The sequence below is a fragment of the Hemicordylus capensis genome, chromosome 2, assembly GCF_027244095.1.
Source record: "Hemicordylus capensis ecotype Gifberg chromosome 2, rHemCap1.1.pri, whole genome shotgun sequence".
In the NCBI taxonomy this organism is placed as follows: Eukaryota; Metazoa; Chordata; class Lepidosauria; order Squamata; family Cordylidae; genus Hemicordylus; species Hemicordylus capensis.
Window position 1 is genome coordinate 382,878,484 of NC_069658.1, and position 247,185 is coordinate 383,125,668.

The 247,185-nt window shown below is 44.2% G+C and overlaps 1 protein-coding gene across 4 annotated transcripts; it reads left to right on the plus strand.

Annotated features, from left to right (window-relative positions):
- Positions 1 to 13,854: 13,854 nt before the first annotated feature.
- Positions 13,855 to 242,397, plus strand: NTN1 (netrin 1). Of its 4 annotated transcripts, none has more exons than XM_053293539.1 (7): positions 13,855 to 13,964; positions 34,423 to 35,497; positions 134,376 to 134,564; positions 162,138 to 162,287; positions 167,279 to 167,332; positions 202,685 to 202,759; positions 235,809 to 242,397. In XM_053293539.1, the coding sequence occupies exons 2-7, from the start codon at positions 34,477 to 34,479 to the stop codon at positions 236,135 to 236,137; spliced, it is 1,818 nt and encodes a 605-aa protein (XP_053149514.1). In that variant the 5' UTR covers positions 13,855 to 13,964; positions 34,423 to 34,476; the 3' UTR covers positions 236,138 to 242,397. The 4 variants fall into 4 exon arrangements, with proteins under 4 accessions (XP_053149514.1, XP_053149513.1, XP_053149511.1 ...); XM_053293538.1 differs by lacking the exon at positions 13,855 to 13,964 and adding an exon at positions 14,038 to 14,132; XM_053293536.1 differs by lacking the exon at positions 13,855 to 13,964 and adding an exon at positions 31,622 to 31,896.
- Positions 242,398 to 247,185: the final 4,788 nt, after the last annotated feature.

Here is a 247,185-nt window from a genome sequence, read left to right on the forward strand (position 1 = left end):
CTTCCTACACAACTTGTAGGGTTCTAGGGTCAGGAAAAGCACCACTGGAGACTCCTAGGAAGCAAAAGCTAGGCCCAAAAGGAACTTGCTTGCAGTTCAGAGAGGATTGGATCGGAGTTATCATGTCCAAGAAACACAAAGCACAAGCTCATTTATGCAAGTCTGAGGACAGTGGGACCCCCATAGGCTTGGACTACTAGAAGAGCACGTAAGGAGAGTCTTCAAGCTTTTGCCTTGCTTGCTTTCTGCTGCAAGGAGGAGACAGGGGGGCGCCCTGGCCACTGGGAGGAGGAGGCAGGCTGACCTGGCCTGGCCGCCGGGAGGAGGAGGAGGAGGAGGGCCGGCCAGCCGGCCAGCCAGAAACCATGGGGTGGGGAAAAGAAGTGAGTGGGGTGGGGGGAGGAAGTGGGCCAGCTGGCCAGTCAACCAGAAAGCATGGTGGGGAGTGGCCGGTCAGCTGGAAAGCCGGGCATGCTGACGGGGGGGGGGGGGGGAGAGCAGCAGCAGTGTGTGGGCTGGCTGGAGGCGCAGATGCTCTGCGCCCAGCCCAGCTAGTTTAAAGTATTTTTATACTGCCAAAACTTGCATCTCTTTTAGTAAGAAAGCAACACATATGGTTCTTAAATAACAAACAAATCACTGCAGGCAGTAAGGGAAGCCTGTCAGAACAAAGCTGAATTCAGCCAATTGGATTACTACTGGAGGATGTTTTGAGCTGTTATTGTTGCATGTAGTCATTTACATGAGCCACCGGCCAGAACAAGGCTCTCTCTCTAGGATTCAAGGATGATGATGCACCTGCTACTGAACAAAACTTTTTATCAATCAGGTAAACTAAGACATCTCATGGGTGAATTAAAAACTATCAGCAGACATTAGTATGGGTCCCCCACACAGCAAAGCACTTCTCCATAAATATAATGAGGATGACTGGTTTTAGCCTACTCTGCACTAGGCTTATGAAATCACCTGGCATTCTGTGTGTGTGTGTCTGTCCCTCCCATCAACTTCGTAATGCCTGGCCCAATATGAAACAAATTGGGTACTGTTGTAGAGACATATAGGGGCACCTCAAATGCGTAGTTTGGGGTGATGTCATCCACCCCAATTCAAGATGGTGGGCACGTAAATGTCTGAGGGCTAATTTGTGGACCAAGAGGGCTAACTTGTGGACCACCTAACTGATTTAAACCAAATTTGGTACAGGTGTAGGGACACATAGGGATGGCTCAAGGACATAGTTTGTAATGATGTCATCCACCCTGATTCAAGATGGTAGAGACATGAACATTTGAGGTGCAAGTGGGAACTGATTTGGATCAAATATGGTACTGTTGTAAGGACACATAGGGACACCTCAAATACATAGTTTGTCATGATGTTACGCACCCCAGTTCAAGATGGTGGACACATGAATGCCTGAGGCTCAATTTGTTAACTGTTGTAGTGGTAGTGAAGGGAAAGTAGGCAGATTAGTTCTCACTAGAACAACTTGTTTATATCTTAAACCCTGTTATGCTCTTGCTGAGACAGCTACCCAGCAAGTCTCAATTAGGGATGTGCATGGAACTGGTTCCGTGCACCCCCAGGAGGGTGTAGGAGGGGTTACTTTAAGGGACAGGGAGGGAGCCTCCTCCAGAAAAGGAGCGCCAAACCAGTTCCACGCACATCCCTAGTCTCAACAGCTAACATCCTCTGAAGTTAAAACAGCTATCATTCCTTCTGAGAAGAGCAGGTCTGCACCTCCTCTGGTAGAACATTCCAAAGCCCTGGGGCAAAAGCAGAAAGGCCCTGCTCCTTACAGAGACATTATTGGCTGCTTTACTCCTGCTGTCCTAGCCTGACTTCCAGCTCTTTTATTTGTCTGGTAGAATGAGGCAGGTTGTTCTATTTAGAATTCGTTCTGGACATAAGAGACAGGCTAACAGTCTCCTATGCAGAGAGAGGGAGTACCTCTCAGTTTTTAAATTCAAGAAATCAAGTGAGGAGCAGACAAACAATCTGTAACTCCACCCTCAGCCAGTACACAGACACATTCAAATGTAGACAAGCATTCCTAGGACAAGAAATGAGACAATAATCTATGGCAAAATCCCAACAGTCCCCTACTTGAATTCCAAGTCCCATGTTTTGTTTTATGGTGTGAAGCAATCTTTTCTTTTCCTGATTGCAGCAATTTATCTGTCTCTGAATCAGGAATGTCTTCAGTTTTGTGCCAATCTGTAGGTTCTGGCATTTCCTTTTCTTGATTGGATCGCTCTGGTTCCATCTCAGTCTCCTTTTCTCGAATGAGTCTCTCTGTTATATCATAGTCTATGATTATTTGTTCATTTTGTTGCTGTTATTGCTATTCAGCCTCTTCACCTTTTGGGAAATTCAGGTCACAGTCAAGACATCACATTGGCATTTGACTTTTGCCTCTCATCAAAATATGCAACACTGCACAGTTTAACAGTCTTTGTTGTAGGATCAAGTATTCTGTAGCTTTTGCTATTCAGTGCATAACCTATGAATATTCCTTCTTCACTTCTGCAATCTAATTTTCTTCTTAGTTCTTTAGGAATATGTGCTTGTGCTTTGAATCCAAGTATTCTAATATGCTTAAAGTTAGGTTTAGTCCCATTCCACAGTTCAAAATGTGCCACTCCCTTAGTTTTAGTTGGAAGTCTATTCTGCAAATAAGTTGCAGGCATTACAGTTTCTCACCAGTATTTGTTTTCCAAACCTGAGTCAAGACATACACTTCTGGACATTTCAGTCAAAGTTCTGTTCTTTCTCTCTGCCACTCCATTTTGCTCTGGAGGATAAAGTATTGTTCTCTCATGTTTATTTCCTTGTTCTTTTAAGTATTGCTCAATATCTTTCCCAATATATCCCACACCATTATCAGTACACAAGGTCTTTGTTTTAATTCCAGAGATGTTGCTTACTCTAGCCACATATTCTTTGAGTTTCGGCAACACTTCATTTTTCTCTTTGAGTAGGTAAGTGTAAGTATAGTGAGAAAAATCACCTATGAAAGTCAGGGAATAGATATTATTCCCTGGTGTCTTTACTGGGAAGGGCCCACAAATATCACTGTCAATCAAATCCAAAACCTTGGATGCCTTTCTGTAGTTGGTGAATATGTGCCCCTTGTTGATTTTGCTTTAACACATTCAATGCATTTTATTTCAGATTTGTATGGTTTAACCGTAGGTTTCTTACCGATTGTTCTTTTACTAATTTTGAAGTGCATTCTTTGCTCAGATGCCCAAATTGGCAATGCCAAAGACTAATGCAATGTTTTTGTGCACACTCACTTGCAACATTTGCTTGCTCTCTTTTGCAATCTGTTTCATATAGTTCACCATCTTTAAACATACTTTTCACCAGAAGCTTTCCTCCTTTTAAAATAAAGCAATTGTCCCTTCTGAACAGAACTCTCCTTGCCTTGTAGTAGCTTTTACACTCATTAAAACTGTTTTGCAAACTTGGAACATAGTATGCCCCTGGATTACACATTTCATTCACTCATTAAGATTACACTTCAGATAAACTGTCCCATTTCCTCCTGCAAAAATTTGCTGCCCATTAGCAAGATATATTGGGGTGTTTTTTTAAAAAATGTCCCATGCTTATCTCAGAGAAATCTTGCAAATGGGCTGACAATCAGGGTCCAACAGATCTTGCATGCTACCACACAGAACCTAACAGCACTGTATGTGAAAACTCGCTTTTCAACTGAGAGCAGCATCTTAGTGTAGTGTAGACTTGGCTCTCTATCAGCCTTTTCCCTCCGGAACACAAGATAGTCCAAGAGTATTCAGCAACATCTTCACTCTGAAGGACTATTTCTTGTAGTTTGTTTCATTTAGCAGGCCAACAGTGGGATGCCTCCACGCAGATGCAAAAGTAGTCACCTTGTCTCACTTGCTTGCCTACAAACTCTTTATCATCTCACAACTTATTGCTTCACAACTGGGACCATAATCCAATGTTGCGGAGAATATCTTGTATAAGTGATTTACACAAGATGCTTACTTTAACTGAGAAACAGGAGTTTGATATTTATTACTAAGTAAACACAGGCTAGGAAAACAAACATGCTAACAGTCTCTTATGCAGAGAAAGGGAGAACCTCTCAGGTTTAAAATTCAAGACAGCGAGTGAGGAGCAGACAAACAGTGACTCCACCCCAAGCCAATAGATAGACATTTTCAAACACAGACAAGCATGCCTTAGACAAGAACTGAGATAAGGTCAATAGCAAAATCCCAGCACTTTGTGTGCATTTTTGGGGTTTGTGGAGACAGCCAATCATGGGGTCAGCATATAGCCTGGAACAGGAGGCAATTTTCAAAGCTGCAAGAGCTGGGAGCCCATGACACCATCTTTGAAGTAAGCACTTCAGAACAAAAGGTCTTGGGGAGTGGTCTTACGAACTCTGTAGAAATCCCTGTGGATTACTGGGCTATGTGACATGATATAATTAGGAAAGAACTTTCAGTATTCTGTAAGTGGCATTTATGGGACCTCTTCTGGTCCTGCTACACCATATATAACTGAAGAAGAGGAAGTCATTTCTTTGGCAAGGACATTTGAAGAAAGGTATGCTAACATACTTTGTACACTTCCCAGAGCCTTTGGATGGGGTGGTTTATAAATGTTAATTAATACATAAATACCTTTCATACTAACTGCAACTGTGAGGTGGGTTCACAGAGAGAGAGCAGACATAAGGTACTTGGGGTCTACGCTGTAAATGTTTCATCCTAGAAGCCAATGAGCAGCCAGTGTTGTTGTTGCAAAGTCAGACAAATATGTTCCCTTCCACAAGCTAGTTGCCATTTCTGAGTTGCATTCAAGGGCAACCCCACATAGAATATATTACAGTAGCAAACCACAGAAGTTACTGTAGCCTACTAAAGGCAAGCTCCACCCAGGAAGCCCCTCCCTACCACTTCAATAAGCCTTTACCCAGCAAAGACAAGCAACCTGTCAGCAAAAGCCTAGAAAACAGCCAGCTACAGCCAGCCCTACTTACAGGCACTTTTCTAGAGCACCTTCCTTATGAGGCAAGGCTAAAACATCTAAAACTTTTTAGCTTAGAAAAAAGATGACTAAGGGGAAACATGATAGACATCTAGAAAAATGATGCATGGTGTGGAGAGGATGGATAGAGGGAAATTTTTCTCCTTCTCTCACAATCATAGAACTGGGGGTCACCCCATGAAACTGATTGCTAGGAGATTTAGGACTGACAAAAGGACATACTTTTTCACACAACACATAATTAATCTGTGGAATTCTCAGCCACAGGATGAAGTGATGGCCTACCTAGTCTCAAATCTCTGGATGATCTCCCATAAAGATACTAACATGCATGTATTAAGCACATTTATAAAATTAATGTATATATTAAAAAGCGGCAATATAAAAGTGACAATATCAAACCACACAACAATCCTAAAGAAACTGAGTTAGAATGATCAATGACCAAACTCTGAGTGTAGCCAGACCCCCCGCCTGGCCACCTCCTGGCCAAAAAGAAAAAAGAAAAAAGCTTGGGTAATGGAAATGCAGAATTCTCTGCAGGTGGCTTTCCTCTGTGTTTCAGATGGCTTAGGCTGAACCAGCTTTGCCACATATGGAATGGTACCTCAAGTCACTTCTTCATGCAGAAAGGAAGAGCTCGGCATGGGAAGTAGTTGAGAAGCCTCAAAATTACAGGGCCAGGCTCATTGAATTTGAGTTAACAAACAAGGCCTCTCTCAGATGACATTGTTGTCTCAAGGAAGATGGATCTGGAAGGGTGGTGTCCACCAAGAAGTGACAGGTGGGGTGGACCAGCAGCCACCTCTGGGCAAGGGGGAGGTGAGTAAGGGTTATCAAGTGGAGTCAGGAATGGGCCATTATTGGAGCACAGGCAGCCTGTGGCCAGGACAAACATGGAGCTTTTGTTCACTCTGCTTGCCCACAGCAGATCGGTCCATTTGCTAGTGCTCAACCCTCTTGACAGTAATGATTAGTAAAGACTGCAAAACAAAGAGAATGAATAAAACTGATAAAGAAAGGAAGTTAAAAGGTGATTCCTAGATAAGGTATTGTTCATGGGAAGAGGTTGGCAGGATCTCTCTCTCTCTCTCTCTCTCTCTCTCTCTGGGTTTATGGCAACTTAAATGTATGAACAGGCTAAACTGCTCTCATCAATTTAATTCTTCAAAACAGAAAAGGCAAGGATGCCTTCTCAAACTGAAGTCATAACTTTGATTGATTAAGTGCCATCAAGTCGGTGACCACATAGATAGATTATTTCCAGGATGATCTGTCTTCAGCTGTCTTCAGCTTTACCTAAGGCATAAATTAAGCATGCTTAATTGTGCACTGGATTGTATCCAATGGCTGATCCAGACTAAATTACTGAATACTACTTCTCAGGAACTACTCTAAAGAACTATTTAATTTCAATATAACTTCCATTGAGTAACTTAGTTGTGATGTCAGCCAATATAAATAATGTATTTGGTGGACTCTGGGCCATGATGGCCGCTGTAGCAGCAGCACTTCTGTGATCAACAGTGGCCCAAGACTGCCTTGTGCTTCAGGCAGCACATCAAATGCCTCCTCCCCTCCCTGTTTTCAAGTCCTGGCGGCAGCAGCAATAGCCACTGTCACTGCTTGATTTCTATGCATGCCTTTGCACAAGCACATGCTCGCGGATGCCTATGCTGCTTCCTCTTCCTTCTGTGTAGTGAGAATAGTCACAACTGCCAGGCAGCATGTCACACCCGTATCCTACTCTGCTCCCTCCCTTAGTTGTCACTGTCTGCACATGAGAAGAGGGAGGAAACAGAAGAGGAAACCAGAATACTCAGTGCCCTTTCCTCAGTTTATCTTCTGTTTTCTCCCCTTTCTTATTCTCAGGCCAGTGGCAAATGAGAGAGAAGGCAGCTATAGCAAAGAGGAGGAGGAGGAGGAGGAGGAGGAGGAGGAGTTGGAGGAGGAGGAGAGCCTCTTTGCCAGTTGGTTGTTGTGCCACCACTTGGTGAAGAGCTGCTCAGATGGTGAGGGGCTGCAAAGAGAGGCAAGGGGGGGGCATCTTGCCTCCCCACTAGGTAAAGGTAAAGTATGCCATCAAGTCGGTGTCAACTCCTGGAGACCACAGAGCCTTGTGGTTGTCCTAGGTAGAATACAGGCGGGGTTGACCATTGTGCAGTATGAGATGATGCCTTTCAGCATCTTCCTATATCTCTGCCGCCCAATATAGGTGTTTCCCATAGTCTGGGAAACATACCAGCGGGGATTCGCATGAGCAACCTCTGGCTTGCTAGTCAAGCCATTTCCCCGTGAGCCCACAGGCACCCCAGTAATAATTTGCTCCTTAAAGTGACCACCTCACCTCATGGAAGGACTGTCCCTGTCTGTGATCATGCTTTTGTAGTTCCTTGTATGTGAACAGGGCTGGATTAATCGTTATAGTAAGTATTGGTCGAGTTCCCAACAGATTGAGGTCTGATATAGTGTCATTTTTCAAAAGTGTCTTTGCATGGACAGCAATTGCATCCTGCTCCCAAACACTATTGGGCTCCCCAAAATATATTTGCTGTTTCCTCAGGGGATCAGTGGCCATTTTTCTAGTTGTGAGAAAGTTTAAAACACTAAATTATCTGCACAGCATGAGAAGCACACTGATTGTGCTCATTATTCCACAGTACTGTTCAGCTGTGGAGATTAACAGAAGACATGGGTGTCTACATGGATGAGAAGGGGGATCTACCTCACTGTGGAATTTTAAATATGTTTACAAACATGTTGCTATATGGAAATTAGGTAGTTCTTGTATCCCCACCTCATCAGTAGGAGGCACAGAGAAGTCTCTGAGACTATTCCTAGTGAGAAAATAGGAGGAGACTCCAGCTGCCAGGCCTGGACTTTCTCTACCTCTGGAGGAGAGCCCAGGCCAAAAACTCACCATCCAGGTGGATGTACTTGTTCCAACAGAGTCTCCTCCTAATTATTCTGATTGGCCCATGAATTCTGATTGGCTCCTGAAAATCTTAGAAGGCGTGGACACTTCATAAAGCCGCCTTGGGATTTTCTTAATGAGAGGCAGGGTATAAATTTAACAATAAACAATAAATAAATAAATACAAAGACTATATACATGGTAAAATATATATCTGCAAACATGTTCTTAAGCATGGTCTACTACAATTTAACTTCAGTTTTTCACTTTTCTTTAATGGGCTTGCTTGCCATAATGACACCCAGATCTGGATGACACCCAGATCTGTTTCTCCATGTCAACCTCATCAGGAAATGGCATATCTCCTCTAAATGCCTGCTTGGAGGTGGTAATGGTCTGGATGAGGGATAACAAACCATTAGTCCAAATAAGACAGAGATACTGACTTTGGGAGGTTGAGACCCAGGAGATGGTTTAGATCAGGGATTCTCAAACTTGGGTCCTCAGGTGTTATTGGACTTCAGCTCCCATAATCCCCAGCATTAGTGGCCTTTGGTTGGGGATTATGGGAGTTGAAGTCCAATAACACCTGAGGACCCAAGTTTGAGAATCACTGGTTTAGATCTTCCTGTTCTGGATGGGGTTACACTCCTCCTGAAAGATCAGGTACGTAGCTTGGGAATACTCCTGAACCCAAAGCTCTCCCTGGTTTTCCAGGTTGAGGCAGTGGCCAGGAGTGCTTTTTATCAGCTTTGGCTGATACGACAGTTACGTCAATTCCTAAAGGTAAATGACCTTAAAACAGTGGTACATATGCTGTACCACTGTTAACCACCTTAAGTGGCACAGTGGGGAAATGCTTGACTAACAAGCAGAAGGTTGCCGGTTCGAATACCCACTGCTACTATATCGGGCAGCAGCAATATAGGAGATGCTGAAAGGCATCATCTCATACTTCACGGGAGGAGGTAATAGTAAACCCCTCCTGTATACTACCAAAGAAAACCACAGGGCTCTGTGGGCACCAGGAGTCGAAATCGACTTGACAGCACACTTTACTTTACCTTACATATGCTGGTAACCTCCAGGCTTGACTACCGTAATGCCCTCTATGTGGGGCTGCCTTTGTACGTAGTCCATAAACTACAATTAGTACAGAATGCGGCAGCCATATTGGTCTCTGGGACAACTCAAAGGGAGCCAACAGGCAAGAGATGTGTGCATGCCCTCTCTCCTGCTATTGCTCTCCTATTGAGAGGCATTGTGCCTCTGAGGCTGGAGATGGCCCACAGCCACCAGACTAGTCGCCATTGATAGACCTGTCCTCCATGCATCTGTCTAAGCCCCTTTTAAAGCCATCCAAGCTGGTGGCCATCACCACATCCCATGTCAAGGAATTCCATAGATTTATTGTGCACTGTGTGAAAAATTACTTCTGCTTGTCAGTCCTATTTCCCAACCTTCTGTTTCATGGGGTGGCTCCTGGTTCTAGTGTTTTGAGAGAGGGAGAAAAATGTATCTCTGTCTACCCTCTCCACTCCATGCATAATTTTATACACTTCGATCATGTCTCCCATTAGTTGCCTCTTTTGCAAGGTAAAGAGCCCCAGATGCTGTAGCCTAGCCTCATAAGGAAGGTGCTCCAGGCCCCTGATCATTTGGGTTGCCCTCTTCTGCACCTTTTCCAGTTCTAAAATATCCTTCTTCACATATGGTGACCAAAGCGGTATGCAGTACTCCAGACGTGGCCACACCATAAATTTCTAGAAGGGCATTATAATATCAGCATTTTTATTTTCAACCCCCTTCCTAATGATTCCTAGCATGGAATTACCTTTTTTCACAGCTGCCATGCACTGAGATGACACTTTCCATGAGCTGTCCACCATCTCTCCTGGTCAGTCACCGACAGCTCAGATCCCATCAACGTATATGTGAAGTTGGTGGGTTTTGCCCCAATGTGCAAAGGTGATATGTAAATGAACTCCCACATATGAACAGCCCTGCTGGACCAGGTCCAAGGCCCATCTAGTCCAGCATTCTGTTTCACACAGTAACCCACCAGATGCCGCTGGAAGCCCACAGGCAGGAGTTGAAGGCATGCCCTCTCTAGGAGTTCATTTCACAGGGAATATAGAAAGCCAATATAAAACAAACAAATAAACCAACCTTTTACCATTTCAATGTGATGTGTTTTATTTTGTTTTAAAAATCATGTAAATACTAAGTTTAAAATTTTAAGAGGATGTGGTTAAAATTAAATCTGATTCAAGTGACAAGTTAAGTGACACAGCGCACAAATGAAAACTGCACATAGGTCCCTTCTGAATCGTTCCACGAACAAATTAAAGCTTGTGTGTTCCAGGTTCTGAGCTGTAGAAGGCTGTCCCGGACAAGAGCCAATGCTGGCACTGCATCAGCTCCCCTGGCCCTTTCTCTTGCTGGCCAGGCAGGCACCACCCACCACTCTTTCCCCTCATGCCAGCTTCAGCTGCTGGAGCACACCACTGCATTGCTCAGCTGGCAAAGATGAGAAGCTGGCACCAGCTCCCTCTCCCACTGTCTCTCCCCTCCAAGTACCAAGCTTGTCCACTGTCTCTGGACAAGTCTGGTGCTGGAGGGAAGAGACAGGAGGGTGAGGGAGAGAGAAGAGCAAAGGAGAAGCCAGCTGGTGTTGCTAGAGACACTCCAAGCTGCCTCATACCATGTGAACAGCCAGCAGCTGAGGATGGCATGAGGGGCGCAAGCGGGCACTGGGGCAAAACCTGGGCTGGTAAAGGAGGTGGGAGTGGGGCCGGTGAGGAGGCAACTGAGATATGGGGGAAAGGGTGGTGGCAGCAGAATTGAGGCAGCAGTGTCAGCAGCAGACAGTTGAGGTGATCCTGCCAGGGCAAGGCAGGATGCCCACACTCATGGCCCCATAGCATACTCACTGGCTGAGTGAGTCTGTCACCTCACCTGGCCTCAGGGGGAACTGCCCATGACCTAGACAGGCACAGTCCAGGCTCCGTGACCTGTGTGTACCTTTTCTTGCCAAGGCACCCAAGGCAGTTTGCAATTATTTAAACACAGAAACAACAATAAAATGCAGATGACAACGTGGGGCTAAGCAAAGGTTTGATTTTCAATAGCTGGGGCAGGAAGCAAGTTCAGCCCCACCCCAGCGGCTTTCTCTCATATAAGGGATTGTACCAGATGACACTGTTGTGATGACAGCAGAACTGGCTGCCCTCCACTAACATTGGAGCTTTCACAGAGTTACCAGGGGGATTCAAGGTGACACATTACACTCCTCAGGGGGTTTTGTAATGTTGTCATCTCCCTACACACACAGAGAGAGACACACACACAGACACACCCTGTCCATCATCATCATCATCATCATCATCATCATCATCATCATCGGTATTTTGCTAGAAGTTTGGGGTATTAATTAATAAAAATTGAATTTGGAAAAAAAAGTTTGGGGTACTCTGCCCCCCTCCAAGAACTATTCACTGGAACAATATAGGATACCCCTTATTCTCTGGAGCAGGCTTCTTAACCTTGGGCCCCCAGATGTTTTTGAACTACAACTCCCATTATCCTCAGCCACAAAGGCCATGTCTGGGAATGATGGGAGTTGTAGTCCAACAACATCTGGGGGCCCAAGGTTAAGAAACCCTGCTCCAGAGCTTACATTGAGAGGAGTGGTGAAAGGCTCTGAGATGTCAAGTTGTGTTACATGTCGGGAATTCTAAATTGTCCCTCCAACCTGCATCTGAAAATGTCAGGAGAAAGGAGAAGGAGAATGATGGTCTCCTTCTGCTCTGCTGCCTCCTCTCCTGTCCTGAATGCTTCCAGTGCAAAATTTCACACGGAGGATCTTCCAAATGTTTTGATTCCTGTTAAATCACAACTCAAAACTCAGTATGTGGATACCTGATATTGGGCAGTTATATCAACCCATTAAATTAAGTAATATTATTTGCATAAATGAATTGCCACTCTGTTGTATTTAGTTTTTTGAAATCTCAGGACATTTAAAATGAATTTAATCTCCATGTCAATTTTACAAACACAATCTGGAGATTTTTGCAAACCCACCACATTAAGCAAATATTTAAATATACCATCATGCCAGTGGTGAAGTCTTCCCTGGCTGCCACTAGAAGAGCTGCCCTTAGGTCAGGGCAAGGTTAAAAGGAACAGGGCCCTGGGGAAGCAGTGAGTTCAGGGAGGGAGGAAGAGCAGAGGCAGGAGCCTAAGGCCACTGGTGAAAGAGAGTAGGATTTGCTTGCTTGCTTGCTTGCTTGCTTGCTTGCTTGCTTGCTTGTTGCATTTATATACCACCCTATATAAAATCTCAGGGAGAAGGCCTGGTTTTGTGTTACCAACAAGTTTTGCGTCACCACCAAGTGAGCCAATGACAAACACAACCGGACCTGAGATAACATAGGATCTGAGATAACATAGGCAGAAGGCAAGGGGAATGTGGTAATGGGACAGGTAGTATCAGGGGGAGTTGTAGAACATTCAAGGGAATATATGGAGAAATCTGGAAGGTTGATAATGAAGAGATGCAAGGCATAGTCAGTGAGGGCAGATGGGAAAACGGAGGTCTTTGTCATAGGAAGGCTGAGAAATGGGGAGGAAACTAGGAAAGAAAACGGGCAAAAGAGAGAGAGATGATGTGGAGAGGTGAGGAGAGGTGAGGAGGGCAAAGATTCTCATGTTGGTTCAGTATCATCAACCAGATCTTTGATGGTATATTACTAATTAAAACTAGGTTCATCATTTTTAAGACTCTGAGAGGCTGGGGGCAGAATGTTTATTTGAGCCCCACGCCCAGGCCCCCCACCCCCCCCACACACACACCTCTCTGGCTAACATACTGTGCAAAATTACACATGCAAGGGAACGTAACATTTGCACAGTTGCAGAAGAGCAGGGTTGTGCGAGCGCAAGGATTGCACAAATTGTTGTGCAATGGTGCAGCCAAACAAACGCCGTTACTGATGTATCTGATTTTTGTGTCTGTGGGAAGTCTTTCCCTATGGATAACCACGCCACCATAAACCCGTTTAGTTTCAGAAGTTTATTCTGGAGCTCAAAACGCAAAGGTGCCGCAGCGCTTCGCCTTTGCTTTTGTGCTGCAGCAGACTTCGATGTATCCGTGGTATCCAACCAGGCTCATGTGCATATGACAGCTTTGGGTGCTTGTCTCTTGCTAATCCTCAGCTAGTCTAGCCCCGGGTGGCTTTTCTTGAAAGAGACACTGGACTTCATGCCTGTGTTTGTTTTTCATTCTTGCGGGGTGGGGTGGGAGTGGGGAGGGAGAGAATTACAAGACACCAAAAGCTGAAAGACTTTGTTGATCTCGACGAAACTCTACCTGTCCACCCAAACCGCTTGCTTTACAGTTTTAATCGGGTTTGTCCTCTCGGGAGAAAGGCCCACACTCACCCTTTGAAAGACGGGAAAACTGATCCCCCCAAAAGAGGCAAAGCGGAGACATTGGCTTGCCAGACCACCTAGTGCGTCGGAAGGCCAGACAACGATCCGAACCCAAGATTTCCAGATCCCAAACTGCCCGTTGAACCAGATTTCCCCCAAGTTCCCGCAAGCTGCAGAGGCGGTTGGGTCTCTGAGCAGCAGGAGCAGCAGGTTCCATTTCCTCCTCTTCCTTAAGACCCTTTGCGTCCCAGTGGTGGCTAGCGCAGGGCCCTCTGCGCGGCTGCTCCTCCTCGGAAAGGGTTCGGCCTTTCTCCTCCCTTCGCATCGGGGTAACCTTTGGAGGGATCTCTCCAACTTCTTCAGGAAGGCAAAGCGGAGGGAGGCTGGCTTGGGAGGGGGTCCCCCCCTTTAACCCTCCCTTTGCAAAGAGAACAGGGAGCGTCCGGATCGATGAACCCCCTAAGGGCCCCCTTGTCCTTCCTAAAGCGATCGCAGAGGCCAGAGAGAGCCGAGGAGGAAGACCCTCGACCGCGCCAGACTCGCACCTCCAACGCTTCTGACGGGCGCTCCCTCCACTCAGGTAGAGGTCGCTTTGCCGCGGTGTGGGTGGGGAGCTCAAGGAAGGATCCGCGGGGGTGGGAGGGAGGGGGCTCGGCTGGATCGTGGGGAGCTGTTTGGGAGATGAGTATTTCCAAAGGGACTGGCTTCCCGTTCCCCAGCTCTTAGATTCGAATTGCGCTTACCGAAGGTAAGTATTTGCTTCAGTGCTTCCGTGGCTCGCAGATGGGAAACGGACGCGGGAAGCTGGACAGGAGGAGGGGAGCCGAGTGTGAGTTGAGAGCGGCTTAGGAGGTTGACCTTATCCCGCTTGTCTTAACCCGGAGGTAGCGCAGCAGGCTGACCTGGGTGGTGTTGGGGGAGACGCAGTTTATGGCAAAAGGAGATCAAGATCAACCCGGGACAAGCAGGACGATCTGGGACTGGGAGTCGGTCCCACTCGCTGAACTCTGCCGGGCAAGCAGGCGATCCCGTCCGAGGGAGAATCCAATGCTCCTCTCTCTCGCCCACCACATCCTTTATTTATTTATCTCTTGTAGGTACCAAGAGATGGTTTACCCCAAAGCCGATTTCTTTGGCCTCCCATTCACTCACTCACCGTTGTATTATTGCTATATTGACATCGCTATAGATCTAGATACAGAATCCTTTTACGCCTGAAATTCTGAAGCGGGGTCTCTTAAAGAAGTTTAGTTCTAGGAGATCAAAACAAGGATCGAGCAGATGCTGTTGCCTCCCGCTCTTGCTCTGGACGACACTTCGGTCTGAAACTATCCTAAGAGATAATTTTACACCGAAAAGTGCTATATTTCTCTCTCTCCCCCCCTCCCTTTCCAGTTCTTCTTCTTCCTCCTTCTCCTTCCTGCAGTCCCCATTGCCTTGATTCAGGCCTTGGTAATTAATTTGGCATTTCAGAAAAGCTCCTGGTCTGGATAAAGCCGCCATTCATCCCCCCAGCCTAATCTGAACACAATCTGGAAGAAAAGCTTTCAGAGAGACAGAAAACGCCTTTCGCTTTCCGTTCAAAAGAGCTGTCACTCCGTCGGAATAAATCGCTCCTGATTATTTCGAACCGGGGCTCCTGCCTCGTCGTTGCGCCACGAACTTTTCACAATTACTTGGCAAGAATTGTTTCTTTTCTCTCCCGCACCCTCCATTTAAAGGAAATGTTCAAATAATATTTTCTGAGAGGATGACATTTTGTTGGTATGAGGTGTGTGCGTGTGTGCGTGTGTGTGTTGTGTGTGGTGTTATGTATGTATGTTTTAAAGGATGGAAAGATGTCTTGTTTTTCCACCGTTCCTGGATGAGGGAAGGAAAAAACAATAATTGGCAGACCGATTGGAAAATAAGTGTGTTGTTTCAGAAAGAAAGACATGAGAGATGAAAAGAGTAGTAGACCGGTAGAGGCAAATAAATCCCATCCCAAACCCAAAATTCAAACCAGAATGATAATTGAACTTTTAAAATAGTTTGGGGGTTTTAAAGGGTGTCGTTCCTTGGTAGGTATAGTTACTTGTGCGGGTTGTTCTTTTTAATGTAACAAAATCTGAGGAGGGGGTGTAATTAAATACCGGCCAACAGTGCCTCTCTTCATTTCTTTACCCGCAAATATATTCAGATATTGGAAGTCCAAATGCGACCTAGGAAAGGCGAGCCCGATTTCGGTTTAGACTGGAAATTCTGAACCCAGGAATTTCCTGGAGAAGAAGTTTCTGCTCAAGGGATTACTCTCTCTCTCTCTCGTTCACTCACACACACACCACCCAGTTCTATAGTTCTATATCCAGGGCACGATCCAGCCAAGCTGAGCACGGCTCAGTTCCATAGATGTCAATGGGGAAGTGAAGCACATCTTTACAGTCCTCGGCTTGAAACCAATGGCGCTTCAAAGTGCTTAAATTGGCTGGTTTACGCGCGGGTGATGTTTTGCTATTTCCCTTTTTAACATCCCGAGGCTTTGGAGTGCTGCTGTTGCCTCGTGTACAGAATTACCCCATGGGAATCCCGCAGGGAAAGGACAGGTCGCCACTCCTGCCTAGTCGGTGCGCGGTTTGGAGGTCCCCACTGAACCTCCAGCCGGGGACGATGGAGCCTAAGCGGGGAGCCCGTGGCAAGAATAGCCCTGTGTCAACCCTGCCCCCAGAACTAGTCAGAATCCCGGCAAGAGGAGGCGTGATTTCCACCCGCCTCCTTGATTAAAGCCGGAGAGGGTCGAAAATACGGCCAGCTCCTCGCAAGGTGACGTAGATGCGGAATGCCCTCCTACTTAATGGCAGAAGGTCGAAAACCGGATCAAAAGGCTGCGGAATAAAGCTCCAAATCCCTCTTTCCCGCCAAGATCCAAACCTCATCCCTCCACATACACACGGGAACAAGTTGTATGACGGAGAAAGAATGTCGCATCTATTCCCTCAAACAATGGGGGGGGGGGCGGAACCCATCGTCCGAACCAAAAATGTCAATCTCACCATCCCTCCAGGTAGTTTTTTCCCTGGCAGGGAACACGGTGGGCTGCGCGGCGCGAAATGCAAAGGTTGGTCACGTTAAGTGTTGGGACAGAACAAACTGTAGTTGGCTGCAAACAGGTGGCCAGCGCTTGGCGGGAATTTGCAAGCACTGCTGCAGAGGGGCAGACGCTGAGAAGAGCCGCGGGTGTGTGAAGGGCAGGAGGAGAAAAAGAAGGGGTGCCCACCAGGGCCGACGGGTAGATGGAGGAGAGCGGATCCCGCTGGCTCCAAGGATCCCATTCGATCACATTAGGCCGAAGAGGCGAAGGGAAATTCTGCAACGCACTGCAGGAAGTCCTGAGTAATTTCGGCACTTATATTATCTACACTGATAATATTGCGATCACCATCGTCGACAATGGGTAGGACATTGTAGGGATACGTGTGAACGCCACCCGCACAGCAAACACTTCACCTCATTTTGCCTCGACGTGATGACTTACTGTTGGTCGTTTCCGAATGGCAGCAACGTGTGAGGGTGCTTTCCCCCCTAAAGGTTTAGATACGTCTTTAAATCTGATAGCCATGATGATAACTAAGTAGAACCTCCATGTACTGCGGTAGTATACCCTTGAATACGACACCTCTTATTCAGTATATCTGGCTGGCTGGCCAATTTAGAAAACAGATTACTCGACAACATGGACCGTTGGCCCAATCCAGCAGGGATCATTATGTTCTTGAAGATATTCGACTTTCAATCGAATAAACTCTACTGTGGCATAAAACTCAATTTTGCATTATTTTGCTCCTGATTTCAAAGATACTTAACAAAACAAAACAAAACAGAAGCTTACTCAATATATCTGACTCTTAACTTGAGGTTCATTGCTGTACCAATAGCAGCTCGTTTCCCTATGGAGCAAGCGAGGAAGCGAGGATGGCAGTGAAAGTAAACTTCCAGTTCAATAAAACAGCTGTAATGAGAATTCCCACAAACTTTGAAGAAAACCCATGCCGAACTGTGCGGTCAAACCCGCGGGAGAGGACAGACATAGCATTCCTATGAAACTGTTTGACTGAGTTCACACGTGCATGTTTTGCACGGGATGATTACAGCGTCGATTCGGATGTGTGAATAGCCATCTCAGGTCAAGTACCAGAAGCACTGCTCCGCTGTCACGTAGAAGGCAATCCCGTAAAGACGAATTTTGGACTTCTTCTGAGGCACGGAGAGTCTTACCCGCACGCAGACGTTGATGACAAGGTGCAGAATGTGGGCAGGATATATTGGGTATATTTGGTCGCGCGGTGGTATTTCGAAGTTAGGGGGAAGAGTGCATTTTTGGAAGCCTTTGAAGCTGCTATTTTGTAAGAGGGGCTCGCCTTATTTTCTAGGTCTGGGATCAAGACCCAGAACCTCGGTGGCCCCTTCAGGTACTACTAGGGCCCTCACTGGGCTTTGGGAAGCACCTCCAAAACACCAGCCCCAGAGATCCCGGCGGCAGGTGTTGCCCCACGAGTGTTTCTTAATGCTAAAACAGTGAGTTGTCATGCTTTTTAGAACTTGAGCCCTGATCACCAAGTAGAATGGTTGTGATTACATGAATATTGTAAATTATCACGGAGGTAAAGGAGCTGGATGAACAGCTAAGTTGAGGCATCACAACTATCACTTTCTCCATTTCTTAGACATTGTGGTTTACTTATGCTTCTCCTCCCCACTCCTTTGGAAAATGAGTACAGCCCATTTTGTTGAAACAACAAAGCCCCAGAAGAAACATGAGACTGCACTGCTCTGATACCTCTGCCCCTACATATTTGCTGGCAGGTGGTTAGAAATGCCCAGTGGTTTTGAATGAGGATTAGAAATGAAAAGTTAAGGAGACCCTTCCAGGTGCATCTACAACATTCTTAATGTCTCAAACATTAATTGGTGCGCTCTAGTTCTGCCCGCTGGTTTGTGGTACACTATGATTTGCTTTCATCAGAGGTTGTGTAGTCTTCTGTTACCTGAGACAATTAGAAAGGTTTGGTTCTTGAGATGTCCCGTATTAGTGGAAGTGGTTACTTGCAGCTTAATAGTACTATGATGAGTTCCAATTAATGGTCTGGGAGTAACTTAGCATTGTTGAAACTAAGCAGGTGTGGGCCTGATTGGTGTCTGAACATGAGATCATTGGGAGAAAAGTTGCTTTGAGCTTTCCAGGGAAGAGTAAATACATAAGAAATCATTATGATCTTGTATATAGTATACTTGATAGTTACTATCTGTTATACAGCAATGGCAAACAATTGTGTTAGCTAGATTCATGCCTGAGAAGTAGAATTTGAGAGACAGGGTCTGTATGTTGTTACCAGGTGCAATTTATTTAATCATAAATATCAGCCAAAGAGTAATTTGCTTCCAGAGTGGGTTGACTTATCTTTTGCTAGAATCCCTCTGGTCCATTGATGTGTGTTAAATGTACAAAGCAGACTTTTTTTCATAGTTCTTTGTGTTAAAGTGATCCTGACTATGCACTCTTGCTATGTACTCTTGCTTAAATAAGAAGTGCCTTGCTGACTTGTCAGCACCAGTCCTGTGGACCTTGGTTTAGTTTCTGCTTAGTCCTGGTTTACACATTCCAGTGATTGGAATGTAATCTGACCCCTTGGTCAAGATTTCACACATTACATTTTTAAGGTCTTTTAAGTGTACACTTTAAAAAAGCAAAATATAAATTAACAGAATTATGCCATAAAGGTACACTCCTTAGGGAGCAACTTCCTGTTGAGTGCACACAGCTCAGATCAAACTGCTTTGGTTTAAATGTGTGCCAAGCTGAAAAACAAAAACTGACTGGCAACACCACTTTCATGTAATGTGCTAAAAAAAAAAAAAGGTGGTTTCACTTTGCTTTGGAATCTCAGCTAAAAAAGAGAGCACCTTTATTCCTGATTCTGAGCATGGTCCATCTGATAAGCAAGCAGACAGTTGTGTAATACTAAACTCACACACAATTGGAAAATGATTTTAGGATTTTCAGTCTACTTTTTCAACAATACCAATGTGCTACTGATTTCTGAAAACTGAGCAGTCAGTTCTGAATTTATGTATATGAAATTGCAAGTAAATCAAGGAATAGATAATGAACTGGAAAACATCTTTATCTCAAATATTATTTACACCACATACATTTCTTATTCTGAATATACAGTATCTGCAATTGCTGAGTCAAACTAGTTTTAAGCTTACACATTCTTCTTCCAGATCTCTTAGCTGGACTGAATCATATTATTAAACAATAGGGCTGTGCATTGATTAAATTATCAGATCTGATATCAATGCAAGTGATTATTGGCTCATGCAACCAATAATTTTACCAACCAGCACTGAATAAACAAGTTTATCAGTATCAGAAGTTGATGGATCAGCCCATAGGATGTAATAGGAAATTATCAAAATTTCTATGAAAATATTGTTGCAATGGGATGAAATATTCAGGTGTAGTAAAGCTCTTAGAGTTGATGGTGGACTCATCTTAGGGCTTGATACCACCCCTATTCCATGCAGAAGTGCAAGGGTATCTGAGAAGCAGGCAGTGCCTGAAGAGGCATTGATCTGAAACAGGGATGTCAGTCATATAACTGTTCTCTCCCACCTCTCCCTGCCCCAGGATTTTCCATTCATGGCACATCATCATCAGATTCAATGACAAGCAAGTTTTGTGACATTAGCAACAGAGACAAGCAGCATGAAAACAGCCCATTTGATCACTATTTCTTGTTCAATGCAGTCCAGTATAGTACATGACATATTGTATATTGGGTGATTCCAATATTAGCAATTCTGCATCAAAACCAATACATGCAAATGTCGCCAATAGCGACTGTAGAAAATGGGACCTGATTATTGTTCCGATTCAGTGCAAGCCCTATTAAACAATTGTTTTGCCACTTATAATGGAATCAGTCATCCTCGCTGTCTTTGACCAGTCTCAAAATCAGCTCTACTGCCCTTTGGAAATGGAACCCTGGGTTCAGTGGTGTAGTGATATTGGTGGCTTCCTGTGGCTAGATTTTTTGGTGGTCCCTCATTGCTACCACCACTGCTGCCACCACTTACGTGTTGCTCACCTCCACAGTCTACCCATCCACCTGCCTGCCTCTGCAGCCCCCTTCACTGCCACTGTCACCACCAGCTTGCCTCCCTTTGCCAACTACAACATGGTATAAGGATGGGCAAATCCCTGCTATTGCTAACTGGGCAAAATGGCACCTTTTTAATGTGGTGATTCTCTTTATTAAGCAGGGAGAGCGAGTAACTGGCCCTATCCACCCCCAGCACAGGACCTCCTGTGACTATTGCTGGTGTCTATTTTAAGTTTCTTTTTAGATTGTGAGCCCTTTGGGGACAGGGAGCCATCTTGTTTATTTGTTTGTTATTTCTCTATATAAACCACTTTGAAAACTTTTGTTGAAAAGTGGTATATAAATATTTTTGTTGTTGTTATTGTTGTCACCACCCTGGCACAAGACCATTCTAGTGTAACAGGTGCCAGGGCAGTGAAGTCATTAAACTGCATCATGGCTGGCAGAGGCAAGCAGGGGCAACAGCAGTGGTGGGTGAGTGGCCATGCCACGGAAGCAGGTGAGTGGCAGGTGGGTGGGGGTTGTGGAGGCAAGTGAGCATGGCGGCTCCCTCCCCCTGGCCCCAATCTGTGTCCCGTGTGCAGAGCACACATCTGTTCAGTTATGGGTCTGCCCCTGCATGGATCTTCTTCAACGAGGACATTTATCTAGTCATGAAGGTGCCTCAGATGCTAGCTTAAAAGCTTACTGTAAAAGTGAATCCAACCTGTATGGGGCAAAGGTATTCCATTCTGAGTGGATGACAGAGGAACTACATTTTAGTGAAGCCCTAACATGGAAATAGTGGTTCAGACTGAAGCACTGTGCTATTAGTCCAAAGCCTGCGGGAAGAGGATATGGCAAATGGTGACCTTCACTTTAATTTCCATAATTGGAATCCAACAGGAGTAAATAAACCATTTGCTATCAATTGCTACTTCTCAATATTTCAGTGAAAATGGAATATGGAGTGAACTTCATGCTAAGCCAGCTTCATGCCAAGCCAGCTTCACGTTCTTTCTTGGTGGAAGAACTGGGTTGGCAGACATGGGAAATTATTAATAATTACATTTGTTGCCTGATCTTCTCCAAAGGGGCTCAGAGCAGAAGTTTAGTTTCATAATAAGCTTGTGAGTTAGGTTAGGCTGAAAGATAGGACCACCTCTGAGAGACAAGCCACCCAATGTGTAGGCAACTGGAGCTGCCTACTTCTATCCAGTCGCATCCACTACAATGTAACCCTGGCTCTCTCAGGCATGGGAGATGCATCTTCCTCTATGGCAGTATTTTTCAAACACCAGGCCATGGACTGGTGCTGGTTTGTGGCAACATTAGCCTGGTGTCCATATCAATTTGGGAAAGTAGCCAGTCAGTTCCTGGAATCAAAAAGATTAAGAAACCTTTTATCTTGCATTGATTGATAGAAGGTATATGTGAGTTGGCATTTGCTCCTAACCTGGTTCAGAAGTCTAGGAAAACACTTTCTCCCAAATAACTGATCTGCATCACTTATCCTGATGGCAACTGTGTAAAGAACTCTGGAAAGCTAGCCATGTAGCCAATAACATACCCCACCGCATCTCTCTCTCTCTCTCTCTCTCTCTCTCTCTCTCTCTCTCTGCTTATGTGTGTGTGTGTGTCCACCAACTGAGAATCACACTTCATTCATCTGACAATGCCATAATAAATGCAAATGTTCTGCTTCTTAAGTTGCTACTGGACTGTAAGAAGAATAACGGTGCTTAACTATAACTGCTATTTTTTCAGAGTGGCAACATATATGCACTGAATACAATGTCTATTGGCATGTGCAAGACTTTGGCACAGTTCCACATTATATTTGCATAATTAGAAAAATGCTGATTAAGAAGATGGTAGCATAAAGTGAGGAGTGGACATAAGTGGCTGGCAATCAATATTGCATTCATATAACATTTGGATTTTATTTCCAATGTGAGTGTCATGCATTGGTCAATTTAATCATGTTGCACATGACCTACAGCATTTTGAGTTTCGCTTTTGTCCTGCCTTCTGCACTGGTGTAAGTGACTTTTCTAAATCATGGATATTACTTGAAGGTGGACCTCACTGATGTCCATGAGACCTATGTCCATCTAATATTTTTAAGATCAGGATCACTCACATCTATGTTAAAAGGATATCACAAAAGGTGGGTTATCATGTGGGTGGTCTGTCCCCCACATTTTCAGTACCCAAAGCTTGGGGCGGGAGGATGCTCGAAACTATAGTCTTTATTTTAGTTCCCATCCTTGGGATCCAACTGGAGTAATAAATCATTTGCTATCAATTGCCACTTTTCAATATTTCAATGAAAGTAGAAATATTTCAATGAAAATGGGGTGACAAATGGACCAGGCATTTATAGTCCCTCAATACACATTCACCGTGGTGCACCCTGTCACTACTAGATTTCTTAAAAGACATTTGGCTTAGTTTTCTCTCTCCCTTTGAAAAGGTAAAATATGGCAAACCATTTGTTATATTGTATCTGTTGACTATAAGGCCCTTGGAGAGGCATGGGGAAATTCATGGTGTTTGGACAAGACAAACATTGCTTCATCCTTAAACAAAGCTCCCTAGAGGTCAGCTTGGTTCATCCCATTACTGCAGCCAAGAAGCAAGAAATATCAGGATGATGTGCAAATCAGGCCCCTTTAATGGAGGAAAGGAAAGGAAAGGAAATCTCGCATACAAGTAGGCAGGCAGGCAAACAGGAAAGTATGAGGAGGCCTCCCATGTTCATTGTGCACCTTTCCCTATTATCTCACTAAGCACAGAGGAAGTAGGAGCCTAACTCAGGATGCATATGGAAAAATTAATAATCTCTCTCTTTCTTTAAGCCCAGTCAATGAGGTTCAAGCATTCAAATTGGACAGATATCAAGTAATTGGTTCATAGTCAGAGAAAAGTGGCTGCATTTAGTGGGGTGGGGTGGTTTTTATTTTATTTTTAAGATCAGGAGGGTGTAACTACGACTATTATTATTTACATTTTACATTTTATATCCCACTCTTCCTCCAAGGAGCCCAGAGCTCCTTGTACTACTTAAGTTTCTCCTCACAACAACCCTGTGAAGTAGGTTAGGCTGACAGAGAAGTGACTGGCCCAGAGTCACCCAGCTAGTATCATGGCTGAATGGGGATTTGAACTCAGGTCTCCCTGGTCCTAGTCCAGCACTCTAACCACTACACCACGATGCCTGTAATGTTCCCTGGAGCTCCCCACATATATGCAGCTAAATCTATTATTTCCCCAAATTAACTGTCCAGAATCCATCCAGCTTAGGCATGGCTGAATTAAATCAACTTTTCCTCCAATCTGATCATACTGAGTATGTAGAAGTGTATGTAGAAATGTTCAGTATGTATTAGCTTGTACAAATGTTCAGTATGTATTAGCATGTACAAATGTTCAGAATGTATTAGTGTTTAGAATTACCATAGGTGTGGTTTGCACCTATTCAAACAGCAGACATTTAATTTAGAAATAACTGAAGTACATTGTTAATTTCCGTACTGTCCACACAGCCGGCTGATTTTATTCCCCACTGTGTTTTCAACACAGTGCAGAAGTGAAGTAAACTATAGTTACTTGAGAAAATTGATGCCAAGTGACCTCTGTAGTTCTTATCACAACTCTGTAATGTAGATCAGTATCATCATAATCATCATCATCACCAGGGGCGTAGCAAGGTTGGAGTGGGCCCAGAGACAAGATTTTAAAATGAGAGGCCCCCCTCACTGAATATACAACTGAAGGAAGCCCGGGCGGGTGTGCGGCTGGGGGAGTCAGTCATGTGACTTGCCTCTTGGAGGCCCCCCAAGGCAGTGGGCCCCCAGACAACTGTCTCCCCTTGCCCTGTTATAGTTACGCCCCTGATCATCACCACCACCATCATCATCCTTTAAACCAGGGTGTCTCTTAGCCATTACAATATACTAGTTCTGACTTAATTATCTCATTTCTAAGTTTACCTGCCAGGTAGTATTCAGCATGTGGAAGAAAGGGAAAAACTAGCCTTACTTCACCAGTGTGGTGACGTATGGCCAGTGTGGGGGAGGAGGTGGGGTTCCAAATTAGAGACATTTAACATTTCGAGATACAAACAGAGATTTCAGAGAAACCCTGGGTCACTTATCTGGGATAGATGTTTTAATGGACACCATTGTTGTGAAATGGGGACCTGGCATCTTTACACTGGGAACTGAATATAGGTTGTGTTTTACACCAGGAAATGAATGTATTATTTTGTGAGCTGCCCTGAGCAGCATTGTACTGAATGGGCAGGAGATACAGTATATATGGTACAAATTTTGCATAGTGGCCAAGAGACTGAGACATGAATCAAGACTTCCTCCGTTTGAATCTTGCCTCTGCCATGAAATCACCAAAAGACTTTTAGGCAAGCCCCCTCACTCTCAGTTTCATCTTTCCAGCTGCAATGAGGGATAATAATACTTTGCTTCCAGGGTTGCAAGGATTTCAACAGTGCTTGTGAAGTGCTTTGAAAACTCAGAAGGGCTATACAAATGCTAAGCAATAATGATACCTGCAACATAGCTGTCCAGCTCTCTCCCGCAGTCCTGAACAAACTCCCTTGTATTGCACCCCAAGGGCTGTATGGAGAACAAGTGAGCAACTGAGACCAACTGGTCCGCTTTGAGGTGCTGGTTGGCTGCATGGCAAGGTCCTTGGTGAGAAGCAGCTCCTGTCACTTGGGGGAACTGCTGGACTTAGGGGTACAGCAGGCGTCCACAACTATTAATACTGGTTAGCTCCAGATGCAAGGCTAAATTGACCACTGGCTAAGCATGATGCAGAATAAAGTCCAAAAAGATTGGGGGATCTGTTGGGAGTGCAATGAAAGTACGGAAGAACTCCTGTTTACAGAGGTGTGAGCACCAAGTTAAGCTCACACCAGTCACATAACCCTTTGGCACCTAAGTGTAGGCGATGGTGCTGAGCAAACTTCTATCTCTTGCCCCTTGTGAGGCATTAGGAAGCAGACTCTGCCTGCTCTGGGATACAAGCCAGCCCCTTGCAGACCTTTAGGGAACTGCTGAGTGCCTGAGCCCGGCAGGGTGTGAATTCTGAGAGGAATTCGAGTGTAAAAGACACCCATGAAGGGGCGGTCGATAAAATGGAGTCGTCATCATCATCATCATCTTCAGATTCCAAACAATGTCCCAGTTTAAAAAAACCAAACAAACCCTAAATAATCTAGTTAAATTAAATCATGCTCCAAGATTAGGAGTGTTGGGGTCGGGGTGGGGAGATTAAAGAGGTACAGGCGCTAGACTGATGCTGTGTGGTGGATTTCCCCCCACACCGTTATGGATCCCGAGGAAGGGAGAATGGGCACAAATTAGGCCCTCTATACCAGAGGCTTAACTCCATATTTCCCCCACTTCCGGTGTGCAATAAAATACATTCCAGGTCCCCCCCTCCCGTCCACCGCGTTTCTCGGGCTGCTCAATTCTATACACGTTTATTCAGAAGTAAATCGCGCCGAATGGAATGAGACTTATGCCGAAATGAGTGGCTAGGACTCATTAATAAATTCGAAGAATTTCTGTACATTCATCCGCCCTCCCTCTCGGGATTGTCAAGTAAATCTAATCCCTCTCACCTAAATTCACCAGACAACACATGTCTGTTTGAAGCAAGAGAGGAGAAGAAAGCTGCTTGAAGCCTTTTCAAGCCAAATCAGACAGTTTACTTCGGAAGGGGAGCCAGTTGAGTGCCGGTTCAGAGATGGGGCAGAAGTCAGAAGTTCCTGCCAAAAAATATGCAGTACGGGGTTTTTGTCCCTTCGCTTGTTGCTTCCTGAATAGACGTACAGCGCCGAGCGCATCACGGGCGCTAAATTAAGCAGTAAATAACAGAAACAGAACACGGCCCCGAGGCAGACAGTCTCCCCCCAACCCCTCGCCAGGGGTCCCTTCATTTCTACTTTTGGGATAGCACTCTGAGACAGTTGGCAGTGTAAGACAACAAGTGTATGTGGAGGAATCTCTCTCTCTCTCTCTCTCTCTCTCTCTCTCACACACACACACACACACACACACACACACACCCTTTCACTTAGTTCTGGTTTTCAGTTCAAGATTTTATGCGTACAGATGGAGTACGAGAGGCATTCAACAGTAGGTCCTATTTGCGAGAGTCCGACCCCTAGACCAGCCGCATCTGGAGGTTTGCTCGGGGAAGAGATTGGCGGAGCGAGCGACAGTATGGGAAAAGCTAGCATGCTTGCTCTTTGCTTAAAGAACTTTGTGTACGTTGTGGAGTCTTGAGATCTGTCGGGTTTGTTTTTATATAAAGATGATTATGCGGATATCCAGGATAGCCAATATATTTATACTTCAGCCCCAAATAAATTGAGTTTGAATTTGAAATAATCCCCACTGATTTTGATCGAAGTTCAAAGTAATTAAGGCTGACATTCTTACCTGGATGTAAGCCCCACTGAACACTGTGGGACTTCCGATTAAACGTGGTTAGGCTTGTGCTGTTAAGATTCTGTCTCTAAGTCTAAACACAGTCACTTGGAAGTAAGTTTTATTAATTTCCCTGGAACACTTATTTCCAAGCGAGACACACCTTTACAATAGGAGTGTCACCAGTACTCAGCTATATAACTCAGGCTATTTATTATTATTATTAATAATAATAATAATAATAATAATAATAATAATAATATTTTGATTTCTATACCGCCCTTCCAAAAATGGATCAGGGCGGTTTACAAAGAGAAATAATAAAGAAATAAGATGGATCCCTGTCCCCAAAGGGCTCACAGTCTAAAAAGAAACATAGATGCACACCAGCAACAGTCACTGGAGGTACGGTACTGTGCTGGGGCTGGATAGGGCCAGTTACTCTCCCCCTGCTAAATAAAGAGAATCACCACGGTAAAAGGTGCCTCTTTGCCCAGTTAGCAGGAGATTTATTTGTTTTTGTTTTTGTTTTAAAAATCCAACCTTGAAAAACTGCAAGCAAAAATTATTTCCTATTTCTAGGCAGGCATCTTAGGTGGAGCTGGCAAGAAATGTACATATATTGTATGGGCGGGGGAGAGTGGGATTGTTGGAAATAAACGGAATAAATTGCAGATTGTATTTTAAGAGAGGGTGTTTTGGAGATCTGTTTACAAGATCACCGATTGTTTTCTAATTACAACGTTATTTATCGTTGAAAACATCCTGGGATTATCCAGATTGTTCACAGTAATGCAGTCACCATACCTTCTTAACATGAGGTGCAGATGGTGTAAAACCTCCAGCGCCATCCAACCAAAGCAAGCACTGAGTGTCGTGAAGCCTTCAAGGTGAACGAGTTGGCGCGCACTTAAGACTGAAGACCTCCTAGGAGATTCAGATCGGCAGGAAATCCCACAAAGTTCAGCGGAGCTTATCCAAATGTAAGCGTTCATAGGACCGCAACCTATGGACTCAGTGAGGTTTACTGCTTGGCAAACATTATTTCTTATTCTTATTCTTATTCTTATTCTTATTATTAATTATATTTATTTATTCGATTTCTATACCGCCCTTCCAAAAAATGGATCAAGGCGGTTTACACAGAGAAATAATAAAGAAATAAGATGGATCCCTGTCCCCAAAGGGCTCACAATCTAAAAAGAAACATAAGATAGACCCCAGCAACAGGAGGTCTGTGCTGGGGGTGGATAGGGCCAGTTACTCTCCCCCTGCTGAATAAAGAGAATCACCACGTTAAAAGGTGCCTCTTTGCCAAGTTAGCAGGGGTTGCTAAGGATCGTGGTAAGAACATGTTCCATTTCCCCCTCTGCAACAATAATACTTGACTTTAACTAGATCATATAGCTAGATTTTCTACTGCGATTAGTCGATTAATATCTTTACAATTAACTAATTAATAGTTCAACTAAGTCGGAATGAGAGATTGAGCGCGGCGAAGGGCGGGGCGGGACTCGGGCCTCTTAAACAGAGCATCTACGTTCTGCGATTTGGAATAAAGTAACTGGATGAGAAGCAGGTACACGTGTGTCAGCGTCGGCTGCGCGCTGGAACTGGGAGATTATCTAATAACGTTGACCTGATGTTCTCTTTGGAATGCTGTCCGTGCTGCAACTTAGCGACCCCCACACTGCGCCGCGAACCTCTGTATTGACTGCTCGGTTTATTCATTCGGATAGTTTGGTGACAAACGCCTTTCCATTTACAAGCCAGAGTATTCAGCATGCCCGGAGTCGGTGGCGGGTTGAGGCTCTACAGTGTAAACGGATTTTCAAGGGCGAGTTTCACCCCAACAACTAAGACCAACGTTTCTGTCTCTCGGCCACTCTGGGTGTTAAATCAGTGCAGGAAGACTTGGAAGATGGTGCTCTTGCCATCAGTTTCTATGCTGTCCGTGGCCCCTGCGGTGATCTTGTATGCATTTGAGCTTGGCATCGACGCGTCTCAGACTGCACCTTTTTCATTCATGGCCTTTGGGTCTCGCTGTTCACCCTCCTGCCAACTGCGGATAAAACGTTGTGTGAATGTGGTGAAGCGGACTCTAGTTACTAGAAGCTTATAGCAGCACTATAATTTGTTTAGTCTTTATTATGATGCCACAAAACTTCCCGCTATGTTTGCTGTAACACCGCTGCCCCTCTGGAATTGCAAGAAGTTTGCATTGTTTCTTTGATCACTTAACGAACTTCCCAAGGCAAGAGTTTAACCAGCGATAAAACGCAGTTCCTATCCTTGACTGGAAAGTCAAGTCCTAATGGCCTGACCTATCTTGGCCACCCTTTTTGTCCCTCTCCGAGTGTGGATAGGTGCGTTTCCCCTTGGTACGAGATTCTCCGAACTACGGGCGCGGCTCCTCCTTTGTCCCTCCCGTTCGATTCCCACGAGGAGCTGCGGCTAGATGCCGTCGTGTGCGCGTGTGGTGGTGCAGCGGTGCCCCAGCCCAGCCTTTCAAGGGTGGTCGGCCTTCACTGAAGTGGCTGCTCATGGGAGAAAATACCACCCACTCCCAGTCTAACTAAGGACATTTGGGTTGGTGGCGCTTAAGCCTGGCCAATGGGTTGGCTTGAAAAGAAAGATGAGAAAGAAGGAGCCTGACTTCACGAGTGGAGACGAACTGCGGTGTTCAAGGGGGGCAGGCGGGCTGTTTGGACTGTCTGAATAACGAATGTGAGTGTGAGGAACTTGTTCTAGTCAAGTTCCCAATTTCACCATAGGGAGGGGAAAGTCCTCCTCTTATACCAATCGCGTCTGCCTATACGTTGTTACGTTTGCATAGCGCCTAGACAACTTTGGGCACTTTTTAATTTAATGTTTAATGAAAGTGCCTCTGGACATGTAGAGTGCCTTCCCCACTTCACTGAACAACTTCAGCCTGTCCCCACCCAGTTACAAACAATCAAAACCCAGGGCTTCCTTTCATGCTGGAGGTGTGGGTTCCCACGCAAGTTTGGTCCCCTGCGCTGCAGCCTTAGAAAAAGATCCAAAGGTGGTGGGGGTGATGGGGAGTGCGTGTCTGATTTTAGCACTTTATAGCTTCCAGTCTCAGCAATGATAAGACCGGGCAGCCACTGGGAACACCCAATCTACAGGGATTCTTTTTCTCTCTTGCGGGCGCGCGCGCACATGCACACAATCAGCTACCGATCTTCATTGTTTTGTAATGGAATACAAACCTCCTCCTGTGTCTAACACTTCACTGTTCAGTCCTTGGGTGCCGATTGTGAAGTTGAGAAAGGTAGGGCCTACTTGGATGAGACTCTGAGATTTCACCATACAAGTCCTGGAGTTTACCAAGACAACATGAATCGTACTAGAATGCCAAATAATTGTAGTGAGCACACAGTTATTGATACATAATAAAAGGCAGCTGAATTTCTTATGTAAAAGTATTCGAAGACGACGACGCAGACGACGAGGACAAGAAGATATAAGTTTTTCAGATTTAGAGAGCACACCGGTTGTCAGAATTTGACAGCCAACAGTTTCAATCAGCAGGGTTACAAATCTGCTTTAAACATAGAAGGAAAGGAGAGGAGAGGCGAGGCGAAGCAAGGCAAGGAAGAGATAGGGATAGGTGAAAGAAAATCATCTAGAAAATCATCTTGGTTACTCAGATAAAACTCTAATTTGCCAGAAGCAACCAGTCAGCAGGATATTTAAAGAGTATTGGACAAATTTGCATGGCTAATGTTGAGATGTGCAAGCAACAAACATCTTTCCCTCCTTTCATGTTTAATTCGCCCGGCAGGGAGGAAGGATGAGGACTGAAGGTTTGCAGGACACGTGCTTCGTGGGGCTAAGCATTTACCGGTAGGTATTCCTGCTGGCCGGGGAGTTTGGCAGTGAAGTCGGAAGGGTGTGTGAGAGAGTATAAATGAGTGGGTGGGTGTACACAGGAGCCTAAGTGTGTGAGAGACTAAGTGAAAGAAACTGTGTGCGGCAGAGAGCATTTTCGGCGAATAATCTTACGGCTCTTTTGAACCTCTCTGGGGCTAAGCGTTTACCGAGAGGCCCGTGTGCTCTTGGGAAGATTTGACTTTACCTGGAGAGGGCAAGAAGATGGTCGCCATCTCTCTGGGATCAGCACCCTCCTCCTCCCCGCCCCCCACCTTAGAAGGGCTGCTTCCGAGAGAGTCCTCGCAAGTAAGCTAGCTTAGCCCAGCCAGATCGGTATTTCTGAGTTGTGCGAAATTCTTTCGGGGACCTGCTCTGTCTGCTCCAAACTCCTCTTACTCCGGACTCCGCCAGGGGCAGCTATTCTCTACCTATGCCCGAACTCCGGGCGTCAGTCACCCTTCCAGAGCAACAGCAGATAAGCTCCGTATTTGCACAGGAGAGAGACTTTAGCGGGTAACCTGAGATACAGTAGAGACACCCCCCCCCCCACACACACACACTTCTTGTCTGGGCTGGGGAACCTCGGCGGCAGCCCCAGCTCCTCCCGCTCACTCGGACTTCTCCCTGCCTGTCTGCACAAGTCCGGCCCCCTCTGGGGTGAGCTCTGGCAAGGGCCTGATCCTGCCATCTTTGGGGCACTCCCCCTTCCTGCTCCTCCCGCAGGCTCCTCCTCCTCCCGCCAGTGCTTCACGGCCGCCCCCGCCCCGTGTCCTCCCATCCCGCCAGTGGATGTCGTTGTTTCTTCCCCCGCGCGAGCCCACGGGGTGTCACTCCTCCGGGATGACCTCAACCTCGGCCCAAGCCTGGCACTTCACTCGCTCCAGGCAGCCACGGAGTCTGGCCGTTCACTGGGGCCGGACGATGGGCACCGGCTGGGACCCCTGAGCCATTCCAGCCCGCCGGGAGCTGCCTGCGGAGCGGCCGAGAAAACCAACCAACTTCCCTCCCTCCAGCTCCTGCCAAGCCAACTAAGGTAGCACGCGCAGCTCGAGAGGGACGAGGGGGAGAGAGCTTGCTGGCAGCAGTGCAGCCCATGGGAAATTCGGAGGCGGATGGGAGAGCATCGGCGCTAGGGGACCCCGGGAGATCCTCCGCGCTCCTCCTGCCCTTGGAGCAGAGCAGGGGCCGGGGGGAGCGCTGGCTGCTGCTAGGGACGAGGAGGAAACCTACCTCGCCGGCTGGAACTGAGCCGGGATCCCCGCGCGATCCTCGTGGTTCCTCCTGGAGGAGGAACGGGGACTTCTCTGGGTCGGGAGTGCCTTGATCTTGAACCCTCTCCTGCCACTCTCTTAAGGAGGGTGTCTCCCGTTCCCGAGATCTGATAAATACACTCAGATGGGGTCTCCAAAATGGTTCTACTGTCACCTTTTCCCAGTGAGGGGAGCGCGTTTTCCTGCTTGGAGAAGGGCCCCGTGTATTTGCAGAGCTCGCTGCCTTGGCTTCTACAACTGAGTCCAACCCACGTCAGGCTTTCATTTGAATAATCATGCCGAGACCCCATCTGCAGATCTTGACCTGTCTCTTGCTAAGCGCTGTCTAATGTATGCAAGCGTACTTGGAAGTAAATGCCACTATCTTCGATTGGACGTTGCGTTATTACGACTGCATGCATCCTTAGCTGAACCGGGTTCGTGATTGACTTGCAAGGGTGTTCCACTAGGCTCAGCCCCGGTAGCTTAGATAGAGCTGAGACTAGTGCCTCCCCCGCCCCTTTCTCTCATTCATCCGTTTGCAGCCAGAACCACAAGTCTCAGGTTAGCCGAATCACTGCAGGGCTGCGACCCGAAACCACTTACATGGAAGGAAGGGAGTTTCTCTGAAAGAACTTCCAAAAGAGTAGCTGCGGTAATGTGGTACCAAACACTCTGTTGCTCCTTGAAGACTAGCATGAATTTTTCCGGAGTAGAGTTCAGAGAAGTAAGAGTCTTAGACAGCGAAATGTTCCAGTTAGGGCTGGCCTGGCCCTGTGTGAGATAAGGTCGTGGGTTGGGCCCGTGCTCATCCATTTCCCATTTCCTTACTTAATGTGTTTCCTTTCCTCCCAGATGAACCTTTTGCCTCTAGCAAACACGGTTTGTTTTCAGAACCAAACAAATGATCACATAGACTCCTCTTCAGAGTCACACGAATTAAATGTAGGCCTTACTGAGACTGAAGTCAGGAGATCCACTGAAGAAGTGGATGTTCTGCGGCGATGGCTGGCCCTTGGCCTGAATAAATCCAAGTTCAGAAGGGCCGGCCAATGTGTGAGGAGTGTCGGGGTTCCAAGGTGCGTTTAGGGAGTGCAGAGAATTACTTTTGAACAGACTACTAGAAGCGTGTCTTTCTGGTCCCCATGGAACCCATGTCCAGCAGAGTAGGACTTGCAACAGGCTTGTCTTTGCTTCTTTAACCCGCCTCTCAGCAACCCTTCGCAGAAAATCCCAGAGCCAACTGGAGTTAGGCAGATTCAGTCCCACGGAAACAGACTTCCCATTGCGCGGAAACAAACCCCAGGGATTTCCGTGGAATGCACTTGCGCACAATAGATGGATCTCAGAGGTTTCCACAGAACTTCTTTTGCCTCCGGTGTTCAAGAGCGGAGTAGGGCGGACCTCACCTGAAACGACGTGGGTGAGGCAGGCTGCCACTCTCTGACTGCTCTTGCCCGGACACTGGATCCCTTCGCCGTCCCTCCCGGCCGGCAGCAATCCTAAGCAACCAACTAGGAAGGAATGGAGCTTATTCTGGAGGAAACACTTTACGCTGGGGGATGAGTGGGTGGGTGGTGGTGTCGCCCCCTTTCTCCCGAGGACTTCTAAAAAGAGAGGTGCGGGTGCTCTCAAGCCTGACTGGCAATGCTCACTCTTTGTCTTGAAAGACCCTGGTGTGTGTGTGTGTGAGAGAGAGAGAGAGAAATAGATAGCAACTCAGAATAACGCTTGATGAAGTGGGCTCCAGTTGTTAAATTCTTGGGCTTTTACCCATTCCGGAAGTGTGAGAGTTGCTGAGCGATGGACATGCGCTCTGCACACCCTCAGAAGCACTTTCCACTTGAGTATGACTTCGCATGTTTCAGGGCTGAACGCCCCGGTCTTGGGCTTCGTAGTCAGTCCCATTCTGAAGGGACACCCTGCGGCTTCATCCAATGAAGTGGCACTTTTCGAAAGCGAGGCGGGCAGGGGCTGCCGTACAGTGGCTCGCTCCCTGCCGCCGCCGCCGCCTCCTTCTCCTCCTCCTCCTCCTCACAGGTTCCTTCCCGGCCCGCGCGTGCAGTGCCACTCCCTCTTGCTCTCTGCCAGCCCCATCCGCCAGCCTCTTAAACCTCAGGCAAGCGCGTAGGTTCGCGCCGGGGAACGCCAGCGAGAGCTCACACCCCTGTGTGTGGCACTGACATTCGCTCACTGGCCAGTGGCAGCAGACGCCCCGTTGCTTTCTGTGGAGTTTGCGTCGAAGTCAGCGGTACTTGTGGCTTGCTAGGCACTCACGCTCTCGCTCTCTTTCTCTCTCCCCCTCACAGGCTCCTCTTGCCGCCCTTCTCGCGCGCCCGCCCGCAGCTCCTGAGGCAGGCAGGATGTCCCCGACAGGTTGGGAGGCGCTGGTGGCGCTGGCGGCGGTGGCGTGCCTGGCGGAAGGCGTGCGCGGCGGCTACGGCTTGAGCATGTTCGCAGTGCAGACGGCGCCGCAGCCGGATCCCTGCTACGACGAGAATGGGCAGCCGCGGCGCTGCATCCCGGACTTCGTCAACGCCGCCTTCGGCAAGGAGGTGAAGGTGTCGAGCACGTGCGGCCGCCCTCAGGCGCGCTACTGCGTGCTGGCCGAGAAAGGCGAGGAGCGGAGCCGCACGTGCCACCTGTGCGACGCGGCCGACCCGAAGCGCGCGCACCCGGCCTCCTACCTGACGGACCTCAACAACCCGCACAACCTGACGTGCTGGCAGTCGGAGAGCTTCGTGCAGCACCCGCTCAACGTGACGCTGACACTGGCGCTGGGCAAGAAGTTCGAGGTGACCTACGTGAGCCTGCAGTTCTGCTCGCCGCGCCCGGAGTCCATGGCCATCGCCAAGTCCATGGACGGCGGCAAGACGTGGGTGCCCTTCCAGTTCTACTCCACCCAGTGCCGCAAGATGTACAACAAGCCCAGCCGCGCCGCCATCACCAAGCAGAACGAGCAGGAGGCCATCTGCACCGACTCGCACACCGACATGCGGCCGCTGGCCGGAGGCCTCATCGCCTTCAGCACCCTCGACGGCCGGCCCTCGGCGCACGACTTCGACAACTCGCCCGTGCTGCAGGACTGGGTCACGGCCACCGACATCAAGGTGGTCTTCAGCCGCCTGCACACCTTCGGCGACGAGAACGAGGACGACTCCGAGCTGGCGCGCGACTCCTACTACTACGCCGTCTCCGACCTGCAGGTGGGCGGGCGCTGCAAGTGCAACGGGCACGCCTCGCGCTGCGTCCGGGACCGCGACGACAACCTGGTCTGCGACTGCAAACACAACACCGCCGGGCCCGAGTGCGACCGCTGCAAGCCCTTCCACTACGACCGGCCCTGGCAGAGGGCCACCGCCCGCGAGGCCAACGAGTGCGTCGGTGAGTGGAGCCAGCCCGCCCGGCCGGGCGCGCCTGCTTTCCTCTGGGCTGTTCCTCGCTTGCTTGCCTGACAAGAGGTGACTTGGCACGTGTGGACGGGTTGTGACAGATCTCACACCACCACAGGGAGCACGTGCAGATAACCTCCGGCGCCATGTTTTTGGGGGATCACACTTTTTTTTGCGGGGGGGGGCAAATATATGCAACACCCCTCTCCCTCACACGCACTCCGCCTGGGTGGGAGGTGCGTGTGTTCATTTAGTAGGAAAAGACGAAGGGCAGTCTGTACGTGATCAGAGGCTCTCTGCCATGTATTTATTTTCAAGCTTTTTATCTCGCCTTTCCTCAAGGCGCCTTATACACAATTTTAAACAGTGTCAGCAGTGTGGCTTAGTATTCTGGCTCTGACTTCGAGCATTAAAATTACGTCCGGGCGCTGAGTTTACTCAGATTGTTCCTGTTTTAGATACCTTCAACCTAATCCCAACTGTGGTCATCCTGCGACCTGGAAAAATTGCCCCCAAAGCCTCAGATAGGGGGCCGCTGATTCACTGGAATGTGTGAACACCACTTAGCACAAACTCCCATATCTCTTCACAAGTGCCAAATCTTGGGGCGGCTGAGTCCTGGTTCAAATCAAATTATCGCATAATTATCGCCTTCTCTCCCCCACCCCAGGATGATTACATAAGAAGCAGCTACACAAGAATCAGCAGACATTCTTCTTAAGATGTAGCTGTGCCTCCCATGGAGATGCAATGATGGGGAAAGCTGTACCTGTTGAATGTAGTGATAGAAATTTAAAAGAAAAGGCGGGGGGGGGGGAATCAACCAACAGGCTGAAACAGTACATGCCCCGAGTCCTCCCCGACCTCTCAATCCTTCGGGATTCTTGGGGTTGATTGGATATATTCAGTGGGACGAGCGGAAAGCACACCTCACACGCTCTGTTCACTATTACTTCGGTGTTCTCCAGGCCTGAGTTCTCCCTTTTCTGGTTAGTTGGAGGGTTTTACCCTTCGCAGAGTGGCTGAGGTTTAAAAGGGCTCTCTGGCAACTTTGCCAACCTTGCGTGAGAACCAGGAAAGTTCCTCCTCAGACAGCGCAGTTCACCCCATCCACTGCCTTTCAGCAACTTCGGCCTCAGATCGGCTCCAGTCCAAGAGCTTCGGCTCTTTACATTAAGCCTGGCAGGAAAGGGGTTTTCCTCCCAAGTTGATGGGGTCCTTCCTTTCCCCTCCTTGCCTCCGTTCAGTACGGCCTTGAAGCCATAGCCGGGGAGGCAAGGAAAACTGTCGGCCTGTTGCCGGCTCGCAGAGCCACGTAGGTAGAGTGCAGAGCGCTAAGCTATGCGGTAGGAAGGATCGTCTCTCTAGGTTCGTTTTCAACAAGGGCTTTCAAGGAGGGAGACTAAGCAGAAGAGGTCGCCTTGAGGTCGTCTTGGGAGGGAGCCGTGCGGGGTTTGTGATCGGGGCATCAACCTCCCCCCCCCCCTCCAACCGCCGCGGGATCCCGAAGGGGTTTGTACAGCTACTAGAACCCAGCTTCAAAACTGTTCCGCTTTGCAGCCAAACCGCCAATCCAGTCTCAGTTTTGCTCTTCAGGAGCTGCTCTTGGGCAGTTTGGGGCGCTGCTGTTGGGCCCACATGATCCAAAAGGGGAGATATCACCTGCCCTTTCCAGTGCGGTTATTTTTGCCATGGCGGGCATAGGCACGGTTGCACATCTTCTTGTCTTTTTTTGCTGGAGTCAGAGAAGCAATTTGGAAGGGCCTGGCGCAGAGAGACTTGGATGAATAACTATGTCGGCTCAGGATGCATAATATAGTTGAAAAGTTCTGATAGCATTCTAAACTAGTGCCCTTGAAAACAATCATAAATGCTTTGGGGAAATGAAACAGTCCAGCTGTTAGTTGTTTTTTAAAGCACAATATTATTTACTTCTTTAGCATTTAGGTCCTAAGCCTGTGATTTCAAAATAGTTTCCATTAACAAATGTATTCTGTTTAGGATCACACCCTGTATTTGAAGGTTCATTGATTCCAATAGTACTTTCTACCAAAACAATCCAATCAAATGTGTCTACTTTGAATACTTCTGCACTCTTCATTCATCTGTTCATGACATAACATATCCCGTGTTTAAGCTGCGGTTGCCTGCAAAACAACCAGCATTCCTACGAAATGCTACTTAATGTATTCTTAGAAATGCCTGCATCATTTTTTCCTGTCTTGTTTCATAAGAATTACTGTTCACTCACAGGAGAAGGGGAAAAATCATAACACATCAGTAAATAATTAAATCATTAAATTAATCATTAAATTATTTCAAAATTTCCATCAGACAAAAAAAGGGCTAGGCAAAACTTTTTCCTAAACATTCTGGGATTCATTCTCTTCCCCACCCCCCATATTTATGTGAGACAGCTGGAAAGAGGCCCTTTCTCTGCTGCTATCCTGTGCAGACTTGTGCAGTCCCATAGTGGGACTTACTTCTGAGTAAACATAGGACTGATTTGTAAATGTGATAGTATCCTTAAATATTTGGTTCGGTATAACTTATTCAGGAGCCATAGGCAATTATAAGAGTTTTACAAATGGAAGAGCACATCTACTTCCTCTGATTCACTCTTCATTTATCATGGTGCCAACTTTGCACAGCCAATCTCTGCCCCATAGGAGTTCACACAACCATGGTCTAGTCAAGTCTCCTCTCTTTGAGGTTTATCATTCCTGTATCCCTTGCCCATATTCGTTTCCAGCTCACTGTTCTGTGAGGAATGCTGTGCTAGGACTGGATAGAGCCACTTGCTCTCCCCCTGTTTAATGTAAAAGGAATCACCACTTGGAAAGATGCTTCTTTGCCCAGTTAGCAGGGGAACCATGGACAGTACCTCTGAGCAAAGGAGATATCACATCACAGCACTTCCAGATGAGAAGAGAGGGAAGTTTAACGAGTAGGCTGCACTGGCCTTGCAAGTTGCCCCCATTGAGGAACAACATGGTCTGCAGGTGCACTTAGTTGGACAGATCTGCCCTGATATCAAGTGACTAAAAGATATTGGTGAAATATCGAGGGGAAGAAAAGCAGTACATAGGATTACATTAAAAGCTGAGCTGCATAAACTCATCATGGCAGGCATTGCATGCTGAGTTTCCATCTGAATTTCTAGCAGGGTATTGTTTGGAACAGGAAGGATGTAGAATGGGGCAGGGCAAAATAGAATGGCTTAAATGTTGCTGATTCTACATGTATGTGTGTGAATGTAAATCTGTGTGTATATCTACACACAGATATAGAGGTTGGATCTCTAGTAGTCTTTCTACGAACAGAAGAAGTTCCCTCTACAGTTCCCTGAACATCTGCCCTCAAGGGCATACATGGGGGGGACGGGACAGGGGGTTGCAGTGGGAATGGAGCGGGATAAGTAAAATCCCCCTTGCATGAACAGAACAACCTCTCTCTATAGGGATCTAATCCTGTATATAATTCTTGACCAATGAGTACTCTTTTCATAGCCAGAGCTTCCTGATCATTACAAGAAGGTGTTTCTCACCTACTTGGAGAAGTTAATTGCTGTAGAGGGGGGAGGGGGGAATCCACAGGTCATCTTCACCTTGACCCAGCTGCTCAACTTTGGCCCTCCTGCAGATGTTGACCTACAGCTCCCATAATTCCTCACTATTGGCCACTGTAGCTGGGGATTGTGGGAGTTGTGGTCCAAAAACAACTGGAGAGCCAAAAGTGAGTAGCCCTGACCCTGACACTTGCATGATTTCAATGAATTGGTTGTACAGCAGTGTTCTTCATTGTAAGGGCTGGGGTACAGCGGCAGGCATCAGCCGTAAATGCGGGTCCCCTGACTAATTGTTTATTGGACTATGTGAAGCTTTGGCTGAAGCCAGATACTCTACACTATTTCCCTCGCACCATGCAGAACCACACTTTGCCCAGTGTTGCTGAGGTCTCATTTAACCTTCTTGGGTCCCTGCACCATCTTGGAAGGTGTGCACAATGTGCTGGGAAGTGTAGCCCTTCCCAGTGCTTCCCTCACAGAGCTCTTCAGAGAGGGCTCTGTCTCTCAAAGGGCCCTCCCAGCACAGAGAAAAGTGCAGTCCTGTTCAGAGAAATGCACACTGAGAAATGGCTCTCACATTTACAATGTCCCCCCCACCCAAGTGGTGCCTGCTTGAAAAATAGTGAAGATCAGAGTCCTATAAACATAGTTTTCTGTTTATTAAGTTGTCTTTATGTCTTTGAGGCAAAACTAACTTTGTGGTACATTAGTTAGTTTAACAGCAAATCTGTATTACTGTGCCATATAAGGACCACCATGGAGGGCTTTTGGACTTTCCATCTTCCATACCGAAATGCCTTGGGTGGACCCTACAATTCCTAAAGTTTGCAATGAACTAAGTATCAGTCTATTTGAGATGATGTTAGCTTTGTAACCTTTGTGACTGGATCTCCTGTTTTTGTTTTGTTTTTTGGAGGATGAATGTGGGGAGAACTCACATCAAAATACCACCTTGGAGGAGGAAAGTGTAACCCTTTCCTCTTTCGCCATTTTCTCAATCTGAGCCATTTTCTCAATCTGAATCCGGTCTGCAGTTTTGGGAGGTGGTGGTATGGGGCGGGGGGGGGGGACAGGCTTAACCCTTTCCTCCTGAATTATAGTATGATCTAAACCTGTTCCCTTGGAGCTGCTGCTTGTCAAACACACCCACAAACACCCACAAAGTGCTTGCGTGTTTGTAGTGCTTGCGTGTTTGACAAAAGCATGGGGTGGGGAGGACAGGTTCATATCCGACAGTGGTTCAGGAGGAAAGGGTTATCTCCCACCCCCTGCTCTCCCAGCACTGCAGACTTGATCTGAATGGGGGTGCTGACAGCTACATTTGTTGTTTTTTAAATAATTGCAGGAAATCTGATCACACAACTCCTACTTCCTCATCTTGCTGCATTTTTAGATTGTCTGGTCACCCATGAGCTCAAATAATTTCCTTCCAATTCATGCAGTGTAGAGTAAGTCAGAATATAGGAATATCTCCCCTCCCCTCTGCATAAGGCTCATTTGCAACTCTTGAATCATGTTGTTTGACAGTGGGTGCTATTTGTATTGGCTTTCAAGTCCTCTGTAGTTGAAGCGGCAACAGAAACAAAGCAGCACATGCGCAGTTCAATTTATTCCATTAAATCATAATCAGATGTGACTTTAAAGAGCTAATTTCTTTGTCTTGCTCTTGAACACCAAAAATAATAACAAAGCAAAATATTGGCAGCATATAGCAGCTTTGGCTTAGTGAGATTTCTTCCTTTAGAAAATAAGTACAGCTAATATGTCATAATAATTAATGCAAAATGCAAACATGGTTTGCAAAATGTTCATTAGATTCTTGTTCTGCTCAGCATTAGCTCACACATTTTGGTTGTATTTCTCTCTCTCTCTCATCACAGTATTGTCCAGCCTGCTGTCAGCGTGTGTTCTTTTTGTGCAGTAATATAGTCTACAGATTGATTTGTGTTAAGAGGCATTATGCAAATTTGTTCTTGCTGTTAAGATTTGCAGAAGTAATTTGTGTTTTTAACCTGTAGATAACACAATAATCCCAATATTTCTGAATGTTGCCATGCTTGTGGGAATGGTTAGGGAACACGTGATCGGACAGCAGCATGTTATTGCAAGTGTTGCTGAAATTGCTGCCATATGGGTTCTGGAGTGAGAAGTTCAATTCTTCCTTTATTATTTTTTTCTGAGTACATTTTGCTGCAGAAGCGGTCTAAAAGGGAATGATGCAACTTTACAGCTATGATGTCCACTGAGAAACAAGAAGTTTCTTTAATTCAGCTGCACCTTAGATGTTTCTCAACTTTCATATCTATATGAAGGTCCACTAAAATCTGCTCAGTTGGTGAGTGCATTCTCCACTTTAGACAATAGTATAATAGAACATATATAAAAATGCTGTAGAATCTAGAGAAACATTCTTTGTCTTGCATGCATGTGAGCAAATTCTTTAAAGGAGTTTAGCCTTGGGGAGGTCTGCTGAAAGTATTTCCAGGGGACAGACAGGGTAGCTTGTTCTTCAGAATAAAACACAAAGTTTGCTGATGTTCTAATCCACTTCCAGTGAAGAATGTCCTAGCTGAGTGTTTTGTTGCTGAAAACATCAAATATGTCTTGCAAGACAGTTGCTTGTAGTGCTTCCCAAATCTGCAGTTGGGCTCAAGTTTAGGAAAATTAATTCAGCAACCACAGCCAGACATATGCAAAGGCATTTGCAATTTAAAACCACAGCAAGTCAGGCTTGTGAAAACTATCCCCTTGGTACAACTTTGTTACCCCTACCTTTTATATCATCACCCAGTTGTAATGAAATAGAGCAAGTATATTGAGTATCTCTAGGAGCCATTAGAATTACAAGGCTTCCGAAATCCATAAAACACAAGGTTATTTGAGGGTTGGTTTTTTTTAGGCTCCTTAATCATAGTCACTTGTGGAAATATGAGGAACATGGAAAGAATGTGTTAATTAGGAATAATTTTTCTCAGAAACAACTCATTAAACAAACATGTTTCAGAATGTTAGGCCTGCCCGGAGATACAGTTGTAATATCCTATAGGATCTCTGTCAGTGAAAGTCAGTACTAAGGGTAAAGGATAGGTTTTGCCCTCACTGCAAAGTTGCTTCAAAGTGCATTGTGTTTTCCCCACATGAGAGAGTGCAATCATTCACTTATATGGGGGGGGGGCGGAGAGAGAGAGAGCGCACACATTCTGGGACATTGAGATGAGAGCTAAACCTTCTCCTTGTCCCCTGGTTAGCCCAGTGACATAAACCACTGAGAGTCAAGCTTGCTCCTGTGAGCAGAACTTGTCCCTATATCTGTCTAGCCTCATGAATGATGCTAGAATGTGACAAAACAATAACTTCATGGCCATTGCTAGGTACTTAAAAGATCCAGGCCCTGGGCTCACACACACACCCCTTTGATAACTAAACTCAGTCATCCCCCCCCCACCCAGAATTAAAATATAAGTCTCTAATATTATAATACAGCACCTCTGAAGATGGAAGCACCAGAGAGCTAGGTGAGGCTAGAAGCTCCCTCATGTTCTGTGCGGGTACCTCTGCTGCTTCACTTCCTTTTTGGAAGAGGTCATGGAGGAGGAGGAAGGTGGCTGATGGGATTTGGGGCTCTGAGAAGTTCATTGGGGGTCCATGCCCCATGGGTCACCCCCAATGACACCTGAATCACTGTATTGGCTGCCCCTTAATAACTGTTTTCTGGGTGACTCACACACACAAAAATTGGAATAAAACATACAATTAAATGCACATTAAAAACAAAAAGCCACACAAACATTTTAAAAAGATTTTTTAATCAGTCTAGATGTACAAGTACATCCCATGTATCTGGCACCTAAAATAACATAGTGATGGTGCCAGAAGAGTCTCACTGGGGAGGCTAATGCATGAATGAGATGCTGTGGCTGAAAAGGTCCTCTTCCTAGTAGACAGAAAGACAGACACACACGTCACCTCATTTTGCAAAGACACTCTAAGTAGGGCTTCCAAAGAAAAACTTAAGGTCCACGTAGGGACACATGGGGAAAGGTGCTTTCAGGTAACCTGGTCCCAAACCATTTAGGACTTTAAACTGGGCCCAGAAATGGACTGGGAGCCAGTGCAGCTAGGCAACCCTCCAGTCCCAGTTAATCTTGTGGCCCTTACAGAGCCTTAGGAACTCTTTAATAATGAAATCTAACAATATCTATAGCACTTTTAGCCTGCAAATTCTATACAGTATTATCACAATCACCCTTACTGAAGCTCAGGACTTCTTGATACATGATGCTGTGGTTTGTTCATAGACATAATATACACACAAGCATATGCTAGGAGGCTGTTCTCATGAGCAGCCAAGACAGGGCTAAAGCTGCCAAACCCAGGCTTCGCTGCCTGTGAGAACGGCCAGGAGCCTCACAGCTTCCAGCACTGCCTCGGCAGCAGACCCGGCTATGAAGCCTGGCTGTTAAACTATGTTAAGGCAGCAAGTGCTTCCTTAACCCCATTTAACTGAACATGTATCAGCACTGACTGCTTTCAGCCAGTGCTGAGACACTGAGGGGTGCCTGCCTGTCGCTGGGGGGATACCCACAATGCACTGGGTGCTCACGTGGTGCATTGTGAGATTTCTGGGGGCCAGGACACTGCGTCTCACCCCCCTGCAACTCTGTGCTGACTGGGGCAGCAGTAGATTGTCTGGGTGCGTGGTCTATGTGCCCAGCAACTGGGACCCGGTTGTCTGCAGGGGAGGTAAGCTTTTGCCACCGCCCTCCCAACTGGATCCCTGATCATGAGAAAGGGCCCTATGTGTGTGATATAGGACTGTACACGGAATTGGAACAATCCAGTCCTTAGCAGCAGCATTTGGCATCAACTAATTTTTGATGCAAAATTACTAATATGGTCTCCATGAAAAATACAAGTTTGTAATGTTTTGGGCTATATTGAAATCCATCCAATGATGCATGCCTCTCTGATGCGGCTGATGTCACAAAACTTGCTTGTTGAATCTGGGGGTGTGCCATATATGGAAAACACTGAAGAAAGGAAGACAGCAATGATGTGATTGACATCTCTGCTTCAATGCCTCAGATCTGCAGCTTGGTTCATCTCCCTTCCAATCACAGTACTTGGGGAGAGAGAGATAGAATTGTATAATACAAGGTGTCTGACCCAAAACTCCACCCTTAGGAACATAGGAAGCTGTCATATACCGAGTCAGACCATTGGTCCATCTAGCTCAGTATTGTCTACACAGACTGGCAGTGGCTTCTCCAAGGTTGCAGGCACGAGTCTCTCTCAGTCCTATCTTGATGGAGATGCCAGGCAGGGCACTTGAAACCTTCTGCAAGCAAGCATGCAGGTGCTCTTCCCAGAGTGGCCCCATCTCCTAAGGGAAACATCTTACAGTGCTCACACATCAAGTCTCCCATTCAAATGCAACCAGGGCAGACCCTTTTTAGCAGAGGGGACCATTCATGATTGCTACCACCCTTCAGTGAGCAACTCTTTAGGAGAGTGTTGGGAAAGTACTGCTTCCCAAAGGAAGTTGCAACTGGATATTGTTGACCTCATTTGAATGTATATATTCAAAGCAAAAATGTGAAGAGGGAGGGGAAGGTTTGCCTGCTTCTCTGAAACCCTGGCACTTCTGCATGAAATGGGGGTGATATAAAGCCCTAAGAAGGGTCTACCATCAGCTCAAAGAGAGGTCTACCATGCTTGGAAGTTTTATCTGATTCTGACTTAATACTATATTTTGATCATTTCCCATTATGGGATGATGCATTGACCAGATAATGACATATCTAATGATTCAGTCTGGGCTAGTACAATTATTGGATGCACAATTCGATGATCACTTGCTTTGGATCTGAATGGGATCAGATCTGATGGTTTCATCCATGCACAGCCCTAATGTGATATCTAATGACTTGTCTACACAATGTGGTATCTCCTGATTCATTGGAGTGTAACTACAACACTCCAGAGCTGTAGTGGCCTGAGCTGGTGACAGTGCAATCCAATGCATCCTTACTCAGACATAAGTCCCATTGTGTTCCATGGCCTTACTCTCAGATGTGTGCATAAGATTGCATTGTAACTCCATTAAAAAACAAAGAAACTAATGATGCAATACAATTTATCCGGATGCAAAGATACTGTATAAGTTTTCCAGAAAATTTGGAATTAAAATTAAATGTCTTCTCAGAAAGTTTACCATGCAGGTTTTCCAGATGCCCTCAGTAGATTGTAGATATGTATTAAGTGCTGCTTGCTGTTTGAATATATTTTGAGTTCAAAGAGGGTGATGTGATAGAATTATTCTTGCTCGATTCCACTTTCACTATACAGCAGATAGATTAAGGGCATTTTCTGTGGTTGAATTTTGACAAGGAATAGGGACAGGTTAGTCCAGTGGAGTGTTCCCCACATTTGGTGTCTGTTGGTCATTACTTGAAATATCAGAATGAATGAGTATATGTTATCAACACTGAACATGACTTTGTAGAGAATCTTAGCAAAGCAGCAGTGCGAGAGTGGGCCATATAAAATAAGAATGTTAATTAACTGTTTATAGTACACAAGAACAGCCCTGCTGGATCAGGCCCAAGGCCCATCTAGACCAGCATCCTGTTTCGCACAGTGGCCCACCAGATGCTGCTGGAGGCTTACAGCAGGAGTTGAGGGCATGCCCTCTCTCCTGCTGTTACTCCCCTGCAACTGGTACTCAGAGGCATCCTGCCTTTGAGGCTGGAGGTGGCCTATAGCCCTCCAACCAGTAGCCGATGACAGACCTCTCCTCCATTAAGTTATCCATACCCCTCTTTAAGCCATCCAGATTGTTGGCTGTCACCACATCTCATGGCAGAGAATCCTACAAGTTAATTATGCATTGTGTGAAAAAGTACTTCCATTTGTTGGTCCTAGATTTCCTGGAAATCAATTTCATGGGATGACCCCTGGTTCTAGTGTTGTGTGAGAGGGAGAAGAATTTCTCTGTCCACTTTCTCCACACTGTGCATGATTTTATAGACCTCTATCATGTCTCCCCACAGTCGTCTTTTTTCTAAAATACAAAGCCCCAGGTAGCCTTGCCTCATAAGAAAGGTGCTCTAGGCCCCTGATCATCTTGGTTGCCCTCTTCTGCACCTTTTCCAGTTGTACAGTGTCCTTTTTTAGATGTGGTGACCAGAATTGTACACAATACTCCAGGTGTGGCCACACCATAGCTTTGTATAAGGACATTATAATATTAGCAGTTTTATTTTCAGTCCCCTTCCTAATGATCTCTAGCATGGAATTAGCCTTTTTCACAGCTGCCGCACATTGAATCGACACTTTCAACGAGCTGTCCACCACAACCCCAAGATCCCTCTCCTGTTCAGTCACTGACAGCTCAGATCCCATCAGCGTATACTTGAAGTTGGGGTTTTTCATCCCAATGTGCATCACTTTAAACTTGCCAACACTGAACCGCATTTGCCATTTTGTCACCTACTCACCCAGGTTGGAGAGATCCTCTTGGAGCTCCTCACAATCCATTTTGGTTTTCACTACCCGAAAGAGTTTGGTATCATCTGCAGATTTGGCCACCTCACTGCTTACCCCTGCTTTTAGATCATTTATGAATAAATTAAAAAGCACCAGTCCCAGTACAAATCCCTGAGGGAACCCACTTCTTACTTCCCTCCATTGTGAAGACGCTCCATTTATCCCTACCCTCTGTTTCCTGTCTTTCAACCAGTTAGCAATCCACACATGTACTTGTCCCCTTATCCCATGACTGCTAAGATTTCTCAGGAGACTTTGATGAAGAACTTTGTCGAAAGCTTTTTGGAAGTCCAGGTAGACTATGTCAACTGATCACCTTAATCCACACACTTGTTGACACTCTCAAAGAACTCCAAAAGGTTGGTGAGGCAAGATTTACCTTTGCAAAAGCCATGCTGGTTCACTCCCAGCAGGGCCTGTTCTTCTATGTGCTTTACAATTTTATCCTTGAGGATGCTTTCCATCAATTTGCCAGGAACAGATGTTAAGATAACCGGCCTGTAATTTCCCGGGTTGCCCCTGGATCCCTTTTTGAAAATCGGTGTTACATTTGCTCCTTTCCAGTCCTCTGGTACAGATCCCAATTGCAGGTATAAGTTATATATTTTAGCAGTATGTGCAAGTACCTCCCCAGTTCTTTCAGTATCCAGTGAATCTTTATGTGGGGAGTGGCCATCATTCAGTGGTAGATTATCTGCTTTGCATGTAGAAGGTTCTATGTTGAATCCTAAGCTCTCTCTGAAGCCAAGGAGAGCTACTTCCAGTTAGTGTAGATAGAGGGGCGATTCTCACGATCAACAAAAATCAGGTTAGCATAGGCTAGCCCAATTTTTGTTGACCGTAAGAACCACCAGGCTCGCAGCCTAGCCCCGTGGTTCTTGAGCAGGTAACCCGCTCGAGAACCCCTGCTAAAAAGCAGGTTTGCGGAGCGAGCGCTCCAGCAAACCTGATTTTTAGGATTGTGAGTAGTTGCGGCGTGCCTTTGCGCTGTGTCTACTTATGAGTAGACCCCTGGCCCGGAGGCGAAAAGCCAGCTCCGGGAGTCTTCCCAGTATGCCCAGGGCATACTGGTGCTTGTGGGGGCCGCGTGGCCCCCGCTCCCCCCATCCCCCTGCGGCTCCATCACAGAGCTGGACATCATGTGGGCGGCTGATCTAGCCGCCCAGGGCTCCCTGCCCACTCGTGAGCGGGGAGAGCGGGCTTAGCCCGCTCTTCCCGCTCTCTGCCCCAAACTGGGTCTCACTGATCATGAGACCTGGTCCAGAGAATATTGAGCTAGACGGACTAATGGTCTGATTCAGTGTTGGACAACCATTTCATGTGCACATGTTAGTGGAGGCAGCCAATTTATCTTCACAGATGAGAATCTCCAGGGAATACAGCCCCTGTTGAAGTTTAATTCTTTGTAATGTGTATCCAGTGATCTCTCAAACTCCAAAGGGCTCGCTTTCCTCATTGATTATAAAGTGCCAGCATCTGAAGGGTTAACAGGGCCACATGATTAGTGATATGGTTTTGGTGGGAAATGGCATTCTTAGTCCCTTGTGGGGAGTTGGTTAAGTACCTTGTAAATGTGCAAACAATCTAGGACTGTAATTTATCTCCTTTAGCTCTTAGCAGCTGCAGAAGGGGCACTGCTGGGATTCCCATTAACACTTTGGGGGGTGGGGGTCAGCAGCACTGCTTGCTACTGCCTGCGTGACTAGCCAACTTTGGAAAACTTGCAGTCAAACAATGCAAGGTGAGCAAAGGAGCTCCTTTCCTCCTATGTCTGAAACAAAGAGTGTATTTGAGTTTGCAAAACTCTTCTCAAACCCCATCAGGTTTTTACTTAATAATAACAGTCACATTTTTAACCTTCTTTGGCAAACAGATTGAGAAGGCACTGTGGCACAGATCCAGGAACTGATCTAGCTGAGCCAACACACTTCTCACACTCAGACCTGGCCTCAGAGTCACATTCAACACTTTAAAAGCTAATAAATGTTTTATATTGGTGATTGGTCTATAGTAGTGCCACATATTTGTATCTCAGGCAGGTAAAGATGTCTGATAAACTCAGTTCCAGGAGCCCCAAGGGCTGGCATGAGATCTAGGATCCTTCTACTGTTTTAAATTTTATTTGACATTTGAATGTATCAGTTGTATTGGCCGAGGGCCACATCAGTGTAACTACTGAAACATTTACCATCATCATATTAAAAGCAATGGAACATGAAAAAAAATATCAACCAGTATAGTCTGGCCAGATTAGATTCTGCTCAGCCATATGAGGTTCAACAACTCAAACCATAAATCCAAAACCAAAATCTATATCTATAAATAAATCAAGGTATATATTAGTCTCTGCAGGATTTTTCTTATTTAACACTTTCCAAACTCATTGCCTACCTGCTTAGGATTATTATATTCAGGTTGTATAATGCTAAGGGGTAACATTTTTCAGTGACAGGCCAGAAGTTCTGAATAATCCAGGGCAAAGGAACAAAATCAAACCATTGAGCAAATATGTATTTAAGGAAAATAGAATAGGACATAGAACAAGGAAAACTTATCTTGGGTAATTTAGCTAATGCTTTGACTTAATATGGTCAACAAGCTATTTTACAGCCTTACAGGGGTTACCACCCAAAACTTGTTGCTTCTATGCAGTTAATACATACGGTAGGTAGGTTTGGTGGGCTGAAGTTTAACCTTTGCCTCCAGTAAGCTACTCTTTACTGAAGTACAACAATTTTTTGTAACATCAAGCTTACTGGAGCCAAAGTTTAAGGTTAATGTGCAGAGCCAAAATTAATGTACAGAACTGCACATGGCTGTGATTTGTCTCAGACATGCATGCAAAAAACTAAATTTCAGGCAGAAAACTTACTTTGAACTTGCACATTAAAGTCACTATCCTGAAATCCAAATTCTGAATTTGAAATTCCAAATATTTATCACAGACTTCACTCAGCTCCCTTTTTTGAAGCACAAGAAGTGCCCCTTCCCTTAGAGGAGTGCTGTTTGATATCCTCTTTTGGTATCTCTTCTTGTTCTATACTATACATTAATAAGCTTGCTTCCCTCACTTGGAGTGAAGATTTCCCTGATTTTTGAGGAGGAGTATCCCCATATTTTCATAATCCTCTCCCATGGTTCAGATATGGCACACATTTGTTTAACCATTGAGCCTATTAAAACTTTTATCATAAGAGTAGAGACACCAACAATTAATTCATTTGCCCATGTGTCTGGTTTGACTTTTCCCCACAGTGCGAGACCAGCAGTGATTTTTGCTCTTAGTGTATAATGAGCAAGTAAAAGAGATGGCTGTATAATCAAGAGAAAGTTTATATACCTGTCTTCTTATTTATTGTGATTGAGGAGCCAGTTCTTCACGACTCACAGGTTCTTCATGGTCGTGGAGTCTAGGAAGAGATCTTAGCTTGACAGATGATTTAGACATAAATCAGATCAAACTTATTGATCGGATTTATGTCCAGCATATTTGCATTGGCATTTTATTTGGGAGGGGGGCTTATTATCCCCTCATGTTGTGGATCTAGAGCCCAAACCACCATGTGCTTGGTGTCAGGAGATATCCCATAGAAACAAGGAAAGTGGGAATTGACAGTCAAGATCTTACTAGGTGGAACTATGCAGTGATTTTAGTTTGGATGGTGAAAGGAAAGAAGAGTATTTCTTTTCCCCCTTGTTGTCTGGATCACAAAACAAATTCTTTATCCAATCGGCAGTTCTAGTTTGGTATATCTTGATCCACCTCAGTTAGCTATAACACTTTAACCTGGATGATATTAGCTAGCCTATTAAATAACCTTAAATACTGAAAACCCTACTTCTCTAGAGGGACTGGATTAGATAACCTTCATTTTCTTCCAAACTCTACATATTTATGACTGTGACATTTCCCCCAGTATTCCAAATTAACCACAGAGTTCAAGCCAGAAAATAGACCCTTTTCCAATACATTCTCAGAGTTCATTCTGTCATTAGGAACTTTTTATAGATGCTTAACTTGCAGTTGTTACCTTTGATGTTTCTTCATAATGTTACATATGATTTCTGAATTGCTCTTTATTCTGCCTACTTTATACACACACCCCCAGAGGTGCTCTTACCACTGGACTTCTGGGTGGATGTCTAGGGCCTCCATGCCCCCTGGGGGCCCCCAGATCTTCTTTTGTCTGTCCCAGGTGGTGTGTGATCACCACTTGTGCTGCCAGCCTGCCCTGCGCTGGGCAGCCAAGCATGACTGATACCTGTACCAGGTGGCCAAGCGTGATCGCTGCTTTAGAGACAGAGCAAGGAAATAAATGTGGGATGGGAATGTTAAGTTGCATGTTGAAATGTTTCTGCTAATGCATAGTTGCATAAATATACATGTTTTATATTCTTACATTCTCTGCTAACTGAGCAAAGAGGCATCTTTTTAAAGTGGTGATTCTCTTTATTTAGCAGGGGGAGAGCAATTGGTCTTATCCAGCCCCAGCACAGCATCCCTCCAGTGGCTGTTGCTGGGGTCAACCTTATGTTTCTTTTTAGATTGTGAGCCCTTTGGGAACAGGGGACCATCTTATTTATGTATTTATTTTTCTGTGTAAACTGCTTTGAGAACTTTGGTGAAGAGCGGTATACAAATATTCATAATAGTAGCAGCTGCTGTTTGTGCCCTCAGGAACCCACATGTTAAAAATATTGCATGTGTCATAGTGTGTTGTCTGTGTAGGGGCATGATGCTTAACTTGCATCAGGTAGGCATGGGGAGGGGGCTTCTAAAGGTCTTTAGGTCCAGGCTCCAAAATTACCTAGGTGGTCTGCAACCCCCTAGGAAAAAATATGTTCTTTGAGGTAAAAGGTTATAGGATACAATTTTATTCTGTGTCTCTTTGCTTAAATATGACAAACATCAAGATAGTAATTGGGTGATGGATAGCTTTGAGCAGTCATTCTGAAAGAACGAGATTCCTGAAGAATCTTAAGATTCTTGAAGAACCTTAAGCCCATTCCTAATACCAGATGTCATCTAGACTATCTCTGCTAATTGGGCAAAGAGGCACCTTTCAAAGTGCTGGTTCTCGTATATTTAGCAGGGAGAGAGCAACTGTCATTATCTAGTCCTTCATAACATGAAGTAGCTGGATAAAATTGTGCCTTGGCATTCCAGTTTGGGAGTCTGTCTTCATTTTAGCTCATCTGTTACTAGTCTATGAAGCCATTCACACGACTTGGTTAAACTCACTTTCCCCCCAGATGAGTAATCACATATTTTCTGGGAGCACGGACTACACTCCCAGACTATCAGCGCTGCATGGTGCAGTGTGGAGCTCTGGAGACTGGGACATGTCGCAGCCTCTGGATATTCCACAATGCACTTCATGACAGGCACGATGCATTGGATTACCCCAGGAGAGGGGCACTCTAGGCACCAGTCTCTGTATCCACTGGGTCTGAATGTAGTCCTAGCGAACACACAATCCCAGAACCCCTCTTGTGTTTTCTTGTGCCATCTTTCTCATTCACTTTGCATCATTCATGCAACCTCCTCTTGTGCACAGGAATTTTTTCACAAAGGGCTTTTAAAGCCCTTTAGCTCACATCTCCCCTGGAATGGAGGATGTGGGCAGATTTACTCCAAAGTCCCTGAGAGTTTTCGGGGAGCACTTGTCACACTATTTGGGGTGTTCACTGTGTTAGTGAAGCCTAATTTATATCTGGGGTAAAAAAAATCCACTTTATGCTTTGGGTTTTTGGGATAACTTTAAGTTTGCAGTAAAGCCTCTCAGAAAACTCGTGATAAAGCCTGCTGTGTGGAGAACTCCCAGGAGAAGTTTACATCTAAAGAGGGTCAAGCACAGATCTAAACCTTATTTTAAAAGATGAGAAGAATTATTAATTTCTGACTGATTTCCTGTGTGTGTGTCAGGAGTGCAGGATTGTCAGTCCTCCTGTCTTATACTAGGGCATGCTTTTCATGCTTAGTTTAAGAAGATGAGATTCCACTACTTTTCAGCCAGATAAAAGCCATTGCTAAGATCTGGGGAAAGAGTAATAAATGCAGCCAAGGATTTTGGAGTACTTTAAGTTTCTCTCAGGTTCCTAAAGGCCAAATATTTTGTTACATACAGGCATGTTTAACAAGTGCTTTATTCCTTTTTAGCCTACTTTCCAGAAAGCAAACTTATGAGATCATCTGGCATTCTGTAAGGCTGTTCTGACAAACAGCCTAACCCAGGCTAGGGTGGCCCAGCCTGGGTTAGGCTGCTTGTGTGCAGTGCATGACCTGGCCTTTAGCTGAGGTTAAGGGCACAAGAGGGCAACCAAGATGATCAGGGGCCTAGAGCACCTTTCTTGTGAGGCAAGGCTACAACACCTGCGGCTTTTTCGTTTAGAAAAAAGACAGTCTATAAAATCATGCATGGTGTGGAGAAAGGAGAGAGAGAGAAATTCTTCTCCCTCTCCCATAACACTAGAACCAGGGGTCATCCCATGAAATTGATTGCCGGGAAATCTAGGACCAACAAACGGAAGCACTTTTTCACACAACGCATAATCCACTTGTGGAATTCTCTGCCACAAGATGTGGTGACAGCCAACAACCTGGATGGCTTTAAGAGGGGTTTGGATAACTTTATGGAGGAGAGGTCTGTCATCAGCTACTAGCTGGAGGGCTAAAGGCCACCTCCAGCCTCAAAGGCAGGATGCCTCTGAGTACCAGTTGCAGGGGAGTAACAGCAGGAGAGAGGGCATGCCCTCAACTCCTGCCTGTAGGCTCCCAGTGGCATCTGGTGGGCCACTGTGTGAAACAGGATGATGGACTAGATGGGCCTTGGGGCCTGATCCAGCAGGACTGTTCTTATGTAAACATGCTCTTAACCCTGGCGCCGGGGTCATGTGTGTGTCAAGCAGCCTGAGCAAACACAGAGTCAGGCACCTAGAGTGCCCAACTCATGGGGGTATCCCCTAATGCACCGTGCTCAGCATGTGGTGTATTTTGAGATATCTGGAGGCTGGGATGCATTGTCTCCAGAGATCCACGCTGCTTGGAGCAGTGCAGAGAATTTGTGAGCACAAGCCATGCTCTGAGCAGAATACTCCAAGCAGGAGAGCAGAGCTGGTCTTGTGGTAGGAAGTATGACTTTTCCCCTTAGCTAAGCAGGGTCTGTCCTGGTTACATATGAATGGGAGACTTGATGTGTGAGCACTATAAGATATTCCCCTTAGGGGGTGGAGCTGCTCTGGGGAAGGTGAGTTTGACCCTGCCTTCCCACCTGCACCCACAGTCATGTACATACCCTGTGTGTGCACATACCTCCTGTCAATTTCTCAGTGCCTGGACCAGTATAAACCAAAATGGGTACATAGGGATACTTCAACAACATAGTTTGTCATCCACCCCAATTCAAGATGGGAGACACATGAATATTTGAGGCTAACCTGTGAACCACACAACCAATTTGAACCAAATTTTCTACAGCCATAGGGACACCTTAATGGTATAGTTTGTAATGATAAGCTCCTCACCATACTATGCACAAAACATACAATAAAGAGCTTTAAACAATTTGGTATAATTTTATAATCAAAGACGTTATCAACCTAATAAAACAATTGGAAATCACAAATGAAGCTAAATATATTGCACTAGAGAAATGGTGAAATCCATTGTGGAGTATAATATAGTCTGTTCCAAACAAATCCACAACCGTGACCTACATTTCAATGTTAGTCTTTGTCAAGTGGAGAACAGTCTTACAAAAGTGACAACACTGGTCCAAATGCTCCAGAGTCCAGTAAAATGTACAGCCACCTCTGATAGTTCTAGAAAATTCACTAAGAGAACCAACTCCCATATGTTGACTACAATTCCTGGCATCCTCAGCTGCAATAGCCTTTGCTTGGGGATGCTGAGGGTTGTAGTCAACAACACCTGAGAATCCCTGTTAGAATCAACACTGTACCTAACCAATTTGAACCAAATTATCATACCTGGGCATAGACAAGGCAAAATCAAACAAGCAGGAGGTCAGGAGCCAAAGATCAATCTGTTAGGAGCAGGCAGGGTCAGGGTCAAAGTCCAAAAACAAGCAAAGGGTCAGCAGCCACAGAGAGCCAGAGCAGAACCAAGATAGCACATACCCACGATTAAGTTGCTTCAGCAAATAATGGAGGCCAAGTGAGGCCTTAAATGCAGAGCCAGCACTGCAGCCCCACCTGAGTCTGGAATGTTTTGAAGGGGTTGTGCCCTGTTTCTTAAGCACTGGCTGTGGCATAGCTGGGTGGTTGTTGGTGGGAATTGAGGTGTTTCTGGTTCATCCCCTGACTTGGAGGACATAGGCAAAGGTGTGTTGAGGGGGTCAGGGGAGGTGTTGGCATTTCCATTGGTGGAGGTGAGGGCCCCTCACAGCTTTCCTCCTCCCGTGAATCCTCTCAGTCAGAGTCTGGCTCAGGGGCCACAACCACTTCATTGTGAGAGCCTCAGGGGTCATGACCCCTTCATCTTGGGACTCCTCCATGTCAGTCTCAGGGTTCATTTTAAAATCTTGTCTCTGGGCCCAATCCAACCTTGCTACGCCCCTGCTCCACAGCAATACATTACAGCTCCAGTCTGTGTATTATTATCTGGCAATCTGCTCTTGTAATTTCTGCGGCTGAATTACAAGTGAATGCTGTGCTTACTCACACAGCAGCAAGTTATCCTGTGTGTGCGTGCGTGCGTGCGTGCATGCGTGCGCACATACACAAACATGTGCACCAGTGCAAAAGAAGCTGCCTTTTGAGTGTGTAGTATGATTTCTGACAATCGGTTCCTTGTGCAGTTGCTGATCATCCAGTTGTGTATTATCCCTGGAACGGTCAAGCCTAGCAGCAGACTCTTGGCAAGAGCAAAGTGGCTTCTGGCCCAACCCAAATAGCATCATTAGACCCAGTGGAGCAGCTGCTGTGGGTTTTGGCTTTCCTCTTATGTTTCCGGTTATCTCCATCAGGTTGTTTACTCTCCTTTTCCTGCTCTATGATTGTAGAGCAGTTCTGGGTAATGTTTGAGATTGCATCATGGAATTAAAATCATTTTGCTTCAAAGGAATAGTGGGGAGGAGTTTGAAAGCATTTCTGGCAGGCTGAGGATGGATGAGCGGATATTGAAAGCAGGCTGGCAGCAGGCTTTGCACGTTGCACAATTGAGTCCTGACCATGTGAAGACAAATACAAACAGTGGCTTGTGTTTGCACATAAGGTCTTTGTGGACCAGTATCCCAGGCCCTATACTTTACACCCTTGGATCTGAGCAGAGAGTTGTTGGTGTGAGTTTGGCTAGAGTGGGTGTGTGGAGGGGGGAGACTATGCTGAGCATTTTGAAATGAATTGAACTGTGCAAACATTCCACTGAAAAGCTCTCAGGGTGATGCTTTAGAACAGATATCCAGCCCCTTGTAACACAACTGCTGAAATTTAAAAAGCAACTTTCACGCTGGAGCAAGCCGAACAAAAGAGGACAAATAAAATAGACTTGAATGGGGTTTTGTTTGTTTGTTTTTGTAGCTCAGCTAATATTTCAGCAATTGTCCTGGCCAGGAATGTGGGGTTTTCCCTTCAGAATTAATTTGAGTGAAACATGAGAAGGCTCATAGTTGGGTGAAAGCCACCCCAGCTCCCACCCCCAAATCTGGATGCATAAAACTCTTAGGCTGTGAAATTGTACAAGGCACAGTTGTTTCTTGCTACAGTTCTGACATTTCTGTACTTAGATAATTGTAAACCAAGTGTAATCCACCACTTTTGGGTCCAGAAAACTGAAATCAAAATGTTTGATAAAAGTTAGGACTGTCAGTCAATTAAAACATGTTAGCAGTTTTAATAATCTAACTTTTATCTGGTCAGTTCATTTGTACATTACATTTAAACATATTTGCATATTTCTAAAACATTAGTGTAAGTTGCCTTCAGGATATATTTAAGAAAATATTAGACAAGTTCATAAACAAAACTCCCACTCATTATTATTATTTTTTAAAAGAAAGACCATCTTTTGTATTTTATATTTCATTCAGTAATGCAGTACATAGCCAAACCACAAAAGCCTCAAAAACAAACAAGGGTAATCTTAAATTTCAGCTCCACTAATTCAAATTGGAACCCACCAGTTAATCAAGTAAAGCTTTAGTCAGTTGGTCAACCATTTACACTGACTAAAACTGATAGCCCTAATTTTTTTTTAATGTATTTATTAAAAATGTCATAAGGCTTCTGGGCTGGTGCAGGCAGATTCAAAAGACCTACACTCACTACATTTTAGTTGAAAAGAGGGCTATTCTAATAGCTCTGAACCATACATTTGCAATCGTATGCACACGGAAATATAGCAAACAACCATTTATTCTGAATTGTCAGGGCAGAAATACAGAAGTTAAGAAGTTAAGCACTTTATTGCTCTAGTTACAGCTGAGGTAAACTATTGGTGTTTGAGAATGAGTGGACTGTACAGGACTGAAGTACTTTAAGGATGAAGTAAACTACTACTGCTATTTGAGAGCACAAATGTGAATGTGAACATACCCAGTTTTCATGAGGACGTATTTGTTTTATAAGGCGATAAAGAAAATCCTGCAGTACAAGAGTCCAGAAGCAATGTGTATGTATGTTTGTATATTGTATAATTAAAACTAAAGAAGGGCTTACACAAAGTAGAAAGAAGGAAATATAAATAAGGATAAGTAAGAGGGAAGATATGTTGGAGTAAACCAGAGGGATAAAAGAATGTTAGTAAGCTATTAAGGAATAATCACACTATATTAGCATATTATATTGTAAGAAGGGAACATATTTAATCTACCAAAGATATGGCTGAGTAGGGATGTTGATGACTGTTTTTTAATTTAAAAATGCAAAAGATTGTTATCTGTGGATATTAATCTGTAGCAGCAATTCTATCAAGCTGAAAGGAAATGGTTCATCAAATGATGAGAGATTGAGGTCGTTCACACAACCAAACATTCCTGGTTTGGGGGGAGGGCAGGAGCCTTCCTGCCTCCCCCCACATAACCAGTGGAATAAGGACTAGAATAAAGAATAAGGACTGGAATAAGGACTAGAATAAGGACTGGAATAAAAAATAAGGACTAAAGGGAGCTAAAAGGCGAAATGGTACAAGTGATATGATTGTATGTTTGTTTATACATTTATATTCTGCTCTTCCTCTTCCAGAGCAGGGTACATAGTTATGTTTCTCCTCACAACAACCCTGTGAGGTAGGTTAGTTGTGCTGTGCCTCTGATATTTCTCCTTTTACTAAAAATGTCAGGTTGTTCCACCTAACTGAATGGGGGAAGAAGTCCCAGAACAGAGCATGCCACTATCCCATAAAGTCCTGGGCTTCCCAGCACTGCACGCTCACATGACTGGCACGCGAGCACTCCGGGAGTGGCGGTGGTGGGGATCAGGCTGTGGCCTCCTGCACCCCACAATGCACCATGTAAAGAGCATGGTGCACTGGGGAATTTCCCCAGTGCTTGGCACTCTTGGTGCCTGGCTCTATGGATGCTCAGGCTGCAGACAGCCCAAGCATTCACATGACCAGGGAGTGGGGTAGAAGGGCATGTTCATGCCCTTCTACCTCACTATTAACCCTGGCTACCGTGGTGCAGAGCACCAGGATTGGGACTGATCCTGGCACTCCACATGACCAGCCCTCCCTGGATAGGGCTGGTCATGTGAACGACCTTATTGTGTAGGTTATATAACATGATGTGTGAAAATAAACCACGTTTGAACCTAGGGAGAAGGCTAGCAAGACAGGATTCATGCTATGTATTAGCAACCTGCTGCTAGGTCAGGGATATTACATTAAGAGGTTTTCTGACTCTGGAACAGAGCAGTATCTTGGTCTTTCTAGATGGGTGGCACCTATCTCCTCTTTCTGTCCAAGATACATAATCAGTTACCTTTTTTGTATCGTAGAAACACACATTTCTATTTTTGGGTTGATATTTACAGTAGGTAAATTTATGCTTGTAAGGTGGAGCATAATAATAACCATAACCACAATCATGACAATAGTATTCATCCCTTTGTCCAAGGAGCTCAGAGACGTTTACACAGAGCTCCTTGCTCCTTGGTGACCTCCACTAGGGGTGTGCATGAATCAAAAGTCACAGTTCGGCTTGAATTTGAGCCGAGCCGCATGCTGCCGAACCAGTTAGCTTGCCGAACCAACAAGCTTGTCCAGTCTGTTTGACTGAACTGGTTTGGCAGTTAGACAACTAATACTTGTAAAGGGGAATCCATTTAGGATTCTCCTTTACAAGTAAAGCGGGGGGAGGGGAGTCCTGGCTTCTGTGAAAGGGCAGCTGGGGGGTGGCGAGAGAGGAAGATAAAGGGTGTTCTTACTGCCCATCATAGCTGCCGGCATTGCTGCTCATCCCCCCCTGCAGCCCATATCACAAGTGCAAGCAATCCTCTCTTTCTTATTTATTTATTTAATTTGTACACCGCCCCAAACTTTCGTCTCTGGGTGGTTAACACTAGCATAAACAAGTTAAAAACACATACAAAAACTTAAAATAATTTAACAATTTAAAATAAAACAGAGATTAAAACCTAAATAATTTCAAAAGGCTGAGAAAGCTTGGGCAAAAAGTTGGGTTTTCAGGTGTTTTTTGAAAATTGCCAAAGATGGGTAGGATTGTATCTCAGCAGGGAGCACATGCCACAATCTCAGGGCAGTGACCGAGAAGGCCCATCTCTGTGTAGCCACCAAACGAGTTGGCGGTAACTGGAGACAGACCCCTTCAGATGCCCTCAATGGGTGGTGGGGCTCATAGTGAAGAAGACGCTCTCTTAGATACCCAGGGCCTAAGCCGTTAAGGGCTTTATAAGTTATAACTAGCACTTTGTATTTTGTCCGGAAACCTATTGGCAGCCAGTGTAGCTCCATCAATAAAGGAGTAATATGGTCTCTCCGAGATGACCCAGAGACCAACCTGGCTGCACTTTACCAAGCTACCTGCACAGTTACCAAGCTGCCCCTGGTTTGGTCTGCGATCAAGCTGCTGAACTGGCCTGGTTCGAGGTGATCCAGTTCAGCGCCACCCCTAACCTCGTGAACACCCCTAACCTCCATTCTAGATCCTTGCCTAGCATCAGAAATGGAACTATGTCAGGTACGATTCAGGCCATTTTTTGCTTTAATGTGTAGAAAGGGGTAAGAAAACATGTAGTTAGTTAGTTTGCCTAACATTATATAGTTCTGTATACAAGGCGTGACAAACAGTTGTTTTCATTAGCAGTGTGGACTGAAACAAGGGTCCCTTCTACTGAGACATTTACCTCCTGATACTTGTTTATAACCTCCCCCACCAACCTCTTTGTCCAAAGAGGTATTACTTTAAAACAGTGCTAATGGAGACCTTCAAAATATCTAATTGAGATACTGATAATGAAAAATCTATAACAAAAGTGTGTCCAGAAATGCACATCTGTTCTTTGTAAATAGCTTTTTTTGGAATACAGACCATTGGCTTTCCAGCGGTTCTTGACCTTGACAAGAGTAGCAGAGTGGTTGTAAGGTCAATGCTGATAAAGATTCCTGTTTTTACTACATCCTTAGAGCAGTGTCTCCTAATGTAAGAAAGGATGTGCAGATTGATTAACCTGCATGAGTTCACACTGATGTATTTTTAGAATTGAGACTGTTGTAGCAGCCAAGCAAAAGAACACAAAATGCAATAAATGTTATTTTATTTATTGCAAACAAAAAATAAAGATGGTATGAATTAATAAGATGCCAATAGTATTATTATATACTGTTTTCTTTTATCATCTTCATTTGTCTGTTCAGTATAATTTGAGTATACATTTAGTCATTAACTATGGTAGGAATCAAAGTATTCCATTAGTGGGTGTGTGGAATGAAGCAGTTTTGAGGAATATCAGCAGAAAACTGACAGCTAGGGAGTTAATGTGACTGGTATAAATTGTTAGCATAAACTTGTGAATTTGCATAATATGTTGCATACAGACAGAGATCTGGATTACTGGGAGAGATAAAGTGGAGGAAAAGGAAAGGTTGTGCCATTGAGTCAGTGTCAACTCCTGGCATCCACAGAGCCCTGTGGTTTTCTTGGTAGAATACAGGAGTGGTTTGCCATTGCTTTCTCCCGCACAGTATGAGATGATGCCTTTTTAGCACCTTCCTTTAGCTCTGCTGCCCAATATAGGAGTTTCCCACCCATATTCTGGGAAACACACCAGCGGGGATTCAAACCAACAGCCTCCTGCTCTCTAGGTAGATTGCTTCCCCGCTGCGCCATTAGGTGGCACACTGTCTGGCAGAGATAGACCGGTTTAATTCTGGAACATGCTCTGCTCTGCTTATAAAGGCAGAACAGAAAAAATGGCTACAAAGCTGGGGGTACCAGAAAAACAAATGATTGTCCTACAGTGCAAAAATACTTCTTAAAAAACTGAGAGATGACCAGACCCAAAACCAAGGAAGCCTCCACACAAACAAAAAAGGCCAAACAAAAAGATGTACCTCAGAGGTATTTAAAAGTGGCAAAGGTGGTGTCAGCCTTAGCATAAATTCCTGAGCAGCATATGGGAAAGGATTTTATTATTTTGCTAAAATTGTAAACGTAAGATAGAAAAATTCAAGGCAAAGATATGTTTTCACTGGCAGACACAGATAAACTCATATGCATCCTGGAAGCTCTATAAGGTATATGCTATGTAGAACTGATCACCAAAAAGTTAATTTTTACAGGGACACAAATTTTTTAACCAATGCTAAAGATTGTACGCTGAAGTATCTCAACATTCAAATACTGAACTAGAAACATACTTTGGGAAAAGACTGCAAGTGCTTAGCAAATGCAATCTGAATTGCAAAAATAAAAATAAGGAGCTCAATTGGAATTCCACATGATGCACAAGCTGTACGACTCGACGGCACATTTTACCTTTACTCTAAGGGCCAAAATGAGTATAAATTTGCTACAAAGAGTTAAAAATGATATAAATAGACCCAATAAGATCAATGAGTTTCTGATTCCAGATGTTTCAAGGCCTAGGTTGTTTACCAGAGCAATACTTCATAAAAATATATCCATAGGTATCATTTTAAATTAATGTATCTTGAATGGTTCTAGTGGTACTGAAGGACAACATACAAATAATATTAAATTGTATAGAAAAACTGAAAGTGATGGTCAGGGTAGAAGAACCTACAGCATGGATCAGCCCTCTAGTCAGGAATATAAAAGTCATTTCGACGCCTGGCAGGGCCTAGGTAAGATTATTTATTATTATTATTATTATTATTATTAACATTTTATATCCCACTCTTCCTCCAAGGAGCCCAGAGCGGTGTACTACATACTTAAGTTTCTCCTCACAACAACCCTGTGAAGTAGGTTAGGCTGAGAGAAAAGTGACTGGCCCAGAGTTACCCAGCAAGTATCATAACTGAATGGGGATTTGAACTCGGATCTCCCTGGTCCTAGTCCAGCACTCTAACCACTACACCACAGTGGCTCTCTTATATTTAGATTCAACTCCAAGAGAAATATTTCAGTTGTTTTTGTCATAGCACATTTCAGTTGTCATTTTTCATAAAAGAAATCACAAGTAAATTAGCAGGAATAGTCCATGGAGTTAAAAAGGAATATTTCTGGGGATATTTTTTTTAAAAGTTGAATTCATTCTGCCTTCCTTTAGTTTTCATTCAAGAATGTTGGTAATTAACAAACCTATTATTACATTTAATGACTTTAGATATCAACTAGACATTTAATTGATGTGTTACCATATAACTCTTTTATCTTTAATATTTGCTATTTTTTGTCCTATATTGTAAAACAATACATCAACAAGAACTGCAATTTTATGCACACATGGAAGCAAGATCCCAAATTCAATGGGACTTCATCTGTCTATCTATCTATCTATCTATCTATCATATTTGTACACCATCCCAAACTTGCATCTCTGGACGATTTACAGCAACATAAAACAAATTAAGAGAAAAATTAAAACAATTTAAAATCACAAGTCTAGTTAAAAAGCTTAGGTGGATAAATGTGACAACTTTTAAAAAGTTGTCAAAGATGGGAAGGCTCTTATTTCAGCAAGAAGCACATGCCAGAATCTTGGGGTGGCATCAGTGAAGGCCTGTCCCTGTGTAGCCACCAGATCAGCTGGTGGCAACTGCAGATGAACCTCTCCAGATGATCTCAATTGGCAATGGGGCTCATAGTGAAGAAGATGTTCTCTTAAATGCCCCGTGCCTAAACTATTTAGGGATTTATAGGTTATAACCAGCACCTTGTATTTTGCCCAGAAACTTATTGGTAGCCAGTTTATCTCTTTTAATAGAGGAGTAATATTGTCTCTTCAATAGTACTGCAGACCAACCTGGCTGCCGCATTCTGTACCAAATGCAGTTTTTGGACTACGTACAAAGGCAGCCCCACAAAGAGCACATTGCAGTAGTCAGTATGGACATTACAAGCATTATAAGGTCTCAAGAAAGAGACACAGGTGTATCAGTGAAGCTGATAAAAAGCACTCCTGGCCGCTGTCTCAACCTGGGACATCAGGGAGAGATATGAATCAAGAAGCACTCCCAGATTGTGTACCTGTTCATTCTGGGGAAGTGTGATCCTACCCAGAACTGGCAGATCAAAGTTGTCTCCTGAGTTCCAATCCCACACAATAAGTAAGGTAAAGGTAAAGTGTGCTGTCAAGTTGATGTCGACTCCTTGCAACCACAGAGCCCTGTGGTTGTCTTTGGTAGAAAACAGGAGGGGTTTACAATTGCCATCTCCCATGCAGTAGGAGATGATGCTCTTCAGCATCTTCCTATATTGCTGCTGTCTGATATAGGTGTTTCCCATAGTCTGGGAAACATACCAGTGGGGATTTGAACCGGCAACCTCTGGCTTGCTAGTCAAGTCATTTCCCTGCTGTGCCATTAGGTGTCTACCTCCATCTTATTTGGATTCAGTCTATTCCTCCTCCAGCCCATCACTGCCTCCAGGCAGGTATTTAGGGAGGTTGTGCCTTCTCCCGATGATGATGACATGGAGAAACAGATCTGGGTATACTTACCATACTGATAACATCCTGCAGCAAATCTCCTGATGGTCTCTCCCAGTGGTTTCATTTAGATGTTAGAGTATTAGAGACAGTATGGCGCCCTGGGAGACTCCATATATAAGAGTTCACATTTTGAAGAACAATCTCCAGTCAACACCATCTGGAATCTGCCTGAGAGGTAGGAGTGGAACCACTGCAAAGCAGTGCCTCCCGCTTTCAACCCCCTCAGACTCTCCAGAAAGATACTATGCTCAATAGTATTGAAAGCTGCCATGAGATCCAAAAGGACCAACAGTCACACTCCCTCTGCCAATTCCCTGTTGGTGATAATCCATCAGGCCAAGCTGGGCAGTCTACTTCCAAAGGACTTACTTCTGAGTAAACTTGCATAAGCACTAAATGGCTCTGAACTCAAATGCTTAATCTGAAGGGGGAAATTACCCAAAGAACTGTCAAAAAAGCCCTATTCAGAAATTGAGGCTGTTCTCATGAGCAGCCTAGCCAAGGTTAGGGCAGCCTCGTCTGAGCTAGGCTGCTCATGCGGAGTGCTGGGAACCATCTGGATCCCGGCACTTTCACCCAGCCTAACTCGACTTCCTAGCCCAGCTCTTAGCTGAATTTAAGGGAGCGTTGGCTGCTGGGATCGTGTGTCTCCTCGGGCTGCACACAGCCCAATCATCTATCTCCTCGGGCATTCTGACCAGGGAATACCCCCTCATCGTGCAGTGCCTTGTGGGATATCTGAAGCCTGGGAAAATGAGTCCTGGTCTCTGTGGGCGTGTGGCTCACACACAAAAGACACAAACATCTATCATCTGGGGGAAGGTAGGTTGAACTTTGCCTTCCACCCCTGCCCACCTTCCCCACCCTGGTATTGATAGTGTGAAAAACCTCATTATGTTGTATGTGCATACAGGTGTCTATACCCATGTACATGTTTTGGGGTGAATGACTGTACATGCATTCATTTAAAAAGTGAACCTGGGTACAGGCCCCCTTACATGTGGGGTACAGATAGGAAGTATACTACTGTATGTGTGTTGAACATCATGTGTGAATAACTATTTGTGCACACGTCTGTATGTGTTCACACTCTACACAGATTGTATATGTGCTGAACATAATGTGTAAATAGGGTTTAATTGCATGTGCTCAAGAGGAATTTAGACTTCTATTTCTGAAACTGCAGATCCCCCTCTTGCCATCTGATTTGCAGCTTTTGAAACTGAGGGAGCTTTCAAAAGCTGGTTGTGGCATGGCGTGTGTGTGTGTGTATATGTGTGTGTGTGTGTGCGCGCGTGCGCGTTGTGGGAGGGTTGCTATTCAAAGGAAAAAGTCAAAAATTTCAGGCCCTTTGGGGGTGTTCCCACAGTAGCTCTTTGGATTCTGGCCCAAGGGGCGGAGTTCAGGCAGAAGAGAACACTATGTCAACAAATTAAGTTATTAGAATGAGACACTTCAGAAAAGCATTAACAATGGGGATGGAAACATGTAAACAAAACTTGTCTGACTGAGACAGTAGGCTGATCCATCATAGCTCCCAGGCCAAGCAACCATTCTTATGCAAGAAAATATATTTAGCATAAAGTTTGTTGTAGTTTAGTTTACGCTTGTTCCTAGATAACCAAGAAAGAAGACTAGGTCAAATTGGATTTACAGAGATATCTCAGTTGAGTCTATCGGTGTAACATCACTTTTTATTTTAATTTTAGGATTAATCTAGGTTGCTACTCCACTCTTCTCATGACTCCTGTGCCTGCATGAGAGGCAGCAATTCAAAGAAAAATTCCATTCACTGTATTTCCATGTAGGAAAAAGTGGTACCTGTTGAATATTTGCATATCATGCAGCTCTTTAAGTCAAAGGAACTCTTTCAGAGGAAAGGGGGGGGGGGAAAGGTGGCAACTCTAATTGAAAAGTATACATTTTTGCTTTCTGTTGACAAATTTGTTGTTGAGGCTGTGATAAATTGATTATCTTTTCATATACTAACAGATGCTTTGTTTAAATAGAATTTCTTTTTAAATTAATGCCTTTTTCCACAGACAATCTACATTTCCTTGTATCAGATGCATTTTAAATAGAGTTGCCACCTTTTCTCCTAAATAGCATTCTACAGAAGGCAGAAGCTTTTCACCTTACTGCATTTCCATGATGGGAAAGTTGCACATGTTGAAATTCTACTACCTGTCATACTACAATTGAATACAAAACTTCTGTCACAAAAAATGATGGCAACACTATTTACTTTTAACATTCATTTTTACTTTTAAAAAGATATTTCTCTCTCTCTCTCTCTCTCTCTCTCTCTTATTTATATACCACCCAAAACTCTCGTCTCTAGATGGTTTACAATACATTTACAATACTTACCCTGTTTTTTTCTAAAACTTTCCAAAATGGCCTCCAAACAGTTAAAACACATTAAAGACAAAACATATTAATTAAAATATTAGCATCACTAAGGCATCAGCAACCAATTAGTTTTTATTTACTTTTAAAGATTTATATGTTTATGAGGCTGGTGGTATTAATTTTGGGCTTTTATAAAAAATGAATTAGGTTCTAATATTGCTCCTGTAGTTTACTTTAGATGTAAGCAGGCAGGAAAACTGAGTCCCCACTCCCCACTCTGGAACTGGTTTATTTGTATGCCTGTTCCAATCATAGGCAATTTGATTAATAATCTCAGATTGTAAATGTGATGGAGGAATTATGATGCATTCTTGATGTAGCTGCAGTCTCATTGTACCTTTGATTTAAAGAGATCAACAACTAAGTGTAAAATCATCTTGTCTTTTAGATTACCCTTGTTAGGCAGCAGAATGAGCATTCTGTTCTAATTACTCTGCCTTCTCCTATGATTCTCCCTTCATTTACCATAATCCTACATGGGTGTAATTCCATTAAATTCATTAATTCTACTCCTGATTTATATCAGTGCAAGTGAAAGTAGTCCCAGATGGCCTGCTGTTGCCCTTTGCCCTTGCAGAGTCCTTCTGTGAGGGGAAAGTGGGAATAAAATCCCTAATCCCTGTCAGAATGTTGGAAACTCATTTTGCACTGTTGTAAATAAGCAGATGCTATACAGATTACAGGCCACTTAAATCCATCTCTTTATGTAAGTGGATGACACTGTTTTTCCCATCTCAGATGTATCTTTGGATAGATTTATCTTTCAGAATTTCAGTCTTCTAAAAACTGTTTCCATCAGTGAGGAGGGAATTGTTTGTTTTATAACCCCAGCACTCTGCGTCTGTCACTAGGAGTTTTGCTCATTATATACAAAGGCATAGGGGGTGGTAGGTGGAACTGTATGTTTTCCAGGAGAAGTGGACAATGCAACTTGTATGAATGAACGGCTGTTAGTGCTCCTGAAGTGGACAATGGGGGAAAAACTGCCGACACAAAACGAACAGGCTTCCAAGCTTCTCAGAGGCTGAGCCATTCTCCTGAGAGTTTAATTTTTGGGAAGCTTTAACATCACAAGCGTACCCAGCACTGAAAGAAAGAAAGGTCAGCTAATCCCTCACAACATCTGAATGAATTCAGGCCTAGAAGTGAGATTACGCAGAAGGGACGGGGAGGACGGGAAAAGCTGCATGGATACAAGGACCCTTCCCATAGCCAGACATACTTTCTAAAGAACTTGAGAATTTATTCCATTTGCCTTTCCCTGGAAAGAGGAGGAGGAGGGGTGGGTGGCTGGCTGGATGCATGGATGGAGAGAAGAGCCTAAACCATCATCTCTCATCTACCACCACCACTACTGAGCCCAGACTCTCACAAAACTGTCTAGCATCTCAGCTGAACATGGGATTAGCCAGGAGGAGGAAGCAGGCAGAAGGGCAACTAAGATCCCTAAACCTGAGCGATATAGTTGCATGGTAGCATATGTGAACTTTATTTTCAAAACCCATGATGAAATGTGTCTCATGCCTTTTTTGAGTTGAGCCTTTGATTCATTATTAAAACCTGCTGCCATGCTGCAGGTTCACACCAGTGAATAAAGAGATAAGACAGAAGCTTTCCAAAAAAGGACTGCAGCTTTAGTCACTGTTTAACTGTTAAATAGTTAAATACAGTTAAATTGTTAATAAGAAGTAATAATCCATATCTGACATATTTATAGTGTGGATATATTCTGTGGAAGGGATCATGGGGAAGGGATCTGTTTCCCCCTTCAAAATCTTTGGACAAGGTTAGAAATGTAAGAGCTTAAGGAACTGTCCTGCCACCTCCTCAATGCCTCACCCCTCATAGTGCAATGAGGGATGCCATACCCTCAGTCACCCCTGCCCCGAGTTACTTGCTCTGGGAGAGTGATGCAGGCATGACCCAGAAATGTCCTGCCTTCTAGCTAACTAGGAATGATGTAGAGTGTCTTATAATTATCATGTGTTTATACAGCACTTTAAATATGCAATCTATATGTTCTTCCTCACAGGAGCCTGAACAATAAATCATTTCTTCCATTTTACAGACTAAGACCAAGGCTGATCTGGCATGTCCAAACCACAAAGGGGGTTGTGTTGTGATTTGAATGTGACTGAGCCTCCCAACAAAATAGGCTGCAGCCAGACTAAATTACTCTGAATAACTCACCATTAGATCACACTGAGGAGATTCTCATGATTGGGCAAAAGTGGGCTAAGGGTGCACTCACATGGGGCATCCTGGAACTTCCGGGCGGTGCGCGGCCCCTGATCCCCGCAGCCCCTGCCGGCTCTGTGACAGAGCCAGCAGTCGTGTGGTTGGCCAATCCGGACACCCAGGGCTGTCTGGAGATCATCTGCAGGGAGAGCGGGCTAAGCCCGCTCTCCCCGCAAACCCTTTTAAGGCGGATCTCACTGATCGTGAGACTCACCTCACTGGCTTTCAGCCATCAGCAGATAATGGCAGGTATTTTGGAAAATTGTGTTAAGCCTAGTTTGGATATAGTAGTGAGAGGGAGGCAGCTGTGGACCACAGCAGCAAGACTGAAACTTCTGCATAAGGAGCTATTATGATGCACTTAATAGGAAAGATGTATCTCCTGGGGGCAATTAACCCCATGCTGTAAGGAAGGGAAACCCACTCCCCATGTAACATTCTCTGAGCAACATTTGGATCAGCACCCTTTGCTTAGGTCCAAGAAGGGGCCTCTTTTGTGGCTTCTGAGGGGGACCTCAGAGCCATGAGAATGGTCCAGGGCTGTGCAGACAGAAGCAGCCAGCTCTATTATGCTTTGCACCCACAATCCATTGTGAATCCTGGGGTGATGACATGACAGCCCCACTAAGGGCTCTCTTTTCTTCTGCAAATCAACTGTCCTTCTCAATGCTGGAAGAACCGAGTCCCATTGAATGGCGGAGAGAGGCACCCCCCGGGTTGTGGATGCACAGTGGATGAGCCATGGTAACCTGGCTGCCAGTGTGACAACAACACAGACACCCAGACCTTGGCTGTTCCTGCCAGGCTCTGTGTCCTCCCCAGATTGGGTATTCAGGCCAGAGGGTTTTTCTCCATTGACCCCGGAACACTGTTCTGCATGGGAGAATTCTTTTTCTTATTCTTTCTTTCTCGCCGCCCACCCCACATTTCTTCTTCTTTTTGAACTGCAGTATCAAATGTTTGGAGCTCAGAGCACTTGTTACCCACCAACAAATCATTAATTTAATTCAGCCAGGCTGTAATTCCCCCAAATGGAGACCATAATCAGGAATTCTCACTGCAAGGAAGAAAAAAAAGAAAGAGGAATTTCTGATACCTTTGGACCAGCTTAAGTACATTTATAAATGTGCTGTTTCTGATACCACTGAATTCATAATCAGTGTCTAATTAAGAATGATGGTGGAGATCTGGCTGCAGAGTTCCATCAGTGTGTTTGAGGAATACCTAAGTGTGTGCCTAGAGGCAGCAGTGCCAAAATACTGCATGGGATGTGAGTGGGTGTGGGTTATGATGTTTTTAACTCTTATTAAAAAGAGTGCGGTAACTCAATCCAGCTGCCCCTTGCTGCTCTCTAACATACAGCCAATGCCATGGCTCTCTAACAGATAAGCATTGTTATGCAGACCTGGCCCAAGCCAAGTCTGAGGAAGAGGGAAATGTTACTTTAGAAGGGACCCCTTCCGTGGAAGATGAGCCCATATCCTCCTGTACAGGGGACACTCCTCGGGGGGTGGGGAGCTCCTTGTAGTGGGAGATTCAGTCATTAGAGGTATAGGGAGATGGGTTTGTGACCCGCATGTTGACCGCACGGCGACTTGCCTGCCTGGTGTGAAGGTTGCGGACATCATGCAGCGTCTAGATAGGCTTTTAGGCAGTGCTGGGGAGGAGACAGCTGTCATAGTGCACGTCAGCACCAACAATGTGGGGAAATGTACAGTCGGGAGGTCTTGGAAGCCAAATTTAGGCTGATCGGTAGCGTATTGAAGTCCAGGACCCCCAAGGTAGCATTCTCAGAAATGCTACCTGTTCCACGTGCAGGTACAGTGACATAGGCAGAGCTGAGGGGTTTCAATGCATGGATGAGACGTTGGTGCCAGGAGGAGGGGTTTAGATTTGTTAGGCAATGGGATACATTTTGGGGCAAGCAAGGCCTGTACAAAAGGGATGGGCTGCACTTGAACCAGTGGATGGAACCAGACTGCTGGCGCTTAAAATCAAAGAGGTTGCAGAGCAACTTTTAAAATGACGCCTGGGGAATAGCTGACAGGAGCTGGGCAGTGTCCGGTTCAGCAAATGTCATCCGTTAAAGTGCAAGGGTGCAAAGGATTCAGATAAAACAGAAGGGGACAGAGCAGAACCACATAAAGAGCAGACAGATGGCTGTGCCAGCTGGTCAAAGAGTCAAAAGAAAGATAGCATATACCAAGTAAGAGATTCAGCATATAGGTGCTTATATGCCAATGCCAGAAGCCTCCAAGCCAAGATGGGTGAGCTGGAGTACTTGGTTGCTAACACAAAAATAGATATAGTAGGCATAACAGAAACATGGTAGAACAGTGAGAACCAGTGGGACACTCTCTGGATATAAACTCTATAGAAAGGACAGGGAGGGCACCTTGGAGGTGGAGTAGCACTGTATGTTAAAGAAGGGATAGAATCTAACAAAGTAGAAGACTTAGGTGGACCAGAGTCCTCCACAGAAACCCTGTGGGTGACAATATAAGGCCTGAAAGGAAACGTGCTACTGGGGATGTGCTATCACCCTCCAGATCAAAATGCTGACAGTGACAGGGAGTTGCAGGAGGAAATCAGGGAGGCGTCAAGGAGAGGCAGGGCAGTAATAATGAGTGACTTCAATTAACCACACATAGATTGGGTAAATTCACAGTCAGGTCATGACAATGACTGTGCCCTAGAACAGTTGGTCTTGGAACCAACCAGAGAGAAATCGACCTTGGACTTAATCCTGAGTGGCACCCAGGACCTGATGCGTGATGTCAGTGTTATCGACCCTTTAGGGAACAGTGACCATAGTGCAATCAAATTCAGCATACATGTGGGGAGAGAATCACCAAAGAAGTCTAACAGAGACATTTTGAATTTCAGAAGAGGAAACTTTTCCAAAATGAGGAGTATAGTGAAAAGAAAGCTGAAAGGGAAAATCAGGAGAGTCACTTCTCTCCAGAATGCATGGAATTTACTCAAAACCACAATACTAGATGCCCAGTTAGATTGTATACCCAAAAGGAGGAAAGTTACCACTAAGTTCAGGAGGATGCCAGCATGGCTAACAGGTAACGTCAAGGAAGCCATAAAAGGGAAGAAGACTTTCTTCTGAAATTGGAAGGCCTGTCCAAATGAAGAGAACAGAAAGGAACACACACTCTGGCAAAAGAAATGCAAGGTGACAGTAAGGGAGGCAAAAAGAGAGTTTGAGGACCATTTAGCTAAAAGCATCAAGGGGAATAACAAAAACTTCTTTAAATACATCAGAAGCAGGAAACCTGCCAGAGAGGGGGTTAGACCATTAGACAATGAAGGAGTGAAAGGGATTATTAAGGAGGATATGGAGCTTGCAGAAAAGCTAAATGAGTTCTTTGCATCCACAGCAGAGGATATTGAGCATATACCTGTTCCTGAAACAGGCGTTTCAAGGATGGAGGCTAAAGAACTGAGTCAGATAGAAGTGACAAGAGATTATCTAAACTGTCTGGAAAAACTGAAAACAAGCAAATTACCAGGGCTGGACGGCATCTATCCAAGAGACCTCAAAGAACTCAAATGTGAAATTGCCGACCTCCTTGCAAAAATATATAACTTATTCCTGCAATCGGGTAGTGGTGTGCCCGAACCGGTCCGGCGGCCATTCCAAAGAATGGCCGAACTGCCGGACCGGTTCGGACTGGGCTGGTTTGGGTCCGGGTGGGGGGTATATCTTTAAGGGCGGGGAGGGCTTGCTTAGCCCTCCCGCCTCCTTGCCCCCGCCAGCGCCCGTATTTAACATTATAGGGGCGCTGGAAACCAGCCGCCCCCCCCCCCCGCCACCGCCACCGCCGCCGCCGCGAAATCACTCTTAAAAACATCCAGCCCTCCCTCCCTCCCAGCTAGCTGCCCGCCCGCCCCCCCACCCACCCACCCAGTCGCTCACCCGGTCGGTAGATACTAAGCGAGAGGAGCTCCGGCACAGAGCTCCTCTCGCTAGGAAGGCCTCCGGGAGAATGGTGGCTTGCGCGCGCGTGCATGCGCACGCCGCAAACCACGCCGTTCTCCGGAGGCCCGGTCTACCCGCCGGGAAAGCTGGGAGGGAGGGAGGGCTGGATGTTTTTAAGAGTGATTTCGCGGCGGCGGCGGGTGGCGGCGGCGGGGGGGGGGCGGCTGGTTTCCAGCGCCCCTATAATGTTAAATACGGGCGCTGGCGGGGGCAAGGAGGCGGGAGGGCTAAGCAAGCCCTCCCCGCCCTAAAAACAAGGCCCCCCTTCGGTGCCGGTCCGGACTTCTCCGGACCGTGCACATCCCTACAATCGGGCTCTGTACTGGAGGACTGGAAAGTAGCAAATGTAACATCAATTTTCAAAAAGGGATCCAGGGACGATTTGGGAAATTACAGGCCGGTTAGCTTAATGTCTGTTCCAGGCAAATTGATGGAAAACATCCTCAAGGATAAAATTGTAAAACTCAGAGAACAACAGGTCCTGCTGGGATAGAACCAGCATGGCTTCTGCAAAAGTAAATCTTGCCTTACCAACCTTTTGGAGTTCTTTGAGAGTGTCAACAAGTGTGTGGATCAGGGTGATCCAGTTGACATAGTCTACCTGGACTTCCAAAAAGCTTTCGACAAAGTTCTTCATCAAAGACTCCTGAGAAAACTTAGCAGTCATGGGATAAGGGGACAAGTACATGTGTGGATTGCTAACTGGTTGAAAGACAGGAAACAGAGGGTAGGGATAAATGGAGCGTCTTCACAATGGAGGGAAGTAAGAAGTGGGTTCCCTCAGGGATCTGCACTGGGGCTGGTGCGTTTTAATTTATTCATAAATGATCTAAAAGCAGGGGTAAGCAGTGAGGTGGCCAAATCTGCAGATGATACCAAACTCTTTTTGGTAGTGAAATCCAAAACGGATTGTGAGGAGCTCCAAAAGGATCTCTCCAAACTGTGTGACAAAATGGCAAATGCACTTCAGTTTTGGCAAGTGTAAAAGTGATGCAGATTGGGATGAAAAACCCCAAGTTCAAGTATACACTGATGGGATCTAAGCTGTCAGTGACTGACCAGGAGAGGGATCTTGGGGTCGTGGTGGACAGCTCGTTGAAAGTGCTGACTCTTTCGAGCTGTGAAAAAGGCCAATTCCATGCTAGGGATCATTAGGAAGGGGATTGAAAATAAAACTGCTAATATTATAGTGCCCTTATACAAAATGATGTATACAAAATGATGCCACACCTGGACTACTGCATAAAATTCTGGTCACCACATCTAAAAAGGACATTGTAGAACTGGAAAAAGTGCAGAAGAGGGCAACCAGCCACCCTCCTAAATGAGGTTAAGAGAGCAAGCGCTCTCTTAACCCCATTTTTGTAATTGTCTGCCATCCCCAGCTGCTTCCCACGGTCAGTAGAAAGCGGGCTAGGCTCCCTTAGCCCGCTTTCTACTGATTGTGGGAATAACTTCAATATCCTTCCACAATAATCTAAACCATGGTTAGATGGTCTGATTTCAACCACTAGGTTGAAGTTGTAGAGCAATGAAGCTCCAGAAGATTCTACTGGGATTCACTCCCAGACCATATTATAACAATGTCATAAGTGAAGTTCATGAGGTCAAATAGGAGAGAAGAGTGAAGGTTTGGTGTTGTGTGCTTGCACCTCTTCAATTTTTTCAAACCTTGGAATCAATGTTCTCTCTAATTTTTTTCATCTGTGTGTGGAATGAGTTTTGTTCTGAGCATCAAGGCAGTGTGTGTGCACGTGCATTTTCAGAATGTGCCTTCCTCATTCAACCTGAATGGGATCTAAAACTAACTGAGTGGACATCAAAAAATGTGTGAGTGCATGCACACGTTAGAGGCAATACTGCTTGGAATGTCATATGTGCTTGTGGTAGATTTATGTCTTTCCTGACTACTTTCCTTGTTTTGTTGTTGTTGTTGTTAATTCAATTTCTATACCGCCCTTCCAAAAATGGCTCAGGGCAGTTTACACAGAGAAATAACAAATAAATAAATAAGTTGGATCCCTGTCCCCAAAGGGCTCACAATGTAAAAAGAAACATAAGATAGACACCAGCAACAGTCACTGGAGGTACTGTGCTAGGCAGGGGCGTAGCTATAATTGAATGAAAGGGTTCAAAGAACATGGGCCCCCAGCTCCTGAGGGCCCTCCAGACCCATCCTTTCCTATTTTCTCCATTGTCTCCCTCAATCTGAGGGGCCGCCAGAGAGAGGGATGAACACGGGCCCCTTCTTCCCTAGCTACGCCCCTGGTGCTGGGGGTGGATAGGGCCAGTTACTCTCCCCCTGCCAAATAAAGAGAATCACCACGTTAAGAGGTGCCTCTTTGCCAAGTTAGCAGGGGTTTGTTTGAGCTTCATGACTCATCTTTAATTAAACATTGTAATTATCATCATCAACTATGCCAAAATCTTCATATAGTAATTACTTTCTCATTTATTAAATATAAGTATATCCCTCTGTGATTCATTAGTAATTGTTAATCAATGTATATTTGTTATTCTTTTTCATAATAGAATAAAAGTGTTGTAATCTTAGCAACAGAAATAAGTATTTTATTACTTTTTCCTCAATATCGGGTGGTTTTATGTATAACCGAAATACATAAATTATTAAAATTAAACAAACAAACAAACAAACAAATAAAATGGAAGCAGCACTAGAAGATGCAGAATTAATGTTTGTATGTATCTCTGTTTCCTTGCTTCTGGGGTTTTGTACAGCTGAAACCTGCTGTACAGCTAGAAACCTATCCTTGGGAAGATGTATGAGCTATAACCATTTTGGAAGCACACCCATCTCCCCAAGAGAAAAATACCCAAGGTTCCCTTTTAAATAAGGTCCCAAAAGGATATAAGGAAGATGTATGAATAATTCTTGGATCCTCTGTCACAATTTCTGTGATGCGTGAAACAGATGTTTGTGGTCATCCTTGTCAACATTTTCTTACCTTTGCTTTTAATCCTATAAGTGTTTTTCATGTTCCCATTTAGCCCTTTGGGTATGTGACCAAAATTCTTTAGAAATACTATTCCTAAAGCCTTCCTGTCAGGCAAAGGCCTGTTCCCTAAATTGCATGGTAGAGCTACAAAATAACTATAACAGTTTAGAAATCAGGAAGGTGACTGGTTGTTTCTCTGGCCTGGACAAGAAAATTGCAGAACCTCAGTGTAGAGCAAAGAGATTTCTGCACAATCTATTCTAGCTTCCTAACACAAGTTGTTGGTGAAAGAAAATTCATTAGTCCAAGAAGCTCTAGTGTTCTCTTATACATCAACAAGCAGAATTATCTGGAGATTTTATTAGTCCATAAAAATGTCATCAGCTCATGAAGCAATGTCATAAAAAAGCCTAGTAAACTTTATCACCATTTAATTCAAAATGGGAGTCTTTTGGCAAGAGATAAATAAATATCACCACTTCCCCTGACACATTCTTACAATAGTTTTGGAGATGGGGAGTGGAGCATCAAGAACACCCAAGCAGGCAGTAGGCTACAATAAGCAGTCTGCTTGCCTTGTAGGACTCTGGGCCTGGGATTGAAGAAGGCATGATGGATGAGAACCTTCTCCAATCAGCTAAGAAGCAACATTTAGTGATGCAGAGGTGAAGGGATTATAGCATTTGACTGCAGGTGGACCTCATTATCCATGGGGGGGTTCCATTCCTGCACGTTACTGCAAATAACAAAACCGTGGATAATGAGTCACTGAGGTGCTTCACATGATTCGTAAACTGCCTGGAGCCTTTTGGAAGGGCAGTATAAATTTTTAAATAATAAATAAATAAATAAAATGGGCCAAATAAAGTGCGCTGCACGCCACTAGTCTCCTGGCATCCAGCAATACCCACCCCAAATGGTTCCCCAAATCATGGAATTTTCTTTTAAACCCGTTTTGACTGAAATGAGCCACAAAATGGCTCCCACAGACGAAATGGTGGCCTGAAATGACCTCTATGGTCACTTCCGGCCCTCTAGGAACAGTGGATACATGGATTTTAACCCTTTTGTATCCGCTGATAATGAAACCGGGTGTTAATTAGACACCCATGAATACGCCATGGAGGGCTTGTGTCCCCTTAAAGGCCAGCTCTGAGGGTGTATATAAATGTCTTTGTTGTTATTAACATTATTCTTGGAATCTCGTGGAGTAGAATGAATTTATGCTCCTATAATTAGGCTACCAGCATTTACCAAATAGTAACTTAACTGTGGTGTGCATATAGCCACATAAATTTCATGGCATCTTTGGAATCCTTAGGGAGATTCCAAGGCAAAGCTGTGGAGTTTGTGTAATAATGAAATATCTGTCTCTTGAATGGCTGGATCTTCTGGCCTCACTTTGAAATAATATTCCACTACAACCACCATCTTCTCTACCTCTGTCTGTACCTGTTTGTAAGGTGAATACATATCTGTCAGCTGAGGATAACACTGATCATAGTCAATGAAAGCTTATGCTATAATTCGTATTAGTCTCTGAAGTATCCTCAGACTCTGTTGTTCTTGCTGTAACAGACTAACATAGTTTGCCCTTCTGAAATTAATAACGTCTTAGCAGCCAAAAAGGGGGACTGAGTTCATACCTACTTGTTCCAAATAAATACTTCCTGATAAGTAAATATTTGCTATTTTCTTGATTGTTCTTATTCAAGTTACAGAATTTGTCTTGTCCTGGTGCAGAGTTTGGGTAAATCTGGACTGCAGGTTTACTCTCAGATTGGTAACATTTGCAATACATTACAAAAAGTTGAGTACAGTACAGTACTCCCGATGTTCTTCTGGGGCATGCTCACTTAGTTCTGCTCACTGGTCACATGGTCTCAAGCATCTTTCATTATGAGGAATATCCTATACTGCTTCCTATTCCCTCCTGTTCTTAAGAGGTTTAACTACACCAGAATATCTTGTTTTCCCACCTTTTGTGCAACAGACATTACTTTGAGAACCCTCCAGACTTCAGTTTCCCCTGAGAGGCCTCTGGTCTGTTGAGCTCCCTCTGGTGACAGCCATCCTTCTGTGCCTCTAGAAGCTGCTGTTTCTGGACTCATTTTTCTCTGTAGCTCAATAGGTGAATCCATCTCACTCCAAAGTACATCTGTGGGCTGTATCGCTATTGCTTAAAAAGGCACGTCAATTTCCTTCTGTGCTCTTAAATCTGCCCTTGCATTCCCTGCTCTTTGCTGGCCCTGATGAAGTGCTTAAAAGTAGTGCGGGGAGTGGGGTGGGGAGAATAACTCCCAAAAACAAACACATCTGCACCTGGGAAATATCATGATTTGTTTTGAAATTTAAATCAAGCAAAGTGACAGCCGCAAAGGCATATATGCTGGGGGAGAGGTACAGATTTATAGCTACAGGTCACTGCTGGACTGAGCTAAGTATTTGAGCTGACGAGTATCATATATGAGTTTAAATGAAAGAAAAAACCCAGAATTATTATAGTTTTTATTGCAATATGAGGATCCTATGGAATGGAACTGCCTTGCTTGGGACTTCTATCCTTTTGATACACAAGGATGTGGCATTGACACACCTGGGGCTCAAAATATGCCTTTCACCTGAAGGGGCTTAAATGGGGATTGCACTGTTTGATTGACATGTAGGCTGTGTTCTTACGATCAAGAAAGTTAGTCCAAGCAGTGACCAGCTAAGATTCAGAACCATGTGTGCTCCTGAAAAGTGTGTGTGTGTGTGTGTGTGTGTGTGTGTGTGTGTGTGTGTGTGTGTGTAAACCCCAGTCAGAGGACTGGGAAGTGATTGTTTGCAAGGCGCAATCGTAGTTGGGCACTATGCTGCACCACCATACATCAGATCTAAGATCGCTGATGTCAGCTTAGTATGGAGCCCAGCTACAAGCACACCTCACACTTCCAGCCAGGATTTTTGCCATTACACACACAGTTTTGAAGCACACACAGCTCTGAATATTATCTAGTCACTTCTTGACTAATTTATTTTTAATTGTAAGAACATGGCTGTAGAATTTTAAGGATTTTTAAAAACCAGAAGTGAGAAATGCTCCAGTGGAGGAAACCAAACCCATACTGGAAAGCTCAAGCTGCACACATGCTTCTCTTCTGCACATACACATCCTGGACCCCAGACATATGCACAAAACTAATAATAGCATGTGAAACCAGATATAGCACACATGGACCTCAGCACTTTCAAGGGATATCTTTCTTGTTTTGATTTTCAACTTAAATGAGATCCTCATTTAAGTGCACAGGCCCTGTGCCTTGGTTTCCTTTTTGGACAGTTGTGCTGTGCTGTACTTCACTTTGGTTCTCCCCTAAGTTTCCCTGTGTACCCTCCACAAAGATTTAATTGCCAAAGAATTTGGTAACACCTAACCAATGGGGCCTTTCACATGATTGCATGGGCAGGCGGAAGGCAGGATTAAGCCTACCTTCCCCACAGAAGATCCTGGACTGGCCCCAGCTGCACCGAAGTGCACATGGTCACCATGGTGGCAACTGGTGCAGTGTTCTGGAGGCTGGGGGAATCCACACAATGAGCACGGTGCATTGGGGGATTCCCCCAGGGGACAGGCACTCTAGGTAGCCATTTTCGTGTCAGCGCGGGTTACAAGCAACCCACACTGACACTTGTCCCTGGAGCCTGGGTTAACGGAGTGCTTGCTCCATTAACCCTGGCTAAAAGCTGGGCTTGAAAGCTGGGTTTGGTGCTGCGGCAGCGCCAAGACCCATGTAGATCCCAGCAGTTTGCATGGGCAGCCAAGCCTAGGCTTTGCTGCCTAAGCCTGGGCTTGTCTGCTTGTGAGAACAGCCTCAAAGTCCAGATAAGGAAGTATTTTCCTATTATAAAATTCTCAGTCAGCCACCATGTCTGCATGTGAAAGGCAAAGGTGAAATCATTTAGCTCACAGCTAACAGTGGGCTAATATGTGCATTTGGTGCTGGAAGTGGGGACTGGCAGCAGGAGAGAGTTTGGCAATGGAATCTTCCAAGAATGGTAAGGAAGAAACAAAGAAGATTAAAGGTAGTGGTGGAAAGATTGTCTTTTATAGATAACAACATACATTTGGATAAGCTCATGGCCACTTGCATGAGATACAGATGCCTTGGCAGATATTTTATCGTGAAAAAGATATCCCAGCCCTCTCTTGTTCGGTCATGCTGGAAAGTAACTCCTTCATGCTTAAATCAGAAGTACAAGATTAGGCAAGAAACTATATATTGTCCTGCTTATCTCATTCTTCACACCCTATCCAGATGTTCCTCCCTAACTTCAATAAAATCTTCTTTGGCTGATTGTAATTGGACACAAATTGTGTGAGATTGGGCTATAAGTGAAATTGGTCAATGTGGCATTCTACAGAGCTAGTAATAATTTTCCTGCTTCTTCTTACAAACTTTAGAGAACTTTGGGTTTCAGGCAGAGTCTGCTGCAGTTGCCCAGAGAACAGAAACAAGTTTGAGAAGAACTTACTTGCAGCTCAGAGTGGCTGGAGGTAAGAATCTTGACATCTAGGTGAGAAGCTTGCTTGTACCAATTTTGGGGAACAGATGGGCTGACTACAACCTGAAATTCCAGAGATGTTTGAAATAGTTGCAGGGAACATAGGAATATAGGAAGGTGCCTTCTACTGAGTCAGATCCTTGGTCCAGCTAGCTCAGGATTGTCTACCCATACTGGCAGCAGCTTCTCTAAGGTTGCAGGCAGGAGTCTCTCTCAGCCCTCTATCTAGGAGATGCCAGGGAGGAAACTTGGAACCTACTGCATGCAAGCATGCCTGTGCTCTTCCCAGAGTGGCCCCCTCCCTTAAGGGGAATGTCTTACAGTGCTCACATGTAGTCTCCCATTCAAATGCAAACCAGAGCAGACCCTGCTTAGCAAAGGGGACAATTCATACTTGCCACCACAAGACCAATAGTTTAGATAATTTCAGTGGCAAGTGGAGCAGAGCTGCAAGGTGACTCTTCCCCCTAGCTCCTATTATTTAATTGATATAGTTAATAATCATGCTGTACTCCTGGAAGCCAGGAATTTTTTTAAATTTCGTGGTCCACAAAAAAGTACACTACCTCATTATCCATGGATATGAAAGGGTTAAAACCCACAAATCTGCAGTTCCTAGAAGGTCAAAATGACCACAGAGGCCAACCTTTTTTCCCCGCAGGAGCCATTTTGTGGCTCATTTTGTCAGAAAAAAGAGGAAAGAAACCCTGATTTCCCCCTTTTGGTATTTTTGTGGGCATTTCTGGTTACCAGGAGACCCCTAGAGCACAGCAGGGCACTTTATTTGGCCCATTTTCACATTTTAAAGGAGATTTTCCAGCAAGTTTTTGAAGTCTGGGAACCATAGACATCAGTGACTCATTATCCATGGTTTCGTTACCCACGGTAATCTGCGGGAATGGAATCCACGAGGATAATGAGGTCCACCTGTACACTGTAGTATGAGTTAAACTGCAACTTTCAAGTAATGAAAATAGCTTCTCATCTATACAAGCTGCTAGGGGAATATTCAGCGATGTAGTTCTAGGTGTGGTATGTACATTTTGTTTCTCTGAATCAGGTGCTGTTCTACAATAGGTTGCACACAAGCTAAACCCTGCCCACTAAGCAGGACAGGATAGTATCCTTAGTTTATGAATGGGTTGGGTTTCTTTCTTGCCAAGCTTTGATTTCTATAATAAAATAACGACATATTTATTTGTGAAACGGTAACAATGTGCTGTTGTGCAGTGGAGACTGTGGTGTATATCGCACTGAAATTAGTGGAACCTTTAAAGTTCACGTTGATATGAAGATAACTGAAGATACAAAACTGTATTGGTAGATGAATCCACACATGTAACAACTCTGTCTTGCCCCCTCCACCCCAAATAGTAATTAGTATTATTATTATTACATTTATGTCCCGCTCTTCCTCCAAGAAGCCCAGAGCGGCGTACTACATACTTAAGTTTCTCTTTCACAACAACCCTGTGAAGTAGGCTAGGCTAAGGGAGAAGTGACTGGCCCAGAGTCACCCAGCTAGTATCATGGCTGAGTGGGGATTTGAACTTGGGTCTCCCCGGTCCTAGTCCAGCACTCTAACCGTTTGCATACTTTGGCTGACTGTTATAAATTTTGTATAGTGGACAGTATATTGACAAATGTCAAACTACAATTGGAATTTTATAGTACTGCAGCCTTTTTCTAAGCTTATGCCTTCAAATACATCAAAACTTGACTTGGGAAATATCAATACAGTATATGGATGTGAGGGGAAAATGAACAGAGGCTTTAAAAATTAACTTATTTTCAGTACTTTGGCATTTTATCACCACCTTTTAAAACTAATTTTCAAAACAATGAACAGTTGAAGCATGCCCTTTCAAAAATCTGGAGTTGTTATGATTTTTACTCATCCTAATAGAATCCTATTAAGAGTTTAACAACTGTCCATAGGACATACCAAGATTATCTTGGAGGCAGCATTTTGATAACTCTAAAAGTGTCAGAGGATACTATAAAACCCACAGCCATTGCAAAATGTAGGAGAATAACTATCTTCATTCATTGACATTACATAGGGCATGATAGGAAATAAGGAGACAAGGAGTGAGCAAGAAAACTGAAGTGTGAAAATTGAACTGGAAACAGGAGTGTAGCTAGGGGAGAGGGGGCCCATGTTTGCCCTTCTCTATGGCAGCCCCTCGGCATGAGGGAAATAATGAAGAAAATAGGGAGGGGTGGAGCTGGGGGGTCCGGGTTTTTTGAACCCCTTTGCTCAATTATAATTACACCCCTAACTGGAAAAAAAAAAGAATATTAGTTTCTTGTTGTGTGTGTTTACCCAATTTGTGGAACATTATCGTTTGTAATGACAAGCAAATAAGATAAAAGATAATCAGTGTAGCCGAGGGCCAAATTACATGAGCACATAAATGCATGTTCTAGAAGTGGGAGCTGTTGAATGGTCCTTAAGGTGACCAATTCATCTTGATGGCCTTCCTAATAACAGAAATGCATGATTGTGTCCCGTCCCCCCCATTCAACTTCCCATTATTGTGACAAAAATCTATTGGCTTGGTCGAATGCTTCAATTTTTGTCATGGTAAGTGGCATTTTGAGTTAAAAACTGGTGGTTGTCCATATCTTAAGGTATGGATAATGTAAGAGAAGAGGCTGGTCACACATCCTCGCCTCATTTTTTGAGGAAAGCGTATAGGAAACCAATACACCAAGGAAAGCTACCCCAGAACAACAGCTTAATGGCAGATTAGGACAGTCCACAGGATGCCATTGAGATGCTTAGGCTTCCTGGGACCAGCACATGCAGGCCAGTTCACACATTTACTGGAATCTATTGTGCAGTCCAACCTCTCCTCTGATGCCAAGCTTGCAGGAAATCCAAGCTCTTCCCTTCTTCACAAGCCAGGCATTTGTGCTGAAGTGGGCTTGCTGACAGACTGTCCTTTTATTCACAGGATGGGCTCTCCGGGAATTTTCCCCAATAGCATTGTGATCCCAGAGCTTGTGAATGGTAGCCCGGAAAGGGGTGGCTCCTGGGGAGTGTAGGGTTTAGGCAAGTTAGAGGCCTATTTAGTGGAAGAATACCCTGAGACAGCAGGTGGGACATGGAAGCTGTTAATCTAAGCCATTTTTCTCACTAGCATTTTTTTTTTAAATTATTATTGGTACGGCATGGACTCGGTGCCTCAGAGATTGATATTATTCTCCTCTTTTGTGCAGCATACCACATTTGAAATGAAGAACGAGGCGTAACAGCATGTGCCTCTGTTCAACGCTTTTCTGTCTCACTAGGGAGCGGGGACCTTTTTATTCCAGGCTGGGCACCAGATTGGCTTCATTTTTAACTCCTTAGTAAATACTGCAAAATGGGAGAATAATTAATATCATTTCCCCAGAAGACCTTCCATCCATGTGGTGCATAAGAACACAGAAGAGAACAAAAACATGGTAGGTAATAATGGTCAGTAAATATCAAAGAAAGCAACATTTTGTATCTAAAAGCATTTCTTATATATAAACTATTACTAAACGTGGCTAAGGATTTTTATTTATGTTTAAAGACTGAAAAATAGAGGGCATCACTAAAATTAATGCAAAAATAGCTGCTATTTCGAGCTCTACAGATCATGTAACTCCCATTAAGATAAAACTCCAATATTCTCCAATATAAAACTCCAATAGCCATGTCTCCAGAAATATTATGTATAGATTTACCACATCAATGGTAAATTGGTACCGCTTGAACAAGCAACTGGTTACTCTGGGCTTCCCGGGGGTGTCCTGTTGCCCAGTAGTGGAAGCAGGATGTTATACTAGATAGACCTTTGGTTTAAGCAGGGCCCTTGTTATGTCCTTATGTTCTAACATATGTCGCAGCTTGGAAAACCAAAGTAAGTATGTATTATTTTTCATGAAAGATGTGCTTGAAAAATTTCTCCTGAAGTTTTAGGAATTTCAATTTCCTGACAACTGTTCAAGTCTATAACATTAGATAAACTGTGTTCCACACTCCCATTCCAAGTAATTCCACAGAGGTGGTGACAATGGTAGGCTCAATGTATCAGCACAAATCAACCATATCCCTCCGGGCCAGTCTGCTACTGAGTCAGAGTGAGATGGTTGTCTCAGGCAGCAGGTTTGTGGAGGTGGCCCATGGACTGCCTCTGCTGACCAGCTGCCTCATTTGGCTGGTCCTGTTGCTCAAAAAATTTGAAGGTGTGCACACACCACCAAACACTGCTGCTGCCTTCCCTCTTGCTACATCTAGTCCTTTGCCTGTCCAAAGGCAGAGGGCAGGGAAGTTGAAGCAACAGGAAGTGATGAAAGACATCCTGCTGCCCTAGCTTCCCCACTCTTGGCATTTTGAACAGGCAGAGGGTGAGTGTCAGGGTCTAGCAAGGCATCAAGGCAGCAAAGCTGCAGCTTGAAGGCAAGAGCTTGAAGGGAGGAAAGGGGGCCTTCTCTGTGCAGGGGTGTAACTATAATTGAGCAGAGAACCCAGTGACCCCAGCCCCTGAGGGCCCCCCAGCTCCACCCCTCCTCTTTTCTTCATTATCCCCCTCACTTTCTGGGGTTGCCAGGGAGAGGGGCGAACACAGGCCCCCTCTCCCCTAGCTACATCCCTGTCTCTGTGGCTGCCCCAGAGCTTTGGAATATGTTCCCTGTTGAAATAAGAGCATCATCTTCTTAAAAAGCAAACAGAGAAGACCCTCAAGATGCACCTGTTTCCCCAGGCTTTAAATTGAAATTAATTTTAAACGGTTTGATTTGTTTTTATCTTATGATATTGTTTTTACTTTATTTTGTGAAATTTTTAACTTTTTACTCTGGTTTTTCACGTGTTTTAAATTTTGTATACCGCCTAGAGATGCACATATTAGGTGGTATGAAAATATGATAACTAATTAACTAACCAACCAGCCAATGAGGAAGAGGATCTTGGGGTCGTTGTGGATAGCTGAGTGAAAATATTTACTCAACATGTGGCATCTGTGAAGAAGGCAAATTCCATGCTAAGGCTCCTTAGGAAGGGGATGGAAAATAAAACTGCTGATATGATCATACTGTTATAGAAATCTATGGTGTAGCCACATTTGGAATACAGTAGAACCTCATTAATTGCGGACTCCATACCCACATTTCTGTGTATCTACAGTCAGGGAATTGGCACCCTACCTTGGTATACACGGAACAAATCGGCAACTAAGGGCTTAATTTCATGTATCCGTGGGTCAGCGGTAGCCAGAAATTACCCCGGAGGTCATTTCTGGCTGCCATTTTGAGATTGGGAGCCTCAAAATGGCTCCTTTTTCAGAACAAAAGGTTAAAAGCCACGATTTGGGGCCAATTTTTTGCTATTGGGGAGCACTGCTGTGCTTATTGGGACCTGCAGATCATGGTAGGCCACCCCCCCCCCCCACACACACAATTTTAGGGCAATTTCCCCTCTTTTTTGGAACATTTCCCCAACCTCCGGGAACCTAACCCCCACAATCCCATTGCCCCAATGCCTCTGTATTCAGTTTCCATATCTGTGGTAGCAGCAGAGAATGGAACTCCTGCGAATATGGAGGTTCTCCTGTACTGCCTAACTTCTAGACTAATGTTATACTAGTGCAATGAATAAAATTTCATTGTTGCATAGCTGCCCAGATGCACACAGTTGTGCAATCCCTTGCAGAGTTGGTCAACTTGCATTTGCCTAACAAGTGTTGCATTTGCCCAACAAGTGTGGAAGAGCATGAGTAGTGTAGGAGACATCTACATCTGTGCCTTGTTGTGCAAATACATTCTGTTGTGCTAAAGCAAGCCCCTGACATCATGCAACTAGCTAGTGCAACGGCCTTGTGCTAGTATAACATGTTTGCACAAGCTCAGCATTAGTCTGCATGTCAGCCATTGGGTACAATTCTGATCACTGCATCTTGAAAATGATATCATACAAATGGAAACGGTGCAGAAGGAAACAACCACAATGATGAGGGAACTAGAGCACTTTCCTTATGAAGAAAGACTACATTTTGGTCTTAGAAAAAAGGCAGCTAAGGGGAGACATGATAGAGGCTTATAAAATTCTGCGTGGTGTGGACAGAGTGGATAAAGAACAGAGAACCGCCCAGGGAACAATTTGTTACGGAGCAGCTAACAAATAAAGAGTATATTAATGTGTTGTTTTGTTTTGTTAGAAGTTTTTCTCCCACTCTCACAACATTAGAACCAGAGGGGGCATCCAATGAAACTGATTGGCAGGAGATTTAGGATAGACAAAAGGAAGTACTCTTCACACAGCTCATAATGAATGTATGACATTTGTTACCACAGGATGTGGTGATGGCCACCAGCTTGGATGGCTTTAAAAGGGGTTAGGCAAATTTAGAGAGGACAAGTCTATCAATGGCTCCTAGACTTAATCTGGACCTCCTGGATTTTTTCTAAATAACTGGCAAAACAATCTGTAGGCTTGGGATGTTTTACCAATTGGAACTGAGTGGAGGCAATTTCTTTATTTAAAATATTTCTCCCTCTCTCACAACACTAGAACCAGGGGCTATCCCATGAAACTGAAGGTTGGAAATTTAGGACCGACAAAAGGAAGTACTTTTTCATTTTCACATGGCGCATAATTAATCTATGGAATTCTCTGCTACAGGATGTGTTGACAGTCACTAGCTTGGATGGCTTTAAATGGAGCTTAGACAAATTCATGGAGGACAGGTCTGTCAATGGCTACTAGTCTGGTGGCTATAGGCCACCTCCAGCCTCAGAGGCAAGATACCTCTGAATACCAGTTGCAGGGGAGCAACAGCAGGAGAGAGCACATGCCCTCACCCCTTGACTGTGAACTTCCCAGAGATGGGCCACTGTGTGAGACAGGATGCTGGACTAGTTAGGCCTTGGGCCTGATCCAGCAGGGCTGTTCTTATGTTATGTTCTTAAGAAAGAACATTAAGAATTTATGTTAGGAAGGAAGGAAGGAAGGAAGGAAGGAAGGAAGGAAGGACGTGCGCAGTGCATGAAGCAGTAGCTTCCTTGCTTCTAACGCATGGTGCTTGCATGTGGGGTTTTTGTTTTTATGATGTCTCATTCCTCCAGATGTGCTCTGAGCAGTTATGTCCCTGAATATTGCACAACCCTCAGGGACATATTTTTGTGAAGTAGAATGGGCTTTGGAGAGAAGAGAGACCATAGAAAACAGCCCCTTCCCCTGTTCACACAGTGGTGTAGCAGTGGACTGGATTTTGGCATGAGTGCAATGCTAGTCAGGATGTCAGCAAGTCTGTATTGACTGGAAAAAAAATAATCTAAAGGCAACATTCTCAGTCTACCAAAGTCAAATTAGTTCACTGGGAATTGGTTACTACATTTGCTGAATGGGTTAATAAATTTTATTTAAAAACACAGCCAAGGATTATTTTTGTGGGGTGGGGGAAAGAATGCAGGTGGCTTCTACTGAAGCCTGGATATAACTTACCAGAATTCTACATGTCCTCTCAGAGGCATAGACAATTGACTCATTGGTTTTCATTTCTCTTTTTAAAAAGTGTGTGCTTTCTAGATGCAGTGCCAAGAGAACTTGTATTTTATTTAATTTTTATGTGAACATCAACCTAAAATATTGAAAAACAAGCCATTAGCTGTTTGCAAAGAAGTAGATGGTATAAATGCTGCAGTGCTGTTGCTGAAATAAATTGCCTTGAACACTTTTTTAAAATGATGGGATATAAGACAGCAATAGTAAAAGGGGAGAGATTCTTGGGACACTGGGATGACGTAGAAGTGTAGGACCAGAAGGACAGTAAATGGAGATTATGGGGAAAAACAAGGAGCTGTGTGATGCACAGTGGGCTTCAGAGAGGGCAGAAGATAGAAAATAGCCCCTTCCTCCGCTTGCCCAACTTAGATCTGAAAGCACAGTGTAGACCACTTCTGGTAGCAGAATTCCTTTACATGTAACTCCCCTCCCCCAATCTGCAACCATGGAGACTAGCAATATATTCTGATTCTTTTTTTAAAAAGAAGGAAACAGATGTGCCAGATACTGAATGAACAATGGATTCTGTACTAAAACTTTGTTTGCTGTACAAATATAAATGCAAATGTTGATTTCCCACTGATCACACTGTCACATATAGATCTTGGTCTATTTCTATAATGTTTTCTCTTAATCCAGAAGTTCCAAAAAGATTTGTGTGTTTAACTCACCTTTGTCCAATTAGAGCACAAAACAATGAGAATGTTTTTCTTTTAATGACTTTTTCATGGTCATTCATAGTCAAAACAGATGCATAAATTCAGTTTGAGTTATCACTGTGGTTGGATTTTTCTGTTTGTTTCTTAACCTCTGGGGAGGAGGTGGTGTCTCAATATATAAAAAGGCCGGTAACCTCCAAACCTTTATGCCAACTGCACCAGCTTGAAGCCATTTTCATGCTCTATAAATTTTATTGGGAGATCAGGTTCCATTGTGTGCATGTTTTTTCTAATTATTTCTTTTTAAAATGTCTTTTTCTCTGTAACACACCATGAAGGCCTTGTTAAAGCACAGCTCCTCCTCGTGCAAATTAATCCTCCCAAGCAGGGTGATACATGCTAATGATATTTCCAGCAGGGTCTTTCCCCAGGGGCTTCTGTTGCAGCTGCTTGAAGCCCAAGTACCTCTGAAAGAGACAGCATCTTGGATGCCTGAAGGGTTGCTTTTGGCTGAGGCATTCGTTTGTAGTGGATAAGTGCCTGCAGGAGCTCAGGCAGCCGGTGTCTCTCAAAACTGCCTAGGTAGGAGGGTGTTTGTGTGCCACTCTGCTGGGACTTTGCTCCAGGGCCCAGGGGTAGGGGAGAGAAGCTTCTCAGCTCTTTTAAAGTGTTAACTTTCATTTCCAGAGGGGCTTTCTGATCTGGGGTATGGGGACCAATTCTGTAACCTGGTTCAGACTTGACCCTCTTTCTCAGTTAACAGGTGAGTTTCTTGAAAGGATTAAAAAGTCTTGTTTCAGTAACGTAATAAACTACTCTTCAGCTCCTGCCAAGACTCTCATTTTCTTGGAAAACGGCAGGCCATCAAGGCATCTATCCAAAAAAATGGTTGTAATAAACTAGCCCTTAGTCCACAGTCCAATGGCAGTAATGATGGATGGTAGATCTATCCACACTTGCCCTGTTTCCAAAAGCTCATGCAGCTACTTGTCCCTTAACTGACATGCCTGGAACTGGTGACAGAGAGCTCTCCTTTTGTCGTTCATCACCTTACACTGTGTTTTCCCAAAAGGTCACTCTACCTGGAGAATCTTCCTATGGCTGCAGTGTGTGAACTCAGGGTTCATTTTTGCCAGGATTGGGCAGGAGCACTCTCATTTCTGAGCTTCTCACAATAACCAAAGAATGTACCTGGGGGAAATGCCAGCTATGCAGGGTAGCTGGCATCGGGACAGCTCAGGGAATGTTAAACAACCTGTCTGACTGGCAAGGAGCCAGCATAGTTAGTGAACCCCAAGCGGGAGCAATTACATGCTGGTTTGAAACAGAGGTTGTAGGGAGGGGGAAGCCTCTGGGATTTAGCAATGGCTCGAGTGCTTAGATGTTTTGCTAACACTCAATGTAGACATCACTAACTTGATCCAGAGTAGCAGGAACATCATGCAGCTTCCAAGCCTGCCTGACATGGAGGTCTGCTATCCTCTGGGGTCTTTCCCAGTGCAGCCAAGAAATATATGTAGTCTAAGGTAAAATCATGATAGGAATGGTGGGGGGTGGGGAGAAGAAAATTTGTTGAAAGATGGTTTCCACGTCATGTAAGGGGAATTATATTTAACCTGGCATGAGGTACTTGTTTTCACTTAAGCAGAACTATGAGCAGACAGCTCATAACTGCCTCCAATGTGAGGTCTTGTTCGTTTTGGCCAACACAGCTACAAGTTGGGAGGCGGATGGTGGGGGAAGCTGATGACAGTTTCTAGGGGTGGTATTTGGTGAGAGGTGGGTGAGAGAGAAAATTGAGTGCTCTAAGCAATTTATATGAAGCTGGTTAGGCTGGATGAATTGCTTAGGCCAGTGTGATGGGACAGTTGGTGTCAAAGGAACTAGGCCATTCCTTAGCACATTACCATGAATTTCTTTTTAGCCGCTGGTTTAGACGGGTTTGGATTTTGTTGTCTGTCTGAAAATCTACAGGCCAAGGGTGTAGCAAGATTGGTGTGGGCCCTGGGGCAAAAAGTGAAGATGGGCTTCTGTGCCCACCTCATCATCTTCAGAGAGGCGTAAGTGGGAGAGCAAAGAGCAGCTGTCACCCAGCTGGTGGACACCCTGCCTTCCTGCAGGGGCCCAGGGACATTGTCCCCCAACTGTAGCTATGCCTCTGCTACAGGCCAAAAACGTGTCAGTTTGGGAAACTATGTGAGCTGCTCTGCAGGTCTAGCCTAACAGATCTTCACAAATCAGGGTTCGGTGTGATGCTACTGAGACCACTGGGATCACTGATACAATGAGATATCTTTCCTGGGCCAGTTCCACCTTGTATTTGAGAAGTTAGCAGTTTTTACTGGAGCAATTGATGCTAAGATTGCCATACATTTTATACAATTTATACAAGGCAGATATGCTAAAATGTGGAAATAGAATGCTGCAGTCATTTAGGTCTTGTACAATACCACCAAATGACAATTCAGGATGGAATAGCTAATATTATACTCAGCTGCATGTTAATTCATTGTCGCAGTGAAGGCAGGAGGGTCTCTGGTGGGTGTTACAGATTTGTAGTTCAGCACTAAAGTAAAGTGAGTTATTACCATGTTTGCTTCACATATGAACAGTATATATTGTAAAGGTTTTTTGCAAATTGAAAATGCTATACAAATTATAAACAGTAGCAATAATAATACAAAATAAGTAACAGGCTGTGGATTACTGAACTCATTTTTTGGTAAGCGTTACAGCATGCAAGATTTCAAGTAAAAGAAGAACATTTTATCCTCACTCAAGCAATGTTTCTATGCTATGTCGTACAAATACTGGATGTCTTGAGTATCCTGATGCTAATTCACAATTTTTAAATCTCATTACCTTTAATAAAACTAAAGTTAACGTCAGTCTTGTTTTCAGTCTAAGTTCAAGTGCGTAAAAATATGGGAATCAGGCTGAGTATGTTCTGTCACATAAAGTGTGTCGGAAGTTACTAGATGATACCGGTGTAATTATTTTGAACTGACAAGTGCTCAGTTAGAAAACCTACATGCATCAAAAGTAAGTTTTGATTCCATAGGCAAGGTCCAAGTGATCAAATCCCATATTTGAGATTGAAGAAGGAATTTTCCCATGAGTCACATTGAATGATAACCTTGCTGAGGTTTTTATCTTAATAGATATAAAAGCTAAGCTTGTTTGCTTGAAGCAAGCTCTTCGGGGTTTATAATAGTACATATATTATTTCTTATGCAGGCATCTGTAGTGTGGTGCTCCATCCTCATCCTGGTATCTGCCCATGATATGATATCTCTTAATCTAGAGGAAGTACCCTAGACTGTTAGTGGTGTTTAGTTACAGAGAATGCTGCCTGAAGGTGCAAGCCTGGACTAGAAAATCTTCAGCTTCCTTTCAGTCCTAATAGGTGCAAGTTTCTATTATTCATGTCACTGGCTGGAATTAGAAGAGGCACACCAACAAGGGAGTTGAATTGGCAAATGACTGTGGGACAACTGGGGATGAGTAAGTGAATGAAATACTTCTAGTCTAAGCTCCATCGGCTGTACAGACATAATGAATGTGAGCTAGCTAGTTAGAAATAAGTTTAAATTATCTGTTGCAATGTAATATGGTTGTTGCCTTCTACTTCCTCTCTCATTTGCCCCCACTGCCTCTCAGCTTATATTTTTGTTGTTGGAATACTCCTAAGGATTCAGGAAAAATCATTATCTACTCATCTAGGATGGATCCTAATTTTCCCACAGGAAAGGATCAGTTTAATAGAGAGTACAAATGCATTCCCTATGCTCCACAGCAGGCAACCAGGTAATAATTATTTCTTGGAGAACTTGAATTTCCCTTTGGTTTCAGTATCTGGGGCACATTACTTACATTTTAGGATTACTACTACAACTACTAAAAATATTTATATACCGCTTTTCAACAAAAATTTCCAAAGCAGGATGGATAGATAGATAGATAGATCCCTGTCCCCATAGGACGCAGAATCTAAAAAGAAACATAAGATAGACACCAGCAACAGTCAGTGGAGGTTCTGTGCTGTGGGTGGATAGGGCCAGTTGCTTTCCCCTTGCTAAATAAAGAGAATCACCACTGTTAAATGATGCCTCTTTGCCCAGTTGGCAGGAACTCCAGTAAAGATAGTGGCATTTGTTTTCTCCAGTGAAGTCTTGGTGGTGTTCTGTATGGTAATTGTAGAAGGGAAGGTATCATTGAGGTAATTTCTCCAAGATTAGTTCAAAGTTGTCTGGCAAGAAATGGGAAGTCACTTACATTGGGTGGGAAGGAGTGGAACTTCGCAAAATCAGCTCCAAGGCCAAAATCAAGTCAAGTCCAGCTGCTACTGGGCATCCCTCTCTAGCCTAGCTAGCTTTTATGCTCCCCTCATCCTCTTCTCCCAAGATTACCAGGCAACCTTTCCTTGGAAATGGCTGCCATAGAAATAGCACAGATGCACTAGTCCTGTTCCTGACTTGTGGTTCAGTGGGGCTGTTCTAGTTATACTATCAACTTTCCACAGCTGATGCTACCAGTGCATTGACCTTGATCTTGCAAATCAGAGCCCACAAAAGGTTCCTCAACTTGCAAAGCCAGCTAAAAAGTCCTATTCATTCCCCACATCATATGCACAGTGGCTCTGTCACATCACTGAACAGCTGCCACCCACCATACCAACACAAGCATCTATCTATAATTATCTAAGGCATACCCATGGCTAATCCCATGCATGGCAGCTCTCGTGAGAGTTCACAAGCAGAAGCACCTGATTGGGCAGTGTGGATTCCATATTTAGATAGGAAGGAGGAGCCTGTGAGAGCAGAAGCACCATGGTGATTGGGCAGTGTGGATTCCACATGCAGATAGGGAGGAGGAGCCTGTGATAGTTAAGGTCAGTTGGAATGCAACTGTTACTTGTCAGAAGATGTTCTTGATTGTAGAGGAGAGGAATCTATAAATATAAAAGGATAGTGGGCAGGGGTCTGCAAAGAGAGGGGTCGTGAGGGAGGAAAGAGCCCCTTCAGCAGAAGGAGGCTGCCACTGTGTGAATTAGATGAGGAAACAAGATGAACAAGTTCTGTTAATTTAGGAAGGGAGAAGGGGGGAAGAAAGACAGAGGGGAAGAGCGAGTGGAGGAGAGAGAAAGAGGGGGGAAAGGGAGGGGGAGAGAGAAAGGTGGTCGAGGGATGGCCCCGAGCCTGTCAGTGGCCTGAGAGAAACGAATGGCCATGGGGGCACCTATTGGCAGCAAGGAATGGCCCAGTCAATCACTGCTGCTGTTTGGTGCTACCAAGTCCATTGGCGGAGGCAAGCAGGCAAGGGGCGGGCCTGGGCCTGCCAGCAACGTGAGGGGAATGAGCAGCCATGGCAGTGGTGGCCGTGAGGAAGGGCCCAGTCAACTGCAGCTGCTGCTGTGGGGAGGAGCAGGGCATGGGTGAGGGTGGGGAGGTCTCTGGGGATAGGGGGCTGCAGCTTGGTCAATAGGCGCCAGCAATGCTGCAGCTGCGACCGTGAGGGGAATGGAGTAAAGGGATGGGGGAGTGACCAAGAGGGGCGAGGAGGATGGAAGCAACGGGATGGAAGAGGAGGAGCAGGAGTGTGGCTCTGATGAGGGTGGAGAGATCTCTGAGGTGAGGGGGGCTGTGGCAGGGGGTGAAAGGAGCAATCAAATACTAGCAAACAGATGCTCTGAGCAGGTTAATCTAGTATGTCTTATTCAAGAGCAATCCTATTGAAGTCACTGATAACTCCAAAGTAGCTAATAAAATGCCATGATCTCTGTAGGAAAATAAAATAGTGGTATGGTGCAGTGGGGAAGGAACTTGCCTAGGGAGCAATAGGTTGCTGGTTCAAATCCCCACTGGTATGTTTCACAGACTATGGGAAACACCTATATCGGGCAGCAGCGATATAGGAAGATGCTGAAAGGCATCATCTCATACTGCGTGGGAGGAGGAAATGGTAAACCCCTCCTCTATTCTACCAAAGACAACCACAGGGTTCTGTGTCTGTGGTCACCAGGAGTTGACACTGATTTGACAGCACAACTTTATCATGTTTATGTCATGATAAAAATGTGTGTGTGGACTATAGGCCTGTATGTAGAAGAGTTTAGTTCAATTATTCTGGTAGAATTGTCAATGTAGGTGAAAGAGTTTGTTAAGAATTGTTGAGAGAGAATGCAATAATATGGAACATTTCAATAGTTCCCTGATGGTGCATGCTACAGAAACTCAGGCCAGGCAGAGCACCTTGGCTTTACAAAACAATCCCTTCTGTGTGCCAGTACTCTGCCTTATCTCTCAAACCTCAGAAGTTGGGTTTGTTTTGTTTTGTTGTATTGTGTTTTGTTGTGTTGTGTTGTGTTGTGTTGTGTTTTGTTTTGATGGTTCACTCCTTACTTTGGAAGTCTGGCATGGAATTCACCACAACACTTGCAATAACCCTGAGAAGGAGGAAGGAAATAAATATAATTTACTGAGGCGCTTCACACGATTGGTGAGAAGCGCCGTTAGAGTTAGTGCAGGGAGCTGTCCCTGGGCAGCCGGATCAGCCGCCCACGCGAGTGAGGGCCAGGGCCGGGAGGCTTGGTTTAGCCTCCCGGCAGGGGTCTCCTCATGTGTTGCCACAGCGTGGAGCCGCGCCATGGCAGCACACGATCAACCAAATGGGGTTAGTGGAGCACTTGCTTGGAGCACTATATGAATTACTGGGGAGAGAATGTCTAATCTGTAGGCAAGATCCGGTCATTGTTAACAACACTTGTTCCAATGATGAGATGGAAGTCTTTATTGTGTGTGTTTGTGAGTGTTTGTATCATCTGTGTTTGTCCTTTTGTGTTGTGAAAATTGAATAAAAAGTACAAGGCAAGAAAAAAAAGGAACCCTGTGTGTGTGTGTGTGTGTGTGTGTGTGTGTGTGTGTGTGTGTGTGGTGGGGTGGGGAGTAACTTGGAAGGAGTGATTTGGAGCAGAAGTGGGCAGCCCTAAGGCTCTCTCCCCATTTTAGGCCTGATGCTAAAGTCACCTCTATTGCAATCTGTGAGAATCTTTATGCCCCTAAAAGGCTTCTGCAGGGGAGGCTTAACTGAGCTGGACTGAGGGGAAGAGTAATTCTTCCTTCCCCCTCAAGGCCAGCCCCACTGAGCCACCTCCCTACTATCCTGTACTGAAATTTGGGTGCATGAGAACTCCAGGCAGACTGCAGTAGCTGCAGAGAATAGCACACAGTGGTTGCTTCGCTCAGCAAGGAGGAAGAGGCCATAAAGAGAGTCGTTTGTGGAGGCTTATCACTTCTCCATCTCCTGACCACCCTGGGTTGCTCCCCAAATGTCAGAAGCATTTCCTCCAGTTCTGCTCCACGTTATTCAGAAGCTCTCCACCTGTCACATACATGATTTTTTGTGCTACTTAGACAGATCATGTGAGGAGCAGGGTGAGGATGGAGTGGCCTCTTCCTGAGTGTTAAATGGACCCTGTTTCTAAAATGCAATTGCTTGCTACACTTCTTAAAATGGACAAGAAACAGACTAACTGCACCAGGTTTTTAAACCTGAAAGGAAAACACTACTCCCAGCCACCGTTTAGAAAGTCATGACCCTGGTCACCTAAGAAACACTCTCTCTCTCTCTCTCTCTCTCTCTCTCTCTCTCTCTCTCTCTCTCTCTCTCTCAAATAACAGGCAAAATTCCTAGGATGCTGAATTTGCCTAATGCTAAATTCTGTGTATCCACGTCGCAAATGGAATGGAATATATGCAAACCTGGCTAAGGCCATGTCTGACACTGCTAAATATCTAAGCCCCAGACAGAGCTGTATCTGATTGTGGCATGTTCAAGATGAGCACATTTTCCCTTTGTATTCTGCTCTAGGGCCCCTTGCATGTCCCAGAAGCACTTATTAACCAAACATCTTTAAATAATTTTGTGCTACAGTGGCATAAGGACAAATACTGACATCTTTGCAGACTATAGCTCTCTTCACACATGGAGGGAGTGAGTGAAATACCAGAGAATTAGGAAGATGACTTGCTCTGTGAAAGAACTCTGGCATAAATATATGTTAACAAAAGCAATACATCAAGGCTGATCCTAGCAGGGTTGTTTTTTTTTTTTAAACAGTTCAGTTCAGTTCAAACTTTATTTTGGCCATCAACCAGCAACAGAAAATACACCCAATGCCTATTTACATAGTTGTGACAACTGACAGATTTTTTTTCTGACACCAGCCCATTCAATTCAAATGTTAATTCTCATAGATTCTTTTCTCTTAGGATCTGGCCTTTTGGGTTGGTGTACATTGTCATTGAATCTCCTGCCTGTGTAAAGTAATTCTAACTAAATTTGTGGTTGGGAAGGAATGCACTGAACCCTGATTTATTTTGAGGTCAGAAAGCCTTCTGCAGACAATTGATGTTATTAAAAACATCCACATGGTGGAAAAAAGAAAATTCCTCTCCCACTATTCAGGAAATAATTTCTCAGTGCATCCTCGAAACAAACACAAAAATGCATGAAAAATGAAACTTCAAATAAGCCAGAAAATGAGAATGGAATGAAATGTAAAATGTTTTGTCATGACAAGGACTTGATGGACTCTGCATCAGAGCTTAGATCATACAGATTTGCAATACTGATGTACATTGGACAGGCAAGCTGAGGTACTGTGTGTGTGGTGATGCTTAAATGCACAGTACTCAAGGGCTGCCTGTGATAGAAAGCATTTAGATTCTGGGCTGCACTGGATGCTGAAGTGGAACCCCTTATATGTTGCGGTGTTGCATCTGTCTGTCTGAGCTGTTATACAGAATCCTGGTCGCAGCACTGTGCTGTGCAAGGTCTCCTTCCATGCTCTGCTTATGCCCACAAGGAGTAGCAGTGTAGGTGGTCTTATGTTGTTTCTCTGTTAGGGAGATTCTGTCTGGCTGCTTGTGGCACAGTTCCAACTCATACAGCCCACCAGAGAAATATAGGAGTTCTCTCCCACGACTTCCGTGGCAGTTCTTTGATCTGCAAAGATCTTCTGTCCAGTCTTCACTTGGCTGAACTTCATGATGAGAATCACTCTTGCTGAAAAGTCTATGCATATATTGCATGGTGTGCTTTTCAAGCAATTGCTGCAGAGAAGAGCAAAAACAAATGATTTCAATAAAAAAGGAAGGGGAAGAATCATATTGGTCCTAACTCCTCCTGCCTTGGACATTTCAAAAGGTGGGAATGAAATTCTGTATGGCCAGCTTCCTACACTCCTCCTTTTATAACTCATTTGCATTTGTGAGTAAATAGCATACAATGCTGTGGTGGAAAAGCAGGGACCTACTCACTCCCTTTCCATTGGCTTCTGAATTTAGAAATTCAGCTCCTTCATAATTTAAGTGATATCCTTGCTAATTGGGCAAAGAGGCACTTTTTAAAGTGGTGTTTCTCTTATATTTATTATAGGGCTAGCAACTGTCCCTGTTTGACCCAGCATAGGCCGGGTTCAGACCTAATGCAAAACCTGATTTAAACAGGGCAGAGATTGGAACTCCAGTATGTCTGAATGTGTGAAACCGCAGTTTCAGGCCGAAAGTGACCTGCAGTTTGCCTTGTCAAACTTCAGTTTGAACCTTTGGATTGCACAAAGGTTTGCTGCTGAGACCTCTGGTTTGGCCGCGGAAGGGTTACATCTGAACACGGACGTCCTCATAACCACAGTTTTGTGCAGATTTTGGAATTGCAATCATAGAGGCAGTGGCACAGACACACCTGGGATTGCGCCTGCTCCATGCCTGTGGCACTTCTTGCTGGCTGCCTCTCTGAGCACCAGTCTCATCCCTCCTGTCATCTTTTCAGTTATGAAGCTGCCTGGCAACAGGGACACATCCACGTCCCATGGAGAGTTGGAGGCTCCACATAAGCGAGGCCCATTTTTGAGGAATTAGCTCAACTTGTGAGTGTGCAGTCCGAAGGGAGACCTAGGGTTAACATCCAATCATCCTCCCTAGTAGACTGGCCCTCTCATGAGAGGGATAGTCCGTCGCCAGCAATCAACATAAGCAGGGCACCATATCACAATGCCAGGAGGGGAACATCCCACAGGATGGGCACTAAGTGCTTTGCTCCCCTAGAATGAAGCAACAATTATGTATGTTCACAAGCACATACACTCCAGATGGCAACACAAGCAGGGCACCCCATCACAGCACTGGGAGGGGGACATTTGGCAGGGGTGTGTGTGCCCAGGGTCAAGTTTAAGAGGCAGCCCCAAGCAGGGATTCTTGAGCAGCCAAGTTCTATTTTTAAAACAAAAAGGTTGGGGAAGGTGGGCCCAGTCCTTTCCCTGGGGAGGATGTTCGATCCCTAGGCTTACTAATGAGCAAGGCCAGTCACCAGAGCCAGTCAAAGGAGAACTATTTATTTATAATTTTTTATTTTTATTTAGCATATTTTTATACCATGGTTTACAACATTAAAACAAACCAAGGAATATTAAAACATAAAAGTTCAAATTAAAATACTACCCATAAAAACCACTAAAAAAGCTTGGCTGAAGAGATGTGTCTTCAGTTGTTTCCTAAAGGTCAATAAGGATGGAGCCGCTCTGATCTCAGCAGGAAGTGGTTTCACAGCCCTGGGGCAACTACAGAGAAGGCTCGCTTCTGAGTTGTCACCAGATGAGCTGGTGGCACCCTCAGACAACCCTCCCCTGAAAATCTTAATAGGCAGCGGGATTCATAATGAAGAAGGGGTTATCTTAAATACTGTGGTCCCAACCCATTAAGAACTTTATAGGTAATAACCAGCACTTGTATTTTGCCCAAAACCTGTTGGTAGCCATTAATGTAGTTCTTTTAAAACCAGAGTAATATGGTCTCTTCAGGATGTCCCATAGACCAATCTGGTAGCAGCATTCTGCACCAATTGCAGTTTCCAGACTACGTACAAAGGCAGCCCCACGTAGAGTGCATTGCAGTAGTCAAGCCTGGAGGTTATCAGCATGTGCATCACTGTCTTAAGATCACTCACTTCCAGGAAAGGACGCAGTTGGAGAACCAACCAATAGAAAGCACTCCTGGCTACCACTTCCACCTGAGATATCAGAGAGCGGGTTGGATCCAGAAGTACTCCCAAACTGTGAACCTGTTCCTTTTGGGGGAGTGTAACCCCATTCAGAACTAGCAGATATATCCAATTTCCCAAACTGAGGATTCCTACAATGAGCACCTCCATCTTGTTTGGATTCAGTGTCAGTTTGTCATCCCTTATCCAGACCATTATTACCTCGAGGCAGGCTTTTAGGGAAGTTATGCCATTGATTGATGAAGCTCACATGGAGAAATACATTTAGGTGTCATCAGCATACTGATAACACCCTGAACCAAATCCCTGATGATCTCTCCCAGTGGTTCACTACTGTGAAGACAGAGTATGCTGATCCAGTGCTGACCGCTCAATAATGAGAGTATAAGGCCATCACAACTCATAAGAAGAACCATCGGTGGGGAACAATGCAGAGTGCAGATTAGTTATCACTAAAAAGCAACTCCTCCTCCCACAGACCATTCTCTCACGAGAGTGACAGGCCATTGGGGCTCTGTATCAAGCCAGTGCTGCTCTGTGGAGGAAAGCCACGGGGATGGATACCATGGTGACTACTGTCACCAAGTTACTGTCAAAGTGTGCTCCCTGCCAGCCTGTCCACACATGTACTCCCTTGCTTGTGCCTTGAAATGGGAACCCTGCTCTCCTGGGGTTGCTGGAAATCAGGGCTTGGTGGGAAAAGATGCAACTGGGAGACTCAGCCAGTGGGGGAGGTCATCCAGCCCAGGCAAGGAAAGTCATGTTCTAAATGTTCTAAAATGTTCTTATGTTCTAAAATAAATGGAGAGGTGGGGGTGGGGGATATTATTTCTGGTGCATTGTTTCTTTACAGGGTGTGTGTGTGTGTGTGTGTGTGAGAGAGAGAGAGAGAGAGAGAGAGAGTTAGTTAGTTAGTTAGTTAGTTAGTTAGTTAGTTAGTTACAGTATGTGCACACACTGCCTTGGAACTGCCACCCAGACAAAACTGTTTCCACTCACAGATTATAAAAAGAGGAAACACTGGGTCTCATACCCTTTTGGTCCTCCCCAGCAAACCTGGCCATCTCATGAGAGGGAATAGCCCACTGGTATCAAGCTGCCAGTGCAGCTGGAATTCGGTTTAGTCTGCATGGACTCCTTTGGTGGGGTTATCCCTTTCAAGAACATCCTAAGTCATGGTGGGGTCCCCCAGGATCATTTGCCCAATCTCATCTACATATCACCTCCTAGGAAGTCATCATGTTCCCTTAACTATTCTGAGTAACAGGGAAATAGTGCCCCCCCAATCATGTTTGTGCAGGACTTTGTGAGTGCAGGGCTCTTTGGGGGGCAGCGGTGCTATCGCTGTCAGAAGAGGCACTGGCATGGCATTTAAAGGGATGCAGATTCCCTTTCTATGCCGAGGGTGGGCAGAGCACTTCCAAAATACACGATTGCACTCAGCGATCCCTCTTCGAGATTGTGGCCAATTGTGGCCACTCCGCTGACATGGTGATGCTTTCCCCACAGTCAGGCCATGGAGCTTGCTTGGATAGGCTTTGGCGGCTGGGTAAAAGGGAGGGGATCATCTCTCCTGGAACTGGAGGTTGGCGGGCCGCAGTTTGATGAATGTCTGCAGTGCAATTTACAGTTTAAAATTGAAACCGTGGGTTTGCAAACCTCCAGTTTCGTGTTACATCCAAACGCCGTCATAGTGGCTATTGCTGGCACTGTGTGTGTGTGACAGGGAAATGTTTTCTTATAACTTTTATGTACACCACTTTATTGTTGTTTTTAAAGTGATACCGGTATATACATAATTTTAATACCAATAGTAATGCAATGCCCATGTTGCTATAATCACACAGTTGACCTTGCTTATAATATTTGAGGCTGAGTTTTTTATTCCTAATCTGAGACCTAGTTTGGACCAGCTTGGTCTTGGATTAGAATCTCAGTTTTGATCACTGTGTCCCTCATTCTACACAAGACATTCACTGTCAGCCCCAGGGTTCTATATGTAAAGTGTGAATAATAATCAGTTCCATAATTTGAATTCTATAATTTTTAAAATCAAATCTTTGAGTAGAAAAGAACTACATTATGCAGTGAATTTTTTTGTTATTTATGGTGAAGAATATGGGATTACATTTTATTTATTTATTTATTATTAAATTTTTATACCGCCCTTCCAAAAGGCTCAGGGCGGTTTACATTAAAACAAAGGTACTTCCTTATTCTACATCCAGAATAAGGAAGTACCAGTGCTGTGTGAGATGGGTTTGACTAACTCAGCAGTGGTGAACATGCATGGGGCCCCTGAAATTTGATGACCCTTCCTTCCCCTGGAAGTGCTCTATGCCACATGAAAAAATGTCACTGAGGATCACACTGACCTCAGGGATATATTTTTGTGTGACACAGAGTGTTTCTGGGGGAAGGGGGCCATCAAAATCCATCCCGCACTGCAAGGGCCAGTGCTGCAAGCTGGGAACTCATTGGGAGCACCGCCACTTCTTACATAACACTGATACTTCCTTTGTCTGGATGTCAATTTTTTTTTAACCCCCTTTTTTTTTGGTCAGGGACTGGAGCAGTGGTGAAAAGGAGAGATGTCTTTTGGGAGGCATTAGAGGACAATACACTTACAAAGACAAGAGAATAGAAAGTGAGGTCCATGCGAATGCTGATGGGACATAGAATGATGAAGTCTTTAACAACCAGGGGTTTCTACTCAGCTATCCTTCTTGATTTTCTAAGCGCCCATGCTGTTACGTGTGCCAATACTTATGAGCATTGCCCACACTCTGGAAGCACTCTGGAAGAGCAGAAATGTGTCACTCACAAAGATATGTTTCCACTTTTACAGAGCACTTCTAGGGCATTTTCTCTGGGAAGTATTAGTGCTCTTGTTGAATAGTGTGGGTGCAGAGGACTGGAGGAGTTACACGAGGGCTCCCACTGCATGACCCGTAGAGGCTCACTTTGTTAATTAGGATATCGGCCATTATTGCCATATTGCAACTGAGACTGTAAAGGGAGTGGCTTGCTAAAGTCCACCTAGTGAGTTTATGACAGAGTCAAGTGGGAAAGTCCTGATTCATAGCTCAGGCTCTTTGCTAGTGTGTGTGTGTGTCTGTCCGTCTGTCTGTCTGTCTACAAATACTATACTGTAGTTTATGTATGTATAAAACTATAGTGAAATAATAATAAGATATAAAGTATTTGCATGTTTGAACATGTTGTGATCTTATTTTTATTAATTGCAACCTTCTAATTCTTCTAGACTTGAAACCTTGCAAACTTTGGAATCATTACACTAGACATCAGAATTTTAATAGATATCCTCAGGGTATTTGCCATTTCTAGTTTGTTCTGTATTGGCTGGGGAAAGCTTAGAATTCTCCTGATTCTAGGGTTTGCTTGAGAAGACAAAGCTTTCTCTAAGCACACTCCACATCCTTCTGCATTGCTTAAGCTGCCCTGAGGGGAAGCCTAAGCGGTGGAGCTAATTGCCTGCAATAAACTAATTAAATGACTCTGATATAAATCTTGCTGGCACACTCCCAGGAATCCAATTGCCATGAGATCACTGAGCAAGAGAATCTCCCTCCAGTGCATGCTTAGCCCTCCTCCCTTTTCCCCCAGTTTGTCAACACTATTACAAGACCCACCCCTAGACCTGTTCTTTTCACTGCCAGCCTTTGTCATTCTTTATTTCCACTCCTGGCACATGTTTGTTGTTGACAATGATTCCAGCCTTATACATAAAGGATAGTAAGTATTCTAGCTGATCATAATAGCTTTGCACAGGTCACAGCCCTGACAAAAGTCCCATATTCCTTTAAGGGCAGGGCTATAACCATTATCCTGCCTTGAGCTAATGCAAGTTTAATGCCAAGAGGAATGAACACAGATACACTACATTGCCAAAGGATTCTTACTATTTAAATGCTTTACATGGAAACACAGAAGATTTAATATATCCCCATCACCTTGCCTTCCTAAGGCCTTTTTATCCATGCATTAAACCACATGCACATCACACATTAATTGCTCCCCTTACAGAGTAACTAATTTTATTCTAATAGCAGTATGATGAGGTGGAGATCAGAGGTGTTTGCATGATTGATTTAAATAAAACAGCTCAAAATGGCTCTAATAAGTGAGCAAATCTGTAGATAAAGGAATTTAAAAAACTGTAGGAACAAAAACAGCACCACTAGTCATTGTGACTTGAGAGAATAATTTCTAGAACAGAAAAGGAACTTTAGAAAGAAATTCAAAATCCTTGGCTGACATCCCAACGCTGCTTGCATGCAGCCAAAAGATTTATACCCACAGTGGCTGCACTCCTGCTTCAACAGTGTGGCTGCTCATGAATCATGAAGTGGTTTTTGCTAATCTCTCCTTCCCCTGGAAGTGCTCTGTGCAATCCAAAGTTATGTCCCTGAGGGTTGTACAGCCCTCAGGACATAATTTCAGGTTGTACAGAGAGTTCCCAGGGGAAGGGGAGATCAGCAAATGTCGCCCATCTGCTCATGAGTGGCTGCATTACTAAAGCAGGACCATAGCCACTGCAGGTGTGCATCTTTTGACTGCATGCATGCAGCAATAGAATGCTAGTCACTGAAATTTTAGAGTTTGAAGTTTTGATTTTGACCTCAAAATTTGATCTCAGGCTTCAAAATATGATTGTTTTAAACTCATTGGACAGTATTTTGCTGAGAAGGCTGTTAACAGCAATTTTATTTATTTAGTACATTTTTGTCCAGCCTTTCCATTACTAAGAATACTCAAGATAACTTACAATGATTAACAACAATTCTGAGAAAATGTCCATCCGTATATTTAAGGAAATATTTCCTGATTGTTTTCCTTACCACATACCCTTTTATGCATTTAAAAGAGACTGTAAACCATGTTTATAGGGGTTTTGGGACCTGTATCTACCATAGATCACTGTCAGTTCTAATATGGTGGCTCGGTAGCATTAAGCCGGATCTGTCATCACATTTATGACTGTGAGGGACTGTAAAGAGTCTCTGACCCTTTAAAAAGTAACTCTTTCGGGGCCACTTCACACTTTCCATGTTAGATCTGCACCAAGAGTACACCTAAAAATGTAAAGTGTGTGACAAACCTGTGGATATACTCATTGGGGAACCAGGGTTAGTTTCAGTTCCCCATTGAGTGTATACTCAGTAGCAAACTATAGTTTGCCTGCCATCAGGGCCATAGCTAGGGAAGAGGGGGCCCATGTTCACCCCTCTCTCTGGTGGCCTCCCAGAGTGAGGGAGATCATGAAGAAAATAGGGAGGGGTGGAGATGGGGGGCCCTCAGGAGCTGGGAGGCCCGGGTTCTTTGAACCCATTTGCTCACTTATAGCTACACCCCTGCCTGCCATGTTGTGTGAAATAGGCCTCACACTTCCTCATATATAGCACATTTGCTCAGCAGTTGTCTTGTCTCAAACTCTCTCATGTATCATTAGCTGCATATTTTGTCATCTTAGTTTTTGAATGAAATTTTGTGGCTTCCATTGCTACCCCTCTGATTTATGATCACTGACTGTATTTGTTAAGAGTCCAAACAGCCCTTGTTTGCATATTTTACTATTGCTTGTTAGTTTTGTACATCATAATAACTTATGTGCCTCAGTTGCATTGCATTTATTTTCCTAGTGGACTCTATGTAGTATCTTCCCTTAGGCAAGGTTGTTAGGCATACTCGCAACCTGTCACTTTGCTAGCCTGGCCTTGGGCCTGAAGGAGCAGGAGACAAAGTAGGTTCAAAAACCTTCTTTATTCAGACAAGACTGCAACAAACTCTGGGCATCTTGCACTTGAAAAACAGAAAGCTAAGCCACATCCAACCAAATGCAACCTAATCTTAAAGGGACTGGTATATACTACACTATACATAGCTTGGGCACAACTGGGTTAGTGAGTTATTGAGGCTGTTCACACGGTCTGCAAAAATTGGGCCAAGGGAGCCTAGCCCGATTTTTGCATACCGTGTGAACCACCTGGCTCGGCTGCGAGCCTGGTGGTTCCTGAGCAGATAACACACTCAAGTAACCCTCCTCTTAAACCGGGTTTGCGGAGCGAGCACTCTGCAAACCTGGTTTTTTTTGCTTGTGAGTTGCTGTGGCACAGCTCCGCGCCACGGCTACGCATGAGTAGATCCTGGCTGGGAGGCTCAAAAGCAGCCTCCTGGCTCAGGGGTCCCTCCAGCATGCCCTGTGCGCTTGCGCAGGGCATGCTGGAGATTCTGGGGGCCACGCGGCCCCCAAACTCCCCAGCCCCCGCTGGGTCTGTCACAGAGCCAGCAGTTGTGTGGGTGGCCAATCCGGCCACTCCAGCAGGGATTCCCGATTGTCTGTGGGGAGAGTGGGCCTAGCCCGCTCTCCCTGCTAACCCGGACAAAGTGGGTCTCACTGATCATGAGACCCGCCTCATAGTCTCTGGTGTCTTTGGGCCTGAGTTATAGAGTAGGCAAAACAGATATGTTCTGTGTTAGATTGTATATCGATAGACACGGTGCTCTTGATAAAGCCATTGTGGTGTGTGACAGCACATTAGAGATTCAGGAGTCAAGAGCAGAAATATAGAGCTAGTAGATGAGGCCCATAGTTAACTGGGCAGTCTTTTTATGTAGATTACACTGTTAGAAAAGTCCAAGAAATTAAACATATGTAATAGAAATTGTTATTAATGTGCTTGCAAAAGGGAAGTTAAAACAAAAGTTTGACATTTGTAGGATGTCAACTTCAAACATTATTCATTTTATTGAATAATTACCATATATGGTAAATTTGAATCATGGTAAATTTGAATCTGAGAAAGAGCTTCTCTTGGGCATGTCATTTTGGAATTATTGATCTAATAATTAAGCATTTAAAATCTGTTGAGAACAATATTATGGTTAAAATATTATGATTATATTCAGAATTTCTTCTTTTAAAAAATAGTTTTGAGTTTTGTGACATCCATATCAAATTTTTGGTCCTTTTTGCCCTTCGGGTTTGGAACTGAACAGTTCACAAATCATATTATCATTGAAAAAGTGACCACCAGCTAATGAGATAGCTTCTTGCATTATGGCCTGATTCTGATATGGATCCTGGGACTGGTACTTTTCCAAGAGGGAAAAAATGCCATTGCTTATTTGTAAGCAATGTCAGTTTAAATACATTAAAATATAAATATTATGTGTAGCCTAGCACTGAAGATAGCACTTTACTGCTGTGAAGATAGAAGAAAACCCCAACAGACAAACTGCCTTTGCACAGACCTGGTGACATTCTCAGTGCGCTGAACACGTTGCCTATAGCTGGCTGGCTGATCCAGCTAGAGTGAAACATCCAAACAGCTGCAAGGTGTTTGCCCTGACCCAGGACTTGCCCTGACACCTCCTTGCAATGCTTTTCATGTCCCAGGCAAGTTGGTGATAACTCTGACCAGGATGTCAGTCAAACAAGCCATGGGTCTCCTTTTCCTTCAGATCTCTCCTGATAAAGCCCCTGGGCATAAGCTGGCTGTGTTTGCTGAAGGGTCAGCCAGCCTCTGTTCACAAAGGAGTGCTCTGTCAACAGTCCTCAAGGGGCACTAGCATATCTAAGCAAACAGGGGCCAAACAAGCTCTTCACACCTGTTTAATGTTTTGAAAGCAAAGCCTCAGCCTGACAAACTGGATCTAAGGCTGATACCTTTTTGAAGATAGCAAACAAAAGGGAAGGAAGCCCTGCTGAATTAACACCCGGTATTCTGAACCAGACTCTGGCAATAGACTCGCTTTCCCATTTCATCCATCCGTGTTGATTTTCTGTGGTGGTGTTCCGGGGTGGGACCTTGACCTATGTCTTGTGGGTCATTAAGTGATTGATCTCAGCTTGTTTGGATATGTGTAGTGCTAGGCTGAGGGCAATACTAAGCTATGTCTTGGAGTCCCACATTTCCCTCAGGATCATTTGGTACACTCTCAGCTATGTTTGCACTCACACAAACATACAGAGACTATGATGCAGGTGCACACCGTTTAGTGCCTAGCAATTTTATATTCCATTTTATATTCCATCTATCAATGGCTACTAGTCGGAGGACTCTGGGCCACTTCTAGCCTCAAAGGCAGGATGCCTCTGAGTACCAGGTGCAGGGGAGTAACAGCAGCAGAGAGGGCACGCCCTCAACTCCTGCCTGTGGCTTCCAGCGGCATCTGGTGGGCCACTGTACGAAACAGGATGCTGGACTAGATGGGCCTTGAGCCTGATCCAGCAGGGCTGTTCTTATGTTCTTATGTTATGTTCTTAAACATTATTTTGTTCCTCATGTAGTTTTGGCTTCCAAATTTTTGAATCTGTAAGGCTACATTTCTGCAATTTTGTGAAAATGGGGCAGCCAGGCACATCATATTCCTAGCTATAAAGAATGTAAAACATGGAATGATAGAGTTTGAGAGTAGGGAGGGAGTGGACCATGGAGGACTTCTAGTCCAACCTTTGCTCAGTGTAGGAAACTGCTACAGCATCCCTGGCAGATGACTGTCCAGCCTCTGTTGGAAAACCTCCAGTGAAGGAGAGCCCACCAGTCTGCGTGAAGCAGTCTTCTCCACTGTCAGACTGGTTCGGAGAACAAGAAGTGCCCTTTCTCCAAGAATAGGCACTCACACTCACAGATCACCATACAATAGCCTAACACAATTAAGTGTCTGCTACTCAATAGCTTTTGCCTGGGCTGCGCTCTTCCTAAGTGGCCTTAGGCAGAGCACTTTCTCTCAGCCTCAGCTTCCACCTCGCCACCCACCCCCATTCTACAATATGGCGGATAGTAGTCCTGGACTAACATTGTCAGGATTATTGAAATTATCATAGGATGTGCTTTAAACACTTAAAAGGTACTCTATAAATAACTCTTCCTCCTCCTCCTCCTCCTCCTCCTCCTCCTCCTCATTAATACCTAACTGTTATAAAGAGGCTTCACACCAAAGGCAGCTTTAGGTCTTAACAATCTTTATTTGGAGACCAAACAAGAATAAAGAACAAGAGCAGAACATTTAACCAGCAGGCCCACAGCTCTCTGCAAGACCGCTGACTCACAGCCTACATTCTAACAACCCTACAACCAGGAACTCCTCCTTCAAGCCACAGCAACATATTACATAAAACTGTTCCATGCACCACACTAACATTGACCAACACGATAGAAGATACACTCCCCCCCGCCCAGGTCATTTTAGTTCTGATATATTTTCATAATAAGGAACACGCAAAGAAAATAATAGATGGTCTTTTATTCTATTAATAGCAGGTAGTTTTGTGTACTAAACTTTACACTACTTCATAATCCTTCCATTTCTCAAAAAGAGAACTATGTTGGTGTTTTGGTGATGTGCATGTTTATGTAAATATAGGATTGACAAGCCACTACATTTTCAGTATTGGAAAAATTATAAGTTACAATTAAAAACCTTTTCAAAAATCCAATTCTCTGTGTGAGAAGTTTCACCCATATAGCACCTGTATGTCCCATTTTACAAATAGCAGCTTCATGATGAGGAAGATTTTCATTGGGAAAATAACATGGAGGGAAAGGGTGATCCCCCACTTACCTCAGTTTTGATTGGGACCAAAGTCCCAAGACTGAACTCCCTTCCCAAGACTGGTATTTTTTTGTTTATTTTTTAATGCAGGTAATCCTATTCCTATATCCTGTATATAATTCCTAACCAATTATTTTATTTTATTTTATTGCTATTTCTGAAGGAAAAAAATCTGCATCCTCTATTGGCAACTTATTCTGCATTGCTAAACTGTTTTAGAAGTAGAATGTTTGTCCTCAATCTATCTTTCTGTAGTTTTAACACAATTGCCTCTTTTCCCATTTTGATTCTGAGAAGATAAACAATTATTTTCTCTCTTCTTTCTGGTATTTGTTTTATTAATGTTTGAAAACTTTACCGTTTCTTCTCTCTAGCTTGCACACACCTGTTCCTTCAGCCTTAATTTAACTATTTATCACCTTTGTTGCCTTGTGTGGAAAACTCTGGGTCAAACAGGGGGTTTATTAAATTTTTCACCTTGTACTCTGAACTCTTTTCCTGTAAAAGTAAAAGCAAATAAATCCCCCAAACAGTAATAAATATAACTGCCATCACTTAAATGGGCACTTAATAAATCATATGTTAAATTAATACTTTTATAGCTGCCATGCAGGTATCTTGAGATGCCCCAATTCTCATATAAAGCCCAATAAAAGGAAGCACAGCTGAGTGTTGTAATGGAGATGGGCAAAGGGGGCTTAAATCCATAGGCACAGTAATGACGTAAAATAGTTTACTGTTAGGAAATTAGAATCGCATGGCATTCAAAACATGAAAGAAAAGGAATTTCTAATCTGATTGAAATGTACTTTTGTTGTCTTCTGGAGGCAAAAAGTGCAAAGCACATACCTGATTTAGTTTTTAAAATTTTAGGTAGTCAGGTTAGGAAAAAATCAAGTAGCCAGGTTAGGAGGAAAAAAGTAAGAACGCTGCATGCATAACTAATATTGTATGCATTCAGCCAAAGGATGCACACCCTCAACTGCTGCTCCCCTGCTTCAGCTGTGCAACCACTTGTACATAGGGTAGGTGATATTGATCCATCTTGCCCTCCTCCAGAAGCAGTCTCTGCAACCCAGAATTATGCCCCTGTGGGCTGTGGAACCTGCAGGGATGTAATTTCAGATTGCACAGAGTGCTTCTGGGGGAAGGCAAAATGAATGGAAGTAGCTGCCCCTTGGGCAAGTGGTTGTACTACTGAAGCAGGAGTGCAGCTGCTGAGCGTGTATATCCTTTGCTGAATGCATATTTAGCCAAAGGATGACTTAAGCATTAGTTAGGGTGTCTAACTAATCTGGACATCCTAACTAAACGGATGTCTAAATTAGTTAGACATTTAGAGTGTCCATCTTTTTGGCACCAGGCAAAAGCTTTTTTATTTTCCCAGACTGGCTAAAATCAGTGTACTTCATTGCAAGACTTGTGAGCCAGTAGCAGCTCCCATAGACCCCGAGAATGTCCCCCTGATTACTTATTTATTAGGCCTGTGCAAATCGAATCCTCACTGGTACTATATCGGGCAGCAGCGATATAGGAAGATGCTGAAAGGCATCATCTCATACTGCATGGGAGGAGGCAACGGTAAACCCTTCCTCCTGTATTCTACCAAAGAAAACCATAGAGCTCTGTTGGTACCAGGAGTAGAAATCGACTTGACGGCACACTTTACCTTTACCTATGCATACAGTTAGCTGTCCTGGGGACAGTAATATTGAAAAGCAAGGTAGAATTGTTTTAACAAACTATGCGTCTAATATAGGCTATAGTTCATTACACCTTCTAGGTCTTTTCTGAATCTTCTCAGTATGTCAGTTTCCTTCATGAACTCAAAACTAAATACACTGATCCAGAAGACAGCTCACAGTTGAGCAGCATTGTTGATCATAAGTTTGCTATTAGTGACTTGTATTGTTTCTTACCACATGGAATGAATGGAGTGAGGAAGAAAGAAGGGAGTGGAGCACAGGTACATGAACTTCCACCTAGTCCCATCCATGTGGAGAATAAAGAGCAAATATATTTACACTTGACAGGGGAAGATCGTTTATCAAGTGAAAGCCATGTTTGGCTTTCTGGGCCACAATTTCTGAAGGCCCTTTATAACAGGCCCTTCATATTCTATGCAGTTCACAAGAACCTCTGGTGAACTTTTGAAGGCAATCTCATCTTTTTGGGAGTCAGTATCAAGTGAAGCAAGAACCAACTCAAGATGAAAAGAGTGCTTCAAAATATTTCGCCAGTGAAGAAAAATGGCAACTGGATTGGAGGGAAGGCAACACTTGGTGTTCTGAAAGGTGACACATGCAAAGAGACACACAAGCACTCATGAAAAAGGAGGGGGCGAGGGCTGTGCATTTAGATCTACTGTATAATGGAACAGTAGCAGACACTAGACTTCTCCTGATAATACAAATATCTATTGCTTACAACCAGGGGCGTAGCAAGGTTGGAGTGGGCCCAGGGACAAGATTTTAAATTGGTCCCCCCCTCACTGAAGCTCAGCTCATGAAGTAAAGAAATCTTAAATGAGGCTGAATAGTGGTAACAAAAAGCATCTATCTATCTATCTATCTATCTATCTATCTATCTATCTAGGCCACAATAGAACATCATCCCAAATTATTTTTTTAAAGGTTTTGTAAATTGTGGATGATGCATGTCATTTAATGGTACTAGAGAAAGACATGCTGTTCTGGTAGCTCCAGGTCTTAACAATTTTGGAGGATGAATACAACTGAAGGAAGCCCGGGCAGGTGTGCAGCTGGGGAGTCAGTCATATGACTTGCCTCTGGGGGGGGGAAGGCAGTGGGCCCCCAGACAACTGTCTCCCCTTGCCCTATTATAGTTACACCCCTGCTTACAACTCATCAGAAATGCCCACTGTAATAATTTAGCTTAGTGCATTAGAAACAGAAGCTTATCTGTTTTAAAAACAACTTATCTGTGGGTTATTTCCAGTTTGTCTAGGCCTAGGACTATTCGGGCCCCTGAGGATATCATACAGGTCAGTGGATAGAGTGCTGGACTAGGACCAGGGAGACCCGAGTTCAAATCCCCATTCAGCCATAATTCTAGCTGGGTGACTCTGGGCCAGTCACTTCTCTCTCAGCCTAACCTACTTCACAGGGTTGTTGTGAAAGTGAAACTCAAGTATGTAGTACACTGCTCTGGGCTCCTTGGAGGAAGAGCGGGATATAAATGTAAAAATAATAATAATAAGTAATAAGTAATAATCTGCCCACAGATGGACCTGAGCCAGATGAACCTGTAAAGCTGAAATTATTTTGCCAGTTTTCTCCTATGACTTTTCTTATCCTGAGGCTTTCCGAGCTTGGCTCTTAAAGTGACAGTACACAACAATATCAATTTATGAACTAGAATAACTCTGAGGTTTGGAGAAGCTTCAGGATGTCCTGTATAGTTTCAGAGTCCTTGCCAATGGAGAGGTTGCACAGCTGAATAGACAGGGGTGGAATTTGGAGCCTGGATTAATGTTACAAGCCAATCAACTTGTCTTTACTTCAGCTAGAACTGGAGTCTATATTTATGTGTGTTTCTGTGAAAAAAGAATATAAGGGCTGGTTGATATGATTGAATGAACCATGGTTTATTTGACTGAGAATGCAAGCCAAGCCCATCAGTGGCAGCACCAGAAAAAAATGAAGGAGGGGCACAAAAGTGGCAATGGGCATTTCTGGGTGGGCAAGCTGCTGGGTGGGCAAATTGCCAAGTTAGGTTTTTGAAACAGAAATCATAGTATATTTCACATTAACGGTCTCATCCTGAACATATTTTCACTGAAATAAATCCTGTTGAGTTCATAAATTGGGTGGGGGGGCATGTGTGGGGTTAAACTGCATTAGGGGGGTGCTTGCCCATCCATGCCCTCCCCCTAGCTGCCCCTGAAGCCCATGCACTTCTCCTTCCACCTCCCTTTGCGTCTTTGGTCTCTCTACAGAGTAATGATATTTACAGTACATCTTGCCTTGTTAAACCACAGCCCTGCAGACAGATCCTCCGAAACTGATTTAATTCAGGTTGGTTTCAGATCCTAGCTTGTATACCAGGAGGTTTCCCAGACAGCTGGCTTTACTGCAGCTTTTCTGTGAGGCTTTACTGTGAGTTAGAAGTTTCCCAAAAAACCTGACCCAAAAAAGTGGATTTTTAAAAACTTCAGATATAAATAGGACTACACTAATGCGTGATGAAAACCCCAAATTGTGTGTGAAGTGCTCCCTGATAGATCGCAGGGACTGCTGGATAAATTTGGCCGATATGTGAATGCACACCTCCATTCCAGAGGAGATTTGAACTAAAAGCCGGGTGTAAAAAAGCTTCCTGGTTTGAGCCACAGACACAAGGGGACTATTCTGGCGATCTGCAAAAATCAGACTAGGAGAGCCTAGCCCAATTTTTGCAGGTCGTCAGAACCACCAGGTAACCCGCTCAAGAACTCCTGCCCCCAAACCAGGTTTGCGGAGTGAGCGCTCTGCAAACCTGGTTTCCAAAATCGTGAGTAGCCGCGGCATGGCTTTGCTCCATGCCTACTCACGAGTAGATCCGCGGAGGGGAGGCAAAAAGCCACCTCCCGACTCCGGGGCTCTCTGCAGTATGCCCTGCATGCTCACGCAGGGCATACTGGGGCTTCCGGGGGCCATGCAGCCCCCGAGCTCCCCAGCCCCCTCTGGCTCTGTCTCGGAGCCGGCAATCATGTGGGCGGCCGATCCAGCCGCCCAGGGCTCTCTCCCCGCTCACCTGAAGAAACCGGGTCTCACGGATTGTGAGACCCGGCTCAAACTTTGCGTGAGCCATGGAGGCATTGTTAAGCAAGGTTGTCCAGCAGTATGCAGGTAAGGAGGCAAGAGGATAGAGGAAGAGTGAGTCAGCTCTTGGGTTCAGCTTGCATCTCTGATAGATAAATTATGGTTTATCAATCATGTGAATGAGCTGTGTATGTAAGGAACAGTTTGATCAAATGAAAAAATTGAGATTACTGTTTTTTGGAGACAAACTGCTAGCATTTACATATGTGGATTTCTGATTAATTATTATTACTACTGTTAATAAATAAATAAAAGAAGTTGTGTGATATTCTGAACTATGATGTTCTGAACTAAGTATAAGAGATATTGAGGCACCTCCCATTAGGAATCTGGCAAAAGACGGTGTCTTGGTTTAGATTTGCTTCTATCACTTCAAAAATAATTTCTGGACTATGACAGTCACCATGGTATCAGAGTGTGTCCTGCTATTACGACTGAATGTGGAATATGCTGTTTCTCTTACAGACTTTAAAAAATGTTGTTAGAAGTTAGCTTTATAGATATCCATGGTGTAAATATGTCTTATAATTATATATTAAGACATATATTTACACTGTGGCTAGCTGTAAAGCGAATTTATTTTTATATTATCCATTTCACTATATTGAACCATATGTTAAATGGATTCTGGATACAGGTAGCATTGCAGCAATAAATTCATTCCTAAACTTTCTTACTGGATTCTCAGGAAAAGTTTTTTACACTGTATCTCTTTAGAATTATTCTTAGCCTCCTTGGAGGGCCCCTAGCAGAGCTGAAAGGCAGGATATTTTAATAAATAATTGAGATTTGTAAGCATTCCCTATGCAATGTATAGAGGGAATGCGCAGCATGTATGTCTTTGGTACATGATGGATTTTGAAGGTATGAAATATAAATTTTTGAGATGTGGATTTCTATGTGCAAACATGAGTCCCCACTACGGAAAAAGTGTTTCAGTATTATATTTGAATTCACAGCAATTCACTCACAACAATAGCTATTCCTTCTTGGGAAGTATAGCTCAGAATGTTAAAAAAGTGTACTTCCTGGCAGCACCTAGTGTCTAAGGCTGCAGGCGGGAGGCCGGAGTGGCTGTGACCAGAGGGTGGGTGGCCGAAGTGACTGCAGCCGCTGCGATGGGTGGCCATGAATAGCAGGGGGCCACGACTGGCAGGTGCCACGAACAGTGGCCGGGCAGCCGGAGCAGCAAATGGCAGGCGGTTGAAGTGGCCACAAATGGCAAGTGGGCTTGGCAGGTGGACGCAACGGCTGTGGGCAGCGGGAGAAGAAGATGCAAGGCTGGGAAGAATGTGGTGGGGGTGGTAAGCCTAAAACGGTGGGGGTGGGGGGTCTAGGGACGCAGATGCTCTGCGCCAGATCAGCCAGTATTTATTAATATCAAATATTGACTCTAACTTCTGAATGTTAAAATCCAAAATCAGGATTGAGACATCAGTATGCAACTGAAATGAATAAGAACAGGACCAACCCTTTCATGAGGTGAAGTGAGGCAGATGCCTCAGGCAGCAGTTTATTTGGATGCCAGCAGGGGAGCAAGATGCCACCTACCACTGCCATCAGAGCAGCTCTTTGGGACAGATGTAGCCCTTGCAACCTCCTCCCTGCCACTTTCTAGGGATGTGCATGAATTGTGATTCATGCACAGATTCAAAGAACCGATCAGGCACCTTTAAAATTGAGGAGAGCAGTTCTGTACCTGCTCCTCTACCACTCCACAGGGATTCCTGCTGCTATGCCCCCCAGAACCCCTTGCATGGTGGCAGCATGGTGGCGTAGGCCATGTGCATACCACTGTGACGCCACCACTGCATGAGGGGTGCTTTGGTGTGTGTGTGTGTGTGTGCCCCCACATCATCATCATCCTTTATTACAGTCATAGACCAGCATAACCACATCAGGAATCTGTGTGGAGGGGCAGAGGAGCAGGTTTGGAACTGCTCTCCTCTCTGTTAAATGTGCCCGATCGGTTCTTTGAATCTGTGCACGAATCGCAATACCACTTTCAGCTTTTGCAGTTTTGAAAGGTGGTTGGCCCCTATCAGGCACATGGGGCAAGGCAGTATTAGGCACCTGCCTCAGACACCACAATATCTTGGGCTACCCCAGAGTAAGGATTTTGCCAGCCAATGTTACATTTGAGAAATTGGGAGAGCATTTTCCCAAAGAATCACTTCCAATTCTGAATCTCTCTTGATTTCAAAGACGTTCTTTTGAAAAAGTTGATTTTTTTACTCTCTCTGGTAAAGGGGAAATACCAATTTAATTGAAAACACAACATCCTTACACCTGCCAGTGCCTGTTGCCTTATATTTTGGAAGTTCAGTGGCAAACCTCCCAGAGACAGAGCTTGTATGCTTGCAGCATCTGGGTGTATTTCATGAAATGTATTTTAAAATACAGACTCCACTAGATTTGTGAATCTTAGATCATTGTGCTCTGTGCTTGTAGCATGCTATAATCTTTTCTTCACGCATTGCTGAAAAGCATGACGTACTCTTTTGTGGGGCATAGGACTTTTAGATGTTACCTATTAGTATAAGAAGTCATCCAAGGCTCAAAGATCTGACCACGGGGAGATTATGGAATCCTGCTTCCCACATCACGAAGAAGCAGATAATAAGGGAACGTGACCTGTTTCCTCTTTCATTTGCTTCTTTGTAACATGGCAAGTGGCTTCAGATGATAGGCTAATCTGTTATGCATCTTTTGTGCAAAGTATCTTGCCTCAGAAGCTAGACTAGATGGCTTTCATACCCTTTCCAGCATATAATTCTAGACGCTGTACATATTGGGAGACCTCAGTCCAGTTTCTGCTGCTGTATCATCATTATGTGTGGACTATAAAGCAGATGACATTTTATGGCAGTGGGGTGTGACTCAGAAGGCACAAACAATTGCTGAGAGAGAAACAAATTATCCTTTAGTGCCTCCAAACCCAGCTATTGTGTGTTTTGATTAGGCTACAGTATCAGTACCTTCTTAATCAGTATAACATGGGATAATTGTGTTGTCAGTTTGTGCTGCCTCCCTTTCAAAAGTTGTATTAATTGACAGGGATTAACTGACAAGTTCTTCAGATGTCTATTGTTTTGGTGGATTCATAATGTTAGGCCAAATATTTTTAAAATATGATTTTTAAGTTTTACTTGCTGTTTGTTTAAGTTGTAAACCATCCTGAGATTTTATATAGGGTGGTATATAAATGTGACAAACAAACAAATTATTTTATTTTTTAATAAGTGTTGCTGTGATTAGTATGACTAGCTTAAATATATTAATTCTTTAAAACTCCACTCAGCTTAGTAACATACTCTGTATCATATGACCACTGCCAGCCAATCCTATTACATCAAGTAAATAGTACAAGCAATAATAGAACTGGCTGCTTTTTGCTTCACTTCACTTAATTGACTTTTGTTTTAAATAAACTGGATTAGAAAGAGTCACATTATTACCACACACACAAACAAATTCATATTTTAAAAAGTTAATTGAATTAAATAATTGAATTAAATAAAACCACAAATAAGGTATGAGTGTCATCATTTTTAAAGTTTTCAAATTTGACTGAGGCATTTTATGAATGAGTACAACACTTTCCAAATGCATTCAATCTCACATCAGAAGAGGCTGGATCCCATTACTAGCTCCTCTTTCATCTAGTCTGAAAAGGATTCATAGCAACTCAAGAGCAGACAAGAACTTTTAACCTTGTTGCTGAGAAAACTCTATCCATTGCTGACATACTCAGTATCACCCAACACTTCTTCTGCAGCATGGGTGGAGCCCGTGAGAGTGGGTGTATGGAAAAACACAAAAGTTAAGCATAGAGGAGTTACCACAGCACAGTGAATGGCTGGCCCTTTTTCTGTGATAATCAGCCACATTGGTTGTCTGTGGAGAAGCATGAAACCTACATAATGGTCCTCATTGTTCAATATTCTCCCTGGCTTCTGAGATCCCCGCCCCATGCACACACTTTCACAGCAGGAGAATCAAGCACTGAATGATCCTTATCCTGGGCAAACAAATCATCTCCCACCCCCAACTTCCAAGCTCCACCTTGGAAACTGGAGATCAAGCATCTTTGGCCAAGCTGCACTACAGCAGCACAAACATTTGGTTTTGCTCTAGTGGGCAGAAACAAGCAGCTTGACCTGCCAACTGTTCCCTGGAGCCAGCGCTGCTTGTGAGGAAAAACCAGTGCTTCCCAAGAGCTGCAATCTGTCAAGCCTCTGTTAGCATGTCTGGCACATCAAGCAATGAAGCTGAGGTTTGTAATTCATTGGCATAAGGAGGAGGACCCGGTAAGTGCTCCCAAAGAGCTCACACTGTGTTCCATTTCTGTTGCACGAGGCAGGAGACCAGGCAGAGGGAAAGTTATGGTTTTGCCAAGCTGGCTGTGTGAAAAAGTCAGTTCTGGTGTATTAGTGGCCATCTTTGAGCTGTCAAGAGGAACCTTTTTTCGAAACAGGCTGAACAATTTATCTGTAACGACACAATGATAAAAGTCAGGTGAAGTTGCCATTCTGTAATTCCCTCTTCTGGAAGCTGCCCTGCTCTCATTAATAGGAAATATTTAACCTCTCAGCTTTTATGCATTTTAAGAAACCTGAGAATTGTGCCACATACACAAGATTGCATCTTTTGTTGACAAGATTTGCATTCTGTGCTAATTAATCTAGAATAACGACACCCTCTGCTTATATATTTAGTCACTAGTGCGGGTTAGAATCCTTACTGGCCTATAAGCATTAGTTGACATAGTGGAAATAATTCATCATTTTACCATTCCACTTGTCCTGACTGTAAATATCAAAGCAAAATAAATGATAACTTTATTTGTTGGCTGCCCCATAATTTTTCTCTGGCTGTCTTACCAAGTAAAACAATAAAACAAATGAAAGCACATACAATTAAAACACATTAAAAGTATTACAACAAAATAAAAAAGATTAAACAGTTAAAAAAACCTTTTTAATAGCTTGGGTGAACAGAAATTTCTTTATCTGGCATCTAAAAGAACAAAGTGATGATGCCAGGTGAGCCTCACTGGGGAGGCTATTCTATAAATGGGGTGCCACCATTGAAAATAATTAAGGGACCAAATAATCATTAAGAGGTAACTAATGTAGTCAGATGGTTTTAGGTGTGAGATGTTAAATAGTTTTGTTTCCATTTATTGAAGCTCTTCTCATGATCCGTGAGAAATCAAATTAATAAAATAAATAATAATAATAATAATAATAATAATAATAATAATGATCCGTGAGAAGAGCTTCTTCTGGGTCTGCGGGGAGAGCGGGCTTAGCCTGCTCTCCCCGCAGATGAGCAGCCACTCGTAGCTGGGTGGCCAGATTGGCCTCCCACACAGCTGCTGGCTCTGTCACAGAGCTGGTGGGGGCTGTGGGGATTGGGGGCCACGCGGTGCCCAGAAGGTCCAGGATGCCCTGTGCAAGCGTGCGGGGCATCCTGGAGAGACCCCTGAGCTCAGGAGGCTGCTTGCAGCCTCCCAGTTGGGGGTCTACTTGTGTGTCGCCACACACCGCGACGGCACATGTGCAATGAAATGAGGTTAACGGAGCACTCACTCCATTAACTCTATTTAAGGGGAGGGTGTTTTAGGTGGGCTAGCCGCCTTTGGAGCACCGGGCTTGCCCATGAGCCCGGTGGTTCCCACGATACATGGAAAGCGGGCTAAGCTCCCTTAGCCCTCTTTCTGTGGATCGTGAGAATAGCCTCATTATGTTCATCTGCTGTAAATAGGTACAACCTTCCACATATCACCCACTGACATGACCCATGCTCTCTTGGAAAAGGAAATGTTCTCAGACATTGTAAGCCTTGAACATGAACATGGATTCTGCTCTTATCCTCTCTGTAATATCGAATTTGCAATACAGAGGTTGGTATCAAATAGAAGTTTGGCTTGTTTGTTGATTTGTGGTGTTTCAGTTGCTCTGTGAGTCTGAGTGTGTAAGAATTCTCCAGCCTGGATAGAGAAGCTGGTGTTGAATGATCTTGATTTCCATATGCACATGTTTTAAGTCCCTAAGAGCAATGCTTCTCTGTTCTCATCATTGCTCCACTTCCAAAACAGTTAACTACTTTAGTACATTTACATCAGATGGTTAAAGGTAAAGTGTGCCATCAAATCTATTTAGATTCTTGGTTTTCTTTGGTAGACTACAGGAGGGGTTTACCATTGCCTCCTCCCGCACAGTGTGAGATGATGCCTTTCAGCATCTTCCTATATCACTGCTGCCTGATATAGTACCAGCGGAGATTTGAACCAGCAACCTTCTGCTCGTTAGTCAAGCATTTCCCCACTGTGTCACTTAAGGTGACACCAGAGGCGTAACTAGGGAAAACGGCGCCCGGGGCAAGCACTGAAATTGTGCCCCCGCCCCCCACCGCTGCGCCCCCCCACCGCCCCCCCAACATACATCTGACTGACACACATGTTTTAGAAAACTTTTATTTTAAAAATTACAAAAATTACCAAAAATTTCAAAATGCACTACATACTTAGGTTTTTCCTCACAACAACCCTGTGAAGTTGGCTTATATCTCAAACATCAGAATTATGATGCAATGATGATAAATACTACATTATACTTAGGTTTTTCCTCACAACAACCCTGTGAAGTTGGCTTGTATCTCAAACATCAGAATTATGATGCAATGATGATTATTATGATTATGATGCCCCTCCCTTACGGCGCCCAGTGCTGGATGAGCAATGCTAATGGGGGGGGCGCCGGGACCGGGGGAGGGGGACTGCTCTGCAAAAAAAAAAACCAAAAAAATTTTTTTTTCGGCAAATCGGCGGGGGCACTTTTTGGCGCCCCCTGCCAAGTGGCGCCCGGGGCACGTGCCCCCCCTGCCCCCCTATAGTTACGCCTATGGGTGACACATCACATGGTACATGCACTTTATATGTAATGTAGCAACAGGAGACCAGACAAATAGCTGACAAGAGATTTGGTTACACCGGGGCTTTAAATGCTTAGTGGAACCCCCTTCTTAACTGGTCTGCAGTTAGCAAGACACCCAAAGTTAGTGAGAAAACAACATTAAGTGGAGAATTAGTTCCATCCAACCTTAGATACAGCCTTGGAAATGCCACAGATTTATTCATGAGGTGTTGTAAAGGCAGTCTGTATAGAAGTGACTCACAGGAAGAACCAGTGGCCAGACATGACTACAGTTTGGTAGCTCTGAGCTCTTTCCTTTTTGTTCTCACACTCTAAGGTCATACCTTAGACCTCAACTTGGAATCTTGCTGCTGCTGCTGCTGTATTTCAGTGGCTTCAGTGTGGAACCATTAAGCAAACTGAGGCTCTCCCAGAAGATCCATGATACTTACCAGACAATTATACCCAAGTTCTGGATTTGCACCAAAATCTTGACACTGTGAAGCAATTTAGATCTGGTTTCATAAAAGTTCGTTTGGTAGGCAAATACAGGTAGTATACATACTACAAAAGCCTTTTACATAATTGCATGCCTATGGGAGCTTTCTTTTCTTTTATTAAAATCCATTCTGGAATTTATTGTGAGATTCTAGGTTGATGCAGTTTTATAGCTCATGCTTGTGTAGCAGAGGCAAAGGAGGGAAGGATCAGGTTTTTGTGTGCCAAGGACAGATTGTTTGATTAAACAGGATTCTAAGCTTTTACTGTTAGCTGTAAGACCAAAGTGTTTGTTAAGGTTGTTAGTTTGATGAGCTAAATCTGTTTTTCTCCCATAGATGTGAATCCCTGTGCCCAGTCCTACCAGATGCTGGGAATACCAGAGTTCCCAGCCTGCCTGACTCCTGGCAATGCTTTGCCCCATCACTTCCTCCCTTACCATTGGTTGCTCGCTGAGCGTGGGTGTGGAAAAATTGCAGGAGCTGCTTTGGCTCTTTTTGCCCGTCCTTGGCTGCTCTCAGCTGTTTGGAGCCCAGCCCTGGTGCAGCTATGCGAAGAGGGCAGTCTGGTGCGTTATTGGAATAGTTTCCCAGAGGGAGTCTGTGCCCATTCTTGCAGTTCTGGCCACAACTGCCCAGAGAGGTGGTTAATTCTCCCTGCCCTCACTTTCCAAGTTCCACAACTTAGTCCTGACAGAAGAAAGTGCCAATCCAATCCACTTTCATAACAGAGGAGGAGGAAGCATGACATTTCAAAAAGAGTTCCCACCACCATCCCGCAGTGAAGGGGGCCACTGTCCACCATGATGCCCTGAGTCCACCCCCTCAGTCCCTACTTCTCTACCTTCCCCCTACTATTCCCATGCATGTAAGAAACATACAACTCACAGACATTTCAAAAACAGTGATGAACTTTACTATAACGAAAAGATTACATACACTCTCAGATGACGATGCAGATTAGTGGGAAAGGAGGATGCTGCCCAACAACACCCCAACACAAAAAGTCATTCTCCACTTCTTTTTGACTCCTATAGTCACCCCCCCCCAAAAAAAGGGTTCTGTGCTACCCTTGGGGTCCCATCATCAATCTCCTGCTCAGTTTCTTTGCCTAGCATGCAACACATATGGGACTGTTGAGGATGGGGGATGGGAGCAGTGACACAAGTAATCACTAGGCAGGCTTTGTCCAGGCGCAGGCTCAGAGGAGAAACCAAGGAGAGGCATTGGCTGGCTACAGTGGCCCCATTTCTTGGCTGTTTCTTAGCTGTTCTGTGCTGGTGTCTCTGTGCATGGAGGTGAAGCTCTTGCAACAGACTGAAAATAAACCACCAAGGTTGGTTCAGACTCAATGCAATGATAAATTGAACTGCGGTTGAAGCAAACAAGCCAACTTCTTACCTTGGTTAAAAATGTCAGTATGGCCAAAATGAACCTTGGTTGAATAAGAGAGGCACATTTGGATGAAAAAACAAACAGAGAATGCTCAAATTGAACTGAGATTCTGCTTTGCATATGAATGCACTCAATATGTATGATAGTTCTTCAAAAAAGGTCTGTTGCTCATTTTGAAATTCAAAGATTTTAAAGTAAAGATTCATCAGACAATTCTAGAAATGAAATTTAATATTACCAACCTGTGTGATTAAGAAGAACAAGCAATACTTCTACAATACAAATACCTCCAGAATATACAAGAGACAGGGAAAGTTCTATGCAGAGAGAACTCTGCTTTTCCTGCAGCCAGGGAAAGCTGCAGCAGAGATCTGAATGAGATAAGATTGTGACTACACAGACAAATAACTTAAGTGGACAAATTGTTCCCAAGTGGATTCCAATTGAACTCTAAATAAACATTTAAGAAACCTTTAGGCATTTTTAACCAGACCACCTGGCTGCTGTTTGCATCCCTTGCTGCAAAAGAGGTTCATGCTTTAAACTTCCATCAAGGCTGGCATGAGATACAGAGCAGGAAAAAAAACCCCTCTATCAAAGCATGTACACATGGGATGTGCATGAATTGATTTTTTCTATTCAATTTTTGCATGCATCGAATTACCCTTGATTTGTTTTGTGTCTGAATCTGCCCCCCCCCCGAATCTGTTCATATGGACCCCACTGCTTTGTGGGTGGGGGTGGGAATTAGTGGCATACCATGTACCAACTACGCCCAACCCACACGGCACTGGGTACTCAGTTTATGTTATAGGAATTTTTGAGGTGTTTAGATTCTTTGGTGTGTAATGAATTTTAATTGTAAACCACCCAGAGACGCAAGTTTTGGGCGGTATAGAAATATTATAAATAAAGAATCATAATACGACTTCATTATGAGGAAAGGTTATTAGACACCAAAGAGTCTAACACTTCAAAAAAAAATGTAGACAATAAACTGCCTTGCAGGTGAGAGGGGGGGTGTAGTTGGCACCTGGCAGTTGACAGTTGGCACTGTCCAAAGGCAGTCAAAATGAATAGAAGAAATGAAGGTGTGTAATGAATTCTTATAGGGATTCATTGAGGAAAAGTTATTGTACATCAAAGAATCCAAATACTTGAAAAATAGTGACCACACATTTTACCCCATAACTCCACTTCTACAAGGGCTAGAGCTTAGGGGTTTTGGGGGGGGGGGTTGTTTTAAATGAAAGGTGGGAATCTGGGGAAAATAATAGGAGGAATCCAAATCTCAAAGTGATTCAAGTCAATTCTGGCACGATTTGATTTTTCTGAATCTAGCCAATGGACCACAAGGGTGATTTGTTCTGTCTCCAAATTGCCTGAATCAGCTAGATTTGGGTACAAATCCATTTGTATACGAATCAATTCACACATCCCTAGGAAGCAACGAAGCTTCTTTAGCAAAATAATAAGGCTGTTCTCACCGGGCAGCCTAGCCTGGGCTAAGCTGCTCATGTAGAGCACCAGGATCTGCACAGATTCCAGCGCTCCCCCTCCCAGTCTAATCCTGCTCCTAAATCCAGCTCTTAGCAATTGCTCCCTTAACCCGGGATTGTGTTTCCACAGAAACAGTCACCTAGAGTCACGAGCATGGTTCATTGTGGAATATCTGCTGCTCAGATTGTCTGGGAGCATGATCTGTGCTCCCTGTAGCATTTCTGTGATCCTCTGGGGGAAGGTGAATTGGAGTAGCCTCTCTCCTGTCCACCCATCCCCCTGGTCATGTGAATGGCCCCAGTGTGGAATGGAGAAACTGCAAGAGGGAAAAGGGCTAAGCATCCATGCACCTACCCCCATTCCCCCGCTACAAAGGCCTCTTCCTTTTTTAAGCTGCAACAACCCCCTTCCCCAACAAAAAAGCAGCATCTGGATTCTCTTACACACAGTGGCATAACAAGGGGAGAATGGGCCCATGTTCATGTACTAAACATGGGGGCCTCCCCCCACACAGCAGCACCCCCTGTGGTGGTGGCACACTCACACCCATGGCAGCATGTGAGCACGTCCACACTGCCCACTCACCCATGCAGCCTTGCCATGCTCCTGCTGCCTGCCTATTCACCTGGTCTCCCCAGCCCATCCGGGTTCCATCAGGCCTGGGAGCCCATTGGGATTGAGGGCATGCATACACCCTGTGCTTCCTTCATGTTGCATGTGCATCCTCATTCTCAGCAGGCCCCTGGCCCCAATGAAGGAAACAGGCTTGAGAGCCCAGGCGAGAAACAGCAGGAGGCAGCAGAGGGAGCACCGGCCAGAGGTGAAAGGGCTGAGGGCTGCCTCTCACTGCTGGGAGAAAGAGAGGTAGTGCAAACTGCAAGTGGGTGGTGGGGGAGTGGCCAGTGGCAGCAGCAGGAGTGGCCAGCTGGCCAGGGGAGGGGAAAGGTGAGTGAGGCAGCTCTCAGATGCTGGATGCGGCTTGCGTTCTTTGAATATGCTGACCCAATTACAGCTCTGCCCCTGTTTGCAAAGTATGCACATTAAGTTGCACCTCAGAGGAAAGGAAACATCACAGATGAAGCAGACCTGAAGGTAGTTTAAACACGTGCTGTATTTGTGAATGGGAATGTCTGCATGGGAACATCCCAGAGGGGCCTATATGGACAGTGCAAAGGTAGAGTAGGAGATGGTCTTTGCCAATGGTGGAAAGGAAACGTACCCTTTTCAGAAAAATTAGTGAGGGCGGGCAAGGGAAATACATTGGCTGAAGTAAAGTGAGTGAACTGTGTTCTGCTCAGCCAGCACAAAGAATCATCTGAGTCCTTCTCTCTGCTGTGCTTATTTCAGAGGTGAAGGAAGAGGCTATGTCTCATGTTTTCTCATGTTGTCTCAGAGCCCCTTTCCCTCCTTTCCCCTACAGTCATTTCAGGTCCTCAAAACAACCATAGGATGAGAGAAGGATTGGGCTAAAAAGAAACTTCCTCTAAGCCCAATCTTCCCTTCCCAGCAAACCAACTGCTGATGGGGGATTGTGCTCAGAAAAAGCTTTGTCTAAACCTAATCCATCCCCCACTCTGCTGATCAGTTTGGTGCAGGGGGAAAGTTGGTGGCAAATGCATAAAAATACTCCTTGGCTCCCCCCGCCTTAGGAACATAGGAAGCTGCCTTATACCAAGTCAGACCATTGATCCATCTAGCTCAGTATTGTCTACACAGACTGGCAGCGGCTTCTCCAAGGCTGCAGGCAGGAGTCCCTCTCAGCCCTAGCTTGGAAATTCCATGGAGGGAACTTGGAACCTTCTTCATGCAAGTATCTTACTCTTCTGTAAAATTACTAAATGTAAAAAAAGGGAAAGAAAATAGCCCACTACTGTCATCATTGTGAGCTGAAATAGTAGAGCCAGGCAGGAGAGAGAGAAGGGATTTTCACATATTCACAAAGCCAGCCAACAACTGTGTTCAACAAATCATGACATCAAGCGGTGAAGCCTCTTGTGGGGCTTGCTGATGATGATTCAGAACACTTATTCTTACACTTGTCAGTTGTGAAGTTGCTTTCTCCAAGCCACCTGCTCCAATATTCTGGAACAGGCTTCTGTGGGTGCCTTGCCCTTGAACAAAATGGCACTAGCAGTTGTTCAGCAACTACTGCATTGCTTGCTTTCAAGCAGACTGTTTACCTGAGCATCAAAATTCAGCTGCTAAGGCACAAGGCAAAGACTTTCCTTCCTTCCTTCCTTCCTTCAGGGATGGTATGTGTCCTATGGGAGCAGTAGGATGTAACTGTGCTTTTTGAGCCTTCGTCGGCTTTTACTCTTTAGTTTTTCTTATTAAACTTGCCAGCATAGTTCATTCACTCTTGGATGTTACTGTAAGGGAAAAATTGTAAGAGTGTTCCTTAGCAGGGCCCATTCTCCCATTGGGCATCATAAAGCACAGCAGGCTAACAAGCATAATTGCCAATGAGTGCTGGCTGGGAGCCAGCCCAACCCAGCAGCAAGATATTCAGAAGCTTGGGCATTCAGCAACAGAGTGGAAGACAATGGTTTCTAATCCATCCCCTTTCTAATGAAATTAGAGCCTGTGTGAGCTGTATTTCCAATGGGCAGTGTGATTTGCAGGGCCTGGTTTCTGCAAACAGGTGCATGGTGAGGGCAAGGAATAAATAGCTACATATGTGTCTGCACTGGATCTAAAGTAGTTAGGAGGTGTTGTAATGTGCGATAGGACAATGGTGGCAGAATCCCAGACACAACAAAACCCCAGTGAGCTGGCACAGTAAAGCAACTTCCCAGTGATTATGTCAGTGATAAGGAAGCAGAACCCTTCACTGTTATGTTGCTGCATTCCAAACCTAGCCCAGGATTAGAAATAAATGTGGAAGGAACAAGAGAGGTGCTGACAGGTCAAATTTTCTGCCAGGCTGGATAATTGGTAGTGCATCTATAGGCAGAAAACCAGTTTGGGATTTGTTGTAATAAACAGAAGAGTTGTTTGTGGTACGTGGGTTAGGAACTTGGTAGTCTTAGCAGCAAAGGAGAATGGAGACAAGGGGACAGAGAGAGGTCAATGAGTGGAAGGAAAGCAGAATTTAAATGGTAAAAAAGCAATTGGCAAACAGTAGAGGAAGAGGCATGCTTGAGCTGGTTCTGAAGTTTTGCTGTATCTAATAATAGCCCAAGTATTTTCTGGAGAAACTATTATGACAGAGATTTATATATCACTAAGGCCAGACAAGGAAAGAAGGAATAAACCACATCAGGGCATGAATGGTGGAGTTTGACCCTAGCTATTGCTTTTATCTCAGAAGTAACTAGCTGTTATCTAAACACCACATCGTAGAATTGATAGCATCTTTTGAAGGAGTTAAGGATGAATATGCTTCCTGGGACACTCTTTACTCCTTGGGGTCCACTGTATGTGCCTGAACACCTTTCAGGTTCTCCCAGGCTCTGTGATGCATTTTGTAATCAAGAATTACTAGAAACATCTTTGCAATTTCTCACAATTGCAGCAATGTCAGTTAAATGAAAACCTAAGATCCCAGCAGCACATGCATTCCTGTAGAACATGTCATGAGAATTTAGGAATTTTTTATTTTTTTTACAATCTCAGATTGGTGCAATGTGAAACTGCTATTAAACTAACACTGACAAGCTAAGTTCAAAACCAAGATTAAGGATTTTGGCTTAATGTCAGTTTCTCGTGTTGCCAACTGGAGTTTGCAGGAAAATTCTGAGTTCTGATGACATTCTCCTCAGGATCACGCACACCACCAGGATCTTGTGAACCAGCCCTTGGGTTCACCTTTCCGGTTTCATTTTCTTCCAATGAGTAAATTCTCTGTGTGGAATATATGGATTGAAATTCTGAACAGCAAATATCTCAGAAATGTTAGAGAGAGAAAGCAAGGGAAACTGCGTCTTCAACCATTCTATAGGCATAAGTCACAGAATGACACTGGAGCTGCAAGAAATCCCTTCACTTTAAAAAGATAACTATTCTTTCAAAATGTGTCCCTTTTATTTAAAGACACTATGACTGCAATCCAGCCAAAGTTACTGTTGACTATGTTCCTTGAAACTAATGCAACAAATTAGCCACCATGTGCAGCCTAAGGAGACATGTAATCCTGGCAGCCATGTTAAGGGAGTGCTTGCTCCCTTAACCTTGACTAAGAGCCGGGCTTGACAGCGGGGTTAGGCTGGGTGGGAGTACCGGGATCCACATGGAAGCTAGCACTCTACATGAGCAGCCAAGCCTGGGCTAGGCTGCTCGTGAGAACAGCCTGTGAGTCTATAGTCTGTTGCTACCGAATTAATCAGGAAGTTTGTGCTATGGAAGATGGAAGATGCCGTAGCAGGACTTCTAGGGAAGGCAACATGGCACAAAATAAGGCATTAGTGCTGCAGTGCATTCATAGTGTGGGGGAGGAGTGGAAGGGTAGAAGGCTGTCCTGTATTTGCTCTGGTCCCATAAAGCCTCTCATTAGTTCTGTGCTGTAGGAATATCAACATTCTCATTGGCCCAGATACTAATACACTCCCCCGCCCACCCCCATCTAGTTTTTAAAACAACTTTTTAAATGCATGGTGAAGAATGCATTCAGTATTTTTTTTTTATCCACATGAGCATTCATGTACCTTTTAAAATAGAAAACGAGGAATGTAAAGCAACCCACTCCTTGCAGTTTCAAGAACATTTGCATATTTTATAAAATCAGTTGTTTGAACAGAGTGCAGTTTCCTTCTTCAGCATATTGAAGAGAGGTGTGTGTGTGTGTGTGTGTGTGTGTGTGTGTGTATATTAGAGAGGTGAAATTAAACATAAAAAGTGCTGACCCAATTACAGCTCTGCCCATTTGCAAAGTATGCATGGTAAGTGGCACCTCAGAGGAAAGGAAACATCACAGATGAAGCAGACCTGAAGGTAGTTTAAACACGTGCTATATTTGTGAATGGGAATGTCTGCATGGGAACATCCTGAGGGGCCTATATGGACAGTGCAAAGGTAGAGTAGGAGATGGTCTTTGTCAATGGTGGAAAGGAAACGTACCCTTTTCAGAAAAATTAGTGAGGGCGGGCAAGGGAAATACTGGATCAGGCCCAAGGCCCATGTAGTCTAGTATCCTGTTTCACACAGTGGCCCACCAGATGCCTCTGAGAAGCCCACAGGCAAGGGGTGAGGGTGTGCCCTCTCTTCTGCTGTTGCTCCCCTGCAACTGGTATTCAAAGGCATTCTGCCTGATCCTGGAGGTAATCTATAGCCATCAGGATTAGTAGCCAATGATAGACCTATCCTCCAGGAATTTGTCTAAGCCCCTTGTAAAGCCATCCAAGCTGACAGCCATCTACCGCATCCTATGGCAGAGAATTTCATAGATTAATTATGTGCATTGTGGGGGAAAATACTCCCTGTTATTGGTCCTAATTTTCCTGGTGATCAGTTTCATGTGATGACCACTGGTTCTAGTATGAGAGAGGGCGAAAAACCTCTCACTATCCACTCTCTCCAAACCAATAAGAACATTGACTAGATCAGAAGCTGCCAAACATCTGGTCTTGTCAATTTTATCACTCCATTTGTTCATATGAGATCAAGGAAAAGCAGCTGGAATTAAAAATCCGAAAATGAAGGGAACAGATGTTCTCCCCCTCTCTACTCTTCAACTATAGGTGTATAGTAATCAAGTTGCTGGTACTAAATCAGAACTGGTACCAGGGTAGCAATAACAAGGAAGTATTCCTGTTGCTTTCCAGAAAAGATTTAAACAATGTTTTATGTTCTTTTCACACCAGATTTATAAGTCACCCAGTCCTTTCTGGATATAAATAAAGGAATCCAGAAAGTGTCAATATTTTTAGCCTACGTTCCAGTAGGTTTATGAGTCCACCTGACATTCTGTGGGAGTGTGTCCATCCTTGTGCCCTTGTGTCTGTCTTCCACTATCAACTTTGCAATGCCTGGACCAATATGAACCAAATCGGGTACAGTTGTAGGGACACAAAGGGACACCTCAATGGTGTAGTTTGTGATGATGTCATCCACACTGATTCAAGATGGCGGATGCATAAACATTTGAGATGGAAGTGGCTAACTTGTGAACCACCTAGTTGATTTGAACCAAATTTGCTACAGCTATAGGGACACATAGGGACACCTCAATGGTGTAGTTTGTGATGATGTCATCCACCCTGATTCAAGATGGTGGACGCATGAACCTTTGAGGTGCAAGTGGGCTAACTTGTGGACTGTCTAACCAATTTGAACCAAATTTGGTATAGTTGTAGCAAGTGACACATAGGGATACCTTAGTTGGGTATTTTGTAATTATGTCATCCACCCTGTTCCAAGATGGCGGACACACAACTGTTTTAGGTGCAAGAAAGCTAAACTTTGGACCGCCTAACCGATTTGAACCAAATTTGCTACAGTTGTAGTGAGTAACACACAGGGACACCTCAAATCCATACTTTGTCATGATGTCATCTAACCCAATTCAAGATGGCAGGAACATGAACATTTGAGGTGAAAATGGGCTAATTTATGAACTGCCTAACCAATCTGGACCAAATTTAGTCCAGTTATAGGGACAGTGAAAGGAAAGTAGGCAATTAGCTCTTACTAGAGCAACTTGAACAATTTCAATACATAACACTTGCTCAACAGCACCAACATCATTTTTAGACAAATCCAGTATATATGGATGTATTTATGCAGACAAATTTCTCTCTTTCCTTCCTATTGTTTTTTAGAATATTTACACACTGCTTTCCCACAAAGTTTCCAAAGCAGTTTGCATAGCAAATGGAATGAGAAGTGCAGAGGCGTAACTATAGGGGGGGCAGGGGGGGCACGTGCCCCGGGCGCCATCTTTTCTGGTCACGTGGGGGGCGCCGGCATGAAAAAAAAAATTTCCTTATTTTTTTTTATTTTTTGTTAATACAAATGTTTCCTGCTCAGTGCAGCAGCGCTGCAGCAGTCAAGGGAGCGCGTCGGTGCCCCCTCCCCCACGAGCGGTCCCTTCCGCACCGCCCACGCCCCCCCCCCCATTGCTTTGCTGGCACCTGGTGGCCAGTCAGTGGCCTGGCTTGGCGGCGGCGGTGGGCGCTTGTGAGGAAAAACCTAAGTATAATGTAGTATGTTGGGGGGCGCGGGGGCGCCATTTCAGTGCTTGCCCCGGGCGCCGTTTTCCCTAGTTACGCCTCTGGAGAAGTGGTTTCCTGTCCCAAATAATCTAAATATCTAAAAGAAGAGAGATAGTGGCAACTGCCAATGGTAGGGATACTATGCTGAGATGAACAGGGACAATTGCTCTCCCTCTACTAAAGATTTAAAAAGCCACCACTTTATATGTAGTCTGCCCAGCTAGAAGGAGTGTTCTGGGACCACTGTGCCTAGCTTTGCACTTATGGTCTCCACAGATAACTCTAGGACCAAGAAGTTATAGAGACATTCTCGGAATTCCTTGTCTTTCCTCTCTCGTTCTTGGGAATGATTAAAAGCTGTCTTTGGGATTGAAATCCAGCCACTTAGAATCAGGTAGCATTCCCCTTACTAAGGAAGCTATTTCAAATGACTAGTATGCTATTTGGGATTGCAAGGCACCAGCTGAAGCCCCAGCAGGTCTCCCAGTATAGAAAAAAAGAAAAGAAAATGCATCATGATGACAAAACAAATAAAAGCTCTTTCTGTTCAGCTGCTCCAATCCCAACACACAGATAGTGTGAGGACTATATCAGTAGTGCATAAATTGGCTGTCCACATGAGAGCTGTGAACACCAAAGAAAAAATAGAGCTTTATTTTAATGCTCAAGCCTGAGATTTGATAATTCAGCAAATATCACATCTTTGTCACCAACTAGCTGTTGGAGCTAGGACCCTGGCAGCATCAGCTTTCAGCTGCAAAGTCTCATAGTGACCACTGTGGGGGTAGGGGTGGAGTGGTAGGGTAATGGATAAAAGTGCTGGACTCCTCCCCTTTGTTCTTCCAGTGTTAGTCTCCATTTTGTCTCTTCAGAAATGGCTATTTGTTTGGTCTCTCTCTTCAGCCATGAGCTACATTTGAAATTAAGCTGCAGGCTCTTTCACATTTGTTTGTAACCTTTTCTTTAAATAAATCCTTGTAGTTCTTCAATACTGAAGAACTGTTTCAAGACCTCTTGCTTTGCTGCTTTCTCACCAAACTGGTTTTGCTTTGCTATTTGGGGACTGAACTGCCATTCTTCCCCTACACCGACAGCATGAAATAAATGCAGGAAACTGTGAGGGATTAGGATATTCCTGTTCTAAAGCAAGGTGACAAACCATGTGGCACCTTCATGAGGAGCAAAAAAGTCTAGGTGTGGTTTTGCACTGCTGTGTCATGCACTGTTCAGGAGGCTGAAACAGGAGTAAAAGAGGGAAGAAAACAACCTCTTGTATGCTTTGCTAAGTACACAGTATGGGGAACTGCCTTCCTGATGTCTCCTTGACAAATCTGGGGGAGAGCTGGAGAATGCTGAAGTTTTGACTAGACCCTTGTTAAAAGCTGCATCTTGATATTAAGATACATAGGACATAAAGTTGTAGTATATGGTGATCTATGGAGTCATGGAGTACTTGTCAGGTAACATTACCATTGAGTTGTGTGGTGTGACTTGACTACGTGAAATGATTCACAAGTAAAATGCTTCATTCTGTTAATGTACAGAATCAGGCTGGTTAGGTTTACGTTTTTAGGTGGATTTGATCAATTGTTCTTAAGAACATTCAAAGCATAGATTGGCAATACAAAGCATAGATTGGCATCACCGGCATGTCTGGTGGCGACTTGGAACCGGGCCTTCTCTGTAGCTGCTCCTGGCCTGTGGAATGCACTCCTGGCAGATATCTGATATTCTCTGATTTCATTTCCTATTGTCACATTGCTGTGTAATCAAGAAACAGAAATCAGAGAACTGGGGAGGGAAGCAATGTATTAGAGATAGATTGCACCACACTGTAGAATCCAAGGGTTGTGGTATGCAAGGACAAAGCAGTGGAGTGGAATCAGAAATATTAATAGTTTAATGAAATAGATATTGAGCCCTTTCTCATGAGCAGTGAGAAAGGGCAAGAGGGCTAGCAGGGAGGAAGTCTTTAAAAGCTTAACTCCCCACAGACAATGAAGAGGTCCCTCTTCAGAGGGCAGCTCACCCTCCCAGAAAATTACTGACTGCTGCCGGTAGCTCGGAGGGTCAGGGTGCTGGGATGCATTGCCCCACGTCACCCCACATTGCCCCACTCCTGGAGCTCCCATAATGCACCATGCAAGTGCACATTATGGGGCTCCCCCTTCCCCAAAGCTGGCTGGAAGCCCCACAGTCTGCCAGCCCTGGCTGCAAGCAGCCACACGGCTGACAGACAATCACAAAAACAGGGTTAGGAGAGCACTCACTCTACTAACCTCATCTTAGAGGGTGGCTACGGAGGCACGTTTTCCGCCGGGATCAGGCCCAATCCTGGCAGTACACACGTGTAGGCAAACCCAGAAAAAAATGAGCTTCATAATTTAGTGGCTCATTGTAGCAGAAGACTCCCTAGCAACAGCTTGAGTGAATTTAGACCTAAATTGTGTGCCAGTCCTCCTTCTTTGGCCTAATTTTTTGCAATGGAGGGGGAGTGGGAAGATAGCAATGAAGCTGTGGGTAGAACTAGCAAAGCTACAGAATGTTGAATAATATCTCGGAAGTGCATGTGCTTATCCTAGCCTTTGCAATACCTTATGCTGTCTCATAAACAAGTTTCCTTTGCCACCATACTGAGCTATAGATACCATCTGCTCTTTGTAAATTTGGATTTATCCTCAGGACATGGCTCTCTATTTCACCTTCCATACAGTCCAGGGATGACTTATTTTATGCCTATTGTTTCTAATACATGGCAACTGAAACAAGATGTGATGCATCTATGGAGCCTGAACTAACTCAGCCTCAATTCAGCTTCCCAGCCCAGGGATGAGTGTGGAGGCATGCATGGAGGGCTATATGTATTTCAAGTTGTGTCCCTTTCTCTCCATTTTGAAATGCCTTTCCTAGTCTCCGATGGATATTCTTTGGCAAGAATGTACTTATTAAAATGTGTGCAGATTTTGCAAAGCAGTATAAATGCTTTTAACTGGATTCGTATAAATTCAAATTCTTGGTGAATTGGCTGACACCATCATTTTGGAAAGAAAAATGGACCCTTTTATTACTTAAGAGTTTTGATTGAAAATTTGTGATTCTAAAGTGGGCCAAATGAGCCTAAAATTTTCCATGTAGTCAAAATGTACCTTGTGTTTGCCATATTTCTGGAGAAGTTTACTCATTGCTCTGCAAAACTTTCTCTTTTATAATTTTTGTTGCCTTCTGTCTTACTCTCTGTAATGCTGAATGGCATCCTACTCTGGGGCTCAGGGCCTGCTGAGTCTCAGTTCAGGTATGTTCAGATATGCCCAGGATTAAGCAAATGGTAAACCTATCTGCTGTATGAGAGCCACCAATCACTAACAGCGACATGTCTGTTCTTGTCTTTTTTTTCTTTCCAGCATGTAACTGCAACCTACATGCCAGGAGGTGTCGCTTTAATATGGAACTCTACAAATTATCTGGCCGCAAGAGCGGAGGTGTCTGCCTTAATTGCCGGCATAATACAGCAGGCCGTCACTGCCATTACTGTAAGGAAGGCTACTATCGGGACATGACTAAACCAATCACCCACAGGAAAGCATGCAAAGGTATGTGTGCCAGGCGAGCAACACTCAGGAAACAACCGCTTGACTCATCCCTTTCGTCCTCTGTAACGTCTGGGGCTGTTTTTCTTCTTCCAGCTCAGTCCTATGCATGTTTACTCAGGAACAAGTGATACCAAGCATGTTCCACCAAGTTCAGTGGCACATACCCTTTGCTAAATGTAGTATATTTGTAGCTACACTAATCAAGGAGGTACTTTAAAAATAAGCAAACACAAAGACAACCAGAAAACAACATACCTGTCAGACCTCCCTAAAGCCTAATTTATTTCTACAAATCTGTTTTGTATTGATAAAGGGGCAAGGCCTTGTGAGTGTGGTTCCTGATATACAGATGGAAAGTGAAACTGCGGTGTTGGGGACCACTTCTAATCCAATTTGGGAGCACAGCAGAGTGGAAAAATTTGCTGCTATAGGCACCCTGTCAAGGACTGAAGTTGGAACCTGGTTCCTGAGGGGGGAAATCAATCACCCCAGAGACTGCCCTGCCACATTCCCACCTTTTGAATTTCAAGAGAGGGAATAGGTCATTTTTTTTTTCCCTTTTGGGAGATGTCTGTTAATTTTTGTTGGTATCCCTCCAGATCTCTTCTCCCTTATAGCAGTTTTCTCTTTCGGAAACTGCTTTTAAAGGTACATAAGTCAGTAATATAGGACTGGGAAACAAGTCCTGAAATTGCTCTGGAGGGGAGGAGGCCTGGGCAGTTTAGTTGTGAAAGTTCCACTTGTCTGGAATATGTGCTATGTCCAGGAAACCATAATGCTTTCAGGGCTTTTGAAAGAAAAAAGAAAAAGATCAGAAGTCTGTTTTGTTCAACTTGTCACAGCTTATCAGCCTTCTTTCCTTCTCTTCCATCCCCCGCTTCAAACACATAAGCGCAGGCACACATACAGAAATGCTGAATGGTTTTGAGCAGCTATTCAGAACACGTGTGACTAGACAAGTAAAAACAAAGAGGTGGAAAAGGGACCTCAGACATAAGAGAAGAAAGACAAAGGTGTGAATGGATTGTTGAGGTTATTCAGATCAGCACATGGGCCTCTTGCATCAAAAACAAAACCTCGCCTTCCCTCCCCTTCTCACAGGTGTGCATACCAGCAAACAGTGGGCTCCATTCAATCTGGGAGGACAAAGACCATTTCTTTTGCAAATACACATGGACATAGATCTGCTGTGTGTGTGTGCACAGAAAGATAATGTGTATGATCCATATACAAACAGCTTTGCCCTCTGGACAAAATAACAACATTACAAAAACTTCCAAGAAGATAAACCAGTGAGCTCAATTAATGACAATTTAGACTCCCTGCCCCCCAATGAAATGAAGCACCCTGTAATAGAATTGTACAGTTATGTCTTATCTTCTGAAAAGGCATTTATTGAGTGTCTTTTTTGTTGTATGCTAGAACTGATTTAAAGCCTTTTGAATCTGCATGTTTTAGCTGGAGATAGAAGAAATCAATGGCTGTTCTCTCTCTGGTGTTTCTGTGCAAAAGAGGTACCCAAAGAAGGAACAGCCTACCTTAGAGTATGCTAACGGTATTATTAGTGTCTACTTAAAGCAGCACATATTTTAATTAGTAATCAACTTTGTTCCACATGTCACTGAAAATGAGCTATTTTTCTGTTCTGCCCAGTAAAGAAAATGTGCTTCTTTTTATTCCAGTGGAGACTAATTCAATTTAAAATGTTACCTCAGCATTTCATCTTACCCTAAGGAGCAGAAATATTGCCACATTTTCAATGGTATTATGATCCTTGTGGTTCCAGTGAACTGAAATCATAAATGTATGAAGGATAAAAAGGTTTTTCATAAATAATGCATTGATACACTGAAGTCATAAATGGGGCCTGAATAGGAATTTAAAAACATCCCTCATTATAAGATGCTGTTTCATTTTCAACTGTTTCAGCCTAAACAGGCAACCCCTGATTTCAAAACACACCTACCATCCAGATCAGGGATTCGCAACGTTGGGTCCCCAGATGTTATTGGACTTCAACTCCCATGATCCCCAACCAAAGGCTACTGTGGCTGGGGATTATGGGAGATGAAGTCCAATAACATCTGGGGACCCAACGTTGAGAATCCCTGATCCAGATTAACCTTGTGATGTGCAAAGGTTCTGTTTCACATAAGGGCACATGATTTTTGGTGATCCCCCTTCCTTTGTGCTTCCCTGAAACCATGTCCATAAGGGGACATACTTTTAGGAGAATGAGGCAGCTGCAGAGGAAAGGGAGAATCACTTAAAACTGTGCCGCCGCCCCCCTTCCCCCACCGCCCTCACTCGCATGACTAAAAACCCTGGTGCACTGATGCAGGATTAGGCTGGATGTCGGTTGCTATCTCTGTTAAACACTATAGCACAAACTTGGAATAATTCCAGTGGAACAAATTCAAATTCTTCCGGCATTTTACTATTCTTCTTCCCCGTCCCCCATATTTGGGATGTGGTGTGAATATGTGATAAAATTGTCTTCACCATGTGGCCAGATCCTACATTTGACTGGCTTCCCTTGTATGCATTTTAAATAGTTGCTGTGTTAAATTTAGGACTGTAGTTTTAACATGCTTATATTTAGCATGTTGTATTGTTGGTGGCTGTTTTAGGTTAATTTTAACTTTTGTAAGCCATGGGATATACATATTTTAAATAAACAAATGAGCGAGCAAGCCTCTGAGGAGCTCTAGAATTCATGCACTCTTCAGCCTTGTTGGATTCCAGAACTGCTTACATTTTCTAGCTGAGCAGCTATAGATTTGATGATGAGGAAAATCTTCGAGAAGCAAAACACTCATTTTAAACCAGAGATGACTGTGATGCAAGGATACATAATTATGTCTGGAGATGAGAGAAACAGAACCTAGAACTTGACAGAAAACAAGCCATACCCACAAATCCTTTGAAACAGACCAGTTTCCTATTCATAATAATCAAATATACACATAAAGGATGTATATCTAATAGCAAAATCCTAAAATAAGCAGATGACCAGGTATGCTGTGAGTAATGGAATGAGCATGGCACTAAGCTGACATAAGTAATCTTTTGTGCTGGCACAATCTTATTGTCAAAAGCACAAGGAAGAAGGGGCGAGGGTCACAACAGGTGTTTTTTCAAAGAAGGAACACTGTTTTACACCTGAGCTTACTACAAATCCAGAATTCTGCAAACTGGAAGCCAGATTCTTCAAGTTCTCAATGTGTGATCTTCTTTTCATGTTTCTATCTGTAGATCGTGCTTCATCAGCCAATGTGCATTTCCTTCATTCTCTCTCTCTCTCTCTCTCTCTCCTTTATGCAGTGAGTATCTAGGCCATCTCTTTGCTATCTTCCTCAAATTTCTGATCAATCACATCTCAAATTTATTATTATTATTATTATTATTATTATTATTATTATTAACACAGTCAGACAGGTGTTATTGACTGGTATGTTTTATCCAGACATCGAGTCCTTCCCAAGGACCTGGAATGGCTGAACTTTATTGTCAATGTTGTTGCTGTTGTTATAGATATCTTCGCAGGCTGTTCCGAGTAAGGTTGCTTTTTGTAATTGGCTCATGGTGATTTCTGTGGCCCCTGTGGTGTTGAGGTGCTCTTCAAGTTGTTTTGGAATTGCACCTAGGGCGCCAATTACCACTGGGATTATTTTGGTCTTTTTCTGCCACAGCCTTTCAATTTCAATTTGTAGATCTTTGTATTTTGTGATTTTTTCTATTTCTTCTTCTATTCTGCTATCCCCTGGTATTGCTATTTTAACTTGTTTTTCTTTCTTCTCGACTACAGTTATATCTGGTGTATTGTGTGGCAGATGTTTGTCTGTAGTCGAAAGTCCCATAATATTTTTGCATCTTCATTTTCTACAACTTTTTCAATTTTATGGTCCCACCTTTCATGATGAGATGAGTTTTCCCAGTTGTTAGCCATTGTTCAATATCACCTCCTTGCAAAATGTGATTGAACTGTTTTGATAGTTGTTTATGAAGGCTTTGTTAGGTGTTTAAGCCAAAAGCCATGCAGTTCATCGTCGCCTGGTGCAGACCAATTTTTAATTTTCTTTGCTCTTTCACTTATTAATTCTGGTGTTATTATTAGATCTTGCATTTGTTGGTTACATTTTTCGATCTCTTTCACCCAGCCTGCTTTTTTATTATAATCTATTGGATTGTCCCATAATTTCCCCCAGAATTGCACTGTTTCTTCTTTATTTGGTGTTTCTACGTTTCTTGCAGTTTCTCCTTCTATGCTTTGCTAGAAACGTCTCTGATTCGACTGGACTTGGAGATTCTGCCTGTGTTGTGTAATTCTGGCTTCGTATCTGCTAATCTTGTTTGACACTGCTGTTATTTGCTGCTTTATTATTTCCAGGACTTCTCTAATTCTCCTTGAATCTAGGTGGTATTTTTGAATGAGATACTGTTTGGTGTTTTCATTCTTCAGCTTCTTGTTTTCCATATCTTTCAGTTTACTAGCATCTGATCTAAGCCTGGCGATTTTATTTTCTAATGTAATCTTCCATTTAGGTGATGTACTTACTTTCTTTTTTGACAGGTCCACTGATCTTATGTCTGAGCTCTTGTGTTATTGTTGCTGCACTGTACATTAGTTGGTTTGTTTCTTGCAAATTATTGGTTGTTATTTCTGCAAGTGCAGCATTTATATCTTTTAATGCCTGAGCAAGTTGTTTTTTGGCAACTGTTTTTAGAGCTGGAAGTCAAACCCTGGTGGTTGTTTGGTTCATGTGCTCAGTTATTTTTTGCTTTAGTTCTTGTTGCTTTTCTGTTAAACGGCATTTTGCTTTTTGAGGTGAAGGCAAAGGGGAGGTTGCCTGGTTTTGATTTTGAAACAGTTTAGCAACAGTGGCATCCTCGATTTCCAACACCTCCTCCACCTGCGCCTGAGCAACTTCTTCAGTTGGTGGTAATTCTTCTTCCATATCTTGAGCCTGTGTTGCTCTTTGCAGTTCTTCCAGCTCAACTTCTGTGAATACTTTATTTCTTATTATGAATCTTCTCTGGTCTGCTAGCCTTTGTTCTGTTATTTCTGTATTCCAAATCTCTTTCCAAATTTGGTACATTCTTTTTAAATAACTTCTTCTAGTTGGACTAGACTTGTAATAGCAGATCATTATTTCCTTGTTGGCATTTTTTGTATATTTTTTCCGGTTAAGCGACATTTCTTCCAGTAACCTTGCAGTCTCCAGCCCTGGTTGCTCAGCTGAAGATCCTGAGTCCTGTTGCCCACTTGCCACCAGATGTCCAGGGACTATAGCACCTGGTGTGGTCCTTGTTGACCCAGGCGACGACTGTTCCGGTACAGATTTATTAAGGCTCAGGGCAGTTTACACAGAGAAATAATAAATAAATAAGATGGACCCCTGTCCCCAAAGGGCTCACATTCTAAAACGAAACATAAGATAGACACCAGCAACAGTCACTGGAAGTATTGTGCTGGGGGTGGATGGGGCCAGCTACTCTCCCCCTGCTAAATAAAGAGAATCACCAGGGTAAAAGGTGCCTCTTTGCCCAGTTAGCAGGGGTTAATTTACAGATTCTGTGCTGTCATAGTTAATCCCATGTACCTTCTTCACATTTTGCAGTAGTCTCATCCTATAGTGTGTTACTCATTTTCCTTTCAGTTAAACTCACTTTGCACATTGTTTTCCAGTGTCATGTTCGAAAACTTCTAGTTTTCTAGTTCCCCCCATGTTTATATTTCACCCTCTTTAATATCCATATAGAGCTATATGAGATATGTATATTTTAAAATCTGTTTCAACACAGTCAAATGCTAAAACAAAAACATGACAGAGTGTAATGTTTACAAAAACAGCAGCTGACATCCAGACTAATGCTGCATGCATTACAGGGGGACAGTGATTTTTGCCAATCTCCTCTTCCCTCTGAAGCCCATTGTGCCTCCTGAATATATGTTCCTGACACCATACAGCCTTCAGAGACATATATTCAGGAGGCACAATGGGCTTCAGAGAGAAGGGGAAATCTGCTAAATTGCCTCTTTTTCCAATTTTTGTACCATGTGCAACCTTAATCAAGATGTCAATGTGTTTATTACTATAATGAGTCAAAGCACATTTGATGTATTAGATGCAATCTATTCAGCATCAAAAGATTTGGTGATCACTTATATGAGGCATTGCTACGCACACTAAAGTTAAGCATGCTATTTTCTATGCTAATTGCAAAATAATACAATAGGGGAGGGGGAAAGTGGAGTAGCAGGCAGGGGGTAGGTGAGGTAAAGCAGTTGGAAATGTGTTTTGTGCATAGAAACAGAACTGTGAACTGGGAAACAGTGAGAACTGTGCCCAGCTCCTTAGAGATCTCCCCGCCCCCCGCCCAACTCAGAGCTTTTAGCAGATGTTGCTTTCCTTTACAAATGTTATATTTGGAACCCTAAGGGCTAGAATGGAAAGCTGAGATGCTCAGGAATACAGCAATAGAAGCCAAACTTTGAGATTCATGGAATAATCACAGCCATACAGTGACCCTGTTTATGCTCTCTGAGCTCTCTGTCTCTACTCAGGGCAAGGCCTTGTATTTCAGCTAAGAGGATGTCTGTGGGAGGCAGATGTATTGTGTGCCCACCTCATTCATCTGGTAGAAAGGAAACATGCCCAACTAACGTGGGCCAATCAGAACAGCCTGAACCTTTTGAATAAGCGGCAGAGAGCAAAGGGTGGGGGGCGAGGGTGAAACAGCCACACCACTGAATGTGGGCACAAAGTGGGGGGAAGAAAAGGTCCCTTGACATCATTGCTTGGCAGGTTCAGAATTCCACAAGAGCAGGCAGTTAATTCAAGTTTGTGATGGGAGGGAAGCAACTCTGACACAACAGTTTTAATATTTTTCAAGCTGCTCAGCCATCCTGGGGGGAATAACATGCTGATAGGCAAATAGTTGGCAGAGTATAGGAACAACACTGAGCAGATACGTTTGGTAACAAAGTTAACACTTAATTTAAGGTTGAATTTCCAACCAAGTAAAAAAGACTGTAACCGACAAAGGGAAAACGGAACATGGTCCCTTGCGGGGGGGGGGGGGAGCGGGGAGAGAGAGAGAAGGAGGGAGGGAGATTACACTTGTAGGAATCTTTTGAGTATTTTATAATGCAGCAAACTGTGATAACAATTTTTTCCTCCTTAGATGGAGGCACAGACATATAACTTTGCATGGTGTTCATTTGCACAATCAGGATCCCTGCAAACAGATAGAAACAGCAGATATATAAACAGCATTAAGAGCCCTCCGTCCTAGCATCCTTAGCCACTCCCTGCCTACTTCAGTCATGAGCAAACATAATGCCTTGCCTTATAGTCATTTGAGTGTTGCTTTGTCACCCTTCGCAGGGATGAATTAGGGAGATTGTAGCTTAGGCTGGGTTAGGCCTTAATACTTCTTCCAGCTGCCAAGATGGACACAAACTGGACTGAAGAGGTCTTTGCCTGTTTCAAGGAACTTGAATATGCAGGGCATGGCAGCACTTTGGACAAGACAAGACTTTTTGGAGTTGAATATTTTATTTCTACTCTAGTACTTGCAAAAACCAGAAAATTCAGAGGAAAATAAATGCTAATTTAATACAAAGGTATCCAAAGGAATATTGAGGAGAAAATGGGAGCTCCCTTTCCCAACCAGTCTGTTGGCTTCCTGCATACTGAATACTTTATGAGTATTCTACATATCCAAAGGATTGCTTCTCAGGTCTTAAAAGTATTATCTTATGTGGAATTCAGTCTCCTGAGAACTTTTGCATTCTTTACCAAATTCAAGGTTCAAGTTTCTAGCCCATATGGAAGTGGAGAAAAGCTTGAAACCATATGAGCAATGTCTAGTGAAATCTCAGAAGCAAGAGGCTTACTGGGGAGAACTTCCAGCGAACAGGGGAAGACGTTTTGATACCTTGCACAGAGTCCTTGTCTCTCTCACCTTAGAATTATTCCCTAATCTTTCTACAGCTCACACACACACTATTCACACACGTGTGCAAAGCCCAGCCTGGTTTTGCATGCCGACCTCCAGAGCTGCAGGGAGCAGCCGCTGGTCATCTGGGCAGGCGATCTGGGGAAACATGGACGATCATCTGCGGGGAGGGTAAGTGTAACCCACTCTCTTCGCAGACTGCCCCGGAACTCTTCTCAGTGATCGCGAGAAGAGTTCCATTGTCTCCACATCTGTGTCAAAAAAGTTTCCAGTCATACAAAAAGCTCTATCTTGATTGAGCCCCCAATCCTCTTTGCTGGGCTGCATGCTCAAACATGTGAAAAAAAGAATACCTTGTAGCATGTGCAGTTTGCCTTTCTCTCCCCACTGTGTGAACACAGCCATCCTTCACACAGTTAGGCTCGGGGTCTGGACTGAAGACAAATGGTACAATAACCTCGCTGAAACTAAGCAGGTCTGGGTATGGTCAGTACCTGGTTGTGAGACCACCTGGGAACTGCATGTACACCACCTTGAGTTCAGCACAGAAGAAAAGTGGAATATAAATATAAAAATGAAATTATATAGTGAGAGGATATACCACCTCTCATGTCAGTTGTTATGTTCTTGTGCAGTGGTCCTTCCTTCTTTTGCCCCTGAGTGTATATTGTGGCCTCCTGCTCGTTGTTCTTCCTTCCTTCTATGTGCTTCATTTCTGAATTGAGATGATAAACCTGTTTTGGGGAGGCACCACTTGAGTCTGCAGGTGGGGGCTCATGTGACTGAAATGACTCCTCCATGCAAAAATATTCTCCACACCTAGAAAATGAAATGCCAGGTAGGAGGGTCTATCCTCGTCTTCCCCATGAAATACTAATTTACTTTGTGCAGGGATTTTTTCATTGCATTGCAGAAGCATTTAACCATATGATCCGCCACCCTCATTTATAATCTGAAGTGATACAGCTCAGAAACAGAGTAACCACCATAGTCTCTACTCTTTCTTCTAGAAGACTAAGCAGCCTGCCATCTTTATTTTTTGCTATTTCTTGCACTACTTATTTACAATAAACAGGAATCCTTTGTGACATTTTAGGCGAATTGAGCTGGATTTGAGTTGGGAACTTTCACCTAAAGCACTCACATTTATCAACCTTTTATAAAACCTTGCTCCTGGAAACACACTAATGGGTAAAGAGAGTTGGATCAAGAGCCAGTCTATGAGTGCAGAACCAGTCCTGAGGTAGCGGGCTCAAATCCTCCTCTTCGCTAAGCAGGGCTTGCCTTGGTTTGCATTTGGATAGGTGACCACATGTGAGTACTGTCTACTGTAAGATATGAGATGGGGCCGTATCTTGGGATAGGGCCTTATCTCAAAGGTAGAGCATCTGCTTTGCATGCAGAAGGTCCCAGGTTCCATCTCTGGCATCTCCAGGTAGGACTGGGAGAGACTCCTGCCTGAAAGCTTGAATAGCCACTGCCAATCAACAAAGACAGTACTGAGCTAGGGGTGTGCACGGAACCATCTGGCCTGGTTCGGTTTGAGGCTGGACCGGCCTCGAACTGAACTGGGCAAGTTCGGTCCGGTAGGTCCGTGAACTTTTCTTTAAAAATTTAAATTAAAAGTGTTTGCCATATTTTTGGTAGTCCTTTACTTTTCCCCCTCTAAATCAAATTGTTTAGAGAAAAACTGTTTTTAATTACAGATTACTTCACTCCGCCGCTTTCCTTTATTATTATTGTTTTTTCTTCTTCTTCTTTCTTTTCTCAGTTTGCCTTGATGCAATCATTCAATACTTTTTGGTAGATAATATGCTAGATACCTGAATGATATAAAAACCAATGAGATTCAGGTTTAATTTGAAGCTCATAATTGATAGAGTTGCCACTTTTTCGTTATCATACCTTTTCCTTTGGATTTTGCTTTAAAAGGACATTTGGTCTGTTTAGACAACTCTGATTGTACTTTATTTGTGGATAATAAGTTTGCAAAATAAGTATGCAAAACTGTTTTTATTCGTGGATATTGTAAGTTTGGAGATGCATCCTATTCTTTTGATCTTATATTATTTTCATTTTTCTCCTTTACCATTGTATCTTTGTATGTTTAAAACTAATAAAAAAATTTTTTAAGTAACTACCTGTAGCCCCTTCAGGGGGCTTGCTGTAGCCACAGGGGTGTGTGTGTCCGTGAGGGTTCCCTCTCATCGCCTCTGCAGCTGGGTAAACGTAGTCTTTTTTGCCCTTTTGGGCCTCTGTAAAGGCGAGCTGTGGCCATTTTGGCCACCGCCGTACATGCACAAATGCCCTCTGCGAGGCCTAAAGAAGTTTGCGGACCTGCCAGTCCAGACCGATCACAAACCCCTGGACTGGTTCTGCACATCCCTATACTGAGCTAGATGGACCAATGATCTAGCTCGGTATAAGGCAGCTTCCTATGTTTCTGGGTTTCCAGGAGCAAAGATTTGTAAGCTTGATCATTGTGAGTGCTTTTGTTGAAAACTCCCAGCACATATCCATTACCAAGACACAACTGCACATCTAGCTGCCTTGCTACTACAAAATTACTGCAAAACCACTGGACTAAGTACCTGTTGAATGGCGTGCTTATTATCTTTCAACAGCAGGCTTACTTTCATTAATTTGTATAATAAATCAGACATCCCAAAAATGTCCTCAAGAATGCCCTATAGAAATTTCCTGTTGACATAACAGCAACTTTTGTGTTACTTGTTAGGATAGAAATGTGTGTGATATGGGATAATTGTTATTATTATAATTTTCAGCTGACTCTTTTTCTTTCAGATGGACTTTACAAAACTAAGATTATTTCATTTTGTTCCTTGAAGAAGCGAGGTTGCATGTGAGGGCTGTGGTGGGGGGTGGAAAAGGGGGCAAATTGCTGCCGGACCCCACAAGTTCAAGGATCTCCAATATGCTGTTGTTGTTGCTATCTACTGAGAGCATTTGGGAAAGGGCTTCAGGAGCACAGCCCTAAGACTATGTTTTGCCCCAGGCCCTGGGTTACCTTTCTGCAGCCATACATGTTTCTGCAAATTATTCAACGCAAATTCCGACATAGTTGTTGTTTTTTCAGTCAAGCAGAAGGAAGCTGTCCCAGAGAGGTCAGATTCAAGTGGCTGCAGCAAAAGCTCCATCCCAACATAACCCATGCTCATGACTCTGTAGGTCTAATTAATTTCCATGCAATGAGACAGCCATTATAGAACACAGGCCACCTTGGCTTGGTTTACTGTCTGGGACTTATGACTGGGGGGATAGATGGCAGATCTGATACTATTGGAGTACAGAAGCTGGCGGGAAGAGGGAAACCCTATACTTTGCCATTCTACCCTCTGCCACTGGCTCACTCAAGGTCCTTCAGCCTCAAGCCATTTAACCATAACTAAATGTTTATCTCTCTTACATCCACTCATTGTGGAAAATGCCACATATATGGAACATATTACATTTCCATTAAAGTAACTTCATAGTGAATGATTCAGCATATGAACCTCTCTTGCTTCTGGAATGCGAAAGCAATTTATTAGTGGATTTTTCTTTCTTTCTAGCCCTGTGGGTCATGACAAATACATCTGTCTGAGCTAACAGATGTAAAGAGAATGAAATATTACACTACTACTTGGAAGTCCCTGCCTCAGTAGCGCAACACTTTTAACAGTTGCTTCCTATTATTTAATGCAAACTGACAAATATGATATTCTGCATGAAAGGTAATTCTTCTGAGGAACAGCTTTGTCAGAGGACTTATCAGTCTAGGGTCCTCATTGTCCTTGTCCTTTATTTTTCGCTTTTAGGTTATTAGAAAACAGTTGTATTAAAACAGGATTGTGGAAGGTTGCCATCTAACAATCTTAACCATTTCTCCACTTATAACAATCCTAATTTCTACCTCAGCAGATAATTTGCCACTAGGCTGGGCTTTCCAGAAATATCATGTGTCTGAATGCAGTTTAGATTAAGAAATTAACCCACATTGCATTTGCCATTAGCTTTACGTCACCAGAAGCTCACCTCCCATCCTTTAGATCAGATGATGTTTCTCCATAAGACTTGATTCCTTCAACCATTTTGCCCTGATTCATCTGCACTTGCATTAAAACATTTAAACAAATGCATCTAATAAAATGTCAGTGCTTTGTGAGGTTAAAAGTTATGTGATTGTCTGCCAAGCAAGCATGCAGCAAACAATCATTCTTGCAAATATATGTTGGCTGGCATGAATCTAAAACTCCTGCCATTCAGTTAAGTATCTATGTGAGGTGTTTGTACATAACAATTTTATCCATTCACTCTAACAGACATGCTGTGCTAAACTCCTTTTCTTCATCCTTGTTTTTCCCATCTGTCAGTCCATTCTCTCTGGGCAGGTATTGCTGATTGTATAATAGATTCACTGATAAGGAAACAGAAATGCTAAGGCTGCTTTCAGACATAACAGCAAACTGTGGGTCTAGCAGACCTGCAATTTACCTCCATTCCCCGGGCATGCCTGCAAACTATTGTCTGGGAGCTGGCAGTTTGGGAGCTGGCAAAGGGGGAGGAACTGGCCATGAGAGCTTCCTCCTTCAGATAAAGGAAAGTCATGGCAGCCAATAGATTCAGAGAGAGGGAGGAGCCTTAACTCCAATGTGTGCAGCTTGCACAAACCAGAGAACACCCAACAGCATCCGGGTGACACAATGCCGCCTTCAAACCTGAGGTCTCAGTGGCAAAATTCAAAGCAGATCTAAGGTACAAATTAAGGTTTGGGGGCTAAAACCAATCCATGGTTCTCCAGTGAAACCAAGCATTTGGACTACAATAAACTTGAACCTCTAGCACGTTTGCCTCTGGTTTGCTGTTATGTCTTAAGGCAGCCTAAGTTGCCTGCCAAAGTAAACTTGATTTTGAGAAGTAACTTGATCAAGAAATTGTGTATAGTTTTTCAACATCTTACATTTATGGTAATATTATTGTTGTGGTACTCTTTTATTTAGCTGATAGAAACATGAACATCAATTTCAGATTTTGTTCTGTGCAGAGCCTTATAGTTCCAAAATGAAGACTGAAAATGAAGAGCCATATTCTTCAAAAGCTTTGTGAATGGCAGTTATGGTGACTTTAAAAAAAAAAAAACACCTCAGTGAGCTTTACATACAAACTGGAGATGAGTAGAAGGGAACCATGTTAAGCCTAATTTGGAGAATATTATTTTTTAAATATCAAGAACATACCCAAAGCAGCAATTGAATAAGTAGAATAGATTATTAGCTACAATGTAAAATTAGTCTTTTAAAAAATTATTTATTTATACTTCTATACAACCCTGTATCCTAGGAGCCCAGGGCAGTAAAGATGAAACAATAGATAAAACAATAATGATATTTTCATTGAAAATACACTAAAAATAACAAACAGCTATAAACATCAGGGGAAAGGAATATTAAAATGTAAATAAAGTTTGCATGGGATAAAAAGGATGTCTCCTCCAGTTCTCTGCTATACAGAGATTAGAACCCTATATGAAAGCAAATGGAAAACCTTTCCTAGGTCAGCCAGTATGATGAGCTCCTTAATGCAACTTGGAAACAAGTCATACAACAAGAAAAGAGATAACAGATTGAATAGGAATATCACATCAGGTGGCAAGGTTGGGATCATGCCAAGGCCTAGTGGGGCACATCCTGGAAACAAAAAAGGAGCCAAGCTGCAATTGCTACTGGGTGGTCAAATCCCAAAATGAGATGCCTGTGGACCAAGAAGGCATCTCGGTGAGAAAAGAGGATAGAAATCAGGACCCAGAAATGACCACAAGAAAAAGCTGTTGTGTTAGGCATGGGAGTGGTATGGTGTGATTAAGAGCTGCTCCAAGGTTCATGTTCCCATCTTCTTCCTCCCTTCCCACTGCTGCCCCATTTCAGCAAGATACCAGCAAGATTGCTAACAATTTTATTTATTTATTGTACATAGTTATACCCACTTTAAAAACACGATTTCCCCAAATTAAAGCTAAATGAAGTGCCTCAGTGTGTGTCCTTGAACATACAGGTGAAACTCGAAAAATTAGAATATCGTGCAAAAGTTCATTAATTTCAGTAATGCAAATTAAAAGGTGAAACTGATATATGAGACGGACGCATTACATGCAAAGCGAGATAAGTCAAGCCTTAATTTGTTATAGTTGTGATGATCATGGCGTACAGCTCATGAGAACCCCAAATCCACAATCCCAGAAAATTAGAATATTACATGAAACCAATAAAACAAGGATTGTAAATAGAACAATATCGGACCTCTGAAAAGTATAAGTATGCATATGTATTCAGTACTTGGTTTGGGCCCCTTTTGCAGCAATTACTGCCTCAATGTGGCGTGGCATGGATGCTATCAGCCTGTGGCACTGCTGAGGTGTTGTGGAAGACCAGGATGCTTCAATAGCGGCCTTCAGCTCTTCTGCATTGTTTGGTCTCATGTCTCTCATCCTTCTCTTGGCAATGCCCCATAGATTCTCTATGGGGTTCAGGTCAGGCGAGTTTGCTGGCCAATCAAGCACAGTAATCCCATGGTCATTGAACCAGGTTTTGGAACTTTTGGTAGTGTGGGCAGGTGCCAAGTCCTGCTGGAAAATGAAGTCAGCATCCCCATACAGCTCGTCTGCGGAAGGAAGCATGAAGTGCTCCAAAATCTCCTGATAGACAGCTGCGTTGACCCTGGACTTAATGAAGCACAGTGGACCAACACCAGCAGATGACATGGCTCCCCAAATCAACACAGACTGTGGAAACTTCACACTGGACTTCAAGCATCTTGCATTGTGTGCCTCTCCATTCTTCCTCCAGACTCTGGGTCCTTGGTTTCCAAATGAGATGCAAAAGTTGCTCTCATCAGAAAAGAGGACTTTGGACCATTGAGCAACAGACCAGTTCTTTTTTCTTGAGCCCAGGTAAGACACTTCTGACTTTGTTTGTTGTTCAGGAGCGGCTTGACAAAAGGAATACGACATTTGAAGCCCATGTCCAGGATCCGTCTGTGTGTGGTGGCTCTTGATGCACTAACTCCAGCCTCAGTCCACTCCTTGTGAAAGTCCCCAACACTTTTGAATGGCCTTTTCCTGACAATCCTCTCCAGGCTGCGGTCATCCCTGCTGCTTGTGCACCTTTTTCTTCCACAATTTCCCCTTCCACATAACTTTCTATTAATGTGCTTTGATACAGCACTTTGGGAACATCCAACTTCTTTTGCAATTACCTTTTGAGGCTTTCCCTCCTTATGGAGGGTGTCAATGATGGTTTTCTGCACAACTGTCAAGTCAGCAGTCTTTCCCATGATTGTGATTCCTAATGAACCAGACTGAGAGACCATTTAAAGGCTCAGGAACCCTTTGCAGGTGTTATGGATTGATTAGCTGATTGGAGTGGGACACCTGGAGCCTAGACTGTTGAACCTTTTCACAATATTCTAATTTTCTGGGATTGTGGATTTGGGGTTCTCATGAGCTGTAGGCCATGATCATCACAATTATAACAAATTAAGGCTTGACTTATCTCGCTTTGCATGTAATGCGTCTATCTCATATATCAGTTTCACCTTTTAATTTGCATTACTGAAATTAATGAACTTTTGCACGATATTCTAATTTTTCGAGTTTCACCTGTAGTCTGGGAAACATACCAGCAGGGATTCGAACTGACAACCTCTGGCTTGGTAGTCAAGCCATTTCCCACTGCGCCATACCCAGGTTCAAAATGAACACGGATACAGTCATTCACTCAATGTGTATGCAAGTGCAACATAATGTCTGAACAGGGCTAGTGTTTGTGTATCTGAACATCTGAACATTATTTTGCTTTCAGCTATAGTGTGTGTCTGTTTGGCTACCAAGCTACACCTCTCCTGCCTGTATGATTCCTCCTGATACATTTCAACACTCCTGGATGTTATCCCTTTCTTCACTCCTAGTTGATAGGGATGTGCAAATTGATTCGGATACAAATCGATTTGTACCCGAATCTAGCTGATTCAGGTGATTTGGAGACAAAAAGAATCACCTCTGTGGTTCATTGGCTAGATTCTCAGCATTTTTTTTTTTTGGACCAACTTTCCAAAGCAGAAAGATAAGAGCTTTCCTCCATTGTTTCCTCCTAAATAAAAAGTTGCATTTATTTTGATATCCATATTACTCTCTCTTTCTTCTGAAAGAGTGAGGTTAATAAGGATGCTTCAGATCATCTTCCTAGGTAAAACCTTTGTGTTGTGCACTCTTGTGTTGTGGAGGTGGCTCTGTAAGCCCCTTTGATTAATTTCGACTCTGATATTTACCAGGCTGCTGCTACTAATGCAATTCTATTGAAACAGAGCCCCTCTTGGGTTTTATAGCATTGCTGTAAAACTGTTCTGCACGCTGGGGAAAGGATTTCCATGCTTTTGATGAAAAAATGATGAATGATATGAACCATGAATGCACTCCTGCTCCAGTTGCCAATATAAACCTAGTGAGGAGCAATGGAATTTAACTTATGGAAAGGCGGCAAGCTGGCTTAATGCAGGCTAAACTTTTAATTAAGAATGCCAATCTTCCTCCTAAATTTCTGCCCTAGAGATCCTCAGCCACATTTTAAAGCTTCAGCAAAGGATAATTGCTCAGGTTGCTCCTCCTGGAATCAGTAACTGCTCCCTTTTCACATGCACAGAGAGATATGAGGCTTTCTTTCTGGAAAGTCAAGTAAACCAAACTTTCAGTCAGCTTTCTGCAAAGCAAACCAGTATTTTGTTTTTGAGAGAACTGAGTCTCAGTTCACTGAGTGGCCTTGGAGTGATATCTTTGCTTTCATTTCTTTCTCTGAAAGACAAAAAAGATATTTGCACATCATTTTTATATCATCAGATCAAATGTGCTGTGCTCATGTTCAAAGTTTATTGTCAAAAATCAAATGGTCACAACTATTTAAAAGTAAAGTCCACTCTAGTATCTCATTTAAAAGAAAATTAGCTGATAGGTCTTGCAATATGATATTACATCACCATGGCAACAAACGACATTCTTGAAATATGCTATCAAAAGATAAACGCAGGCAGTCAAATGTGTTTGTGAGCTACGAGCAAGTGTTGCAGTTAATTCATGACTTGGAAGCAATGCTTTTCCAACTAGGTTAAAATAATGTTAAAATCATAATACATACAGTTAAAAATATTTTAACCCAGTTGGAAAAGCACTGCTTCCAAGTCATGAAGTCACTATGACACTTGAGTCACTTCAGCCATTCAGTAAAGTTGTGCATATGACCAAACTTGGGTCAGCTGGGGGGGAAGTTAGAATCCTACCTCCCGGCACCCAAAGAATCTGAGCCAGCTCCTGCGGCTCACATGCCCACATGAGTGGCACAGTGGCAATGTCCTGAGCAGGGATCTGGAGGAGGAAGTCCTCCAGTATCCCACAATGCATTATGCGGGCAATGAAGATGCTGCCTGGGTCACTGCAGCAGATCCAAGCTTCCTGGGTGCTCCATATGCAGCACTCCCTGGTGGAACTTGAGCTGGGCTGCTGGAAGCTGCTGCGAACAGCCCCAATCGTGCAGATGATTGAGGCTGGGCAGCAGAATGGGGCTTACGACCACTAACCTTGGTAAAGACCAAGGTATAAATATCAGATCGCCCTGGAGGTCATTCTCACAACCAGGCAGGGCAGGTGGCAAAGAAGGCTGCAGAAGCCCGGCTTCCCCACAGATAATTGCTGAGGATTGTCTGGGTCCGAGGACTGTGCTGTCTGGGTCCGAGGACTGTCTGGGTTTGCCACTGCCCCAAGGAGTGCAGGAACTAGTAGGATGCATTTTCCCAGCCCCCAGAAATCCTATAGTGCACCACACGAGTGTGCGGTGAATTGTGGAGATCCCCCCAGTGATGAGTGGTCACCCATCAGCACTCCAGTGCCAGCTGCAAGCAGCCAATGCTAGGAAATGAGAAAATAAACATGGTTAAGGGAGTACTCGCTCATTTAATCTGGTTTAAGAGGGCTCCCTAGGTGGGTTTGCCACCAAGGTGCCGCTGGAAGCCGTTTGGCTCCCGTATGTGCTCCCGGGCAGCCAAGACCAGTCTTGGTGGTTGCTTGTGAGAAGAGCCTCCTGGTCTGGGGCATCAGGGTAGGCAGCAGTCCTGTGACTGCACATAAGCCTATAGTGGGGTGTTTACTGCCACCTACCCTGGAAGTGCTGGTTGTGAGAACAACCTTAATATATTTTATAGATCAGCTTGACAAAATCCACCAGAATAATAAACAAGCTAGAGTTTAATATTAATAATTTTCTTTTTAGATTGAGCACTCCAAACCTTTGTATACCTTGTCGGAGTAATGCCCTTTTCTCCCCGCTAGCCCCAACCCAGGTCATTCCACCACCCTTTGCAAATACATCATGCCTGGCGCAAAATATTAAGGCTATTCACATGGCACAAGCTGCCTGGAGTAACCCAGGTGGCTCATATCGTCTGAGCACTGGGAGCCCGTCTGCTCCAGTTTTTAGCCTGTGGTTCATTTCACCTAGGGAGGCAATCACATGCCAGTCGCCCCCGGGTAGATAGGTTTCCCCTGGCCCATCGTCATTTCTGGCAGGAAGCAGAGGGGGAGACACGGCTGCACCAAGCGCAGCAGACGCTCTAATGAGAGCAGCTGCCATGCTTCTGGTGCAGGGCACTTTTGGATGCAGGAGGAGGAGGAAGTCCTCCTGCTCCCAGCTGCTTTTGCCCCCGCCATGCTGCCACTTGTGTGGACACCTGGCATGGCAAAGGCAAAGACAACAGCACTCATTTGCTGGGGAAGGCAGGCAAGCTCCTGCAGACGTCCCCAGCGGCAGCGTGAGGTCTTTTGAAAAACCTCACTGAGTGCCATACAAGCACAGAGAGCTTCCTACCTAAGAGGGAACAGTGAAAGGCAGGCCACCTGATTTTATTTATGAGGGTTTTTAAATAACTTGTTTGCAAACAAACTCATTAGTATTGCAATTTCCCCACTACCGTGTACATAAAAAAAGACTAGTTTTCAGCCCCCCTGAAAACTACAGAGATTTCAACTCTGTAGTGGTACCAAGATATGCTGAGCTTAGTCGCTAGGGTGCTGGAAAATGGAGGACTACAACACTGTAAAAGTTAAATACTTTTGTCATTCACTCTGCTTTCTGGGAACATCTACAGCAGAGGCTTTAGGCCCAACTCCTTGCATACTAATCCAGCAAGCTACACTCTGTCTACATTCAGTGATAACACCACAATGAAGTCCTACCTATGCCAAAAATCCACTCATGCTGCAGATGTCTTAAAGCTCTAGAGAAACCAATGGCTTCGTACACTTCCACCCAGATTACATCTAGTACAGTTTTGTGTCCAAGAGTCAGCCTCTTTCCCTTTAGACTTTTTACGCTTCAGACAGTGATATTCTGGAGCTTCAATTCCGGCAGGTGGCCCCTCTTCCCCCACAACTTCTCTCCTCAGGCAGAGGAATTTGCTCCTTAGACCTAGAGCCCTTTCTCACAGGCAGTGAGAAAGAGCAAGAGGGCTAGCAGAGAGGAAGCCTTAAAAAGCTTACCTCCCCACAGACAACAGAGGACTCCTTCTTCGGCAGGCGGATTGCCTGCCTAGACGATTACCAGCTGCTGCCAGTAGCTCAGAGGGTCAGGGTGCCAGGACATGTTGCCCCCCCCAACTCCCATAATGCACCACGTGAGTGTGCAATGCATTATGGGGGTCCCCCTTTCCTCCCTGAAGCTGGCCAGGAGTCCTGCAGTCTGCCAGCCCTGGCAGTAAGCAGTCGGGGCTGGCAGACCATCAGAAAAATGGGGTTAGGATAGTGCTTGTTCTCCTAACTTTGTTTAAGAGAGTGGCTCCAGAGGCAGGTTTGCTGCCAGGGTGCCTCCAGGATTGGTCCTGGTCCTGGTGGTACACACACCTTAGCCCAGTTTTGTGTGTGTGAATAACTTCCTAGTATTGCTCTGGAACACTAGGTTACATTTAAAGTTGCTTTTCCAAGTACCCTTTCTCAAACATTCTGGGACATTTTTCAGAAAGAGAGGGGGAGAAAGAAAGAAAGAAAGAAAGAAAGAAAGAAAGAAAGGAAGAAAGAAAGAAAGCCATATTTCCCTTGCATGTCAAATGTAAAACAGAAAGGTCTTTAGGGGGGAAAGGAGGAGGCCTTTCACGGTCCTTCATAAGGGCCAGAAAGACATCTGGACATAAACATGACAAAGATTTCTTGGAACCGCATATCTGATCTCCGGTGTGATTCCCAGAACATTGTGTTGACATGTCCGCTAGACATCCCCAGCGACACACAGCTCAGTCAGAAAATGGTTGAGAAATAATCAGGGGTTCCCTGTTCTGTGATCATATCTCGGCACATGTGCTTGCAACTCCTGGAGTGCAGAAGCTCTGCACTTGCACAGATGCTCTCATTTGTCATAGCTTTGGTATTTGGAGTCAGGAAATACTATAGAAGAAAATGTAAGCAAGGCCCAAATTAGCCACCACCCGAGAAGAACCATGGTGAAGAGGAAAGGAATACAAAGAAGTTGTAGTTTATAAATCACAGAGACTGTTTATTTAGGATTTCTGGATAGTGGGGGTAATATTTACAGCAGTGTTTGTATCCATTACATTTAGCTGATTCAAATTATCCAAAACTTGATTCAAAATTTCACTGATTTTTGTGAATCCCAGAAGTGTGACTGGCATGTCTACTTGTGAAATAAAGTTATAAAATGAACTGGATGAAATTGATGAACTGCCAAACAAAAATACCAACAATTCAAATTCCACCAAAGTCATATGATGTCACAGTACAAGCCACCAGCAAAGCAACAGCAGAAAATACAATACAACTAATCAAAGGTGGGGGCGGGGGGAAGATGCCAAATTACAAGAATATTTACTTCTAGGGCAGGTCATAGGAAGCTGCTTTAAACTGAGTCACACTATTGCCCCATCTTGCTCAGCATTGTCTACACTGACTGGCAGCAGCTCTCCAAGGTTTCAGGCAAGTGCCTTTCCCAGCCCTACCGGGAGATGCCAGAGACTGAACCTGGGACCTTCTGCATGCAAGCAGATGCTCTACCAGTGAACTACGGCCCCATCCCCTAAGGGGAATATCTGACAGTAGACAGTGCTTGCATGCAGTCACTAATTCAAATGCAAACCAAAGCAAACCCTGCTTAGCAATAAGGATCATCATTCATGCTTGCTACCACAAGATCGGCTTCCCTTCAGTTACGCAAAAACAGCAGACACATGTCACAACACAAGGAGACTGTTCTCATGAGCAGCCCAGCCCAGGCTTAGGCAGCCAAGCCTAGTGAGCACTGCCAGGATCCACGCAGATCCTGATGGCCCTGCAGCACCAAACCCACCACCAAAGCCCAGCTCTTAGTTGAGGTTAAGGGTGCAAACACGCCCTTAAATTGACTGCTGGGATCATGTGTCAGTGCACCAACACAGAGATGGATGCCCAGAGTGCCCATCCCCGGGAGGAATCCCCCAATGCACCATGTTGGGTATCATTGTGGGATACCCAGAAGCTCCCTGGGGACGGATCATGTGGGACAGCGCTCCCAGCACCCTTCTCTCGGCGGGGGGGAGGTGAGTGAAATGAAGCCTTCCTCCTGCCCGCCCGGTAATATGAACGACCTCAAGTACTGCTTAAATCCTATTTGTCTTTGCACTATGAAAAAAATCACAAAAATGTTAAAGCAAACAATTTGTAATGCTATAAGCTTCACAAGCAACTAGTAATTCTGTGTGAAAAAGCAGGACAAAATAAAGAAACTTGAAGGACAAAAATATTCACAAAATAGAAATCTAAATAATGAAAATTAAGACAAATAAAATGTACAAGTAACATTGTTCAATTCCCACAAGAACATTGACAAGGAATCTTAGTGATAATGAAATAGGCTTACGCACACTGGAGAAACACTCTGGCCACATTTGCACATACTGTAACTGGAGTTGAAGGGGCCAGAGATTGACCTACCATTACATGTGAATGTGTGCAACTCCAGTCGCACACAATTACAAACTCGAGGTTCTGTTTTTCAAACTCTAATCTGAACCCTTGGGTTGTAGTGTGTTTATTCACCAAAATCTGAAGTTAGACATAGCCTGTGTTGTGTCCAAATTCGGAACTGCAGGCTGCATTCCATTCAACTGGATTTGAAGGAGGAAGCTCCTCCCTCAACTCTGGCCATGACTGGCTGTGCAGAAAAAATGCAAGAAGGAAGCCCACACAGCCAGTTCCCCTGACTGCAGAGAGAGTGCTCTCTGTGATGTCCAAAGAAGAGCAATGGGGCGGGGTGGATTGGGGAGGAACCACAGGTCCAATGGACTGTGGTTCCACATTATGTGTGAATGCCACCATAATAAAATCAAACTTGGAAGCTATAGTAATTTGTAATTATATTGCATTTTTCCTAGGTGCTCCAAATGCTGTACATGCATTATCTCTACAATTCTAATATACTAAGGATGGGCTTCAATCCTTGGGTATAAATCTTATATACTCACTAGGACTTGCTTCTGAGTAAGCATTCATAGGACTGGGCTACTGGAAAGAACCAAAGAACAGAGAGAAATTGAAGCCTGACCACCAGGAATCCTAAAATGCATTATCTATCTATCTATCTATCTATCTATCTATCTATCTATCTATCTATCTATCACATTTATAAATTGCCCCATTCGAAGGCTCTGGGTGGTGTACAACAAGTTTAAAAAGACACACAACATGTAAACCACACAACATGTAAAACACAGTGTTCAAAACAATATAAAAACAATTAAAAAACAATTCAAAACAATTAAAAAACAATTAAAATACTTTAAAAAAAACACTTTAAAAACCTTGGAAGGCCAGGCCAAACAAGTAAGTTTTTAGGGCTCAGTAAGTTTGTAAAGGCCGACAGCAAGCCTAAACTGCAGATATCTGCTGGGAGTGCATTTTGTAGGCCAGGAGCAGCTGCAGAAAAGGCCCGGTTCCAAGTCGCCCCAGACACACTGGTGGTAACTGGTGATGGACCTCTCCTGATGACCTCCATGTGCAATGGGGAACATACAGAAGAAGGTGCTCTCTAAGGTAGCACGGTGCATTGAGGGATTTCCTTCTGCTGGGTCGCTCCTTTCCCTTGACTCTGTGATCCAGCCCACTGGCCCACATAATCAGTCAGTGAGATAGGAGGCATGTGCACTTCCCTCACCTCACTTTTAGCCCAGGTTTACAACCCAGGCTACCCAGCAGAAGAGCGGTGGGATGGGGAGCAATCCTGGCAGTTCTCATGACCTGCCCTATCTGGGCTAGCCAACATGTTTCCAACTTACAACCTTTGATTGCATAAAACATACATGTACAGTGGTAAAATATTAGTCTGAAAATGGTACATGTACAATATGTAAATGCCAAGAATTTTTAAATCAAAAGGATGTTCATTAGTGAAAAGATGCAATATAAGTTCAGACAAATGACATTCAAAGAAGCACTGTTAAATGATGCGCTTGAGAAATCAGTTTGGTGGAATTTGATCTTTTGCCCTCTTTAAAGCAGGAGCTTCCTATGCAACAAAAAGGTGTTAATTCTCAAAAGTATGTACGTTCCCTCTGTTACTCATCCTCAGTAAACTAGTCACATTCTATACAATATCTAGCTTGACAAGAGACAGTCTTAGAGATTTGTTCTTGTATGTATCTTTCAATACATGTACAGACAGAGATTTGTGGTTGAAAATAATGTTGACAGAGATATATTTTTTAAAAATGCATGTTTTGGTTAACTATTCTTTGACTGACTAGGCATATCCCAACATGTTCTAACATTGCTGACTGATTGATTGACATTGGAACTTCTAAATTTAAGGCTGTGAACAAAAAATACATTTTGGATAGGAAACTCAGGGCTGGACCATGAAATATAATTAGAGTTACCATGTTCATTCACAAAGTTTGAATTTTGAACCCCACACTTTTCTGACATTGAAAGCCTGCTGTGAATATTTCAACTGCAAATCAGCAAGGAAAGGCAAAAGAGACCATCTCAAGAGGGAAAACATAAGAGCTAAAGAGGGATACGTAAACACTGTATAGTATTGTATGTATCTGTTGCTGAAACATACCATCCCAATAAAGAGATATACAACCCCAATAAAAACAGCTACTACTATGCCAATGGAGACTGACTAGGCTGATAGTAAAGGAATCCAACTCATCCAGCTCTACAACAAAGACTCTAGTTCATATGTATCCAGACAACTATATAGAAACAATACATGGGATCATGCAAGTTTTAAACAGCTGGCTTTAAATGTTGACTGAAAAATCAAAAGCTAGGATGAAGGATGAAGACTTCTTGTATTCATGCAGATCTTGACTCTGTAAGTAGCTTAATCCTAAAAGCTAAAGGAAGACTTCTCAAAAAGTGCTTAGGAACTCATGTGATTGGGTTGGAAAAGGAAAAGGAAAATTTGTCAGGAAAATTTTATAGAATCCTCAACAAGAATTTCTCTAGACAGTGAAATCCATTTCAATCTATTAAGTTCCATTCTGTTTACTGAGTTATTCAATTGTGTTAAAAATGACTGGGATTTCAATGACCTCTAGAGAAATGGGAGGACCTTTCTGCTTCCATTAGCTGTGGAGAGTAGGAGCGGGTAGTAGGGATGTGCACGGAACCGGGTGGGGGTGACTCGAAGGGGTGGGGGGGTAGGACTTTAAGGGTGGGGGAGAGTGCTCTTACCCCTCCCCCTGCTTTCCCCCTGCCGGCACTGGAGTTTTGTAAGCTCCCTCAGGGCGGCAGCGTACCTCCCTGCTGCCCCTTCTTCTTCTTCGGCTGGAAGTGGACAGAAGTACCAGGTGTGCGTGCACACGCCAGGTGCACTCGCGCATGTCAGATGGGCTCATGTGCAATTGCGGCATGCGCACGCATGCCTGGTACTTCTGGCCACTTCCAGCCAAAGAAGAAGAAGGGGCGGCATGGAGGTACGCTGCCTCCCCGAGGGATTTTACAAAACTCCAGCACCGACGGGGGGGGGGAACGGGAGGAGGGGTAAGTGCACCCTCTCCCACCCTTAAAGTCCTACCTCCCACCCCCACTGAATGTTTGAATTAGCCAGTATTTGAACCTGTTCAGAGGCCTGTAAAAGGGCCTCCAAACAGGTTCATGCACATCCCTAGCAGATAGTGAGCATGGAAGAGGAGACTTTCTATTGCTAATGAAAGAAGCACAGAGCAAAAAAGAGAGATTCAGAAGCTGAACTGTGAATTAATAATTCTGGGTTCAGCCAAGTATGGCACTGATACCCATCTGGCAAGTTTCATCATGGCCATGCATGCTGCACACACACAAACATGAGCACACACAGGCCATGCATGCTGCACACACACAAACATGATCACACACATAGGAGAACATATCCTTGTAACGGTTATTTCCTCTTACCTCAATAAAAACCCCATGCAACTGTAAAGCAATTGTAAAAGATTTTAGATTCTTTCTTTGATCAAACTATTTGTCTATCCCGTTCTATTGCTCTCTTGCTCCCAAAACTCTTGAGACTAATTGTTGCAATCTGAGCAAGGGGACACCTCAACAGCACTGGAAAGCAGGGAGAGGAAGACTTAAGGCTTCAGGGAGCTTTTGTTGTTATTGTTGTTTTTGCCAGAGGCTTGGGAGCATCCAGCATGAGACAGCAGCTTGGGAAGACAAACCCAGTGACAAAATGGAAGCTTGGGAAAGCAGAGCTAGTCACAAAAATAATAGCTTCTACAAAAACTTACATCAACAGAATAAGGGATGTCAACATCAAAACCCTTGAATTCCTGGAGAATTTTGAGGCAGGACAGGAGGGAAAGGAAAGGAGAAATGGGAGAGAAAGTAAAAGGGTCCCTGATCATCAGAAAAGAAGGTGATTGAAAATGGTGTGGCCTCCGCTCAGCCAGCCAAACTGGAAAGCTAGTTCAGATACACCCCAAAGTGACTCGTAGCTCCCAAGCTACCTAATAATCTAATAACTGCTGTGAAGCTAAGTTATGACTTGCATATAAACCTGAATCCTACTGATGTTGGTTGTGAAGAGGAAATGGTGGTTGACATGATGGGCAGCCTTCCACCTCCGTAATGGTCTGCCTTGGGGCTGCCGTGAACTTTGGAGGAGTCCCAATGCTGTTTTGAAGCAACACTTGTGGAAGTTGCATTTCTGGAGGTTTCCCCATTCATGACAAGAAATGCAATTACTGCTTCAATTGAAATGAAAATTGGTAAGAATTGCAATGCAAATTGGTAAGAAATGCAATTGCTACTTCAGTTGACAATTGCTATGTCAAAACAGCATTGGGGCTGCCATTATGGAGGCAGTAGGCTAGGCATGAATCAAAAGCTGCAATTCGATTCGAGGTCGAATCGAATTGCAACTGATTCGTTGAAAGCAGCTGGCTTGGCCGGCTGCCTTGACGAATCAGCCCCAATCAAATCGGGTGATTCACGCACCATTTTGAAGTCTGTTTTGCTGGGGAAATGGACCTCAAAATGGTGCTTTCCCCCCAGGGAGAGCTGGTCTACCAATTGGGATTGGCACATCAGCCTGCTTCAAGGTAGGCTGATGTATGAAATCTGGAGTGGAGGGCTGGTCTACCCACCAGTCTCAATTGGTAGGCCAGCTATCTCTGGGGGAAAGTGCCATTTTGAGGCCCGGTCTGTTGGGTGTTTGTTTGTTTGTTTGTTTGTTTAAGCAAAACAGCCTCAAAATGGTGTTTGTATCACCCAAATAGATTCAGGTAAAATGGGGATGATTCTCCTTGATCCCAAATTGAGCCCTCTGTTTTGAAGGCAATTTGATTCAGGGTCAAATTTGTGAAACACCCCCAATTCTACATGAATCCGTTTGATGGTGAGTCATATTGCACACCCCTACAGTCAGCTGCCTATCATTTCAGCCACTGAAACCAATGGAAGAAGTTAGCTACCACTAATGGTAAGTCTCAGTGCTTTCAACAATCTAAATTAACTGGACTGGGACCATAGAGTCTTCCCCAGTGGCATGGTGAAGGTAATTGATACGTACTTTGAAGCTTTATCTTTGGCCACAAGCTTGCCGTGGACTCTCATGTGGTGAATGTGGATGTGGTGACTTTCCTTCCAGATTTTCTCAGACAGGTTGCTGTGCTTCTCATGCACAAATGCTAGGATGAGATGTCAGATGAAGTCAAAAGTGAAGACCACAGTTCCCTCTAAGGTGTACGCATGTGTGTGCACTCACAAGTGTTTTGATGTCCACTCAGTTGTTTTTAGCTCCCACTCAGGTTGAATCAGGAAGGCCCTATTCTGAGTGCACACGCACACACAGTACCTTGATACTGTCACCCAGAATGAAATTCATTCCACATACAGATGAAAAAAATTGGAGGGACCACTGGTTAAGACCCATAGTACTGGCTGCTCTCACTTGATCCCTGTCGCTCTGGTGAAATAATCCTTGCTGCCTTCAGATACTGTTGCTAGTTGATAATGCATATTATTTTGAGGGGGGAAACCCTCCTTCCTCCCCAGCCCCTCACTTCTGATCCTCTTGTTGTGTGTTCCCCCCACAGCATGTGATTGCCATCCCGTGGGTGCAGCTGGGAAAACCTGTAATCAAACCACAGGGCAATGTCCCTGCAAAGATGGCGTGACAGGCATCACTTGCAACCGATGTGCCAAAGGTTACCAGCAAAGCAGATCTCCCATTGCCCCTTGCATAAGTAGGTGGATGCTCTTTCTGAAGTCTATTCCATAACAGAATTAATCTTGAGTCTGGCCTGTTTACTAACACTTGATTGGATAGACTCACTTAGTGTTTTTTCTGTATAATCTGTTGGCCACTCCACATTTTAGTTTCCATGGATGCGTGTTATAGACCCATGTTGGGATTGAAACTTCAGTTTTTCAAATGCTTACAATTATTGTTCCCCTCTTATATTGTGTACTCAGTAGGAAACTGGGGCTAAGAGGAGAGAAAAAGACACGTATGTGCTTTGGATGGAATAGTTTTAGCAAATACTGTGTGGGTCTGTAATACATTCTCATTAAAACTCTGATGTGTGCAGTGGCCCTGTGTGTTGTGTGTCTGGGTTGCATTGTGCATTTTTGCATGTAGATTATATATGTATATGACAATATGGATGGATTTCAAATATCTCATTGACCACACTGATTAGGTGGAGAGAATACAATCAAATACCACTGAAATAAATGGCTATAAGCAGTATCAGCCTCTGGTTTTGGGGAGCTCTTAGGTAAGATGCTCATAGTGTCTATACCTCCTTGCTGCTGTCACCACTGCACATCTGCTCAGCTACTCTGTATGGGTCCAGTCCACACAGTCCACCACTGCCCGGAGAGGAAGGGAAAGGCAAGCAGAGGCTGGTTCCTTGCTCCTCTTGCTGTTTACTCTCTCAGAAAGGGCTGGTGAACAGTCAGTGGCAAGGAGAAGGGCTCAGGAATTCCAATTGGTTTGCTTGCAGCATGGGCCACACCAAGTGCCCAGTTGTGCCAACTCCTGATGCTGGCCCTGGTTGCAAAGTTCAAAATGGGATGAGCACTTACATCTTTTTCTGGTAATGCCACCCAAAAGCTGCTATTCCGTTCAATTCTGCTTAAGGTAAGCTGCTGACTTTTTTCATCTGAAAGCATCAGACTGCCAGGGTTACATCATTGTTAAGAGCTACTACCATACCAAAAAGTAGCATCAGACAATATAAACCTACCAGTTCAAATTGACACACTTCCTGGGTCCCACAACCAAGCTGTTAAAAGAAGTTGGGTGTTCATAAAGTGTGGCATAAATGGCAGTTTGCTTATTTAGCTGATAGGTTGGTCTTGCTTGAAACGCATCTTGTAAAACAGCAATGGCAGCAAGCAGCAGGTTCTCATTTTGCAACATGTCAATGTATCTGCCATAACTTGTTTAATTAGCCACTCACATTCATGGTTTATTCACATATCCAGTGCTCTATCAAAGTGCATGGCTACTGAGCAGGGCATAGTGAAAATGGATAAATCTCTTTTCACCAAATAGGTGGGCAGTCTTCTGTGAGAATTTTCACCAGGGTAGACCACTCACATGAGCACCTAAATGTGCAAGATGTGTATGAATCCATTTTCAGCAGCCTCTACTCATCATTTACACTGTGGCTGACATCCAGACTAAGGAAGTGTCAGTGCTTTGTGAGAAATGACGGTGCTGATGAATTCCTGACTTACACAGCACTGGTGCTCATGTGTGTGGAGGGGTTTGACAATCAACTCTTCCTCCTGAAGCACTGTTGTGCCACATGATATTAATATTAATATTAATAATAATAATAATAATAATAATAATAATAATAATAATAATAATTATTATTATTATTCAATTTCTATACCGCCCTTCCAAAAATGGCTCAGGGCAGTTTAGATAGATAGATAGATAGATAGATAGATAGATAGATAGATAGATAGATAGATAGATAGATAGATAGGTAAATAAGTAAGTAAGATGGATCCCTGTCCCCAAAGGGCTCACAATCTTAAAAGAAACATGAGATAGACACCAGCAACAGTCACTGGAGGTACTGTGCTGCGGGTGGGTAGTGCCAGTTACTCTCCGCCTGCTAAATAAAGAGAATCACCACATTAACAGGTGCCCCTTTGCCAAGTTAGTAGGGCTCTCTGTAAATAATATTTATTGTCCCTAAGGGCTGCTCAACCAACCCTAAGAGACATAATTTCATGTGGCACAGAGTGCTTCCGGGGGAAGGGCAGGTAGTCAAAATTCCCTGCCCGCCCAGTCACTGCTTCAGAGTTAATCAAAGCAATGCTGACTGGAACCACAGCACCTGCAGGTCCAGTTCTGTCCCATTCCGCACTTCACAAAGGTGCTGCTTTCTGAGATCATGGACTGAAATGCTATATAAAAGCAGTTATACAGGGCAAAACCACTGGTCCCATCTTCTCTCTTACAGCAACTAAATATGGATATTTCTAACAGGCCTGTGCAGAATAGGATCAGTAAAACTGGACATGGTCTGTTTTTACCCAAATTGGAGGGGTTCAGAGGGAGTTTGAACCTGAACTTGCCCAGCCCAGTTTGGATTGGACTTTTCTGACCTCCTTTGCGGGGTGGCGGTGGGGAGTGGAGCTTTCCAGAGCTCCAAATGTCAGCGAGAGTCTGCTCTTAAAAAAAAAAAAAAAGCAACCGTGGCTTGGGGAAACCTATTTTCTGCCCTCTGTCTGCCCATCCACCTGCCTGCCCACCCACCTGCTTGCCCACCCATACATCTCTCCTTTTAAAAAAAGCTTTTGGCCCATTTTTAACTCACAAGCAGCCAATTTATGGGTTTCTCCTGCAATTCTCTGATGTTACATCACTTTCCCTGCGACTCTCTGGTGTTAGGTTACTTTTCTTCTGAGTTCACAATGAGTATCCATGGATACTTTTAAAAAATTAAAAAGTTTTAATTTTAAGCTTTTAAAAAGTTTTAAGGTTTGTCTGATCTCAACCCTGATCTTGACCCTGACATGCAAAAGGGTCCAAAGGACCCTGAATCGACATTTTTGGGGTCGGATTAGATCTAGTTGGACTCGATCCTGACTTTTGCATTAGTGCACAGCCCTAATTTATAATACTGTTTTTGTTGCTTGCAGCAGATGAAGATATTAGGGAGCATCCTAAGCATCCAACCTAATCACTCACTATTTTTTAAAATCAAATTTTCTAGTCCTTTTTTGAATTAAGATATTCTATGCTAGCAAAATGCCTGTCATTATAATGGATGGGAGTGTGAGGAGGGGGGCCTCAGCCACACCCAGTGGGAACCAGCCCACACAGTGTCAGGGATGGAGGGCCAAGTTTTATCCTTGCTGCAGTAGTATCCCCAAATGCAGCATTTTGCCTCTTCTTCTGCCGAGACGTGAATGGCAACTCTATGAGAAAGAAGTAAAGGAGCACATTTGGGGGGACAAAATTGGACAAGGGCTAAACTGGCTTCCTGTACCTGGTGACCCGTGTAGGAACCACTAAGAATGAAATCTGTTACTATATGCATAGCCTATCCCATCATCAGGATAATTCCATCCTGGATTCTTTTTCTTGGTCATGCTACATTCATGACAGAATATTAGAAACTAGATTTTCGTATAAGTATATTGGTCATTGCTGCCAATAATGTTAGAGAGTTCTAAAGGCCAGCCATGAGTTACATGGGAAGATCTCTCTCTCTCTCTCTCTCTCTCTCTCTCTCTCTCTCTCTCTCTCTCTCTCTCAAGTGTATTAAATTTGCTGGGTGGCTGCTAGTAGGCTCATCAAATGTACCCTGTTCACCTTTCCTTTTTCTGCTGCTGCCTGTTGACATTGCTGTTGCTAGCATTGTTTATGATTCCCAAGATCTTAATGATGTTGTACAGGACCCTGTCTCCATCTGTCTTTAAGAAATACTGTCATAAAGGACAAAGCAGAATCCATTGCAAGCTTGGAAAGCCAAGGGGCTGAACAATTACAGAGAACAACCACATAGTGCTTATTGTCCTGCTGCTTTAGTGCTAATTCAGAGCAAGAAGATCATGGTTGAAAGAATCAAGTCTTTGTAGGAGACCCAGAACATATTCTCAGGATGCACACAGAATAATAATATGAAATACTCTGGTCAAAAACATAATACTCTGGCCATAGGTGCAGATTCCCCCCTCATTTTACTTCACTTCCTCCTGCCCCCCAAAGTGTTACTTTTTCATCTCCCTGTGCAGTATTTTCCTCGCCCCAACTGTTAAACAGTGTTTCCCCCCTCTTCATATTAAAAAGTGCTTTTCTATCCCGCCAAACATATTTCCTTCCCACAAAAAGTGTCTTTCCTCTCCCCGCAAAACTTTTAAGTGAAAAATGGTTCCTCAAGCTTTCCCCAGTGTCTGCACTCCTGCCTCTGGTTCTCTTCTTTCTTAGCAGGTTTGGTCAATGGCTGACATACTGTGCAAGAGTCATTTTGTTTACTTTAAAGCAGCTATTTGGGGTGGCTAATTTGATCAGGGAAGTGGTGCTGGCATGGGGGAGGAACCCCCCACCCCAAGTTGCTGTTAAATGTACTGAGGAGAAAAGATAGGTACAAATACACATAGCCCTCCCCCAATGGGACTAATAGCACCTTCAGTGTGGAGGGTGCTTTTGATTGGGAAAATTATGCAGAAGGAAAGGTTTAGCCTTTCCATTCCACTTTGCCAATCAAATTAGCAGTCTCCTACAGCTGCTTTCAAGTAAAGACAAATGTGCCAGAAGATCTAGTCAGAAATGTTGTGTCATTTGGCCTTAAAACTCACCATAAGGAAATGAAAAGAGATTACTCCTAGAGCCAGATATTGCTCCAGGAAGCATGTGAGGCTTTTCTTTGGTGCAGTCTTGATACTTCAGAATCAGTTGAGGCATTGTTATCTGCAATGATATATACAGTAAGCAGCTTCTTCAGAAAACAATTAGGTGTGGATGGTGAAGCAAAACTCAAAACCCGTGCAGAATGAAGGTCTACACACAAAATTACAGAATTCCTGCTCTAACCACTGAAAATGTATCCACACAATCACTTCTCTTCCATGGCATGATTATTTTTGCAGCTGCCCATCTTGTCCTGTGAAAGTGTCCAACATGCATTCCTTAACTAGATAAAATAACTTCCCTTTTTCTTGTTTATTCTTCCCTGTCTCTGTCCACTTTTTCTTCTTTCCACAGAGATTCCTGTTGTTCCTCCCACCACTGTGGCCAGCAGCACTGAAGAACCTGCAGGTATGTTATTATTTTATTCTTAGCTTATTCAACTGTTTGCCAAAAAATTCTTTTCCTATGACAGGATAAGCTTACTGCCATTATTACAGTCACAATAAAGCAAATAAGGCTGGAAATGATTTTATATATAATATTTATACCTCACCCCTCCAGTATACTACTGCTCGGGGTGGCTCAAACTAGATACAATATAAAACAAAAGATTAATAAAGTTAAACAAGTTAAAAGACCAGGCTAAAACCACATTTAAAATTACCATTTTTTAAAAAAAGTTTCAAATTAAGTTATTAATAAAAAGCTAAAAACTGAGAAATTTCAAGGATTTTGACTGTAGAAGGGATAGAGTCATAGTCTTAATAAAATTCTTTTCATTTTAGAATAAAATAAGTATTCTTATAAAATGTCAGGAGTTTCTCTAGCAACAGAAAGAATGTACTTCATAAAGAGAATGTATTCATTCTCATGAATACTAATGAATACATTGCTTATCTAAAATGTGTGGGTCTCTAACTGGGTGTGATAGAGCCATGTGGGTAGCCCAACTATTACAATATTTATATACCACTTTTCAACAAAAGTTTTCAAAGCGGTTTATATGGAAAAATAAATGTTGGTTCCCTGTCCCAGAAGGACTCACAATTTAAAAAGAAGCAGGTAGACAAAAGGCAGACAACAGCCGCTGAAGGGATGCTGGAGAGGTTGGACAGGGACAATTGTTCTCGCCCCACTAAAATATACAAGGAACACCTCTTTTAAAAGTGCTTCTTTGCTCACCTGCAGAAGTGTCAGGTGATTCAATAAGTAGCTTGCCCCTTAATTCAGAATACATAAGCAGGGTGGTTTCTGTTTGGTGGACTTTAGACCACCTTCTACATATTCTTTTTGTTTACAAAACTAGTAATCCTTCCTTGAGACCAAGAGAAGCACTGTAAAAACAAACAAACCAGAATGTGAATAGCCAGCGACAGGCCCATTAGGATGGTAGGTGTGGCAGAATGGGAATCCTTTTGGAATGGCAATATCTTTCTGTGTGATCTGCAAACAGATGCTTTGCTTTGCCCAAGGGCCCATATGGTGTGGCAAAGTCTAGAGAGAGGCCGAATGTGTCACTGTTCACTCTGTTTCTTAGATATGCTAGAGTGTGCCACTACAGAAGGGATGGCCGACCTGAGGATCTGTAGCTGTTGCTGAAGTACAGCTCCCAAGCCCCAATAGGCCAATAGGCAGGGTCACTGGAGTGGTACTCCAACAGCAGCTGGTGGACCACCTCAGTTTGGTCAGCTCTGCATTAGAATGTGGTTAAAGAGATGGGACTCGCTTTTGAATATATGGCATGAAGTGTTTAGAAATACTATTAAAATCATGGGTATGAGCATATTGTTATTCATTCTCCCATTATCTTAGTCATCTACTTCTTTCAATTTAGGTTACAAGCTATAGCAATGCAAGTTTTTGTTTCAGCCAGGTAGGAGGGAGTTATTAACAGACTAAAGAGGGAACAGCAAACACTCAAACCTGCAACCAATGAATACTGACCCGACAATATCTCCTGGATTCCTAATTTTTTTTAAAAAAATTATTATTTACCCCTTCCCTTGCATGTATCATTTACAATGGAACAATCCATCTTTTCAGAAGCAGATCGTAGCACAAGGCGCCTTCTCTTTAAAAGCACAGGGAAAGTTCAGCCAAACTGAGCAATCTGATTGGCGGTGGGTCCCAAAGTGCATGATATCCTTTCAGTAGCAATTTTATTGGACTTCTTAAGCACCACTTTAGTCAGGGAGGACGCGAGCTCCTGTATTTTATCATTTTTATTTGACTGCTCCCTGGCCAAATATAGGCAGCTATAGAGTGGGGCACCTTTCAGATCCCATCCCCACACATGTCCTCTAAAGTCTACCACAACATCTTAAGCTGTACCTCACTTTGCTACAGTATATAAGTGCAGTTGGCTGCTACTGCTGGATGTTTAGCCATATCCTGATGTGCTATCACAGGACTCTGCCCAATACTATTCAAGAGAAGAAATTTAGATGGAAGCTACATGAAGTTGGTCACTAGACAGAGTCACTTTGCTGTATTCAGGGTGAAGTGGTGTAGTGGTTACAGTCAGGGGTGTAGCAAGGTTGGAGTGGGCCCAGAGACAAGCTTTTAAATTGCACCCCCCCCCCCGCGAAGCTCAGCTCATGAAGTAAAGAAATCTTAAATGAGGCTGAATAGTGGTAACAAAAAGCACAGTAAAATGTATATGTGTGTGTATGTATGTATGTATGTATGTATGTATATAAACGTATGTGCCAATAGAACATCATCCTAAATTATTTTTTTAAAGGTTTTGTAAATTGTGGACGATGCAAGTCATGTAATGGTACTAGAGAAAGACATGCTGTTCTGGTAGCTCCAGGTCTTAACACTCACATCAGTTTCAGAGGATGAATACAACTGAAGGAAGCCTCGGCAGGTGTGTGGCTGGGGGAGTCAGTCATGTGACTTGCCTTGGGGGGCCCCAAGGCAGTGGGCCCCCAGACAACTGTCTCCCCTTGCCCTATTATAGTTATGCCCCTGGTTAGAGTGCTGGACTAGGACCGAAGAGACCTGAGTTCAAATCCCCATTCAGCCATGATACTTGCTGGGTGACTCTGGGCCAGCCACTTCTCTCTCAGTCTAATCTACTTCACAGGGTTGTTGTGAAAGAGAAACTTAAGTATGTAGTACACCGCTCTGGGCTCCTAGGAGGAAGAGCGGGATATAAAATGTAAAATAAATAAATAATAAATTAAAAAATGGTTCTTATGGCCTGCAGAAAAATGCATCTCTTCTAGAGAAATTTCTTTCTGTAAAGCAATGTTCAAGCAGAGTACGAGCCAAGTCATGAGCAAAGCCAGCTCTGGTGTTTAAGAGAGAAAACATTTTGCTTTTGTTGGGTCTGTAACAGGGTTTTTCTTTCATCACGTGAGTTTTCTATTGTTCTGGAGAAGTAGGCAGATGTGAGTTCCAGGTAATGCTTGACAGTGGTTTCACTTGATGAGTCAGTACCAGAGGGTGACACTGGATGCTCGCAACTCTGTCCTACTGTGTGGTACAGCAAGGCTTCATCTTGTCCTCAATGCCACCCCAAGCAGTTTGGAGTGTGGTGTCATTATTATGATGTTGACACCAGCTCTAGGTTTCCTTTTGATTGACTTCAGGGTTTAGTTCCTGAATGAATGCCTGAACATGGTTATGGGCTGGATGTGGACTAATAAGCTGAAGAATAATCCAGACAAGAAACAGTTTTGAATCTAGGAACATAGGAAGCTGCCTTATGGGACCCAGTCACTTTGGGACCAGGTCAGACCATTGGTCCATATTGTTCATTATTGTCTACACTGACTAGCAGCAGCTTTCCAAGGTTTCAGGCAGGGATCACTCCCAGCCCTACTTGGAGATTCCATGGAGTGAAACTGTCTGTGTGCAAGCAGATGCTCTACCACTGAGCTACAGACCCATCCCCTAAACAGGAATATCTTACAGCAGACCGTGCTCACATGTAGTCATATGTCCAAATGCAAATGCAAACCAGGGCAGGCTCTGCTTAGCAAAGGGAGCAATTCATGATCACTACCACATGACCAGCTCACCTCCAGCTAAGGAGACTTGACACACCCCATAGAGAAGAAGGTTTAAAGTTTGGAGGTACTCCTCCTGGATGCAGCATTGCTGCTGATTGACAGCAGTAGGCAGGAGAGTCTTTCAGCAGCCTTGGCTGGTGAGCTGGTTGTGATCCTGATAGTTTGGGCTGGACAAAATGTTGCAGTTTGCCTCCTGACAAAGACAATGAGGCTGTTCACATGAGCAGACCTACCCAGGGCTTGCACTGTCCTTTCTTCCCCAGGCTATTACCGAGGTAAAAGGGCATGAGCGTGCCCTTCTACCCTGGTACCCGGTTGTGAGGCTGCTTGCAGGCTGCAACCCAAGCAGCCACAGAGCCGGGCACAGCTAGAAAGCTTGGCTTGCAGAGAAATCCCCAATCCACCATGCTCCTCGCTCTGTGCATTAAGGGATTACTGGAGGCCAGGCTGCGTTTCCCCAGCCTCCAGTTAGCTGTGGAGCTCCCAGCAGCGCCACTCATGGGGTTGCATGAGCCACCTGGCCAAAGTAACAAAGAGGATCATCTGGGGGGAAGGTAAGTGCGATCCGGCCTTTCACCACTGCCCTCCCTGCCCTGCTCACAGGTCGTGTGAATGACCTTAACAGTTTATTACTCCAATTCTGGTTCAGTTTCACCGACTTTGTATTAGCTTCTGGGCCTAGTTCAAAGTGCTGGTGGTAGTCTTTAAAGCCTTACATAGTCTGAGGCTTGTGTGCTTTAGGGAGCAGCCCGCCACCAATATGGTCCTCCCTGAGCCCTCAGATTGCTGGGGAAGGTACTGGGATGTGAGAATTGTACATGTTCTAGTCCACGTCTTCTCTGTGGTGTCACCCAAAATCCTCTGCTGAAAAAGGAGCATTTAGCTTCTTCATTGCTGTTTTACTCGTGATTTGTTAGGCATCACCTTTTTTGTGTGTGTGTGGAAAGTATTTGGTACAAGACCCAGTTTTTGCTGCTGGGATTTCCACTGCTTTACTTCAGTGTGATTAATTGTGGTCGTACTGGTTTCTGAGGTTTCAAAGTTTAGTTTTGTAATAGTTTGTTTTCAGAAGCAGCAGCCACATGGATTTAATTATTCTACCCTGATTTGTGTGCCACTTTGGCGGTAGAGAATGTAGTATATAGATGTGAAATAAATACATACTTGGGGTCAGGAAGGAAGGCAGTGATTCTGGGGTGTGTGTGGTGGTTTGTTTGTTTTTTACCTGGCTTCCTCTGAAGCATATACTGGCCTCCTTTTGTTGTGTGCGTTGTCTCGGTCTCTGCTCTTTAAGCACCTTTCTGCAGTTGTTTTTTCTGCTTGTGGCACATTATATTCTGGGTAATGTAGGTGTATCTGAGGAGGGGGTGGTTGGTGGGTGGGTGGGTGGATGAATGGCCCTGGATGGATTGGATGAGATTATTATTTGTTGCCTCTCAACAGGAACCAGTTGAGAACTTGGATTATTTTTAGCTAAACAGTTTCAGTGATATAAACTGAACAAACCATGTGATGAACTTCATGCAGGAGCAGAATCAGGAATATTAATGGTTTATTGAAATAAATATTATTTACAGAGAGCCCTGCTAACTGAGCAAAGAGGCACCTTGTAAAAGTGGTGAATCTCTTTATTTAGCAGTTGGAGAGCAACTGGCCCTTTCCATCCCAGCACAACATCCCTCTAGTGGCTATTGCTGTGTCTATGTTTCTTTTTTAGATTGTGAGCCCTTTGGGGACAGGGAGCCATTTCTTTCTATCTATCTATCTATCTATCTATCTATCTATCTATCTATCTATCTATCTATCTATCCTGCTTTGGGAACCTTTTGTTGTTGAAAAGCAGTATATAAATATTCGTCATATATTAACCATATTATGAACTAGATAAACTCCCTCTTTTTCTGATGCACCTGAAACCCACTGCACTGCTTTCCCCCACCAGCTGCTGTTAGTCTCATTCCTTTCTGAGCACAAATTCTTTTCTGTAGAGCTGCTGCTGTCTCAAAGGCCTTCCTGCACTATCTGAGCAGTCACTAGAAATGTTAATTGGACCAATTCTTTTGCTGTATTTTAGGGCTAGGGTTTCTTGTACCACTCAGTAATTCTGTCATGGTTGTGTTCACAGATATTGCCACTAACAATATGTGTGTTTGTGTGGTTTGGGTCATTTTAGATGACATTAAATGAGTCCAAATATGGACGTGGCAGCCCAGTTCTCTGCTGTTTTTCCCCTTTGCAATAAGTCTCCCTGAGTCTTTTGACACAGACTTTATTTGCAAAGATGGAAATTAAGCTTTTAATTGAAGCTGATTGCAGAAGACAGGATGGGATTTAGAATTATTCCAAGATCTGGGCCTACTTGCCTAGAGGATGCTGCCTTAGCCTTCCAGAACAGCATTGCTTGAGAGGCCCAGGCAGTTCTGAACATGCTTGTAATGGCTCTTTTCCTGGTCCACACCCTGTTCACATGACCTTTACCAAGTTGCAGTTCCGACATGAGGAAAGAGATCCAAAGAGGAGACCAATGTCTTCCCTGGTGTGATTATTTTGATGGAGTCTGCAAACTCTCATCATCATCATCATCATCATCATCATCATCATCAGTTTGATTTCTATACCCCCCCCTTCTAAAAATGGATCTGGGCAGTTTACACAGAGAAATAATACATAAATAAGATGGATCCCTGTCCTCAAAGGGCTCACAATCTAAAAATAAACATAAGAACACCAGCAACAGGGTACATTTGATGATCCTACTAGCAGGGGTAACACATCCTCCTGTGCTCCTGTTTTTTAAATATAAGGTACCTTGTGGTTCCTCCTGACATGGTGAAGCAGCAGTAATGGGAGAGAGACTGAATTAGTCTGATACTACACAAGCTCCACAATGGAGAGTTACAAAAATATTTCAACACGTCCCTTTCTTCCTACCCTTCGTTGCTACATCTTTACTAGCCTAGTAACAGTAACAATAATATTTAATAGAGGAGAGCCCAGAACTGCACTCAGCAAGTTTAACATTGCTCTCTTGCTTTCATTTTCAACAAGAACATTTCACAATGGAGCTCCCTTACAATGAAGGAAGCCAAAGGTCATGCCAAGGGTTAGAAGGTGCCCACCCGGGGCTATGACTTGCTGTCAAACACAAAACAAAGTGCTTTGCATCCCCAACCTCTGGGTTTGAGCCTTTTAATTCTGCTTTGGTTTTGTGGGTGGACATGGCTACCTTGCAACAATAGGACATCTTGATAGGAACTAGATGACAAGGAAGCAGGTGTGGGTGCCCTTGACAACCGCATTCCATTCTCCTCTAGAATACCTCTCTGTAGCAGAAATTTTGATTTTATTTTAGCTAAAACTAGATTTGTGTTTTTATATGTCACTATCCTACAATTATTCCATAAAACTATTCTAATAATTCTGGCATACTTTTAGGGGGAGCACTCACTTATGACACCAAAATAAAATGTATGCTCCAAAATGGAAGGTCTCAGATGTAAATTATGTTTTCCTCCCCATCAGAAAAAAAGAAAAAGAAATGTGAGCCAAAGATGTCATCATGATTTCACGTCAAGACTGGCTATAAGAAATGCATGTAGATTTGCCTCAAATTTGACAGAATCGTGGCTTTTGCTTTAATTGAGCTGATGATAAGACAAGATTTTAGCAGTAGAGTGTACCAGGAGGCATTATGAAGACATACAGAAGTACTGTTAAGTTAAAACCTGTTGGGGAGATTCTGTTTTCGGTTACTCCATAGGAACATAGGAAGCTGCCTTATACCAAGTCAGACCATTTGTCCATCTAGCTCAGGATTGTCTACACAAACTGGCAGAGGCATCTCCAAGTTTGTAGGCAGGAGTCTCCCTCAGCCCTATCTTGGAGATGCCAGGGAAGAAACTTGGTACCTTCTGCATGCAAGCATGCAGATGCTCTTCCCAGAGTGGCTCCATCCCCTAAGGGAATATCTTAAAGTGCTCACATGTAGTCTCCCATTCATATGTAAACCAATGCAGACACTGATTAGAAAAGGGGACAATTCATGCTTGCTACCACAAGATTAGCTCTCCTCCCAAAATTCCCTGTTCCCATATTGGTGGAATTACTCTGGTTTTGTAAAATACATCTACCGGTCCCTGAAAAATTTGACACCATTACCTGTAGATAATATTTTAATGAATTTCAGACATACTAGAACCAACTCAAAAATGTGGGTTGAATAATTTGGAGCGAGTAAAAAAATTGGCTCCTGCCATTCCCCATTGGTTATATGGTCACTGCACCAGCAGCAGCTCTTATATTTTGGCCCATATTTCCCTCAAATGATGCTATGTCTGTGGCAGAATGGGTTTTCTAGATGGTGCCCGCCAGGGGGTGGCAAAAAACAAATACATGTTAAAAATTAAATTATATTCTGAACAAATGTGAAAATAAATGGACAACAAATAAAGAGTTCCAAAAATGAACTCCATTAATATTTATTTATTCAGCATCACGTTAGTTTCAAAACACATGGGGGGAAATGGAATGGACTTCATTGGTTCTGGTTCCATTAATTCAAAAAACTTACTCACATCCCATAAGATAGGAGAATGGCAGATGAGCTGAGTACCCGGTCAATTATTGTTTTGGGGTGATATGGGGAGCTAGGGATGTGCACAAACCAGCATTTGGCCTGTTCAGTGGGGGTGGGGGTGGTTACCTTTATGGAGCAGGAAGGATGCCCATTTCCTCTTCTAGTGCTGACTCCAAAATCAGTGCTGCAGGGCTCCTGTATACCTCCTTGCAGCCCCGTTCAGTGTCATACCAGAAGTGCCCAGTGTGCATGCACACATCATGCACGTGCACCGGCCACTTCTGGTATGGTGTTGAATGGGGATGCAAGGAGGTACGCAGCAGCCCCATGGCACTGGTTTTGGGGACAGCGCAAGTGGGGAAAACATGGTAAGTAAGAACTCTGGAGTATGCCAGCAGTCTGTTCTTCATGAGTACAGTAGCATAAACGTTCAGTGGACAATCCATAATCAGGATTAAATGATGGAAGAACGGCTTGTTTGTAATGATGTGGAGGCCAAGAGTAGATTCCCGTGGGCTCTAGGACTGCAGGGACAAGGAAGGGCCACAGGCAAATTTATTAGTGGTGCCTCAGCTCCCACAGAAGCCTGCCCAAGTCTTGATTTCCATCCTGGCAGCCCCCAGTGAAAGGCTTTAATCTAATTTCATGCTTTATTTGCACCAATTTGTTTTTCAATCAATCTTGCTCAGCAAGAAGAAAGGACATTGCTGGGGGCCCATTTGTTCTGTCTTGTTCCAAGGGTGAGGTTAACAGCGGTTGTGCTTTGCTGGGATTGCTGCAGAGTTCATGGAGCTTTACTTGTTCACTTCAGCTCCCTGTTTCCATCAGGCACAACTTTCTGTTCCCCAACCACACTTCCACTAGTTTGAAAAGCAGGGCCCTTGACTTCAACAGCGTATCTGGACTTCTAGACAGTTTCTCACTGTATGAGGCTGCATAAATTGGCACAAAATACTTAGACCAAGAACCACTTTGAGACATTCTCAGAAGTGGCAAGAAACACATCTTGTGCTTTCATACTTCTTACACAAAGGCATCCATATGTGGTAAAATTTAACATTTCCCCATGAGGAGATGGATGCTATCCTAATGCGTGACAGGATACATTAGGAAACTGTCTGCAAGGGAGACTTTCCTACTTTGTGTCAGATCTGGAATTAGGGAACTGGTGCTAAATGATCGTTCATAGATGACCTGATTCTGGGGCAGGGTTCCGTACATAGCAGAGCAGCTCCCTCGCTGCGATCTATGGAAGGTCAGCCGTGATCTATGGAAAGTCAGCCCTTAGCAAGAGGAACAGCAAGTTGCACTTATTTTAGAATGTTTAAAATAACTCAAAGAAAGCTGGTGTAAGTGAGTTAGGGCTTATAAGGACTAAAGCTTTAACACTTCTTTAATGGATCAATAAATTCATCACGAAAAGGATCTGAACAACCTTTTCAAATCATGGTAAATATATACTCTGTACTTACACAGTGGAATTTCTTTTTGTAGGTATAACAGGTTCACACATAACAGTAGGACCCATATGTTCACTTTGGGAGTAGGCCAGGCCATCATCAAGATTAAGGTGGCCCACACTCACATGGAGTCCTTGTTTGTGTGAACTAATGCCTCCACATGCATACTGTATACTCACTTGTGATTTTCACAATGGCAGTGGCTCCAATTATGCTCATAATCAGTTGTCACTGATGCCTCCATACAGATGTGGCCCAGCTGCAAGTTTGGGCAAACATGTGGGGGCAGCTGGCATATGATTGCCTTAGCTATCACCATAGTGGGACAAAACAGTGTTCTGTTTGGTTTAATGTTCTATCTGCCCATTGTCAATGCTGTCACAAAAAAGATGATCATAAAACAGAGGGTTATTTAAATAGGTATCCCTTGATTTTTACTTCCAACCTCCAGCTAGTAGGAATTTTAAGGAAATTTGGATATATGTAATCAGAACAAAAACAGAATAAATAGAGATATTATATTATTATGAACTATTACTAACTCATTACACATAGATTTAATATTTATACAGTATAATAGGGTAAAATACAGGCCCATGCACAGCCACCTAATGGCACAGTGGGGAAATAACTTGACTAGCAAGCCAGAGGTTGTCAGATCGAATCCCCCTGGTATGTTTCCCAGACTATGGGAAACACCTATATCAGGCAGCAGCGATATAGGAAGATGCTAAAAAGAATCATCTCATACTGCGCGGGAGGAGGCAATGGTAAACCCCTCCTGTATTCTACCAAAGACAACCACAGGGCTCTGTGGTCGCCCGGAGTTGACACTGACTCGACGGCACACTTTACCTTTGCAGGTCCCTGCTGTCAAGGATTAAAATCTAATTGACACAATGCAAATGAGAAAACAAATGGGGAGGTAAGATGAAAATATGCATATTCAGCAGGGTTGTGCGAAGCAGCCATTGCTTGATTTTGAGGCAGCTTTGCAGCTCTGGAAGCAGCCCTGTGCTTTGGGTGGGTGCTGAACCAGTTCACTTTGGCCTGATTCAAAGGGGGCTGATTTGACCCCTTTGAAATGAGGCCAAAACATTGCCTCCCCCCTCTCATGGCTGATGTACTCTGCAGGGCCACACAAATGGAAGTAGCCCTGTGGAGAAGCAAACAGACTGAAGTTTAACGGGCCCAGTCATTCCCTTCAGTCCCAGCAGCAGCTGCCGAGTGGGGAGGGAGGGCACAATTTTCACTGCTCTCTTTCCTCCCTCTGGATGGAGTTTTTCTTTCCAGGAATCTGTGCCTGGGGACTATGTAAGTAAAAACTTTATGGGGAGGCAGAAGAGAGCAGCAAAAAGCACGCCCTCCCCTCCTCCACCCCTACTGGGGTTGTGGGGAAAGACTGGGATGCAGTTAAGCTCCAGTCTGTTTGCATCTCTGCAGGACTACTTCCATTTGTATAGCCCTGCAGAGAATGTCAGCTACGGTTAAAGCCACTTATACCAGGAGCGTTCCCAGACGGCGATTTGATCAACCATAGAAGGGCAAGTGTGCATTCACATTAAGTCGAAGTCCCTGCGAGCTATTCGGAGCACTCCATATATGATTTGGGTTTTTCATTGTTCATTGGAACGTAGCCCAGCTTATGTCCGGGGTAAAAAAAAATCTACTTTTTGTGTCAGTTACTTAGGCAAATTTGAAATATCTGTAACTCACAGTACTTCACCCCACTTAATCCTGCTGTAAAGCCTGCTATCTGGGAAAGCTCCAGGCAGGAATCTCTTAATTTTCACTCCCATTGAAGCAGCCTTGGAAAAGACTATACAGGTGAAACGCGGAAAATTAGAATATCGTGCAAAAGTCCATTAATTTCAGTAATGCAAATTAAAAGGTGAAACTGATATATGAGACAGACGCATTACATGCAAAGCAAGATAAGTCAAGCCTTAATTTGTTATAATTGTGATGATCATGGCGTACAGCTCATGAAAACCCCAAATCCACAATCTCAGAAAATTAGAATATTACATAGAACCAAGAAGACAAGGATTGAAGAATAGAACAATATCGGACCTCTGAAAAGTATAAGCATGCATATGTATTCAGTACTTGGTTTGGGCCCCTTTTGCAGCAATTACTGCCTCAATGCGGCGTGGCATGGATGCTATCAGCCTGTGGCACTGATGAGGTATTATGGAAGACCAGGATGCTTCATTAGCGGCCTTCAGCAATTCTACATTGTTTGGTCTCATGTCTCTTATCCTTCTCTTGGCAATGCCCCATAGATTCTCTATGGGGTCAGGTCAGGCGAGTTTGCTGGCCAATCATGCACAGTACACTGTATACTTTTCAGAGGTCCGATATTGTTCTATTCTTCAATCCTTGTCTTCTTGGTTCTATGTAATATTCTAATTTTTTGAGATTGTGGATTTGGGGTTTTCATGAGCTGTACGCCATGATCATCACAATTATAACAAATTAAGGCTTGACTTATCTCGCTTTGCATGTAATGCGTCTGTCTCATATATAAGTTTTACCTTTTAATTTGCATTACTGAAATTAATGGACTTTTGCACGATATTCTAATTTTCCGAGTTTCACCTGTAGTTCCCAAGTAACCCTGCCCCATTCACAAGACTACAGAGGGTTTTTAAAAATCTCTTACAGGAGCTCCCCCTGCCCCCCGCCACAGGACAAGGGAGTGAAATTTAACATAAAAGAGAGGCTTTGAGAAGTGGAGTTTAGAAGCTGATTCAGCCCCCAATAGATCTAGCCCCAAATAGATCTGACCCCAATTTGACCTGAACTGATCAGTGGGTCAGTTCGGGCTGGATAGGGTTTAAATTGGGTCTGATTTGATTCTCGGCTGAATAGGCCTCCAAAGCCTTGCACATTCCTAATATTCAGGTGCCAACTGTTTCATACTGTTACAGTAAAATTACATAATGCCTAGAGAGAATGGCCATTGCAGGATACAGTCTGGGAGGAGAGGAGGCAAATGACAATTGGTCCCGGCCAGTGAAAAGGGACAACCACTGATGAAGATATCTGGATTTCCTGATATACTGTATCTACCTTCAGATTTCTGAAAGCTGTCATAGTGGGGAAACAACTGTGCTCTTCTTATCCTAATAGTAGAAATAGAGTGGCTGGTATCCAGACCAACACAATGCTTATGCTGCTAATGCTGCAATGGTGCTAGGCACTTTCATTCTGATGCCCACTGTGCCTGCCAAAAATATGTTCTGGAGATTCGAGCAGCCCTCAGGGACATATTTTCAGCAGGCACAGTGGACCAGGGTGAAGGGGAGGTGGACAAAAATCACTTGTCCCTTGGGACCAGCACAATGTTAGCAGCATGAGCATTGCATTTGTCTGGATGTCAGCCAGTGGGTTTATGGAACTATAACACTGAGAATCTTCATCACTTGATGATTAAGAGACTAGATAGGTGTCTGAATTGGATGTTTCAGATACAGGGCCTCCTGATCAGGAGAGGACACACTTTCCATTTCATTGCTGGAAGTGTTTGCTTCCAATGATGTATTTTTAAAACAGTTCCTTTTGACTTACTTCGGAGAAAGTAAATTATGCATAACTTTCTCTGGATTGTGCCTTTAATCACAAATCAAATTTTTATAATGTTCTATTGTGACATCCCTGGGACTGTTGGATGTGGCTGTTTGCTGGCTACTGAATTCACCAAAGTACTTCAAAGGAAAGAAGAAACCGATTAACTTTGTAATACCACAACTTGGAAAAATATCAAATGTACTTGTCTTTGACTTTTGATATATTAAAGGTGTGTCTTTATTGCACAGTCCACAAATGTGATTTTAATACTGGCTGAGCTGAAGGTTGCTAGCATTGCTTTTCAGTGGCCACAACAGCATCTGCATAGGATCTAAAGGGATTATTAATGGGCTGTCCCATACAGTGCCTGTTTTTAAAGGGGCAACATGCCTTGTTACAATAGGAAGCTATCTCCTGGGATGTGAGAATATGCAGGATTCAAGCCTGGGTCTAAGAGAAAAGGGTTTGTATTTTGGCAGGAAAGTTTAGTGAGGTTTGACATTCTTCTGGATGAGAGAATCTCAGAAAACAATAAATGAAAAATGGCTTCTGAATCAAAACATGTATAAATGAAAAGTTGGTATATGTATAAGTGAGAAGAAGTTCCTTGTTTGGAGAGAGTTTTTCTTCTATTGCTGAAATGCTTTACCTTTTCTAAACTGAAAACAGAGATGTGAGGTATAGTTAACTGCTTCCAGAGCCAAAGGAGCATCCTTCTCTCTTCATCCTCATGTGACCAGTAAATGGGGCATGTTTTGAGCACAGCTCTCATTGCCACTTCACACATGATGAAGTGCCTCCACAGAATACAGTTTTGTCACATATGATGGGGTGTTTTTTAGACTTCATTAATCACAACCTGAGAATGCCTTCTGAATGCCATTCTCTTTAAATGAGTTTTGATGCAACACACAATCACCTTTCCAATCAGTTTACTCAGGCTTTGTGCTGAGTTATAGTTCCCTTCCACACTTTCCTTCACAGGATCTCTAATCTCAGTCTGACCCTCCCTGTGACCAGTCACCATAATGTTGCAAACGTAAAGGCAGGATCAGCCAACGAAGGCCTTAGCAGCACATTAGGAGCAACTTGTAGCTATTTGGCACAGAAAGCAGACACTGGCTCTGTGAACACATGTTTTATAGTCGCCCATGGAACCATTTGCTGCTCTGAAGTTGATCCCGAAGATATTAAAACCAATAAACTCACTCCAAGGACAGACTGAGCCTGAGCAGAAAATTGTAGGATTGGGTGGGGCCTGAACATCATGGAACTCATTGTTTTGTACTTAGAGGAAGGGAAGGAATCATCCTATTTTATCTGGATTATGCTTTATCATAAGGAGAGATAGAAATATTAGTCCAGACCTTCCAGAAAAGGAAGAGGTTTAATAAAAGCACCTCAGGTAACATTTTTTTTTCTTGTCAGTGAGTTTCATGCTGCATAACCAGGATAGGCCATATGATTCTTATTTATGTTTTGGAAGCTTCATGAAAATATTGACTGACATGACACACTCCATCATCAGCGTTTCCAATCCACCAGAGCATGTGAAAGGCAACCCCACAGGTGTGGAGGCAGGCAGGTGTGCAGCTACTTAAAGCCACATGCAGGCACTTGTGTTGCACTACTCCCTTTGTTTCCAATGGAAGCAGCCCTGCAGCAGTGCCAACACACGGTTTTGAGAGTTGTGCAACTGCCTGCCTCCACAATACCCCTAGGGCTGCCCCAGTGGAATGTGCTGATGTTGGAGTGCATGTTCTGTTGGCCATTGGGTGGTTTATCTATACATAGCCATACTCTCTGAATAGAACTGACTTGTGGGGGGTAGAGTGAAATCCCAAGTGGGGGCTAGAGTGAAATCTCCTCTTCCTTCTATAGCCCTCTGATGTTATCAGCTATGGAGAATCACCAGGTTTGTTTTCTTTCCCTGCTCCACAAAGCAGGGGTGTGTGTGTGTGTGTGTGTGTGTGTGTGTGTGTGTGTGTTTGGCACCATGCTCCACAACACCTTTTCTTCTTCCCATGCACTTTCCCTTACATTATTTACCTCATGCTGAAGTTGCATGAGGCCTGTTGCAGGGTTTGGGGTCAAGCTGCTTCTTATAAAGGGGTTTGGAGACTTGGCTCTAATCTGAAGAACAAGGCAGATGGAGCATGCATTTCCACAGAGACAAGATTAACTTGAAGGTCTTCTGTCTGTTGACTTGTTTGGGCTTGTTTGTTAGTGTTTTTACTGGCTACCCAAGCAAAAAAAAACCAAAAAAAAATCTGCATTCAGCAGCATGTGTTTGTGGTATTCAGTGGCACAATTTTCTGCTCTTCCCCTCCACTTCAACTGTTGGACCTTCCCGGGAGATATCTACCTCCTACACACAGGGTATGATGTAGTGCAAGGAAAGCATGGGTTTGGCAGGAATGGGAGTTATAGGCTTTGCTTTTGCCTTGTAAAGATCTGATCTGATTCAGGGGTTTGGTTTATCTAGTTGTAGGAGCAGAGCCGGCTTCAAAAAATAATATCTGAAAGCCCCCTTTACAGGCCAGTCTTTTCCCCTGATTATCTGTAGCCATCTGAGGCCTGCTTTTCATTGACTAAAAATATCTGGGATGTAGTGCAGACATCATGTTACCCTGTTTAAAACTCTACCGGTTTCAAGGATGGGAAATGTTTCTGCTTCATCGTACCACATGAAAAACATGGTCATCACATCACCTATGGATGGAGACAAGCATGTTTTTGTGACCTCCCTTTTACAGTTTGTTTCTGTGTGTGGTTGTTCTGTTCCACACTGTTGCACTCTTTAGGAAGTGTGAGGGATTATAAGAAACAGTATCCTGGCATAATGTAATGTGCAGTCACAGAGTAATAAAATGAGAAGCAGAAGATGGCACAAAACAGATATTCTGTGAACAACATGAACCAATCTTCCACAAAATACAACCAGAACACTCTGCACTCTAAACATGACCACTTTGTCTCAAGCTTCTGGCATCCCATCTAACAAAAACAGTGCACTTTATCATAGGCTCCAAATGTCTCTAGTATTTTATTTAACCCTAATCCGGAGTCATGATTTTTACACATGAGTAGGACTTCCTACTCCTGAGTAGTCCCATTGGATACATTCGTCGATGCCCCCCAACTCTTTCAGGCAACAGAACCAATAATAATTTAACATTTCACTCCAGGGAAGTGCAATGGTGACCCCCACATCACACACACACACACACACACACACACACACACACACACACACACACACACCCTATATGGATTCAGCAATATGTTGAGGCATCAAAAAAGAATCCAGATATAGACATATGTTTTAAAACAACAACAACAACAATAATAATAACAACAACAACAACAACAACAACAACAACAACAACAACAACTAATACGCCAAGGTAGTGCCTCACTGGGGGAATAATAATACTTGGGCATTCTCCAGGCTGATAACATCGCACACACTGAAGTTAAAAGAAAAATGGAAAGTGAATACATCAGGAGAGTTAGAAAAATCCTAAAGTCCAAACTCAATGGCGGGAACAACATACAAGCCATAAACACCTGGGCTATACCTGTTATCAGATACACTGCAGGAAGAATAGACTGGACCCAGGCAGAGCTAGAGACGCTAGATCGTAAGACCAGGAAAATCATGACCATCAACCATGCTCTGCACCCCTGCAGTGATGTCAATAGGCTCTACCTCCCTCGCAGCTCAGGTGGAAGAGGAATGCTGCAAGTCCATCAAACAGTAGAGGAGGAGAAAAGAGGCCTTGAAGAATATATAAAGGACAGTGAAGAAGATGCACTTCAAATGGTCAATAACAAGAAACTATTCAACACCAATGAAATAAAGCAGATCTACAAGAAAGAACAAGTCAAGAACCGAGCAGAAAAATGGAAAAATAAGCCACTGCATGGTCAATATTTGCACAATATAAGTGGAAAATCAAACATCAAATCAAAATTCAAATCAAAACCTGGCAATGGCTTAAGAATGGCAACTTGAAGAAAGAAACAGAGGGTTTAATACTGGCTGCGCAAGAACAGGCACTAAGAACAAATGCAATAAGAGCAAAAGTGGAAAAATCCACAACAAACAGCAAGTGCCGCCTTTGTAAAGAAGCAGATGAAACAGTGGACCACCTAATCAGCTGTTGTAAGAAGATCGCACAGACTGACTACAAACAAAGGCATGACAAGGTAGCAGGGATGATACACTGGAACATGTGCAAAAAATGCAAGCTACCTGTAGCCAAAAATTGGTGGGAACATAAAATTGAAAAAGTTGAAGAAAATGAAGATGTAAAAATATTATGGGACTTCCAACTACAAACAGACAAACATCTGCCACACAACATACCAGATATAACTGTAGTTGAGAAGAAAGAAAAACAAGTCAAAATAATCGACATAGCAATACCAGGGGATAGCAGAATAGAAGAAAAAGAAATAGAAAAAAATCACAAAATACAAAGATTTACAAATTGAAATTGAAAGGCTGTGGCAGAAAAAGACCACATTCATCCCAGTAGTAATTGGCACCCTGGGTGCAGTTCCAAAATAGCAATAGCAATAGCAATAGCACTTACATTTATATACCGCTCTATAGCCAGAGCTCTCTAAGCGGTTTACAATGATTTAGCATATTGCCCCCAACATTCTGGGTACTCATTTTACCGACCTCGGAAGGATGGAAGGCTGAGTCAACCTTGAGCCCCTGGTCAGGATCGAACTTGTAACCTTCTGGTTACAGGGCGGCAGTTTTATCACTGCGCCACCAGGGGACCTTGAAGAGCACCTCAGCACCATAGGGGCTACAGAAATCACCATCAGCCAATTACAAAAAGCAGCTTTACTGGGAACAGCCTATATTCTGCGACAATATCTATAACAACAGCAACAACATTGACAATAAAATCCAGCAATCCCAGGTCCTTGGAAAGGACTCAATGTCTGGATAAAACAAACCAGTCAATAACACCTGTCTGACTGTGTAAACAAGAAATAATAATAATAATAATAGGCGCCCTGGGTGCAGTTCCAAAAGACCTTGAAGAGCACCTCAACACCATAGGGGCCACAGAAATCACCATCAGCCAATTACAAAAAGCAGCTTTACTGGGAACAGCCTATATTCTGCGACGATATCTATAACAACAGCAAGAACATTGACAATAAAATTCAGCCATTCCAGGTCCTTGGGAAGGACTCGATGTCTGGATAAAACAAACTAGTCAATAACACCTGTCTGACTGCGTAAATAAATAATAATAATAAATAAATAATACTATACTCTTCACACTGTCCAGTTGCATAGGGAGTTATAAAACTCAATCAATAAAACGATATCTATATACATACAACATAGTCATTAAGATGATCTCTGTATCAAATTAAAAAGTCCAATAGTCAAAAAGTTCATCAGTAAGATGGGAGAAGTCCAAGTCAATCTGCCCAATGTCTTGTTGTAGCCAAGGGATAGCATATAATTTTGCCAGTATCTGTTCATCTGTTGCCAGATGCGTTTCAACTCTAATGCAGTCTTCTTCAGAGGCAAATGTAGTATTTAACAAAATATCATGTATACTGTTTACATCTACCCAATCAAAGGATAGGGTTACTGAAGGGAGCAGCTAACAGTAACTCTATCCTTAGATTGGGTAGAAGTAAACAATATACATGATATTTTGTTAAATACTACGTTTGCCACTGAAGAAGACTCCATTAGAGTTGAAATGCTCTGGCAACAATATATCCATGAACAGATGCTGGCAAAACTATATGTTATCCCTTGGCTAAATCAAGACATTGGGAAGATTGACTTAGACCTCTCCCATCTTAGTGATGAACTTTTGGACTATTGGACTTTTTAATTGGATATAGAGACCCTCTTAATGACTATGTTGTATGTATATAGATATAGAGGCACTTCACACAAGCAGTGTGAAGCGCCAGGAGGAGGTTTGCAGGGAGAGTGGCTTTGACCTGCTCTCCCTGCAGATGATCATGTACTCGTTGCTGGGCAGGCGGATTGCCCACCCAGATGAGCGGCGGCTGGACTCTGGCGCTCCCACACCTCACCCAGCAGCTCTGGGGGTTGAGCGAAGGAAAGCACCACAGCAGGGAGCTCTCCCCCACCACCACCCAGAGTCCCAGTAATGCACCATGCAAGTGCGTGGTGCAATCCCGGGATCCCCCTCCCTTCCCCAGAATGTGCCTGCTGCAGCTGATACATGATCAAGTGAATGAGGTTAACAGAGCTCTTGCTCCGTTAACCTTGTTTAAAGGGGTAGCTCTGTAAACGGGCTTTCCGCTTGGAGCCGCACAGCTCCCGGGGGTTCTCACAACCAACAAAAACCAGGCTGGGCTCCCTTAGCCTATTTTCTGCTGGTCGTGGGAATAACTTCATAGTTTTATTGATTGAGTTTTATAATTCCCTACGACAGTGTTCTCTAAGAGTATAGTTTCTATTATAATTATATTGAAACATATGTATATATCTGGATTCTTTTTTGACTCCCACATCCCAAGCATGGCACTCTGTGTGACTGCATGACTCACAAAGAGAGTGAGTTCTCAGCTAAGGAAAAATGAACATTCAAACCCCACACTAATAAGGATCCATACTTCAGCAGCAAAATTCTCAGCATTTCACCTGGAAGGACACTCTGTGACTGACCTAAAGGTAGTCATCATAGGTCTAAGAGTTGATCTAGGGCAGGGATTCTCAAACTTGGGTCCTCAGGTGTTATTGGACTTCAACTCCCATAATCCCCAGCCTCAGTGGCCTTTGGTTGGGGATTATAGGAGTTGAAGTCCAATAACACCTGAGGACCCAAGTTTGAGATTCACTGATCTAGGGCCTTCTGCAGGTCAGTCCCCCTCCATCATCACATATTTTTCTTGGTTTATTGCCAGCTGTCCTTGGGCACATACTTCTTGGGCATACACAATACCATTATCTGCTGTCCATCCAAGCCAAACACAGATGACAGTGTTTCCCTTTGTGGATGTGGTTGCATTTGTGGGGGTATGTCTGGCTTGTAGTGTCTCATAATGGCTACATAGGCCAGTCCCTTGCTCAGGAGATCCTCTGGCAGTTGTACACTGGGGGGAAAGTTAACCGTCACCACAGTTCTCTAAGGGCAAGTTTAGATGAACACAGTCCTGCACGTGTGATATCATCAGGACTGTAGCAAGAAGGCATCTGCCCTGATGTCACTGGTGGATGTACTGATGTGCTCTTTGCACATCCTTCAATTGCCTGAGAGGGATGCTAATCTGAATGCCCCCCCCTACACACACTCCAACAGAGTTTTGGAGTGTATATAGAGGGGTGATTCACCTGAAGCAGCCTCAAGTGTTGTTCTATGGCTGTGCACACAGCTGCACAACTTGCAGGTCTACTTGTCTTTGTTGCAGTCCTCCTCCAGCTTGCTTCCTAAGGCCAACACCTCCTGTCAGTGGGTTTTTGCATCACAGCACCATCATATTTTCAAACCATACTTCTTTGGTTTGCTTGGCATGTGTTGTCAGAACGGAAAGCACCTCAGAAACCTAACAGCTGTTCATCAACTGCTGGTCAGACCTAGGAACAAGGTCCAGATTCCTCTAATGGTTGCCAGCTTGACAGTCTTTTCTCCTGTTATGTGGCTTTGTCATCAAACCCTAAATTACTTGAGATGTCCTCAGATCATCTCAGCTACGTCATGGCACAGAAATAGGACCCCAAATGTACTGCCCACAGTCCCTGTAGTGCTTCATGATTGTCATGAAATACACCAGCCAGGATTAGCAGCCTGAGATATGCTTCCAGTTCTGTTAAGTCAAGGTGCTTACATAGGAAGCTGCTACCTAATGAGCCAGATGGTTGGTCCATCTAGAGCAGCATTGTCTACTCTGTCTGGCAGTATTTATTTATTTTGTTTGTTTGATTGATTGATTGATTGATTGATTGATTTATATACCGCCCTTCCAAAAATGGCTCAGGGTGGTTTACATCAAAATAAAAACAATTAAAATTATTGTTATTGTCAACCACCCAGAGATGAAAGTTTGGGGCGGTATACAAATTTGATAAACAAACAAACAAACACTTAAAATCAAAACTAAATCAATTAAACAAAATCATTAACATTAAAATCATTTAAAACCAACATTAAACATTTAAAACCATAAATCTAATTAAAAGCCTAGGTGAATAAATGTGCCTTCAGTGCCCTTTTAAAAATTGCCAGAGATTAAGAGGCACTTATTTCAACAGGGAGCACATTCCAAAGTCCAGGGGCAGCAATGGAGAAGGCCAGTTCTTGAGTAGCTGCCAAATGAGTTGGCAGCAATTGCAAACGATCCTCTCCAGATGATCTTAGCAGGCGGTGGGGCTCATGGTGAAGAAGACGTTATCTTAAATACCCAGGGCCTAAGCTGTTTAGGGCTTTATAGGTAATAACCAGCACCTTGTATTTTGCCCAGAAACGACTTGGCAGCCAGTTTAATTCTTTCAGCACAGGAGTAATATGGTCTCTCCTAGATGACAAAGAGACCAACCGTTTTGAGGTCGGTAGGTCTCTAGGACTTCAGACACTGACAGCACTTGAATTCCTCCTTCTGGGCTCATGATGGTGTTCTCTCTCTCTCTCTCTCCTTCCCTCCCTCTCTCTCTGATTGCATGGGTGGAAGTGGCTTCACTCACCACCTCCTGCTGGAATAAAGTTTTCTTGGTCTTTCCTCTCACCAGAAGACCACCAGTGGATTAACAGAGAGGCAGGGTAAGCATTTGCCTATGGTGACAAAATCTGAGGAGCAGCAAGCTGCTCCTCAAATATTGCTGCCCCTCTCTGGAGGTCATGGCAGCTGCAGCGGGGGGTGGGGGGGAGAGAAGAAAGTCCCCCCCTTTTGTGTACTTTTAAAAACTGTTGCTGTGCAGTGGCAGCAGTAGCTGCAGGGAAAGGGGTGAGGAGGGGAGAGTTCCCCTTTACCCAAGTATTTACCTTTACCCAGGGAGGGAGGGTCAGATGAGGCACGGCAGCTGCTGCAAGGAGGGTTGGAGGGGTGCAGAGGGGAGAGTTCTCCCTTTTACTGGGATGGGGGGTGGTGAGCTCCTTCCAGCGCCCCTCCTTCCTCCCAAGTGACTGCATGGGCCTCTTGCCTCTCGGCTGAGCAGCCACCGCCGCCGCGCCTCATCCACCCTCCCTCCCTGGGTAAAGGTAAATACTTGGGTAAAGGGGAACTCTTCCCTCCTCACCCCCCTCCCTGCTGCCGCTGCTATGCAGAGGTATGTTTTTTAAATGCAAAATGGGGGACTTTCTCCTCGCACCCCCCCCTTGCTGCAGCCACCGCCATGCCCTGGTCAAACGGGGAAAGTTTCCCCTTGCCTCCACTTCCCACAGCCTACTGCCATCGCCACACAGTGGTGTGTTTGTTTGTTTTTAAGGTGAAAGGGCAGCAAAAGCCTTTTTTCCAATGGGCAGCTAAAAGGTTAATCCGCCCCTGAGAGGACCCCATACCCACCTCACCACTGTGAAGTGGGCAAGTGATAGACTGGTTGTGGACCACCTTTTGCCATTTCTGCTTCTCATGTAACCCATCATCTCAGTACCTTCACTGGCAGGTGAGTAAGGTGCAGCAGACTGCTCAGTGCCAGACATCCCACCTCAATATCTTCTTGCACTCTCCACCTGGAACCAAGCTCCTCCTGGGCTGTATCCCACTAGGAGAAATGGGAAAAGACCAGAAATGTACTGTAGATGGTTGATCCTCTGATGCCAGGCTTACTGAAGCTGACATGTTGTTGTGGTTGCTGCTGCTGTGATCCTTTTGGCTTTGTTCTGCTGGCAAAAATTCTTGCTTCTGCAGAGGTCAGATGCTTCAAGGTCAGATGCTTCAAAATGCTTTACGTGTTCCAAACGCAAGGTCTGACGTTTTGGGAGGAATTGGTTTCATCTGCCCTAACTCAAGAGCACAGAGCTATGCAGTGCCTCAGGCATGCAGCCTAGCCCAGGCTAGGGATGCCCAGCCTGGGTTAGGCTGCACATGAGAACCACAGGGATTGGGCCCAATCCCAGTGGGCCAGTACTGCCTAGCCCAAATTTTTAGCCTGACTGTTTCTCAAGGTTGAGAGTGAGCGCCCTCTTAACCTGGGCTTGCTGCTCATATGCAAGCCAGGCTGTTTCCAGCCCAGCCACAAACTGAGTGCCTGTCTCTTGGGAGAATCCCCCCATGCACTGAACAGCGCATTGTGGGTTTCCTGGAGGCTGGAGCAATGAGTCCTGGCCTCTCTTTACCAGTGCTGCTGGGAGTAGCATGGAGAGTCATCCATGCTACTCCCAGCAGCGCTGATCATATGAGTGTGCAGCTTGTGTGCTGCCCAGGCTGTGAGCGGTCATTTGGGAAAGGTAGGTTGTACCCTGCCTCCCCCTGACCATGCCCGGTCATGTGAACAGCCCCACTAGCATCATTAAAGGAAACAAAACTAAAGTTTCCAAAGAGAAACAGGGTGTTCTCTCCCATCCCAAAGGGCTTAACATGGGCATAGAATAGATATCACCCCACCATAGAAAGCCCATTCATTTCTGGGGGTGAGTTGTCTCCCAGTTGTAATATAATGGGAATGGGGTAAAAACTACGCCACCATAAAAAGCCCATTCATTTCTGGGAGTTTTCTTCCAACTGAGTTATAATGGGGATGAAATAGAAACCACCCCACCATAAGGATTCCATTCATTTCTGGGTGTGCCCCCCCCCCCCGCAATCGACCTAACATGGGGGAATGGGATATAAACCATCCCACCATAGAAAGCCCTTTGATTCCTTGGGTGTTCTTTTTCCCAGTTGACCTATAATGGGGATAGGCTAGAAACCACCCCACCATAGGGATTCAATTCATTTCTGGGGTGGGTTTTCTCCAATTGATGTAACATGGGAATGGGATAGAAACCACCCCACCAAAGAAAACCCATTCATTTTGGGGTAGTTATCTACCCTGTGTCATATTTTTATTTATAACATAAATATTATAACTAATGAGAGGCCATGCTTGTGGATATATTGTGTACCAGAGTGCAGGTAAGGGTTTGACACCATAGCTGGAAGCACAGTGGTTGGCTTGTTTACGTGCCTTTACGCAACTGGGGGTGGATACAGAGGTGTATCTAGGGAAAATAGCACCTAGGGCAAGCACTGAAATTGCGCCCCCTGTCCAAACTTCTGACACCCGTCTTTCAGATTACTTTACCATAATATCAGCTGAAAAATACAAGTCAAGCTTGTTAATCTTTTAATATTTCAAAAACTATTTAGCAGTGGACATAGCCAGAACAAAAAATGCTGGAAAACTATGAATTTCAGTATGCTGGGGCTCATGAAATACCCAAATACTATGTGGAGATGTACTTGGAAAACTAAACAGAAGTGCCTGTCTAATTCTCTACTATGCATTGTAGCATAGCTATTATATACATTTTAAAAATAAATGGAGAATTTGACTTTTCCCAAATACTCTGAAAATAATTAAAGGATATGCAGAGTTAACTGTGTCACTACTTGGAATATATTCTAGTATTTCAGAAAGACAGTTAAAATGAGAGAAAGAGAGCAAGAAACTCCCAATGGGCCTTAATACTAAGGATTTCACACTGATTCAAAGACAAACTCACCATTAATAGCCATATTATTAAGACATCCCATTTAACTCACTTATCACAAGAAGCAATGTAAGAGCAAATGAATACAATTCTAGCTCATAAGCTTCAGCTCAGTATTCACAAACCCTGATTCTCTGTACATAGTGCCAAACTAAATATGTGTACAGTGACTTAGAATATATATATATAACACCTGTAGCTGCTTTGGGGGGGCTTCCTAAAGGCCATGTGTGGGGGGTCTGCAAAGGTTCCCCCTCCCCCCGCTGGCCTCTAGGGCCTCACAGGGACCATTTGAGCATGTGCGGTGGCTGTTTTTTAAAATATATATATTTTAAAAAATGGCTGCTGAAAACAAAATGGCCACTACACATGCTCAAATGGCCTCTGCAAGGCCTGGCATGGCCTAGGGCCTCACAGAGGCCATTTAAGCATGCACAGTGGCCATTTTGTTTTCGGCAGCAATTTTAATTTTTTTTTTCATTTTTAAGAATGGTGCCCCCCCTTCAAGTGGCACCCGGGGCACATGCCCTGCCTGCCCTACCCTAGATACGCCCCTGGGTGGAGATTAGGGGTGTTCATGGAACCGGCTGGCCAAGTTCAGTTTGAGTCTAGACCAGACCTGAACCGGACCGGGCCAGTTTGGTCTGGCACCCCCTTGAACCCCCCTCCCGGTTCGGATGGGTCTGGGGGGATTCATGAACATTTTTCAAAAAATAAAAAATATTATTATTTACTTATTCCCTTTGGGGGAGTTGTTGGATGTGGTGTTGGTGTTGGGTCCATGGAGGTTCCCCTCCCCCTGCTGGCCTTCCTTTTGTCCCGTTTGGGCCTTCCTCCTCCTGCACGGTGGCCATTTTGGAGGCTGCTGTGACTGCACAATTGGCCTCTGTGTGACCCAGACCATGCAGAGGCCAATTGCACAGGAGCAGAGGCCTCCAAAATGGCTGCTGTGCCAGAGGGGAAAGGCCTGAACAACAGCCAGTGGAGGAAAAAAGAGAGGCCGGTGGGGGAGGGGAAACCTCTGCGGGCCCGGACCCATCCACACCCCACTGCCTCCAACAACTAAAAAAAAAATTTTTGTTTTTTAAAAAAACCCAACCACCCCTGAACAGTTGGGGGTGTTGGGTCTGGGGTTGGACCAAACAAGGATGATTCGGTTCAACCCCGAACCATCGAACCGAAAAGGTTGGAGTCAAACACATTCAATGTCAAACCTGTTTGCATATCCCTAGTGGAGGTCTACCCCAAAATTCAGATGACGGTTAAGTGTTACATTCTCCATAGTTTTAGAGCCACGTGTTTTGATTATGTTGTGATTTCCATATTACATATTAACGCTTTCCTAAGAGCACAGGCAACAGAAGAGCATGCTAGGTATTTTTTGTTCGAGACTTGGTAGACTGGGGCACTGGGATGAGGATTGTACAAGCAGGGCTGTATCAGTTGCTGCCTGATACACGGAAGCACCAAAGGTGGACTTGTAATATTGCTCACATTCACTTCCATTCTGATATAAGAAGCATTTTTTAAAGTGTGTGTGTGTGGAGAAGGTCATTATTTACTTCTGAAGTGACCTTTCAGAGCGTAACTAAAGAAACAGATTGGAAAGGTGTTTAGCTATGAATTGCTCCTGACATGTTTCTATGCCACAAATGACACAAAACAGCTGCCCTGCATTTTATCCTACTTTGAGGATTTTACAGACCTGTGTTTTTTGAAAAAAAGGTATCACTTCCCAAATCCTTTGTTTTGTCTGGGAATGAGATGAGGGGTTGCATCTGACAATGTCTTCTTCTTCTTTATTTCAAGTCTTTACATTTCCTCTGGTTTGGAAAGGTATGTTTGTCTCTTCTTAGGGTCTGGCAGATAAGAACCCAGCCTGTTAGCTATCTGTGCTGCATGCCTTTCTGCTACCCAAGTCAGCCCTGCCATTCTCCCAAACTTTCTGGGCATTTCCTCTGGCCTCCCCCTCTCAAGGCAGCAGGCAAACTCAAAGAGGCTTCTTTTAGCTTGTCCTCCACCCACTTCACCCTTCCTGGGAACATAGCAGTGCTTGGCCCAAACACAGGTTCTATCAAGGTGCAAAACAAAAATTCTAGTTCCTGACATTTGTACTGTGTGTATATAGTGGAAGAAGGAAATGAGGAAATAAAAGCATCACTCAGTGTAAAGCTTCTGCAGTCTTGTTTCTGCTCTGCGCACAGCTGCTGGTTCTGCTTTAAACCTCAGAGGCAGAAGCACAAGTGAATAATTCACAGCACAATTTTTGTGTGATTTATATGCATATTTTCACACAATTTTTGTGTGATTTATACACATATTGTGTGATTTATACGCAATTTTTGTGTGACATACGCATTTTTCTGATATTTTTATATTGAATACAGCATGGTGAAACATTGCCGTGTTCCAACAAGAGAGCAACACTGTCTTGTATAGGTAACAGACTCTGTACTTGCCGTGTTTAGGGCAGTTCTGAAAGAGCTATATTGGTCTCAAGACCACCAGAGGTAAGAATGGAAAAACAAGGGCTGTGGCAGGAGAAAGTCAGCTACTGTTTAGAGTTGTGTTCTACCATTCACAAGAGTTGTGTCTAGATGGCCACTTTTCCTACTGATGTGGGAAGAGAAGGTATTTCATTCATAGAGGTACTTAGTGATTTGGCTTTGGCCTTTCTGATTTGGTCTGCACGCCACTACCCACACTGGACTCATATGAAAGAAGAAACAATTACTATTAATTTGAAATATTTGTAAACATAAAGCTGTTTGCATTAAAAAGACATAGCATAAAAACAAGAAATGGAATGATAAGAAGAAGAAAAACACCCAACAAAACACAAAAAGCAAAGCAGCAAGATAAACACAATAGAACCAAGCATAAATATTTTCTGCTATAAAAAGCAAGCCCAACTGGTGTGTCTTAAGGGGTCATCTTAAAGTTCTAAGTGTGGGGGTTTGTAGGATCATCTCAGGAGGCCCAGAGATGCAGTTCCACCACTGAAAAGGCTGTTCCAAGTCCCTGCCAATCAAACGTGATTCAGCAGTGGACCAGGGAGCAGAACCTGAGATGGTCTTAAGGCCCTGTCAGGTACATATGGGTGAAAGTGGTCCTTAAGATAACTTGGTCCTAGACTGTTTAGAATTTTAAAGGTAACAACCAGCATCTTTAATGGAGTCTGGAAATACAAGCCCTAGACATAGACTAATGAATGACATGTGAAGACAGATTCACTGAAATGGACATATGAGCCTCTGTTTTTCCTGGGAGTTAGAAATAATAACCCCAGAACTTCCATCGTGAAAGCAGCTTCTCTTGGGTGATTGCTAGTCTTGCTTCATTTTCCCAAGCAGCACTTTCAGCCCTAAAGCCTGGGAAATCAGATAGAACCTCAGTTTCCCATGCAGCACTCAGCCTAGAGAATCAACCAAAACTGTCCGCTATTTATCAACTCCATCAAGTTGGTGTACTCAGAAGTTGTTAATTATCTTGTTCTATTCCCTCCAACAAAGAGTACTTATGGGTGCAAATATAGTATAAACAAGAAAGGAAGTTTACTATGGAAGGTACAAAGTATTGGAGATTTGGGAAAGGTAAAAATAAGTTACAAAAAAATAGAGTGAATCATAAATTCTGTTAGCACTTCAAAGTAACTTTTCCTATGTTTCACATTCCATCATCAGCATTGATATCTTATAAAAGGACCCACTGTTTAGTTGTTCCTGTTGCAGATTCCCAGATCTCATGGTGTTGCTGCATACAGACTGGGTCTTTGCCTCGGTTGATGGACCAATAATACATATGGCTGGGCCTATGTTTACTATAATGGATGGGACTCTGCAGACACACATTCAGCCTCTTTTTCATTGGCTGCATTCACATGTAACATGAAACCAGAGGTTGATGAAACTGCAGCTTCAATTTTAAACTGTAAATCGCATCACAGATGTTTGTCCAACTGCATTCCGGCATCCTCCAGTTACAGGAGAGGGGATCCCCTCCCTGCTGCTTGGCTGCTGAGGTTGATCCCAGCAAGCTGCATTGGCAAAGCATCAGCATGTCAGTGGAGCAGCCACGATTGGCCACCATCTTGAAAGGGGCGTGCCGAGCACGGCCATGCATTTTTGGAGCGGTCTGCCCATCCTCGGCATAGAAAGGGCGTTTAATGCCAGGGCTTTTTCTCACAGCCATGGGCATAGCATCCATTGGACAAACAGGGACAAATGTCCCTGGGCCCAGAGGGTCACAGAGCCCCAAGAGGCCCCCAAGCAGACTGCCCCGCCATGCTGCTGCCCTTGCCCTGCCACCTCTGCCCTTGCCCCACTGCAGCTTCTTATCTTTGCCCCTGTGCGGCGGGGGCGGGGGTGGGTGGGCAGTGTGGCTGGACCGGGCTTCTCCAGTTGGCTGGCATGCCCCTCCCTCTCTCTCTCACTGGCCGGCCAAACTGTGTGCTTGCACAGTTGGACTATGGAAGTCACATTCCCATGACATCACGGGCATGCGATGTTCACAGCTGAACTGCGCAGGTGGGCAGTTCAGCCAGCCGGCTGACCAGTGAGAAAGAGAGGCATGCCAGCTGGAGAGGCCAGGCCCAGCCACAGTGCCCCCCACTGCCTCATGGGGGCAAAGATAAGAAGTAGCTGTGGGGCAAGGGCAGTGGAGCAAGGACACCGGGCGGGGGGAAGGATGGCGGTGGTGGGATGTTTGTTGCCCCACTCCTTGTGTCTGATGACAGACACAGGGGGCATGGCTTGGGGCTCTTGTGATAGGCCCCCCCCCTACAAAGATTTTGTCTCTGGGCCCCCTGGGGTCTCACTACATCCCTGCTGACAGCAATGGCATCATTGCCCTCCTAAGAGCCCTGTGCAAAAATAGTCCTGCACAAGCATGGTCTGGGAGGGAACTTGGGGGGGCACTATTTCCCTGTTAGTCAGGAGAAAAGGAAGGGATTAGCTGACCATAAAAAGTGGGGTGGGAGAGGATTAGCTGATGATAGGTTAAGCCTCTCATGAGAAGGGCAGTCTACTGGGGTGGATCATGGGGTTGTAAACCCTAGGTCTTCCATCAGACTGTACACTCATAAGTTGAGCTGACCCAATAAAGGGGCCCCCACTTGCTTGGGGCCCCCACTCTCTCTGGTAAAAGATAGAACTTTTGCACTGCAACCCCTTCCTCCCCTGGGGAGCCTTGCATACACCCAAAGGAGATTTTGATGTCCCATGTATCAGAGACTGGCTGCGTGTGTGGATGGGGGAAACACCGGGTGTGGGGATGATTCTTTACTGCCATTCAAAATTCCCAAGTTCTGTCCAGCATTGCATTATATGCAGATCTGCCACCACAGGGAATTGAGGGAGAGGGAGCCCCAATTCAAAGCTACCCCAGGAGAGTGGGGTTGCCATTTTTGGGCACAAGCAAGAGTGCCCATGGCCACATGGGCTGATGGGCTGGCAGGGGGCATGCTTTGACAGCTACTTAGCGGCAGTCACCCAGACAGGGAGAGCAGTTGACAGGCTACCCATCCCTGCAGCTTTCCTTCATAGAGCAACCTGGCTTGATACAGAAACCCAATCACCTGAACTGAAACTCTCAAAAGAGAGTTGTTCATGGGAGAAGAGGTTGTTTTGTTGCCACACATTATTAGAAATTGTGGCAGACACCCCTGTCCCCACAGATGGTTATTCTAATGAGTTATTTGTGGGTGTCCCCATGGCCTGGCACTCTCTTGAGTGAGCGTGGTCCGCTCCGAGTCAGCATCTATCCCCATCACATATGAGGAATAGCTCCTCATCTGTGAGGAGCACTGGAGGAATGCTGATCCCGGCCCTGCTCATGTGTAAGCCTAGGGAGCATAAACATCCCCAAAGGGAAGGGGGCTGGGTAGCCCCCTCCCCAACCTTTTTGTTGGGGGAAAAAAGTAGAAGTTGGCTGCTCATGAATCCTTGGTTGGGGCTGCCTTTTAAACCCAACCACAGATCCCCCCCCCACATCCATATGTTCCCAAACCAGCACTGTGAGGGGGTGCCCTGCTTATTTTGCCACTTGGTCTGTTTGTGCTTGGGAACATACATTATTGTCACTTTAATCTCAGGGAGCAAAGCACTTTAATGTAAGCCCTGTCATGCCATCTCCATTCATTCCTACTTGCCAGGAGTGGCGGGGGGTGGGGGTGGGTGGGTTAAGGGACTGAGTGGGAAGGTGGAGGGTGCTGCTGTGTGACTTTTCCACTTGACAGCCTGGCAAGGTTGAAATGGGATGTGGTGGCATCCCTGTTGCCGGGCAGGCTACTAAATTGCTGGATAGGTAACAGGAGGGAGGAGGCTGGTGCTTGGAGAGGTGGCCAACAAAAAGTGCTGCAGGCATGGAGCGAGCTTGACCCTGGGCAGGTCTGCGCTGCTGTCTCTTATGATTGCTGTTCCAAAAACAGAATGAGACTGCAGTTTTGGAGGTGTCTGGGTTCGGATGTAACCCTTCGGTGGCCAAACCGGAAGTCTCGGCAGTGAACCTTTGTGCAAACTAAAGGTTCAAATTGGAGTTTGGCGAGCCAAATTGCAGGTTGTTTTTGGCTCAAAACCTTGGTTGCAAGCATTAAGATGTAACAGAGTTCCAACATCTGCCCCGTTTAACTCCAGTTTCATGTTATGCAAGCCTTGTACCTTCTTTCTCAAGAGCATTTTCTAGAAGCAATAGGAGAGGTAGTACAATATTGAGTATTTCTTCAAATTGAATCTCTTTGAGACAAGAATGTTTCTACTACATTTGGTTATACAACCAATCTATTATCAAGAAATTTGAGTATCAAATTTCAACTCACAAGATCCATGTCCACCAGCACTTGATAAAGAATTATTTCGAAACCAGGTCACCGTAGTGTGTGGACGTCTTCACCCATAATGTCATCTTAGGGACTCCATTGTTCTGTTTTGATATATAGTCCATGGACTCTATCATTTATATGGTCATTTCCACTGTAGATTCTAGTGTTTCTTGTTGTACATACCATTGTTCTATTTACATCCAATTGATCCATATTGAATACACTTTCCAATATAGTTGTTTCCCATCATATTGTGGTTATTCCTCCCCACCCTCATTGGCTAGTTTGATGGGGTGGGGTCTTTTGGGGATACATGTCTGAATTCAGCCATTGGCTCAGGGCTTGAAAGATGAGCCAGTCTTTTCTCAGAGTCTTTGAAAATCAGTCTTAATGCAGTCCTGTTTCTATAGAAATCAATGGTAATATATAATGGAGCAGGACTGCAGCCTTTAGCAGTGGGGACACAGTAGGATCAGCTGGGACACACACCTCTTAAAGAAACAGCTTCTCATATTATCAATGTGATGACATCTTAACTATTTCAGAGTATGGTACTGCATATGTCAAGGATATCAGTATAAGATTTGCTCCAAACAAGGTGATTTAGTCAATGTCAAACTAGGAACAGGAGGGGAGGGTTACTCCAGTCCTTTATTATATATGTTTATAGCAATAGTCAAATAGTTTTAGTTGTCAGTAAGTGGCTGCCTCCCGTCTCAATTTCCATTCTGCACAGCTTTCTCCAAACCTGATGTGGCTGATGTGTTTCAGCTCTCTTGTGGAAAGACATTAAATCTTATGCAAGAATTGGAGCTGTTGAAAGTATGTTTGCTGAACTGGTCGTAATCTGTTTTTAATCATTAGGCGAAGCTAGGATGATAGTCTGCAGTCTCTGATTTGCAGTTTGACTAAGCTATGAACATATTTCTATGTTGTTTTTATTTGTATTCCTTTCCTAGTCTCTATAATCATTATAATCATATATTTTTAGATATTTATATTGTCCCAATATAGTCTAAGGGTTCAAGAAAGGTGAAAATATGTTTTAAAAGTAGAAAATATATTTTTAAAACCCCATTAAGCCAAAACAAAACAGCCACATATTAGCTTTGGCAACCAAATCCCAGCCCAAATAAAAACATGCCACAGTTTCCCCCAGAACATCTCAGGCCCAGGCTTTGGTCAATCCCCAAGGGAGAGTTGTGTTGTAGTTGGGAAGGAGGCTCTGAGAATGTATCTCCATATGGAATAAATCTTCTGGTCGGACTCGAATGGTTTGATCTCTTCAGCTCTATCCAGGCAGCAGCATTCTTGACGCGAAAATGATATTCCAAAGGTCTTCAGTTACTGTATAAATGACAATTTTCTATTGAACATATTGGGAAACATGTCAAAGGCAACAATAAACATGGAGGAAGCAAGCAAGCAGTGTATGGAAGGCACTGAGGATATCTACCTCAGTAGATATCCTCAGTAGATATCCTTTGTTCTACCTCAGTAAAAAGCTGGGTCTCAAAGTAGGACTACCCACGACTGGATCAGCCGGAGCCACAGGGCTCATGGTGCTCCAGATGACATGAGCTGCCTGCAGCTTGTGTCGTGAGAACAACCTCTGTGTTTGAGCAATTTGCATACATTGCACAAATTGTGTTGCACCCTGGGCTTACTCTTTTGTAATGCAATTTGTGCAAATATTGAATTTGTGCTACTTACACAAATTGCACAAATGCAGCCTTACTAGGCTGACGTACTCTTGCACAGTATGTCAGTCACTTAATTTAATAAAACCCCACAAAACTATTTAGTAATTACAGTTGCAATCCTAGGCACATTCGCTAGGAAGTCAACACAATTGGCTGACAGTCTCCTCAGCCCTTCAGTGACTGAAGCAAGGCTGTGGGTCTGCAAGGAGCCTTCTGCGCCCCTGCACTGAAGGCTTCTTACACAACAAACTGGGTGCGAAGAGGAAGGGAGTGATATTTGCATCACTCCTCTCCCTTCATAAGCCCTTTCCATTCATATAAATATGTTCCTGAGGGCTACACAGCCCTCAAGAACATATTTATGTACACAGAAAAGGCTTTTGGAGGGAGGGGTTCCATCTTCCCTTCCATGCTTTTCCCTCCATCTGCTGCATAAAAAGCCTTCAGTTGAGGGACTCTGAATGTTCCTTGTGGACCCACAGCCCTCCTTCCATCACCGGAAGACTATAGAGAATTTCAGCCATTGACCTTAGTGAGACTTACTTCTGAGTGAACACGCCCTGGATTGCATGAGATACTCCTTTGCCTATGGAAAAGGGAATAGCAGCATGACAAATATGCCTTCTAAATACAACCTCTGTGCTGTTGTCCCTGTTCCCTGCTATTTCACATTGCATAGACACCACACCAGCACCTGAATATAGTGGAACAGGTGAGAAGCAAGTGCAGACCCTGCAAATGGGATGTGCAGTGGAGCACATTGAAAGCCATCTCCAATACTGAGAAATCCCAAAATGCAACAGCAGTTAGCATTGTCTCCTGCATTAAGATGTCCCAGTAGCAGCTTACTGCTTCACATTGCAGTTGCTGCATCACATCTCCTGTTCTGCCGCTTAATGTCATGTACCAGATAGGTCAGGGCTTGGTAGGCATATCAAAGCTGTGGGACTTGCAGGCATCTACAGGTGCTGGGTCTGTTATGTGAACAGGGTGGTGGAGCTGGGGCACTCTCAAACAAAGAGCACCTATTGTGCCCTTGAACTGGATGGCAGACTTCCATGCCTGAGCATTGACAGGTGCAATGGAAAGTGTGGGAGCAAATAAAAGCAGGGAGGGAGGGGAAGGCAAGTGAGAAGACTTGCAGGCAGGGGAGGGGGAGAGGGAAACAAGTGATGTGAAGCAGGGAAAAAGCTCCCCAGCAGGAGAGACTGCCAAAGCAGCAGGGCTGTATCACGTCAGTAGTGCAGTGCTGGAACACAGAACCATGTTTAGGAGTAAAACCATCATATCACACAGCATTAGGGCCCAATAGAAATGAAGCAGCCCCACTGGGGCATTTTATTTGCACACTCCAGTAACGTAGACGCCAAAGGCTTTGCTAATGCTTCATGGGCTGCTAATTTCCTCTCTGACCCTTTTTGTTGAGGACTGACCCCAGCCAGAATCCCTCCGCAATGAATGCCAAAGCCTGACACAGGTCCGGGTTAGGGGGTGACAAAGAGGCCTCTGTGGGCTTTAATCAGGCTCCAGTTTGCAGTTTAAGAACTGGGGGAGGTGGTTGTGGTGCTCTAAAGATCTGGGTGGCACAATAAGGGAGGCCCCAAGATCTCCCATGGAGGCAGCAGAGCTGTGGCAGCCTGCAGAAGACAGCTTAAAGGACTCGTCAGGCGGTGGGGGGGGGGGGCGAGGGGGGAGGGAGAAGGGGATGGTTTCTTTGTGAGATGCTTTCTTGAGAAAGGAAGGTTTTTCAGTGAAAGCCCCCATTAGATGACCCAATCAGGTCCTGGCAGATGGATATCGCAGGCATGCTGCTTATTCATAGCAGGCTGCAGCTTTTGCTGCTCTCTCCCTCAACCTTCCCCCACCTGTCCCTCCCTCCAGCCTTTCATTCATTTTAAGACTAATTTGTTTTGTTAATGTTTTCTTCTTCTCTTCCTCCTCATCTCCCCCTGAAGACTGTGACTCGTACTGCAAGGCATCCAAAGGGAAGCTGAAGATCAACATGAAGAAGTATTGCAAAAAAGACTATGGTGAGCTACCCCCTTCTTCCTTAAGGGTGTGTGTGTGTGTGTGTGTGTGTGTGTGTGTGTGTGTGTTCTTTTTTGAAACACAATCAGCATAGTCTCCATTACATAGGACAGCCTGGAGCTGGCAAAAAAGGTACATGAGGCTTGCATACGCTACTCCTGGGAGGCCTTGCCAAAGAAGCTGCAGATGGGGACAGGTAATGGAATCAAGGGGCAGCCTTTGTGGCAGGCAGACTGTTGGGTTTTGTTCAAGGACACCCAACTTCAGATTTCTGTTCAGCGATAAGGTTCACTGGGTAGTCTTGGACATGTCATCCCCCCCACCCCCACCCCGCTGCCAATCTCGCCTACTTGCAATATGGGAATAACAAGCAGCCTGTAGCTAAAGAGTTGACTTATATGTTCCACTGGCCATTGGGGGCTGGACTCTATGGTGTGTGACTGCTAAAATTATTAGGGAGTTTTTAGTACTGCTACTGCTACTACTATGATGACAACAACAACAAATAATTCTATACCGCTCTTCAACCAAATTTCTCAAAGTGGTGAGGGTGTGAAAGGAAATCCAATGCTCATACCTAGAGAAGAGCAGGAATGTCAGGGAGAGCAGAAAAGCATCTGAGAAACTAATTTGGGGTGGGGGGGTAGTTGTGGTGGGTGTGGGTGTGTTTGTATGTAAACCCATCTGGCTGCTCCTCCTGGCAGAGCTGAACAAATGGAGAAGGTGGAAGATACTGATTTTGATGCATGTGTGAGCACATATGCACACACACAGGCATACAAATGTCCGCAGTGTGCACTCACCACATCTTCTTTGCTTCTCTCAGTGGTAAGAGTGGCTCACCTACCTGTTATATTCTGTCTCGGATATTTTATGTTTTGTTATTTAGAAGTTTGTCCTAGTGGGGATCCTGTAGAGTGTGTGTGTCGGGGGGGCGGGGCGGGGCGGGGGGAGTCAGAAAGGAAAAGGGAGGGAAAGGAGAAGGCGAAAATGGAGTTATTTCTGAATACATTCTCTGCTAAATCTATATAAGATTACTTTGTGTTTGTGAAAGAAGCAGCTATTATTATTACTACTACCCTTATCTGAAAGGAAAGGCAGAAGAGCAGCTGCAGGGGTGTAGCTATAATTGAGTGGATGGGTTCAAATAATTTTTTGGGGGGGCAACTCCTGAGGGACCCCCAGCTCCACCCCCCCCATTTTCTTCATTATCTCCCTCAGGGGGGTGAATGCGGTCCCTTCTCCCCTAGCTATGCCCCTGAGCAGCTGTGTGTGAAAATGTGGAAAGGCTCCCATTCTCATGCAGATCTGCTTCCTCCGTAAGCACTGCCCTTGCCTATTAGGGAGTCTGGATTCCTTGTAGGCAAGTTGTGGACGTAAGACAACACACACTTTGCTCACTGTGAGTTCAGGGCGCTAGCACTGCCATCTACCTGCCTGTCTGGAAACAGGAAGAACTCCATTAGAAGTTACTGTTTCCCTCCTGCTTGTTTCCTCATGTGTGGGAAGAGGTAGATAAAGTGTGCCATTGAGTCAGTTGTTGACTCCTGGCGACCACAGAGCCCTGTGGTTGTCTTTGGTAGAAAGAGGGTGCATATTCTTTGTTAGTGAGCTGGCATTAATAAGTTTTTTACAAATCCTGCTGCAACTTGTGTTTCGGAAATTGTGCAAAGGGTTTCCTTACCCACCTGTTGGCTATGTTAATAACAGTGGAAATGTTTATTTTGTTGGTCTTTCTATATCTGTTGAGTAGTAATCAATTTCCCCCCTGAAGCTATGCTTAAACCATAGGAATAAATGGTTAGTTTAACTATCATAAATATTTATAAAAATATTATAAATATTCAGAAATATTTATTTAATAAGAAAATAAAAAGAATAAGCAGGCAATGGAACAAAATGTCCCAAGGAAACTGACATATACTCACTACTGAAATATATTGTGAACAGAATGGAAACCAAACCATGTCACATTTTGCTCCTGCAAATGAAATGGGCCTCCTGAAAGTGTGTCAGAAGCACCCCATTTCATCTTAGCACAGGGCAGGGGGCCAGATGACCTTCATGGCTTTTCTAGTACCACTGTACAACTGGCCCTCTTTATAGGTAAGGGCATGGGGCCAGGCAACATGTTAAGGTTCCTTTATTCACACCCTATGTGACTCTCTCTAATAGAGCTCATCTGAGCTTGTGTACAGGTACACTCTGCCCAATAAGTTTCTATAGGAAAGACCCATGCAAAACTCATTAGAGCTGACATAATTCTGTTTGTACAGTTTCTAGCCCAAAGATGGCTGTTTCCTTATTTTTCTGCTTATAATTAACAGAAGCACAATGTATGGAAAATAGCCATCGGAGACACTACATTAGTCCTAAGATTGTATTGTTCAGTGATAGCCAAAGGTTCTGTTATGATGTCATAGACACTAGATGAATGAAAGGTAACTTGCAGGTCTTGAACTTGCTTTAAAATGACCTGCACTTCTGTGTATTTCTCAAAGGAAACCTCTTAGTAGCAGCCTTGTTTATTCATTAAAACAGTCTTGTTTTAATGAAAGGCGGTATATAAATTTAACAATCAATCAATCAATCAATCAGTAGATAGATAGATAGATAGATAGATAGATAGATAGATAGATAGATAGATACACAAGTATGAGCTCTAGCTGCTCGTTGAAAGCTATCCACCAACATGATGCACAGTTCTAACATCTCTGTTACAACTTGTGGTGCCCTTGCTGCAGACCTGGAAGCAGCAGCACTGTAGAGAACCAGCACCAGCACGAGCAGCATTGCCACAGTTTCCCCCATTCACAATGATGGGAATAAATGTGGTAATGCTGGTAGTGTGACCTCTGTTTCTCTCCAGGTCTGCAGCAGTGGCACAGCAAGTTTTAACTGAGGTGTGAGAACTGCACATCCTGGATTTGATGCACTGTGCTCTCACTGTACAAAAACTCTCACATCTCAGTAACATCGGTTCCGGAACAGATGGCACAAACTGCTGCAAAGCAAACATATAGTTCACCATTATGAATTATCCAATGTTCATTTAGGTCTTCTGTCTAGACATTATTAATTGCTGCACAGGCCTGTAAAGACCCATGTCAAGTATCAATAAGCATTTTGAATTTTTTCATAGTTTTTCTCATATGCTCAGATTATTTTTTTAAAAATTACTGTATTGAGTGATCAGTTGGGCTAGCAAGTATTAATGGCTTGATAACCTGTGTATATGTGCCATTTTCTTGAGTACTTGATGCAGTTATGAGTTGACTAGATTGGAATGGTTTCTTCTGGTTTGGCATGCAATTCTGCTGTTTGTAGCTACAGAATCTCCATCTTTAGCTCCTGTGTCTATAGAGAAACTCCTACCTTTGGGCCAGATCCTACATTTGCATAGCAGTCAAGCAAGGTCAAGGTTAAAAAAAATGCATTCAGATTTTTCACAGTAGAATTTTTGAAACTTTTTGAATTTTCGAATTTGACTGGTTATCTTTAAGATCTTTGGAATATCAAAATGAATAAAATCTGTCATTTAATGTGGTAGTTTATTTAATAAATGATTTTTCATGGGACAAATCAGAAATCACTATGAAGAGTAGTTATTGATCACCGTGATGATATTCCTGATAGTATGTCGTCACAATAGCATGCAGGGTTCCTTTCCCATCTGCGGAATCTTCAAAGAGGTCTATATTGAGGAGCTGAAATTATGAAGATGTTGTTTGAGGAATTTACTAGGGGTGTTCGAATGGACTGTTAAACCAACAGCTACCTGTAATGGGAGACCACATGTATGCTGTCCAATTGTTGAAACTTTGTTGGAGATTTGCTTTTCAGTTAGGCATACATACATCATGGTTTGTGACAATACCCCTGCCTTCTTGCTAAGTTCTTTGTTGTCAGTAGCTGACATCCGGACTAATGAAGTGTCCGTGCTTCAAGCAGCTGTGTAGCACAATGAGAGCCTTTGCACTGCTCCATTGTATTCTGAATTATGAGCACAATTGTACAAGAGTGCTAGAGTGCTATTATTTTGCAGTGCTCTGCTGCAATCTGTAGAAGTGGAAACACATCCCTGCCTTAAGGAATGTGTTCCGCTTCTACAGGGCACTTGCAGAGTGCAGAAGAGCACCCCAAAACATACTTTTGCTCATAATTCAGAATGCAACAAAGCAGTGCACAGGCTCCCACTCTGTCCTTCCTTGCAGCTGCTTGACACATGGACGCTTTGTTAGTCAGGATGTCAGCCAGCGTCTGACATGATGCACAGTGTGCTGTGGGCAATTCTGCACCGCCCGTGCTAATGTGTGGATGTCTAAAACAATGCTAGCACTATTGTGCAAGAGTGCTAATATGTAAAATTGTACAAACACACGTTTGATACTACACCATTGCAAATAATGGCTGTAGCATCACGCAAGCATGATTGTGCAATTCCACATATTAGCAGAAGAGCATTCTTCCACAATAGCACCAGCACTGTTTTAGATGAGAACAATTAGCTTTAGAGAGGCTTTTGAATCAATCAAACAAACCATCCATGTATACTTATTACTAACTTTGCCAAGAAACAAGTTTTTTATACATTATGCGTGCAGACTATTGAGTACTAACAACCTACATAGCTAGGTAGAATGAGGAAAGGATGCCAAGCTTCTATGAAGCTCTAGGACGTAATATAGATTAGAAGGGATTTTAAGACCAACCTAAGGTGTCAGAATGCCTGAGGCCAATTATTTCTTGAATCCACTTGTATTCCTAAATTACAAACCCCACATATAACATTCCTTGGAAGCAGTTGCCTTCCCTTGAAAATAAGACATGTGCTGTAACAATTGTTTATTTATTTAGATTCTCACTCACTGCAGCTTTTAGATCGGAATATCTACATCACTTCAAACTATAAGGCTATTCACATGGTGCACTTGCAGGCTGGAGTGCTCAGGTAGATTTCCTCATGTTGGGGCAAAGTAGAAAGGCAAGAAAGAGAAGAAGCAAGTGGTACAGCATGACCACTCATGGGCTGAAGAACCAGTGTGGTGTTGGTCCATGTAACTGTGGGAGCAGGGTCCTTTCTCCTTGGGTCCGGGGTAGGTTCTGAGAGTTCTCTGAGTATTCTGTGCTCTAAACATGTGCTTGGAGCTGCCAATTCATAGCCCTAAGGCAGTACATAAGTGAAGCACCCTGACTGCAGGGGCCGAAACGCATGTGCAACAAAGAAGTTCATGTTTGCATGAACCAATCTAGTGGGTGTGATCTTTAAGAAACAAAAGACAGAATGGCTAGTCGAGAGGTGTGCATCGAGTACTGAATGGGTGAACCCAAAAGCTTTATCTGAGACTGGGACATCTCTTCCTGGGAGAGAGATAGGTTTTCTTTTCCTGTTAAAGATCCTACCTCTGGGTCCTTGCCAGCTCATTAATGTTATAGGAGACTAGGGATATGCCATGCTTATCTGGGTTGTTGTAGGAGTGATTAGCAAGACTAATCCCATTGCCAAGGAAGGAAATTAACTTTTTCTCTTGTGAAGGTATCTTTGACCCAGGTCTGCTTGTTAGCTTCCTTCTTTGTACAGGGGAGGCCATGAGGGACTCCCTACAGTCATTGGTTATTCTGATTTTGGGCAGTGTTGCCCTATGTTTGCCTGTGCTAAGCGACCAAATTGCATAGTTTGTCCAAAATGGGCATCTGCAGAGTTCACGATCCCATGAGCTCAGATATCCAAGATGGAGGTTGCAAGCCTGCAGCTCCAAATCACATAGAGGGGTGCTGTTTGCAGCCCCAAAACAAGCTGTTTCGGCAACAATGACTGGGGGTGGGAGATATATCTGGCAGCACTGCCACCAACCAATAAGATGAGGCAGGGTGGCAGAGGCAAAGAAGAGTGGGGAAAGGTCTGGCCAGTGAGATCTCTCATGAGACTGGAACGTAATCTATGGCAAGGTTAGGAGCCTTTCGCAAGATTGTCCCAGGTGAACTGGAATATTTAAACCAGGGGAAGTAGTGAGGAGGAAAAAGGGGCATGACCAGAATGACAGCCTGGGCTCAAGAGGAAGCTGATCATCTGGAAGAGGAGGACATGGGTGAACAGTAACCCCCTCCTCTCCATACTGAGGCCCTGAGAGAAGGAAAGGGTGGAACGGTGGCAACTATTGTGCCACTGTTTGTATCTGAGGAATTTGATCTTCATGGCCATTGCCATCATTACTACTACTAAGGCATCTACAGCTGCTTTGGGGCAAATGTGAAGCGCTTGTCATTAAAACAAGGTTTGCCTTGGGGACGTGTTTATTGTGAATATCATCTCCAGGTGCTGCATAGATTTTTGCCCATAGTTCTTAACGCTTCTTTGCTTCTAGGCCTCAGGTGGCAAAAATAGCTGAGTATCTCTCAGACTTTCCCTTGAAAGGATAAAAACATCACTCCTGGCCATGTTGTGCTTATATCCTAGCAGATTATAGTTGAGTGTATATTTCAAACGGCTGTGATGTCTCTCAGTCACATATGCAGTATGATTCCTGTATCAGGCCCAAGGTGATTAAAAGAGGTTTCTGGAAAAGGGAAAGGAAAATAAATACTTCTCCAAAGTATCTTCTCTGGATCAGAATTTCCAAGAACAGCAGCAACACATTCTGCTCATTTAAGACACAAGGTACATCTTAAAAGTTTTTGGAAATAGCTCACTAATTTCCAGATGATACATTTTGTAACATCTTCTGTGCACATGGGAATTTGTAGCAGTATCTGAAATGGTTCTGTTCAGAGGATGTGTTGATTTTGTTTGGTATTTGGGCAGCCTATTGCAAATTCATGGGAGTAAGATTGCCCAGAAGAACAGACAAATAACAAAAAGGCTGTCTTCTTATACACAAATCTCCTCCCATTCCACCATGCTATGGCCACCTGCACACTCCAGTAAAACAAAATTCCAACTCGCATTTGCAGAGATAAACCTTGAATAATTTATCATCCTTTTCCCATAGAGTGACCTTCTATGGACTGAGTGTGTGTGTGTGTGTGTGTGTGTGTGTGTGTGTGAGAGAGAGAGAGAGAGAGAGAGAGAGAGAGAGAGAGAGAGATTTAGTGAAAAAGTACTGCTGCTAGTTTCTTTGTTAGGGTCAAATGCAAATGCGCTGCTGTTTAGACTTGTTTTTACAAAAAGGCAAATGTGTCATGAAGCTTAAATGAGAGATCCCCTCCTCCCTTTTGTCCACAATAAATATTCATAGCCAGGGCCATAGAGAAGATTCACATATCTGAGCAAATATGAGTTGGAATTTGCTAGCTATCTCCAGCGCTAAATATATACATACGCACACCTTCCCTTGGTTCTCTTGCATATAGACTGCAGCCATCCTGTTCTTTCTCTTTCCTTCCCTCTTCTGTATTAAGATGTGATGCCATTTACTGTTTCCTGAGCCTTTACTCTGTCCTTACTTCACCTTACTATCCACAAGAAAGCAAAGGTTACTCCATTTAAAAACTCCATTAAAAATCTCACCCTTTTTATGTTGCCGAGGGGAAATGTGCTAGGAGAATATCTGCAATTTCTGAAGGCCCCAGGGAGGCTGTCCTTGGCATGTGTGTGTTTTGTGTGCTAAGTCCCCACCCATAAACTAACTTTAGGGACAATGGCCCCCTTTGCTCCTCCTCTCTCCAGTGAAATTGGACTAAAATTCAAGGCACACTTACATGCAGAGGCATATCTAGGGAAAATAGCGCCTAGAGCAAGCACTGAAATTGCGCCCCCTGTCCAAACATCTGACACCCATCTTTCAGATAACTTTACCATAATATCAGCTCAAAAATACAAGTCAAGCTCGTTAATCTTTTAATATTTCAAAAACTATTTAGCAGTGGTCGTAGCCAGACCAAAAAATGCTGGAAAACGACAAATTTTAGTATGCTGGGGCTCATGAAATACCAAATACTATGTGGAGGTGTACTTGGAAAACTAAACAGAAGTGCCTGTCTAATTCCCTACTATGCATTGTAGCATCACTATTACATAAGTTTTAAAAATAAATGGAGAATTTGACTTTTCCCAGATACTATGAAAATAAAGGATATGCAGAGTAAACTGTATCACTGCTTGAAATATATTCTAGTATTTCAGAAAGACAGTTAAAATGAGAGAAAGAGAGCAAGAAACTCCCAGTGGGCCTTAATACTAAGGATTTCAAACTGATTCAAAGACAAACTCACCTTTAATAGCCATATTATTAAGATATCACATTTAACTCACTTATCACAAGAACCAAAGTAAGAGCAAATGAATACAATCCTAGCTCATAAGCTTCAGCTCAGTATTCACAAGCCCTGATTCTCTGTACCTAGTGCCAAACTGAATATGTGTACAGTGACTTATATTATATTAAATTATTATTTTTTTAACCTGTAGCCCCTTCGGGGGGCTTCCTAAAAGCCATGGGGGGTCTGCAAAGGTTCCCCCTCCCCCTGCTGACCTCTTAATTCACTGCTGCAGCCTGTCTCAGGCTGAGGGCCTTGCAGGGACCATTTGAGCATGTGCGGTGGCCTTTTTATTTATTTATTTATTTTTTTAATGGCTACCAAAAACAAAATGGCTGCTGCTCATGTGCTGTTGGCCTCTGTGAGGCCTGGCATGGCCTAGGGCCTCACAGAGGCCATTTGAGCATGCACGGTGGCCATTTTGTTTTCAGCGGCCATTAAAAAAAAATTCATTTTAAAAAATGGCACCCACTTTCAAGTGGTGCCCGGGGCACATGCCCTGCCCGCCCCACCCTAGATATACCCCTGCTTACATTAGTAGTGTGCACGGATCGGTTCGGAGGCCATTCTACTGGCCTCCGAACCGGTCCGGACAAGGGGTGGTTTTGGTTCGGGAGGGTTAGGGTGGGGGGTTCCATTAAGGGCGGGGGGGGCTTTACTCACCCCTCCCACGCTTTGCTGCTTTGGCGCCATAATTAGTTTAAAAAATGCGCCGCAGAATCGCTCGCCGCCCGCTCGCCGCTCCGGGGCTCCTTCTTGTCTTCAAAATCGGGCGGCAGGATACTTCCCTGCCGCCCCCGAAGCCCCCTCAAGCCATTTTAGCTCTTTAAATCTCGCCCCGGACCGAGTGCTATAGCGCTCGGGCGGGCGGTGGGGAGATGTCCGTCCGTCCGCCCGCCCCCTTCCCTGCCTTCTGCGAAGTGCAGGGAGCCTTCTGCGTGCGCGTGCGCAGAAGGCTCCCTGCTTCTGCGCACGCGCGCGCAGAAGGCTCCCTGCACTTCGCAGAAGGCAGGGAAGGGGGCGGGCGGACGGGCGGACATCTCCCCGCCGCCCGCCCGAGCGCCATAGCACTCGGTCCGGGGCGAGATTTAAAGAGCTAAAATGGCTTGAGGGGGCTTCGGGGGCGGCAGGGAAGTATCTTGCCGCCCGATTTTGAAGACAAGAAGGAGCCCCGGAGCGGTGAGCGGGCGGCGAGCAATTCTGCGGCGCATTTTTAAAACTAATTATGGCGCCAAAGCAGCAAAGCGCGGGAGGGGTGAGTAAAGCCCCCCCGCTCTTAATGGAACCCCCCACCCCAGTGCCGAACCGCAGGTCCGCGGTCCGGTGCACACCCCTAGCTTACATGGAACACATTGTCCTCCTAAAACATGAGTCTTATATTTTATTAATTTATTATAGAATGTATGCATTAGGCAGAACACATTCTTCCAGGTGAGTTAGCTCCAAAATTGGGGAGCTTAAACTTCCTGCTTTTGGAGCTGATTCAGAGTGAGTCAAGTCCTGTGATGAATTACCGAAGGATCTGGGCATGTTTAATATGGAGAAGAGAGAGCTAAGGGAGAAATGATAGCAGTCTTCAAATATCTGAAAGGCTGTTGCATAGAAGAAGGAGTGGGCTTGTTCCCTGTTGCTCCCAAGGGCAGAACTAGAAGCAATGGATTGAAATTATAAGGAGGCCAGATTAGGCTATTATTATTATTATTATTATTATTATTACTTTTATACCGCCCTTCCAATAGGCTCAGGGCGGTTTACATTAAAACACCTTAAAATCAGTTAATAATTAAAATAAAAATTATAAAACATAACAATGATTAACAATTAAAAACACCATAAAACTACAATTAAACAATCAAACAATTTAAAAATGAATTTTTAAAAAGCTGAGAAAGCCTGGCTGAAGAGATGTGTTTTCAGGTGTTTTCTGAAAATTGCAAGAGATGGGGAGGATCGTATCTCAGCAGGGAGTGCATTCCACAATCTCGGGGCAGCAGCTGAAAAGGCCCGTCTCTGTGTAGCCACCAAACGAGTTGGTGGCAACTGGAGACGGACCTCCTCAAGTGACCTCAGCGGCCGGTGGGGCTCATAGTGAAGAAGACGCTCTCTTAGATACCTGGGGCCTAAGCCGTTTAGGGCTTTATAAGTAATAACTAGCACTTTGTATTTTGCCCGGAAACCTACTGGCAGCCAGTGTAACTCCATCAACAAAGGAGTAATGTGGTCTCTCCGAGATGACCCAGAGACCAACCTGGCTGCCGCATTCTGGACCAACTGAAGTTTCCGGACTACGTACAAAGGCAGCCCCACGTAGAGCGCATTACAGAAGTCCAGTCTGGAGGTTACCAACAAATGTACCACTGTTTTGAGGTCACTGATCTCGAGAAACGGGCGCAGCTGGCGTATCAGCCGAAGCTGATAGAAAGCACCCCTGGCCACCGCCTCAGCCTCAGAAACCAAGGAGAGACATTGATCCAGAAGTACTCCCAGACTGCGAACCTGTTCCTTTTGGGGAAGTGTGACCCCGTCTAGAACAGGCAGATCAAAATTGTCTCTAGAGTTCTGACCCCGCACAATAAGTACCTCCGTCTTATCTGGATTCAGCTTCAGTTTATTCTCCCTCATCCAGCCCATTACTGCTTCCAGGCAGGCATTTAGGGAGGATATGCCAACTCCTGAAGAAGTTGACATGGAGAAGTAGATCTGGGTGTCATCAGCATACTGGTAACACCCAGCTCCAAATCCCCTGATGATCTCTCCCAGCGGTTTCATGTAGACGTTAAAAAGCATTGGAGAGAGTATGGAGCCTTGAGGAACACCATACCTAAGCTCAGATTTTGAAGAGCAACAATCTCCAATCGACACCATCTGGAATCTGTCCGAGAGGTAAGAGCGGAACCACTGAAAAACAATGCCTCCCACCCCCAACCCCCTCAGACGTTCCAGAAGGATACTATGGTTGATAGTATCGAAAGCCGCCGAGAGATCCAAGAGGACCAACAGAGTCACACTTCCTCTGTCCATTGCCAACTGGAGATCATCCATCAGGCCGACCAAGGCAGTCTCCACCCCATAGCCCGCCCGAAAACCAGTTTGAAATGCGTCTAGATAATCAGTTTCCTCCAAGACCGCCTGGAGCTGAGAGGCCACCACCCTCTCAATTACCTTGCCCAGCCATGGGAGATTGGAAACTGGCCTATAATTGCTCAACTCTGAGGGATCTAACGCAGGCTTCTTTAGAAGAGGTCTAATAATTGCCTCCTTAAGACAAGGAGGCATCCTGCCCTCCCTCAGAGAAGCATTTATGATTTCTACCAGGCCGCCTACAACAGCCTCCCTGCTAGATAGAACAAGCCATGTTGGACAAGGGTCAAGAGGACAAGTGGTAGGCCTCACCGCTCCAAGCAGCTTGTCCACATCCTCAGGAGTCACAAACTGAAATTGATCCAGCCGAATCGTATAAGAGGGGTTGTCGGACACTTCCAGTTCAGACATCAGATTAATTGTGGAGTCTCCATCTAGGTCGGCCCGAATCCGAGAGATTTTGTCTGCGAAAAATTCATTAAACACACCACAGCGGGTAACTGATGCTTCCAAATTCTGGTTCAAGGGAGAGGGAGCAGATACTAGCCCCCTGACAACCCTGAACAACTCCGCTGGACGTGAACTCGCAGAGGCAATACGGGCAGAAAAGAACCGCTTCTTTGCCGCACGTATCGCCTGAGCATAGACCTTTAAATGTGCTCTATGTCGTAATCTGTCAGATTCGAGTCGAGTTTTTCTCCACTTGCGCTCCAGTCGCCTACCTTGCCGCTTCAGCCCCCGTAGATCTTCCGTATACCAAGGGGCCAATTTTGAAGCAGGTCGGAGGGGACGCTTAGGAGCAATCGTGTCTACTGCCCTGGTAAGCAAGTTGTTCCAGTTTTCAACCAGGGCATCAACAGGATCACCTGCAGAGCCAACATTAAATCCCTCCAAGGATCCTTGGAATCCTACCGGATCCAGTAACCTCTTCGGGCGGACCATTCTAATAGGCCCCTCGCCCCTGCGGAGGTGGGAAGTGGTTGTAAGTCCAACCTTAACCAGATGGTTGTCCGTCCATGACAGCGGGGAGATCGAAGGAGTCCCCACCCACGGAGCACCACCCTGATCAGAATAAAAGACCAAATCAAGCATGTGACCTGCAATATGCGTCGATCCAGAGACCGCTTGGGATAGGCCCATAGTCGTCATGGCTGCTATGAACTCCTGAGCTGCCCCAGACAAATTGGTCCCAAAATGAACATTGAAGTCCCCCAGCACCAAAAGTCTGGGAGACTCCAACGCAAGTTCCGCGACCAAGTCCGTGAGCTCAGTAAGGGATTCCGTTGGGCAGCGGGGCGATCAGTACACCAACAGAAGTCCCAATCTATCCCTGGTCCCCAAACTCAAGTACACACATTCGATATGGTCCGATACCCTAACAGGGACCCTGGTAAGGGAGATGTTATCCTTATAGACCACAGCCACTCCACCTCCCCGCCCACGTCCCCTCACCTGCTCCTCTACAGAATATCCTGGCGGGAGAAGCTGGGACCAAACTGGACCACTAGCCTCCCCCAACCAAGTCTCAGTAATACACATCAGGTCGGCCCCTTCATCCATGATCAAATCATGGATGAGTTCTGATTTATTTTGACCTGGCATTGCAGAGAAGCAAGGTAAGGTTATGTGGGATGTTGGCAGTGCTCCCCGAGATCAAAGACATTAGACATTAGAAATAATTCTCTAACTGAAAGTGCTGTTCAACAGTGGAATAATTTGCCTTAAGAACAGAAGAACAGCCCTGCTGGATCAGGCCCAAGGCCCATCTAGTCTAGCATCCTGTTTCACACAGTGGCCCACCAGATGCCGCTGGAAGCCACAGGCAGGGCATACCCTCCCTCCTGCTGTTACTTCCCTGAAACTGGTATTCAGAGGCATCCTGCATTTGAGGCTGGAGGTGGCCTATAGCCCTCCGACTAGTAGCCGTTGATAGACCTCTCCTTGTGCAGGGATGGGGTCTCCTTCACTGGAAGATTTTTTATTCCTTCTATAAGTCGGCATGGCACCTGACCAGCATCCCTCAGCACACTAGTATGCCCCAACCCACTGACTGAGAAATGCTGCTTTAAAGAATGATGAAGGCAGGGGCATAACTATAATGGGGCAAGGGGAGACAGTTGTCTCGGGGCCTGCTGCCTTGCCCTCCCCCCAGGCAAGTCACATGACTGCCTTCCCCTGCTGCGCACCTGCCCAAGCTTCCTTCATTTGTATTCATCCTCCAAAATTGATGTGAGTGTTAAGACCTGGAGCTACCAGAACAGCATGTCTTTCTCTAGAACCATTAAATGACATGCATTATCCACAATTTACAAAACTTTAAAAAAAATAATTTAGGATGATGTTCTATTGTGGCACATAGGTGTGTGTGTGTGTGTGTGTGTGTGTGTGTGTGTGTGTGTGTGTGTAATAAGCTTTTTGTTACCACTATTCAGCCTCATTTAAGAGCTGAGCTTCAGTGAGGGGGCGCATTTTAAAACCTTGCTACGCCCCTAGCTGAAGGGAAACACATATGGGCCGTTACATCCCTGCTATCTACTTCCTCTTTCATTCTACTTCCCCAGAATGAATTTTAAGATTCAGATACTGACTTCATTCACATGTAATGTGAAACTGGAGGTAAATGGGGCAGAGGCTGGAACTCTATTACATCCGTATGTGTGCAACTGTGGTTTTGTGGCAAAAATGACCAGCAGTTTGCCCCACCAAACTCCAATTTGAACCTTCAGTTTGTATTGAGTTTTGCCAGCATAACCTGAGTTTTTTTGGCGGCAGTGTTATGTCCGAATGCAGTCGGCGCCATAACTGTGGTTTCATTCACTTTCTAGAGCTGGAATCCTAGACACAGCAGTGTAGACCTGCTCAGAATTGTGCCCACTCCATGCCTGCAGTGCTTCTTGCTGGATGCCTCTCTGAGCACTCACCCCACCTCACCCCCTGTCTCCACTCCAATAAAGCAGTTGTTTGGCAACAAGGGGGCAGGGGTGGCAGGGAGGAATGCTGCCATCCCGAAAATGGAGCGCCAGAGGGGTAAAAGCGGTGGGAGGGGTAAGTACAACCCCTCCACCCTTAAAGCGACACCCCCCCCGGCATTGAACTGCTGGACCGGGCCACTTGTGAACCGGTCCGCAGGCCTCTAACATGGCCTGCGGACCGGTTTGTGCACATCCCTAGAAAATAGTGTCCCCATGACCCGCTGACCCCTTCCAGAAATTGTGCTTGTGTGAGAGGGTCTTCCAAGAGAAAATTCTGAGAGGCACATGCTGTTGCAGAGGGGAGGGAGAGATCACCAAAAACTGACTCTCCCCAATCACACAATGGAAAGTTGTGACATATCAGTGGAGGGTTAAGCCCAAATGTCAACCATTATGTAGAGAGCTTATTTCCATTATTTAAACGGAATCTAGGACTGATTCACATGATCATGGGAAAATATAGAACTGTCATGCCATCTCCCCTCTTCAGCCCCTGTTGAGGTGGTTGTGTATCGGCATCACTGCAGGCCGAATCCAGTCTAAATTTCCTTTCCAACATGGGAAAGGAATCTGTGCTGTACTTTCCCAGGGGCATGTGGTCCGTGCACACAACCACTCAGCATGGGCTGGAGCAGATGGAAGCCACCTCAGGCATACTTTTTTTCCAGCAGCTACCACAGGCAGAGATGGTCATGTGCATTAGCCTCTCCTTTTATGTATGTGCATTCAGTATTGCAGACTTAGGATTCAACAAGTGATCCCAATATACTCAGAACATTGTCAGCTTTGACAGGAGACAATGGATATGATAACTAAGATAATTAGCAGCTATAGTAAAGTATTGGATACAGATGTTCTGAATCCAAAGATCAACACATAACAAGGCATTGGGCAGTCTGGTGTCCAAATGGGTGAAATAATATCATGTCAACTGATCTGAAAGTCAAACACATAAAACCTGTGCAAGCCTTGTATATATCAATGTGAGAAGTAGTCCTCGGATAACTGGTCCAAATGCTGATAGCACAGCAGTTTACCTTTAGGTGAGGGCAGCACAGTGTTCAAAATAGTCCAGCTGGGAAGAAAGTGCAGAGTAGGTTACACAGAAGGACAATAAAGACTTTTTATGGATTACCCAGCAGGAAGCCAATTAGCAGACTGTTTTCCTCAACTTTGCAGAATGATAGCAGCTCTGAATATCCTAAAAGGCGGTAATTAGATTGAACATGGTTACTTCCCTCGTGAGCTAAATTGGGGTGCTATCATCTAGACAACCAGCTCTATAGAGCTTTTATCATCCTTTTACTTTGCTGACTCAAAAGGGGAGAGGGTCTTTTAAAAGCACAAAACAACCACAAAAAATCCCGTCTTTGACTCATTTATATCTTTAAAAGGTAGATTCACACGCAAATTATATTCTGTTCAAATATTTAGAGCTGAGAAATGCCAGGGGGGATTTATATTCAGCAAACTTTATTTTGGCTTACACCAACATTGTTGTATTTTTTCTTTTTTCTTAGCAAGCCAAATTAGTTAATGACTTTGCTTAATTCCAATAGGCAGGCAAAGGGGAAATGAGCTGCTAAAACTAGGAGGATCTGTGACATGTTCCATATTCAGAAATATATTTGTGCATAGAGGGGGGAAATTATCTCTGAGAGCCCTAACGTTTTTGTTTGTTGTTGCTTGACTCATTTGAGCCCAGAGATATGTTTCTGGACCTGTTGGGGTCCCTGTTTGTCTCTTCCCAATACTTCCCTTTCTTTACTTTTCTTTAAGTACTTAAGCTGTTCCCCTGTTGCCACTACTGGCAGCTGCCATTCTTTCCTGCCCACGTTGCCCTGGATGATGCCCCCAGTGGATTTATGCATTTTTTAAAATGTGCTGGTCAGGAGGAGGCTACACTTTAGAGCTCCTGCCAGCACAGTTAACAGCAAAGCAGTAGTTAAGGTGTTTTTATAAAATAGATTTTTAAAAGGGGGTGGGGGGATGAATGGGATCCCCGAATGGAAGCCTATTTGTACAAATACATTTTGTTCATTCCCTAGGCTGTTTTAGAACAAATTAAAGTTGCAGCTAATGGGACTTATTGCTGCAGTTTCAATTTATTCTGAGCAGACTACATGCACACGTATATGTGTGTGCACGCCCGCACACGCCCGCACACATGTGCACACATGTATGCATGCACACACACATGTACGTGTGCACATGTGTATGTGTGCATGTGCACAAATACACACGCATGTGCACATACGTACATGTGCGTGTACACACATGCACATGTGAGCATGTGCACGTGTACACACATACATTTGCATGTGTGTGCGTGCACACAGAATATTGCATAGCCCTAGAAACAGAGGGCCACCAAGGAAATTTGGGCACCCAGACCGCCCAGCCACAAGGCCCCCCCAACCTCCTTTGGCGGGCCCGCCTCACCAAAGCTCTGCTTTAAAAAACAAGAACAAAAATTCTTACCACAGCCAAGGGGTGAGTGGAGCAGACCTTATCCCTCCTCCCCCCCTCCCCCAGTGGGGTGGGAGCAGGAGCGACACTGCGCCCATCTGTTCGGGCCAGCATCTTTAAGCAACTGTGAGGCGCACCTGCGCAGTTGAGAGATCATTGCAAGCCCAGAACATCATGGGCTTGCAATGATTTTCTCTGTGCAGGTGCGCCTCACATTTGCTTTAGACATCTGACTAAAGATTTAAAATACAAGCATAAAATAACCATACAAAATACAATATACAAAGAAGCAGCAGTAGAGACAGTCATATAAAATCCTGGGTAAAAAGCCAAGATTTAACACACTTTCTAAACACTGTGATGGAAACTGAAGAGCGAATAGCCACTGGGAGAGCATTCCAGAGTCTAGGGGCAGCAACAGAGAAGGCCCTGTCCTGCATGCACAACAACCGAGCCTCCCTCATTGTTGGCACCCAGAGCAGAGCCCCCTCAGATGACCTCAACAAGTGGGCAGCAACCCTTGGGAGCAGGTGGTCTCTTAGGTATCCAGGGCCCAAACCATTAAGGGCTTTAAAGGTCAAAACCAGCACCTTGAATTGGACCCGGAAACAAACTGGTAGCCAGTACATCTCTTTTAAAATGGGTGTGATGTGATCCCAGCGGGCTGCTCCAGATAAAATCCTAGCTGCTGCATTTTGCACTATCCACAGTTTTCAAATATTCTTCAAGGGCAGCCCCACGTTGAGCGCATTATAGCAATCTAGCCATGATGTGACTAAGGCAGTGATTCTCAAACTTGGGTCCTCAGGTGTTATTGGACTTCAACTCCCATAATCCCCAACCAAAGGCCACTGAGGCTGGGGGTTATGGGAGTTGAAGTCCAATAACACCTGAGGACCCAAGTTTGAGAATCCCTGGACTAAGGCATGGATAACTGTATCCAGATCTGCCTTCTTGAGAAACGGACACAGCTGGTGTACTAGCCGAAGCCATGCAAAGGCACCCCTGGCCACCTGAGCTTCCAAAATCAAAGCCAAGTCCAGCAATACCCCCAAGCTGCATACGTGTTCCTTCAAGGGGAGTGCAACCCAATCTAAACCGGTAGAATTTCCTGATCCTGATTGGCTCTCCTACTGACCAACATTACCTCCGTCTTGTCCAGATTCAGTCTCAGTTTTTTAGCCCACATCCAACCCATCACAGTCTCCAGCCCCCGATTCAGGACATCCACTGCCTCCCTAGGATCAGGTGACAAGGAGAGCTAGAGCTGAGTGTCATCTGCATATTGCTGACAACTCAGTCCAAGTCCCCGGATGACCTCTCCCAGCAGGTTTCATGTAGATGTTAAACAGCAAGGGGGACAAAACTGAACCCTGTGGGACCCCACAGGCCAATGGCCATGGAGCAAGCAATAGTCCCCCAGCACCACCTTCTGGGCCCTCCCCCCAAGAAAGGACCAGAGTCACTCCAAAGCAGTACCTCCAATTTCCATACTCGATAGGCGGTCCAGAAGGATGCCATTGCTGATGGTATCGAATACCACTGAAAGGTCCAGCAGAACCAACAGGGATGCACTTCCCCTGTCTAGTTCCCGGCGTAGGTCATCCAGTAGAGTGACCAAGGCAGTTTCAGTCCCATATCTGGGGCAGAAGCCAGATTGAAAAGCGTCTAGATAATCTATATCATCCAAGACCCTCTGCAGCTGGGACACCACCACACACTCTGTCACCTTGCCCAAAAAGAGAAGGTTAGAGACCGGTCTATAGTTGTCCAGGTTGGAGGGATCAAGGGAGGGCTTTTTTTAATAATGATGGTCTTACCATCACCTCCTTGAGGCATGCTGGCATCCTGCCCTCCCTTAAAGAAGCATTAATGAAGCATTTTTGAACAATTAATTGAAGTTAGCATTAGTTTTTAATTGAAATCTAGTTTCAATTTTTCAGAAACATATATCATTATCATTCCCATTTCTTTTTATTATTATTATTTTTATTTTGTTTTACTTTCCCCCATGGGCTTTTATTGTTCGTTATGAAAAATTTATAATAGTAACTGTTGAATGAACTACTTGTTGTGATGCAAACAACTAGAAGGACATTGAGAAGGACAATATGTATGTACGGGGAAAGATCCTATTGTCATTGCTTGATAGCCTATTCTCCCAGTTGTGGGTTATAGAGATCAGAGCCTACTAAAGTTAGTCTACTTCTTCATGAAAGAATATCTTTCCACGTAGCTCTCTGGGTTTTGTTGTTGTTGTTGTTGTTTATTTGTTAAATGAAGAGGAGGGCTATTGAAGGTTTAACTGATTTCTGTCGTTTACTTAATTATGGCGTTTTGTACACCTGGATAGGACAAGATGGAATTTTGATTATAGAATATTGGTGGATATGTGGTTTTGTGTTTGCAACACATACACTTTTTCTTTTATGGCAGAACTAGTGGGTTTTTTTCTTTCATTTTCATTGCCTTCTCCATTGATTAATCTTGTTCTGAATCGTTTGGTTAAGTCCAGGGGGAGTGTTCTGTGAGAGGTTTAAATTTTATTTTTTTCTCTGACGATTAGATATAGGGTTTTTTTTAGATCTACTCTCTTTTTCTTACAGATTACCTTTACTCATTTAAGTATACTTAAATATTGTTACTGTGTCTTTTTTCTTCTTGTTGTTTTTAAAGCTAGGGATAAGTCATTGCTCTTATTCATGTATGACTATGTAAATCTCAGAGATGTAACCTGTTTTATTTCTATTACTAATAAAAGCAAAAATTCTTATTTTTTTAAAAAAAGAAGCATTAATGATCACCTCCAACCATCTGCCCGTACCCAATTAGAAATATTTAAAAATTGATCAAATATATAACAATAAAGTCACAATAAATAACATGGCTGATCTTGTTTGCAAGGCAGCACTGTGTATTAGCAACACAACATTCTTCCATATTTTATCTTCAGATTTACTTCAGTTTGCTGCAATTTTCAGTCCATGTTGTCCACTTTTCTGTACAGAATACTGATAGTAATGAGTGCATGTATGTATTGAAACACTATGTGTGTATTAAAACACTATGTACAAAGGAACTTTTATGTAATTGCACCTTTGCATCACCAACATCTATTAGTTATAAAAGTGCTCAAATGATACCAGAGGAGTAGTCATGTTAGTCTGTAGCAACAAAAAAATAATAATTGTGGCTTCTTAAAGTCTTAAATCAATTTATTGTAGCACAAGGTTTCATGAGCAAAGTCCTCTTCATCAGATGCTTGAAGCATTATCCATGCAAATATACCATGCAAATACGTGGCTTTGGGGTATAGAGAAAAAAAATGATAAGCAGTGGAGTCAAATGGCTAGAAAACGCAAGAGGCTCGGGCCCAGTTCATATGTCATGCCAAACTGGAGGTAGGTGAACCCACAGTTTCAATCTTAAAATCCAAATCACACCACAGACGTTTGTCAAAGCACAACCTGCCAAACTCCAGTTCCAGGAGAGAAGAACCTCTCCCTGCAGCCTCTGAGGCAGATCCCAGCAAGGTACATGGCCAGACTGTGAGTAAAGTGTCCCCGAGGCAGCCACAATTGGCCATCATCTGGACGGGGGCGTGCTGAGTGTGACTGTGCATTTTTGGAGCGTTCGGCCTGTCTTTGGCAGGGGAAGAGCTTTTAAGTCCAATGCCCTTCCATGCCACGCCATGGCAGTGCTCCTTCTGCAAGCAATGGTACCACCACCGCCCCCAACCAGGGGCCCCGCACCCTTATAGTCCCACACAAGCACGAATTCTGCAGGGGGAATCTGAGAGTGTTGGTATTCTGCTGTTACTAAGGAAGGGGAGGAGAACATGGAAACTTCCTAGGAGGGGAGGTGTAGTAGAGGGAGGTCAAAGGATGCTGGGTACCTGTCCCACCGCAACCTGGGAAGATGTCATGAAGAGTAACCCCAGCAAAGCAGTCCATGCAGACCCAACTAAGATCCTGCTGACAGGCAGCTTGCAAGGGCCAGTGTTCTGAGAGGGCCAGTGTTCTGGGGAAGGCTATACCCTTGTAAGGCTGCTGCCCAGCCCACGGACTGTGAACTCACGAGTTGAGTCAGCCCGCCCACCCATGCACCCAAAGGCCCCCTGCTTGTGTGCGGCCCCCCAACTCTCAATGGTAAAAGATAGAACAGATCCCCCTAAATCTCCACACCCTCATTTCCTATGGTGAATTGCATACACCTAGATCTAGACATCTAGATGCTCCATGTGCCATATCCTGGCTGTGTGTGCAGAAGGGGGAAACACTAGGATGGACCTTTAAATCCACTCAAGGACCTGGTCCAGTGTCATGCCATGTGCAGATCTGCTAGTTCAGGAAATCATGGGAGGGCCCCCCCGCCATATGTACCAACAATCTTTCCCCATTCTGGGGCAACATGGTTGCCGTTTTGGGGCACGGGCAAGGGTGCACATATCCACATGTTTGGACAGGCTAACAGAGGGCATGCACCAACAGCTACTCAGCAGCAGCAGCCAAGACAAAGAAAGCAATCTGCAGGGTACACCTCCCTATGGCTTTCTTCCACACAGCAACCTCACTCGATATAGAGCCCCAGTAGTTTGTCACTCCCGTGAAGGAGCAATTGATGGGAGAAGGGAATGTTTTACTGGCAGGCATCATGAGATACCTGCTCGGCATTTCTCTCTCCTCCCCTCTGATGGTTCTTCTCATGAGCTGAAAGGGGGTGTCCCCATGGCCTTTCACTCTCGTTATTGAGCAGTGTGCCCATGGTCAGGTGGCTCTATCTTTGTAGCAAAAGTGCACTTCCTGCATACTGCGGCACTTTTAACTCTGGCGACTGGCCCTGCTCAGTAGGGAGCCCTCCTCAGTAGGGAGCACAGACCCCCCAAAGGGGAATGGGCTGGGTCCCCCTTCCCTAACCTTTCTGTGTTAAAAATCATGTATCCCTGGGGTTGCCCTGAGCACACACACCCCCAAAAGTAGTTGTGCTGGCAGGGGGAGGCACTGGGTTCAGAGACAGACCTTTAAACCCATTCAAAATTCCTGGGTTCTGTATGGCATAACACCATATGCAGATCTGCGGGTGCATGGATTTGTGGGAGAGGGGAGCCCTGGTTTCCAGCTGCTCCAGGACAGCTGGGTCATCCTTCGGGGGCATGGGCAAGGGTCCACATAGGTGGGTGGATGGGCTGGCAGGGGGCACAATCTGCCAACTACTTGGCAGCAGCCACCAAAACAAGGAAAGCAGTCTCCGGGGTACCCTTTCCCACAGCTTCCTCTATTGCACAGCAACCTGGCTCTGTTGAGAACCCCAATGGCCTGACACACTCGTGAGAGTTACCCGTGGGAGAAGGGGATGTTTTGCTATCAGTCATCATGACTGAATTTGCTTGGCAGTTCTTTCTTTTCAGGAGTTGTATGGGATGTCTCCAAGTGGTGTGGCCTGTCACTCTCTTGAGTGAATGCGGTGCACCCTGGGTCAGCATCCATCCTCATCTCATAGAAGGAATCACTCATTTCATTGGAGCAATACTGATGCTGCTGTCCAGCCCTGCTCATGAGTAAGCACTGGGAGTCAGGGCTTGAGAGAGATGTGGGTAAATTCATAAGTACTGTAGATATGAGAAGAAGGTAAAACAGCAGTAGTGGGACTGGGCTAGGTTTAGTGGGACACAGGAACAGCTTTGCACTCCCTGAGAGGCATTGCCTTCTGGTCAGATGAAATGTCATTAAGCATCTAAAGCATGGACTTTGCAAGGCTTTTATTTTATTTTTATTTATTTATTTGGCACATTTCTATACCACGCCATATACAAATCTCTGTGCGGTTTACAATTTAAAATACAACAATAATTAAAACATTAACACAATTAAAACAATTCTTTACAAAGATAAAAACTCTAAAACTTTAAACTTTAAAACTATAAATTAAAAGCCTGATTAAACTGGTATGTTTTCAGATTTTTCTTTAAAACATCCAGAGAAAGGAATGCTCTAGGGATCATTAGGAAGGGGATATAATATTATAATGCCCTTATACAAAACGATGGTGCAGTCACACCTGGAGTACTGCGTACAATTCTGGTCACCACATCTAAAAAAGGACATTGCAGAACTGGAAAAGGTGCAGAAGAGGGCAACCAAGATGATCAGGGGCCTAGAGCACCTTTCTTATGAGGCAAGGCTACAACACCTGGGGCTTTTTTGTTTAGAAAAAAAGACAACTGTGGGGAGACATGATAGAGGTCTATAAAATCACGCATGGTGTGGAGAAAGTGGATAGAGGTCATAACACTAGAACCAGAGGTCATCCCATGAAATTGATTTCCAGGAAGTCTAGGACCAACAAACAGAAGTACTTTTTCACACAATGCATGATCAACTTGTAGAATTCTCTGCCACAAGATGTGGTGACAGCCAACAACCTGGATGGCTTTAAGAGGGGTTTGGATAACTTCATGGAGGAGAGGTCTATCAATGGCTTCTAGTCAGAGGGCTATAGGCCACCTCCAGCCTCAAAGGCAGGATGCCTCTGAGTACCAGTTGCAGAGGGGTGATAGCAGGAGGGATGGCATGCCCTCAACTCCTTCCTGTAGGCTTCCAGCAGCATCTGGTAGGCCATTGTGTGAAACAGGATGCTGGACTAGATAGGCCGTGGGCCTGATCCAGCAGGGCTGTTCTTATGTTCTTAATTTTGTTAGGGAGTATGTTCCAAAGTCAAAGGATATAGGAAGCTGCCATATACTGAGTCAGACCATAGGTCCATCTAGCTCAGTATTGTCTACACAGACTGGAAGCGGCTTCTCCAAGGTTGCAGGCAAGAGTCTCTCTCAGCCCTATCTTGGAGATGCCAGGGAAGGAACTTGGAACATTCTGCATGCAAGCCTGCAGGTGCTCTTCCCAGAGTGGCCCCATCCCCTAAAGGTTGACATATGTAGTCTCCCATTTGAATGAAAACCAGGACAGAGCCTGCTTAGCAAAGCAGACAATTCGCGATTGCTACCACAAAACCAGCTCTCCTCCCTAGTCCCGGGGGCAATCCTAGAAAACCAATTGAGCTGATGACAATCACAACTGGACCTCACATGATGATCTTGATAGGTGGCTGGGTTAATGAAGAAGACATTTCCCCCCAGTAGTGGTTGGAGTGGGCCCTGGGACAAGAATGAGCCCCTGCCCCCTCTCACAGCTCCAGAGAGGTATGAAGGGGAGAGCAAAAAGCAAGCTGTCACCCTGATACGTATATCAGGGGCCGAGGGATATTTGTGCCCTCCTGTTCAGTTGTAGCTGTGCCCCTGATCTAAAGGGAAGTATGGTCACTTGCCTCTTGGCGTGCTTGCACAGCACCACACCTGGACCAGGAAAGAGAAGAGAGGTTTCAAATTTACTTGTCTGTTCATCTCTCAATATCCACTCCATTCCTTCTCTTCCTTCTCCCACTTACACACACACACACACCCTCCAGTCACCTGATGGAGTGTCAATACTTCAGGTAAATGACACTTTGATCTGATTCCCTGTAATAGGGATTCCCAGGTGTTGTTGACTGCAGCTCCTATAATCCTCAAACAAAGGCCATTGCAGTTGGGTGTGATGGTCAATGACATCTGGGAATCCCTGTTACAGGGAACACGGTTAGCATCCCTCTTTGTCCGAGCTGCTTGATCAATAGGTATCGCTGATCTTGACTCATTAGGGCTCATGAGGCAGAAGGGGTGGGGTGGGGAATCCAGACCAGAAGGAAATAAATAAGACTTGCCTTTGATCCCCCAAACCACAAACAAGATCCTAGAAATACCTCCTGCCTTCTCAACAGCCCACTCACATTTTTAAAGAGGAAGCAGAAGTGGGATTGGGGGGGGGTGAGCCTGGGGGCTCCTATCCCAAAAGGTGAGATCATCCTGCCTGCTCCAGCCTTCCTCGGAAAAATCCTTCTTTCATGGAGACTCTGGTTAGTCATCCTCTTTGTTGAAAGGCGCCTTGGCAGCAGCACATGGAAAAATAAAAATATGTTTTCAAAAGACCTTTTTAAGAAAAGAAAAAAAAGATTCCACATAGAAACCCATAGCTCCCAAGGATATTGCTAAAGAGGAAGAGAAAACATATGCTCTCTCTAGCAGCTATTCTTCCAAATTTAATATGGCAAAACCATATTTCTGAGCTTGTGGTGAGTTTCCCAGAGTGGCAGTAAATTGTGACAGGATCCTGGGTGTAACTGCATCCACATGTAGCATGTGGGTATCTATGTGACAAAGGGAAGTCCTGAGGAAATGTGCTCTGGCCAGGGTGGCCATAAAACTGGTCAGAGGAAAATGAATGAAACCATGCAAAGGAGGAAGGTGACTGAGTGGGTCACACCCTCTGCAAAAAGCAAAGATTAAACCTCGTAAATCTTCAATATTAAACAAGAATGAAACAGGTGAACTCAGTAAGCCCTCTAGACCTACATAAAAAAGTAAAATGTTAATAATAATGATAAACTTTGCTCCAGAGAGGGGTTTGAAATGAAAATGACCTGGGCTTAGATAGTTTAGAAGAACTAGGAATCATATTGGACATTTTTGCCCCAGGCCTGTGGATTCTGGGCCTGTGAACATCTGGAGGGGATTGGAAGAAGGAAGGGAATTCTCAGCAACTTTATTGAACTTCCCTCTGTTCCCCAGGCTTTGGTTTAGTAGTTCCTACCTTCCTAAACTTTCCAGTTCAATTTCCTAAATTTTCTGGGATGAATTGTCTTGTAGTTAAACCTCTGGATCAAGACCGGCTATATTGTCCCCCCACTGCCCGCCCCAGACAATCTCCCTAGACCTGTAAAAACATTTTGCTACCTTGCTGAAGTTTCACAGTGAGTGAAATTTCCTTGGGGCATGGGACTTCTCCCATACAACAAAATGGGCTATTAAGAACCCCGAAGGGCTATATTTAAGCATGCATGGTATGTAACTCTGTAAGCGATATACATAATCTCTTTTATAATCACATAATTTGTGCCTTACCATGGATTGTGACCTATGCTGCAATTTCCTCAGCTGCCTAAAGTGCCATATTGCCATCTGGTGGTTGGCTGATAGCACGCTGAAAATGCAGCTTTGTCTCAGATGCCTTTCTTTTGTATTTTTAAAAGTTTTAAATATATGTCGTCTGCCTTTCTTGTCATCAGTACAAGGCAGCTAACAGCAACACAAATATAATACACGCATTCAGTTCTCAAAGAGTAAGTGTCCTTAACACATCACTCAACGAGGCAACGTGGTAGAGGCACTGGCAGCCAGGCACTCTCCGAATGGCAAGGCTTGGGTTGAAAGACTTGCTTTGCCTATTTCTTTCCTGATGAGACAGGTCTTTCTCTGGAGAGCAATGCCTAGTATTTCAGCTAGACATGTCTAAAAGGGGCCTTATTCCAACTATGCTCATTCCTCAGCTCATTGACCAACCATTTCCCAGAAGCTACTAGGCTGTGGCCTTTGTAAAGCCGTGAGGACTCCTGCACTTGGCCATGCACGTCGCTTAAAAAAAACCAACACAAAACCCAAGCAAGATGACTCCTGGCGGACTTGGCTGTCTCTTCTCTAACAAGGACATGCGAGGAGAGTTTACAAACATGAGGGCTGCTGGTTATTTTAATTGTACAGTAAGAATGAGCTGATGGCAGCCTGGGGACCCCTGCCCTCTTCTGCTCACAGACTCCAAGCTGTGCATGCCTGAGATATTTTTAGCCAGGAGCTGGACACACGCCACACCATGTCGGAAACTGGTGTCATCATCAGGGGCCCAGGCAGCAACAAGCTCAATGTGAAAGCTGTGACTCATTTGATTTTGTTCTCCCCCTTAGGGGGTACATTGCTAGAACTCGGCAGGCTTGCAGAGCTGCTTATCGGGCACCTGCTGCTCGCTTCATCCGCTTGCCCTCAGTTACCAATCCCAATGGTTTTGCCCATGGTGCTTTTCCTGGTGCCAGGGCTCAGGCTAATCCACTTTGCTTGTGATCATTTGACTGGGAGGGGGGCTTTGTGGCTCACAGCACAAGCTCAGCAATGAATGGAATAGAGATGCTGCCTCTGGCGGAATTTCCCCTTCTTCCCTGCTGCGAGAGGTTACCAGCGCTGTTAACCAGCTGGCTTGTCAATTCTTTGCTGGAGCCGAATGCTGATTTGATTCCTTATTAGACTGGCAGCAGATGAATGCACCAGCAGCTGAAGGATTGCCTGTGTTGCTCCCCAAAGGACAAGTGTAGTGGAGCAGAAACCCTGCACAATACAGGAAGTGCTATTCGGTTTCTAACAGGAGTCAGATCCTCACATGGCACTTTAAGATTCAGCAGTAGATCACTTCTCCCAAATGATTTACTTGGGAGAAGTAAATCTCCCAAGTAAAACAGTGCATCTTGCATTGCATTTAATGCATTTTGCACAATACAGAGTGTTGGTACAAGTGTGGATGTGGATATGGATTTGGTTCAGAGGACAGTAAGAAGCAGACTCCTACACTGTTGATCTTTGCTGGAAACATTGTGAAAATGCTATAGGGCCATTTCCAGGTTTCATGGGGAGGCGGGTTGTCTCCAGCAATCTGCACTGCCCTCTATGGCCTCTTTCCTGTGCCCTGTTTGCAGAACTCTGGCATTCTGGTGGATTGCCCCTGCCTCGTCCTCTGGAGGGAGCACTCAGTCAGCCACCTTGCCATCTGAAGCTTGGTTTTGAAACAACCTTTCTCCCTTTAGGACTCCTCCTTCCATGTGCTGGTCCAAGTAATCCCAGGCACCTAGTAGGAAAGTGCCCTGGCTTGGACTGGTCCACAAGGCAACAGGGCATATTCCTAGTGCGCCCCACCCACAGAGTGCCCCTGCGCCCCGCCGCACTCGGTAGCAGTGAATACTCCCCCCCAAATTAACCATTCTGCTCAAAACCTGGCGCCCTCCCCACATACATTCCACCACCCTCTCAGTGCCCCCAGTCCGGCCCTGAAAGTGCCTGAGTGGCTCAGCTCTTCCTGAGTTTACTTGGACCAGCACACAGTAGGCGAGCTAAAGAGGAAAATGTCACTTTAGCTGGCAAGTGAGTTAAGTGGAGCAAGGAGCAAGTGCGGCAGCTGTCCCCTGCCCCCACTCTGTAAAATGGGGGGGAGGTCTGAGGAGGAGGCAGCAGGGCAGGGCAATTGTATGTGTATATGCGGGGGGGGGGGAGAAGACATTGGATCTCCTTCTGGCACAAGAGTAGGGGGCTTTCAACACTTCCACCGGTCAGAGGCTCCCTACTATCATGGTGGAACTTCCTCCGACAACACCCAACAGAGGGCACATTGGTCTGACATTTCAGACTGATATGACTGAACAGCCTGTTGACAACCATACATGCATCCATTGCAGCAGTGTTGGTGGTGCTGCTGGAAGCTAGTGTCACCTTTCCCCACATACTGCTTAAAGTTTCACAAAAATTTGCAATGCTGGTTTGACCAGAGACCGGGGGGGGGGGGAAGGGGGGGGAGAAATAAACTACCGTGTTCAGAGGCAGAACCAGGGAACAGAGACACAGATTCTGCCCCATCCCCGGTGGCCCCATGTGCACACTCTGCAAGCCAGTGACACCCCTTGCACGTGACGTCACGCACACGTGGGCATGGCCTGATCACCGGAGGGCTTGCACAAGCCCTCCAGAGCTCATTCCCAGCCAGCGTTTGGAATTCTAGGTACATTTATTTCCACTTAGGGAAATAAATGCACCTAGAATGAACTCTGGAGGGCTCGTGGGGTCCCAGCTGTGGAGGGAGCCAAGTGGCGGCCCTGGTGCCACCTTCACCATCCCCCCCCCGCCCTGCCTTCTGCATCTGATGTCAGATGCAGGGAACATTTAGCCATGCCCCGCCCCACATCTGACATCAGACATGGGGGCATGTCTGGGGCACATGGTGCGACCCCTGATTGGTGGTGGCCTGGGTTCTTTGAACCTGTTTGCCCAATGGTGGCTCCGCCCCTGCGCGGCCCCTTCCATGGCTCATGGCTGAGATCTTTAAACCCATCCACTTAATGGGGCATCCGTCCCAATCATGTTATCTAACTATGGATAACTGTAGCTCTACAATACTATCTCCAGGTCTCTGAAAAGGTAGCTGTAGAGAGCCTCCACTGCATGATATTAGGATGGGATGGGTATGAGGATTTAAGTGTATATATATCCTCCATATGGGTATTGTACAAATAAATGACTGACAAGAGATAGAGGAAACCTAATTTTAGTTGAACTTTTCAGTTTACACCTTCACCAGTAACATATGGATTTTTTAAAAGGTTATGCAAGTACATACAGCTCACAAGGTGGCAGTTAAGAATGCTGTGTTAGCAGAGTTCCAGGGCAGGTGACAAGAAATTATGTTTTTATGAATGAGCCCCTGGTGGCGCAGTGGTAAAACTGCTGCCCTGTAACCAGAAGGTTGCAAGTTCAATCCTGACCAGGGGCTCAAGGTTGACTCAGCCTTCCATCCTTCCGAGGTCGATAAAATGAGTACCCAGAATGTTGGGGGCAATATGCTAAATCATTGTAAACCGCTTAGAGAGCTTCCAGCTATAGAGCGGTATATAAATGTAAGTGCTATTGCTATTGCTAAGTGCTATGTATTATCCTCCAAGCTCAATCCATGAGGTGTGAGGGTACCAAGTCTATATATCCAGAATTTTTCTCATTCGTCCAGCATCTCACAATGTGTATGTTGCTCAGTAGGAAACATTTCCATATTGGTGAGACTATGGTTGCCTGAGCTGAAATGTCTGGCCAGAGGTTGTCCCAATTTCTTTGTTAAGATGGAGACTTCCTGAAAAGTGTCCTCAGGTCTGAGGATGATTTGCACTGCCATATGCATGTGGCAGTCTGGACATCTGCATTCTATAACATAAACATCAGTGGAAGTACAGAGGAGGTTCTTTCTGATGTAAAAGACTCTTTGGATAGTGGTACTGCTAAACATGATGGCATCCCTTAGACAAGTGCAAGTAATGTAACAGCTGGACTGACAGAAGTGTGATCTAGGATTGCTGATCAGTGGTTTTAGGACTGCTCTAATAGTCTGTGTAGATTAAGTGGTTGATGAAAAGCAATAGATGGAGGCTTGCTGATAGCAAATTCTGAACAGCTGAAAAAAAGATATCAGGGAATAGCATATATATATATGAGATTATATATTATTGTAAGGTTTTAATTTGTAGGTGATTTTTAAATTGTTTTAAGTTTTTGTATATATTTTAACTTGTTTTATGTTTTATGCTATTGTTAACCACCCAGAGACGAAAGTTTGGGACGGTGTACAAATTTGATAAATAAATAAATAATAATAATATTGCTTGTTAAGTTTGGGGAGGTGAGATGAAAGTCTACCACAGATGGGATTCTTTCCTCTTTGTGCATTTTTTTTTTAACTTTGAGGATCTGATATGGCTGATATCCTATTGATGTTGGAATCTATAACATGAAAAAGGTATCCATATTTTAAGAGGTGTTCTTTCAGTTATCCAATATTTTGAAGAAATTTAGATCATTATTGTAGTTGTGTATAATTCTAAGAGCCAGATGATATATGATATTTCTCTTGATATGTTTGGGTGGCAGAATTTATAGTTCAAATATAGACGAGTATCTGTTGTTTGACTGTATAGATCTGTTACTTTCTTATTATAATCTGTCATAAGGAGAACATTAAGAAATGGGATTCTTGGATTTTCAGTTGAGTTGTTGCTGGTTAATTTGATTGAGACAGTACTGTTGATGTAATTAGTAAATCTTTCAAGATTTTCCTCCCCCTTAGTCCAGATCACAAAGAGGTTGTCAAAGTAATGCCACCATACCAAATGTTTATATAAAGCATTATTATGGATGGTTTGTTCAAGTTTGCCCATAAATAGATTAGCATAGGATGGAGCCATACAGGTACCCATAGCTGTACCTTTTATTTGTAAGTAGTGTTTCTCATTAAAGCTGAAGTTACAAATGCAAGGTGCAGCACTGAGTATGGTTCCATCCTAGTCTAATTATTTATGGGCAAAGTGGGCTTGGCTTCTGAATTGCTAGAACTCAATTAATGTAAAATGTCTGGTTTGTAGGACTAAGGATCCTCTAAAAATCCAATTAATTTGTTTTACTTTGACTTTAAGTGCAAAGTGTGCCCTCGAGTCGGTGTCAACTCCTGGCAACCACAGAGCCATGTGGTTGTCTTTGGTAGAATACAGGAGGGGTTGACCATTGCCATATGCCGCACAGCATGAGATGATGCCTTTCAGCATCTTCCCATATCGCTGCTACCCAATATGGGTACCTCCTTATAAATACGGCTATAGACTAGCACTCCAATAGAGGATTTGCTTAGTAATCTGAAGCCCACCACATAATCTCATACCTCCTCTGTTGAAGAGAGCTGTGCTTTTAAAGAGATCTAAGGCTTTCTAATTGTGACCATTGACTGTGAGTCAAAATTTCTCCTTTGCCCAATCTGCCATGGAAAGCATCTCAACCAACCACTTCCTCTTTTCAGCAATCGGTCAAGCTGGGCAATTGGGCTTAGGGCTGAGCAGAATATTGGTCAGCTTCACTTTTCACACCTCGAAAATGATCTGACAGTTTTTGTCTTCTTATATGTGCTCCATTTGGTTAACAGTGAGGCCTCTGCTCTGTGAGAATGCAGTGCAGCAAGATTCCTTTCACAAGCAGACCGCAGCACATGCCAAGAAACCAAACAGTATGGCAAAGTTATGGATGGGGTTTTGTTTCCTTTTCTCCCCCCACCCCTTTGCTCAAAATAAAAGGGGTGCCTTTTGTTACCATGGTCACCTTTCATGACTTCAGCCAAACAAAACCATGATTTCCTTCACATTTATTTTTTAAAGTTCACATTGAACCTCAAATCCCTAGGTAAAAGAAACATGGAAACTGTTACCATCATAATTGGGCTTGCAATGTGGGCCACTAGCACAGATCAGAGAGGTCAGGATGCCCAGCAAGAGAGAGGGAAAAACTGGATAGACCCCTTTCCTCTTAGGGGGAAGCATTGAAGAAGCTTTGCCCAAACTCAGTTTTCTTGTAGGGGTTAAGTTAACAGGGCTCATGGTAAGTAGAGAGAGAACACTAGCAACTAACTTTGAGGGGGTTGACTAGAATGTATGAACTGCAAAGTATTTGGGCCAAAACAAAGTTTCCCATTGCAATAAGGAAAAAAAATATAATTCTTTCTCCTTTTACCTCTACTCTCTCACACACACATTATGTCCCTTTCCCTCTGCTGTCATACATCTTACAGTTTGAGAACAGTTGGCAATTCCTGTCCTCTGCAGATTAGATTAAAAACAGTTTCCCATTTATCTAGATAATACAATTTTAGAGCTGAACAAGAACAGATCTCATAATACAATGCATTGACAATAGCCCATTATTACTGAACATGATTTTCCAGGAGGGACTCCATTAGAGATGTGCATTAATGGCTCATGAATGGGCTGGTGGGGCAGGAAGTGGCTCCCTTAAGAGCCGGCTAGGAGCTCACCCACTCCTCCCTGACCCACCGCTTTTCCACGGGTGGCACTCCCCCTAGCAATGGCCGTTGTGGTGCTGTACCCTGCAGCCTCCGTGTGGCATCAGCATGCACATGGCCGACCATATGTGTGCCAATGCCATGCAGGGAACAGTGCTGCAGCCCCACACGGCCATTGCTAGGGGGAGCACCACTGGTGGAATAGTGGCAGGGCAGCGACAAGCAGGTAAGGATCTCCTTACTGGCTCCTAAAGGGCACCACTCCCTGTCCCGTCGAGCTGGTTTGGTGCTTTCCAGAGGAGGCGCCGAACTGGTTCATGCACATCCCTAGAATCTACTACATAGTACATCACACTGTTTTCTAGTTCATAATAAGGACTGTGATGTGAAGTTGAGAAATTACATCCACTTTATTCAGACAGTGATCAAACTGGTCGACTTTTTGGATGTCTTTTTATAGGCTTGTGCCATGACTTGAGAAACTGGAATGCAAAGTTATCACAACTAAGTTAGGTACCATAGACATCTATTTAGATGAGGACTGCACAACATTGGCCATCCAGCTGTTATTCATCATCTTTATTGGTCACTCTGGCTGGGAATGATCAGAACTGCAGTCCAACAATAACAGGAGGGCTGCAGTTGCACAGCCCCAATCTAGGTGGTCATTGGTGAGCTACTGCTATTGCTAGGAGAGGGGTTATTATGACTTGTACTTTGTCATCTTGAGGAGAAATGTGATAGCTCCTATCTTGACTTTCTGTTTCCAGCTGTCCAGATTCACATTCTGAAAGCAGATAAGGCTGGAGAATGGTGGAAGTTCACGGTCAACATCATATCTGTGTACAAACAAGGGACAAACCGGATACGGCGTGGTGACCAAATCCTCTGGATACGCTCCAAGGACATTGCCTGCAAATGCCCCAAAATCAAACCCATGAAGAAATACTTGCTCTTGGGCCATGATGAAGACTCTCCTGACCAGAATGGCATTGTTGCAGACAAAAGCAGCCTTGTGATACAGTGGAGGGACACATGGGCTAGGCGACTGAGGAAGTTCCAACAACGGGAAAAGAAAGGGAAGTGCAAGAAAGCCTAGAGAGAGAGAGAGAGAACTGGAGATTGTGTGAGAGAGTGAGAGTGAGTACACGCTGCTTTGTGTAGGACTTGGAGCAAATGGGGTGGGTTTAGGGCCATCAGCCTTCAGCAAGAAACTCACTTTGCGTTTGTGCATGACTGGGACAGGGAGGGCAAAGATGGGATTAACAACTTTTTCATGAAACATGTCGATTTTGCACCTCATTCTACAGAAACCACAAAAACTAGAGAGAGAAAACCAAGTTTAGAGAAGGAGGGCCATGTGAGACCTTATTCACCAAAATATCAAATTCCAGATAGCAGCTACTAGTTCCCTTTGATTTTCCTTCTCTCTCTCTCTCTGATCAGAGGAGTCCAATTGCCTTATATTTGCTAACATCAACTAGTTCCAAAGTCCAGACACAGGAAATACCCAGCCTGTCACTGAAACAAACTTCTGTAAAAGACAATGATGTGAAAAGTAACTGCTCTCTGAATACATTTCCCGCTAAAATCAGATAGGTATTCCTAGAAAGAATGGAGGCTAGGAAAGTTGGTTTGAAAAAGATTACTGTGTGTGGACTGCAGGATCAACACATGCAGTCAGCCTATGTAGCTCTTTCATTATCGGTCATGTGACATCTAGTCAGCTGGGTCAGGTTTTCAAAATGATGCCTGTAAACAACTGCTTAGCCATAACATACCACACCACTTACCCTAAATGCAGGGTGGTCACTGAAGAGTGACAAAGACATGTCCTTTCCTAAAAATGTAATTTTTAAACTGAGGTCTTACCACTGGATCCAAACAAGGCAATCTATTTGTTTTGTCATGAAAAAATCCATTTTCTTCTTGGATTCACCAGGACTTGAAATTAAGGCTACCTATAGGCACTGCAATAGTAGTGCCTATAGTAGTAGCAATAGCTGCTCTTGGGACTCCAACCTGACCATCTCAATCTGTAGAAAGCACAAGTTGTATGGGATGGACTTTTCATCTTTAAGGCAGCACGTACATCCATACCTTGGAGGAGAAATTAGTGACGCAGGGAGAAACTGCTACCCCTCTGCATTTGAGAGTCTCTGCGGCAACGGTTATTTATGTCTCAATACAAGGCCCACCCAGCACTTCCTCTTCTACCAGCAGGGCTTCAGAGTTGCAATGAGGCATACACTCTGGCTCAGTCTGCCGTGACTGAATTGACCAAGATGAGTCTCTTATCTGCTGTAGGGAAGAGGAGCAACGTGTTCTACAAGAGTAGTCCCCTGTAATGGCCTACTGTAGCTTTGGTTTCAGGCTAGTAAGTTTGGGGACTAAGAAGACTTTAATAACGAAGCTAATGCCTCAAGCATCCCTAAGAGCAGCTCTCATAAATGGCTTCACTTTTGCGGGGACTGATTTTCATTTCCATTTTAGGTTAATGAGAGGTAAAGGACATTTTTGTACCTGCCCATGCAAATCTCCTGCAGACCAGGAGGACCATCTGGGCAGGCAGTCCACACGTGAGCTCAGGGATGCCTGCCCGGCAAAATACAAACTTCCCTGAGATGTTTCCTGTAAGGAAACTTGGAAACATCCTTTTTATTACATTTTCCAGTGGTTTTGCCTTGTTTTATAGCAATTGACAATATTTATATAATGACATAAACTACCATAAAACAAACTGCAGCACAAATAGGTGTAAAGTGGCCAGATGCCGGGGAAGTGGAGTGTAGGAGGAAGAGGAGTCAGGCTCTCTGCTGGAGCAAAGAGGGGGAAACGCTCCAAGTCAATGGCTCGCACACTGTTGAAAGTTTCAGGGCTGTTTATGAGCTTAGCTGCAAAACATTATCCCAGCTGAAGTTCATTTATCAATGTAGCTCATATGAATTCTGATTTTAGTCCTGGAGGGGACTAGTTCCCCTGCTGAGAAGGAGCAAGAAGAGCTGAGCAAACTCAACCATCTCCACCCAGATCAGAGTTTTGTTTCAATGGCTTTCTCTGAGACCTGCAGCAGAATGTGGTAGGAATAAGGCGATCAGAGTTTTTGGGTGGAAGAATGGACCATGCCACTTCAAACTGTCATATTGGAAAACTGTTCTCTGTTAAAAATGCTCTGAAAATAGAAAAACGGCACAGCAAGCAAAGGGACAGAACCCTTTGTTCCTGCTCTGCTTATTTTCTATTTGTAGGGAGTTTGCTACACAATGAGGCTGTTCTCATGCCCAGCCTAACCCAGCCTGGGTTAGGCTGCATGTGAGAATGGCCAGTGCCGCCTAGAGCCTCTACTCCTGGTTGCATTTTTATTATTTGTAGGGAATGTGGGGCAGGATGCAAAAAATGGCATCCCTACCTGCAGCCTGGGGCAATATAGTCCATTCTGTTCCCTCATTCTGCTGCATGTAGAGGCTGACTAATGCCTATAGTCTAGAAAGGGGTGTCCGTTGTTTTCAAACTTCCTATCTGCAGGAGAACCTTTCTGCACGGATTTCTCTGCTGAAGAAAAAAAAGGATCCTGGTGTGTGATAGAGAGTGCATTCTTCCATGTGGAATGTCTGCCTGAGAGAGAGCTCACTAAAGCATTAGAGCTGTACATACCAGAGGAAGGTTTTCCACCATTACTAATCATCTAATCAAGGATACCCTCTCAACTACTCCTGAAACTCAGAATTCCTAGGATCCAGTGTGAAACCTCACGGCAGCATGTGATCAGAATTCCATCTTCAAAGGCTTCCAAACCTTCATATCCTAGCAACACGTTGAACACTGTATGGAAGACTGGATATCGCCACTGTGCAGGTGTGCAAAATAAAAACAAGTGAACAACATAAAGTTCATCAACTTGAGCAGTGCAATTACAGACAGAGGATGTGACTTATTGCCTATTTCACCAAAACAGGCAACCAAACAAGCCCTAAACTAAAGTCATGTTCTTGCAGAAAATGGACCAGGGCCACTTGAGGTGACCCATGATGGAAAGATATCCAAAACAGTTCTCAGAAGGCCACACTGGCTTCACAAATCCGTGGTCATTTCTTGATAGGATTTCAAGCCTGGATAAAATTCATTTTGGTCTGCCCCACAATTCTTGCTGTGTCTGTCTACTGATGGGTTTTTCTTTAGATTGGTTTGCCAAAAGCATCATTAGCCCCTCAAACAGCAGTTTCATTATGAGAGACTGTCTAATCACCATCACCCCACTGGAATTGCCCAGAGAAAATTGGTAAGAAATAAACCATGTAGTCCTTGAGCACTATATGCCACCTCCCAACACACACACACACACACACACACACACACACACACACACACACACACACACAGCCTCAACCCAGCCATATTTAATGAGCTTGGATGACCTCACCAACCAATCAAGAGACACACAAGATGAGCAACAGCAGACTTTGCTTCAAAGGAAGAGGCAAGCCTGCTCTCCCTGAGTAACCTAGTCCTCAGCTGTCCAGAAACTGACATGAGAGCATTCAACACAGTGTCCATCTATACCAGGCTTGCTGGTGGTACAATGTAAGAACAGCAGCAGCTGAGGAGTGAGGAGAGAGGAGATGAAATATTGCTACCATCAAGAATTTGCTAAGGAGCACACATTTCTGATTCATGACAGATCCACCATTCAAAGTAAGCGGAGGTCTCACCATGGCTCATAGCCTCGGGGAGTATATCTGAAGCTCTAGGTCAAGAGTCCTCTATGGAAAAGGAAACAGTCCTCTGGGTTCATACTGGACTCTGTTTATGCAGAATGTTTCCTATAGAATCAAAAAATCCATGTAGAACAGGGAGTCTCAAGTTGCAGCCCTCCAGCTGTTGTTGGACTACAACTCCCACCATCCCCAGTCAGCATCCCTGGTCCCAGTCAGCAGCCAGGCATGATGGGAGTTGTAAGTAAACATCTGCAAGAGGGCTGCAGTTGGAGATCCTGATGTAGAATCTGAATGCAGAACTGACCACTCCAATTAAAAACATAGTGGTGAGTCAGCTATTCGACCATGGAACATTCCTTACAATGAAGCACTTGGTTCTAGAGCTGAGCCAATTAGTTTCACAGTTGTTGAAAAGTGCCTGTTTTGGGTGTGCTTTTGAGTGCTCCCTCAAAATTCCATCCATTTACCATCTAGGTCCTGGATCAGAGCTGTGCAAAAGCCCCAGAAAATGGATTTTTAAAGCTTTAGAGAATTGTGAAGTTCCTGAGCTAGACCATAAGACTAGGGGAAGCACTGAAGCAGGTTGGTTACCAATCACATGGGCTGGTATGGAGAAAGGCTTACAAAGTGTGCGTGTGTGTCTTAAATTTCAGCTCAGTTGCTCAGACAAGCTCAGGGATTGTACAGATCCCTCATGTCCAAAACCTGGGAGTTTCATTGAGCCCCTGTGGACTAGCTCAGGGAGTGCACAGTTCCCTGGGGTCTTGAAAATCAGCTTGGAAGGGGGGCAGCTTTTCCACAGCTCTCCCCGAGTTGTCAACTGTGTCCAGGACTTGCATAAAAAGCAGAGAACCTAAATGCTAACCTTTGCTTAACATATTGACAAAAGGGTTTCCCTTGAGTACACATATTTTGACCTGAAAATAGAAATGTGTGAAAATCTGGCTCAGCCCGACCAGGCTTTCCTCGATAAACTCTTATTGGGAAGTCAGAACCTCTACCAAAAGCCAGTTCTCAGTGCAAATCCTGGCACGTTTCATTCCCTTGACAGTGCCTTGCTCTCATATCCAGCATCTTGGCTGCATATAATGATGTGTACAATTGCAGACCATTAGGAGCATTCCCAGAGTCATTTCTGTGTTTGGTTTTTGGAATTAATATTGATAACCACTATGTAATCACTCAAAACAATGTTTACAAAACAAATACCCTCATAGTGTCCACTCCCCTTAAGGACATTTGGAAAATGGTCTCTTCCTCCATAATATACACTGATATCATGAAAAGCTGTGAAGGGGGATGGGGACACCAGCTAGCAAATGGAAAATAAATTACAGCGAAATCCAAGCAGATTGACCGTAGAGCTAGTCCAAAATATAAAAATAGGCTAGAGCTCAGAAACTGTATATTAACTCAAAGTATAACAATCTAGTTTTTTTAAAAAAAAAATCCTCATCCCCCAAACTATCAAGGAAACCCCTTTCTTTGTACAATGTCATCCATCTTGACAGGTTTAAGGGCTTGTTTGACACTCCCCACGTCTAACAAGTACCCTCCCTAAGTACATTACAATGGGCAGGCAATTTCCACTTTGATCAGTAAAGAACAAAATAAAATGTTACAAGCTTTGGGGACTGTCTGAATTCCTGTCCAATTTCCTTCTTTCCAAGAGAAATTGCCAAGATGGAACCTACATATTTAGGCTATTTCTTGGTAGAGCCTTAAAGCTTGCACTAGGAAACATGCTTAGGAGGCAGCCTAGGGCCAGGATAATGGCATACATTTAGGGGTGAGATTTTTATTTGGTGGCCAACAGACAGTGTCAAATAAAAGAGAAGTTAATATGCCTTTCCTGCTGGCTTCAGAGCCAAAGTTTATGAGCGCAGAACTGCATAAGTTCAACCTGGCAAAGATGGTGGTTTAACGATGCAGAATGGCAGGCTGTAGTTTCTCAAATTTTCACTGAGAAAGCACCCTTGAAATTTAATAAATTATTCTTTTTCCAGCGAAGAAAACAAAACTACCAACATCAAATATATAATAATGAACCTAAATGCTCTAGAAGTCAATTCGTTGCACCTGCTCTGAAGTGTCACACAGCAGTGGACTGTCAAGACAACGTGTAATGAATGCCAGGGTCTTCAGAAACATTACAAATTCTGTTTTGGTAAATAGGGCAAGACAAACTATTCTGAAAAGCAGCTGAAATGCCAAAATGATTGCCATTCATGGGTAGCATTGAACAACGGCTTCCTCCTCATTTTCCTCTGTTTTATTTGGTACATTTTTGTTCATTCCTTTGATCATCATCACATCTCCCTTTTACATAGACCCATTGGAAAAACCTGTGTTTTGATTCTTCCTGTTAATATCATGAATTGTAAATGTTGTTTAGTTATGACCATTGCATATAGTTTGAGGGCAATGTTTCTTTACAATGCATACTAATATATTATGGTTATATATATGAATATATTTAATGACATGTGGGAAAAAAGTTGTGGATTTTCTTATTCCCCCTTCCTCCATTTCCCTTTATTTGTTAGATGGGCTGATAACTGAACCAGGAGGAGCATGTAACTGTACAGAATCCACTCAATAGGACTAAATCCAGACACCTGTCCAATAAACTCTTGTAAACGTCTGCTCATCTCATACCAGCCTCTTCTGTTATGTCAAGATGAACAAAGTGACCAAGTTCCAGGGTTCTTCCCCTGAAAACAGCTAGGCAGCTATCTCCTTTATGTAACTGCTTTCTCTACAGTTGGGAAAGGTAAAATTAAAACACGAAACTGCCTTTATACGCACCAATCTCTGCTCCTATAGTCATTGCTGCAAAATGCATTTCTGCAGCATCAGCATGCACAGTTCCATTGGGATGCTGAACTGTTCCTCATTTGCCTCCAAAGCACTCTTGATGTTGAGAAAACTGATATCATATATCATTAAATTGATAAAGTAAGCACAAGGGACACCCAACCATTTCTGAGTGGGTGGACAGACGTCATTCCAGACGTCAGTTCCAGGGCTCACCACGACTTAGTCCTTTATTAATGAGTAACGGTAAGTATTCCTTTCTCCCAAAAATCTGCAATTATGGGAGAAGTCTGCAATTATGAAAAAGGGCTTCCTAGTTAATAGAAAATATCCAAGTAGATTTGAGCACTCACATCTGTATTTTAGAAATGAAGTGCTGGATTTCCATTCTTCCACTGGAAGCCATATGGGAGTGGCTACTCCACTCTGGTAACTGAAGAAAGGCCCTACAAGTGGCTTCCCTCACCCATTAAATCAATTATTGTATTGATTACATACAACCCATTCAGGCTTCAGAACAAAGGGTGATTGAGTGCATCTCACCGGCTCAAGTACTGATTAAATCCAACCAATTCAGTCTTCAGAGCAGAGTGCATCTCACCAGCTCTAGGTTCATCATGCTGTACTTATTAAGCGAGAATACAAGTAAAGAGCCAGGGAGTTCCTAGTCCAAATCTTACCTCAAACAACACTAAGTGGTCTTAGGCAAAGCACTATTCCCTTAGCCTCAGATTGCAATGTGGGAGATAAATCTCGCCTTACAGGGCTGCTATAAGGACTGAAGCTCTTTGAAGACTTTAAAGCTTCACAGACTAGGGATGTGTACGGATTGATTTCTGCGATTCGATGTGAGGTTGCGTTGAATCAGCCAGATTCCCTTTGAACTTGAATCTGAAAATTGAATCTGATCAGATTCAATTCGAATTGGATTAGATTAAATTCAACCCACTTTTAAAGGTCTAGGAGGCGCCAACCAATCAAATTTCAAGACAGTGGGGCACTCAGTTGATTAGTGATTATGTATATTTCTGCCAAAGGGAATAATGGGGCTTCAAAACAGCCCTAACCCTAACCCGGATCCCCAGCTTTCATTAAAAAAAGAAGAAGAAGCTAAGCGCTACCCCTTGTGGAAGTGGATTTATGGGACAAAATGTGTGGTCACTATTTTTGAAGTGTTTAGACTCTGGTGTGTAATTACTTTTCCTCATAGTGAATCCCTATGAGGATTCATTACACACCAAAGAGTCCAACAACTCAAAAATTCTTAAAAGATGAACTAAATATCTGTCTTGCAGGTGAGTGGGTGGAAATTAGCAGCACCCCATGTGCTAAATACCTCCCCAATCTGCAAGCCAGTGGGGTAGTCAGTTTATTTTTTAGAAATTTTTGAATTGACTCTTTAGTGTGTAATGAATCCTCATAGGGATTCAGTATGAGGAAAAGTCTTTACACACCAAAGATTCTAAACAATTTTGCTCCCTAGCTCCACTTCCACAAGGGCTAAAACTTAGCTTTAAAAAAAAAAAGAAAGCTGGGAATGGGGGGGAATGAATAAGGGAAACTTGAATGTGGAATCGATTCTGGGGAGATTCGACCAGAGTTTGAATTTGGCCAAGGGTGACTGGGCAGATTCGTTTCAATATTGAATCACTAAAATCAAATCTATTCACACATTAGGGATGTGCATGGAACCGGTCCGGAGGCCCTTTATGGGCCTCCGAACCAGTTCGAAGAATGGTGGTTCTGCAAGTTCGATGCCGGAGAGCTCTCCTTTAAGGGTGGGGGAGGGTGCACTTACCCCTCCCGCTGCTTTCCCCCCGCCGGTGCTCCGTTATTTGCCAAATCCATGGGGGCGGCAGCATAAATGCCTGCCGCCCCTTCCCCCATTCATGGCCGGAAATTGGCGGAAGTATGGGCTGCACGTTATTTTGCAAATAACAGAATGCCGGTGGAGGGAAAGCGGTGGGAGGGGTAAGTGCACCCTCCTCCACCCTTACAGGGAGACACTCCCCCGGGCGTCGAACCATACCTCCGCGGTTCTGTGCACACCACTATCACCCATCCCTATTACATTACTTCAGTAATCATATGTCAGTGCTAAATATTATGTAAATAATGACTATAATGTTGCCTTTATAAAATGCGCACTAGCATTATGATTCACTAATGCTTTTCAACATATGCGGGATACCCAGAAAAGCGAGAGGTGGCTTTGAAAAATCTCTCTTGATGAGCAAGCCTACATTTCTGGAAATGAAGCATAACTTATTCTAACTGAAATGTAAAAGAAAATCAAACAAAACTTTAAAAAAAAATTAGCACTGTTTTGATTTGAATCTATTGGGTATATCAAAATCCAAGTTTCACTGGTGAAAATCTGGTATCACATTAACAAGGCTAGCAGCTGTTCCCTATAAGTCCTGAAGTCCTAATAGACTGGACTAGCATTTTATCACTTTCCAGAACATGCAGCAAAGATCCTGTTCTCTCAGCATCTCCTGATAGCAATAAGTCAATCGGCTATGGGCAGGATCATTTCCACCTGGCCCCAATTCAAAAGGGAAGGTTCTTTAGCAAAGCCATGGAAAGGAGGTTGCAAAGACATGAAGGGAGACCCAGAAACATGCAAAGGAACAGCGGTCCTGTTACTTTCCCAAGGAAAGGAAGGGGCTCTCTGTTAGGGATGTGCAAATTGATTTGTACCCGAATCTAGATGATTCGGGTGATTTGGAGACAAAACAAATCACCCCTGTGGTCCATTGGCTAGATTCGGATCCAAATCGAATCACGCCTGATTCGATTCAAATTGATTCGAGATTTGGATCCCTCCTATTAATTTCCCTAGATTCCCACCTTTCATTTTTTTAAAAAGCTAAGCTCTAGCCCTTGTAGAAGTGGAGTTATGGAACAAAATGTGTGGTCACTATTTTTCAAGTTTTGGGATTCTTTGGTGTATAACAACTTTACCTCAATGAATCCCTGAGGATTCATTATACACCTTCATTTCTTCTATTCATTTTGACTGTCTTTTGGACAGTGGAACATAGGAAGCTGCCATATACTGAGTCAGACCATTGGTCTATCTAGCTCAGTATTGTCTTCACAGACTGACAGCGGCTTCTCCAAGGTTGCAGGCAGGAATCTCTCTCAGCCCTATCTTGGAGATACCAAGGACGGAACTTGGAACCTTCTGACACTCTTCCCAGAATGGCTGCATCCCCTGAGGGGAATATCTGGCAGTGCTCACACTTCTAGTATCCCATTCATTTGTAACCAGGGCAGGCCCTGCTTAGCTAAGGGGACAAGTCATGCTTGCTACCACAAGGCCAGCTCTCCTCCCATGACAGTGCCAACTGTCAACTGTCATATGCCAACTACACCCCCCTCCCACCCGCAAGGCACTGGGGTACTACTCAATTTATGTTCTAGGTTTTTTTTCCCCAAGTGTTTAGGCTCTTTGGTGTCTAATAACCTTTCTACATAATGAATCCCAATGAGGATTCTTTACACAGCAAAGAGTCTAAACACCTCAAAAATTCCTAAAATATAAACTGAGTATGCAGCGGTTTGTGGGTTGGAGGGTAGTTGGAACATGGGATGCCACTAATTCCCCATCCCCACCGGCAAAGCAGTGAGGTCAAAATGAACAGAAGATATGAAGGTGTGTAATGAAGACACAAAAGAATCTAAACACTTCAAAAATACCTTAAAAATAAATTGAGTACCCCAGTGTGTGTGTGGGGGGGGGGGGTGTGTGTAATTGACAGTTGGCAGTTGACAGTTGGCACTGTCCAGTGATAGCTGAAATGAACAGAAGAAACTAAGGCGTATAATGAATCCTCATAGGGATTCATTATGAGAAAAAGTTATTAAACACCAAAGAATCTAAACATTTCAATATTATTAAGAATTAAAATGAGTACCCCACTACCTTGCAGGTGGGGGGGTTGTAATTGACAGTTGACAGTTGGCACTGTCCAATGACAGTCAAAATGAACAGAAGAAATGAAGGTGTGCAATGAATCCTCATAGGGATTCATTATGAGGAAAAGTTATTATACACCAAAGAATCTGAAAACTTGAAAAATAATGACTGCACATTTTGCTCCATAACTCCACTTCTACAAGGGCTAGAACTTAGCTTTTTTAAAAAAAGGAAAGAAATAAAGCTGGAGATCTGCGTTAAGGTTAGGATATGGCAACGTCGAATCCCCATTATTTCCTATGGCGGACATGTTCAAAATCAGTAAAAACTATAATTCATTAAACAAGTGTCCCACTGCTTTGAGATTTGGGTGGTAGGTGGCACCCATGGGGACCTACCTAACCCCCGAATCCGAATTGAAACAAAGCAAATACAAATAGAATCTGGGGTGATTTGCGGGGGTTAGATTTGTTTAGGGCACAAATAGAATTGTGCACATCCCTACTCTCTGTGACCCATCAGCTTTGCTGGCCATTTCTGACAACTGCAGAGGCTGTCACATGGCCCCCAATATGGCTATATCAAAGTACACCCCATGGCTGACAGCCTAACAAAGCATGTGTGTTAAGAGGCTCTGTGGAGATGTGATGATGTGTGATGTGTTCCTCTTTTATAGAGTGCTTCTGAAGC

Excerpts from the sequence above, each read along its gene's own strand:
- NTN1 (XM_053293539.1), top strand. The coding sequence starts at position 34,477 with ATGTCCCCGACAGGTTGGGAGGCGCTGGTGGCGCTGGCGGCGGTGGCG. Across the intron at positions 134,565-162,137 it reads CCACAGGAAAGCATGCAAAG|CATGTGATTGCCATCCCGTG; the intron begins GTATGTGTGCCA and ends TTCCCCCCACAG. Across the intron at positions 162,288-167,278 it reads TCCCATTGCCCCTTGCATAA|AGATTCCTGTTGTTCCTCCC; the intron begins GTAGGTGGATGC and ends TTCTTTCCACAG.